Here is a 243,793-nt window from a genome sequence, read left to right as displayed (position 1 = left end):
AAAACTACAATCGTCCTGTGGGCATTTCACTGTACCATCAGTATTCGGTTCTATATCATGCACTTTCCTTATGTGTGCATATAAAGTTTGTCGTAACTGAAATGTCTCATCGCAAACAAAACACGTATTCAAACCCTCCTTTTTACGCAACGTATCAGCAAATAATGCCTTGGTTGAAAGAATATCTACGGTTCGAAAACTACCAGCGATATTGCCTAGCATGAGAGACGACTGACGTCATGATTCCTCGGGGCCCGCGAGACGCTTCTGTAAGTTGAGTAGCAGCAGCGACAACAACAACAACAACAACAACAGGAGCAGAAGTAGAAGCTGAAGCTGAAGCTGAGTTTACGGTAGAGGAGGGAAGTGATCCTATTCTGTTCGTGATGATAGATCGTAAAATAAGGTGAGCCGTTAGTATCGTGTAGTATTAGTTTCTGTTACAGTGTAATTATTCAATTATATTGAAGATTAATTGATTTTAACACACTGTTGTTGCCAGAGTTTAGAAACTGGGAACCTGGATGACAGATTTGATTCGCTGATAATTGTATGCATGTGAAAATCTTTCGCAGTATCTCCTTTATTGCAGTCTGATATCAAAGTACACATTCGCGTCGCTGGTACTTGCTTGTATGGGAGAACTCATTCTAAAGCTTGATTTGAACTGCTGTGCTCAGACGATGTTTCGGGCTATGTATGTAATCCATAGGTGTGAGGGGTGTCTACTGTCATTATTCTGTAATTAAATTTTAACTGATCTGTTACTGTATATTTGCAACTTGTCTAACTGCCACTAGATTATTTTGACCGGAGAGCGATGGGCCATTTTATTGATAAAAATACAGGAATCACTGTTGTATAGTTATATTTCTAAATTGGCATGAATTGTTAGTATATCTAGAACGGCAAGTACCAACAGCTTGAGTGCTGAGCATAAAGATAAACATGTTTGGATATGGACGAAAGTTGTCACCGTTCAGCCCAGCGCTACTTACGATCGTCTAGTTATTCCATTTCACCAGAATTATATATAATCGAGGTACGGGTGTATGTGACAAATCCATGGATTTTTTAAAATATATAGCTAGGGTGCGGTCAAGTGTTTTGTTTGTTCTGTTGATTGGCTGTCAGACGTTGGAATGTTGCGTTTTGGAGTGTAATGCAGCGCCTCTCCCCTGCCTCTCCGTGTGTCTGATTTATTGCATATAAATCTGACCAATGGATTTTCAGACAAAATAGCCAATGTTTAGTAACGCCTGGAGCACCTGCCGCACAAGAGTTGTGTTGCAACTGGTTTAACCATGTGGGGCTCAACCTTAGTCATTGTTTCATTCTGTAACTATTTGTGGAAGTTGAATGGATCCTCAAAATAAAAACAAACCTGAGGTCACGGAAAGTGCCATACATAAGTATTAAGCACAGTATTGTTGCCAAAGCTCACTGCGGTGCAGTGGTGCACCAACCTTTTAGCTTACCTGGACCACACTGGAGGAAGATGAATGTTTTTGGACTGCACATAATATACATAACACCAACAGTAGCCACTGAGCAAAAGAAAAAAAATTGGGGCAGAATGGGATTGGGATAAATTAATGAGAGAAGAAGGAAGAGCATCGTGCTGCGGGAGTTTAAAGTTGAAAATATTAAATTTATCACCAGTAGTGACATAGGTGCTCACTTCTCGAACCACACTGATTTTAGCTGCATGCGAGCCGTGGGAGGGACGCCCCTACAGTGGGGGTGAAGGGAATAGAACCGATAGAGCCAGCATCTGATTGTAAGTGTTTATGAAAGTGAAACTGCCGTGTTTTCTAGGTAGATACAAACAGTTGTCAAATTATGCCGTAAATATCAGTGTGAATGTATTTGAACAAACAGTGGCCGTAGTCAGATACGTTAACAAGACGAATTCTATAACAAATAAAAAAAGCTTATCGCAAATCATATAAAGCTGAAATGATAATGTAAAGTTGTATGAGAGGTGTCATTACTGAAAGTTGCGATTCCCCATCTGTGCTCTGATGTGTGATGTCATCGAGATGGTGGACTACCCTGTGTCTCAAGCGTATACAACATGGCAACCATGATGGCACTCATTTCACCAGCGAACAAACACAGATAACACGCGAAACAGTTAGTTCCAGCAGTAAAATGAAGCTAACGGGACAGCTGCGGGAAGTAGGGAGTTTTGGGCAGGGACAAGCTAAACATACCACTATAACAACAACACCTTTCTGAAATGAATATTAACCCAACAATTAAGTACACAGGATTTTCAATGTTCAGCACAACCAAAAAAATGCAGAAACGAAAATCTCTGCATCGTTAATTTCGTTTAATGTACATAGCTCAAACGAAGCCCTCTGCACCAAGAACCCACACATAACTTGAAAATCTGGTACCGCAAACTTCACTTGACTTATATAACCCATACGAAACACACGATACCATAAACCCATGCATAACTCCAAAGCCCAATACTGCGATTCTTGTTTGACATACATGGCAGCCCCTAGTACCAAAACCCAAGACACTCAAATTCTCAAATCTGTTAAACCAGACCTTCACTACCTGTACTTGTATAAAATAAAGTACATATTACAACAAATGAAAACTCACTCACATAACAAATATCACTAACATAATGTAACCAATATCTGCAACACCTACTAACAACAATAAAACCCATATACCAAACACTGGCAAGAAAACAATAAATTAATGAAAACTTGCACCACCACCACCAATTTCAATACACACAAACAAAGCCAAACATAAACATGTATTACAATTTTTAAAAAATCCTATAAAAATAGTTATGAGCTGAATCAATCACATTAATCTAGGCTGGCCAGTGACCAGCACTCTGCTCCCCCCCCCCCCCCCCCCCCCCCCCCCCCCCCCACCTTGGCCTCAAGCTACACTGTAGGTCGTTCTTTCTTCATAACTTTCAAACTTTCATTGCATCAAATAGCTTCCTATTGTATCACATTTGTTGACTTCACTGATACAAAGCCAAATGATCCCATTTTAACATCACCTACACTGCAGTTCAGTTTGTCTAGGCAACCATAATTAAATAAAAGTAGTTATAAAATGTTGATATTTGATGCCCCAATGTAACTAATACACTGAACTAAGAAGTGCATGAACAAAATGAAGGACATTACTATAAGCTACGAATAACAGTTTAAAAAGAAAAGGAAAAGCTAAAATGACTCTCTGAACAATTTTAATCATTTGGATTTTAAATGGGGGCACCATCCTTCATAGTTTATGGTATGTACTTTTCACAATTCTTGCCAATGTCAGCAGTAATCTTAGGATATGTCAAAAAAATTCTACAATAAAACAGGAATATTCATGGTAACACAATGAAAATTAATAGCTCAAAATACAGATGTAAATGGAATACATAAGTAAGCTCTGTGGGGATAGAATAGGTGGTCAGCCATGGTCTTGATGAAGGAACCATCCCAGCATTTGTTTGAAGTGATTTAGTTAAACCCAAATCAGGATGGCCAGACAGTGTGAACTCGATCCTCTCGAAAATGAGGTCAGTGTCCTAACAACTGCACTGCCTCAATCAGTTCATTCATGTTATACAATATGCTTTGACTTACACACAGTTTGCTCCAGGTAACTTATATTATGAAAAATAGTTGTGCTCTTCGTTGCTGCACAATCTGACAACCACTGATGACTTCTGAGACATGAAGGTACTTCTATACCCGTTACACTAACTCCAGTTTTTTTTTTTTAGCTTCAGTGTCACAAACATTCAGCTATGCTCCATGTTTGTCTTCTTGACCTTCTCTCTGTCCACCTGAAAAATAGGGCAGTTTACCATAAAATTTTATTCCGTGACAGTAAACACCTTGTAGGGTTTTTGTATGTTTTTACGTGGATAATGTAAGTCCAAACTGGCCATTGTTCCAAGATTATGTATAGAACTATTAATGATTGCCTGATATGCACAGCAGAGTGATTGGTGTAATGACATGGTGTAGTAAGGATACCCAGATTGTAATAGTTACAGTGAGACTGACTACTACTAGTTGTTATTCTTATGGCCCTTTTCTGCAATTTAAAAACTGTATCCATGTTTTGTGCCTTCAATACTGAGAAAAGACTCTCATAGTAAGAAATGAGTGTATATCACAAGCAGACATTGGCTGATACAAACTGATGGGAGAATCCTGAGAGCAAAACATGCTGTAGACATTCTTTTTGCCATCATCTTTGTGTGTTCATTCTATGGCAATTGACAATAAATATTCCACCCTGAAAACTGTCATTATTACATGATCTATCAGTTTATCATCTACACTTAATGTGGCAGTTGTTTTGCCTCTTTATGCCCAACTGTAAACATCATTGAGTTTCATTTGCTTTCTCTGTCATCAGTGACTATGATGTTGGTGTCATCATCAAAGAGAACTTTTTCTCTGTAGCTGATACTGTCTCGAAAGTCACTGTTATATAACACGAACAGAATTTGACCCAATACACTATGTTAATGTTCCTTGCCCATCACTTGTTTTACTAAAAACTGCTCATCAGCATATGTGTGTGCGGATTCTCTCTGCTTTTTGCACCCTGTTTTTGGGTAAGACTGAATCCACTTGTTCACTATTCCTCATACAACTAGTACTTTTAGCTTTGTTAGTAGTTCTTTATAGTAAACAGTGTGGAAAGCCTTTGATGAGCCAAAGAATATGCCGGTTATGCAGAAATCCCCCTCAAGGCCATCAAGTACTACTTTTGTAAACTCTGCAGTGGCCGATATTGTACTTCTCCCTCTGTGGAAACCAAACTGTGGTTTGTTAAAAAGATAATATTTATTCATGTAATTCATTAGTCTATCTCTTGTTAATGATTCAGGTATTTTTGAGAATGTGGATAGTAGTGAAACTGGCTTGTAGTTTTCAATACTTTCCACTTTACTTTTCATTAGTAAGGGCACAACTAGTGCATACTTTACTCTGGAAAACTACCTGGACTGAAGGACTCATTGTTTCTTAATGGGGCTTGCATGTATCCTGTTGGATGAACATCTGCAACTGAGCATTATACCACTTCAGTTGTAAATTTCTTTTATGATCACAACCGGTTTTGGGCTTCCATATGCCCATCCTCAGGTGTTGCAACTGTGCTGTGGCCCCCGAGCATCATGGTGGACATGTACTAGGCGCGATTTGCTAGGTACAACTGAAGCGGTATTTTCAACCTCTACTACTTTAGAAAAGAGACTGGAACCTCATCTACACCTGCTGACTTCTTATTTTTTAATTTCTGTATTATCGTCCTGGCTTCAAACTCTGTTGTGGCAATCATCACCACCATCATGCTTGATGTGTAAGTCATTGTGGATGCTACATGTGTTTTAGGAAAATTTTGCCACAACTTCTCTGCAGCACTAGAGAAATAGTCATTTATGAAATTTGCCGGTTCTTGGGGATTTTCTATTATTCTATTTCATTTGTATGTTATTAGACTTGGCAACTTTTCCCACTTTCTTCTTTTATGTGATCCTGCATTACTCTGCTTATATTTTCTGCGTTATATATTATTTGGCCTTTGAATGATTTTATGCAGCAAGAAGTACCCTCGTGTACATTTTTTTATACCTGTAAAGAACTGTTAAATATTAGGTGCCTACGAAGAGCTTCTAATACCCAAAGTTATCCATTTATTTTCCTCAGCTGCTGTTGTAGAAGTGGCTACTTTTGGAAATCTCCCCTCAAAAATTAATCCAAACAATGTGTAGAATCTAGAGAACTTAGTATCTACATTGTTTTGTATATGTACTTCATCCCGGTTTTCTTTTTCCTAGAAAAAGTATGTATTTTGTGTTCTGAGAACATCCTTTTGTAGGCGTGCAGTTTTGTGGCTTTTACCAAGCCTATCTTTAGCTTTATTATATACCAGCAGTGATCAGAAAGGCAAGGATCTCATATAAATACTTTATAGTTTTCTCTGTGTGTAACTGTAAGTACATGGTCTAAGACTGATGCTGACATTTGGTACCATAGTAGCTGTGTTTACAATTTGTGCCACACCAAAAGCGCTCAGAATGCTGATCAATTTAGTCGCCTATATTTAATTTCATTCTCAACACTTCTGTTAATATTCATGTCTCCACATATTATTATGCTAGTTTTGGGTGTTGAGACTGTTTCCAGGGTGTCAGTTAATTTTGTTAACGAAAGTGTATATACCATCACTACATGAGTAGCACACACAAGCGCGCGCGCGCGCGCACACACACACACACACACACACACACACACACACACACACATATAAATAAATAACTTTTTATAGATGTCTAGCTTTGTTAATTCAATGGTTGCCAATTCAAAATGTTTACACCAATTGTGATCATGTCATCTCCAGCTTTAAAATATGTTCCATCTCTGATATAAATACATGGTCCCACCATTTGTAAGGTGTTACAGTAGAAACTTGCACATTCATATAACATTAGCACTATATACTGTAATTCATAATCTGTACACCAGTGCTCTTAGAGCATACCACTGATCTGTTCGAAGACTGAAATTCAGCTTCAAACTGGTATACTTTACTTTTAAAGGACTGCATGTTTTGATGAATAACAGATAACTCTGAGCAAATTTAAATGGTGTGTGATGCATTCTATCTTCTGTGCACATGATTGAGAAATCTTCAAACTGGTTGAGATGCTTTTAAGGGAGGGGAGCCTGATGCCTTGGTTTACTCTAAAAAGGCCTGTTTCCCCTGCCTATGACAACAGGTAATTGATCATGTGTCCCCACACTCACCTGCTATGCTTTCACTTATTAACTGCATCAACTTTCCTCTCCCAGTCTTGTTGAGGTGCAGACCATGTCCAGAGTAACCCTTCTTCCAAATACATCTGACTGGCACCCGTTCATTTTGCACCCGGTCAGCATCGACCCGTGCCATCTCTAGCTCCACTTCAATACAGCGCTGTCAAGATGAGGCTGACCATGGTGCTGGAACTGCTCGAGGCTGAGCACGGTGTCGGAACTGCTTAACTTTGCTCACATTGATGTCACCAGTTAGGGAAGCTACATTAGTCAGGTCACCTATGTTGTATGTCCTCAGCATCGACCCGTGCCATCTCTAGCTCCACTTCAATACAGCGCTGTCAAGATGAGGCTGACCATGGTGCTGGAACTGCTCGAGGCTGAGCATAGTGTCGGAACTGCTTAACTTTGCTCACATTGATGTCACCAGTTAGGGAAGCTACATTAGTCAGGTCACCTATGTTGCATGTCCTGTCCGTATCCAATATGTTGCTTGCCACACTTTCTGTCACTACTGGATCCCCCTGTGTAAAATCCTTACACAAAGGCCCCAAGTCCCCAGTTACCTGATGTAGCCCATCACTTGGCTTGAAAATCCTGGTAATGTGATACTCATCCTGTAACTTCACCTGTAATTGAGAGCCTGCATTTCTGACATGACTGCTGCCTCACAGGAGCGCCCTCTTCTTCCTAATATTTGTGTTCTTTCTGTCCTTCCTACTCATGAGCAGAGTCCATGCAAATTTCTTACTCCTACACCATATTGAGACTCCACTCCCCTAAACTCTGGTAGCTGGAACCTGTTGGTAGTAGACACAACAAAGCTGTCAGACTGTGTCCTCCTCCTGCTAGCCTTCGTACCAACTGCCAGTTCCCAACCATTTGCCTCATATCTGCCTTCCTTCATCCTCACTAGCTCTTCTACGTTTCGTCTGAAGGGCACAAATCTTCCTTTTCTGCTCCTCTATTAACCTATTCTTGCTGCATATTTGGCAATTCCAGGTGAGGGCCTCAGTGACCTCCCCAGAGTTCTTCCCACAACATATCCGCCCAGTGAAAGCACTTGCTACAGCTTCCACAGTGCATCCTACCAGTTACTTTCCTACAACTCCCACAGTTTCCACTCATGGTCAAGTAAAGTGCAGCAAAGAAAAAAACTAAAGTATGTGAAACTAAAAGAATTTTATAAGATGTATTACATTTATTTCACTACACAAAAAAGTAACCTCTGATACTTTCATTAGTTCACTACTAGTGCAAGTTCAGTTCTGTCAGAAGTATATAAGCAAAAATGTGCGACAGAAGTCACACAGAAACAGAAATTCAAAGTTCCAGATAGTTCCTAATTTAAATCTTCACTTATGTGACAATAAAAAACAGTAGTGCAGCTAATCAGTGCCAGAGGGGTCCTACTATGAAAAGAAATGGCACTCCAGACCATCACTCCTGGTTGTCGAACTGCGTGGCAGGCAAGAGTGCGATTAGTATGCCACCACTGTCCGGGGTGCCTCCAGATATGTCCTTGGCCCGGAATCTCATTGACTGAAGTAGAATTGTCTTCAGCGATGAGTCCCACTTTGATCTGAGCCCCAATGACCAGCAAAGGTGTCTGAAGATGCTACAGACAGTGATGAGGTACCAGCTGAACTGTCACTTGCCATGTGGCCTGAGAACCAGGAGTAACTGTCAGAGGTGCCATTTGCTATCATAGTAAGATCCCTTTGTGATCTGCAGCACCCTTACAGCAGAGTGGTACGTCAGTGATATTCTATGCCATATTTTGTTGCCCTTCATGGCAAGCCCATCACTCTTTCGTGGGTTCGTGCTTGGCTACCATGGGCCCCAGCCTTTGCAGCATTTTTTATTGAAGTTGGGGCTGTCAACCATATTTTTCGATATGGTAACTGTGCTTATAATAGACCATGCAACTCCATATTAAATGGTGTTTATTGTGCTACCCTTTCCAACAATACATGAACTGCCTCTAGTTCTGATACTCGTTGCCTCTCTCTCTCTCTCTCTCTCTCTGCCAAAGCCTTGCCCTCCTCGACATTCATTTTGAAACACCAGCAATTACAAGAGACACAAAATAAAATACATTAACTTAATTCTTACATCTAATCATGTCATTTTGATTTGCAGCACTGTATGGCCTTATGCCCATAATGCTTGCTCATGAAAAATGCTACTGACATTGATTCTGTATGTACATGATGTTGAATGACCCTCCAAATTGCACTGTACATCTTACAGGTACTAGCCAATTGTCTCCCCATTACCTCTAAAGTGTGACAAATCCACTGGTTCCTTACTTTTAACAAAATTACAATTGGCGGTGTCGGGATGAATTATGCAGAACAATATCTGTCAGAGGGGTAATGCGTGTAAGGTGGAGCAGCATGCAGGACTGATGGCGTGTTTATGCTGTATGCGCTGTCCAGCATACAGGGACTAGTTGCGAGTGGAGTAGTGCACAGATAGACTGGGATAAGGGGTTACATTGGGTGGAGTGGGTGAACGGAGAAAGAAGGTGGTGAGAACGAAAAGGGTTGTGGAAGGTTGTCTAATGGCTTGAGGAGTGGATTAAGAAGGGGCAGCAGAATAGAGGAAGGGGGGAAACTGTGGAGGCCTCACACTTTTCATTATTTAAGAGTCAGTTGCCACATTTCGCACTACACAGGTATAATGCCTAAGTCGTTTTGCAGTTGGTTTTGACCTTCTGATGACTTCACTAGATGCTAAATGACAGCATCATCTAAAAACAATCTGAGGTCTGCTCAGATTGCCCCCTAACTGTTTCATACAGATTAGGAATAACATGTTTAGTAACTTAGCTATAGTGACACTATCTTTGGTAACATTACCTTTGCTCTCTTGCGGCAAGACAGTCTTATATCTGGAAATCATTACATATGTCCAGAACCTCTTTGGGTTTTCTGCCAGATTTCAAGACAGAGTTTCGTTGTGAAAGCTATTAAAAGCATCTCGCATTGAAGTACTCACTAAATTTCAAGATTCTGTAAAACATCGGTAGTCTTAGAGATTATGCGTTCTTTTAAATCCGGCATGTTCTTTTTATTGCTTCTGCAACAGTTTTCTGACGTGTTTTGTGTGCCATGGGGGATCAGTTCTGTCTCTTACTAATTTATTTAGTATAAATTTGCTTATAGATTTCTTTGAATCTAATCAACATCTGGTCTTAAGGTACATAGTTTGGAAGGAGTGAAAACACTCTTAGGAAAGCACCAAGCTAATTTTTAATCTCATTTTTTAAATACATACGGTGGTGGAAATATTTATTGCATCACCTCTTACAATTAACAATTTTTTTACAGTCATTTGATAACTGAGCTAAATTTGCCTGATTTCTCTTGATTTCTGTCAGAAATTAATATACACAATAATTTTTGTCAATTTGTTTTTATTCTTAATTTTTTTCTATAAAATGTTTGTTTTTTATAATTTAACACTTTCTTGAAAAAATGAGTGAAAGTGGATATGCCAACTATTCTGTTTACTATTCTGAAATATGAATACTAATATTGAAAGAAACACTGCATATTAATGTTGTAACATAACACTGATGGATTTTAGTGTTTGTATTGGATCATATGGACACACAGTTGCATTTCATACTTTGTTGCTCCACCATGCGCCTTAATCACTGCTTGGCATCATGAAGGCATTGAAAGAATTAACTTTTTAATGTACTCCTCACTCAGTTCATGAAACCACACATGCACAAGGGCCTCGAACAGCTCCCTTTTATTCCGTGTCTTCTTTTTGGTGATAGCATTTCCCATAACCTTCCAGCAGTTCTCAATAGGATTGAGAGCAGGGCTGTTTCCAGGCCACTCTAATACCTGAACCCCATTTTGTTGAAAGAAAGATTTTACCTGAAATGACCCCCTGCGGGTCTGGGGGTTAGAATAGGCCCGAGGTATTCCTGCCTGTCGTACAAGGCGACTAAAAGGAGTTTCACATGTTTCGGCCTTTATGTGATGGTCCCCTGTAGTGTTTGACCTCCATTTTTCAAAATTTTCATGAAGAGCGAGCCAATTAGGGAAGGACACCTTACAAGGTGCATCGTGTCCATCGTGCATTGAGATTTTTAGCCCACTTCCTCGTCGTCGCATTGCAGTCATGCCCATTCTCCATCTCTTGGGTGAGGACATCTTCCTGGGTGCGTTTTCCACCATGCACTATGCAGTGTCGATTTCTGCGTTGACAATGACCATGGACTTCTTTGCACCTGATATCCAGCACGATAGCCAGTCTGTTGTGGTGGAGCCACCATGTACCCTGTTGGCTGCAGCCCCCTGACCACACATGAATTGCTCTGCTGATGCCTGCGCCTTTAACTCCTCATGTATGTCAAGGGGTAGATGCCCATCCCCCTGGGGCATTTGGATTCCCGGCAATGGCCTTCCTGCCAAGTGGCCTTTGCTGGGGCTTGGTGGCACCTGTGGGGAGGGCCCCTGGTCGGAGTGGGTGGCATCAGGGTGGATGGCACGCAATGAAGCATAGTTCATCAGCTCTTGCTGGTGGTTGAACACCAAGCAGTCTCTAAACAATCATGAGCTCAATTCAATGCACAGAAGTACGAGCCCAAATCATTCCCCTCTCTGGCCACACCATGGAAGGAACGTCAGGCTAAGTATGGCAGCGGATATTATTCGCCCTGGTATTTAGAGGACAAGTTTGGGGAAGTGGAGGGTTTGTCCAAAATGAGATCTGGGTCAGTCTTGATCAACATGGCATCCTCTGCCACGTCATGGGAGTTACTCGCTTGTGACAAGCTGCGGGATGTTTCTGTAACCATCACACCCCATAAAAGTTTAAATATGGTCTAGGGTATCATATTTCACAGAGACCTTCTTTTGCTGTCCGACGATGAGCTGCACACAAATTTAGAGCGGCAAGGTGTACATTTTGTCCAACGTGTCTACCGAGGTCCAAAGGATAATCAGGTTGCCACCGGTGCCTTCATCTTGGCCTTCGAGGGTGATACATTGCCCGAGAAGGTCAAAGTTATTGTCTACCGCTGTGATGTAAAGCCCTGTATCCCTCTCCCTGATGTGGTGGTTTAAGTGCTGGAAGTTCAGCCACGTCTTCGTGCTGTACTTCCAGCATCACATGTTGAGATTTCAAACGTCCATCACATCCCAATACCCCATGTGCCCCGCCTCCCATCTGTGTCAACTGTGTAGAGCACCATTTGCCTTGCTCACCTGACTGCAGGATTCTCCAGAAAGGAAGGAAAATCATGGAGTACAAGACCCTGGACAGACTGACCTACACTGAGGCTAAGAGAAAATTTGAACGCCTGCATCCTGTGCATATGACATTGTCTTATGCCACCGCTACAACAGTTCTGGCACCATCAACTCCTCCAACCCAGGTCACCTCTCAGAGCCAGAAGACTACACCTGCCCCCTTGATGGTGGAGGGGGGCATTTCCCTCCCTGTTGCTCCTGCACCACCTACTTCGGGAGCAACATCCCCCAACCATCGACAATGTCTGTCCCCACTTCTAAGCCAGAGAAGCGTAAGTCTTCTTTGGCTTCTCTTGCTAGGAAAGGGTCCCTACAAACTTTGCGGCTGAGGATGGGGTGGAGATTTTGGCGTTTGCTGATGACCTAGATCTCGCCAGACCCTCAGACGCAATGGACACAGACTGCTCAGGCAATAAATCGGTGGCAGCAGGTGACTCTGAGGCGTAAACTGCCTCGTTGAATGTTCCATGCCTTCCCAGTCTCACGATGTCATCCTCCAGTGGAATTGTGGTGGTTTTTTCCACCGCGTGTCTGAGCTAAGGCAACTGGTAAGCTTTACACCTGCTATCTGCATTGCCCTCCAGGAAACCTGGTTCCCAGCAATGCGAACCCCTGCCCTCCGCGACTATAAGGGATATTACAGGAACCGTAGCGACTATAATAGAGTATCAGGTGCAGTTTGCATTTATGTCCTAAAATCAGACTGTAGTGAACATGTGCCCCTTCAAACCCCTCTTGAAGCTGTGGCTGTCAGAATAAGGACTACGCAGGAGATAACTGTCTGCAATGTATATATTCTTCCAGATGGTGCAGTACCCCTGAATGTATTAGCTGCACTGATTGATCAACTCCCTAAACCTTTCCGACTTCTGGGAGATTTTACTGCCCATAACCGCTTGTGGAGTGGTACCATGTATACTGGCCGAGGCAGAGATGTTCAAATTTTACTGTCGAAACTTTCGACCCCTCCCTCTTAAATGCTGGGGTCACCACACATTACGGTGTGGCTCATGGTAGTTACTCGGTCATTGATTTATCAATTTGCAGCCCAGGACTTCTCCCATCTATCCACTGGAGAGCACATGACAACCTGTGTGGTAGTGACCAATTCCCCATCTTCCCGTCACTGACCCAGCGTCAGGCACACGGATGCCTGCCCAGATGGGCTTTGAACAAGGCAGACTGGGGAACTTTAACCTCTGCTGTCACTGCTGAATCTCCCCCACATGGTAACATCAATGTGATGATTGAGCAGGTGACTAGTACAATTGTTTCTGTGGCAGAAAACGTGATCCATCGCTCTTCAGGGTGCCCAAGGTGTAAGGCAGTCCCTTGGTGGTCGCTGAAGCAATTAAGGAGCGTCGGCGAGCTCTACAGCGGCATAAGCGGCACCCTTCCCAGGAGCACCTCATAGCCTTTAAAATGGCTCCGTGCCCGTATTCGCTACCTTATCAAACAATGGAAGGAGGAGCGTTGGGAGAAATAAGTCTCCACCATTGGGTGCCACATGTCACCTTCCCAAGTCTGGGCAAAGATCAAATCTCTTCTCGGGCACCAGGCCCCAACAGCTATCCGTGGCGAGCTATGTACTGACACAAATGTGATTCCCAGGCCACTTTGGCGGGCCATTTTGCCGGGGCCTCTGTGTTGGAGAATTACCACGCAGCCGTTCGCACCGTCAAACAGCGACTAGAAGGAAAAGTCCTTTCTTCCAGTACATGCCACAGTGAATCCTACAACGCGCCATTTACACAGTGGGAGCTCCTCAGTGCCCTTGCACATTGCCCCGACACAGCTCCTGGGCCTGATTGCATCCACAGCCAGATGATTAAACATCTCTCATCTGACTACAAGTGACATCTTCAACAGGCTCTGGTGCGATGGCATCTTTCCATCGCAATGGTGGGAGGGCACCATCATTCCGGTGCTCAAACCCAGTAAAAATGTGCTTGATGTGGATAGCTATCGGCCCATCAGCCTCACAAACGTTTTTTGTTAGCTGCTGGAACGTATCGTATGTTGGCGGTTGAGTTGGGTCCTGGAGTCACGTGGCTTGCTGGCTCCATGTCAGGGCGGCTTCCGCCAGGTTCGCTCTACCACTGATAATCTTGTGTCCATCGAGTCTGTCATCCGAACAGCCTTTTCCAGACGGCAACACCTGATTGCCATCTATTTTGACTTATGTAAAGCATATGACATGACTTGGTGATCATATCCTTGCCACATTGTATCAGTGGGGTCTCCGGGGACCACTCCCAATTTTTTTTTTCCAAAACTACCTGTCACTCCATACATTCTGTGTCCAAGTGGGTGACTCCCATAGTTCCATCCATATCCATATCCTGCAGGGCTCTGTATTGAGTGTTTCTCTCTTTTTAGTGGCCATTAACAGTCTAGCAGCAGCTTTCAGGTCCTCTGTTTCACCTTCTCTGTATACAGACGACTTCTGCATTTCGTACCGCTGCTCCAGTACTGTTGTTGCTGAGCGTGGCCTCCAGGAAGCCATCCAAAAGGCGCAGTCATGGGCTCTAGCCCACGGCTTCCAGTTTCCAGCTGCAAAGTCGTGCACTTCTGCACTTCTGTTGGCGTCGTACCTTAATGATCATCCACTCACTGTATTGGAGACATATCAATTCCTAGGACTGGTTTTTGACATTCAATTGTCTTGGCTCCCTCAATTTCGTCAGCTTAAGCAGAAGTGCTGGCAGCACCGCAATGCCCTCCATTGCCTGAGCAACACCAATTGGGGTGCATATCGCTGTACGCTGCTGCAGCCCTACAGAGCCCTTGTCCAATCCCGAATTGACTATGGGAGTGTGGTTTATGGTTCGGCAGCACCTTCAGCATTGCATTTATTGCATTTACTCGACCCTGTGCACCACTGTGGGGTATGATTAGTGACAGGAGCTTTTAGGACGAGGCCGGTGACCAGTACTGGTGGAGGCTGGTGTCCCTCCACTGCAGATCAGACATGCACAACTGCTCGCCAGTTACGCAGCACACATTCATAGTGCCCCTGAGCATCCGAATTACCATCTCCTTTTCCCACATGCGGCAGTCCATCTAATGCATCGACGGCCCAGATCAGGGCTAACGATTGCGGTTCACATGTGGTCCCTTCTCTCCGAACTGAAGTCCTTCCCTTTACCACCTCTACTTGGGGTCCGTCCATGTACGCCTTCATGGTGTACGCCTCGGCCACAGCTTTGTCTGGACCTTTCCGTGGCCCTAAAGACTTCGTTAACCCCGCCCCTCTCCGCTGTCACTTCCTCTCGATTCTTGACGTGTTCAGGGACTCTGTAGTGGTTTACACCGATGGCTGAATGGCTGATGGTCATGTAGGCTTTGCGTTTGTTCATGGAAGACATATTGAGCAGCACTTCCTGCCAGTTTGCTCTTGAGTACATCCACTCATGCCCTGGCGAGTCATTTCTTCTGTGTACCGACTCATTGAGCAGCCTACAAGTTATTGACTAGTGCTACCCTCGCCACCCTCTGGTGGCGTCCATTCAGGAGTCCACCTACGTCCTGGAACTGTCCCGCCGTTCAGTGGTGTTTGTGTGGACCCCAGGACACGTTGGAATCCCCAGCAGCGAACTTGCCGACAGGCTGGCCAAACAGGCAATGCGGAAACAGCTTCTGGAGATAGGCATCTCTGAAGCTGACCTGCATACTATTTTACACCGCAGGATTTTCCGCCTTTAGGGGATGGAATGGCTTAACACCATGCACAACAAACTGTGTGTCATTAAGGAGACTATGAATGTGTGGAAGTCTTCCATGCGGAAGTCTTCCATGCAGGCCTCTCGCACGGAATCAGTTGTCCTCTGCCAGCTCTGCATTGGCCATACGTGGCTAACGCATGGTTACCTACTCCGTTACGAGGACCCACCTCAGTGTTGCTGTGGCTCCCAAGTGAGTCATCCACCTCTTGCTGGACTGCCCACTTTTAGCCGCTCTGCAGCAGACTTTTAACTTTCCCAGCACCCTGGCCTCGGTGTTGGGCGACAATGCCTCCACAGAAGCTTTAGTTTTACATTTTATCAGTGAGAGTGGGTTTTATACTTCTATTTAGGTTTTAGAGAATGTCCCTCTGTGTTCTCCACCCTAGTGCTTTAAGGGTGGAGGTTTTAATGTGTTGCAGAGTGGCTGGCTTTCCCTTTTTATTCTTTTGGTTGGTCAGCCACTGTAATCTGCTTTCATATTTTACTCTCTTCTGTTTCTAGCATCTCTCTGTTGCTTTCTTGTCCTCTTTTGTTACTTTTAGTGTTTATTGCCTTCCCTTCGTTCTTGTCTTTTCCTTTCTTTCCGTTTTGTGTTATATGTTTCTTCCATTTTATTCTCACACTTGTGGCATTGTTTTATTAGGAACAAGGGACCGATGACCTCGTAGTTTGGTCTCTTCTTCCACCTTTAAACCAACCAACCTTAGCTGAAATGTAGAAGTACGTGATAATTAACCAAGAAAGTAATCTGCTTCTGTTTGGGACAAATATTAGTCATAGGACTCACCTTCAAAGCTCTATGGCAAGGAGCGGAGTCATCCTGAAAAATGCAATTGGAAACATCTCCAAACTAGTATCTAATGGTTGGCATAAGCTTCCTTTCAAGGATGCTTATGTAAGCATCTGCATTGACAGTGCCATTGATGAAGTCCAGACGACCTACTCCGTGACTGTAAGTGCACCCCCAGACCATCTGTTCTTGTGGGTGTTTGACTGTATGTGTTATGCACAATGGCAAAAATTTTTCACCTTTTCTTTGACACACGAACACTTTTCCATCAAATTAAATATGGAGTAGTCTGAAAAGATTACTCAGTTTCACATCTCAGGTGTCCATTTTGCATGTGCCTTTGCCCATTGTAGTCGCTGTTGTCGCGTTATCTTGGTCAATAAAGGCTTCCTTCTCGGACAACGGGCTGAGAGTCCAGGCTCCAGTAATCTATTTCTTACAGTTCTACTGGTTACTGAGATGTCGCACATTTCTTCCCAGTCTCGCTTTAGTTCAGTTGATGACAGGTGACAATCGTTGAGTGAAAGCCTTTTCAATACCCTGTCTTGTTTGGTAGCAGACGCCTTTTTCTGACCTCTTCCTTTCTCACGATCAACATTTCCTTTTTCCCTGTATTTTTTCAGTAACCCCGAAATCGTAGACTGATTAAATCCTGTCTTCAAGGCTCTCTCTCTGGTGCTGACAAGGGAACCTCCCCATCGCACCCCCCTCAGATTTAGTTATAAGTTGGCACAGTGGATAGGCCTTGAAAAACTGAACACAGATCAATTGAGAAAACAGGAAGAAGTTGTGTAGAACTGTGAAAAAATAAGCAAAATATACAAACTGAGTAGTTCAAGGGAAGATAAGCAACAATAAGGAGAATAGGAACGCAGGAGCGCTGTGGTCTCGTGGTAACGTGAGCAGCTGCGGAACGAAAGGTCCTAGGTTCAAATCTTCCATCGGGTGTAAATTTTAATTTTTTATTTTCCGTTTATGTGACAAACTCTTATATTTTCATCACTTTTTTGGGAGTGATTATCACATCCACAAGAAAACCTAAATCGGGCAAGGTAGAAGAATCTTTTTACCCATTCGCCAAGTGTACAAGTTAGGTGGGTCGACAACATATTCCTGTCATGTGACGCACATGCCGTCACCAGTGTCGTATAGAATATATCGGATGTGTTTTCCTGTGGAGGAATCGGTTGACCTATGACCTTACGATCAAATGTTTTCTGTTCCCATTGGAGAGGCACGTCCTTTCGTCTACTAATCGCACGGTTTTGCAGTGCGGCCGCAAAACACAGACACTAAACTTATTACAGTGAACAGAGATGTCAATGAACGAACGGACAGATAATAACTATGCAAAAATAAAGAAAGTAAAATTTTCTGTCGAGGGAAGACTTGAACCAAGGATCTCTCGTGCAGCAGCTGCTCACGCTACTACGGGACCACGGCGCTTCTAAGCACACTTCTTCCATGATGTTGCTTATGTAGCCCATGGGTTACTCAGTTTGTATATTTTGCTTATTTTTTCACAGTTCCTCACAACTTCTTCCTGTTTTCTCAATTGATCTGTGTTCAGTTTATCAAGGCCTATCCACTGTGCCAACTTATAACTAAATCTGAGGGGGGTGCAATGGGGAGGTTCCCTTGTGAGACCAACAGACGAATAAGCAAGTATAGCAGCTTTCTTTTCTGGCGTTAATTCAACTGACCTGCCCGTCTTCTCACTGTTAAGTCTCAACTCAAAATGGCAGTATAAACACTGGTTTCATTGTAAAACCAAACGACAAAAACAACAAAGAGTTGTGTATTGTTGGAAAAAAAGTGTGAAGAAGTCAGATTATTAAGGCAAGAATATATCAACAAAGTTTAGCAACAATGGGGCTGGTATAACCTGAACCAAACTGCTGCAAAAGACAAAAAGATGAAGTAATTCATGGTGATGCAATAAATATATCCACAACTGTATATTTTGCATTTATTTTTGGTGTGTTTGGATGTTGCGGTGTTCAGTCTCGCTGCAACGACGTTGTGGTCGTTAATCCTTATATTCATCGTGATGCTACCTTTATGCTTCAAGTGGGCTTTTGAACTAATTGCCCAAAATAATTTTTAGAGAAAACATTTAGTACAGTTTCAGGGGATGTTTTATGCCTATCACCTACTTTAAACCTATATTTTTGCCAACATATGTAGGGCAGATTGAAGTCATGACCAACTGTAATTGTATTTTAAATAAGCGTCAAGTTTTCTTTGAACCTTTCAGCAACTGTATGATCAGTCAGGAGGTTGGTAAAAGGAACCAATTGTTAATTTATTACCTCTATACATCCTTACTCACAGAAACCATTTTCTTCAATTTCATTACAAGATAAACTACTTCTAATAGCAAAAATATCCCCTCCAGCTTCAGTCAGCTTGCAGTACCTATGACGAATTGAGCTTCAGTGCTTTCGACTAGTGCTTAGAGCTGTGGCTCTTTCCCAGTACAGCTACGACAATTTAAAATTATATTACTGTTGGTTCGTAGATCTGTCTTCGTCGTGTATTTGACCTACTCCCTTTGGGACTGAAGCCCTTTTTGTACTTTCTCGTGACCCTTTAACATAAAAAGCCGCCCAGTCCATTCCATAAAGCCCCTGCTGCCCATATAGCTGCCTTCTGTGTATAATGAACCCCTGACATATTAAGCAGAGCTCTAAACCCTACCATTCTATGTCGCAAGTCAAGAAATCTGCAGCCTACATGGTCGCAGAACCGTCTGAGCCTCTGATTCAGAGCCACCTCTGTGGCAAAGGTCCGCAACGGGTCCTGTTGACAATTTATTTTATATATTTATTTATTTATTTATTGTTCTGTGGGACCAAATTAAGGAGAAGTCTCCATGGTCATGGAACGAGTCAATACATGAAATTATAACACGATATTAGAAACAGATAAAATGAAATATAAAAAAACGTATTCAGGTGACAAGTCGTAAGTTTAAATGAAGAAAATCAACAATGTAAAACTGGAATTTGCTTAATTTTTTAGCTCTTCCAGGAGCTCCTCGACAGAATAGAAGGAGTGAGCCATGAGGAAACTCTTCAGTTTAGACTTAAAAGCGTTTGGGCTACTGCTAAGATTTTTGAGTTCTTGTGGTAGCTTATTGAAAATGGATGCAGCAGAATACTGCACTCCTTTCTGCACAAGAGTCAAGGAAGTGCATTCTACATGCAGATTTGATTTCTGCCTAGTATTAACAGAGTGAAAGCTGCTAACTCTTGGGAATAGGCTAATATTGCTAACAACAAACGACATTAAAGAAAATATATACTGTGAGGGCAATGTCAGAATTCCCAGATTTTTGAATAGGGGTCGACAAGACGTTCTGGAACTTACTCGACATATAGCTCGAACAGCCCATTTTTGAGCCAAAAATACCCTTTTTGAATCAGAAGAATTACCCCAAAAAATAATACCATACGACATAAGAGTATGAAAATATGCGAAGTAGACTTTTTTCGTGTTGTACTGTCACTTATTTCAGATACTGTTCTAATGGTGAATAAAGCGGCATTTAGTTACAGAACAAGATCCTGAACATGGGCTTTCCACAACAGCTTACTATCTATCCGGACGCCTAGGAACTTGAACTGTTCTGTCTCGCTTATAATATGCCTATTCTGTCTGATCAAAATATCGGTTCTTGTTGAATTGTGAGTTAGAAACTGTAAAAACTGAGTCTTACTGTGATTTAGCATCAAATTCTTTTCCACAAGCCACTAACTTATTTCATGAACTACATTATTTGTTACTGTTTCAATATTACACACAAGATCCTTCACTATCAAGCTGGTGTCATCAGCAAACAGAAATATTTTTGAATCACCTGTAATACTAGAAGGCATTTCATTTATATAAATAAGAAACAGCAGTGGCCCCAGCACCGACCCTTGGGGAACGCCCCACTTAACAGTGCCCCATGTTACAGATGATGATCTGTCTTCATTTCACAAGCAAGACTGGTAGTCTTTACCAGTTCAAGTAGTTGCCAGAAGCCACAGGGTATCTGCTCCGATCCAAAGAGAGACGCATTATTAGTACCAGCATGAGCCATCACCTGCAGTTGTTTGCACCCTGTGCTCTTGATGACATCTGGAAGGACCCATTCCACGTCTAGGATGATATAACTGGGCTGGCCACTCCATTGGATCCTCAGATCCAGCCCCCCGGCAAGAACCTCAAGCTGCATCATCAAAGCCAGCACCACCTGGAGCTGTGAGCAAAAGGTCACCGAGATCGCATCCAGACACAACTGGAAATGAACTGATGTCAAATCAGTGTCCTGTCTCTGTAGTTCAGGAATCAGGAAAGTCATTAGTAGTTCTGCTTCTTTCTGAATATCTGTGACTGCGATTCAGTTGTTGTTGTTGTTGTTGTTGTTGTTGCCTTCAGTCCAAAGACTGGAAGACTGGTTTGATGCAGCTCTCTATGCTATTTAATCCTGTGCAGTCCTCTTCATCTCAGAGTAACTGCTGCAATCTACATACCTCTGAATCTGCTTAGTGTATTCATCTCTTGATCACACTCTACGGTTTTTCACCCTGCCCCCCACCCCCCACGCACACACATGCTTCACTCCAGTACTAAACTGATGATCTCTTGATACCTCAGAATGTGTCCTACCAGGCGATCCCTTTGTTTGGTCAGGTTGTACCACAAATTTTTCTTCTCACCAGTTCTATTAAATACCTCCTCATTAGTTACATGATCTACCCATCGAATCTTCCGCATTATTTTGTAGCACCACATTTCAAAAGCTTCTATTCTCTTCTTGTCTAAACTGTTTATTGTCCATGTTTCACTTCCATACATGTTAACACTCCATACAAATACTTTCAGGAATGACTTCCTGGCGCTTAAATCTATACTCGATGTTAACAAATTTCTCTTCTTCAGAAAAGCTTTTCTTACCATTGCCAGTCTATATTTTATATCCGCCCTACTTTGGCCATCATCAGCTATTTTGCTTCCTAAGTAGCAAAACTCATTTACCACTTTAAGTGTGTCATTTCGTAATCTAATCCCCTCACCATCAGCTGATTTAATTCGACTACATTCCTTTATCCTCATTTTGCTTTGTTGGTGTTCATCTTATATCCTCCTTTCAAGACACTGTCCACTTCATTCAACTGTGCTTCAAAGTCTTGCTGTCTCCGACAGAATTACAATGTCATCGACAAACTTCAAAGTTTTTATTTCTTCTCCCTGGACTGTAAGTCCTACTCCAAATTTTTCTTTTGTGTCCATTACTGCTTGGTCAATATACAGACTGAATAACACTGACAACAGGCTACAACCCTGTCTCACTCCCTTTTCAACCACTGCTTCCTACAAGCCCCTTGGCTCATATAACTGTCATCTGGTTTCCGTACAAATTGTAAATATCTTTTTGCTCCCTGTATTTTATTGCTGCCATCTTTAGGATTTGAAAGGGAGTATTCTAGTCAAAATTGTCAAAAGCTTTCTGTAAGTCTACAAATGCCTTAAACGTAGGGTTGCCTTTCCTTAACCTGTCTTCTGTGAGAAGTCACAGGGTCAGTATTGCCTCTCTTGTTCAAACATTTCTCTGGAATCCAAACTGATCTTCCACAAGGTCAGCTCTGTGCCAGTTTTTCCATTCATCTGTATGGAATTTATGATCCTTGAAAAAGTAGGGTCGAGTAATCCCGGAAGCCAAAAACGGCTCCAGACTTTCACTATGAGGTTGTCTTCAGTGAAATTCCTGTAGATTCCCATTACTCCAGTATCGTATGTTTAGCTTGCTGACAAGACCTGTCAGTTCAAAGTGTACCTCGCCCAACATAATCAGGTTGAGAAGAATGCCCCTATTCTTGTCGAGTAGGGTGATAAGGGCTGTACTGAACTGTTTCCAGCAGGCATAGTCATGCTTGGATAACTTACGGGTATTAAATTAAATCACTGTAGAGAATGCAGTGCACACTTCGACCTGGCAAGTGTGTGCATTGCTCTCGTCTTTCCCAGTAGTTTCTTATTTGTGGCACTTGCAGTAATGTGAAACTAATCAACTCACTTCTGGCACTCTTCCATGTCTCCCTATGTTGAATTGCTGTTGAAACTTCTGCTGCATAAGTACCACACTGTTACCACTTTTGAAATACGCTTCAATCACAAAAGCGCGATGTGTTGCGGTCCACCACTATGTTGTTACTAAAATGGCATTCTTCTTGCTACACTCTATCCTGCTCGATTTTATCCCCACTGTGGGGCTGTATGAATTACCAACCATAGAAAGTGTTAGAATGTTTCTGCCGGACACTATATATTTGTATCGGATGGTAATGGGTTGAAGAACACGTACTTGCAGTTGGTGTCAAAAGTTGTGAACCCATACATATTAATTATAGGGTGTAAAGGAATCTCTTATTAAACTGACACGTTCCACATCACCATAGAATATTGTATTCATGATCTATGGAACAAATATTAATGCGATATAATAGAGAAGAAAGCTATGCTTACCATGCTGGCATTGTCCACAAGCACTTCATATAAAAGCCATCTGAAAATTGTCATGTGACCATAACTACTAATCAGCTGTGATAGAAAGTAATGAGTTCATTTATAAAGTATTAAAACTCTAGAGACTGAAATTTATAAAATCCTGAATTTTAGCGAAGACCTCATGACATTGATTGTCTTTATTGTGTGAGAGCCGAAACAGTTACACAAAGAATGAAGTTACAGTGTGGTCAGGCATGAAGAATGTTTTGAAGAAAAAGTAAGTGGTTCACAAGGAATTATGATGACATTTGTCTTAAGATTTAACTACTCTGTATTATGTGGTTGCATTACAGCAGGGTACATTCATCACAGTATGTGGGCTTGCATACCAAATGCTGTGATTGCTTTATGTAAGAAATAACCCCCACTGTTACATCTGATGCTACTTGTGGATAATATATATCAGGGCAGCAGAAAGCAGAAGGATCCTGTGTAATCTTGATATGTTTTTGGAAATATGTGTTTAAAGTAGATGGTAGTCATAAACCATCATCCGAAATTGTACTAAATACTTTCTACAGAAATTGTTTTGACCAGTTAATTTTGGAGCCAAAACGAATTGTAAATGGACGTGACAACATACAACTACTCATAGTGACAAACAACCCTGAACAAATAGTGGTGTAGCAAGTACAGGATTTAATGATCACGATATCTTTGTAGTGAGATTGAATAACATGATAAAATTCACCAAAAATAAACAAAAGGTGTATATTTCTTTAATAAGTGGATAAAAATTCCTTGGACGCCTACCTACAATAGTCTCCACTCCTGTCATACTATTTAAATGGCAACAAAATGTAGCTCAAATTCAAAGAAATATTTTACTGCAATTGAAAGTTTTGTACCAAGTAAATTAATAAGATGCCGAACAGTTCCATTGTGGTGCACAAAACAGGTCAGGCCACTGTTGCACGAATAACAAAAAACGCGTGCCAGATTCAAAAGTATGCAAAATCTCCAAGATTGACAGTAATTTACAGATGCTCAAAACTTAACTTGGACATTAGTGCAAGATGTTTCACAGTTTCCACAGTGAAACTCTGGCTCAAAATCTGGCAGTAAATCCAGAGATCCTGGTCGTGTGTATAGAATCCTAGTGGCAGGACACAATCAATAAATTCACTGCAAGGTAATGGTAATGTTAATGATGACAGCACCACTAAAGGAGAAATACGAAATTGTTTTTCTGATAGTTTTTCACAAAAGAAGACGCAATGAATATTCCAGAATTTGAAAGAACAACTGCCGACGTGAGTAATTTAGAAGCAGATACTGTCGGAGTAGCAAAGCACCTTAAGTGACTTAATAGAGGCAAGCCTTCCAGTCCAAATTTTATACCATTAGTTCCTTTCAGAGTATGCTGATGGAGTAGATATAGTTTTAGCAACCATAGACCATCACTCACTGGATGGAAGATGCATACCTAAAGTCTGTAAAGTTGCACAGGTCGCCCAATACTCTAGAAAGAAAGAAAGAAAGAAAGACGTAATCTGCTGAAATGTAGACACACATCATTGACATTAATTTGAGATCATATCTTGGAGCATATACTACACTTCATCATTATTTTTAAATAGTTGGAAGAAAATGATCTATCCGCCTGCAGGTCTGGGGATTAGAATAGGCCCGAGGTATTCCTGCCTGTCGTAAGAGGTGACTAAAAGGAGTCTCACATTTTTCGGCCCTATGAGTTCAGGTCCCATTCTATGGTTTGACTTGCCACTTTCAAAATTCTACAGAAGTGTGTGCTATATGGGGAAGGGCACTTTACGGGGTGCACGACTTATCCATAGTGCCCTTAGATTCGATCTCTTGAATCTCTTGTCATGGCTTTGCATCTCCACCTGCAATTCAACTGTTTGGCGAGGACACTGTCTGGGGTATGTGGTCTTCTTCCGTTGTCTCCTGTCCTCTTTCGCCCCAATGACAATATTGGATTTCTGTGTGCCCAATATCCAGCACGGTAGCCAGTCCATTGTGGTGGGGCCATCATGTACCCATTTGGTGGTAGCCCCTGACAACACAGGGATAGAACTGCTGATGCCTGAGCTGTAAACTCCACGTATGCCAAGGAGTTGATGCCTGTCTGCCTGGGGCATCAGGACTCCAGGAAACGGCCATCATGCTGGCTGGCCATCGCTGTGGCTTGATGGTGCCCGTGGGGAGAGCCTCTCATTGGAGTGGGTGGCATCAGGGCGGATGACCTGCAATGAAGCGGACTAAATCATCTCTTGCTGGTGACCGTATGGCACCAGCAGTCTCTAAGAAGGGCAAGATCAAATACAACGCCGACAGGTATGACCATGGGAGGAACGTAGAGCTAGAGAATGGAGGGAGCCATATTCGCCTCGGTTTTTAGTCTGTTGCAGGACTAGTGGCGACTCCTTTTTATCACGAAGCCTCAATTTTTTGTTGAACCCCTTGAGGATAAGTTTGGAGAAGTGACACACAGTCAAAGATGCGAAGCGGCGCAGTCTTGATTCACACAGCATCCCCAGCCTACCCCGAGCGTTATGCACCTGTGACAAGCTGGGTGGTATTCCTGTTTCTGTAAATCACCATAAAGGCCTCAACATGGTCCAGGGAATCATTATCCATGGCGATCTCCTCTTGCAGTCTGACGACGAGCTCCGTGCCAGTTTAGAACGGTGGTGTGTTCATTTTTTCTGGCGTGTTTACAGGGGACCCAAAGACAACAGGGTTGCTACCGGTTCCTTCATCTTGGCCTCTGAGGGTGATTCATTGCCACTGTAATGTTAAACCATACGTCCCTCCCCTATGTGGTGCTTTAAGTGCTGGAAATTCAGGCACATATCTTTCCGCTGCACTTCCAGCAACACATGTCGAGACTGTGGACGTCCACTGCACCCAGATACTCCATGTGCGCCACTTCCCACTTGCATTAACTGTGGAGAACACCACTCTCCCTGCTTGCCAGACTGCCCAGTACTCAAAAAGGAGCGGAAAATCATGGAGTACAAGACCCTGGACCAATTGACTTACACAGAGGCTAAATGTAAATTTGAAAGATTAAACCCCATTCGGTTGATGTCGACATACGCTGTAGCTACGTCACCATTGCTGTCCCAAGTGCCAGTGGTTCCTTACTCTGTGCCATGAACAGTGGGCCCACCGGGCCACCTGCCGGCCGCGGTGGTCTAGCGGTTCTAGGCGCTCAGTCCGGAACCGCGGGACAGCTACGGTCGCAGGTTCGAATCCTGCCTCGGGCATGGATGTGTGTGATGTCCTTAGGTTAGTTAGGTTTAATTAGTTCTAAGTTCTAGGCGACTGATAACCTCAGAAGTTAAGTCGCATAGTGCTCAGAGCCATTTGAACCACCGGGCCACCAGAATACCCACTTGGTGGTAGGGGGCAAATCTTCCTCCGTTGCTCCCAGAGCACCTACTTTGGGAGCAAGGCGCCCCCCCCCCCCCCCCCACCCCGAACGCAGGGGACATCGATCCCCTCCCCCTTGCCGGAGAAGCAACAGCTTCCTCCAGCTCCTCTAATGCTGAAGGGGTGCCTTGGGGCCGTCTCTCTCAAGGACCCCACTAATGCCACAGCAGGCACTCGCCAGTGGCACAAGCAGCCAAAAGCTGTTGGATGAATAGCTTCACAGTCTTTCTCCGTGCCTGAAGCTGCTTCGGAGATATCTTCCCAGCAAGCCCCTAAAGAGAAGCGAGAGAGCCCACAAACTAAGAAGTAATCTGTTAAGAAATAGGACCTTCTGGTGGCCCTAACACCACCACTCCCTATCGATTCTGCATCTGAGGATGCGGTGGACATCTTAACGTCCACTGCGGACCTGGATCTCACTGGTGCCTCATCCACCATAGAAGTGGCTAAAACTACTCAGTCGGTGGCAGCAGGTGACCCTGAGGCATAACCTGCCTCCTTGCGCACTTTGTGCCTTCCCAGCCTCACGATAACGCCATCCTCCAGTGGAATTGCGGCGGTTTTTTCCACCACCTGGCTGAGCTGCGGCGACTGTTAAGCTTTACACCTGCTTTCTGCATTGCCCTTCAGGAAACCTGTTTCCCAGAAATGTGGACTCCTGCCCTCCAAGGCTATAAGGGATATTACAAGAATTGTAGTGACTATAATAATGTGTCAGGTGGAGTTTGTGTCTGTCCTGAACTCAGTGTGCAGTGAACTTAAACCTCTTCAAACCCCTCTTGAAGCTGTGCCTGCCAGGATAAGGAGGATGCAAGAAATAACTGTCTGTAATGTATACCTTCCTCCAGATGGTGCAGTATCCCTAAACACATTGGCTGCACTGTTTGATCAACTCCTTAAGGCTTTCCTACTTCTCGGAGATTTTAACGCTCATAACCCCTTGTGGGATGCACCGTGCTTGCTGACCGAGGCAGAGATGTCGAAAATTTACTGTTACAACTCGACCTCTGCCTCTTAAATACAGGTGTCGCTACACATTTCAGTGTGGCACATGACGTATATTCATCCATTTATCTCTCGTTTTGCAGTCCTGGTCTGGAGAGCACATGACGACCTGTGTGGTAGTGACCACTTCCCCACCTTCCTGTCACTGCCTCGACGTCAGAACCACGGACACCTGTGCAGATGGGCTTCAAACAAGGCAGACTGGGAAGCCTTCACCTCTGCTGTCACCGTTGAATCCCCCCCATGGCAATATCGATGTGGTGGGTGGTTGAGCAGGTAACTACAATGATCGTTTCTGTGGCGGAAAGCGCGATCCCTCGTTCTTTAGTGTGACCCCGGCGAAAGACAGTCCCTTGGTGGTTGCTGGAAGTCACTGAGGCAATTAGTGTCGGCGAGCTCTACAGCGGCATAAACGGCACCCTTCCCTGGAGTACCTCATACCCTTTATTAAACGGCTCCGTGCCCGCATTCGCCAACTTACCAAACGACGGAAGCAGGAGTGTTGGGAGAGATACATCTCGACCATTGGCCATTGGGTGCCATATGTCACCTTCCCAAGTCTGGGCAAAGATTAAACGTGTTTTTGTGTACCAGACCTCAACAGGTGTTCCCGGTGTTAACATTAATGGCGTGTTATCTACCGACGCAAACGCGATTGCCCACTACTTTGCTGAGCACTATGGCGGCTGGAAGGGAAAATTCTCTCATTCACTACACACCTCAGTGAAGCCTATAATGCCCCATTTACAGAGTGGGAGCTCCTCAGTGCCCTGACACAGCTCCTGGGCCAGGTCAGATCAACAGTCAGATGATTAAACATCTTTCATCGACTGGTGGGAGAGTACCATCATACCAGTGCACAAACCCGGCAAATACCTGCTTGATGTGGATTGCTATTGGCCCATCAGCCTGAACATAGTTCTTTGTAAGCTGCTGGAACATATGGCGTATCGGCAGTTGGTTTGGGTCCTGGAGTCACGTGGCTTACTGGCTCCATGCCAATGCGGCTTCCGCCAGGTGCACTCTACCACTGTTAATCTTGTGTCCCTTGTGTCGGCCATCCGAACAGCCTCTTCCAGACGCCAATGCCTTGTTGCTGTCTTTTTTTATTTACAAAAAGCGTATGACACCACCTGGCGACATCATATCCTTGCCACATTATATGAGTGAGGTGTCAGAGGCCCGGTCCCAATTTTTATCCAGAATTTCCTGTCTCTTCATACTTTCTGTGTCAAAGTCAATGCCTCCCATAGTTCCCCCATATCCAGGAGAATAGGGTCTTTCAGGGCTCTGTATTGAGTGTATCTCTATTTTTAGTGGCCATTAAGGGTCTAGCAGCAGCTGTAGGGCCGTCTGTCTCACCCTCTCTGTATGCAGATGACTTCTGCATTTCGTACTGCCCCACCAGTACTGGTGTTGCTGAGCAGCACCTACAGGGAGCCATCCACAAGCTGCAGTCATGGGCTCTAGCCCATGGCTTCCATTTTTCGGCCGCAAAGTCGTGTGTTATGCTCTTGTGCTGGCTTCATACTGTTTATCCGGAACCAGAACTTGAATTTACTGATGATTCCCTCAATGTAGTGGATACATATTGCTTTTTAGGACTGGTTTTCAATGCAGGGTTGACTTGGCTACCTCACCTTAGTCAGCTTAAACGGAAGTGCTGGCAGCACCTCAATGCCCTGTGCTACCTGAGCAACACCACCTGGGATGCAGATTGCTCTATGCTGCTGCAGCTCTACAGAGCCCTTGTTCAATCCCTCCTTGACTATGGGAGTCTGGTTTACGGTTTGACGGCACCCTTAGCATTGCGTTTACTCAACCCAGTGCACCACTGTGGTGTTCGGCTAGTGACGGGAGCTTTTAGGACGAGTCCGGTGACCAGCGTCCTGGCGGAGGTTGGATTCCCTTCGTTGCAGGTGAAGCTTGCACAACTGCTCGCCCATTATGTTGCACATGTTCGTAGTTCTCATGCGCATCCGAATTACCATCTCCTTTTCCCAACCATGGCGGTTCATCTACTGCATTGGTGGCTTGGGTCATTGCTTACAGTTGCAGTTTGCATATGATCCATTCTATCTGAACTGGAGTCCTTGCCTTTACCACCTATACTTGAGGTCCATTTACGTACACCTCCATGGTGTACACCTAGGCCGCGGCTTCGCCTGGACCTTTCACATGGCCAAAAGGACTCTGTTCACTCCTTGGCTCTCCGCTGTCACTTCCTATCGATTCTTGACATGTACTGAGGCCATGAAGTGGTTTACACAAACGACTCAATGGCTAATGGTCACGGCTTTGCAAATGTCCATAGAGGACATATTGAACGGCATTCCTTGCTTGATGGCTGCAGTGTTTTCACCACAGAGCTGATGGCTATATCTAGTGCTCTTGAGCAAATCCGTTCATGTCCTGGGGCGTCGTTTATTCTGTGTACTGACTCTTTGATCAGCCTATAAGCTATCGACCAGTGCTACCCTTGTCATCCTTTGGCAGCGACCATCCAGGAGTCCGTCTATGCCCTGGAATGGTCCAGTCATTCAGTGGTGTTTGTGTGGACCCCAGGACACGTCGGAATCCCAGGCAACAAACTTGTTGGCAGGCTGGCCAAACAGGCTACATGGAAACCGCTTATGGAGATCGGCATTCCAATAACTGACCTGCGTTCGTTTTTATGCCACCAGGTTTTTTAGCTTTGGGAGACGGAATGGCATAACAGTATGCACAACAAACTGCATGCCATTAAGGAGACTACGAATGTGTGGTAGTCCTCCATGCGGGCCTCTCGCAGGGACTCTGTGGTTCTCTGCCGGCTCCGCATTTGCCATGCTTTGGTGACCTATGGCTATCTTCTACGCCGTGTAACGACCCACCTCAGTGTCGATGCGGCGCCCGGTAGACAGTGGCCAGTATTCTGGTGCACTACCCCACTTTGATTGCCCTGCGACGAAATCTTCGGTTACCGGATGCGTTGCCGCTAATTTTATCTGACAACGCCGCTCCGGCTGATTTAGATTTATGTTTTATTCGTGAGGGTGGGTTTTATCATTTGATCTAAGTTTTAGCACATGTCCTGTGTCCTTCTATGTCCTCCGCCCTAGTGCTTTTAGGGTGGAGGCTTTAATGTGTTACCGAGTGGCTGGCTTCTCCTTTTGCTTCTCATGATCAACCTGCCATGGTAATCTGTTTCGTCGTTATAATCTCTGCCTGTTTCTTGCGTTTGTGGTTTTCTTCTCCCCTTTTGTCCATTTGAGTGTTTGTTGCCCTTTCGTCATTCATGTGGTTTTTCCTTTCTCTCCATTTTGTGTTATCCGTCTCGCTTGTTTTATTCTCACCCTTGTGGCATTGTTTTATTCAGAACAAGGGACCAATGACCTAGCGGTTTGGTCCCTTTCCCCTCTTTTAAACGAACCAACGAACCAAAATGATCTATTGACACATAAGCGGCATGGAGTTAGAAAATATGGCAAGGCACCTTAGACCACTCGGCTACCCAGCGCAGCTATGGTGATGTAGCAGCGCTGCTGCCGAAGACGAGGGTAAACAGTTGCCGCCTCGCATGGTCGTGCTGCATTTGTTGTTTGTTAGCGTTTTGTTATTGTTGAATCACTTGCGGTTTTTTTGCGTCATTTTAAAGCATTTTGTACCGACTTTTGATCACTGAAGTAGAATGTTGTCCTGTAATTTGGTGTTCAGGAAATAAGGTTTACAGCAATAAGATCGAAAAAGGTAATGCATCGGAAGAGATGTGTAAAAAAATTTGTTCCTGACTTCGAAAATAAAACTTTATTGAAGAAAAACGAACGTGGTCTGTGTTATTTTATTAGCTGTTTAAATACAATATATTTTATACCGTATTTTCTTCATTTGCTTACTTTAGTTTGTTAAATTCGCCCTCAACACAACACATAACTCATTTTAACATCAGAGACATTATGAAGTAGTTAAGGAATTTTGAGTCCATTCCACTGCGCGGTTCAATCGTGTGCCCAGCGATTCAACCACGCGGCTCAAACATGGAGGCTCACAACTATGGGTGCATGTTGAACGCGGGGCCCAATGCTGTTGCAGTACTTCTCCCTTTTCTGTGCTGCGATTTTACTTTATAACTATATCGTTTCGCATTATTCTCGAAGACAGATTCCCAGCTGAAAACATAGCTCAGTCATAGGACATAGATTATGGATTCTCCCAGTTTGTTCCTTTATTTTACTCCACATATATTGTTACCTTATGTTCTGTCTCCGCACCTGGGTTTGACCTCCAGCTTTTCAATTTTTTTTTAGAATTGCAGGCCGTGTAAGAAAGATCGCCCAGTACACAACATGTAGCCATTCCAAGTATCAGCTGGGCCCGTGAATTACCTCACTTGCTGGAATCACATTGTTGATACCCGAACTGTCACTTCCCCCTGAATGCCGAGGAATAGTTGCCTGTCCATTTGGGGGTACTGAGACTTAAAGCGACTGCCGTCAAGCAAGGTGGCCTTTGCTCTGGCTAGGTGGCATCTGTGGGGAGAGTCTTTGTTTGGAGAAGCGACATCATTGCATATATCTGGCATCATGAAAAGACTAAAGCTATCACCTTGTGACCATGAGGCTGACTGCAATTCAGTGAAGATTGTTACGACCTTAGGAACTATCCTCTTTCGTCATACCATGGGAGGAACAAAACCAAGGGACTGCAGACATTTCCTTCCTTCAATTATTGGCTTGCACCTGGACAGATGGAGGGTCCTTCTCTTTACTAAGCCAGTCTTCATTGTGGAGAATATTTAAAACTTATTTGGCAAATTCTCTTCTCTTAATAAATTACAAAGTGATTCCCTCTTAATTAAGGCACTGAGTGAGGCGGTGCAGTGGTTAGCACACTGGACTCGCATTTGGGAGGATGACAGCTTAAATGCCCATTGAGCCATCCAGATTTAGGTTTTACTTGAGGGCTTCGTCTCTAATGACCACACTGGCAAGGGGCCATTACCATTTAATCTTGCTTCTATCCTTACTTCCTTCTTAATTAAGACGGCAGATCCTACTTAGACCTGGGTGTTGTGCTCTTGTGAACAACTTGGTGATGTACCTGTTACCATATCACACTACAGGACCCTAAACATGGTACAAGGATTAATTTTTCACCAGGACCTAAGGCTGCAGACGGTTGAAGAACTGTGTGAACACTTCGAGAAGCGATGGATCCACTTTGTATGTCATTTACATCAGTGCCCATCAGAGAAAAAGATTGACATCACAGCGTTCAATCTCGCTTTTGAGAGGGACTTGCTTTCAGAAAAGGTCAAAATCATGGTCTACTGCTGTGATAAGCTGTATTTGACACCCACAGTGTGGTGCTTTATAAACCAGTGCTTCAGGCATATGTCTTCCTGGTGTATCTACGACCCAGTATGTGGAGACTGGTCAGCCACTTCAAGAAAATTCACCATGTGCACTGTAACCTGTCTGTCAATTGCTGGAATGATCATCCCTGTGATCCCTGAAATGAAATGTACTGCCCCAATTAAGGAATGCAAAATACAGGAACTGGAGGTCTCTGATCAGCTCTCATATTTTGAATCTCAGAAAAAATAAGATTGTTTATACCCCGTATCCATGATATTAACTTTCGCCACTACTGTGGCAGGTCATTGGCAGTATTTTGGATATTTACTTCTTTGACATCAACCTTTAGTAGTTGCATGGAGGTGATATGACCTCTCCTCTCATGGTGCCTGCAGCACCATCCTTGGGATCACTATTGTGCACAGAGATGAAGAAGCAGCACCCTCCCCCAGCAACTACCGTGAACAGGCTTCCTTTTTAGGAACCCTATCCTGGGAAACCTGCAGACCAAAGATCTGACACAGCTGTTGGCTGAAGTAGCCATAGGCTGTGGGTCCCAGGGCTGTCGGCTCCTCCTCTCCTCCTACACCTGCAGTGGTTTGGCCCTCGCAAGTTTCCAGACCTCCAAAAGTGGTGAAAAAGAGGAAGAAGAAATCTTGGCAGAAGGTTACTATGGTTAAAGTTACTACTGCACATTGAAATGGTGTTGTGTGCTAAAGAGTCGCGTGGGGGCACCGTTTTCCCCACTTAAAACCACCCAGCCAATCCCGCAGGTCTCTTGCAGGCGCCTGCCAATCACGGTTTAGTTAGGTCCCCTCTACTGCTCCTAAGGTGGGGATGTTAATGCAGTTGCACTAAGTAAGTCTGTATTTGGTATCGCAGCTTCAAGATAAAACTACAGTAGCAAGGAATAATCAATATATTACAAAAGGCCATAATACAGTAACACTTGCTTCGTGATCAGAACTAGAAGCCCTGGCAAACAAATGATCCCAATAGAGTAATCCAAACGAAGTCCAGTAGTAGGTACAAGATAGTTGTAGTATAGAATACATGAACATGGTCATTACGGTGCAGCTAGTGAAATGAACCATCGAGCTTGGGTTGCAACTGAAGTAAGCCATGGTAGTTCAAATGGGTGCCAGTTGGCATGCTGTAAGCATTGATGCATGTATCTGTGTTGCAGACTTGCTACAGGGAAGCAGGTGCTGTTACTCGTACCCAATTCCGGAATGGATGTCATGGGCTAGTGGAAGAGCCTTGATAATGTAGTGTGGTGAGGTGGAGGGAGAAATGGTACAATGCTGTTTGCATGACCAAATGTCAACCATTTGTACTGGAACTGGCAGCCACCCAAGCGGTGGTAGCCACTGCTGGAGGAGTCGCCGCCAGAGATGGAGACACCTAGCAATGCAATAATCTGTGGGTGTTACCACACTTGTGTCCTTGGAAGTGCCAGATTCCCCTATGGCATTGGACTCTGAACCAGTGTTCGTTTATGTTGTTCCGCTGGTGATGCAGTCCCTGCCCCCTTTCCTCCTACTTGGAGATTTCAGTGTGCAGCGCCTCCTACAGTGAAGTACCGCATTGTCTTTTAGGGGGCTTCCGATTGACCAGCTTCTTTCCAATTATGATCTGTCTCTCCTGAATGACGGTACTCCTACCCACTTCAGTGCTGACCATAGCACCTTTTGGGATACCAACTATGACCAGTTCCCTCAATATCTTAGCTCGCAACAAGGCTCAGTACATGATGCTCTTTGTGACAGTGATCACTTTCCTGCGATTCTCTCACTTCTGTGTCACTGCCTGATGAACCAACTTTGAAGAGCCAACTGGATATTTCTGCTGTCACCTCTGTCCCCAATCTTTCTGTTGTGGTAGATGTCTCCAGTGTGACCACCAACGCCTTTGGCTCTGCTATTCTCTTTTCAACAGCCTCTCTGCTGCCAATCAGTGCTGTGGTGGACCAGAGACATTGCGACAGCTAATCGGTGTCATTGAAGTGACTTGCAACATCTCAAGTGACATCCTTCACAGACTACACTCACCACTATTCAGTCACTCCATGCTAAGGCTCACTATCTAATTAAATACACTAAGAAGGAATGCTGGGAATCGCCTCCTGGGAATGTATGCCACAAGTTCTGTATCCACTGGGTCACCAAAGGTCAACAGCAGTAGCAGCTCTCCTTCATCATGATATTTCTGCCAGTGCATCGGTTTCTTTCTGAACGCTTTGTGACATACTTTATGATATCATTGGTACACCCTTACCTTTCAGACGCATAAAAGACAAGTTAAAGACATCTCCTTATCCTTAACTCTCGTCAGGCTGTATTATATGATGATTCTTTCACTGACTGAGAACACTTCACTTGTCACATGATATGGCCCCAGGTGTTGATTTGATTCATAATCAAATGATCCAACATCTCATTGTTAATCAAAGACACCATCTAGGCAGGGTCTTCAACTGCATTTGGCTAGAATGTGTTTTGTCTTTGCAATGGCAATATAATATCATTGTACCAGTCACTAAACCAGGCAAAACCCCATATTCATCAGCAACTATAGACCAATTAATCTCACCATAGTGCCCTGCAAACTGCATGAAAGAATGTTAGCCTGATGATAATGCTGTGTTCTCGAATCACGGGACCTTTTATTCTATCAGAGTGGTTTCCATGAGAGACAATCCACAACCGACCATCTGACTAGGTAGGGAACAGTAATCAGACAGGTTTTTTCTAAATGCCGACATCTCATTCCAGTCTTTATGATCTGAATGAGACATATGACATCTTACCAACTGTTTTGGATTAGAATTGGTACATAACTCAGTTCTGCACGGGTATAAGAGAACAGCATCCAGCAAGGATCCGTGCAGAGTGTAAAACTCCTCCTCGTCGCCATCAATTGGTCACTGGTCAGTCACACTGTATGTCAGTGACTTTTGCATTTGGTACAGTTCCTACCCAGTAGTGTTGGTTGAACACCAACTCCAAGACAACATCTGATGGACCTCTGTGTGGACCCCTTCCCATGAATATGTGAGTCATGCATTTCTGTCATTGTTTCATGGTCCATCCAGACCCAGAAATTTTCTTGGGTTCCCAGTGCTTGGACGTTCCTGCACAGTTTGATTTTTGGGACTCCTCTTTGATAAGAAACTGATATGACTTCCCCATATTCGTCGACTAAAGATTAGCCACTGGCGAAAGCTTAACTCTCTCTGCTACTTTGCCGAAACCTCCATATGTAACATGCCTCAGTCTCATCCCAACTGGATTGTGGCTGTTAGTTTAAGGCTCAGTGGTACCTTTGGCTTTGAAATTATTCAACTTAATCTGGCCATTGGCAGCTTTGTGACTAGTTCCATACCTGTGTCTCCATTTGAAATAGGGATCTGCCCTCTTCATTTCCTATGATTCCAACTCTTCCTCACTTGTGCAGGCACCATTTGACTATCTAAGTTACGAAATTCCTTTTGCCTGCAAGGGGCATGATCCAATAGACTCCCTGTCACCTACCCTCAGGTATGATTACCAGCAGGATCACACCTCTAGCCCTTCTGCCAGGACCTCTTTGTAACCCGCTTACAGTGTACTCCCTGTGTTTTTCATTTATGAAGTGCAGTTTGATGGAAAATAGTTTATACATGGACATCTTTCACACATACAAGTTGTTAACAACAGAAATGATGCAAACAGGTGAAGTCTACCAGATGTGACAGCAGACAGACTTTTATTTCTCTCACTGCATAACTTGATCCAAAAGAACACAAACATTATATCAAAATGTAAACTGAATGCTTTCTAGGTACTGACTTCACTACATTATCGTGTGTGCTGACACAAAGATGTTAATATGTTCAGACTTCAACACAAACTCATTACATAGTTGTTGATCATGTACTACCTTGGAACTGATTATTTTTGGGTTGGATGGGGTATTCATAAACTGGCGTATTGACATTTTTGGATTTTGGAAAATACGTAATTGTTTATGAAACTGATTCTTGAGGATTTGCTAATGTAGATTAGCTATAGGTTTTAACAATGACGTAGTGTAGTTTTCATAATAAGTGGTTAGTTCGTAAAGTACAAAAGTTTGCAGAACTATTTTGTATGTCTACGTGCGAATTACCTATTTACAAATAAAGTTCCTGTATTTGACATTATTATAATTTGCCAAAATTCTTAGTTTGTGGCATAACTGATAAATTATGGGTGTCATTCAGTCCAGAAATATAGAGCAACCAAAGTATAATGGTAAACTTACTTGTTAGTAATTCAAACAGGTGTAATGGGATAAAAGGCAGCAATAATTTTGGGATGTTCAAACTGTGATACCAACTGTCTTTTTAAGTTAGTTTTCCTGAAAATAAAACATATTACTGTAAAATCTGGATTCCTTGCTTTCTAATGGTAGATGCCAAAATTTCCAATACTACTAATTAGCTCAGTTGAAATTACAGTACCACATTTTTATAATAAAATCGATTATTCATTACTTTTAATTACGAGGGTTGTCCATAAAATAAGGTTCCCATGGCGCTACAGTCCTGAAAAGCGCTGTTACGGTGGATCCCGTGATTTTGTAGTGTACCTTGCCCACTCCCAATCCCCTCCCTAGTGAGCTGCCTGAGGAGCTCAGTCTTGGCTTGGCAGCCTTACGTGATGGATCTCCCCCTCGCTTCGCCCGCCAATTGTGAGCTGCGCTCGGTGATCAGACGGGAGAAATCCATTCCCAGCTATGCGAAATCTAAGGAGACAAGTGTATGAGCGTACAACACGTGTACAAATGGTGCAGAGTGTTCAAGAACGGGCGTACTGACGTCCATTAATGATCTCTCATCAGTTACACTGCCAGAAGCAGAGTTCGTTTTGTTTGCAGATGACACAAGTATTGCAATAAATAGTATGTCGAGGGTAGTTCTAGAAAGATCTGCTAATGATATTTTCATAGATATTAATAAATGGTTTAAAGCCAACTCACTGATATTAAACTTCGAAAAGACTCACTATATGCAATTCAGAACCTGTAAGAGATTTCCACCCAGCATATGCATAAAGTATGAAGAAGAGCAGATAGAAGAGGCTGACAGTCTTAAATTCCTGGGATTACAACTTGATAATAAATTCAGTTGGGATGAGCACACCACAGAACTGCAGAAACGCCGTAACAAATCTGTATTTGCAATTCGAGTGTTAGCAGACATAGGCGACATAAAAATGAAAAAGCTTGCATACTTTGCCTACTTTCATTCCATAATGCCATATGGTATAATATTTTGGGGTAACTCTTAAAGTCAAACAAAAGTTTTCAGAGTCCATAAGCGTGTAATACGTATTATTTGTGGAGTAAATTCACGGACATCCTGTAGAAACCTCTTCAAAGAACTGGGTATACTAACTACTGCCTCTCAGTATATTTACTCCTTAATGAAATTTGCCCTAAATAATATATATCTTTTCCAACAAACAGCTCAGGTCATACATACAATACCAGGAACAAAAATGATCTGCACAAGGACTTAAAAGCACTTACTTTAGTTCAAAAAGGGGTCCACTACTCAGGAACACTCATCTTCAATAATTTGCCAGCAAACATAAAAAATTTAGTTACAAATAAAGATCAGTTTAAAAGGAGCCTGAAAGACTTACTAGTTGCCAACTCCTTCTACTCCATTGACGAATTTTTTAATAGAAACAAATGATGTATTGTATATATTCATACTATTAGTATTGTTATTTCAGCTTTAAAAAAATTGACATGTTCCACATCCACGAGGATCTCCTCAGTACGGATCTATGGAACGAAAAACAAATCTAATCTAATCCATGATGAGTAGCGTTCCGGACGGCCATCTGTTTCTGACGAAACAATCACAAAAGTAGAGGCAGCGGTGCTCTCAGATTGAAGAATGACTGTTTGTGAGCTCTCCGAAATGATCCCTGATGTCAGCAAAACCTCTGTTGACAAGATTTTGACGGAGCATCTTGGGTATGCTAAGGTTTGCGCGAGATGGGTGCCAAGAATGTTGACGGAGGGCCACAAACGTCAACGCGTTGCAGTGACCCAAGAACTTCAAGATCATGGAACTCATGGCGAGGAATACCTCGACTCCATCGTCACTGGAGACGAGACTTCGGTGCACTACCGCACACCCGAAACCAAAGAACAGTCAAAACAATGGAAGCACCTATAGTCGCCGAGATCGCGAAAATTCAAACAAACGCAAAGTGTCGGCAAAGTGATGGCAACAGTGTTTTGGTACAGGAAGAGGTTATTGCTGCGCGAGTTCTTGCCCACCCGTACAACAATCAACGCTGCCGGGTACTGCGAGACACTGCAAAAATTGCGCCGTGCAATTCAAAACAGGTGGAGGGGTAAGCTGCCCAAGGGGGTGCGTTTGCATCAGGATAACGCGACGGCACACCACCAACGAGCTCATCGCAAAATTTTAATGGGGTATTGTCAAACACCCATCCTACAGCCCGGACTTAGCCCCAAGTGACTACCATCTCTTCCCTGACATGAAGAAACACCTGGATGGAATGCATTTCGGCGACAGAGAAGAGCTGGAAGATGCGGTTCTCAGGTTTCTGCGCGGCTTGGCGGCAGATTTTTTTTTGACTCGGGCATTCAAAAGCTCGTACACCACATACAAAAATGTATTGACGTCAGTGACGTATGTAGAAAAATATGTTAAGTCTGAACTTTCCAAAAATGTATGCATTCATTAAATAAACATGTTTTACACTGTGAAAAAAAAAATTGGGAACCTTATTTTACAGACACCACCTGTAAAACAATTTCTAGAAAAACTACATCACTGCGGTCAGTCTATTAAAGATTATCATCAGAATAGTGAATTTGCATAAAGTATGATCTGAAAGATTTTGACAGATGTGGACATGCATTACATATGTACGCTCTGCATAATTAGACCCAAACTGAAAAATTATGAAAAGGAAAGAAATATTAATACGAGTGCAATGTTAGCAAGTGGGATGGTTATAGCTTGTTGTTTTACTCTCCCAAAATTTGCTTTGATGATCCCAGGTGCAAGTAAGACCTCTCCTGACTCAGGAACGTTGGTGGACTACTGGCCCCTCTAGTAAACTGCACACTATCTAGAAGACTGCTGCTGCCTAGCACTTCTCCTTCCATATTTCTCGGAAGAAATCCGCCATCCTGTGTCGTCTCCCCAACTGTCATACAAGATTAACGCATAGCTTTATGCCTCACAGACAGTATCCCACATCCTGGTGGAACGCCCCCTCTATCTGGATCTCCATGCTAAGCATGGTCTTTCAGATTCTTAATCTCTAATACTGGCAGACAAAATACGGGAGGTTGAACTGATTCTTCACTTTCTCCGAGGAAGTGGTTTTATTCTCAGGTACATTTTAAACTGCTTTCATGATGGGGGCTGGGTGATTGGGGTTGGGACATCTCCCGCCGTATGCTGGGGCTGGGAACCGTCAATTCTCCTTCCTTTGACAGCTGCCTTGGTCAACCCTCTTCTTTCACTCCCTGCAGATAACATGGTAATGTTTTATAGGCAAAAAAAAAAAAAAAAAATCCAGAGGCTGAATTTGTCCATTGGTTCCAGGTGGTATGAACTGCAATATCACACACTTTTCAGGATGGATAATTTGCTCTAAAGCAGTAAGATTTTTATACGCATGCCAGAGTAGTTCTCTTACGCCCATTTTCCCCACCCTCGGTAGCTGTGACATAAATATTACCTACAGCCCTTGCAAGATCACACACATAGAGAGAATCTTAGGGGGGACAGAGCACCTCCAACTTCTCACGGGACAATAAATAACTTCCCTGCCAATTTATCATCTGGATTAACAGTCGGCATAATGGTATATGAATGCGTTAAGTGCCGGCCCCTGTGACAGAGCGGTTCTAGGCGCTGCAGTCCGGAACCGCGCTGCTGCTACGGTCGCAGGTTCGAAACCTGCCTCGGGCATGGATGTGTGTGATGTCCTTAGGTTAGTTAGGTTTTAGTAGTTCTGAGTCTAGGGGACTGATGACCTCAGATGTTAAGTCTCATAGTGCTTAGAGCTATTTGAACTATTTTGAATGCGTTAAGGCATTCATGTTAGTTGATTTTACATCTACATGGATACTCTGCAAATCACATTCAAGTGCCTGGCAGAGGGTTTATTGAACCACCTTCACAATTCTCTATTATTCCAATCTCGTGTAGCGCGCGAAAAGAATGAACACCTAAATCTTTCCGTATGAGCTCTGATTTCCCGTATTTTATCGTGGTGATCGTTCTTCCCTAAGTAGGTCGGTGTTAACAAACTATTTTCGCATTCGGAGGAGAAAGTTGGTGATTGGAATTTCGTGAGAAGATTCCGTCGCAACGAAAAACGCCTTTTAATGATTTCCAGCCCAAATGCTGTATCATTTTTGTGATACTCTCTCTCTCTCCCATATTTCGCAATAATAGAAAACGTGCTGCCTTTCTTTGGACTTTTTCGATGTACTCCGTCAGTCCTGTCCGGTAAGGATCCCACACTGCGCAGCAGTATTCTAAAAGAGGACGGACAAGCGTAGTGTAGGCAGTCTCCTTAGTAGGTCTGTTACATTTTCTAAGTGTCCTGCCAATAAAACGCAGTCTTTGGTTAGCCGTCCCCACAACATTTGCTATGTGTTCCTTCCAATTTTGATACAACTCTTCTGGTACCTCTGATTTTCAGGGTTCCTTTCATATGTATTTCCTCTTTAAATCCCGATTGATCGGTGTTGAAAACAAATTCATTACTGGAGGATGGGAGAAGTTAATTTATCTCATCTACAAATTTTCGGGCTGATTCCACAGTTTGCTGTGCATCGTCAAGTTGACACTTTGTTTGAAAGTTCATCTTACGTCTTCCAATTCTGTACTACTGTTTGAAGTTGTGCAACCATCCACTGCTCCCCTTGAAGTCACTGTAATGCATTTCACGCGTAATTTGATTTGCATAACGTAATAGGTCACTGTCATGTACATCCTGTAAATTGTATCGAGCATACTTGGAACATACAGACATCAGTTTTTGTAACAAGTGCACCTTGCCCTCCCTTCAATATCCATAGTTTCTCCTATGCACTACACGGCCATTTGCTGCAGACGTATTCGAAATATGTTAATAACTGTTTTTCTTTTTTTTTTCCCGCACTATGCTGCGGATGATCTTCCATGTATCTAACTATGTTTAACACCTGCTCCTTGGACAAATGTTGTCCTTTAGTACATTTCACTGGAGATGGGATTTGTGGCTCCCTGTCTGTGAGGATGACGAACTACATAGTTCGACACCTGTTTCAATATCACTCTTGCTTGTTAAACATGCATCGTCGTTTCTGTACCACTCGTGTAAATTGTCCGCACACATACGGCACCACACATTCCACTGATTCATCTTGCAGAAACGCTAAAATTTCATCTGCCACTTCTTTCTTACTCTGTGCGAAATTCATTGGGTTTCTTTCTGATGAAATGTAAATTTCGGCAACTGTTGTAGATATAATGCAACACTTGTTTTGTAAACAAAACCACCTTTCTTGCTGCAACGTAATTAATTTTTCCCAGACTCGTTTCTCCTGTTACTTGCTCTGAGGCATCATGAGTGGGATCTATGATACAATTTTTATATTTTTAAATTATCAAACAGTTCACGTCGCGATTTTTTTTATGTATTACGAAAAAGTGTTTCTGTGCTTGCTGCTTCTCTGCCTCGTGATGACTGGGTGTTGTGTGATGTCCTGAGGTTAGTTAGGTTTACGTAGTTCTAAGTTCTAGGATGACGAACTACATAGTTCGACACCTGTTTCAATATCACTCTTGCTTGTTAAACATGCATCGTCGTTTCTGTACCACTCGTGTAAATTGTCCGCACACATACGGCACCACACATTCCACTGATTCATCTTGCAGAAACGCTAAAATTTCATCTGCCACTTCTTTCTTACTCTGTGCGAAATTCATTGGGTTTCTTTCTGATGAAATGTAAATTTCGGCAACTGTTGTAGATATAATGCAACACTTGTTTTGTAAACAAAACCACCTTTCTTGCTGCAACGTAATTAATTTTTCCCAGACTCGTTTCTCCTGTTACTTGCTCTGAGGCATCATGAGTGGGATCTATGATACAATTTTTATATTTTTAAATTATCAAACAGTTCACGTCGCGATTTTTTTTATATATTACGAAAAAGTGTTTCTGTGCTTGCTGCTTCTCTGCCTCGTGATGACTGGGTGTTGTGTGATGTCCTGAGGTTAGTTAGGTTTACGTAGTTCTAAGTTCTAGGGGACTGATGACCATAGATGTTAAGTCCCATAGTGCTCAGAGCCATTTTTTTGTGCTTGCTGCAGAGGATGGCTACGCAAACAAACTTATTATATAATGCAATGTTTGATTTGTTTATTGTTGCCATCACTTGCTTTGTATCAACATCAGTAGGACTGTTGTCAGTTAGAGTACGCTCCATAGCCTCATGCTGTGTTCACCATTGGATACATCCATTCCCGCCGCCCCCCGCCCCCCCCCCCCCCCCCCCCCCCTGCTGTCATTGGTTGCGTGGTAGAAAATATTTGGACGTCGCCTTTCACGAACTTTTTCACCCAAGGGGTTCCTTGTAAGTCAAATTATATCCTTGGAAAACATTCTTCGATAGTTTAGTTCCACAACCCATATTTCTCAAGCTGATATTATGTTTGACTGTACGAAAAACTATGGCTAGCTCACCTGCAACGTATTTAATGATCTTGCTGCCATTACCAAAATATGAGAGTAAATTTGGGGGCGCTTTCACTTATTTTTCATTCCATTTACGAATAAAAGAATGTTGGATACAGTCGGCGTTGCCCCTGAGAGCAATGCTGAAGTCACACTTACACAGCACACAAAAAGCTTGTGTCTCTTAGTCGTGAAGTAATGTAATGTGCGTGTTTTAAATATCAATGTCCCTGTAATCCATTCCCACGAGTCATTATTTCCGTGCCTTATTTATATCATTGGTGCCAGGCGAGTGCGTCTGTTAGTTGCCAATATTGACGAAGAAACACGTAAACATTCCCTCATCACAACCCATCTAGACGCGTGGGCTGTGGCATTCTTTCTCCGCTCGTCGCATTACCTCTAGCCGAAATGACTTCTTTCCGTAGAAGCGCAAACAGAAAAAAAGGATCATATGTTGACAGTAGGATCGATTGTTATAGGAAGATGTTTAGAGATTTGTCGCTCAGGGATTTTGAACCATCGGTAGTGCCTCGCGGGATTACAGTGATCACTGACGAAATATAAGGGGGAAAGAGGCAGTCAATAAGGGAGCCGGGAGGATTAAAGAAAAACTGCTGTAATACGGGAGATACCGGGAAACGCGGCACAGGAGAGTTGGTTGCCCTAATCTATCGTGAGGTACCGGTAGCAAAAGATCACAAAACTCACGGGCTGCCCATGCTGCTTCAGGCGTGAATCAATACACCCACCTCGTCGATGCTGCCTTCTCTGTGTGTTTAATGTTCGGAACCCAGATCGAATATAACGTCATAGATCAAATCTGCAGCCTCCAGAAACATTTTACTGGACATAGGTTTCCCAATGTCAACATTTGATTCATTTAACCCTTGCCTTCGTAACTCAACCACTGAAACAGGGGTGTCCCACCATGTACCTGACATAGGAAAAAGACGAGTATTTTTGGGCCGCACATAATATACTTAACGCTAATAATAACCACTAAAAGAAAAGAAAAATCTGAATGGATCAAAGAGAGAATAGCATCTTGTAGTGGGCATTTCAAATTGAAAATATTCGATTGATCATAACTTGACATAAACAGAATTTTATGGAAAATAACTCGACATAAGCAGAATTTTATGGATTTTTTTAAAAATACCAGTGGTGTCATACATGCTTGGTTCCAGGACTGCATCAATACAGGGCTATTACAAATGATTGAAGCGATTTCATAAATTCACTGTAGCTCCATTCATTGACATATGGTCACGACACACTACAGATAAGTAGAAAAACTCATAAAGTTTTGTCCGGCTGAAGCCGCACTTCAGGTTTCTGCCGCCAGAGCGCTCGAGAGCGCAGTGAGACAAAATGGCGACAGGAGCCGAGAAAGCGTATGTCGTGCTTGAAATGCACTCACATCAGTCAGTCATAACAGTGCAACGACACTTCAAGACGAAGTTCAACAAAGATCCACCAAATGCTAACTCCATTCGGCGATGGTATGTGCAGTTGAAAGCTTCTGGATGCCTCTGTAAGGGGAAATCAACGGGTCGGCCTGCAGTGAGCGAAGAAACGGTTGAACGCGTGCGGGCAAGTTTCACGCGTGGCCCGCGGAAGTCGACGAATAAAGCAAGCAGGGAGCTAAAAGTACCACAGCCGACGGTTTGGAAAATCTTACGGAAAAGGCTAAAGCAGAAGCCTTACCGTTTACAATTGCTACAAGCCCTGACACCCGATGACAAAGTCAAACGCTTTGAATTTTCGGCGCGGTTGCAACAGCTCATGGAAGAGGATGCGTTCAGTGCGAAACTTGTTTTCAGTGATGAAGCAACATTTTTTCTTAATGGTGAAGTGAACAGACACAATGTGCGAATCTGGGCGGTAGAGAATCCTCACGCATTAGTGCAGCAAATTCGCAATTCACCAAAAGTTAACGTGTTTTGTGCAATCTCACGGTTTAAAGTTTACGGCCCCTTTTTCTTCTGCGAAAGAAACGTTACAGCACACGTGTATCTGGACATGCTGGCAAATTGGCGCATGCAACAACTGGAGACCGACAGCGCTGACTTCATCTTTCAACAGGATGGTGCTCCACCGCACTTCCATCATGATGTTCGGCATTTCTTAAACAGGAGATTGGAAAACCGATGGATCGGTCGTGGTGGAGATCATGATCAGCAATTCATGTCATGGCCTCCACACTTCCCGACTTAACCCCATGCGATTTCTTTCTGTGGGGTTATGTGAAAGATTCAGTGTTTAAACCTCCTCTACCAAGAAACGTGCCAGAACTGGGAGCTCGCATCAACGATGCTTTCGAACTCATTGATGGGGACATGCTGCGCCGAGTGTGGGAGGAACTTGATTATCGGCTTGATGTCTGCCGAATCACTAAAGGGGCACATATCGAACATTTGTGAATGCCTAAAAAAACTTTTTGAGTTTTTATATGTGTGTGCAAAGCATTGTGAAAATATCTCAAATAATAAAGTTATTGTAGAGCTGTGAAATCGCTTCAATCATTTGTAATAACCCTGTACTTGATTTGGGCTGCATGTAGCCCGCAGGTCGCAGTTTGGACACCCCTGCCCTAAAACATTCCCTTCTCTGTATTCGCTGCCCCTTTTCATTATTAGTTACCACTCTTCGGTTTGAAAATCCATCAGGCGCACTCCATACTGCATCTTGAACAGTCCCTCTATCCTCGCATCGTAACATGATTCCAACTTCTGCAGGTATGTCAGCCATTACTTTATCTTGCGATGCTGTTCTGATATTTGCTGCCCTTGAACACCGTTGGACATGTAATGACCTTGTCCCAGCTCTCTCTAGCTGAGAAAGGCTCTAGTTTGACTGACGGTCCTCATTATCGGAATGATAATTTCGAGAATCTTGTTAAATTTCGCCCTCAAGTATATAATTTCACAGCGTCTGCCTCAAGGCATGCCTGACCCAGGGCCAGTCTGACTTCCACCCCCTCCCTTCTTCCTTCCCTTCCTCCCATACCCCCATTCCCTTCCACCCCCTACCACCTAAGTGCACGAACCTTCGGTGCTGTTCAATGCCTTCTCTGTTTGAACCACCTTGGCACTTGCCATTTGGGCTGTTACTTCCTAGTTAACATTGTATTTACTCAAAAAATGTGACAGATTCGTCATAAACTACACCTGGGTGCTGATACAAAAGTATCCCTCACATCAAACGGAGCTTTTCGTACCAGGCCCATTGTACAAATTTGAATTCCAGTCAGCTTGTCCAAATTCTTTAGTTAAGAGAATCAGTATACGCAGAAGCATTTCATAGAGCCTCATCACTTTTCGTACTTTTACCCACTCCAGAAATACAACAAATACCCTAGCAAAATTTTTTCTCTTAGCTACCGCACAGTCAGTACTGGTACTGGTACACATTTCTGTGACTACTGTGTCTGTCTGGCTGCATCTCCTAAAATATCACCAGTAAAAAAGCAATTTGTTCTCTTTGACTCCAGAATTCGGCTAACACATAGTCAAACTCGTTAATAGAAGCTTTTGGATGCATCAAGTCCTGCAGTTTGAAACTACTAAATATCTTACACTTAATAAATGTTACCTGTGTTGAAATGACAGGAGCCTGCTGTGCAGTGCTTTTTGAAATTTTTGTAAACTCTTGTGCTGTGTTTTTTTTTAATCTGTTAACTTTTTGTCCACATCTTCATTAAATTCTTGTTCCTAATCTTGAAAAAAATTGGCTGTTTTGTCGTCCAGTAACCACCAATCAATCAATTTCTGTTGCGTGGTTAGTAAGTTTTCTCGCTCTTCATGCCATTTCTTGATACAGTTAGCAACAAATAATTCATGATTATTTTGGGGTATGTCACTTTGTCATAAAATCTTCGTGATCATTACTGACTGTCTCCAAATTTTTTGATACTTGCATTTCTAAGGCTTGAACACACTGTGTACACTTTGTGTGTCTAGGTTAGTATAAGAGGCAGTTATCTGAAAGTGAGACAGATGGAGAAAAAAGTAACTGTTTATTATTTCATAAGTAATCACCATAACGGTAAATACATTTATCCCTCTGAGAGACAAGATGGTCATTGCCTTCTTGGAAAAATTTTTGCAGTTGCCTATGGGACCATGATTGTATCCAGGCATGCACCTATTCACCTGAAGCAAATTGACAACCAGAAATATCTTTCTTCAGGGCTCCAAAAATATGGAAATTGCACTGGGAGAGATTGAGTCTGTAATGAGGGTGTGTTAAGGGCTTCCCAGAAAAACTTCTGTAGTGTAGTTGAAACAGCCTTTGCAACATGTGGGTGGACATTATTGTATTAACATTTATGGTGTTTACTCTTGAAATAACAAACAGTTTACTTACTTTTTTGCATCTGGATCATTTTCATTTGACTGCCCCTTATGATTTGGGAAGACAGTTTGCTCTCCAAACCAACTATCTTGTCAGACATCAGGCTTTCCAATTGTCATTTATGTTGCAAAAATAGCTTATTCGTGCTCCATGTTAATTCTGAAATTGATTGCAAAACTTCTTTTTTGAAAGAAGCCACAAAATGACAAGAATGTTATGCCCTGGTCATAACTTCAGATTGCAACTAATAATTTCAAACAACTTGTATTGTCAATCACCAGATTCTTCCTTCTGTGACAGTTTTTGTTTTATTTCCTTGCTGGGGGCCTGTGTATCATCTAATTTCATTTGAAAAAATTCCTCTACACATGAAGATTTTGTAAGGTGTGTCTGCACTGACAATGCTGGAAGTGATTCCCTGTGTGTGTCTGCACCTTCTAAAGCTGGCAGCTCTGAATCTACTAGACTCCCTGCCATTGCTAACAGAAGCCACTGAACTGTTTTCCAACAAGCTGTAGCAGGAGCAAAAAACTTAGCTTTGATGACGCTCAGAAGAATGACGGGGTGGTGTGATGGCTGCTTAACTTGCTCCTGCTGTTCTAAGGGACCCAGAGTCCTCCTGTGGTTTTGCGCCAGAAAAAACAGCAACAGCTGCCCGAGGGATGCAGGAGCTGAACCACCCATCAAGCCAGAGTGTTTGTTCATCATGGGTTGCCTGTTGAATGTACTGGAACTGCTTGCTTCTTGAGACACAGCTTTCTGCCTTGGGAGAATGTCAGGATAATTCCTTTGAAAAGAGCAGGGCCAGTTTCCATCCCAAATCCAAGCTTCTGGTCTGTCTGTAACAATATTGTTGCCAACAGGACTTCAAACTCTAATCATCATTCGTATTGGAATAACATTGTGGATACTCACTCTCTTCCTACCATCTATTTTCTTGTCCTGCAGTAATAATTTGTTTTTGAAATGAGATCTCTTACTTGATAACAAGCAGCTGATTTTTTTCACATTGTGTGATTGTTAACAGCCAGACACCCTGTGATTGGAGAGATTGCTGACCTTTCCGTCAAGAAAGCAATAATTATCGTCTGCTCATCTGTTGTGTCTGTGAGTAGGAGACAAAATGTGTGGTTTCTTAGCTCTTTTTTACTGTCCTACCTTGACTATAGGTTCTTTATTTTCATTATTTATAGTGCTGCTAGGCAGTCATAGCTGAAAAAGAATGCTATTCCCCCCATAAAGGGTTAGGCTGGCAATGGTCTTGAGAGATTGATCTGTACTCCAGCCTCTGTATTGAGGTTGGCGAATCTCTAATTGTGATCCGTGGGCAGCTTTGTGGAATGTTGTGTGTGCAGCCTACTGCCAGCTTAAGTCACCAGTACTAAATAGCGCATCTCATCCTGCAGCATCATTAACTGCTTGCAAGCAGCGATGTAATTCGGGGGTACGTACTAAGCGGGGTCTGCTGGCTCTAAGTAAGTGGGTGTTATACTGCTGTACTTCACTGAGAGTACATTTGTTCACAGACCCAGTCTATGAGGAAACTAAAATTTATAATGAGTTTATCAGTCTACAGCAGGCTCGTCCAAACTGTGCCCCTGGGGCGCGCCGCTAGCGCCCCGGGCGAATTCGTGTGTTGTAGTGGCCGAGCCGTGTCGCTTAGCTGGCCGTGCGGACCGCCCAACCGGCCGCCGCGCCTCTCGACCTTATACCATTACAAGACACAACCACGGGTTTGGATATTTTTCTAGCCATGGAAAACGTGTTAGAGTCAATGGGTTTAAAATGGGAACGCCTCACCAGTGTAACAACGGATGGAGCCCCTGCGCTACGAGGGATACGCACTGGATTCCTGGGTTACGTAAGGACAAAAATGGCTGAAGTCGGCTGTTCCTTATTCGCGGCAGTCCATTGTCTGATATACCAGGAGGCACTTTGTGCGAAGATTGTCAACATAAAAAATGTTGTGGACACAGTTCTTCGAGCGGTTAATTATCTTCGATCGCATGGACTCACACATCTCCAATTTAAAGAATTTCTGGCTGATATCGAAGCGGAATACCCGGACATCCCCTACCACACCGAAGTAAGATGGCTGAGCAGAGGAAAGGTGCTTCATCGGTTTTTCTCCTTGAGGGGTGAAATAAATACCTTTTTGAAATGAAAGGACGTCCAGAAGAATTACTTTGTGATCGTAAGTGGGTGGCGAATTTGGCTTTTTTCAGTGACCTTACTGGTCATTTAAATACCTTAAACATTTCACTCCAAGGCGAAAATCACTCTGTTGCTGATTTAGTGCAGACGATTCATTCATTAAAAAAAAATAAAAAAACTTGTTTTGTGGGGGAAAACAGTTGCGCGAGAAGAATTGTGGACACTTTCCTGCACTAGACAGTGTCAAAGATGCTTTGGATTTTTCAGATTATGATCAAATCATTTTCGAATTACAAGAACAGTTTGAAAACAGATTTTTGGAGATTAGTGAGCTTCAACCGGCCTTATATATATTTGTTCGCCCGTTTTCCCTTCGGGCAGAGGACGTCTCACAAGTGCTTCAACTAGAGCAGTGCGATATCCGCCTGAAGAACTGCTTTCTTATGTGTAAAACTTTGGATGACTTTTACAGATGTCTTCCACGAGAGAAATATCCTCTTTCGCACAAGCACGCGACCAAATTTCTCTCAATGTTTGGTTCTCCGTACATTTGTGAGCGCTTTTTCTCTCTTTTAAGGCTTGCTAAAACTAAGAACAGTTCATTACTTGGTGATAAAAATTTGACTAATTCTTTGAGGTCAGCAGTCTCACGGAATATTGTACCAATCCTAGACAAAATCGTTTCCTCGAAAAAGAAAAACGTGTAAAATGTTAATTGTCTTCTTTAGCAATGTTGACTGTAAGAATTAAAGAGCTTTATAACCTTAATTCTTGAGTTTTCAAACTTGGTCAGTTAAAATTATTACGTACAAAACAGCAAACTAAGGATCCGATTTCTAAACTCTGAAAAGGGATACAAAAAGCCGTAGCACGAAGTATAACAAAAAATAATTACTTGTAACTACTAACAGTAAGAATGAGACACTATATCCCTTACATAAAACTATTTCTAAAATAGAATATTTTGTTTACATCGGATCAGACCGTGGGACAGTCCAGCGCAGAGGAGTGCTGTGCGGTCTCTCTCTCTCTCTCTCTCTCTCTCTCTCTCTCTCTCTCTCTCTCTCTCTCTCTCTCTCTCTCCCTCTCTCCCCCCCCCCCCCCCGCCCTCCTCCCTCCCCCCCCTCTCTCTCTCCTATGGCAACACTAGCGACACAAGGTCGCGGACGGGGCGCTGAACTACACTGCCTCGCGCCCGTAGGGAGCGGGCGCGATTCTTGGATGAGCCTGGTCTACAGGAAGAATTTTGCCTCAGGATGCACTGTTAAGTCCTGTATTTTGCCAACTTTTATCACAGCATTGTAAATGTGTCGTAGTTTACACTTACGGATCTAACAAAGGAAACTCCTCATCACACACCCCTCACATTTAGTGGTGAGGTGGCCCTGTGGATAGCCCGTAAAAAACTGAACACAGATCAAACATGAAAACAGAAAGAAGGTTTACTGAACTATGAAAAAAGAAGCAAAATAGAAATGGTGAACATTCCAACTTCAAGATGTGCGACACTGACAACATAGCCACAACACTCTTCCAATTTGCTCACAGTGTTGGGCTGCAAAGCAGGAGATCCATGTTCAAATCTTCCTCATGCCCCACTCCCACACACCCCCTTTTTTTAACATAATTATGAGCTATGTACAGTCATTGATGTGTCTGTCTGTGGTATTCAAATTTGAGTCTTTGTCATGGGGTACCATCCATTTTCAACAGCAAGATGTAGGGAAGGGACCTATAATGGAAGTGGATTCCATACAACTATTCTATTAGTAGCCGAAAGGAAGTGGCTCTTGAATGGGAACTGCAAATATTTGATGACAAGTCAACAAAATTGTCCACAGGAAAACACTTCTGTTGTTATACACGACACTTATGACAGAATGTGTGTAAATATGATTGGAATCTCTTATCAACACACCAAACGTGTATGCCTGGTGAGTGAAGTATGCCCCTTTGCCCGATTTAGGTGTTAGTATGAATGTGAATGTGAATGTGATCACTCCCAAAGAAACGATATAAACATAATAGCTATGACAAAATTATTTAATTGGATAGATAAAGAATCCACTCACCAAGTGGCAGCTGAACACACACAGAAGACTGTCGTGATTGGCAAGCTTTCGGAGCCATTGGCTACTTCGTCAGGCAGAATGGTTGAAGGGGAAGGAAGAAGGGTGAAGGAAAAGGACTGGAGAGGTCCAGGAAAAGGAGTACACTTTGTTAGTCACCCAGAACCGGGGCTTTGAGGAGGCTTACTGTAATCTTGTCCAATGCAGTCCCCAACAATCAGTTTTTCCTTCTCATCCTGTATGGTAAGTCTCCCCTGATCTGCGGTTTTCGTTGACTTTACCAAAATCTACCCTTTTTCCTAGACCTCTCCAGTCCTTTTCCTTCACACTTCTTCCTTTCCCTTCAGCCCTTCTGCCTGAAGGAGGAGCCTCTGCCGCCGAAAGCTTGCCAATTACAACAGTCTTTTACGTGTGTGTTCTGCCGCCACTTGGTGAGTGGATTTTTTATCTATCCAATTAAATAATTTTGTCAATAATTGATTGTTTTCGTTGCTATAAACATAATAGTTTGTCACATATGATGCAACAAATAAAAGCAACCATTTCACAATCACACAGTTTTCCTTGTGCTCTATCAAAACATATGTTGTTAACATTTCTGAAGTTTTCCACATGCGCACCACCAAATGCTGCATATATCCAAGCAAATCAGATGTCCTGTAATTTAAGAGAGCAAAGTTGATTATGTATGAGAACTTGTAGTTTGATAATGGACACATGATCACGTAAACAATACTGCTCTGTGTGCCCGACACATGATCACGTAAACAATACTGCTCTGTGTATCTGTGCAACTTTGCAAAATCGTAGAGCCTTCTCACAAAGTATTTCACTTCTCTAAAGCCAAACACATCTAATGGTTGCACAAGAGGTGTACAACCTGGAAGAATGATAATCACTGCTCCCACACCAGAATTGTACAATGCCTGATCCTCCTGACTTATATAGCTGTCAAGAAGTAAAGCAGAAACTTTGTTCACATGGGGAGGAATCACATGTTCATTAAAATCTTCCACTAATCTGTTCTCCATTTTGCCTGATGCACTACAATTCACAATGACTTTAGGGGATTACGCAAATATGCTATTCACCTATTGCTGAACTTGCAGCCCAAATACAAGCTTTTTTTCCTGCAAACATAAGTAAAATGTAAGTAAAATAAATCCTGCTTTGTTGATGGCATATTGTATGGTGTAACTGTGCGAAGTGGCATGCAGCTGGTCTATACTACATTTCTTCTTCGTCTTCTTTTTCTTCTTGTTGGTGAACTAATGATAACATGTGGGTTGATTTCATTTCATAGTTAAAACTGGACTGATATGTGTTGATGACTCATGCATCTTCATCGTGTTGGAATTTGATGCTGGTTGCTGTAACAAAATTCTTGAAACAGTCTAAAAGTTTTTCCAGTTTATTGGCATAGTTTTTGCGTACATATTTGGTTATCTTTCTGCTCATAATTTTGTAGTTCCTTTAAAGTGGATAGCCAGTGGGGTGAAGCCTTCAAGTCCAGACCAATTTGTTTAGCACAATCCAACCCAAAATTTGTAAGTCTGTGTCATGCACTGCACTTAATTCACTTCTGGCTTGAATAAATTGTTCCTATACATTGTTTTCTAATTTACTGAACTCCTGTCTTGTTCAATGACTTCTTTGCAGTATTTAACTGTACTTTTTTCTTCCATCCCTTTAAACTTCTCGAACTTATTTGTAACTTCATGCCGTAATCAATGTTTGCATCTATTAATTTATTTGGACAGTATTCTATATTGGAGCATTACCTTCATGTAACCCAACAATATGCTGTCAGATTGATGTTGCAGCATCTCTTCATGTTCTTCACATGGATCATAAACATTCTTATCATATGGTACTTACAGCCCCGCAGCAGTCACAGCATATCTTCATCTCCACACTTACTATTTATCAATAAATGTAGGAAATAATCTAAAAATATTGCACAATCATCTGATCTCTTAAAGAACTTGTAGATTCCTTAAGTTCAAAAATTCTTCATGGATCTTGTTATGGAAGTCGCAACCTATATTTGGTGGATTCATGCTCCCCACCAAGGTATATCACTCATATATTTAACACACATCCAAAGGCACAAACAGTCCACTGGCAGCCAGCCAGCTTCATCAACAAGAATCCTCTCTCTGCCATCCTTTGTAGGCAACTGATCTCAATCGTGTGTTTGTTTTGTTTCAAATGTATGTTTGTGTAGGAAAATACTCGATACTACAGTGAGGTTCAAACTACTAGCTGGTTTTTATCCAAGGTCTGGTGTGTTTTCATTGGTATCCAACACTGGAAACCTGTGAATACAAGATGATGATCGTCAATACATATATACCTTCTATTTGTTCTACACAAATACCGTGTTGTGACTCTTGCATTCCATTTTGAAGTTTTGATTCTTGAATTCCTTTGTTGTAACGTAGTTCACACCAATTTATTTGTTGTTTTCATTTCTGTGAGAGGTCTAAGTGGCATTTTGCTTGCTCCTGCTATTCATCACATTTACTTGTGACAGTAATGTATTACCACCACATGATTTATATTTTATAACCAATTTATAGTATGACAATTGCTGAGACCACAGAAAGAGAACAGGCACATCAGTGACTGGATGGACAGTTCATAATTTTGTGAATGAAATGGGGCGGAAAGGAGATTTGAACATAACTTTGCAGTTCAACACTGTGACCACATAACAACAATGCTGTGCCTCTTCCAGTTCACTCAATGTTGCACATCTTGAACATGGACCATTCACTGTTTTTAGTTTACTTCTTTTTTTCACAGTTCAGTACACCTTCCTGTTTTCATGCTTGATCTGTGATCAGTTTTTGACTGGCTATCCACTGTGTCATCGTACAACTAAATGTGAGGGAGGGGTGCAATGGGAAGTTTCCCTTGTAAGCAGGGGCCTCCATTGGCTGATGTTCGGCATTTCCTTAACATTTACTTAAGATACATTTACATAATGAAGACATTGTATTTGATATTAACTGCAGTCTTGAGAGTGCTGGAACATATGAGAGGTGGTTGTGCTGTTAAATGTCTCAGCTATCCTGCCCCTTTATGTGGCCCTATCAGTCACATATATCCAGCAGGTAACCAAGGCCATATGCTCCACAATTCCCTCTCCTTGTACTGAGGCTGGGTCTGTGGTGCCATTCTGCTGGGTAAGAGGACACAAAAGAAGTCCCCCTATACACAGTCACATCACTATTGAGGCATTGGATAGTACATCACTGGGGAGAAAAAGCTGGGGTTGGTAAAGCCAAGAATCCGAGCATTATGATCTTCCTTTCAGATACTGAGGTGAGAGTAAGTAATATTAGTGTACCTCTGAATACAGCACTGTTGTACAATGTGTGTGTGTGTTCCTCAAGTGTGCAGTGCTTACGGTGTAAGGATTTCTGTAGGTTACATTTTAACTCAATGAATTTTATGTCATGGAAATTGAGCAGCAACTGCTTTAGCAGCTGATATCTCACTGTAACATAATAGAGAGAACATAAGTGTGATGCACATTTTAAGATTTGTTTTAGCTGCTGCATAGTTAGTTTACTTGTATTTTGAAACTAGTTGTTTCAACATTACTTTAAAGTGAGTTCTATGTATTGTATACTTGTGTGTTGATGCGTGAATGAGAATCCCATGTCAATTTGGAATATTGCCTTGTGGAATGAATTTTTTAAACAATGAACCACATTTTGCTCTTGAGTATTTCAGGAAGGGCTCTTGATAACCTCAATGATAAGCACCCAAATCATGTAAATCTCAATTAATAGATTGCACTTGGGGGGCAATGTCCACATATCAGTATAAGCCTTACTGAGTATATAGTTAATAAACATGACTAAAATAAGTTGTTGTAACACCTGATATTAAGCACCTGATCTATCATATGTAGTATCTGTCTTCTTACATAAAGTCTTAGTTTTTGGGCTTGTTAGGAGACTGAAAATTTTCTTCCATTAAAGACTTTTTAACAAATGTCTTCCTTTTTCTTAATTATTATTCAGTGTTTTCAAGCTGTAAAGAAAATGTAGTCCAGACTGTAGACTTACATTAGATGCAAATGAATGAGATTTTTTTCTATCCAGTATTTGTTTTATTCTTTCTTACTCTAAAAATCCCCTTTCCATTGCAGGTGAAGATCATATAACTTTGGATATATGAAGATGAGTGTTCCTGGAAGTCACACCAGTGAGCCTGAAGCATATTCAAGCTCAGAGGTAACATTTTACAACATTTGTAAATATAACACTTGCCTTTTACCTTAATGACATAATACATGAACCGCTTTAGTAACTGGATTCATTAGAAGTCTGTGACTGGAGTACTCTACACATTTCGTGTAGTGGGGCCGGAAGAAGGCGCTACTGAGGCAGTGAAACTAATAGCCTAAATAAAGTTTTCAAAAGTAATGGCTGATAGTATATATTTCTACAACAGCCCAAAATAAAGCTCATATTTTGGTTAGCAGGTAGAAAACTGGCATTATATGGTGTTTTAGCAGTAGTATTCAAATTTCTGATGATACATTGCCAGCAAACGGTATGAAGGCAGTCGTCTTATCATCTTCTTCCATGCTCTCATCCTCCGTGTCTGTAAATCCTCGATAATGCATACTATTGTGTATTTGGCATGATAGTATTTATTTTATAATAACCGTAGAGATCTCATTGGCTGTATAGTAAAATGAGAAGTGATCATCAGCCCAAATATTGTAACAAACAAAACAATGTTTTGCTAAATATGAAAATACTTTGAATCTGTTCGGTTGCTGTCGTCGATCATGTCATTGGAGAGTGCTGCCCTCTATGGAATTCTTTGTACCTGAACGACAATGTTCGTCAGGCCACCTATTCATCTCTGCGAAGGTGAGAACATAAGTGATTCAGTAACACCTGTTATCATTCATTACAATATGAATGGAACCAAAACGTTGTTCAGTCCTTCTAAATTCCTGGACCTCTAGTAATATGTACAGCTTAAATTTTTATTTGTGGAACGTAACATTTAGGTCCTTCTGGGCTGGATTGTGAAAGATGTGACAACATAACGTGAAGCGGCAGCTACCTATCAGCAGAGTACCTGGTCTGGCTGTCCTGCTCCCTGTAATTCCATGATGGATAAGGTTTTAGGAAAGAAACTTGTTACTACACACTTGGCGAAAGCAAGCATCACCAAGTTGTTAAACTTTGCAAATGAATTTGACATGACAGGCAGTTGGACAATTTGGATATTGCTGTCAGGCTAGAACAGTTGCCGAAGATCATGGAGAACTATAAGGACATAGTCACAGCTCAAATTCTTTTAAGACAAAGACATGCTTACTGAGGACAAAGAAAACATGGTCTTTGACGTCATACAAAAAATGAGCAATTTCAGATGAATCGTGCCAACGCAGCTGACAGGGTTTCGGCAGATGCTGGGTCTGTCTTGAGTGCATTAAAATGTAGCATCAAGTTGCCTACTATAAAACTGCCACCATTTAATGGCTATGTAATGCAGTTCAGGTATTTTTGACACATTTACAAGTATTGTTGTAAATAATTGGGAATTAGACGACATTGCTAAGTGTCGTCATTTGCTTAGCTCATTAACAGGTGGGGCACGCATTCTATGTGGACATGTTGAAAAGTAACAAGTCTGAATTTTTTTATGTGAAAACTCTTACCAAGTTTTTTAAGTAAAACAAACATTACAGGTCTTCATTCTTTATGTCTACGTATGTGCATCCCTGTGCCACTAGAGGGCTCCAAATTGTGTATAACATAATAGTGTGTCAGTGGTGGTGCTTGGCAAAAACTGAACATTGGCGATGAATCAGCTTTGCGAGGTCGCTTTCACTTTCCAGTCAGAAAAATAATGTTACATTACATGAGCTGAATTATACACTGATAATAATTATACACAAATCTTATGGTAATATACACTGAAGTGACAAAGAAACTGATATAGGCATACGTTTTCAAATGCAGAGATATGTAAACAGGCAGAATATGACATTCTGATTGTTAACCCCTATATATGACAACAAGCATCTGGCGCAGTTGTTAGATTGGTTACTGCTGCTACAATGGCAGGTTGTCAAGATTTAAGTGAGTTTGAATGTGTTGTTACAGTCGGCACACAAGCAATGGGACACGGCATCTCCGAGGTAGCGATGAACTGGGGATTTTCCTGTACAACCATTTCATGAGTGTACCGTGAATATCAGGAATTGAGTAAAGCATCAAATCCCCAACATTTCTGTGGCCAGAAAAAGGTCCTGCAAGAATGGGAGCAACGCCAACTGAAGAGAATCGTTCAGAATGACAAAAGTGCAAACCTTCTGCAAATTGCTGCAGATTTCAGTGCTAGGTCATCAACAAGTGTAAGCATAAGTGTGTGAACCATTCAATGAAAAGTCAATTATATGGGCTTTTGGAACTGAAGGCCCACTTGTGTGCCCTTGATGACTGCATGACACAAAGCTTTACGCCTTGCCAAGGCCCGTCAACACCGACATTGGACTGTTGATGACTGGAAACGTGTTGCCTGGTCAGACGAATCTCATTTCAAATTGTATCATGTGGATGGACGTGTACGGGTATGGAGACAATCTCATGAATCCATGGACCCTGCATGTCAGCAGGGGACTATTCAAGCTGGTGAAGGAGGCTCCTTAAAGGTGTGGGATGTGTGCAGTTGGTATGATATGGGACCTTTGATATATCTAGATACAACTCTGACAGGTGACACATACGTAGACATCCTGTCTGATCACCTGCATCCATTCATGTGCATTGTGCAGCCTGATGAACTTTTGTAATTCCAGCAGGACGATGCAAAACCCCACACATCCGTAATTGCTACAGAATGGTTCCAGGAACACTCTTCTGAGCTTAAGCACTTCTGCTGGCCACCAGACTCCCCAGACATGAACATTATTGAGCATATTTGGGATGCCTTGCAAAGTGCCGTTCAAGAGAGATCTCCATCCCATCATACTCTTACAGATTAATGGACAGCCCGGCAGGATTCATGGTGTCAATTCCATCCAGCACTACTTCAGACATTAGTCAAGACCATGCCACACTGTGCTGCGGCACTTCTGCGTGGTAGCGGGGGCCCTACACGATATTAAGCAGATATACCAGTTCCTTTTGCTCTTCAGTTTACAATGATTATTGCAGTGACAGAAATTACATTAAACAAACACATATTAAAATAAACCAAACTTCTGGCTTTTCACGTCACCGAATTTTTAAAAAAAATTACATCTTAGTTAATATGAGCCACTATTTCCACTTCAATTGATGGTACTGACAGCACAGATAGTCTTTCTTGGCATATTGTGCTTCTTAAGTATGTCTTAATAAATTTTAACTTCGAGAAATGTCTTTTGACAGAAGCTGTACTGACCAGAACTGTGAACATTTTTCTAATTGTTATGTAAAGCTTTGAATATACTTCTTCCAAATTATTTTCTGATATGTACTGAATAAGTTGTTTTGCATCTTTGAGTCCTGTAGGTTGGATTTTAAAAATTGGAGTTCCTCATAAAGTTTGAAAGGCTGTGCGTTGCTATTTTCACCTTCTCAAAGTATTGTACCTTAATCATTACAATGTTTGCGAAGCTCGTCCTTGGATAACAATTTCAAATAATTCATATAGTAAATAAAACCAAATCATTCAAAATATTCATTGAGCGCCTTGATCAACATTCAGTGTTGACTATTATAGGGTCTATCGTTGTGTTAAAGGAAGCTAACTCTGTACTGCATTTAAGCAGATTGTATAGGTTCATCAATTTATTCATAACTGAACATTCGTTCTTTCGGTGTTATTCTTTTTCTTTTTTAATCTGAGACTCAATTTCATAACTACCCTTTTCTACAAACAATCAAACTTCTGCAGTGCTTGTTTCAAATCCTGTGTTATGGAATTCTTGACTGTAGTCAGGAAATGAACGTAAAGTATCGGTAGCGATGTTGAAATTCCCCTGAACCGATTGCCATAGTTTACTTACATTGCTGATGCATAGTAAAATCCCATACCACATGTGTATTGCAACAATAAACTCGAAAGTTAACATTTCCTTCAAGACTGCATCATAGTCACTAAGAGTTTTGGAATCATCAGTTCTATTTTTCAGGTCACTTACACTTTTGAGGACATCATCAAATTGCAAAAATATCATTTTTACAGCTTCGATTCCACTTTCCCATCGTGTTTCAGACAGAGGTTTCAGTGTCAATTTCGTCACCATTTCGTCATCACCGCCACCATTTCGTTATCAGCAGTGTCGATTTCACTTTAGTTTTTATAAGATCCCAACACTTGTTTGATTTTGTAAAACGCACATAAACTGTATCGATGAAGATGAAAAACATTTTAGCTGTTGTAGAATTGTTAGTGGCATCTAGCAAAAGCAAATTTCAACAATGGCATCCACATGGTGTGAACAAGTAAGTGTATTTTCCGTTTAACATGCATCTTTCTTTAATGTGGCTATCAGCTTCCTCTCTGAGTATGTAATTTAATAATTTATTTTACAAATTTTTTTTAGTCTGTATGAACGACTTTACAAGTCTCATCAGAGTCCCATGCATTACTGCCATCTAGTGCACATGCGCTGATTCACAACAGGTAATCTGATGTGAATCGTGTAATGTAGTAGGCCTACTAGAACCACTCTGCAGTTCCAAACTTGTAGGCTTGGCGTGCTGCTGCATAGGTGTACACCTTAGCTGCATCTTGTAGTGGGGCTTAACTGTCAAAATGTTGCCAGACGACCTTTGATAAATACTACTACTACATTCGTACGGAAATAGAGACGGACATCTGGTAGCTAAAATTTCAACAGCTTCAATAACTTTTTTGCGAGGCCTCCACAGGTGTGAGGCCGTCAGTGGTTGCCAACATGTAACACCACCACTGCTGTGTGTAATGTAACTATGTAGGTGCATGTGAAACTGTGTGCTGTAATCAAGTTTCTAATTTGAAGAGTTTGTCCACACGTGGAGCACACTTTTTTTTCAGTGTGACAATGCCAGTCCACACGCCAGCACTGCAACAATCCAACACCCTGGGATCACTGTCCTCAGTCATCCTCCATGCAGTCCCGACTTGGCCCTATCCAATTGTCATCTGTTTCCAAAACTTAAAGAGCACCTTCGTGGGCTTCACTTGGACAATGATGAAGCAGTACAAACAGAGCTGAGGTTTTGGGTCTATCGACGAAGTCAAACATTCTACACTGACGGTATCAACAAACTGGTCTCTCATTGGGAGAAACGTCACAAAGGTGACTATGTTGAGAAATAAATATGTAGGCATGAAGAATAAATATGTAGAATGTTAATATACTTATATTATTTTAAAAGCTTTAAGAGTTTTTACATTAAAAATTCGGAGGCGTTACTTTTCAGTGTGCTTTCGCAATTGCTCATCTTCCATGTGAGTAACACCAACTTTAAGGTAGGTTTTGATTTGGTTTGTAGCATATACAATAATGCTCAGTTGACTGCACCAGCAAATTTGAAGAAACTGTTAACACTACTGTCAATGAAAAAGGCATGTGTAAGAGAACTTTACGCAGTAATGAATGGGGCTTCAAGCAGTACGCATGCACTTATGGCATTACAACTAGATGTCTCTTTGCAAGAGACAGTTACATCACAGCTCCTTATAGAACAGGCTGAACAGTCAAACTTGTGCCTTTCTCGGAAACAAACACAAATCATTAGAAATTGTCAAGGCTGTAGTACCACAACATCATGGCGTACCTGGTATAAGCATCTGAATGCTTCCAACACCAACCAGTTTCTGCATTCGAGATGACTAACATTGTTACTCTTGGTGTATGCGTCATGTGCTACCAGCCTCACATGTTGTAGACGTGCAGCAAGTTCAAGCAAGTCACATGTAGTGAAGGCAATGCCATTGTGATGCACAACAACTTGTGGTACAATTGTCTGAAGAGTGACACATAGCTTCTAACTGCTATAGTTGTGGAAAAAACACATGTTGCTACATGCAGAAACACAATGTTCACAAGGTGGAACATGGAAGGATTGCGCAAATTACATGCAACAGGGGCACAATGACAAACGTAAGTCAAGTACCTTGAAGGTTAGCCCAGGCAAATGAGTGCTTGTTATGACAGCAAGAATAAAGTTGCAAGATAGCAGTGGGAAATGGAATACTTCTTTTGTTCTGTTAGATTCTGGGTTACAGTCATGCTTTGTATTGGAAGCATGTGAGAGTGTCTCAGATTTCAAAAGTGGCACAGCAGAGTACCAATTCAAGGAAGAGGTGCAGCCCTCGCAGAAACAAGGTGACTCTGTACAAGTGGGTTCTTGCATGAGGAACATAATGTTGTCTGTTGATTGATAAGCTTTGCCAAGGACAAATGACACCTTGCCGGAACGAATTATTGATTCCAGTACATGGAACTTACGAAATGTAAAACACTATGACATGGAGTTTTGTTTGCCTGGCAAAATTGATGTGTTGCTAGGAGCAGAATTTTGTCTGTACATTCAAAATTCATGGGCTGTCTTCATATGAACTGATCATCCTGCTTCAAGAGACAGAACTAGTTCGGGTCTCATCAGGAAAGTATCAAGCGACAGAGTACATCAGTTCATAACTGCAGATGGTTGCATCATGCCTTAGTCAGTGACATTTAAACAGTTGAAGAAATTCTAGTGTATGGAAGAACTACATCAAGGCACATTGGTGAAGGAAGGGGGGCATACTAACAACACTTTGTGGAACATGGAACACACAATGAAAGATTCCACGGGGAAAATTCGTTGTCAGTCTTCCATTCCACAAAGAGCCAAGTCAGGTAGGTGATTATTTCAACAATGCAGCGAATGCTTCTGTCAGATTGAACAGACGAGTGAGACAGCTGAAGCTTAAAGGCGAGCTACACTGAGTGCATGAGGCAATATTAAAACATTTGTTGGGGCCCATGTGGCAGAGATAGAGGAAACCACAGCAGTCATGCTATGGGACCGTATATCTACAGTGGAGAACTCAACTCATCTGACATAGCCACAAGTGTCTCCTGCAGATCTGCAAGAAAACAACCTGTGGTAGGAGAGACCAGACTGGCTTAAAATATCACTTCACGGCCTGTATTAGACACCTGTAATGTTTATGCAGTTGAGGAGGTGCCAAAGGAAAGAGCTAAAGTCCTCTCTCACATTAGCAGAGCAATTAAAGATGATGAAGGCATCAGTTCGCACTTCGTTTCTCAAGCATCATCACACTTTGGCAGGATGTGGGAAACTGGAGTAAAGTCCTTCAAGTACCAATTATGGCAAATGATGCTAAATGTCCAATATTTGAAGAAATGAGAACCCTGATGTATCAAACTGATGCTTGCTTAAAGTCTCATCTACTCGCATCACTATCTTGTGAGCCTAGTGATCCCCAAGTTCTTACCCCAGATAGATTCCTGACTGTAACTGCAGCCACAAGTATCCCTCAGCCAGATTTAGGGACAGCAAAACTGAGCTTGCTCATAAGTTGGGGACTGGCAGCATGGGTTTCAGATCTTTTGACAATGCTGGTTTTATGACTATTTCTATCATCTGCAGCAACAGGCCAAAGCGGACAGTCCCCTGTCAGAACATCCAACCTGGCGCATTGCTCATAGTAAGGGAAGATAACCTGCCACCCTTTTTGCTGGAAGTTGGCCATAATTGGAGTACACTCTGGGTGTGACAGGATGGTGGGAGTGGCCACTATTTGCACACTGCAAGGGGTTTCAAAGAGCAAGCTGTGTCCTTTACCGAATGATGTGGTACAAAAGTGAACAAGTAAACAGGGTATCCAATGGTTTTTTTAACCTTGTATATTTTCTTTCCCTTGTTGTGTGTGTACCTTGTGGCAGACTAGGTGTACTTTGTCATTTTTTTATGTTTCAATGTACTTTTTGTTTATGTGTTACGTGTTTATTAACAGAATAGCTGGTTTATAGACTCAGTGGAGTATTTCCATGTGTTCTTTTTTATGCTTTAGTAGGACTTTGTGTTCCTTGTATTATTTTGGAAAGAATTTAATATTTGTTTGGTGGTTGATACAATTGGTCTCTACGATTGACCGGGTCACTGGAGAATGGCTCGTGCTCTGGAGTTACTTGTACCTGAAGGACAGTGACCTGCAGGCCACCTGTCCAAGGGCACATAACGGTACAGTCGTTGATGCGAGGGTGAGAACAGTGGTAAAAGGAGACTCAGTTGGCTGGCATAGCTTATGGCCCATGCGCCATGTACACTAAATGGCAAATATGTATCTTTTGTTTTGTGAATAATAAGTGACTCTCTATCATATCATCATTCATTGCAGTCCTAAATTTGTGGTCCTCTGGTAACATTTAATGTTTGTTTTCATTGCAGATGCTAACAGAATGACTTGGCTTGTTATTGTTAAAGTTATTGGCGGGGGTCTCCAACATTTTAATTGTGAATCTAAACAACAGTGCAACTACACAGTTTTGATAATTAGTGTGTTGCCCAAGGTGGAATGCAAGTTACATACCTGAAAAACTTTCAGGGTCAGCCAGGGAGCAAACACTTGTATTGTCATTGTGACCACAAAAGAAGAAATAAATACACTGTTTCTAAGACCACTCACATTGAGACAACTTATTTACTGAGCTGTGGAGTATGGCAGCTGTCTGCTACAGAGGTCAATATATTGTCAGATTCTTGTCACCACCTCATATGTGTTAATAAAAAATATGTCCAAGGTACACATTTGGTGTTGCACAGGATCATTCTGTCCCATTTACCTTTTGATATTCTCTTCTGCCAACATAATAATGCTTGATAGGGAATTGCCAAAATGGGTGTTCAGTAATACAAAGTGCTACACAGACAACATGCTGTGTTTGGACGTTGTGTGAGTAATATGATCAGCCAACTTGTGGATACTGTCAGAATCCACTGTGCTACAGTAACAGTCATCCAGTTCTCTTCAGGCCAACTGTGAGGACAGCTTGTCCACTGATGTAGTGATGAGTGCCTGTCCATAATCAGACAAGCAGATCACTTTGTATGTGTTAGATGGCTGACTGACCACATAGGACCTGCAGCCTTTGATAAAGATGAAATATCATCAAATTAGTAAGGAGTATGGCAGGAGACTAAAAATGGGCTGTGGCGATGGTACAATTCTGCAATGTTAAATTTTACATTTGGTTGTAGGAGGGGACACGTTCATTGCAATCAATGAAAATATGTTTATTGAGGTCAAAACTGAGTGACTGCAAAGTCATCTGGGTGCAAGTAACTGGTCTAGGTGAAATAAAATTAATCATTTCCTGTTTCAATTGGCCACCAAATTCTGCTATAACAGTTTGAGAATCGTTCAAAGAATCTCTATGCTCAACAGAACAGACATACTATGATCATGTAATATGTGCTGGAGGCAGCTTTAACCTACCAAGTAGAGACTGGGACATCTATGGATTCATTGCAGGTGACACAGACAGGCAGTCATGTGAAGTAGTTCTGAATGCTTTCTCTGAAAACAAAGTAACTAATGTTACAACCCATACACTGCGGAATATTGTAGACTTTGTCACCACATACACACCTAATATTTCCAGAATGAGATTTTCACTCTGCAGCAGAGTGTGCGCTGATATGAAACTTCCTGGCAGATTAAAACTGTGTGCCCGACCGAGACTCGAACTCGGTTCGCGGTTCGAGCCTGTCGGGCACACAGTTTTAATCTGTCAGGAAGTTTTTACACCTAATGTTATTGACAGTATCAGTATAGAGACAGGGATTACCGTAGTGACCATGATGCCGTCATAGCAATGACAGTTGCTAAACTTAATAAATCCAATAAAAAGGTTAGGGAAATTTATATGCTGTACAGAGCAGATAATCAGTTGTTACCATTCTATTTAGACATTGAATGAACATCATTTAGTTCCAATATGATGAACAAAGTCTAAACTGGTTGTAAATCATATTCTGGTGAAGTATGTGCAGATTAAATGGATTATCGATGGTAAACATTCAACATGGTTTAATAACAAAATTTGAAGAATGCTGAGAAAACAGAGATTGTGGCATTCTTGGTTCTAAAAAGAACACAGAAATGTCAACAGACAAAAATTAGTAGAATTTCGTGTGTCTATAAAAAGATCAAAGTGCAAAGTATACAATAACATCCACTGTAAGATGTTAGTGTAAGATCTTGCCAAGAATCCCAGAAAATTCTGGTCCAATGTAAAATCACTGAGTGGATCAAAGGCTTCTATTTAGGCACTCTTTGATCAATCTGACATGGCTATAGGAGACAGCAAAATGAAATCTGAAATTTTGAGTTTCATGTTTTTTTTAAAAAACAGCAGTTCATGCAAGATGATCATAGACATGTCATCATTTGACTACTGCACAAACTCCCACATTGAGGGCATAGAAACAGCATCCCTGGCATTGAAAAGCACCTGAAGGAGTTGAAGGAAAAAAAAAAAAAAAAAAAAAAAAAAAAAAAAAAAAAAAAAAAAGGCACCATGGTCAGAGGCACCCCAATTCATTTTACAGAGAGTATTGTAAATGTTGAAAAATGTAAGTTAATGCAAATTGTTGGGTAAAACAACTCCATAATGTTTGAATACAGTGTTAGTGGTGTGCTGCTTGACACGGTCACAATGATTAAATATCTAAGCATTATGCTGCAAAGTGATATTTCGGAAGGAACATATGAGATTGGTTGTAGGAAAGGTGAATGGTTGACTTAAGTTTATTGGAAGAATTCCTCAAAGGTGTAGCTAATCGATAAAGGTGACTGTATATAACAATTGTGTAACCTGTTGTTGAGTATTGCTAAAGTGTTTTGGGTCCCGTCCTCACCAGGTCAGGTTAAATGAAGACATTGAAGCAATACGCACGCACGTATGCTGCTAGATTTGTTACTGACAGCTTTCATCAACACAAGAGTGTTACGGAAAATCCCTGTGAACTCAAATGGAACTCTCTGGATGGAAGATGATGATCTTTTTATGAAAGATTGTTGAGTAAGTTTAGTGAACCTTTGCAGAACATGTTGTCACCAACATACCTCTCTCAAGATAACTTTGAAGACAAGATAACAGAAAGAGGGGCTTGTGCAGAAGCATGTAGAGTATAGACAGTTACTTTTCCCTCACTCAATTTGCGAGTGGAACAAGAAATGGAATGATTAGCATCAGTACGAGGCATCCTCTACCATGCACTGTATTGTGGCTTGGGGACTATGTATGTAGATGTAGGCCTCATATGATTGTGTTACAACAATTATTACTATCTTATATTTATCTGAATCTGCAGTCACACTGTCCTGCAGTTGACAGATTTCTGACCCTACCGTTGAGTGTCTATTCCACAGAGTAAAACCACTACAACCTTCTGCTACATTATTTAACCCAGTGCACACCAACAATTTGAATTTTCTACAGTACAATAAGTTAAACATCGCCCAGTTAGTACACAATGCTGCTGTCACATTATCAGTGACAACTGACATATGTGGTGCCAAATCATACTGGCAGTTGGATCTGGTCCACCTCTTGATGGCTCCAGCTTGTCAGTCAGTAGACTTCCCATTCATGCCCCTTTGTTGATGAATGCTTTAAGTTCATTGGGTGATAAATAACCACCATAAACCTATTTATTAGTTTAATTTGTTGTTCTGTAAGTGTCACAGGCTTGGACGGAGCTGCCACATATGAGTAAGCGTGTGCTCTGGCATCATCGCGGAATGCTGACGAACTGCGGTGTCAGTATACATCAGCCGCAGGGCACCTCAGTGCACATGGTAGTTGCATTGCATTGTGTTGCTGGTGCCTGAATGGGTAGAACTGTTTCCAACGTGTGTGGTTTCAATGCAGAATTTGTCTTTTTCGATTCACAGTGGAATCTTGACAAATCCGTATTTGTTCATGGTAGGGCATCAGATACAATTATGACAGGATGGTGTAGTGAGCTTGTTGTTATAAATGTCTTTATAGAAATAAAGTGTGGATGGTTAATGACCCATAGTTTGCATATTTATGTACCTCATGGACCCCTGCAATAATCCTGACAAAATACAAACAGAGGTCCTCTGCCGAGGACACAAACCTCATGACTGCTGTATAGAAGTGGTGTCAGCATGGGGATCAATTATTATGAAAACCTGCAGTCCTGAGAACTGCAGCAATGTGTGAACTTACGAGAATTTCAGAGTTCCTGGCGTATCTCCATGGTGAATCAGATGTAGCAGTGTGACTGTCATTTGACAATATGGGGTCAGGTTAACTCACTCTAATTTGGCTATAATATGAAAGGCAGTGATGGATTTGTGAAACTTGTACTGTAATAGTGATACTGTTGGCGCACATAAATCAGTATGGCAGAATCGAACTCGGGTAACACGGCCAATGTCCAAACTGTTATAAACAGTTTACAAAAAAAGATTCAGTGGTTAAAAACAGAGAGAAGTGAGAGCAGCCTTCCACATGGCTTGTCAGATGATAGCTTTTGCAGTGCTGGCCTCATAAAGAATTTCTCATTATTGCCATCAGTACCAGTGTTTAGTGGTAAACCTGAGAAAGACGTAAAAGTATTCTTCCATAAACTCGAAGGAACTCCCTTGTTTGGTTTGTAGACTGATTCAGATAAATTAGCAGTTGTTAAATTAAGAATTGGGGGCCACACAAGATTTCATCAGTGCAGAGCTGACTTGCATGAAATCAGAAGATTACAATGAATTCAAATGAACAATTGTTCAGAGATTCAAATGCAAATATGAAATCATATTCTACAGAGAGCCACTCCATAGTCTGCAGATGTGATGGGACAACTCCATTGAGCAGTATGCTGACAGAATTTGAAACATTAACGCTCAAACATACGAGCTGGCAGAAAACGGGAATGAGAATCGCATTCAGCTGTTTGTAGCTGATCAGAGCGCTTTACACACATTCATCAACAGTTTGTGGTGATGAAGAAAGCAAACCAGTCAGACTGGCATGATGTAAGGCCTTACAGGAAGCAATAGCAGCAGCTGTTGGCTTTGTGGAAGCATTAAGGTGGCTGAATGGTACGTGAAAAGAAGAGCATCGTGTATTCAACACAAATGCAGTGTGTTACAGATGTAACAAGCCTGGTCATACACGTAAAGATAATAAGGAGAAATGAATTTGCTACAGTTGCAGGATACAGGGCCACTTATCAAGAGGTTGCCACAATAAAAGAAAGAATAATCCGAGCAACAGACAACTTGGCAGATTGTTAAATGAGTACAGGAACATATGTGCCACTACATCGTCTACCCTCTGCCTGAGACAATGATTCCTGTTAGTTCTACTGAAACTGAGATTGACAATGACTTTGTGATAGGTGCTGTATATTGTGGATGACAGAGCAAGCTACTTATTGACACATTAGTACAGACCTCACTAATGTGGTGTTACATTGACAAAAGAGATAAATTAAGTCCGCCACAATTACATGTGAATGTGTTAAATGGCAGGCAGTTACGTAACCAAGGAGAGGTGGATGTAGAATCATGTTTAGGCCAAGAAAAATACATGGCAAAATGCAAGTAGTTACAAACAATAAAATGTGCTACAATGGTTGATTCTTGTCTGCTAATGGGACAGAGAGATGTCGCAGATAGAAGGATCAGACCAAGCCATAGAAACGACAACCTAGGAAAGGTTCAAACACTCTGAGTTGATGTACAGCTTGATCAGCTTCAGCAAATTCCCCAAGAAGCCAGCGCAACAATGTTATGTCGAAGTCAGGTCACCCTGATGCAAAGAAGGAACACTGTTATTAACCAAGCAGTCAAATAAATGTGAGTTACTGAACAAAATCCATTATTACGTTGCCAGAAGCTTAGGTGTAACTACAATGTTGTTGTTGTTGTGGTCTTCAGTCGAGAGACTGGTTTGATGCAGCTCTCCATGCTACTCTATCGTGTGGAAGGTTCTTCATCTCCCAGTATCTACTGCAACCTACATCCTTCTGAATCTGTTTTGTGTATTCATCTTTTGGTCTCCCTCTACTATTTTTACCCTCCATGCTGCCCTGCTGGGTTAGGGATTTTCTCTGCCCAGGGACTGGGTGTTTGTGTTATCATTTCATCATCATCATCGTCGCCATTTTGTCCCGTCATCACCACCATCATCATCATAATCATCGTCGCCATTTCGTCGCCGTCGCCATTTCGTCGCTGTCGCCATCATCATTTGTGACAGTGGCTAGATTGGACTGGGTGAAAAATTGGACTGTGAGAAAAATTGGCACTTCGTATGGGTGCTGATGATTGCGCAGTTGAGCATCCCACAAAACCAATCGTCATCCAAATGCAATAACCACACCAGTCATTTACCCCTTCCCAAACCTGGTAGAAACCCTGAATTACTTGAGCAGATGTCGAATTTTTTTAGTTTGTGATCTAACAAGCAGATATCATCACCTGACAGTGCATGCAGATGATCAAGAAAAGCTTCATTTAGTACACAAAAGTGTATAAATGCTTGCTTATGATATTTGGACTTTGCAGTGCACCAACCACATTTCAGCACCTGATGAATTCCATTTTACAAGGGCTCACACCAACACAAGCTGTTGTACACCTCGATTACATAATTATTTTCAGTGAAAATGTGAAGCAGCATACACAGAGGCTTTAAGCTGATTTCAAGCATTTAAGAAATGCGAATCTGTCCCTGTCAATAGATAAATGTCACTTTGCACAAAATCAAGTGAACTACCTTGGACATGTGAAGGTGTCCGCTCTGACTGAAAATTAAGTGAAGCTGTCAAGAATTTTCCAGAACCACAGAATTTAAAGGAATTACTATCATTCTTGGGATTAGCAAATATATTTAGGCATTTCATAGCTGGGCATGCAAATATAGCACGTCCAATGACACAACTACTGAAGAAGGGAACTACATCCAGTTGGTCAACTTAAAACTGCCCTAACCACAGCTCCAGTGTTAACCTATGCAGACTTCAGCAAGCCCTTCATTATTTCAACAGTTGTTTTAAATTTTGCTGTTGGTGGTATTTTGTCTCAAAAAAATTTGCTGTTGGTGGTATTTTGTCTCAATAAACTGATGGTCATGAACACTCAGAATCATTTGCTTCCAGGCAATTAAACAAAGCAGAATGTAAGTGTACCACAACAGAAAAAGAGTTTTGTGGTTTGGTTTTTGGTATAACACACAGAAGATGTTGTTAGACAGGAAGAGAATTCAGTGATTACAGACCATGCTGTGCCTAAATGGCTGTTGAGCCTAAATGACCCAAGTTCCAGACTAAGTAGATGGGCTTTAAGACTGAGTTAGTTTCAGTTTAAAGTTATTCATTGACCTCGCAAACTACACGTAAATTCTGACACGATGGGCAAAAAATATGGAAAAATGACCATTTTTGTCAAAATAGATGGATTGCTGTAAAACATCACTATTAAGCGAAACTGCCAAATTATTCCAGAAAGAACAAGAGAGCAAATCATGAAGGAACATTATACTTTATTATCTGGACACTGCAGTAAAAAAGCAAAAAGTTTTAAAATAGCTGAGATATATTGGTGGCCAAGATGTAAAGCTGAAATTTTTGAGTTTCTTTCACAATGTAATTCCTGTAACAGATGGAATAATTTGGGAAAAGCTAAGGCACCATTACAAGAACTGTCAGAGACTAGTGAACCATTCGAAAGAGTAGGACTTGATGTCATTGCGCCTTTACCTAAGACTACAGATGGGAGTAAATACATATTGACTGCATCAGATCATTTCTTCAGATATCTTCTCATGATACCAGTACCTGATCAGAGTGCCGAGACTGTGACTAAGGTTTTTGTAAAAGAGTGGATTCTAAAGTTTGGATCACCATTAAGAATAATCAGTGACCAAGGATCAAATTTTGTGAGTGAATTGCTTAAACAGACTTGTAAGCTAATGCAAATAACGCAGCTAAGAACTATGCCAGGATGCCCTGAAGGAAATGGACACAGTGAGTGAGTTCACAAAACAATCATTAAGATGGTTAGCCACTGTGTAAGCAGCAAGCATGACAATTGGTATGTGTGTCTTCCGTATGTCATGAGCACTTACAATGCAAAAGTGCACACATCAACTGGCCTAAGTCCATATGAAAGTGTATATGGAAGAAGAATGCATTCACCCTTGGACTTCGCATGATTGACTGCTTGAATCAACAATTAACATGTAAGGGAATTAGGGGACTGAAACAACAGTCATCAATCTTTCCTGCAGCAAGCGAAACAACACAATCGCCAAGCAGCTGCACTGCAGTATCGAGTCAGAGATCTTTTCTACCTGAGCAGTGTAGTGTTAAAGAAGAGTGAGGTCAAAAAGTTTAAGAAGTTTTGGAAAGGACCATATCCAATCTTGGAGATGTTGTTGCCAGTCACTCTTAAGCTCCAACTGCCTTTTTGTCATTCATCTGATTTGTGTAAAGCCATTTCTGGTCAGACTTCCTGTACATCGCGAGACAATGACGATGAGGACTGAGTGAGGGGCTGATTAACTGTCCTTAAATTCAGGACACAAGCAGCACAAGGTCGCAGTCCAGACTTCTAAGTCTGAGGTGTCACCATATGCCGAGTGATCCAGTTGGACACCCCGACAATCTTCATAGATTTGTGTAGTGTGTGAGTGAGTGTAAAATGTGTGTTTATCTCAGCCATGTGCATATGTGAATGTGTTGTGCAAATATAGATTGCAGCTCCCCCCAGGGGGTCCACAACTCTTTTGTGGATATGTGCATGGCTAGCACGGGACCCCGAGCTAGTGCGGCTCTCTTTCCTTTCCGGGCTGCATACCTTCCTTTTCCACATCCTTCCCCAACCCCCATCCTCCCCCCACCTCCCCCCCTCCCCCCCTCCCCCCCCCCCCCCCCCACCTCTGCCTCTTCCCTTCCCCTTCACCCCCTCTGGGAGTATGTTTCGTGCCTACGTCCAGAGATGGATGCTTGTAACTGTAAGACAGTCTCTCTTCTTCGCTTTCCATGCTGGAACGTCTCTGTCCTTCCTTTGTCCTTCTCTTTTCCTTGCCTCTTCTCTTTACCCTCTTCTCCGCTGCGGCGTTTGAGACCTCTCTTCTTTCCTTTCCTTTTCTTTGTTCCTCCCTTTCTCTTTTTTTCCTCCCTGTGCATGTCTGAAGGCCGACCCACACATTCCCACACATAGCCGGCAACTGGGTAACACATAATTCCCAGCCCTGGGTAGACAAGTAGAACACTTACGTACCCCCTGGCAACGGCCAGGCCCAGGGAGGGGCGATTACCCCAGCTGGTACCTTCTGAACGTGCCGATTGGTCCCTCCGTCCATTTCTCAGAGGTGTGACCTGAGGTGTGAACAATCTTCTAAGGTGGGAGTGCCCTCAGAGAGGGCCCCCACAAGGAAGGAGCACACCACAGAGGCGCCGGTAATCATGGGGGATACTTCTGCAATGGTTTGCTCTACATCTACAATGTCTGCTCACAAGCGAACGTTAAATGAGTCTCAGCCACAGACAATTCTTCCGTCAGTGCCACAGTTCCTTGCTGTTTCTCAGTCGGACAAAGATCAAGACTTCTCCACAGTCAACCCTTTCATTATTCAGAAGGGTGTCGACACAATTGCAGGTCCTGTAAAGTCTTGTTCCCGATTACGAAATGGCATCTTGTTGTTAGAAACAGTCAGTGCCATCCAGGCACAAAAATTGCTGCAAACTTCACTGCTATACGCCTTCCCTGTCTGGGTGGAAGTGCACCACACGTTAAATTCATCACACGGGGTGGTTTAAACATGCTCCCTCGACAGATTGTCTGACCAGGGTGTAATGGCTGTTCATCGAGTCGTGAAAAGGGTTGTCAAGGACTTGGTTCCAACCTGTACTATCTTCTTGACATTTGACAGAGTTCAACTTCCATCAAACATTAAAGTGGGCTATGAGATAATTTCAGTTCATCCAATCCAGACAAATGCGTTCCGTGTGACGAGGCTGTCCATGAGGGTGCTCGTCCACCTCCATCCCCTCATTGCATCAACTGTATGGGTGACCGTGCTGCTTCCTCTAGAGATTGCCCCATTTTCAAAGATAAATGGCTTATTCAGGAAATCAGAGTGAAGGGAAAGGTGTCTACATTTGCTGCTCATAAGTTATTCGCCAGTCGAAAGCCCACTGTGCCTCAGGCAGGTAAATATAGCACTTTCCTTGCATCTCCTCGGCCTACTAAGGAGGCAGCCACGCGGACTTGTGATCTCACCTTTAGTGCCACGGTCGTCAGATCGGCCAGTGCGAAGATCGCCTGTTCAACCTCCCCACTATCACCTGCTCACTCTATGGCTCACCCTTCATTGGCTTCTGCTAAAACACGAGCCCCAAAATCAGACACCCAGACTTCCAAAAAAGAGCCTACTTGCGAAGATCTTTTATGTATCCTGACAACACAACTATCAATTCCTCCCTCATCTCAACGTCCTGTTTCCAAGAAGGCTCATAAGAAACCAAGTTCCTCTCTTTCTCCACCACGGTGGGTCTCATCTACAGTGCCACCTGGTGGTAACTGCCCTTGGCCGTCTTCCGTGTCGACAAGGTGCACTCGCTGGCGGCCGATCTATCGGCCGATTGCTGGTGGCAGGAGCTGCCCCCGAACAACCTGTGAATCAGGATCTTCTGCCTTAGGCTGAATGCCGTTCCACGCTGTCGGCCGCTGGCTCTCAGCAGTCCTGTCCACCCTCTGTCAATTATCCATTGGAATATCCATGGCATTAGAGCCAATTGGAATGAATTGTCGATCCTCTTACGATACTACTTGCCAGTCATCTTCTGTCTTCAGGAAACAAAGCTGCATCCCCACAATTGCTTTGTTTTCCCTCATTTTCAGTCAGTCCGGTTTGATCTCCCCTCTGTTGATGGCACTCCAGCACATCAGGGAGTTATGATTCTTCTCCATGATACTGTCCATTATCATCCAATCCCCTTAAACAGTTCCTTCCAAGCTTTTGCTGTCTGTCTTCCACTTTCTGGATACACCTTCTCTCTTTGTACCGTATACATTCCATCGTCCACACCGATGGCAAGAGCTGATCTCCTTCATCTCCTTGGTCACCTCCCGCCTCCCTATTTGCTGGTTGGGGACTTCAGTGCCCACCACCCACTTTGGGGATCTCCGTGCCCTTGTCCGCGAGTCTCTGTATTGATTGACCTCTTCCACCAAGCGGATCTTGTTTGCCTCAACACTGGGGAACCTACATTTTTGTCTGCCACCACGATGAACGTCTCTCATTTGGAACTTTCGGTCGGTACTGTTAAGCTAGCTTGGCACTATGAATGGTTTGCTCTTGCTGATACACACTCATGTGACTATTTTCCATGTGTCCTTCGATTGCAGCCACAACTGCCATCTATGCTCCCGAGACACTGGAAGTTTGCCCAAGTTGATTGGATGCTTTTTCGTAGCGTCGATGATCAGGTCACTCATGTTACAGAAGTTATTCTTACAGCTGTGGAACGTTCAGTACCTCGCACCTCAGATTTGCCCCAGCGCCCCCCAGTTCCTTGGTGGAACGAGGCATGTCGTGACGTGGTCTTCGCATTTTCTGCCAACTGTATCCACTATAAGCAGTTACGTGCGCGATGCCGTTGCTTCATCAGTGGTAGCAAGAAGGCAAGCTGGGACTTCTTTACTAGCTCTTTATCACCTTCACTCCCTCCTCAGAAGTTTGGAGTCGCATTTGACGGTTATCTGGCGCGCCCAGTTTCTCCCCGATCTCTGGGCTCACTGTCACGCATGATACCTTAGTGGACCCCGTCACAATTTCTAACTCATTGGGTCAACACTTTGCGGAGATTTCGAGCTCCTGAAATTACATGCCAGCCTTTCTCCCGAAGAAATGTGCAGTGGAAGTGCGACCTCTTGCCTTCTCCTCTCACAATAGTGAAAGCTATAATACCATTTACTCCATACGGGAACTCCAACACGCACTCTCTTCTTCTCACTCTTCCGCCCCAGCACCAGATGGTGTCCACGTCCAAATGTTGCTGCATTTATCATACCATAGTCTGCGTTACCTCTTTCACCTTTATAATCGAATTTGTATCGACAGTACTTTTCCCAGAAGATGACAGGAAGCTATCTTCATTCCTGTTCCGAAACGTGGAAAGGACAAACATCTCCCCTCTAGCTATTGCCCCATTTCTCTCACCAGTAGTGTATTTAAGGTTTTGGAGCATATGGTGAATTGCCGTTTAGCCTGGTGGCTGGAGTCCCGAAGCCTTTTAACACCTGGCCAATGCGGTTTCAGAAAACATCGTTCTGCAGTTGAGCATCTTGTTGCTCTTTCCACTTACATCATGAACAATTTTCTCAGGAAACGCCAAACGGTAGCAATATTTTTTGATCTGGAGGGAGCATACGATACCTGTTGGAGGACAGGCATCCTCCGCACACTGTTCTCTTGGGGCTTTCAAGGTCGGCTGCCCCTTTTTATTCGTGAATTTATGAGAGAGCGCACATTTAAAGTGCGGATGAACAATACTCTCTCCCGTACTTTCTCCCAAGAAAACAGGGTACCCAGGGCTCTGTGCTAAATGTTGTACTGTTAGCCATTGCCATAAATCCAACTATGGATTGTCTCCTTCCCGATGTCTTGGGCTCCCTCTGTGTGAATGATTTTGCCATATACTACAGCTCTCAACGGTCCAGCCTTCTTGAAAGACGTCTTCAAGGATGTCTCGATCGCCTCCACTCTTGGAGCATCGAAACCGGCTTCTGCTTTTCTGCCAGTAAGACCGTTTGCGTCAATTTTTGGCATTGTATGGATTTTCTTCCGCCTTCCCTACATCTAGGCCCTGTCAACCTTCCGTTCGCAAACATCGCTAAATTCTTGGGACTTATGTTTGACAGAAAACTGTGCTGGGCCTCCCACGTTTCCTATCTTTCAGCTCGCTGTCTGCAATCCATCAACACCCTCCATTTTCTGAATGGTACCTTCTGGGGAGCGGACAGAGTGGTCCTTCTCCGCCTTATCATGCCTTAATGAGCTCGGAATTGGACTATGAAAGCATAGTTTACTCCTCTGCTCGGTTGTCTATTCTTCGGCATCTTGACTCTGTCCACCACTGTGGATTGCGTTTATAGCATCTGGAGCTTTTTACGCCAGCCCTGTGGAGAGCCTTTATGCCGAGACTGCGGACCCTCTGCTGTCCAATCGGTGAGCTGTCCTCCTGAGTCGTTATGCTAGCCATCTGTCTTCCATGCCTGCTAATCTGGCCCATGACCTTTTTTTGACGCCTGCTTGGATTTAGGGTATGCACGCCGCTCCTCCTCTCTACTACCACCGGGAGTCTGCTTCCGTCGACTGCAACGTTCTCTTTCCTTCCACTTTCCTAAAACTTGCTTGACAACTGGGGGTACAGCACTGCCTTGTCTCCGCCCCCCGGATCTGCCTGCTCCATGACCTTTGTCAGTTTACCAAGGATGGTACCCCATTCTCTCGTTTATCGTCGGGCATTTGCTGCTGTATGCACACAAATGAAGGATGCCACATTTATTTACACTGACGGCTCAAAAACATCTTTGGGTGTTGGGAGTGCTTATGTTGTTGGCGACACCCCTAATCGATTTCGGCTTCCCGGCCAGTGTTCGGTTTTTACTGTGGAGCTTTACACTGTTCTCCAGGCTGTCCAATACATCCGTCGCCATCAGTGGATACAGTATATTATATACTCAGATTCGTTCAGCTCTCTCCTCAGTCTCCAAGCTCTCTACCATGTCCACTCTCTGGTCCACCAGATTCAGGACTTTCTCCACTTGCTCCAGTTGGGGGGCATCTCTGTGGCATTCCTCTGGATCCCAGGACATGTTGATATCCGTGGAAACGAGGCAGCCGATATAGCGACCAAGGCTGCAGTCTCCATTTTTCAACACTGGACTCGCATTCGGGAGGACGACGGTTCAATCCCGCGTCCGGCCATCCTGATTTAGGTTTTCCGGATTTCCCTAAATTGCTCCAGGCAAATGCCAGGATGGTTCCTTTCAATGGGCACGGCCGACTTCCTTCCCTGTCCTTCCCTAATCCGATGAGACCGATGACCTCACTGTCTGGTCTCCTTCCCCAAAACAACCAGCCAATCCCTTTTTCAGCCTGCTGTTCGCATGGTTCCCTTCGCTGATCTACATTGTGTTTTATGTCGTCGTGTTGCTCTTTTATGGCACGCTCATTGGTCTACACTTCCTAATAATAAATTGCAGGGCGTGAAAGCTCTTTCCTGTGCTTGGACCTCTTCCTCCCAAACTCGCCGTCGGGAGGAGGTAATTTTAACTAGACTCTGGATAGGACACTGTCTGTTTGGCCATCGACATCTTTTATGTGGCAATCCTCCCCCACTTTGTCTCCGTTGATCTCAACTGTGGACCGTGAGACACATTTTACTTGAGTGCCTCTATTTTACTCCGCTATGTGTCCATATACAGCTGTCACCTGATATATCTTCCATTTTAGCAGATGACACGTGCTCAGCCAATTGCATCCTTGAGTTTATTAGTGTCAGTGAGATGACATTGGTCATTTGAACCTCTTTTTGGGGAAAACAACCCACCTTCTATAGTGGTTTTCTAAAGTTTCCTTCTGTTTTTTAGTTTGCCCACTTCTTGAGTTTTGCTCCCATTGCTGCTGATTTCCAATTTTTTTTTACCTTTTCCTAAGCTACAGACCGGGCTCTAATGATGGTAGCAGTTTTGCACCCTAAAACCATAAAAAAAAGAAAGAAAGATTGCAGCTATTATATAAGGTGCGCAAGTGTAACTAAATCTTATTCCACAGGTTACCATAATATACACATTTGTATTATATTCATTATTTAACTCCAGTGTTAAGAACTGATTAAGCATGTTTGCTATAGTTCTAATTTTTACCATGACAGTGTGTTCCTTTAATGCTATAGTGGTGGTGGTGGTGGTGGTAGTAGTAGTAGTAGTAGTAGTAGTAGTCGTGGTGGTGGTGGTGGTGGTGGTACCACAGACAACAGGTATTTTGTTTGGACCACTCTGACGTGGTAGTTTCAACAAATAATGTTAAACTTGTACTTAAGTACAATTTGAGGAAGATTCAACAATAATTCATTTCTTTAAAAACGCTAATTGATTTGGTTCATTCAGGCATAGATAATGACACAGTTTTAAGAATGGGAATGTCTTGGTATAACCGTTGGCTTGCCATCAAAATGCAGCTAGAGTCCAAATTTGCTAATTATGAAAAAGGGATTAGCTGTTTCTTAAATCTTTTGCCACACACTACTGTGATCAGGTGCAACTGGTTTGATACTGGAGGAAATTTCCTTTGTACTGCGTTTAGTACTTAAAGTTTTAGCCCTTGAATAACAATCTAATATGAATTCAGTTAACCTGTCTAATGAAGTAATTGTATTAAGGAATATGCAAAATACCATTACTAATCACTCAGTTTTTATTGAACAAATTTTAAAGCAATTTATTACGCATTTCAACATGATTCGTCATGAGATGAATGCACCATCCGCGAGCTGTTTGAAGAATTAAATGCTGTTAGTGCTCACTTAGATTGAAACACTCTGCTTTTAAGAATTATTGATAGTGTATCAAATGCTAGAATTGATGCTTTTAATTTAAGAACAGCTCTAGAAAGTTGTTCAAATGATTGCTTAAACAGTGTACTATTGCATCCAGATCAGTCCTTACAGATATTATTGTTAACTGAATGTAAGTTAGATGCAACAACTACTATGATTTGCCCTGTTAATTCTTATAATTTATATGCTTACTACAAGTTAACTAAAACACACTCTTTAATGATTGAAGATGAATTAAAAGCATAATTTTTAAATGTGTAAAATTTGTACTTACCCTGCCATGTCACAACAAGCAGGCCTTCATGTCATGTGTCAGCTGGAGGATTACTTACTAATCAGTATGGATCAAAGGTATTTTTTGTATCTGTAAATGAGCATGATCTGTATACATGCAAACATAGTCATAAGGTAATTTGCCCACGATTGTCAGTAGTTTTAGATAGTAGTGTATAGCTATGAGAAAGAATTGTTAATTTATAACCCTCAGAGAGATTATTGCCCTAGGAAGTTAATGTATTTGTATTACCACATTTCTTGAACGATGTTCTGAATGTGCAATTTACTCTTTCAATTCGACTTTTGGTGGCACATTTACGTGTACAACTTCTGGTACTCTGGATCAACCTTTCACATTCAAATTAAATGATAGTGGATTAATTTTAAAAGCCACCCACTGTGATTTATCATGGGATCTGTTTGATATGCCTTCTGTATTGCCAAATAATCTTCATGCAGCTGGATAGCTCCCATTAAGGAGAATCTTACCAGTTTCCTATAACAAATCATACATACTAACATGTGCAAACCATTCCCTGTCCATTTTTCCCAAGGATAATGATTTAATTATGGATATATAATGACTACTAATAATGAGTTACATTTCATTTGAGCAGTAAATAGGATTAAGTCTTTTGAATCTTCAAGTAATATTAATCCATACATAGTTGTCAGTTTTGTGTTCTTCTTACTTTTATTAATTTGTCATGTCTACAGCATATGTTGTGTACCAAGTAGTGATTTTAAAAGCTTGCTCGTCAGTACCAATCATTACTGTGTCTATAAATGGAGATAAACGTTGCAATGCCTTCTCACACCACAACTGGTGAAACAGGTTCATGATGCACAGATGCTCTTCTTGAGCCACATTTGGTAACCCCCCCCCTGTGGATCCGGGGGTTAGAATAGGGACTAAAAGGAGTCTCACACGTTTTGGCCTTAATGTGAAGGTCCCCCCATCAGGTCTGACCTCCATCTTTCTAAATTTTCCCGAAGAGCGATCCAATTGCAGAAGGCTGCTGTAAATGATGCATCGTGTCCATCATCCATTGAGCCCACTTTCTCGTGCAGTCCCGCTGATTCTCCATCTCTTGGGTGAAGACACCTTCGTGGGTGTCACTTTCTGCACTGACAATGACCATGGACTCCTTAGCACCTCAAATCCAGCATGGTAGCCAGTTTATTGTGGGGCCGCCCTGTACCCTGTTAGTTGTAGCCTCCTGACAACACAGCGATCACTCTGCTGATGTCTGCGCCGTTAACTCCCCACGTATGCCATGGAGTAGATGCCCATCTCCCTGCACATCAGGACTCCCAGCAATGGCCATCCTGCAAAGTGGCCCTTGCTGAGGCTGGGTGGCGCCCGTGGGTAGCCCCTGGTCGGAGTGGGTGGCATCAGGGCGGATGACACACTATGAACCATAGTACATCATCTCTTGTTGGTGGTTTGCCGCCAGCAGTCTCTAAGTGGGCGAAGTCTAACTTCAGTACTAAGAAATAAGACCCCAAATCATTCCCCTCCCTGGCCACACCATGAGAGGAATGCCAGGACAAGGATGGCAGTGAAGCTTATTTGCCCCAGTACCTCGTATGTACGAGAGTTGATGGGGAATCTTCCATATCCATGAAGCCTCAGTTTTTTGTGGAGCATTTTGAGAACAAGTTTGGGAAGGTGGAATGCTTCTCCAAAATGTGCTCTGGATTAGTCTTGATAAAAACAGCACCAATTTAGAGTGGTGAGGTGTTCATATCGTCCGGCGCATCCATTGGGGTCCTAGGGATAATAAGGTTGCCACTGGTGCCTTGATGTTGCCATTTGAGGGTGACACATTGCCCGAGAAGGTCAAGGTGATGGTCTACCACTGTGATGTCAAGCCATATATCCCTCCCCCAATGCGGTGCTTTAAGTGCTGGAAGTTCGGCCATATGTCTTCCCACTGTACTTCCTGCGTCACATGTCGAGATTGCCGATGTCCATCGCATCCCAATGCTCCATGTGCCCAGCCTCCCATCTGTGTCAACTGCGGAGAGCATCATTCATCTTGCTTGCCAGACTTCAGGATTTTACAGAAATAGAGGAAAATCATGGAATATAAGACCCTGGACCGACTGACGTACACTGAGGCTAAGAGGAAATTTGAGTGCCTACATTCTGTGGCTATGACCTCCTCGTACACCGCCACTGTGAGAACAGTTGTCACCTTATCAGTTCCTCACATTTCTGTCACCTCTCAGAACCAGAAGACTTCACCTGCCCCCTTGATGGTGGGGGGCACGTCCCTCCCTGCTGCTCCTGCACCACCTACTTCAGGAGCAACAACCCCCCCCCCCACCCCCCCTCAAACCATGGGTGACATCCGTCCCCACTTCTAAGCTGGAGAAGCGTACAACTTCTTCAGCTGCTCTTGCTATGAAGGGGTCCCTTGGGTCACTCCCTTCCCAGGTTTGTGCTAGTGGGAAAGATGACACCTGCTAGTGGCAATAGAGCCCAAAAGCAGCGGTCACAGGGAGAAATCCAAAAACAAGGTCACCAAGACCAAGGGAATTGCGGTGGCACCCACACCACCGCTACCTCAAAGCTCTGCATCTGTGGTTGAGGTGGAGATTCTGGCGTCCACAAGGACCTAGGTCTCGCCTAACCCTCAGACAAAATGGATATAGACTGTTTGGGCAAAAAGTCGGTGGCAGTGGGTGTCCCTGAGGTGTAAACTCCTTATTGAATGTTCAATGCCTTCCCAGTCTCACGATGACGTCATCCTCCAGTGGAATTGCTGCGGGTGTTTCCACCACCTGGCTGAGCTATGGCATCTGATAAGCTTCACAGCTGGTTTATGCATTGCATTCCAGGAAACCTGGTTCCCAGCAATGCGGACCCCTGCCCTCCTCAGCTATAAGGGATACTACGGGGACCTTCATGACTATAATAGTGTGTGAGGTGGAGTTTGTGTTTATGTCCGGAACTCAGTCTGTAGTGAACATGTGCCCCTTCAAACCCCTCTTGAAGCTGTGGCTGTCAGAATAAGGACGAAGCAGGAAATAACTGTCTGCAATGTAGATCTTCCTCCAGATGGTGTAGTATCCCTGAATGTATTAACTGCACTGATTGATCAACTCCCTAAACCTTTCCTACTTTTGGGAGATTTTAACGCCCATAACCCATTACGGGGTGGCACCGTGCTTACTGTCAGAGGCAAATATGTCGAAACTTTACTATCTCAGTTCAACCTCTGCCTCTTAAATACTGGGGCTCCCACACATTTCAGTGTGGCTCATGGTAGTTAATCGGCTTTTGATTTATCAATTTGTAGCCCAGGACTTCTTCCATCTATCCACCGTAACACCAATGTGATGGTTGAGCAGGTGACTACAACAGTTGTTTCTGGGGCAGAAAACGCGATCCCTCGCTCTTTAGGGTGCCCCTGGTGTAAGGCAGTTCATTGATAGTCGTCGGAAGTCACTGAAGCAATTAAGGAGTGTCGGTGAGCTCTACAGCGGCATAAGCAGCACCATTCCCTGGAGCACCTCACAGCCTTTAAACGGCTCTGTGCCCGCATTCACCAACTTATCAAATGACGGAAGCAGAAGTGTTGGGAGAGATACGTCTCGACCATTGTGTGCAACACGTCACCTTCCCTAGTCTGGGCACAGATCAAACGTGTTTCGGGTACCAGACCCCAACAGCTGTTCCAGGTGTTACCATAAATGTCGTGTTATCTATCGAGGCAAACAGGATTGCCGAGCACTTTGCTGAGCACTGAGCTGGAGCCTCTGCATCGGAGAATTACCCCCCAGCTTTTCGCACTCTCAAACAGGAGCTGGAAGGGAAAGTCCTCTCGTTCACTACACGCCACAGTGAATCCTATAACGCCCCATTTACGGAGTGGGAGCTCCTCAGTGCCCTTGCACATTGCCACGACATGGCTCCTGGGTCAGATGGGATCCACAATCAGATGATTAAACATCTCTCATCTGACTACAAGCAACATCTCATCATCTTCAACCCGATCTGGTGCGATGGCCTCTTTCCATCACAATGGTGGGCGACACCATCATTTCGGTGCTCAGACCCAGTCAAAACCGACTTGATGTGAATAGCTATCAGCTCATCAGCCTTACCAATGTTATTTGTAAGCTGTTAGAATGTATGGTGTGTTGGCAGTTGGGTTGGGTCGGGTCCTGGAGACACGTGACCTACTGGCTCCGTGCCAGGGCGTCTTCCGCCAGGGTCGCTCTGACACTGATAATCTTGTGTTTCTCAAGTCTGCCATCCAAACAGCCTTTTCCAGATCCCAACACCTGGTTGCCGTCTTCTTTGATTTATTAAAAGTGTATGGCACCACATGGCGACCTCATATCCTTGCCACATTATGCAAGTGGGGTCTCCAAAGCCCGCTCCTGATTTTTATCCATAATTTCCTGTCGCTTCATACTTTCCGTGTCCAAGTTGGTGCCCCCCATAGTTCTCCCCATATCCAGGAGAATGGGGTCTTGCAGGGCTCTGTATTGAGTGTGTCTCTATTTTTAGTGGACTTTAATGGTCTAATTGCAGCTGTAGGGCCATCCGTCTCACCCTCTCTGTACGCATTTCATACTGCTTCTCCATTACAGGTGTTGCTTAGTGGCACCTACAGGGAGTCATCCACAAGGCGCATTCATGGGCTGTAGCCAACGGTTTCCAGTTTTCGGCTGCCAAGTTACGTCTTATGCACATCTGTTAGTGTCATACCGTTCATCCAGGACCAGAAATTTACCTTAATGATGATCCACTCACTGTAGTGGAGACATATTGATTCTTAGGACTGGTTTTCAATGCCCAGTTGACTTGGTTTCCTCACCTTCGTCAGCTTAAGCAGAAGTGCTGGCAGTACCTCAGTGCCCTCCACTGCCTGAGCAACACCAATTGGGGTGCAGATCACTCCACATAGCTGCAGCTCTACAGAGCCCTTGTTCAATACTACCTTGACTATGGAAGTCTGGTTTATGGTTTGGTGGCGCCCTCAGCATTGCGTTTACTCAATCCAGTGCACCACTATGGTGTTTGCCTAGCGACAGGAGCTCTTAGGACGAGTCCAGTGACCAGTGTTTTTGTGGAGGCCGGAGTCCCTCCATTACAGGTTAGGCATGCACAACTGCTGACTGCATACATTCATAGTTCTCCTGCACATCCAAATGGCCGTCTGCTTTTCCCACCCACAGCAGTTCATCTCCCACATCAGTGTCCCAGATCAGGGCTTCCAATTGCAGTTTGTGTCCTATCCCTTCTTTCTGAACTGGAGTCCTTGCCTTTACCACCTATACTTGAGGTCCATTCACGTAGACCTCCATGGCGTACACCCAGGCCGCGGCTTTGCCTGGATCTTTCACATGGCCCTAAGGACTCGGCTAACTCCGCAGCTCTCCGCTGCCACTTCCTCTCAATTCTTAACATGCCCCGAGGTCATGAAGTGGTTTACACCAACGGCTCGATGGCTGATGGTCACGTCGGCTTCACATATGCCCATGGAGGACATCTTGCCCTATGGATGCAGTGTTTTCACTGATGAGCTGGTGGCTATATCTTGTGCTCCTGAGCACATCCGTTCATGCCCTGGGGAGTCATTTCTTCTGTTTACTGACCCCTTGAGCAACCTACAAGCTATCGACCAGTGCTACCCTCGTCATCCTTTGGTAGCGATCATCCAGGAGTCCATCTATGCCCTGGAATGGTCTGGTTGTTCAATGATGTTTGTCTGGACCCCAGGTCACATCGGAATCCCAGGCAACAAACTTGCTGACAGGCTGGCCAAACAGGCTACTTGGAAACCGCATATGGGGATCAACTTCTCTGAAACTGACCTACTTTCAGTACTACACCACAAGGTTTTGTGGCTTTGGGAGATGAATTGGCATAACCTCAGCATGCACAACAAACTGCATGCCATTAAGGAGACTACAAATGTGTGGCAGTCCTCCATGAGGGCCTCTTGCAGGGACTCTGTGGTTCTCTGCCGGCTCCGCATTGGCCACACTTGGGTGACACACAACTACCTCCTGTGCTGTGATGACCCACCTCAGTGTTGGTGTGGCGCCCGGCTGGCAGTGGCCCATATCATGGTGAGCTGTCCTTCTTTGGTTGCCCTGCGATGGACTCTTCAATTACCAGACTCATTGGCATTAATTTTAGCTGATGACACCTTATCGGCTAATTTAGTTTTACGTTTTATATGTGATGGTGGGTTTTATCATTCTGTGTAAGTGTTAGCGCCTGTCCTTTGTCCCTCTGTGTTCTCCACTCTAATGCTTTTAGGGTGTTTTTTTTTTTAATGTGTCGCAGAGTGGCTGGCTTTTACTTTTTATTCTTGTGGTTGGCCAGCCATTGTCATCTGCTCTCTTGTTTTTACCCCTTTTACCTGTTTCTTGCTTCTCTCTGTGGTTTTCTTTTCCTGTTTTGTCCATAGTAATGTTGGTTGTCCTCCTATCGTTCTTCTGATTCTTCATTTCTTCTGTTATTATGCTGTACCTCTCCTTTCTTTTCTTCTTTCCGTTGTGTAATTATTTTACTGGCAACAAGGGACCGATGACCTCGCAGTTTGGTCTCTTCCCCCCCCCCCCCCCCCTTCCCTCCTCCTCCTGTCCTCTTTTAAACTAATCACATGTGGTAGCTCATCTTCTTTGAGGGGTGTGATGTAATTGTCACAGGATTGGACACAGCCACACGTGTGGTTAAGAATGCGAGTTGGCATTATTGTGGAATGGTGACGAACTGTGGTGCAGTAAATGCTGGCCGCAGAGCGCTTCCATGCACATGGTAGTCATGTTGTGTTGAATTGTCTTGCTGGCCACCTGCACAGGCAGAACTGTTTCCAATGCATGTGGTTTTGATGCAGAATTTGTCTTTTTTGGCTCACAATGGAGTCTTGACATCCAAATTTGTTCATGGTAGGACTTCAGACACAGTTATGACAGGACGGCGTAGTGAGCATGTTATTATAAATGTATTTATAGAAATAAAGTGGAGATGGTTAATATCTTGTAGTCCATGTATTTCTGTACCTCATGGACCCAATATTCACATAATCCTGACAAATACCAAGGGAGGCCCTCAGCCGGGGACATAAACCTCATAACTGCCGTATATTTCAGTTTCATTGTCTTGCAAATTTATCTTGGGTTTTCATAGATACTGTGTCTACTATTCTATTCAGTCTAGTTGGTTATTTTTGTAGGAATGACATTATATAACACCATAAGTTGCTGTTTAAATTATTCTGTAATATGTGACCAGTTTGTCAAGGAATTGTTATTCAGCACCTGTTGTAAAAATTTCATGACTACAGAAAAATTTCAGGTGAAAAGAACGTTTCAAAATTATAAAAAGATATAAGCAACACTTACAGTTTGTGTCAATAGCAAGAATTACAATATACATAAAAAAGAACACCATGTCAAAAACCACAAAGTAAAAATTGGCTTCTCTCTAACTAATGAACTACAACAAAAACTAATACATAGCATAAGGTATAATAATGATCCATATTCAGACTCTGAAATGTACAGAATAACATGCCAGGAGTGCTCCATGTTCTACCCAGGACAAACAGGTGAAAATTTCAACACCTAGTTTACAGAGCACATTAAAGACTAAACGCATCAGCAATAGCACCACCACATGCAGACAGTACAAGAAACCCATTTGGAAGAGTGGAGCAAAATGACAAAGTTGCCCACTGACTAAATAAAGGTCATAAAATGGATGTTACTGGAACAACAGGAGATATGTTCACATTACAGAAAATATGAAAAGCTGAAAACTTAATCAGTAGATTTCTTCAGCTGCTTTGACAGTATACCTAAATAAAAATAAGGACACACAGAAATATTTACCATTGTAAATATATATATATATATATATATATATATATAAGCAGGTAATGATTCACATTATTGAGAGGTAATGATCCACATTACTAAGATAAACACCCTCTCTATGAAAGTATACATACTCTGTGGATGACCTGTAATGGAAGGGAAAATCCTCTTGTTTTCTACACGCCACAGTGAACCCTATAACGCCCCATTTACAGAGTGGGAACTCCTCAACACCCTTGCACATTGCCCCGGCCCAACTCCTGCGCCGGATTGGATCCACAGTCAGATGATTAAACATCTCTCATCTGACTACAAGTGACATCTTCTCATCGTCTTCAACCGGATCTGGTGCAGTGGCGTCTTTCCATCACAAAGGCGGGAGAGCACTATCATTCCAGTGCTCTAACCCAGTCAAAACCCACTTGATGTCGATAGGTACCAGCCCATCAGCCTCACGAACTTTCTTCGTAAGCTGCTGGAACGTATGGTGTGTCGGCAGTTGGCTTGGCTCCTGGAGTCACATGGCCTACTGGCTCCATGTCAGGCTGGCTTCCGCCAGTGTTGCTCTACCACTGATAATCTTGAGCTCCTCCAGTCTGCCATCTGAACAGCCTTTTCCAGATGCTAACATCTGGTTGCCTACCTTTTTTACCTATGTAAAGCATATGACACAATGTGGCAACTTCATATCCTTGCCACATTGTATGAGTCGGGTCTCTCAGGCCCGCTCTCAGTTTTTATCCAAAACTTCCTGTCGCTCCATACTTTCCGTGTCCAAGTTGGTTACCCAGCAGTATGGTCCCTCCCCCCTCTTTAAACCAACCAGCCACAAAGGACATGGCCATGCAGACTTGCAACCTCAAATTCAGCACCGTGATTGTGAAATCACCCAGTGTCATGGTAGCTTCTCTGTGTCCTTCTCCTCCAGCTGTGCAACAAGCTAGCAAATTTCTGGCACATTGTTGGCTGGAGGGATGTAAAAGGCCTTCATGAGAGTATTCTTTCTGTCAATTCTGACCTGCTACATGTGTAGCAGATGATTTTGCAATCAATAGTGTTAGATCCAGCAACGAGGAATTACAGCTGCTCTTGAAATGGCAGTGTCCACTTGTTTTCTGTGCCCAGGAAACAAAATTTCATGCTCACGACCACGTTGACCTCTCGCATTTCTTTCTGGTCTACTTTGATCTTCTCCGTGAGGACGGCATTCCATCCCATGAGGGAGTCATGGTGTGCTCATCTGGGATGATGATCATAATCAAACCATCTCACTGAACACCCGGCTGCAAGCTGTTGCAGTCAGCATTTTCCTTCCTCACTTCAGCTTTTATCTTTATCCTGTCTACATCCCTCCATCACCCGGTGTCACCAGGACAGACTTTCTTAAGCTTACTGGGAAACTCCCTCACCCATTTTTGCTGCTTGGAAAGTTTAATGTGCACTGTCCCCTTTGGGGCTCTCTCAGAATCTCTTGGGTGACCTCAATCAGCTCAACCTCATTTGCATTAATGCTGGAGCACCCACATTACTTTCAGACTCCACACACACCTATTACCATTTGGATCTCTCGTTCTGCACTGCCCAGTTTGCCCATCATCTCAAGTGACCTTTTCTCTCTGACATGCACTTGAGCAACCATTTCCCAAGTGCTGTTCGTTTGCTGACTCCCATCACTCCAACGTGCAAGCCCAATTGGCAGCTATCTAAGGCCAACTGGAGACTTTGCTCCTCTTTGGTGAACTTTGATGATCATTTTGCCAGTTGTGAAGCCAAGGTAGAATACCTTACAAACATTACCGTTACTCGCAGAACGTTCCCTTCTTTGCACTTCACCTTTACCACACCATGTTCCTGTCTTGTGGTACTGTGACGCAATTCATGCATGGAGACATGCTCCCAGCATTTTTAATCGTCATTTTACAATGGTGAACTGTGTTCATTATAAACAGTTGCATTTCCAGTGTCATCGCATTCTTTAGGATAGCAAAAAAGCTAGTTGGAGTTCATTTACTAGTTCGTTTAACAGTTCCACTCCCTCTTTGGCCATGTGGGCCAAACACTGATGGCTCTCTGGACCAAGGTTCATTCCCCAATTTCTGGCCTGACCATAGTGGATGATGTCATTTTGAACCCTATTGCTATCTCCAACACCTTGGACTGCTATTTTGCAGAGATTTTGAGCTACACCCACTGTCACCATGCCTTCCTCCATCAGAAGTGAGTGGAGGAGTCTAAGGTGATACCCATCCTCTCAGAATCATGAATGCTACAATACTGCCTTTACTATGTGAGAGCTAGATCATGCTCTTACATCATCCCAATCTTTTGCCCCAGGGCCGGACAATGTTTCCACTCGGATGTTGCAGTGCCTTGCTCTTGCAGGCAAGCAATTTCTCCTTTCTACATACAGTCACATCTGGGTGCATGATGTGTTTTCCACATGCTGGCTTGAAGCCATTGTCACACCAGTATCTAATCCTGGTAAGGACTAACACTTTCCTTCTATTTACCACTCCATTTCTCTCACCAGCTGCTTATGCAGGGTAATTGAATGTATGATTCATGCCTGGCTGGTATTGGGCTCGAGTCTTGCAATCTACTAACCATTGCACAATGCGGATTTAGACATGCCATTCTACAGTTGACCATCTCATCACTTTGTCAACCCATGTCAGGAACAATTTTCCGCGCCTGCTACAGGACTGGTATCCTCCATACTCTGTACACATGGGGCTTCCATGGCTGCCTGCTCTATCTCCTTCAGGAATTTTTAAAAGACACAGTTTTCAAGGTAAGTGTGGGTCCCACCTTGTGAGATGCCTTTATCCGGGAAAATAGTGCCTCAGGGCTCTGTCCTGAGCATCGTCTGCTTTGCTATAGCCATTAACCCTATAATAGTCTGTCTCCCATCGGGTATCTCCGGCTCCCTTTTTGTTGACAATTTTGTGATCTATTGCAGTTCTCCACGAAGTTGTCCCCTGGAGTGGCATCTACAGTGATGATGTTTCGATTGTCTTTACTCATGGAGCATTGACAATGGCTTTCACTTTTCTACTGACAAAACCATTTATAAGAATTTCTGGTAGTGCAATGGGTTTCTTCCACCATCTTTACATCTTGGGCCTGTTGCTCTTTCACTCGCTGAAACTATGAAATTCCTGGGGCTCATGCTGAATAGGAAACTTTCTTGGTCCTCCCACATGTCTTACCTGGCCGCCTGCTGTACAAAGTCCCTCAATGGCCTACATGTCCTCAGCCGTACTTCCAGGGGAGCAGATTAGACCACATACCTCCCTCCTCCATTTGTACCGGTCCTTATCCATTTGAAACTAGACTATGAGTGTTTTGTTTATGCATCTGCATGTCCATCCCTCGTATGTTATCGCAATACTTTCCACCATCGTGGCATCTGTTTTGCCACTGGTGCCTTTTACACTAGCCCAGTTGAGAGTCTGTATGTAGAAGCTGCTGAAATACCGCTGTCGGACTGCTGTGATTTTCTCCTCAACAGATATGCATGCCATTTGTTTTCTGTGCCTGGACTCCCATTCCTCTTCTCTGCTACCTCCTGGAGTTCACTTTCAGGTACTGCTCTGGCAGCTTAACTTCACACTACCTGCCACTTTCCCAATGGGTGTGAACCCTTTACCACCTTGGCTTCATGCAGTGGTCCATGTTCACCTTGGACTTCAGTCCTTTTGTAAGGACACTAGTCCAGATTTAGTCTATCGCGCTGTAAGTTTCTCAACCTTCACACAGAACTTAGCAATAATACATTTGTATACATTGATGGCTCTCGGACTGACCGTGGTGTCGGGAGTGCCTTCGTTATTGGCACAGACCTTTGGCATCGGCTTCTGGAATGCTGCTCAGTATTTATGGCATAGCTCTTCACCCTGTATGAGGCCACGCAGTGCATATGGCAACACAAGCTTTTAAGTTATGTCATCTGCTTCGATTCTCTCAGTGCTCTTCAGAGCCTCTGTGTAGCTTGCACTTGCTCACTCTTGAGGGAGCCACTGTTATGTTTGTGTGGTTCCTGTTCATGTTGACTAATGGGAAATGAAGCTGCTATCGCTGCTGCTGAGGGTGCAGTCCTCTTACCTTGGCCCGCTAGTTCTTCCATTTCTTCCCATGGTCTCAGTTTTGCTGTCTGTTATCAGGTGATGTCACTTTGGTGTATTGGGCACTGTTGTTTCAGTCATCGCCTTTTGTTAAATGGTGATCCACCACCACTTTGTGCTCATTGTGCTCAACCTGTGACATTTCATCATTACCTCAATGAATGCCCTTTTTTTTTTTTTTTTTAAAAAAAAAAACCACTTACGTTGTAATGTATGTTTGCTGTCTGAGTTATCGGCTGTTTTAGCGAACAACATGTGGGCTGTAGACTGCATTTTATTTTTGTCTGTTGTAGCAATATAGTGAAGATCATTTAATCTTGAGCTCGCGACCTCCCGTGTGTCTACAGCATATTTTGTGGGTCTTTCTCCAAGAGGAAATCCTTGTTTTTAGCTGTCATTCCTTCCATTGATTGGGCTTAATGTGTACTCACTTTTAATTCCTTTTTTGTCTTCATGTTCTAATGTGGGCGGTGTGACCTTAGTTGTTTTTGTGCTCCAAAACAAAACAAAACAAACCTCTCCCATCCATATTCTTGGTTTCCTGAATGCACTGTATCACAGCTTCATCCAAAAAGAGGATGTAACAGCTTTGGATGCAGCTAATGATACATACTGTGCTGTTAAAAACAAATTTGTTTGACAGTTGCTTTCCTGTGTTACTTGGCAGTACATATTTGAAGCTTATTTTTGGTTGTATCAAGTTGGAATTATGATTATAAAGAAGTGCGTTTTGTGTTAAGTGAGAGGAATATATACTGCTTGGTAATAGCTTCTACAGCCATTTTATATTGCCTACCTTGGGTCACATTTGCAGATTTCCTGTTTCTGATTATGTATAATGAAAATAGATCTACAGATTAATTAGTAAATTAAATTGCCATTGCCATATATTAATAATGATTTTGTAGTACCTTCAGGAACAATTATAATACAATCAGCTGTATTGTTCCAGGATGAAGAGTCAACAGATAATGCTGATGAGAGCTGTTCATCCTCTGAAGAAGAATTGAAACCTATCAGTTCCTTTATCAATAACAGAAGGAAGATGTTGAAAGTAGCATTCTCTGCAGTCAGTGAAGATAAATTAAAAGCAATAGTTCCTCCTTTTCTCAAGGTATGTCTCATTGCTCTGTTATCTATCATCTCCATGAAAAAATAAAATTTTCTACATAAAGAAGTGTGTTGAGTCTTTGATTAGCATTTATATTGTATGTAAAAGGTTTGCAGTTCTGGTATGAAATTGTCTTAAGTAGGTAAAGTAGAAAATAGTGTCTGTGCAAGAATAATTTGAGCGCTTAAAATCAGTAGAGCATATCATTATTATGTTATTCTAGAATGTGTTTTGCAGAACCAGCGTAATGAGGAATTAGATTGCTAACATGGCATGGAAACACACTTTCAAAAAGATTAAGGAGTTGCTGATGTTGCAGTGAAAAGTAGCAACATTGAGTGTTGTTATGAAGAAGAAGAAATGGAACAGTCTTTTTATGAGCAAAACAGTGATTTAATTATGCTCATGAGAAGTGAAAAGTAATTAACAACAGAAATACCCCAGCTCAATTGGCTAAATCTCAATAAAAAGATTTTACAGGAATGTCCAATGTACGACCCCTCAGTCATTTATCTATAAAACTCCAAATTTGTATACAATAAATATTCAAAAGTTAATGAATGTAAAGAGTACAAAAGCCCAAATCGCTGAAGAAACTGCAATGTGTAAAATACCATTTCTTACCAGCAAGGCCATTAGAGGTATTATTTGATAGAAAGTTAAACATTTACTTGAAACAATATGTTGACACATGCAATACTCACATACCCAGAAGCTGCTGTGTTGTTGTATGTTCCTCCCTTATTCGTCATCAGAGTGCAAATGTAGAGTTTAAATGAAGTGTTAAAACACAACAGTGTGAAACAGTATGCATAGTAGACGAGGGTATCATGGACATGCTACATCATTTTCAGTGTATCTGAACTGCAATACTTAAATACTAAAGTTCACTGCAGTCACATCAGTAACACTCCACATTTACACTTCAGTGACGAATAAGTGAAGAACATACAACACAGATTTATTTTTAATTTTTTTTAAATAAGGAAATAGGACTCCACAAATACTTCATGTGTCAACGTACACTGTTTCAAGCAAATACTTATCATTATACCAATAATACCTCATTTATGATTTTTGTGGTCCTGCTGATCATAATTGTTTGTTACACACGTTTGTTTCTCTGTGACTCATGTTTCTTTATTCTGTAAATTCATTAACCTCAGATTGTAAAATTTTACAGGTAAATGATATTTTAAAATAATTATTTGGTTTTAGTTGTTTGAGCTAGGGCACTTGCCTTGTAAGATGAACAACGGATTTACAGGTTTGTGCTCAATCATCAGTGGACAATGTATTGACAGACAGCAAATGTAGGTCATAAATACATAGGTTACAATGAACCCATCATAGTGTGTGTATAATGAGTATGTTGGAATTGGAAACTAAAAAATAAAAGTTGTATCACCTGGGAAATCTCAATAACAGAATTGTATGACAGAGATGAACATTTAGACTTGCAGTAAATGTTTTAAAAATATATGGTTGTTGATTCTGCTGCTAGATTATGTTATGTGGGTCCATGATATTTCTTTGAAGCAACTGTGAGATATCTTTAAGTTGTTGCTGCTCATTACTGCTGGTGTCCACATTGTGGTGATCTTATGAAGGCCTTGTCCAGAAGTTACGTGTGTGTGACAGACTACTGTCCTAACAGGTGACAGTAGCATGCCCAAAGCTTCCTATTGAGAAAAGAGATGTGGCCTTCCACCCATGTGTGATATTTTAGGCATTGCTGCCAGGCTTCACTGTAGATAGGAGCTGAACCAAAAATTGGTAGCTATTTGAGTCCTCCACTCTGATGTGCTATTCTCATTTTCCTCATTGGGCTCTAGTGGCAACAGGTGCAGGGTTCCAGGCTGTACCTAGCTGGAATCCCAAATGTGTAATGATAGGGTTACCATGTGTGAGAATATTAATCGTATCCTACAAAAACGTGTCTCAGAATTATGAAACTGAGGATATCCATATGTATTATAAAAATGTGTGTGTGTGTGTGTGTGTGTGTGTGTGTGTGTGTGTGTGTGTTCTCCGCTTCTATCTCCTCCTAAACCGCTGGACCGATTTCAACCAAACTTGGTACATTTATCCCTTACTGCCAGGGGACAACTGTTGTGGGGGTAAGAACCACCTACCTATGATATTTCAGGAGATATTACGCCATAAACAATGAGATTCATGAAAAGATTTATTACTTCTGTGCCACCAATTCTATTTGCAACATATTTTGGTGACACTATCCATATATGCCACTGAATGTACCTACACAAACATATTACTGCAAGACATACAGTTCAAGAGATACCGCACTGAGATGACTGAAAAAATGCCACATCAAGCATGAAGTTTTAACACGTACTCCTACAGTTGAGGCAACCTGAGGAAATCTGACACCTGGCAGTGCTTTTGACAGCTTTCAAATGTGAGCTGCAAATGGCTGTGGGTGAAAATGATAGCAGTCTATAGAGCTGTGAAGAGGCATTATATAGAGCGGTTTATAAAATTGCATTGCAGGCACATGAAGCACTTGAGACCACCATACAGAAACTTTCAGAGATTGTGTGTCTTGATTTGGATGCTGTACTTATACATTTTGACAACTGTCACTTATGTCAACTCCCAGTTTGAAGATGAACTCACCTAGTTGGAAACCTGAGAAGTTGATATGTGTCAACTTGCAAAGAAAGTAAAAAGATCATTTGAGGATGTAATTTTTGTCTTTTCATAGAGAACAATGTATTCTGTGTTAAGACACTGTTATGCTGCTCCAGATTTATCCAGTTAGCCCACACGTGCATGACTGTAGTATTTGTTGCAAAAGACCTGCACTGTGTGACACATTTTAGTTACATATGACATTCTGCATTGACACAAAATTTCTTATGCTCCTAATTTCTGGAATCCCTAGCAATTTCCTCACTTTTGCAGGTGGTTGAAAGACACTAATGTTTTGTATGTCGAAGATTCTTCCTATTCTTAAATTATGACAGAACATGGCAAGAAGGCAGTGATAGTGAGGGACTCGGTTTCCCTGGACTGAACTCAATTGTTAATGCGTTCCTCTGAACAGCCCCTGATTGAGGGTGTGGAATATGCCAGGTGTCAGATAGTGACAACTTGTCTTGCAAATATAAGTAAGTGTGAGGTGGCTTGCAGTACATTCCATGCCCCAGCTTTCTGGGGTCTTTCCCTACTTCCTAAACGTCCATTTCCTATCTTTTTTTCACCACAATTGTAAAATGAATATTTGGATAAGGATAAAAGAAACTCTGAAGAAACATTGGTACTGTTTCTGCTACACAAGCGCACAGTGCAAATGTGTTGTGTTTTTAAGACTGCTGACTGTAGTGCTTTCTCTTAATAGTCCTCTTCAAAATAATTTGTGACTATGGGAGGCACCTTGCTCAGTCCTGTATCGCTGTCTACTTGCTCGAGGTCCCAGTCCTTGGAAAAGGACTATTGTAAATTATTTAAATACACAAAGTCATGATCGTAATTAATTTGGTTGTTTTTATTTTTAGATGACCATCTTCAGTGTTCTAAAAATATTATCTTCAGATCTTACATTCTGTGAAGAGAAATAAAACATAATCAAAATGGACGCTAAAATAAAATAATGTAGTAAAAAAGGGCTGCTTACATAACATTGATGACTGTAGGAACAGTAGGTGTGGAGCAGGCCCATAGAGAACACTGCTAAATACAGCTTGGCAGGGGGTAGCTAAATAGTGGAAGCCCCGCCCATTGTCTCTGAAATAACATCATTGGTAGCCGATGGCCATTAGACTTGATCACATTGTGCGATGAACATGTACAGGGTGGAGCAAATAAGTGACGTGGATGAGTGGATACAATTGGACATGAATGTGCATATGTGCATATAACCACACCCTGTGACTACAGTTACTTCCAACAGGATGGAGCACCTGCCCATACAGCTGGCCAAACCTGGGAGCACATTTGCACACCTTTACACCTGACAGAGTTGTTAGTAGAGGTCTGTCTGGTCATGGCCACAGCTGGCCACCTGATCTGCCAGTGTGTGATTAATTTGTTGGGGGAGCCCTCAAGTGTAAGTTGTATCACAACAACCCTCATGGTCGTCAAGAACTACAGCAGAATATTTCAGATGAGATTGAACAATTCTAGCAGTCCAGCTTTGATCCACTTTAGCAGCTTACTGACCAGATCTCAAAAGTGCAAAGAGATGAATGGTGGTCACTTTCAACATCTGCTATAGTCAGGTTAGTACTGTATTTCTGTTCCTTTGCTGTGTTTCTTTGTTTACTGGAACTCCGTTCTCTGTGCCACTTTTATTTGCCCCACACCTATTAGGGGTGTAGTTAAGAGTGTTTCAGTCCTTAAGAAAACAGCAGCAGATATTTTCAAGTTATAAAGAATAACACACATTATGAAAAGCAACAAAATAGAAAAACAGTCACTACCCAGTGAACAGGGCTCATTTAAATGAGCAGGGCCTTCTGGTAAAGTAAATGTTGCAAAAACAGTTGGTAGGATGCTAACTTGGTAACCAAGGAGACGATATATGTTCCAGCATTAGTAAAACAGGTTATGATTTCCCACTGGCAAGAAGAATGCCAGCTAGTAACCATGGAAACAACGTGGGATTAATAAGTACCGTCATGTGCTAACAGATGTATGTAACAATCTGCAGCTAGTGTAATACATTTGTGTAATGCATATTTTACATAAATTAGCTACTTGCTATGCCATTATGTTTGCCAAAATACGATTGTTCTTTGTTTAGATGGCCTAGTCACTGCTTACAAGGAAAACTGACACCTAAAGCATGGATTAAAAGATGTACAGCCACTTTGCACCAGTGTAAGATACATGTAGTTGCCATACATTTTATACAGGGTGTTACGAAAAGGTACGGCCAAACTTTCAGGAAACATTCCTCACACACAAATAAAGAAAATATGTTATGTGGACATGTGTCCGGAAACACTTAATTTCCATGATAGCGCTCATTTTAGTTTCGTCAATATGTACTGTACTTCCTCGGTTCACCGCCAGTTGGCCCAATTGAAGGAAGGTAATGTTGACTTCGGTGCTTGTGTTGACATGCGACTCATTGCTCTACAGTACTAGCATCAAGCACATCAGTATGTAGCATCAACAGGTTAGTGTTCATCATGAACGTGGTTTTGCAGTCAGTGAAATGTTTACAAATGCGGAGTTGGCAGATGCCCATTTGATGTATGGATTAGCACGGGCAATAGCTGTGACGCGGTATGTTTGTATCGCGACAGATTTCCAGAACGAAGGTGTCCCGACAGGGAGACGTTCGAAGCAATTGATCGGCGTCTTAGGGAGCACAGAACATTCCAGCCTATGACTCGCGACTGGGGAAGACCTAGAACGACAAGGACACCTGCAATGGATGAGGCAATTCTTCGTGCTATTGACGATAACCCTAATGTGAGCGTCAGAGAAGTTGCTGCTGTACAAGGTAATGTTGACCACGTCACTGTATGGAGAATGCTACGGGAGAACCAGTTGTTTCCGTACCATGTACAGCGTGTGCAGGCACTATCAGCAGCTGATTGGCCTCCACGGGTACACTTCTGCGAATGGTTCATCCAACAATGTGTCAATCCTCATTTCAGTGCAAATGTTCTCTTTGCGGATGAGGCTTCATTCCAACGTGATCAAATTGTAAATCTTCACAATCAACATGTGTGGGCTGACGAGAATCCGCACGAAATTGTGCAATCACGTCATCAACACAGATTTTCTGTTAACATTTGGGCAGGCATTGTTGGTGATGTCTTGATTGGGCGCCATGTTCTTCCACCTATGCTCAATGGAGCACGCTATCATGATTTCATACGGGATACTCTACCTGTGCTGCTAGAACATGTGCCTTTACAAGTACAACACAACATGTGGTTCATGCACGATGGAGCTCCTGCACATTTCAGTCGAAGTGTTCGTACGCTTCTCAACAACAGATTCGGTGACTAATGGATTGGTAGAGGCGGACCAATTCCATGGCCTCCACGCTCTCCTAACCTCAACCCTCTTGACTTTCATTTATTGGGGCGTTTGAAAGCTCTTGGCTACACAACCCCGGTACCAAATGTGGAGACTCTTTGTGCTCGTATTGTGGACGGCTGTGATACAATACGCCATTCTCCAGGGCTGCATCAGCGCATCAGGGATTCCATGAGACGGAGGGTGGATGCACGTATCCTCTCTAACAGAGGACATTTTGAACATTTCCTGTAACAAAGTGTTTGAAGTCACGCTGGTACATTCTGTTGCTGTGTGTTTCCATTCCATGATTAATGTGATTTGAAGAGAAGTAATAAAATGAGCTCTAAAATGGAAAGTAAGCATTTCCGAACACATGTCCACATAACATATTTTCTTTCTTTGTGTGTGAGAAATGTTTCCTGAAAGTTTGGCTGTACCTTTTTGTAACACTCTGTATAGTGTGTAAGTATAGTACTGTACTGGTCACGAAAACTGTGTGAGGTAACGGGCGAGTTGTGGCGCCCTGAAAATATTCTATGTTGGGAGTTAACGTGGCGGCGCTGGGTTCTCCCGGTGGGCCGTGGCTCGTCGGTGGCCACGTGGTGCTGAATGTTAGCCGGCGTCCAGGCTGACTACGTGGCTGGGAATTCCTTGGTGATGCTGTGCCGGTGAAAGTGACTTGTATGCCGAGAGTGCCAAAGATGGTGGACTTTGTGAAACCATCATGGCAGACATTTCACAGTTCGTATAGAAATTAATAGTAGCCAATGAATCATGATACCTCAAAAAGAAACATGTACATTACCATTATTTGCATGATGATTCTGATGGTGTAATCAGATTTTCAATGTCTTTATTAGTTTAAAGTTTAGTATCTAATGATAAATGATACAAGTAACACCCAGCAAAGAATTTCCAAAATCTAAACAGTTCATCCGATTTATTGATTGATGTGTCTTTAGAAAACTGTTAGTGTAAACCTAAATTGGTATAAATTTCAGGCATGTAACTTGAATAGTACATGAGTTATTGGAGGTCAAAGAAAGCACAGAGACATTAAGCTTCAGGCTTACTTCTGTTCTATTCCTTTGATATATGTTTATTTAATTTGTTCATGTATTTAATAACGTGTATTAGTGTGTGTTTATGGTCCAGATATAGGAATATTTATTTAGTTTCACATTATTTAAATGTAAATCCAGTATTTTGAATGGGTTTCATTATGTTTGTGAGTGTGCATTGGCTTGGAGTCAGGGCGGGAGTGCTCTAGCCAATCACAGCGATTGTTCCAAAAAGGACGCATGGAGAGACTGTATGGAGGTGGGTGAGGAGCATTATTTTGAGAGAGGACAGAGGAGTTCTGGTCAGTACGGAAGAGGACACAGGAGAGTTTTGGACAGTACGGCTTGACGGACGCATGGTTGCGGGAAAGCCTTGAAGAGTGGAGCAGTTTGCACATGGTCACGGGAGATAGAAATATTTCGTAGTGCCGACTTGTGCACTTGTGAGATTTCCGTGGCTTCTGCAGTGAAGTTGTAGTATGTGTTTAGAGTGAATATCATGTGGGCTATGTTGTTGTTTATAACTAATTAGGTGAAATAGGAATCTATTGTTTCCCTGTTATTCAACTTGTCTTTTATTTAATGGCTGGACCATCGACACCAATAAGTGTTTTATAGTAATAAAGGGCATTCTTAAAGGTACTTCTGCTATCGTACTCATCATTTAAAGTCATTAAAATAGTACCTGCAGAATTTATTTAATTGCAATCTTTCATGTATAAATGTTTATGTTACGTTCAAAATTCGCAATTGCTGAGTGATAAGAACCTTCGACCATTCGATTCTTGTGTATATTCATATTGTATACTGTAGACTCAGCAGTATTTGGCTTGTGATGCGGCAACTACGTAGCCCAGCCTCTAGACAATGAAACCAGCCAAAACTTTCAATATTTCAACTCTGAGTCGGAGGGTACGTAGTTGAGGGCCACCATTTCATTTTAACTTGAAAGCCTGCGACTGATGACGACCAGGACAGCGGTGAGCTGACCACATGCATCTGGTGATGCCCAAGAGCTGAGGATGACACGGCAGCCGGGTGGTACTGTTGGGCCTAGAAAGCCTGTTCGGACAGTGTTTTCTTGTTTGTTTGTTTGCTTGCTTGCTTGCAGGTTCAATCTTTCATATTACAAGTAATAACCTAAACACATACCTAACAGTTCTGCAGAACCGTTTTCACTATACCACTTCATCACTGTTATTAATAATTCTTTGTGGCTAAGACTTAACTATGTTCTAAAATCATTTGGATTCTTGATGTATGCGTGTATTTTGTGCTTTCATAAAAGTTAACATATATTTCATTATCCATTATGTAAGACTGTATTATTATATTTGTAAACAGCAATGTGACCATTTAAATGACAAATGTTATCTCCATGCAAACAAAACACTATAACAGACTGCAAATTATATGTACATATATAAATATTTACCAAATGGTCATACAGGATAGCTCTTACTGTACCACCCCTTCACTGTCATTAATTTTATTGCTCTTTGCAACTAAAACTTATTTCAATCTTGAATCTAGTGCAGGCTTAGTATATACAAGTATCTTCCACTGGTACAAAGTGGATGTGTGTTGAAATCCATGCTTTAGGTCTGCATTTTCATTGTAAGCTGTGACTCGTCCATTTAAACAAGAAACAATTATATCTGGGTGAACGTAATGACATATCCAGCAGCTAATTGATGGAAAATATGCATTACAGAAATATATTACACAAGCTGCAGATGTTGGCAGATGACTGTACTTGCCCATTGTTTCCATGGTTATTAGCTGGGGTCCTTATTTCCAGTGTGATTTCATAACGTGTTTGACTAATGATGGAATTGCCTCCTTGGTTACAAAGCTGATGGCATCCAACTGCCTGTCTCTGCTATGGTTATGTTTACCAGGAGGCCCTGCAGAGGGCAGCCCTCGTTTAAATGAGCCCTGTCATTGGGTAGTGACTGTTTCATTTCTATTTTATCACTTTTTAAAATGTATGTTATTCTTTATAAAATCAAAATATTCCATGTTGTTTTCTCAAGGACTGAACTCCTCATAATTATACACCTAATACACGTTCTTCGCATAATGTAATCAAATCTCATTGCCATTGGCTACCAATGACGTTATGACAGAGACAATGGGTGGGGCTTCTGCTATTTAACTACCAACAGCCGAACTGTATTTAGCAGTGGTGCAGGTGGACCTGCTCCACACAAACCCATCCTATGGTCATCGATGGTATATAAGCAGCACTTTTTTACTACGCTATTTTATTTTAGTGTCTGTTTTGATTGTTACTGAAGCATTATGTTTTATTTCTCTTCACAGAAACTAAGATCTGAAGATGATCTCTAAGTAGATTGAAAACAGTTATCTAAAAATAAAAATAAACAATTGAAATGTGTTACAGATAACTTTGAAACTAGGGCAGGCAGAGCTAAAGTAGTTATACATAATTGATTGACAAATTCATACAGTGCAACAGATGCCTATTTACAGATGTTAAAACTTTTAAAGTATAAAACTGAACGAAAAGTCCTATGGTCTGCTGTAGCTGTATTTATTTAAGTCAATTAGAGATTCACACAACTGGTTTTGCTACATTAAAGTTGCATCTTCTGGTGTATATCTTTACACAAAATTAATATTTTGATAATGGGGAAATGAAGTTACTTCAGATATCGTAAAGCACCGAGTGAAAGGACTTAAACAGTGAAGAAAATATTATACATTTAGTTAGAAAACTTGATGTAGATCACATAGGCCCCACAAAGAATGGGCCTGCATGTATTTAATAAATAAAATTTGTAATTTCATTCCAAAAGAAGGTTACTTACAAATGCTATGTCATTTGGTATAGGGAGTTGTTACAGAATGTCGCAGAGTAACAGTTGCTGTGGCTAGGCAGAGTTCTCAGCCTTCCTCAGTTGATAAAAACCACCATCAGTGATGAATGTCCTGCCTGAAAAGCTAAAAGCTAAGAAATACAATTAGGAATAAAAAAATGATACTTGATTAAAAACAGTGAAGCAGTAACTAAAATAAAAAAAGAGATTGGGACAGTCCCCATGTAAAATGGAACAGCTGCCAGAAATTTATTTATTTTATTTATTTATTTATATACTTGTTCCATAGATCTGTACATGTGAGCAAGTCACTCAGATGTGGAACGTGTCAATGTACATAATAAAATACATAGAATAAAGACATTGTTATAGTATTAATAACAGTGCACAAAAGTCACTTATTAGCTTAAAAACTAGTCAACATAAATGTGAAGATAGCAGTTTCATATTTAGGGCGTTATTGCATCTATTTTAACCTTGAACAGTAATCAAAACTCCCCACTTTGGGTTTAAAAGTGACCCAAAAATGGAAATGAGAAAAACAGGAATTTTTACATTAGGGCATTATTACATTAGTTTAACAGTAAACAGTGTCAAAAAATTTAAAAACATCTTTCCAATCTGGGTTTTACTTATTTCTCTGAAAGAATTCCTCTAGTGAATAAAGTGAGGTCTCAAGTAAATAATTTCTCAAGCTACGTTTAAATACTGATGTACTACTCCTTATACTTTTGATGCTGTTGGGTAGGGAATTGAAAATTTTCGTTCCAGCGTACTTTACCCCTTTCTGAATAAGTGTCAAGTTCTTTAACTCACAGTGGAAATCCTCTTTTCTTCTGGTGTTATGTTCATGATGTAGGCAATTCGTTTCATACAGAGTGGGGTTATTTATTATGAAGCACATCAGTGAATATATGTACTGAGATGTTGCTGTCAGTATTTCAAGTCGTTTAAAAAGATTTCGACATGAGGTTCGTGGGGGTACACCACAAATGATTCTTATTGCTCTTTTTTGTGCTGTGAGGATTTTCTTTGCGGCAGGTGTATTCCCCCAGAAGATGATGCCATAACACATGACTGAATGAAAATAGCCAAAGTAAGCTGACTTTGAGATGGTAATGTCATTGAAGCGTGACAAAATTCGTAAAGCAAATGTTGCCGACGTCAGCCGTTTTAGTGTTTGTAGAACGTGATGTTCCCAGTTCAGCCTACTGTCCACGTATACGCCTAGGAATTTTGATAAGTACACTTGCTTTATCATCTGATCATTCTGTGTGATAACTATTTCTTTTGGGTTTTTGTGGGTTGTCTGGAACTGGATAAAATTGGTTTTTTCAGGTTTATTGAAAGGGAGTTAATACTAAACCAACCCAGAACTTCTTTAAGGATATCATTGACCTCGGATTCTAAGTCAGTAGCTGACACATTATCCACCACAATGCTCGTATCATCAGCGAACATTGTAAATTTACACTTCTTATTGATGGATAAAGGCAGGTCATTAACATATATGAGGAACAGCAAGGGCCCAAGCACTGATCCCTGTGGCACTCCATGCTGCACAATTCCCCACTCAGAGTCCACTGTATATTGTGATACACTATCTGAAACATCTAGAATAATCTTCTGCTTCCTATTTTCGAGGTACGATTTTAACCAGTTCCCTACAGGTCCTGTAATTCCATAATGACAGGCCTTCTTGAAGAGTATCTGGTGATCTACACAGTCGAACGCCTTTGATAGGTCGCATGAGACACCAATTGCCAGCCTCTTGCTGTTTATAGACTCTAGAACATCATTTGTGAATGAGAAAATTGTGTTATCTATTGAAACTCCCTTTTGAAAACCAAACTGCTGACTGTTAATGATGTTCAGGTCACCAAGGTGTGCCACAATCCTGTTGTACAGAGCTTTTTCTAGGACTTTTGAAAATGTTGTTAATAGAGAGATAGGGCGATAGTTTGACACATTTGTAACATCCCCTGCTTTGTACAGGGGCCTGACAACAGAGTATTTCATTCTATCTGGAAACACTCCTTGTTGCATGGATGTGTTGCAGATGTGAGACAAAACTTTGGTCACTTCACTACAGCAAGCCTTCAACAGCTTGCTTGAAATATCGTCGATACCAGCAGAATGTTTATTTTTCAAAGACTGTATGATTTTTTTGATTTCATTGGCAGTAATGGGAAGCACACTTATTTTACTGAAAGGTTCTGGAAAATTATTTTTCATTATATGGGCAGCTTTATCTACAGAACCATGGCAACCTATCTGTGTTGGGACAGTTAAAAAATGTTGGTTAAAGATTTCAGCAATTTCCTCACTATTAGTTATCTCTGAGTTGTCAACAGTTAAAACAATATTTTTGTCTTTGGTGTAGTTTACAGTCCTTGTTTCTCCCTTTATCACATTCCAGATTGTTTTAATTTTATTTTCAGAATTAGTAATTTCAGATGCTATACACATACTTTTAGAGTGGAAGTGACCTGTGTTAAAATCATGAACTGTCATCACTTTACCCATTAAAATATGTTCCTGTGGGCCTTTGTAAAGCAACAGACAATGCCCTTCATAAATGTTATCCAGTTGTTGTTCCATGTTGCATGGGGACTGTCTCAATCTCTCTTTTATTTTAGTTACTGCTTCACTGTTTTTTTAATCAGGTACCAGTTTTTAATTCGCAATTCTATTCTTTAGCTTTTCAGAGTGGACATTCATCATTGATGATGGTTTTTGTCAATTGAAGGAGGCTGAGAACTCTGCCTAGCCACTGCAACTGTTACTCTGCGACATTCTGTAACAACTCCCTATACCAAATGACACAGCATTTGTAACCAATCTTCTTTTGGTATGAAATTACAAATTTTATTTATTAAATACATATTGGCTCAATCTTTGTGGGGCATATGTGATCCACGCCTAGTTTCCTAACTAGATGCATAATATTTTCTTCCCTGCTTAAGTTTGTTCACTCAATACTTTGAGATTTCAGATAACTTCATTTCTCCATTATCAAAATATTAATTCATAACATTTTCTGTACGGATATACACCAGAAGATGCAACTTAAAAGTTGTGTGTGTCTGTAATCAACTTAAATAAATACAGCCACAGCAGACCATTGGACTTAACATTCAGTTTTATATTTTAACAGTTTTAACACCTCTAACACTATTACACAGTATGAATTGCTCAATCAGTTTGCATACCTTGAAAGTGATAATGACTGTATGTATTGAAATAAGTTATAATATTGTAGAGATTGCTGTTTTTCCTGGAACAATGTTCCAAAAAAGGATAAGGAGTATGTTGAAGTAAGCACTTGGCCATAATATCATCCTCAAACTTGCTGACAATGAGTTTCAAAGAGTTTACAGAAATGAATTTTTGTGATTAGAGACAATGTTGACTAGCACTGCAGAGTGAACTCCTACAGTTGCTATTTGCCAGCAGCAACTACCTGAAGGTGGCAAGCAGTTGCCTCAAGGTAATATTGTGGGAGTTACACTATGTGATATGACATCAGACCTGAGAACTGTATATTCAACAGATGCACTGGGAAAGACTAACGTGTCACAATATGTAAAATGTTGTAAGACTTGACAGTAATAAATGAATGCAAAAAGTGAAATACCTAATAAACAAACAAAATTTAAGCATTTAGACTTTGGTGTTGAATGGTGTCTAAAAATGGCTGTGATTGTGTGTTCTATGTTAATGATGTGAAGTTCAAATGTAGATAGTAGAGTCAATGTATGAAGGTATGGCATACTGGTGAACTGAGGGATGAGTCTTTGCATTCTCTTCGTGTTGGAAATTCAAGTCTGGGAGAAATTTCAAACAGACCAACATTATTATTTTTAGATATCTATGGAGACTATATTTTATATTTATTTATTCTTGGCAAGATTTGGGCTTTGAATGCTGACTTAAATCTAGCTGTATGTTTATTGTCTCAACAGTTAAAACGTACAAAACATATTGAATAGAAATTATCTTACGACAATATATTGCATTATAGAAATGCAAATGGAAACTGGATGTTGATCTAGGTTTCGGCACGGATAATGATGCCTTCTTCGGAACACACTAAAACTACAAACTGCCTAAAGAGGCATGGTCCAACATTAATACAGAATGCCCAAAAGTGCAAAAGACTCGCATAAAATGTGAAATAAACGGGACATAGACATAACACTAGAAAAAATAGACTAGAGAGAGAGAGAGAATAGCATAATGTGGCAGGAGGGTCATACCAAAAATATTTGATTTATCATAACTTTACATACACGGAATATTTGTGTGATGGATGCTCACTTCTTTGGCCACTTTTAATACCTGCTTTGGGCCTCATGCAGTCCGCGGGCCATATGTTGGACACCCCTGTTTGAAAAGTTGTACTTTATCTATTTTTCTACATAATTTTCATTTTGGTTGATGCAATGTTGTAGATGCCGTGACAGTTTTTGCATACCCTCCTCATACGAGCTCACCACTGTGTCATCGAGAAGGCATGGAACCTTGCCTTTCATCATTGGAGGTGAATTGCCCTTCAGGTGGTAGTCACTGTGTGCCACATCCAGATTACAGGGTGGGTGGGTGATGATTTTCCATTCAAATTTTAGCAAGAGAGTGACAGTTTGTCAGGTAATGTGTGGATGAGCGCTGCTCAAAATTTTCTTCTCCATTTCTGGATTGCTTGTCTCATGTTTTTTTGATGGTTTACAGTACCAGTCTGCATTTTTTGTGGTACCACCAGGCATAGTCTACTGATGGTATCCCCTTTTGATCTCAAAAGACTTTACTGGCAGACTATGTTTGATTGAGCCGGCCGAAGTGGCCGTGCGGTTAAAGGTGCTGCAGTCTGGAACCGCAAGACCGCTACGGTCGCAGGTTCGAATCCTGCCTCGGGCATGGATGTTTGTGATGTCCTTAGGTTAGTTAGGTTTAACTAGTTCTAAGTTATAGGGGACTAATGACCTCAGCAGTTGAGTCCCATAGTGCTCAGAGCCATTTGAACCATTTTTGATTGAATTTTGTGAAGAACAACACTGCCACTGATTGTCATTTGGTCTTATGTTTAAAGTGGAATGCTCAGGTTGGAGTTCCATTCTCAACAGCTATTGATTTAGAACTCAACATCCCAGTAAGGTGCATGTGTGCTTGTTTTGGAATGGGGGAAACCACCAATAACAAAAGTGTGGCCAACATTCTCTCTGCATCCCCAATGTTTTGGAGCCCTTTCTTTTGCGATTATTCGAGTAAGTCAGCCCTCTTCCTCTGCTTGTTCAGCTTGTGACAAGGTACTCATAATTACCCTTATAGACCATCAAATAAAACCTGTGTAAGATACCATAAAGACACTCAAAACACTTTTGAACCCCTGACATTCCACATACCTTTCGACCATGCTGTTTAGAAATTGATGGGCTGAAACTAAACATTTAGCCAACAAGAGAATTTGTAGCTCGCTTGTAAAATGTACAGCAATCTGTTGTTCTAGGCAGTACATGAATTTTTAGTGGGATTGCTATTTGGGAATTAGACGAGTAATTTCTGATTTGTGATTGCCGGCAAATGCTACTTATGCTGAGTTATCGCAGTTTTAGCATGTGAATATGGCAACTGTCATTTTGGAAGAAAGAGATGCAATGTCATTGTCCACATTGAAATGGGAGAAATCTCATTGGCCAACAGTTTGAGATCATTGTCACCATGACTGAAAGACCCATTTTTAGATAAATAAAATTTATTTTTATTTCTAATAGAAATTTTTTAACCTGATTAGATTATGGCCAATAGTTCTTCTCTTATGTCTAACAAGGCATTTGCATATTTTACACTACATTCATTACAACAAGCACAATACAAAATTAAATCTAATATAGACCCCAAAACTTAGAAATTATTGGGACATAAATAACATGGAGGGTGGGGGGGGGGGGGGGGAGGGGAATAAAAAAACACACAGTTTATATTTATACATCACAGGTCCAACAATAAAGGCAAATTACAGCCAGGTGAGCACAAGCTAAGAGAAGAGGTGGAAGAATGGGAGGGGGAGTGGGCAGGGAGAGGGGGGGGGGGGAGAGGGAGAGAGAGAGAGAGAGAGAGAGAGAGAGAGAGAGAGAGAGAGAGAGAGAGAGAGAGAGAGAGGGGGGGGGGGGCGGTAGAGGGAGGAGGAGGAGGAGGAATGTGATAAAACACAAGTAAAGAAGATTGGGGAAAAGACTGTGGCATGAAAGACTGATAAATGACAAGAGAAAGAAGCATACCTGGGACAAAATGGGAGCATACATTTCACTGTTTCGACCACGGGAAGCTGGCCAAATAAGTTAATTTTTGAGGGAAGACTTATGTCTCCAGAACACCGCAGACCCTCCTTTCCTTGTACTCAGATCGTCGTAAGGTTTCCTGATGTTTACAGTAAGCCAGATGCTATACGTGACGAGCATGAATGTGATTTATCTGATCAGAGAACACATTTCCAGACCTCTGTGGCCCCCCTTTTTATCTTTCTTCACCCAGTGTAATTTGTCAACTTTCTTGACAGAAACGAAGAATGTACCTTGCATGCAACTCTCCATATGTCTGTGAAATTCAGTGCCATACAGGCTTTGTTCATAAATACTTTGGAAAGAACTGGCATTGATGCACTGCAGCATTTTCTGTCTTTTAGGGAAGTGATTAATGACAATTTGGAACACGCACTTACTGCTGCATTCTATTGTGATCATAATTTTGCTGTAATTCTGACAAGACTGTTTTTTCAGATCAAGGTTTCTGTCACTGCCCAGTGAACCTGTAGGATAGTGCAAAGCAATGCACCTAAAGAATTTTCATACTGTTTCTCAATATCATGTTTAGGATTTTGCTCATGATGATGCTCAAAGGCAGATCACCCTTTTTGCCACACTATGTGCAGGACTAAGTCATGTGATAGAGGGCTTAGGGTCTTTATATAAGGACTTTACAAAAGAGGATCCTGTAATGACAGTGGGTGGGGCATATGACATAGGTGGTGACTTGGACAAGATAGCTTCCCCGACTCTGGGCACCAACATACACTTTGTTCATCTGTTCCGGCGTCATGATCTGCCACACCTTGATGGAGCTATGAGGCTAATCAATGTGGGGTTAGGGATGGCACTGAGGGCAGCAAACTTTGCTCATGTTTCTCTGGTGCCCGTTGGGACTATCAAGAGATGGGGTTTCACTAGGCATGGCCTACATATAAACAGGACTGGGAAGGGAGATCGGTACAATTGATTCATGAAAGTATAGAGTGTGGATCTCAGGCCACACATGGTCAAATACCTGTTGTCATGGGTAGGAAAAGTAAGTCTTTTTAGGATAAACCCAGACAACAGGTTCCCCTGCCTAAAGGATATCTCCAGCACTTTAAAACATACTGAAACACTCACTCACAAGACAGATTTCAACACTCTAAATATCGCACATACCAGATGTCGCAAAGAAAAACAAACAATTGGAAAGAGTAACATGGGGCATTTCACAGACTTAACAATCCTCCATCAAAACATGCAATCAATAAAAAAATAATATTCAACTATTCGAAGCTGAGCTCCAGTCTTTGAACTGCGCAGTAATTTGTGTTACTAAGCACTTGTGTAGAGACAGAAATCCAACATGTAGTGTTATCATCTTATGAAAGGACAAATGTGCTGCAGAACTGCTTCAAAGGGTGGAGGATCATGCATTTATATCCAAAAACGAACACAGTTCAAATCAAGACATGACCTCAGTACAGCAAGTGAAGACAAACACTTTGAAATATCAGCTATTGAAATAACAGGGCTTTGATACCACCAATAAATTAATCATTTTATGTGTTTATAGCTCTCCCAGTGGTAGTGTTGGCACTTTTTTCAATAAATTAACAGAAGTTCTAGATAAAGTCTCAAGTACAAAGGTAAACATAATTCTGTATGGGGACATTAACATCAACACTAATATCATAAATGAATCCAGCAGCACCCTCTTAAATATCCTTCAAAGTTTTGCTATGTCCCTATTGGTCAATAGTGCAACAAGGATTACTGCATCAGTAATTGACCATGTGACCACAAATATAGACAGGAAAAAATGTGATGTAGCTGTAAAAGATCTCAGACTATCATACCATCCCTGTCAAATAACAACAGTAAAATCAGGCATCAGATCATTCCCTAAACTACAAGCCTAGAAACCACATCTATCAGAAATCAAAATAAAAGATTTTTCAAAGGAACTTGCAAAACAAAGCTATGATAAAGTGTATAGGGAAACCAATGTGAATGTGAAATTCTCTAAATTCTCCACATTATTTAAATTGAACTTTGAAAAGGCATTTCCAAAAGTATGCATGTCTACATCAACATCTCACAAAAACAGGTCAATAACCGCAGGTATTAAGAAGTCCTCCCACACTCTTACACCTCAGTTCCATTAAAAAGCTGCAATAATCCAGAATTCTTAAATTTCTATCATGGATACAAAAAGATCTATAGGAAGGTGCTGATTGCCGCAAAAAAGTCATTTAATTACAAAATAATATATAATGAAGAGAATAAAAGCAAAGCAGTCTGGGATGTTATAAAAAAGGAAATGGGGAGAGGCAAAGGAACGCAGAATAACATACTGCTAAGGGAGGGGGCTAGGGTAATAAATGATCCACAACACTTAGCAAACCATGTAAATGAATATTTTTAAAGTATTGCAGAGAAGTTACAACAAAAATTCTCCCAAACAAATATAACACCTGTAAATAATGTTGCACTAAATACAGTGATGTTATTTCCAACCACAGAGAATGAAGCAAACTGTTCAAAAACTAAAAAATAAAGTCAGTAGGCTTAGATGAAGTACCAATGTGTGTGCTAAAACAATGCGTAGAGATAATATAAGGCCCCTTAACAAATGTAATAAATGAATCCTTTGCATCAGGGACATTTCCCGAACAGTTAAAACAGGCAAGAGTTGTACCATTGCTTAAGAAAGATAATGCAGAAGATGTAGAAAATTACCGGCCCATTACCATGCTGTCACCATTCTCAGAAATAATAGAAGCAATTATGAAAGGCAGATTAATGAATTACTTGAATAAATACAACCTTTTAAACGAATCACAATTTGGTTTCCGAAGTGGCAAAAATATGGAGTCAGCCATAGTAGAGTTCACAAAGGTGGTACTTGATGCTCTTGACAAAGATGAGTGTGTCACAGGCATATTTTTGGGTCTTAATAAGGCCTTTGATACAGTTGACCACAAGATTCAATTAAATAAATTAGAAGCATTGGGAATAAGAGGGCAAAGAATAAAACTGTACAATAAATTACCAATAGAGAGAAAAGAAATTGCAAAAATACACTTATTTAAAAAGACAGCTAAAAAGTACCTGTTATGCGATACATTTTATACATTGAAGGATTAATTAGATAAAACACAGTTGGGGGTTCGGTAAAAAAAAAAAAAAAAAAAAAAATACACTACTGGCCATTAAAATTGCTACACCAAGAAGAAATGCAGATGATAAATGGGTGTTCATTGGACAAATATGTTATACTAGAACTGACATGCGATTACATTTTCACGCAATTTGGGTGCAGAGATCCTGAGAAATCAGTACCCAGAACAACCACCTCTGGCCGTAATAACGGCTTTGATACGCCTGGGCATTGAGTCAAACAGAGCTTGGATGGCGTGTACAGGTACAGCTGCCCATGCAGCTTCAACACGATCCCACAGTTCATCAAGAGTAGTGACTGGCGTATTGTGATGAGCTGGTTGCTCGGCTACCATTGAACAGACGTTTTCAGTTGGTGAGATATCTGGAGAATGTGCTGGCCAGGGCAGCAGTCGAACATTTTCTGTATGCAGAAAGACTTGTACAGGACCTGCAACATGCGATTGTGCATTATCATGCTGAAATGTAGGGTTTCGCAGGGATCGAACGAAGGGTAGAGCCACGGGTTGTAACACACCTTAAATGTAACATCCACTGTTCAAAGTGCCGTCAATGCGAACAAGAGATGACCGATATGTGTAACCAGTGGCACCCCATACCATCATGCCGGGTGATACGCCAGTCTGGCGATGACGCATACACACTTTCAATGTGCATTCATCACAATGTCGTCAAACATGGATGCGACCATCATGATACTGTCAACAGAACCTGGATTCATCTGAAAAAATGTTTTGCCATTCGTGCACCCAGGTTCGTCATTGAGTACACCATCGCAGGCGCTCCTGTCTGTGATGCAGCTTCAAGGGTAACCGCAGCCATGGTCTCGAAGCTGATAGTCCATGCTGCTGCAAGCGTTGTTGAACTGTTTGTGCAGATGGTGGTTGTCTTGCAAACGTCCCCATATGTTGACTCAGGGATCGAGACGTGGCTGCACGATTCGTTACAGCCATGTGGATAAGATGCCTGTCATCTCGACTGCTAGTGATACGAGGCCGTTGGGATCCAGCATGGCGTTCTGTAATACCCTCCTGAACCCACCAATTCCATATTCTGCTAACAGTCATTGGATCTCTACCAACACGAGCAGCGGTGTCACGATATGATAAACCGCAATTGCGATAGGCTATAATCCGCACCGAGCGAGGTGGCGCAGTGGTTAGCACACTGGACTCGGATTCGGGAGGACGACGGTTCAATCCCGTCTCCAGCCATCCTGATTTAGGTTTTCCGTGATTTCCCTAAATCGCTTCAGGCAAATGCCGGGATGGTTCCATTGAAAGGGCACGGCCGATTTCCTTCCCAATCCTTCCCTAACCCGAGCATGAGCTCCGTCTCTAATGACCTCGTTGTCGACGGGACGTTCAACACTAACCACCACCACCACCACCACCACCACCACCACCACCTATAATCCGCCCTTTATCAAAGTCGGAAAACGAGATGTTATGAATTTCTCCTCCTTACATGAGGCATCACAACACCGTTTCACTAGGCAATGCCAGTCAACTGCTGTTTGTGTATGAGAAGTCGGTTGGAAACTTTCCTCATGTCACCACGTTGTAGGTGTCGCCACCGGCGCCAACCTTGTGTGAATGCTCTGAAAAGCTACCAGTTACAGTGCTGGCACTACAAATTGCACGTCATGCTTACACGAAAGCAAACGAAAGGCTTGGAAGTAAAACTCGCTTTAAATGTTGTTTGTAAACGAAACTGAAATCATCATGTACATTAAAATCTATATATCTGAAATGGAAACTCACCTTTTTTTGCCAGGCGTTTGTGGTGATACGCCAGGATGATTCTTGGAAAATTGTTTGAATCTTCCAATGCTACGCATGCTTTGTCCTGTGTATGTAGCAGCTCTCACTGAAGATTGTAAATGGGGTGAAGCAGTTTTTTCTGCTCCCTTTCCCTTTCGCAGCATTCAATCACACGCAATATAATTTTGCGAGCATCGCTACGTAATACTGGTTTCCTTCTAGGCCTACCGGTAGGGGATGTTGGCGACTCCCGAGATGGGCCAGCAACTGCCTCTTCACTCATTTTAATAATGCTTAGCACAACTGCACAATAAAAACACGTAGAACAGTACAGTGCAAAACAATAATGAAGCAGACGACAATGGCTACCTTGTACAACACAGTCAGCTACGTAATGTTGGCAGCAGTCGAAACTGTGTGCCTACCGATGCCTCCCGACGTTTACCGACTTCTACCGATTCAGGACTAGGGAGAGGTCTGCCATCTAAAAGTTTACACACTGTACATCTGCCTTGTGCCCAGTGTTACACATGGCAAAGAGGGCAGACACTTAGCTATGCTATTTTGTTGACACACTGCACACTAATTTAAACTTCTGAAGATGTTCTTGCTTGTCACTCCACTCCAGTCCAATCCAATCCAATCCAATCCACTACCTTCTATTCTAGCAGCAGGTGTTCCAAGTTATTGTTACCTTCAATAAGCTAGTTTTTTCATGAGGTTATTTTGCGGTTAGTATTTTGGTGGTGTTGAAGGGTAAAGGGGCCATATGCCACAGCACGGATTGGAATTCCAGCGTTTGCTTCATACTTACATAGTCAATCCAGCATATTGTATTAGTTCATATTTGCTTTTTGATAAATGTGAATCAGTGAGTTTCCATAGATTTAGAAAAGATTTCTGTAGTTGTGAATAATTTCTTTGTGTTATGATGTATCTACAGTAATTATTCATATGTGATAGCTGGAAAATCTGGTGCACCTTTGCAAGTGACATTTTTAAATTTTTTCCTTAAGTATTTCTTGATATTTGTGTAGGAGTAATGGTTATGACTAAGTCATTCTCTTGTTAACCAACAATTATCACATTTCCCTTGGATGCTATCTTAATATCTTTTTATTTGTGTCATCTCTTAAATTCACTATTGAAATAGTTTTTTATATCTTCTTCTCTTCAGGATGCTACACTTGATGAATTGAAGATAATCTGCTATGAAGAGCTTTGTAGTCTTACAGATGAAGCTTTAAAGTCAATTTTGGAAGGTTAGTAAGATATTTATATGAAAGTTTGTAAACAGTACTTGACTGTTGTTTTGCTGCTGTCACTGCATAAAAATACAATCTCTGCTTGAACATACCTTTCACTTTTGAAACACCCAAAAATCATATTGGTTGCACTTAATTTCACAATTCTTGTATTCAGAATATTAGTAAAGAGTTGTTAGTCTATAGATCTATTGATAATATCATTTTGTGAAGGTATTTTGCCAGAAATGAGACTTATAACATCTCATAATTGACTTTTCTATTGGAATGTTGTCTTAGTTGAATATAATGATCTGACCTCATCCCAAACAGCTTCATAAATCATTTTCTCCTACAGTAATGACAAATATTTAATAACGTTTGTTACAAATACTATTTCTGACTCCTTCCTGTTATAAGTAACTAAAATGGGCTGTGATGTAAAAGAAAAAGACTATGTGAATAATTTTTCTGCTGACAAACCTATGCGTCCATGGAGAGTATATGAGTATGTAAATAGTAGAGTTCAGTACATATTGTGAATAATTACATAAAACTTAACAATTTTTTTTATAATCAAACATTATTAAAAGCTGTAATAACTTTATTCTGCAAGAATTGAATGCAAGGACTTGCAGATACTGTATTCTGTACAATAGCAACTAGTTTAATGAATCATCAGTTTTAGAGGTGCAAAATGAATATATTATTGATTTGTTACACATATCAATATTAAGTTCTGGATACGTAAATCGTCTCAGACGAAACTCGTGAAGTGAATCTCCAATCTCCACTGTATTGTAACCAATAATTTCTTCCATTGTTTGGCCACTGCAGAGAACATAGTAGAATTACACAATTTCATTGCAAAATTGTTTCATCCTAAAAATTTGATTAATTGATTAAATCAGTAGAGACAGTACTGTTTTCTGTATTCAGTTGTTAAGCAGTGAAATTAGTAGTTATCAGTGTTGTTTGAAATACACTGCCAGAAAAACTTAGGACACCCTTTTACAGGTTCACAATTCGCTAAAGATTTATGGAGTACATAAAATGATTACATTTACAGATCAGTAGCACAAGTGGTTCTGAGGTACCCGGTATTGACCAGTGCTGAACATCCATATTAGTACGTGGTGTAGCCTCTATGGGTAACAATGCAGGTGCTAACTCTGGCATCCAGTCAATTGTACAGATGGCAAATACTGTCGTGGAGTGTGTTGTTCAAGCCTGCTTGACCAGGTCACGTAGTTCTGTAAGAGATGTTGGTTCATGAGTCGCATGAGTCACTTCTCATCCAATTATATCCCACTTATGTTTGACTTTGAGACAAGTCTGGAGATCGAGATGGCCAGGGAAGATCCTGTACATCTTGCAAAGCACATTGAGTTTCGTGGCCTGTGTGTGGGTGAGCATTATCCTGTTGGAACTACACATCACCTTCCTGTTTAAAGAGTTGCAAAAGAACGGGTCTAATAACATTCAGCATGTACCGAGCCCTGGTTAGTGTGCTGTGTGGACATCCATAGCCTTGTCTAGGGCTGTGAGAAAGTTAATGTGACCAGTGATACCAGCATCATTGCACAACTGACATAGCTTATCCAACTTGTGTGACAGTTCTGCAAAAGGACCACCCTCTGCTCGGAAGGCCACAATTTGACCCCTTTCAAACTCGCTCAGTTGGCTGTAGAAAGCAAGAGTGCATTTCCATGGGATGGTTGGCTGCTTGCTTCACATGCTTGCAACCTTCTGTTTGTGAGCATTCACTGTTAAAGGGTAGACACAGATGGCACTCTGGTAACTGTGCCACTGTGCTATCGGCAGGAGGACAATGTTGAAGCCGTTATCAGTACATCTACCATACCTCAGGAGGCATATGGCGTCATCGGAAGAAAATTGATGTCGTCTTTGCGGGTATACTTTTTTTCCCCGGCAGTGTATATAGAGGGAGAATGTTTTGCAACTATGGAATAAGATCTGTGTCTGTCTAAAAACAACTTCCTGAAAACCATATTGGTCTCAGATTAGATGTGCACTAATTATTTGTGTTTTCAATCATTTTTATAGAATTACAGATTCAGTTCAGTACAGTAAACTAATAACATCAATAGAGACCATAAAATAATACCCATCCTGTGTTAATTTGTAGAAATGTCAAGCTAAATTTGGAGACATAGTGGTTTCTTGTTGTTTTTGTTTTTTTTTGAGGAACTATGTATAGCGAGAACAGAAATTTGTTAACATCGAGTATAGATTTAAGTGTCAGGAACTCGTTTCTGAAGGTATTTGTATGGAGTGTAGCCATGTATGGAAGTGAAACATGGACGATAAATAGTTTGGACAAGAAGAGAATAGAAGCTTTCAAAATGTGGTGCTACAGAAGAATGCTGAAGATTAGATGGGTAGATCACATAACTAATGAGGAGGTATTGAATAGAATTGGGGAGAAGAGAAGTTTGTGGCACAACTTGACAAGAAGAAGGGACCGGTTGGTAGGACATGTCCTGAGGCATCATGGGATCACAAATTTAGCATTGGAGGGCAGTGTGGAGGGTAAAAATCATAGAGGGAGACCAAGAGATGAATACATTAAGCAGATTCAGAAAGACGTAGGTTGCAGTAAGTACTGGGAGATGAAGGAGCTTGCACAGGATAGAGTAGCATGGAGAGCTGCATCAAACCAGTCTCAGGACTGAAGACCACACCAACAACATGTATAGCGAAAGTTTATAAGTTTTCAAAGTTATTTTGTCAGTGGTTCACTGCAATCAGTTTCATGCAAGGACAGTAGTTTTGTGGTCTCATGTTGATAGCTTCTGTGTGATGGGAAGTGATACAGTTTTGATGTTTTGAGGTCAGTCAGCTGTAACCAATTTTGAAAGAACTGGCTGACATATGTTGGGACCTGAGAAGCTGTAACCTATGTAATTTTAGTCAGCCACCAGCAGAAAATTGTTGTGTGTGTGTAGAGAGGCAGAGTCCATATCGCTAGTGTGGCAAATGCCTCAGGTGATGTGTTCAATATATTTGCTATAGGAGATGTGTGAGGTTTAAACTTTGATTATTACCTGTTACCTGGTAATTGAACTTCATAGAATCTGGCAGCATGTGTCACTCTAAGCTCACAATAGAAGCTATCTTCCTACTTCACTAGTAAGAGTGCATCTGCATTTGAAAGTTGTGATGACAAAAGTTCTTTTTAAGATTTTCGTAGGAATTACAGTGAGACTTTGTAATATATGTCAGCCACCTTGCACTTAAAAATTGTGAAAAATGTTTCTGGTTTGGTAGTAAATTGCCATATGGCAGAAGTGAAACTTTTATGAAAATGAGATGAGATTTTTGTTTTTTATGGCACACAGAAAATTTATTTTGAAAAACAAACATCGTTTTGTGTAACTTTTTTTTTTTTTAAAAGAGACTGTAGTAATGTTATAAGTTGTGTGTGCTTAGTTTTTGAAAGAATTGTAAATGACTCAGCCATAGACTTCTTTCAAAAACAGACAATAGAAGCCCTATTTAAAAATGACTTACTAGAACTCCATTCCTTGAACTAATGCACAATTTCAGAACTTATCTACATGAATAAATAATATCAGGTAGGATTGCTGATATGCCTGAGAAATTGAATACAAAGTTAGGATCAATGTGTGTTTTTGAACATGGCTGTGATCAGCAACCGTAATTAATTACAGTGTCACAGATTTCCAGCCAACCGGTTGCAAATAGAATTTAAAATTCTTCTCTCGATGCTAGTCTACCCTGTGCAAGGCTCTTCAGCTCTGCATAACTACTGCATCCTACATCCACTTAAACCTCCCTTCTATAGTAAATCCTTAGTCTCCCTCTCCCTCTTCCCCCCCCCCCCCCCCCCACACACTCACTCACTCACTCACTCACTCACTCACTCACTCACTCTTCCCTCCATTGCAAAACTTATGATTCATTGACGACAATGCCTTAGGAGTGCCCCATAAACAACCTATCCCTTCTTTTATTCAAATTGTGCCATAAATTTATTTTCTTCCCAATTCAGTACCTCTTCATTATCTGATCTTCACATTAAAGCTTCAGCATTGTTATGTACTACAAAATTTCAAAAGCTTCTCTCTTATTGCGTGAAATGTTTACTGTCCATGTTTCACTTCTGTACCCACCTCCTCTCCAGACAAATACCTTCAGAAAGACATCCTAATGTTTAAATTGACATTAAGTGTTAACAAATTCTTCTTTTCCAGAAATGCTTTAGTTGCTATAGCCAGTCGGCATTTTATATCCTCTCTACTTCATTCACTATCAATTATTTTGCTGCCCAATAGCTAAACTCATCCGCTACCGTCAGCGTCTCATTTCCTAATCTGATTACTGCAGCATTGCCTGATTTAATTCAACTACATTCAATTAACACTCTTACACTCAGGGGCTCAGCATTTGTTTGCTGGCTACGGGCTTGTTGACCCCGGGATTCCTGATCTGGATCTGGTAAGTGCCACCAGTCTTGTCTCACTGTAAGTTCTGGGCATAGTTCAGTAATCACCATTTGGAATGGCGGTGGAACATTGTGTTCGCCACAGGGAATGGGGACCTTGGCTTGGCTGTCCAGATTATGAGGATGGGACAAACCTCAAAGAAAAAGAAGAAGAAGAAGAAAAAAAAACCTCAATCTCAAGATATACTGCGTGCCGATGAATTGCATGGCTGTCCTCCCAGTGTGATGGGTGTACCACCTGGGAATACTCGCAGCCACTCATCCAAACAAGTGAGAGAGGCTGGTTGTCCTGACAATCAACTTTCTTTAGTAATGGGGCTCAAGAAATCTTGTAAAACAAAAAGAAAACTGTATCTGTCAATCCGAAACAGTTCCGATGTTGATGCTATAGCACATTACAAGAAATACTGCAAAATATTAAAGACTGTAATACAGACATCAAAGCAAATATATTACAAGGAAAAGATAGTCATATCAGATAACAAAATAAAGACAATATGGGATATAGTGAAGGAGGAGACCGGTAGAACCAGACATGAAGAGGGACAAATATCATTAAGAGTAAATGATACATTGGTGACATTTCATAACTATTACTGAAAAGATGGAGTTGTCAGGTTCTGTAGTTGCTGCTATGGAATACCTCAAACCAGACATTTCAAGTGACTTCCGTAATACGAATGTGACCCTCACTACCCCAGCAGAAATAATGTCCATCATAAAATCTTTAAAATCAAAAACATCTAGTGGATATGATGAAACATCAACAAAGCTAATTAAAGAATGTGATTCTGAGTTAAGTAACATTTTGAGCTATCTGTGTAACCTGTCGTTAATCAGTGGGATATTTCCTGACTGGTTAAAATATGCTGAAGTTAAGCCACCGTTTAAGAAGGGAGATAAAGAAATAGCATCAAATTTCCGACCAATTTCACTTTTGCCAGCATTCTCAAAAATTTTAGAAAAAGTAATGTGCAATTGGCTTTATAACCATTTTATCTCAAATAACATACTGTCAAAGTCACAGTTCGGATTTCTAAAGGGTTCTGATATTGAGAAGGCTATCTACACTTCCAGTGAAAATGTAGGCAACTGGTATATTTTGTGATCTGTCAAAGGCATTTGACTGTGTAAATCACAATATCCTTTTAAGTAAATTAGAATATTATAGTGTAACAGGAAATGCTGCAAAATGGTTCAAATCTTGTATCTCTGGTAGGAAACAAAGGGTGTTATTAGGAAAGAGACATGTATCAAGCTATCAGGCATCATCCAACTGGGGACTAATTACATGTGGGGTCCCACAAGGTTCCATTTTAGGGTCCTTACTTTTTCTTGTGTGTATCAATGACCTTTCATTATTAACATTACCAGATGCCAAGTTCGTTTTGTTTGCCGATGATACAAACATTGCAACAAATAGCAAATCAAGTGTAGTCTTAGAAAGATCAGCTAATAAAATATTTGTGGACATTAATCACTGGTTCCTAGCCAATTCCTTGTCACTAAACTTTGAAAAAACACACTACTTGCAGTTCAGAACTTGTAAGGGGTGTCCCACGAGTATATGCCTAACATATGATAAGCAGATAGAAGAAGTGGACAGTGTTAAATTCTTGGGATTACAGCTTGATAATAAATTCAACTGGGAAAAGCACACTACAGAACTGCTGAAGAATCTTAACAAATCTCTATTTGCAGTTCGAATTGTCAGACATAGTGGATATAAAAATGAGAAAGCTGGCATACTATGCTTACTATCATTCCATAATGTCATATGGGATTATTTTTTTGGGGTGATTCTGTGGTGTCACCGCTAGACACCACACTTGCTAGGTGGTAGCCTTTAAATCGGCCGCGGTCCGTTAGTATACGTCGGACCCGCGTGTCGCCACTATCAATGATTGCAGACCGAGCGCCGCCACACGGCAAGTCTAGAGAGACTTCCTAGCACTCGCCCCAGTTGTACAGCCGACTTTGCTAGCGATGGTTCACTGACAAATTACGCTCTCATTTGCCGAGACGATAGTTAGCATAGCCTTCAGCTACGTCATTTGCTACGACCTAGCAAGGCGCCATTATCAATTGCTATTTATCTTGTGATGCATGTACCATCAGACCGATGTTCACCAATTATGGATTAAAGTTAAGTATTCCAGAAGCTACGTACCTTTTTTGCTAATATAATTACTTTACCTGTTCCAGACCTCACGCCAGCCTGCGTGAGCTTAAACGCGTGCCTTTCGGCTACATCCTAGTGACTTGGCTGTCTTGCCAAGTCACAACAGTTTCATTAAGCCAAGCTAAAATTTTCCAGGCACACAAATGTGCAGTAAGAGTTATATGTGGGGTGAACTGAAGAACATCCTGCAGAAGCCTGTTTAGGGAACTAGGGATACTAACTACTGCTTCCCAATATATTTATTCTTTAATGAAATTTGTCATTAAAAATATATCACTTTTTAAAACCAATAGCTCAATTCATGGAATCAATACTAGAAATAAGAATAATCTTGACAAGGATTTAAAGTCACTTACTCTTGTACAAAAAGGTGTGCATTATTTAGGAACACCCACTTGCCAGCAGCCGTAAAAAGCTTAACAACCAATGAAATTCAGTTTAAGAGAAGCCTAAAGGATTTATTGGTGGCCAATTCCTTCTACTCCATTGATGAATTTCTCAGTAGTGGGAAAAATGTATCTAAAAACAAAGATTCTGTAACTTACCAAACGAAAGCATTGGTAAGTTGATAGAAACACTAACAGTAACAAACACACACACAAATTTCAAGCTTTCGCAACCCACGGTTGCTTCATCAGCAAACAGGGAAGGAGAGGGAAAGGCAAAAGTATGTGGGTTTTAAGGGAGAGGGTAAGGAGTCATTCCAATCCCGGGAGCGGAAAGACTTACCTTGGTGGGAAAAAGGGACAGGTATACACTCTCTCGCGTGCCTTTGTCCGTTCATGAGAATGGACAGTTTGTTGCTGGTCGTTCCCACATAGAAAGCTTCACAGGTCAGTTGGTAAATCATGTGGGTGCTGTCACACGTGACTGCCTTTGATCGTGTACGCCTTCCGGGTTACAGGACTGGAGTAGGTGGTGGTGGGAGGGTGCATGGGACAGGTTTTACACCTGGGGGCCGTTACAAGGGTAGGAGCCAGAGGGTAGGGAAGGTGGTTTGGGGATATCATAGGGATGAACCGAGAGGTTACGAAGGTTAGGTGGACGGCGGAAAGACACTCTTGGTGGAGTGGGGAGGATTTCGTGAAGGATGGATCTCATTTCAGGGCAGGATTTGAGGAAGTCGTATCCCTGCTGGAGAGCCACATTCAGAGTCTGATCCAGTCCCGGAAAGTATCCTGTCACAAGTGGGGCACTTTTGGGATTCTTTTGTGTGAGGTTCTGGGTTTGGGGGGATGAGGAAGTGGCTCTGGTCGGGAGGGTAGATGCGGGATGCGAAAGCTGTTTTCAGGTTGTTGGTGTAATGGTTCAGGGATTCAGGACTGGAGCAGATTCGTTTGCCACGAAGACCTAGGCTGTAGGGAAGAGACCGTTTGATATGGAATGGGTGGCAGCTGTCATAATGGAGGTACTGTTGCTTGTTGGTGGGTTTGATGTGGACGGATGTGTGAAGCTGGCCATTGGACAGATGGAGGTCAACATCGAGGAAAGTGGCATGGGATTTGGAGTGGGACCAGGTGAATCTGATGGAACCAAAGGAGTTGAGGTTGGAGAGGAAATTCTGGAGTTCTTCTTCACTGTGAGTCCAGATCATGAAGATGTCATCAATAAATCTGTACCAAACTTTGGGTTGGCAGACTTGGGTAACCAAGAAGGCTTCCTCTAAGCGACCCTTAAATAGGTTGGCGTATGAGGGGGCCATGCTGGTACCCATGCCTGTTTCCTTTAATTGTAGGTATGTCTGGCCTTCGAAAGAGAAGAAGTTGTGACTTAGGATGAAGCTGGCTAAGGTAATGAGGAAAGAGGTTTTAGGTAGGGTGGCAGGTGATCGGCGTGAAAGAACTTAGATAAAGTTGTTTTCTTGTTTCAATAACTGTAAAATTTTACCATGAGTTTTCCGGTGAAATAACTTCAGAAGAAATTTTTGCGAACTGCTTTCAGTTTCGCTACTGTCATTAGACGTTTGATTTTCTTTCTCTGTTAGTATTTTGTTATATTCTCATTTGTTGTTGATTAATACTGTCAATAATAGTAGTTACTTTCCTTGTAGAGCAAGTTTGTGATTATTGTAGTCAGTTTTTAACATCTTCTTATTGTAGTAGTGGAACTTAGATAAAGTTGTTTTCTTGTTTCAATAACTGTAAAATTTTACCATGAGTGAGAAGTGTGGGCTTTGCCGTAGGTTCGTGAGTAGTGGATTGCGGTGTGAGACTTGTTCGAAGTATTTTCACTGGGGGGAATGCAGTGGGGAAGCCAGTGGGCATTCTGGTGAGATCCTCTCCTGGAACTGCAGGTTATGTAGCAAGAGTAAGTTGATAGAGGAGCAGGAGCGTAAGATCTGTGCCCTTCAGGTGCAGTTGGAAAAACGCACAGGAGGAGCTAGATAGGATGAAGAGGGAGAAGGGGGTTGGGGAATGGGAGCTGGCTATTGGCAAGAGATCTGCTAGGTGAAGGAGATTTTCAGATAGTTTTACTATTGGTGTTTGTAATAGATATGACCAACTGTCAGAGTCTAGTGGAGAGGAATCTCTAGTAGCTGTAGATGTAGGAAGTATGCAGCAGACCTCAGCAGTTACGGTGGCTAGGACAGTTGCAAAGTCTAAGAGAAAGAAGAAGGTTCTGCTGTTAGGTAGTTCTCATGGTAGAGGTGTAGGCCAGCAGTTGCAGGAAGTGCTGGGGAGTGAGTACCAGGTCACCAGCATTGTGAAGCCTAATGCAGGATTGGCTCAGGTGACTTTTAACATAGGGGGGTTATGTAGGGATTTTACAAAAGAGGATCAGGTAGTGATTGTGGGTGGGGCTGGTAATAGTATTGATAGGGATGGGTAGTATGACATAGATGGTGACCTGGAAAAGATAGCCACTCAGACTGGCAACACAAATGTGCATTTCGTGGAACTGTTTCAGTGTCACGAATGGCCTCATCTTAATACAGCCATCAAGCGTAATAACATGAGACTTGGGGGTGCGCTAATGACAGAAGGCATGAGTCACATTTCAGTGGTGTCGGTGGGGTCTATCAGCAGGACGGGTTTCACTAGACATGGCCTGCACCTCAACAGGTATGGAAAGGGGAGGTTGGCAAAGCTTATAGGTGACAGCATATGTGGGGGTGGTGGGATCACTCATGGGAAAATTCCGGTAGTTGTGGGTGTTAGAGCTGTACCTTTTTTAGATTAAAGTCAGCTGACAGGTATTCCTGCTTAAGGGAAGTCTCTCTAACAAAGAAACCACTTTCAACAAAGCTTAGGTATCCGATTAATGAGGGAAGTAGTATATTTCATCAAAACATACAAGGCATTAGAGATAAAGTTAGTGAACTGCTTATAGATGTTGACTCTGAAATTATTGGTATATCTGAACACTTCTTAAATAAGGAGATAATTCAGAGGCTTCCTTTACCAGGATACACGTTGGCTGGCAGCTTTTCGAGGAGCTCTTTGCGGTGGGGGGGAGTAGCCGTGTATGTGAAAAACGGTATCCCATTTGAGTCAATTGATGTTTCAAAGTACTGCACTGAAAAGGTGTTTGAATGTTGTGCAGGTGTGGTTAAATTTAGTGGAGCTATAACTTCTTACTGTTGTTATTTATAGATCCCCAGACTCCGATTTCACAACATTTTTGCTAAAGCTAGAGGAGGTTCTTGGTTCACTTTATAGGAAATACAAAAAGTTAGTTATATGTGGTGACTTCAATATAAATTGTATAAGTGATTGTGCAAGGAAAAGGATGCTGGTAGACCTCCTTAATTCATATAATCTTATGCAAACCCTATTCTTTCCAACGAGAGTGCAAGGGAACAGTAGAACAACCATAGACAATATTTTTGTTCATTCATCATTAATAGAAGGGCATTCTGTTAGCAAAATGGTGAATTGCCTTTCAAATCATGATGCACAAATTTTAAGTCTAAAAGATTTTTGTGCTGCAACACATGTTAAATATAGTTACCAACTTTTTAGGAAAGCTGATCCAGTTGCTGCAGAGACTTTTGTAAGCCTTATCAAGGAACAAGAGTGGCAAGATGTTTATAGTGCTGATACAGTAGACGATAAATAGAATGCTTTCCTCAAGACTTTTCTCGTGCTCTTTGAAAGTTGCTTTCCGTTAGAACGTTCAAAACAGGGTAGTAGCACAAACAGGCAGCCTTGGTGGCTGACTAAAGGTATAAGAATATCTTGTAGAACAAGGTGGCAATTATATCAAAACGTTAGAAACAGTCGCAATCTAAATGCAATAGCCCATTACAAACAGTATTGTAAGGTGCTTAAAAAAGTTATTAGGAGGGCAAAAAGTATGTGGTATGCAGATAGAATAGCTAAGTCTTAGGATAAAATTAAAACCATATGGTCAGTCGTAAAGGAAGTGGCTGGTCTGCATAAACAGGTCGAGGATATAGAATCGGTGCGTAGTGGAAATGTCCGTGTTACTGATAAGTCACATATATGTACAGTATTTAATAATCACTTTCTGAATATAGCAGGTGAACTAAATAGAAACCTAGTCCCAACAGGGAATCATATAGCGCTCGTAGAAAAAAGTGTTCCGAGACTGTTACCTGAAATGCTCCTCCATGATACTGACAAGAGGGAGATTGAGTTAATAATTAAATCACTAAAGACCAAGAACTCTCATGGATATGACAGGGTATCTAGCAGAATACTGAAGTATTGTTCTTTGTATGTTAGCCCAGTTCTCAGCCATATCTGTAACTTTTTCCTTAGGAGTGGTCGGTTTCCTGACCGATTAAAGTACTCGGTAGTGAAGCCACTTTATAAAAAGGGAGACATTGATACTGTTGACAATTTTAGACCTATTTCTATGCCATCGGTGTTTGCTAAAGTTATCGAGAAGGTTGTATATACAAGGTTACTGGAGCATTTAAATTCACATAATTTGCTGTCAAATGTACAGTTTGGTTTTAGAAATGGCTTAACAACTGAAAATGCTATTGTCTCTTTTCTCTGTGAGGTTTTGGACGGATTAAATAAAAGGTTTTGAACATTAGGTGTTTTCTTTGATTTAACGAAGGCTTTTGATTGTGTTGATCACAAAATGTTACTGCAGAAGTTGGAACATTATGGAGTAAGGGGAGTAGCTTACAATTGGTTCGCCTCTTACTTTAAGAACAGAAAGCAGAAGGTAATTCTCCGCAATATTGAGAGTGGTAATGCTGTTCAGTCCCAATGGGGCACTGTTAAATGGGGCGTTCCCCAAGGATCGGTGCTGGGGCCACTGCTGTTTCTTATTTATATAAATGATATGCCTTCTAATATTACAGGTGATTCAAAAATATTTCTGTTTGCTGATGACACCAGCTTGGTGGTGAAGGATCTTGTGTGTAAAATTCAAACATTATCAAATAATGTAGTTCATGAAATAAGTTTGTGGCTTGTGGAAAATAATTTGATGCTAAATCACAGTAAGACTCAGTTTTTACAGTTTCTAACTCACAATTCAACAAGAACTGATATTTTAATCAGACAGAATGGGCATGTTGTAAGCGAGACGGAACAGTTCAAGCTCAGATAGATAGTAAGCTGTTGTGGAAAGCCCATGTCCAGGATCTTGTTCAGTAACTAAATGCTGCTTTATTTACCATTAGAACAGTATCTGAAATAAGTGACAGTACAACACGAAAAGTAGTCTACTTCGCATATTTTCATACGCTTATGTCATATGGTATTATTTTTTGGGGCAATTCTTCTGATTCAAAAAGGGTATTTTTGGCTCAAAAACGGGCTGTTCGAGCTATGTGTGGTGTAAGTTCGAAAACCTCTTGTCGACCCCTATTCAATAGTCTGGGAATTTTGACATTGCCCTCACAGTATATATTTTCTTTAATGTCGTTTGTTGTTAGCAATATTAGCTTATTCCCAAGAGTTAGCAGCTTTCACTCAGTTAATACTAGGCAGAAATCAAATCTGCATGTGGAATGCACTTCCTTGACTCTTGTGCAGAAAGGAGTGCAGTATTCTGCTGTATCCATTTTCAATAAGCTACGACAAGAACTCAAAAATCTTAGCAGTAGCCCAAACGCTTTTAAGTCTAAACTGAAGAGTTTCCTCATGGCTCACTACTCCTACTCTGTCGAGGAGCTCCTGGAAGAGCTAAAAAATTAAGCAAATTCCAGTGTTACATTCTTGATTTTCTTTATTTAAACTAACGACGTGTCGCCTGAACATGTTTCTTATATTTCATTTTATCTGTTTCTACAATCTACAACTGAATATGTTTCTTATATTTCATTTTATCTGTTTCTACAATCGTGTTGTAATTTCATGTATTGACTCGTTCCATGACCATGGAGACTTCTCCTTAATGTGGTCCCACGGAACAATAAATAAAGGAAGTGCTCCATTGCAGTGAGGCCCTGGACATGCGGGATATTTGTGTATAAGGAAGTGGCATTAATGGTTACAAGGATGATTTCCGAGGGTAACAGATTGGGTAAGGATTACAGGCGTTGGAGAAAGTGGTTGGTGTCTTTGATGAAGGATGGGAGACTGCATGTAATGGGTTGAAGGTGTTGATCTACGTAGGCAGAGATACGTTCTGTGGGGGCTTGGTAACCAGCTACAATGGGGCGGCCGGGATGATTGGGTTTGTGAATTTTAGGAAGTAGGTAGAAGGTAGGGGTGCGGGGTGTCGGTGGGGTCAGGAGGTTGATGGAGTCAGGTGAAAGGTTTTGTAGGGGGTCTAAGGTTCTGAGGATTCCTTGAAGCTCCGCCTTGACATCAGGAATGGGATTACCTTGGCAAACTTTGTATGTAGTGTTGTCTGAAAGTTGACGCAGTCCTTCAGCCACATACTCCTGACGATCAAGTACCACGGTCGTGGAACCCTTGTCCGCCGGAAGAATGATGATGGATCGGTCAGCCTTCAGATCACGGATAGCCTGGGCTTCAGCTGTGGTGATGTTGGGAATAGAATTAAGGTTTCTCAAGGAGGATTGAGAGGCAATGCTGGAAGTGAGAAATTCCTGGAAGGTTTGGAGAGGGTGATTTTGAGGAAGAGGAGGTGGGTCCCGCTGTGACGGAGGATTGAACTGTTCCAGGCAGGGTTCAATTTGGATAGTGTCTTGGGGAGTTGGATCATAAGGAGTAGGATCAGGGTTATTTTTCTTCGTGGCAAAGTGATATTTCCAGCAGAGAGTACGAGTGTAGGACAGTAAATCTTTGATGAGGGCTGTTTGGTTGAATCTGGGAGTAGGGCTGAAGGTGAGGCCTTTGGATAGGACAGAGGTTTCGGATTAGGAGAGAAGTTTGGAGGAAAGGTTAACTACTGAATTGGGGTGTTGTGGTTCCAGATTGTGTTGATTAGAATTATGAGGTTTTGGGTGGAGTGGACCTGGAGGTGGGAGATTGAGTAGATGGGAGAGACTGGGTTTGTGTGCAGTGAGAGGAGGTTGAGGTTTGCTGGAAAGGTTGGGGAGGGTGAGTGAGTTGCCTTTCCGGAAGTGGGAAACCATAAGATTGGATAGTTTTTTAGGTGGAGTCCTGAATCCCTGAACCATTACACCAACAACCTGAAAACAGGTTTCGCATCCCGCAGCTACCCTCCCGACCTGGTACAGAAGCAAATAACCAGAGCCACTTCCTCATCCCCCCAAACCCAGAACCTCCCAGAGAAGAATCCCAAAAGTGCCCCACTTGTGACAGGATACTTTCCGGGACTGGATCAGATTCTGAATGTGGCTCTCCAGCAGGGATATGACTTCCTCAAATCCTGCCCTGAAATGAGATCCATCCTTCATGAAATCCTCCCCACTCCACCAAGAGTGTCTTTCCACCGTCCACCTAACCTTCGTAACCTCTTGGTTCATCCCTATGAAATCCCCAAACCACCTTCCCTATCCTCTGACTCCTACCGTTGTAACCACCTCCGATGTAAAACCTGTCCCATGCACCCTCCCACCACCACCTACTACAGTCCTGTAACCCGGAAGGCGTACACGATCAAAGGCAGAGCCACGTGTGACAGCACCCACGTGATTTACCAACTGACCTGTGAAGCTTTCTATGTGGGAATGACCAGCAACAAACTGTCCATTCGCATGAATGGACACAGGCAGACAGTGTTTGTTGGTAATGAGGATCACCCTGTGGCTAAACATGCCTTGGTGCACGGCCAGCACATCTTGGCACAGTGTTACACCATCCGGGTTATCTGGATACTTCCCACTGACACCAACCTATCAGAACTCCAGAGATGGGAACTTGCCCTTCAATATATCCTTTCTTCCCGTTACCCACCAGGCCTGAACCTCCGCTAATTTCAAGTTGCCGCCGCTCATACCTCACCTGTCATTCAATAACATCTTTTCCTCTGTACTTCCGCCTTGACTGACATCTCTACCCAAACTCTTTGCCTTTACATATGTCTGCTTGTGTCTGTTATGTGCGGATGGATATGTGTGTGTGTGTATGTGTGTGCGCGAGTGTATACCTGTCCCACCAAGGTAAGTCTTTCCACTCTCGGGATTGGATTGACTCCTTACCCTCTCTTTTAGAACCCACAACCTTTCGTCTTTCCCTCTCCTTCCCTGTTTCCTGATGAAGCAACTGTGGGTTGTGAAAGCTTGAAATTTGTGTGTGTGTGTTTGTGTTTGTTATTGTTATTGTTTCTATCAACGTACCAACGCTTTCGTTTGGTAAAACAAAGATTCTGTAACTTACCAAACGAAAGCGTTGGTACGTTGATAGAAACAATAACAAAAATACACACACACACACACACACACACACACACACACACACACACACACACACACACAATATAACTTCTGCATAATTTCAGTGCAGTAATGTGTTCATTGTATGTAAGTATTATAGTAGTTGTATTACACATTTATTACCTTATAAATAAATAAAAAAACAGTTTTCATTTTAAATTCAGTGCATTAGTTTTTGTAAAATGATTCTTTGATATAGTGTTCACTAAAAAATGACGATCATTCCACTTGGGACCTGTGGAATGGTACATTAGCTTATTTGTTGAGTTATAAATATTTGTCATGTATTATGTTCTACATCCTGGAGGACCTCCTCACTACAGATCAATTGGAATGAAAGTAAATCTAATCTAAACCAGAATATTTTTGCAGTGATGAAGAGGAAGGAGAGGATGTTCGAAAAAGTGTCCCCCTTCTGTATCCATAAGGGCTTGCTTGGTACCTTCAAATCTATCAAGCAATGGTTCTTTGCTGGTAGGGACTGACAGGGCAAAGCAAGTGGAAGGACTTAGGAAGTCACAGAAACTAGATGACTAAAGCATAATTGTTGAGTTACATAACACCCTTAACTCCAGCAAGGGTACGGCCACATATTGCGACATTATGGATGTGGGTGTAACAGAGCCGAAGAAAGAAGAATGGGTATCACAAGGGATAGGGAATATGGAGCAAAGCACACACAGGAATAATGGAGAAACTGAGAAGACAGCCACCGTCTTTGTGACCTTCAATTCTTCAGTGTTGCCCGAACACACAATGGCAGACCAGTCTTCAAAAATAATGTCAGTAAAATGGAAATGACACGTCTTCAAAGAAGTAGCAGCCATCATAAAATCATTAAAATCTAAGTATTTCAGTGGGTATGATAACATACCAACGAAGTTAATCAAAGAGTGCTAATGCAAGTTGAGTTCTAATTTAAGTTATTTGTGTACTCAATCTCTTCTTATCAGTGGAACATTTCCAGACTGGCTAAAATATGCTAAAGCTAAGCCTCTTTACAGGGGGGATAAAGAGATACCATCAAACTATTGAACAATTTAACTTTTGCTGGCTTTGTCAAAAAGATTTGAAAAGGTCGTGTTCAAGCGTCTCCTTAAGCATCTGACTGCAAATAATATATTGTCCAAGTCACAATTTGGATTTCTTAAGGGCTCTGATATGGAGAAAGCTATTCACACATACAGTGAGAATGTGCTTAATTCATTAGATTATAAATTAGAGGCTACTGGCATTTTCTGTGACCTGTCAAAAGCCTTTGACTGTGTGAACTACAACAGTCTCTTAAGTAAATTAGAATATTATGGTGTCACTGGCAATGCTGTGAAGTGGTTTGAGTCTTATCTATCTAACAGGAAAGAAGGGTGGTGTTGTGAAATACGTGTGCCATAAGCAGTGTCTTCATCTGATTGGGAATTAATTACATATGGTGTTCCTCAAGGTTCCATCTTGGGTCCATTGCTTTATCTTGTGTACATTAGTGACCTCTCGTCTGTTACATTGCCAGATGCTAAATTTGTTTTGTTTGCTGATGACAAACATTGCAATAAGTAGCAAGTCAAGTACAGATTTAGATATAGTTGCGAATCAAATTTTTATTGACATTAATAAATGGTTCAAAGCTAATTCACTGTCGTGAAACTTTGAGAAAACCCACTATTTGCCATTCAGAACCTGGAAGAGATTGCCTTTCAGCATGTGTATAACATATGAAGATATGTAGTTCAAAGAGGTTGACAGTGTTAAATTTCTGGGATTACAACTCAATAATAAATTCAGTTGGGAAGTGCATACCACAGAATTGCTTAAGCACCTAAACAAGTCAGTAAACAAGTCTGTATTTGCAGTGAGAATGATTTCAGATATAGGAGATACAAATATAAAAACAACTTTCATACTTTGCTTACTTTCAGTCTATTGTGTCATACGGGATAATATTCTGGGGTAACTCATCAAACTGAGCAAAAGTTTTTAGGGTGCAAAAGAATGTGATAAGAATTGTTTGTGGTGTAAATTCAAGAACATCATGTAGAAACCTGTTCAAGGAACTTTGTATTCTAACCACTGCTTCTCAATATATTTATTCCTTTGTGAAATTTGTTGCAAGTAACATATCTTTATTTCCAACCAATAGCTCAATACATAGGATCAATACTGGGAATAAAAACAATCTACATAAAGACCTAAAATCACTTACCTTGGTCCAAAAAGGGGACCAATATTCAGGAACACAGATTCTCAATAAATTGCCAGCAAGAATGAAAAACTTGGTTTCAGATAAAGCATGGTTTAAACAGTGTTTGAAAGACTTTTTGATAGGCAACTCCTCCTATTCCGTAGATGAATATCTTAACAGAGACTGTTAAACCAGCTTAAGTAAAACTGTCTGTTAGACTTCAGTCTTGACATCACTTGGTCACAACAGTCAAGATTAGGTATTGATTTATGATAAATTTATTAATCGTGCATAACAATGATTCATTCTGACAGCATGTAATTCTGTAAATATTAGCTATTCCAGTTTAGAGCATTGTATTCACGTATTTTGACAATCTCCTGACAAATGATCTGGGTGGTAAGTATTATATTCAAATGTTTTATGTTTTTATGTTAAACTTTCTGACATGTTCCTCACACATAAGAATCATCTCATTTTTTGGGTCTGTGGAATGAAAACTAAATATAAGCTAATCTAAGAGTTTCTTTGACCTAGGGTTGGGTCTCATGTATCTAACCCTGTTCGGTGCTACAAATACAAGCATTTTGACCATATAATGCTGAGTTGCAAGCAATACTCCTGCAACTAGATTTATATTGTGCTCCAAAATCTTGTAATATCTCAGAAATTCATAAAAGATTAGATAAATAAAAGTAGCACAAGTTCCTCTGCAAATAGCCAACCAAATACTACAATTGAACAGGACTGACATGCTTAGGAGGTACGACAGAAAATACCTCAAAGCAGGTATACATGTACATGGTTTGATGAGGAATGTGCTGAAGCTTCTGTTAATGGAAAGATAATAAGAATGAAATTCCTACAAAATCCCGATAATAAAAACAAATCCTCCTTAACCCAAAACCATAAAGCTTGTTTCTCTGCCATAAAAAGAAAATGCAATTTCAGTTAAGGAAATTTTGAAAAGGAGAGATGATTAGAGTTTAGTGTTCTCTCGATAATGTCATTAGGGACAGTTCTCAAGCTTGGATAGGAGAAGGAAATTGGCTGTGTCCTTTTCAAAGGAACCATCATGGCATTCAGCTTAAGCAATTTAGGAAAACCATGGAAAATGAAAATTTGGATGGCTGCTCGTGGAGTTGAACAGCTATCCTTCAAAATGCAAGAGCAGTGTCTTACCACTGCACTACCTTGATCAGTGGGAAGTTTTGAATAAAATAGGAAATGGCAAGACAGACAGACACAAGGGCATCTTTCTGAGCATGTAAAAGCTGCATAAATGGAAAAAAAAGATTAGTACAATTAGAAACTGGAAACTATTAATGGGACTTAAACATACGAAAGACAGATAGAAATGCTAGTTTGAAGAACTATTAATAAAGTAGTGGTACTAACACAAGCAATAGCGATACACAGTTTCGAACTGCAGAAATACTACTTGAGGAATCCTCTGCAAGAAGTGAAAGTAAGTATACAGTTGCTAGAAAGGTATGACACATCTGACAGCTGATATTTGGAAAATGAGGGTTTACCTTTACTTTGAAAACTTAATAATCTGAGTGTCCAGTGTAATGAGGGTCCTGAAAGCTGCAATCAGATAAGGTTAAATGAAAGTTGGGAAGATGATAAAATTCCAGAGGACAGGGTAGATGTTCGACTAACCCAAAATACACTGTTGGAAAGAAAAAGTTAGTACACCCTTTTAGACGTTTCAAATTCACTCAAGATCCATTGTTGCAACAGTGCACATGGAGTACATGAAATTTTAACACTTATAGATCAATAGCACAAGTGGTTCTGAGGTACCAGGTATCGACCCATGCTGAAACAACCTTTTTAGTACCTGGTGTAGTCTACATGGGTGTCAATGCAGGCCGGTACCACAACCATATCTATTCCAGATTTAAGTATGGTATTTCTAGAGGACAGAGGGAAGAGGATGGACACAAATCCAGAAACAACATATACAAGGAACTCATGAGTAGTTATAGAACATACATGCTGCTACTTACTCTTGACAGTATTGACAATGATGGTAACACTCCCTCCAATCTTGTTTCTGACACCACTTGTAGAGACCTGGGGTGTGGGCACTAGAGGAGCCATTCTTCTTGTTTGTCAGGATAACATTTGCCTCTCCCATCTGGGTATTGTGGGTGCAGTGGGCTGCTTAAAAACTCTATTGTTGCAACAAGCTATAGGGGAGATACAGGTGCACACTCTTGTCTGGTAACACTGCCTGGAATCAATCCATGGCATCTTCATGTCAGTGTGCCAGTGGTGGACATGCCTGAAGGTCATGCACATTGTGGGAGGCAGTATGCTTACACAGTGCTTAGTAGCACCAGTTTAAGCTAGTGCAGTATTCTTGTTACAGGCCAACGCAACTGTGCTTAGCACAGCCAGCTGTGGCCGTGCGGAGGTAGCAGTATGAAGGTGGGCGATGATGATGATGATGATGATGATGATGATGATGATGATGATGACAGCTGTCCAACATATGCTGGAGTTTAAAGCTGCACAGCAGCCATCTAGTTATGGTCGCCACATTGAATCTGTCTTGTGGCTTCATCAGTGGGTATAAATAATGCCCTGATGATTGGCTGTCTGGTGGTGGAGGAATGCATCACCAACTGACATAATGTGTGGGGCACATTGCAGGTCAGCTGTGTCATCAGCTCCATGACTTCAGGGCAGTAATTGGAATACCATGTCCCAAATTTGCTTGTCCCTGCAGTACTCTGTCTATGTCTATACCACAACACTTTCCACTATACTGTGTATACAGAATAAGTAAAAAATTTTAAATTGCTATCCTTTCTTTGTTGTAATTACAGTAGCTAACAGCGTAATTCTTTTAAATTGTGTAGTCTAACTTGCTATGGCTTATCAGCAATGGTTATGGCTGCTACTGCTACTGGTTTAGAGCCATTCTGGTTGAGTTTTTCCAGTTGATTGCATGTGATAGTTCCCAGTGTCCCAGCGATATGCCATGTTTGCAGTGACATGTTTAAAGATATGGTAGGTAATAGTTAATTATTGAGGAGAATTAGATGTGGTAGTTCCACAGTTGTCTTAATCCACCATGCTTTTAATCTCATTTGTTCAGGTTCTTCAGCCCCCATCCCCTACCCACCTGTGTTTCCCCCTTGCACACGAGAAATATCAAAATACAGCCTCGAACATTTCTACTGTGTGCATATTGTAGCTACACCACATGTACTAAATCTGTGCATGTGTATGAGGAGCCTCGCACAGGTTGTTGCACCTGACAGCAGCCTCTCACCGACCTTAGCAAAAATTCTTGCCATGCTACATATTGCCATTTAGACTGTTTTGCTTGAGTGGGAATAAGAACATTATTTCTTGTATCACTTGTTAATTATTACAGTACTTGCAGTATGTAAACAAATTAGGAGAATAAGCAGAAAATTAAAAATTGCAGATCCAGGGCTGTATTATTGAGTTCTCATTGCACAGAAAGTTGGGGCACTGATAGATGTATAAGCAGCTTTAGGCATGCCCCAGAGAAGTATGTTGGAACCCTTGCTGTTAATGTTGTATGTTAATGACCTGGCAGAAAATATTAATAGTAACCTCAGACTTTTTGTTGCTGATGTGGTTATCTGTAAAGAAGTACTGTCTGAGAAAATTTGCACAAATATGGTATGCAGTCATATATTGAGAAGATTTCAAAGTGGTGCATAGATGAACAACTTGCTTTAAAAGTTCAGGAATGTAAACTTTTGCACTTCACTAAATGCAAAAATGTAATATCCTGTTAGTAAAATATCACTGAGTCACAATGGGAATCGGTCAACCCATACAACTTGAAGAAATATGAAATGGAATTTTCATATGGGTTCAGTTGTGGAGGAAGCAGGTGCCAGGCTTCGGTTTGTTGGTAGGATACTGAGAAAATGCAGTTAGTCTAGAAAGGAGATTGCTCAGGAAACAATTGTGAAAATCACCTTAGAATACTGCTCAAGTGTATATGGGACCCATACCAAAAAACACAAATGGTCAGAGGTTTCTTAGACCCAGGGGACAGAATCAAAGGTACACTGTAAAGCCAGAAGTGGCAAAGGCTTGAAGATGGATGCCAACTATCCCATGAGAGCCTACCTGCAGTTTCAAGAACCAGCAGAGCACGTGTGGAATCTAGAAATATACAGCAACCCATTATATCTCACTCCCGTAAAGACAGTGAAACCAAGATTAAACTAATGACGGCACACACAGATACATATAAGCAAACATTTTTCCCATTCTCCAGATGTGAATGGAACTAGAAGAAACCGTAATAAGAAAGTTGTTCAATAAGTAATGGCCCACATTTTTCTCTCATACATCAGTATGTCTTGTCCCTGTCCTCTTTTTCTACATAGTCTCCATCATGTTCTATGGCCGTACACCAACGTTGTGGAAGAGCATGTATTCCCTGCTGATAAAAGCTCTTGCCCTGTAGGTGTAGCCTTGTTTTCACTGCATGTCCCCTGTAATGATCAGTGACAGAAAGGTCTCTCTGTTGATCTCAAAACACTCCAATAATTCAGATCAAGTGGCTTTTCTTTGAATCTTGTGGTCCACTGTGAGCATTCATGGAACCCTTCATTAGCACATCTCTGAATATCTGAGTGTCTTGATCATTCCAGATGCACTTCCAATGCTGACCGACAACTGTAGAGCCAATTGTCGAGTTTTGATGGGCCAGTTGGCATGAATAATGGCATCCGCACGATTCAGTATGTCTGGAGCATTGTCTGTGACAGGATGATCTGAGCATGGCTGATCAAGGAGCTCTGTTTCAGCATTTCCTGAGGCTGTAACTTTCTTTACCCAACACCCAACTGTACTCCTATGAACCGCAGCATCATCATACACTGCACACAAATGTTCATGGATTTTCACAACGGTTTCTTTTTCTGCACACTAGAATTCAACCGCAGAGGCGGTTGCAACATCATACTGATAAGTGGGCTCATGCTGTCAAGTTCTGTTTAAATTTTGACTCAATTTTGTAATCACTGAAATAACATTATATACCCTCTCAACCTGTGATGTTTGGTTCTGTTTCTTCCTCCCTCTGTTGGTGCTTCACTTTTTTTTGTCAGGCTGAATATGAATGAAACACACACAATAGTGTTGCACATTGAGTAACTCTTCTTTGGAGTAGATGGAGTTGTTGAGCAGATATGATTTGAATTTGAATTCCAGTTAATCTGACAGCTATTGTTATACACTGAATGCACTACTTGTTAGGATTTACAAGTTTGTGCATCATGTAAGCAGTTTTTGTTTCACAATTTGATCTTTGATTCTGTGGATTCCAGTTTATGCTGAAAATGTATTTTTTAACTGAATTGTTTTCTTGATTCATTTACAAAGGTTTTTGATTCTTGATATTTGTTCTGGAAAGTTTGACGGTAGTCCTACACATATTCAGTGGTAGCTATCATCTGTAGTAACTGAATAAATGGGTGTGATTTCTTCCAGGTAATAATTGGGATGAATCATCAAGTTCGGAGGATGAGAAAACCACAAGCAGTACGGAAATCGGTAAGTTATATATTCTGTATATTTTCATAGGTGAATGAAAATATTTGTTAAAAAAATATTTAACTGCTTTGGGAAGATTGTAACTGGTACATATTGCTAAAACATACCTGTTTTCAGAGTCTGTCTGTAGTTGGTGTACATCTCTGATAAATCTGACTTTGAGTTTGGATTTTGCTTAAAAGCAGAAGCTGTAGTCACAAAGGAGACAGACATAATATACAATGATTTTCTTATAAGTGATTGGTGCACTGTTGTCATCTGTTAGTATACTGCAGTTTTCACTTAATCGTTTTTTGGTGACAGTACATAGTAAGCGGAATGTATTACAAGAGAGTACATAATTAAGACAAAAACTCCAGCTATCTAAATTAAAGAGCCATCATGTTAGAAACAAACTTTATTTCTTTACTGTGGTTTCTATTTTGCATTTCCTTTAAACATTGTTCCATGGAAACTTATCAAAGGTGCTTCTCAAAACTGCACAGCAACACTCTGCCTAAAAGTTAAGGTATTTCTCACTTTCTCTCCACATGTTAATACAGTAAGGTTCTTCATCAATTTAAGTTCTGTTAAGTGTCCCTGAAACAATACATCCAGTTACCAGGGTTAGTTGCTTGGAATATTCACAATAGCCCCTTGCGGGTCAGGGGGTAAGAATAGGCCCGAGGTATTCGTGCCTGTCAAAAGAGTCCCCCTGTAGAGTTTGACCTCCATTTTTCAAAATGTTCCTGAAGAGCGAGCCAATTGGGGAAAGGCATCTTACATGGTGCACCGTGTCCATCATGCGCTGAGACCTATCGCATCCTTCATTGACGTGGATCTGCACTTCTGTTCATTCTCCAACTGTTGTTCGAGGTCACCCTCCTGGGTGCGTATTTTTCCATCAACTGTGTAGTATCGTTTTCTACACTGACGATGATAATGGACTTGTTTGCTTGGTTACGCCAGATACCCAGCACGCCAGCCAGTCCGTTGTGGTGGGGCTGCCATGTGCCATGTTGGTTGTGCCCCCTGACCACACAGGGATCACTCTGCTGCCATTAACTCCCCACGTATGCCAAGGAGTAGGTTCCCATCCCCCTGGGGCATTGGGACTCCCGGCAATGGCTATCCTGCCTGGTGGCCTTTGCTGTGGCTGGGTGGCACCCATGGGGAGGGCCCCTGGTCGGAGTGGGTGGCATCAGGGCGGATGATGCGTGCTGAAGCGTAGTCCATCATCTCATGTTGGTGGTGAAACACCAGCTGTCTCTAAGCGTTCATGAGCTCAATTCAGTGCACAGAAGTGTGACCCCAAATCATTCCCCTCCATGGACACACCATAGGAAGAACATCAGGCTAGGGGTGGCAGCGGATCTTATTCGCCCTGGTACCTTGTATGTTTGAGAGCTGATGGGAAATCTTTCACGACGATGAAGCCTCAGTTCTTTGTTCAGCATTTAGAGGACAAGTTTTGGGAGGTGGAGGGATTGTCCGAAATGAGATCTGGGTCAGTCTTGATCAAAACAATATTATCTGCCCAGTCACGGACGTTGCTCGCTTGTGAAAAGCTGGCGGATGTTTCTGTAACCATCATGCCCCATAAGAGCTTAAATATGGTTCATTGTATCATATTTCACAGGGACCATCTTTTGCAGTCTGATGATGAGCTGCGCTCCAATTTAGAACGGTGAGGTGTACAGTTTGTCCGACATGTCCACCAGGGTCCGAGGGATAATCAGGTTGCCACCGGTGCCTTCATCTTCACCTTCGAGGGGGATAGGTTGCCCAAGGAGGTCAAGGTGATGGTCTACCACTGTAATGTGAAGCCCTATATCTCTCCCCCCGATGCAGTGCTTTAAGTGCTGGAAGTTCGGCCATGTGTCTTCCTGCTGTACTTCCAGCGTCACATGTCGCGATTGCGGACGCCCATCACATCCTAATACTCCATGTGCTTCGCCTCCCATCTCTGTCAGCTGCGGAGAGCGCCATTCGCCTTGCTCGCCAGACTGCAGGATTCTCCTGAAGGAAAGGAAAATCGTGAAGTACAAGACCCTGGACCAACTGACCTACATTGAGGCTACGACAAAATTTGAACGCCTGCATCCTGTATGTATGACATTGTCTTATGCCACCGCTACAACAGTTCTGGCACCATCAGCTCCGCTATCCCCAGTCACCTCTCAGAGCCGGAAGACTACATCTGCCCCCTTGATGGTGGGGGCCACTTCCCTCCCTGTTGCTCCCACACCACAAGCTTAGGGAGCAACACCTACCCCCAACCATCGGGGATGTCCATCCCCACTTCTAAGCCACAGAAGTATAAGTCTTCTTCAGCTTCTCTCACTAGGAAGGGGTCCCTTGGGTCACTCCCTTCCCAGGTTTCTGCTAGTGGGAAAGATGACACCCACCAGTGGCTGAAGAGCTCATAAGCTGCTGGTCGGAGGGCTTCACGTTCATCCTCAGTCCCGGAGTCTGAGCCAGTGAAATCCTCCCAGCCAGGGAAACCCAAGGAACAACGAAAGAAATCCAAAAAGAAGGCCTCTAAGACCAAGGAAATTGCGGTGGCACCCATACCACCGCTACCAACAAGCTCTGTGTCAGAGGATGGGGTGGAGATTCTGGCGTCTGCTGAGGACCTAGATCTCGCCAGACCCTCAGACACAATGGATATAGACTGCTCAGGCAAAAAGTCGGTAGCAGCAGGTGACCTTGAGGTGTAAACTGCCTCAGGGAACGTTCCATGTCTTCCCAGTCTCACGATGTCATTCTCCAGTGGAATTGCCGCAATTTTTTCCACCCCCTGACTGAGCTACAGCAACTGTTAAGCTTTACACCTGCTATCTTCATTGCCCTCCAGGAAACCTGGTTCCTGGCAATGCGGACCCCTGCCCTCTGTGGCTATAAGGGATATTACAGGAACTGTAGCGACTATAATTGATTGTCAGGTGGAGTTTGCTTTTATGTCCTAAACTCAGTATGTAGTGACACTGTGCTCCTTCAAACCCCTCTTGATGCTGTGGCTGTCAGGGTAAGTATGACGTAGGAAATAACTTTCTGAAATGTATTCTTCTTCCAGATGGGTCAGTACCCTTGAATGTATTAGCTGCAGATATTGACCAACTCCCTAACCCTTTCCTACTTTTGGGAGATTTTAACACCCATAACCCCTTGTGTGGTGGTACCAGTTTTTACTCTCCAAGGCAGTGATGTAGAAACTTTACTGTCTCAGTTCGACCTCTGCCTCTTAAATACTAGGGCCGCCACATATTTCAGTTTGGCTCATTGTAGTTACTCGGCCATTGGTTTATCAATTTGCAGCCCAGGACTTCTCCCATCTATCCACCAGAGAGCACATCTACATCTACATCTACATCTACATCCATACTCCGCAAGCCACCTGACGGTGTGTGGCGGAGGGTAACATGATGACCTGTGTGGTAGTGACCACTTCCCCATCTTCCTCTCACTGCCCTGGTGTCATGCCCACAGATGCCTGCCCTGATGAGCTTTAAACAAGGTGGACTGGGAAACTCTCACCTCTGCTGTCACTGTTGCATCTCCCCCACACGGGATCATCGATGTGGTGGTTGAGCACGTAATTACAAAAATTGTTTCTGTGGCGGAAAATGTGATCCCTCGCTCTTCAGGGTGCCCCTGGCATAAGGCAGTCCCTCGGTGGTTGACGGAAGTCTCTGAGGCAATTAAGGAGTGTAGGCAAGCTCTACAGCGGCATAACTGACACCCTTCCCTGGAGCACCTCATAGCCTTTAAACGGCTCCGTGCCCGCATTCAGCAACTTAGCAAACGATGGCAGCAGGAGTGTTGGGAGAGATAAGTCTCCACCATCGAGTGCCTCATGTCAGCTTCCCAAGTCTGGGCAAAGATCGAACACATTTTAGGGTAGCAGACCCCAACGTGTGTTCCCAGTGTTACCATAAATGGTGTGTTATCTACCAACGCAAACGTGATTGCCGAGCACTATGCTGGAGCCTCTGCATTGGAGAATTACCCCCAGCCTTTCGCACTCTCAAACGGTGGCAGGAAGGGAAAGTCCTCTCTTTCACTACACGCCACAGTGAATCTGATAACGACCCATGTATGGAGTGGGAGCTCCTCAGTGCCCTTGCACATTGCCCTGACATGGCTCCTGGGTCAGATGGGATCCACAGTCAGATGATTAAACACCTCTCATCTGACTACAAGTGACATCTCGTCATCTTCAACCAGATGTGGTGTGATGGAGTCTTTCCATTGCAATGGCAGGAGAGCACCATTATTCGAGTGCTCAAACCTGGTGAAAACCCACTTCATGCGGATAGCTATCGGCCTCTCAGCCTCGCCAATGTTCTTTTTAAGCTGGTGGAATGTATGGTGTGTTGGCGGTTGGGTTGCGTCCTGGAGTCAGGTGGCCTACTGGCTCCATGCCAGGGCGGCTTCTGTCAGGGTTGCTCTACCACTGATAATATTGTGTCCCTCAAGTCTGCCATCTGAACTGCCTTTTCCAGATGCCAACACATGGTGGCATACGACGTGACCCGGTGACATCATATCCTTGCCACAATGTATGAGTGGGGTCTCCGGAGCCCACTCCCGATTTTTATCCAAAATTTCCTATCACTCCGTACTTTCTGTGTCCAAGTTGGTGCCTCCCATACTTCCTCCCATATCTAGGAGAATGGGGTCTAACAGGGCTCTCTATTGAGTGTCTCTCTATTTTTAGTGACCGTTAATGGTCTATCAGCAGCTGTATGCAGATGACTTCTGCATTTCATATGGCTACTCCAGTACTGGTGTTGCTGAGTGTCGCCTACAGGGAACCATCCGCATGGTGCAGTCATGGGCTGTAGCCCATGGCTTCCAGTTTTCTGCCATGAAGATGTGTGTCATGCATTTCTGTCAATGCCGTGCTGCTCATCGGGAACCAGCACTTTACCTTAATGATGATCGACTCAGTATAGTTGAGACCTATCAATTCTTAGGTTTGGTTTTCGATGCTAGTTTGACTTGGCTTCCACATCTCCGTCAGTTTAAATGGAAGTGTTGGCAGCACCTCAATACCCTCCGCTGCCTTAGCAACACCACCTGGGGTGCAGATCGCTCCATGCTGCTGCAGCTCTACAGAGCACTCGTTCAATCCCGCCTTGACTGTGGGTGTGTTATTTATGGTTCAGCGGCGCCTTCAGCATTGCGTTTGCTTGACCCATCGCACCATTGCGCAGTTAAGACTAGCGACAGGAGCTTTTAGGATGAGTCCGGTGACAAGCGTACTGGTGGAGGCTGGAGTCCGTCTATTGAAGATCAGACATGCACAACTGCTCGCCAGTTATGTTGCACACATTAATAGCTCTCCTGAGCATCCTAATTACAGTCTTCTTTTCCCAACCTCGGCAGTTCACCTCCCGTATAGTTGGCCCAGGTCAGCGCTAACAATTGTGGTTCACGTGCGATTGCTTCTGTCTGAACTGGAGTCCTTGACTGTACCACCTCTCCTCAAGGTCAATTCACGTACACCTCCATGGTGTAGCTGTAGACTGAAGCTTCGCCTGTAACTTTTTACGTGGCCCTAAGGACTCTGTTAACATTGGAGCCCTCCACTGTCACTTCCTTTGATTCTTGAAGTGTTCCGGGGCTCTGAAGTTTTTTTACACTGGTGGCTCAATGGCTCAATGGCTGATGATAATGTTGGCTATGCCTTTGTCCACAGACGCCATATTGAACAGCATTCCTTGGCCGATGGCTGCAGTGTATTCACTGCAGAGCTGGTGGCCATATCTCATGCACTTCTGGATATCCGTTCATGCTCCAAGGAATCGTTTCTTCTGTGTACTGTCTCCTTGAGCAGCCTACTAGCTATCAATCAGTGCTACCCTCGCCATCCATCCAGGAGTCCATCCATGCCCTGGACCGGTCCCGTCATTCAGTGGTGTTTGTGTGGACCCCAGGACACGTCGGCATCCCTTTCAACGAACTTTCAGACAGGCTGGCCGAACAGGTTACACGGAAACCACCTCTGGAGATGGTCATCTCTGAACCTGACCTGCGTTCTGACATATGCCGCAGGTTTTTTCAGCTTTGGGAGATAGAATGGCATTACAGTACACACAACAAACTGCGTGTCATTAAGGAGACTACGAATGTGTAGAAGTTTTCCATGTAGGCCTCTTGCAGAAAATCAGTTGTCCTCTGCCGGCTTCGCATTGGCTATGCTTGGGTGACCCACAGTTACCTCTTGTGCTGTGAAGACCCACCTCAGTGTCGGTGTGGCGCCCGTTTGACAGTGGTCCATATTCTGGTGCACTGTCCCCCTTGACTGCCCAGCAACGAAAGCATAGGTTATTGGACTTGTTGCCTCTACTTTTATCTGACAACGCTACAATGGTTGATTTAGTTCTGCGTTTTATTCATGAGGGTGGGTTTTATCATTTGATGTAAGTTTTAGTGCATGTCCTTTGTCTTTCTGTGTCCTCCACCCTAGTGCTTTTAGGGTGGAGGTTTTAATGTGTTGCGGAGTGGCTGGCTTTTCCTTTTTTATTCTTGTGGTCGGCAAGCTACTGTAATCTGCTTTCTTGTTTTACTCTCTTGTTTCTTGCGCCTCTGTTGTTTTCTTCTCCTCCTTTGTTCCTTTTAGTGTTCATTGCCTTTCTTTCGTTCTTGTGGTTTTTCCTTTCTTTCCATTTTTTGTTATTTGTCTTGTCTGTTTTATTTTCACACTTGCAGCACTGTTTTATTAGGAACAAGGGACCATTGACCTCCTAGTTTGGTCCCTTCTCCCCTCTTTTAAACTAACCAACCAACCAAGCTATTCACAGGACTACAGAAGTGAGCAAAGGTGGTATAATTCTTTTGGAGATTATAATATCTGGTAAATTAGGCAAATAAACATCAAAGTTCAGCAACCATAGAGCCCTTTAGAGAACATGCACTGGCAGAATGTGCTATACCCCACTGTACTCCTGTTTCAGTTTTGCAGCCAAGTCTTAAGTCAGTGGTAAAATCTGCGTTTGGAATAGGGAAACAGTAAACTGGTGCTTATTAATATCTGAGTGTGGTGTACATTAGTGGAAGAACACTTAGATGTAGAAGAAACTGATGTGCATTAAGTACACGTGAATGATAGAGATCTGAGTTTTGAGGAGTGTTGAGAGCGATATCTGAGTCCCTGCTGTCATGGACAATAATACTTATGGAAGATATTGCTCCCTGCATCTGCAGCTTCCACCTGACCTCTGTGTCATATTAAATGTTGAGCACTTCTGGGAACTCAACATTTAATGGCTGGGTTTTGGTTTGGGTAACACGAGTCCTCCATGTCATTAAGATCTTCGTGTGCTTCAGTGACCACCACTAGACACTGTGATGGAACATTGTGTATTTAGAAGAATGGAAATCATGACCTAACGTGTGGTTGGTTGAATATATCTAGCAAATAAAACTGTAACCTTACGTTGAGGTGAACAGTGCGATATGAATGGGCACAGAGGCGAAACACTTCATAGTGGGTAAGTGTTTGAGCACTTGCAGCCCTATGGTTGTATTAGATGTGCTTATGCTCATGGGCCCCTCACTGAGATTACTTTTTTTCCTAGCTCCTTGTAGGGCATTCATGAGTCCTAATAACTCTTTAAAAAAAGGGGAGAGAAAGTCAGCCTTGCAGGATGATGCAGGATCACTAAAATTAGTGAAAAATTAATGATTAGCGCAATACTTCAAAAGATGCCCCCCCCCCCCCCCCCCCCCCCAATCTTTCCTCCGAAATCATTCCATGTTGCATTTAAATGCAAAATTTCTTAGAGAGGCCCCAGTTCTGACAGACTTGCCCAACACACTTAATTACGAAATATGTGGGAGACTACCAGGTAATAGGAGACCTGAAAAGTAAGAACAGAAGAGAGTTGATGTCATTAATATAACAGAAAAGTGACATACTGGAGCTTCAGAAGACAGAATTTGGGTTGGCATTCACCACCCTGGTATTCCAAAATTCATTAAAACAGGCTTTACCTGTCTCCTGCTATCTGCTGTGCTGAATCCAATAGTGTGTTTCAAATGCCAGTGTCATACCATGTTGTCATATGAAGATTACACACTGTATGGAAAGTACAGACAGACTGCCCATGAAGTAAGGGTGTCATGTTCATCTCTTCAAATGGCTCTGAGCACTATGGGACTTAACATCTGTGGTCATCAGTCCCCTAGAACTTAGAACTACTTAAACCTAACTAACCTAAGGACACCACACACATCCATGCCCGAGGCAGGATTCGAACCTGCGACCGCAGCAGTCGCGCGGTTCCGGACTGAGCGCCTGGAACCGCTAGACCACCGCGGCCAGCTGTTAATCTCTATGAGTTCTTGTTAATTCTTCTGGTAATCATCATATTTGGAGTAGGGAAAGCCCTGTCTGTTTGGAGAAGTAAAAATTGAAAAAGAAAATATTGATCAGGCATATCCTTTGATTAAAAATGCAAAAGGCCTGCTAAGTTTTAGAACCACATGTGTATAGTAAAAAAATTTGACAATGTGTGTGTGTGTGTGTGTGTGTGTGTGTGTGTGTGTGTGTGTGTGTGTGTAAGTGTAAGTGTAAGAGAAGGATAGAGCGCTACTCACCATAAAGATGACATGTTGAGTTAGACAGGCACAACGAAAAGACGTTTACACACTAAGTGCAGTTCAGAAAAGCTTGCAGTGGAAGGGAGGAGCCAGATGGCCTAGGCTATGAAGCAGCCATTAAAATCAAGGATGTTATGTTAAGCTGTATGTTGAGCCACAGGGTGAGCTGTACTGCTATTTGCCACAGTTTGGCAGTAGCCATTGATTCCGGTAGACAGCTGGTTGGTAGTCATAACAATCTAAAAAGGTATGCAATGATTGCAGCAGAGCTGATATATAACACTGCTGCATTCACAGGTGGCCCAGCCTGTGATGGGCAGGATGAGCTTGTAACAGGACTGGAATAAGAAGTGCTGCGTAGGTATGTTGGCTAGATCTTGCACCTGGGTCTGCCATATGATCCCTGTGGCAAAGGACTGGGATTGGGAGTGGCATAGAGATGGACTAGTTTGTTGTGGAGGTTGGATGGGTGATGGAACAACACTTTAGGAGGGATGGGAAGGATCTTTGGTAGGATGTTTATTTCAGGGCATGATGATAGATAAAGTCCAGATGAAGTATGTGTTTCAGTTGGTCCTGTACAGTGTGGTACTGGGTGATGGAGGGGACGCTCCTTTGTAGCTGGTTATTGGAGGTGATGGCGGGATTGGGGGTGTGTGGGTATATAACACAGGTAACCTGTTTACAGTCTTATGTTTGGGGCACAGTGCCTGCTATGAAGGCCTTTGTGAGACCTTGAGCATACTTAGTGAGGGAGTTCTTGTCAATGCAAATATGCTGTCTCTGGGTGCCCAGGCTGTATGACAGGGATTTTTTGGTGTGGAAGGGATGGCAGCTATCAGAATGCAACTACTGTTGTTGGTTGGTGGGTTTAATGTAGTCAGAGGTGTGGATGAACCCATCAGTGTCCAGAAACATTGCACACTGGGTTGAGGAGGATCAGGTGAAGTAAATGAGAAGTAAAGTTTTGAGGTTGTGAAGGATTGAGGATAGGGTGTCTTGCTACTGAGTCCAGATCATGAAGATATCATCTGTTAACCTGAACCTGAACCATACCAGGTGTCTGGGGTTTTGTGAGGCTAGGAAGATTTCCTCTAGATAGCCCATAAACAGGTTGGCCTAGGAGGGTGTCATGTGATTGCCCACGGCTGTGCTGCAGATTTGTTTGTATACCTGCCCTTCAAACTCCCGTTAACGTAGATTTTGCATAAGGACCATGAATATAAGGTTAGAGAGATTATGTCTCATACAGAGGCTTAGAGACAGTCATTTTTCCCTTGCACTATTTGTGATTGGAACAGAAAAGGAAATGACTAGTACTGGTACAAGGCACCCTCTTGCAGGGCATGGATGTAGAAGTAGATCTAGATGTAGATGTCAATGTTGATGTCAATAGGTGGTTGGTAGTCATACCAATATAAAAAGCTGTGCAATGATTGCAGCAGACCTGGTATATGACATGGCTGCTTTCACAGGTGGCTCAGCCTATGATGGAATAGAACAAGCCTTTGACAGGGGGCAGATCTCTCACCTGGTTCTTCCACAGGGATATGATCCCTGTGGCAAGGGGCTGAGATTGGGAGTAGGGTAGGATGGACTACAATGTTGTGGAGGTTGGGTGGGCAATGGAACACCATCTTAGGAGGGGTGGGAAGGATCTTGGGTAGGATGTCCCTCATTTCAGGACAGTCATCAGTATGTGCAGCTGTAAATGCAAATGCAAAGATATAACAGTTCTATGCCCGTGACCACATCCAGGGGGGGAGGGGGCGGGGGGGGGGGGGGGGGGGGGTTGACAACACCTGTGGCCACTATGTAAAACTTTGTGCTATCTAGTACTTCATCTCAGCATGTTACTAAAAGGAGGATAAACAGTGTTTTATGTACTAAACTAGCCAATCATCTATAATTAATGATATACAGTATACCCTGTGGAATACAACAGCCAAAGAAATTCTGTCAGATAGTGCCACACTGTAACTGTCAATTTCCATAACAAAATGAAAAGGTAGGAAAGATTCTTACTGCTAAAGATGGAACATTAATGTGCACAGGGAAGACTGCCACCTGTGCTTATGTCTGCAACAATTAAATTTTAATGTGCACAGCATACTGTGAGATTCATCATCTGCTTACCTCAGAGATTAAGATATTGAGCCTTGTGGTGTTTTGAGAGCTGTGTTTGCTCAACATAACTCACCAAAAGTGCCCTACACATTCTCACATAAAAAACTGAAAGTCACTGGATTTTTCATGGAGGGTTTGGGCTGCAGGACAAAAGATGTGCTTGTAAATCACAAAATGCTACTTCTTCTGTCCTCATGTGAGGAGATCCATAATCTTTTCTAATCAGAGTCATGGCATATGTTGTAGAAGCTACCATTGGTGCATGTTGTGACTTAACCCAGCCACAGTTTTCTCAGTGTAAATGTGTTGTCTTAATACTGGAAATAAATTCATTTATTTGTTGAGCAATCTACACTGCTTGACAAAAACAGTGATACATTTAGAAAACATAGTAAGATGTCATTGTCACTTTGTACATACACACCACTGGTGGATATGTAAATGCTTATAGTTGCAGTTCTCTAGGACAGGTTGAATGGCCACCAGAGTACATTAGTATTCTTTATGTTTAGTGTTGTTACCAAGTCTGGTGAGGTGTATAAGGGGGGAGAACAGTATGTTGAGTAAGCCCTGTGAAGAACACAGATATGCCATGCACTCATGTGAGGCAGCATTATAAGTACCTGACAGAGTTTGAAAGGGGTCTCATTGTGGGTCTCCATTTTGCCAGTTAGTCAAATTGTGCAATATCCAGATTTGTGGGGCATTCAGGTGTGATAGCCTGATGTTAGATTGAATGGGAACATGAGGGCACTCACACTTGTTGTCAAAGTTCTGATCTACCACATCTGACCACCACAAGGGAGACTCATCATAATTGTGCACGAAGCACATGATAACACCTCCACATCTCCACCTGCCATCTGATAGCAAGTAATGGATTCCCTGCAAAAATTGTGTATCATCCCTCGTCATTCATCAAAGGGGGTGCAATGTCATACTGGTAAGTAGGCTCATAATGCCAAGTTATTTGTGAATTGGATTCAATTTTGTAATCATTCCAGTCACATCACATACCCTCTCAGCCTGTGAAGTTTCATTTTGGCTCCTCCTCTCCTTGTGGGAGCTCCTGTTTTTTCGGTCAGGCAGTGTGTATAAAACTGTATTTACTTAGTGCCGTTTTTCTGGAAGTTTTGTGTTTATGCATAGATCATTGTTATTATGAAATGGACTAGTGCAGAACAATATTGATTGTAATAAAATAGTAGGAAATAGACACATAAAAAGAAACGTTAGTTGGGATGAAACTAATGTTGCAATTTTTCATCAGAGTACTTCACCCGAGGAAAAAGTACAGTGTAAAACCAATGGAAATTCTGTGTACTGTTTCCTACAAGTTTTAAACAGCTGTTCTTCTCAAGGACTGACCAAAGAAATAATACAAGAAATAACATTATAGGACTATGTTACACTAAATAGAAGTATTCAGCTTTACATTGTGCACTGAATGGCAGGTTAGGCAGGCAGCATTGGAACTGTTAATATATAACAGTCGGGTAGAATAATGTGTTATAGAAGAATTATCCCTCTCCTGTGTTTGTGGAATGTCTGAGATTGGATTGAACCAAGTTAATCACAGAAATATATTTGTGTGCATATTCAAATGGATTCTTGAAGTAAGTGATATTATTCATGGGGTTGGATGTGTACCCAAATGGGTACTTGCTGTAAGTGGAATTATTCATGAGATAAGGTGTGTACTTCACAGTGAGAACATTCTGAATATGGAAGGAATGACAATGACTGAATCAGTCTATTGTTGTATTCTTGTGCTGTGTGTGAACAGTAGTGCACAGGTGCCCCCTGCTATAGCAAGAACAAACATGATGTACAGAACATAGTACTTTATAGAGCAACACATAAGATACAGATTGTGCATAGCACTGAAAACTTTGACTGGACGACAGTCATACAGCGTAAAGAAAAGGTCTAGCTCTCGTTAGCGATCGCTTAAATAATGCTGCTCTTTGGCGGATGACTAGAGTGCGCCAGGGTGGCTGACTGAGGTGGCCCATTCAAACGAGCCTGTGAAATGTATGGATGTGCACTGTCTGAAATTGTGTATGTCCTGAGTGAAGATACATCACTGCCGCTCCCCGCCACACCCCACCCCTCCCCCAAGACTTAACAAAACATTAATATTAAAAAATCCTGAAGAAATATCACTTTATACTCCAGATAATCAGTTATGGTACTGTTTAGAATCAGGGGGTATCTTGATTTTCCTGACTTGATTTTCCTGACTCAACATTAGTTGATATAGCAAATGTTTCATCCATTTATGATAGCAAAGGTTTCATCTAGTTCTGGACCATATCAGAAACTGATAAACACAGGCCTTAATCTGTGACCCATGCAGGGATTAGCAACAGGGACACAGAGATCTTCATTGTCTTGGATGTACCCTATATCGTTCATAAGTATGGCCTCCAAAGATGAAATAATTATTCATCAGGCTGAACAACAGTTCCAAAAACTAAACACTTGTTACTTGTTCTGTTGGTTCTTAAGTTGACTGTTCCAGTATTTGCAGTTGGTAAGTAGTTTCCCCTTCTTCTTTCATACTGTTACTTCTCTTTCTCAGTTTGAATTTGCCATTTAGTAACTTATATGCACCTTTCATATTTCTATTTTTTCATAAGATGAGAGTACTGTGTGATCTTTTGAACAGTCGAGAGGGAAATGTATGATACAGGGAAAGTATGTCAGGACCTTATTCTTGCTGCATTCTTCAGCTGACCATATACATACTTCAATCATTGTGGGTCATTACTGTTTGTATGAAGTTCCTTTGTTAGAAAAGATAAGTCATTTGTGCTTTTGTGTTATGCTGTCCATTTTATGTGATTTTAGAAACTATGTATTTATCAGAACAGTTTCATTGCTGAAATGTTTTTTATTAGGTGATAAGACTTACAGGCATGTTGTTTGGTCCACAGTTTATTATGTGGAGTGCCATGTATCATAATTATATTGTATGTAGAAATTATAAAAATATCCTTTAACTTCACTATAAAAAAGTTAATGTGTACAGCCATTTTGTTCTGAAGTTATTGCCACATCCTTGGTATCTGTGGGGCATATGACCAAAAAGTTTAATAACTTTGAGAGACCATCTTTACAATTTTCTAGTTTTATTTTGTGCCTATTGAATAAAATTTCTCCAATAACTGAAAGCAATCCATGTAAGAAAACTTGAACAATGTGTTTTGTCTACCATATATGCGTGAGTGCCATGTTCTTACCGTTAACTATTTTCATGGTGCTGTTCAGACTTTTATAGGAGTTTTATGAACCATTTGCTTAACTGTAGGTTGCTGAATGAGTGTTTCTCTTAATCATGCTAAGTGAGTTTTGTGCTTTCATTCAATTACTACAATATTTTTTTGTATAGTGATGGAAAAACATTTGAAATGAATACCATGTCTCTTTCTTTCTTTTTCCTCACAGGCAGCCATGAACCGAGAACAGTTTGTGGATTGGAGTAAGTAATGATAACACTAAAGGGAAATTAAATATTGAATATCCCCAAAATTAAACAGCTTTTTTTCCCCCTTTTCTTCTATAAGAATGTTGTAAGAAGAAACTGAGTGTGAACAACAATAGATATTAAAATTGTACTTCACAAGATGGAACAAACGACTTGGTGTAACTGTTAGACATACTAAGTACAGGGCTATTACAAATGATTGAAGCGATTTCATAAATTCACTGTAGCTCCATTCATTGGCATATGGTCACGACACACTACAGATACGTAGAAAAACTCATAAAGTTTTGTCCGGCTGAAGCCGCACTTCAGGTTTCTGCTGCCAGAGTGCTCGAGAGCGCAGTGAGACAAAATGGCGACAGGAGCCGAGAAAGCGTATGTCGTGCTTGAAATCCACTCACATCAGTCAGTCATAACAGTGCAACGACACTTCAGGACGAAGTTTAACAAAGATCCACCAACTGCTAACTCCATTCGGCGATGGTATGCACAGTTTAAAGCTTCTGGATGCCGCTGTAAGGGGAAATCAATGGGTCGGCCTGCAGTGAGCGAAGAAACGGTTGAACGCGTGCGGGCAAGTTTCATGCGTGGCTCATGCCACAACTGGAGACCGACAGCGCCGACTTTATCTTTCAACAGGATGGTGCTCCACCGCACTTCCATCATGATGTTCGGCATTTCTTAAACAGGAGATTGGAAAACCGATGGATCGGTCGTGGTGGAGATCATGATCAGCAATTCATGTCATGGCCTCCACACTCTCCCAACTTAACCCCATGCGATTTCTTTCTGTGGGGTTATGTGAAAGATTCAGTGTTTAAACCTCCTCTACCAAGAAACGTGCCAGAACTGCGAGCTAGCATCAACGATGCTTTCGAACTCATTGATGTGGGGACATGCTGCGCCGAGTGTGGGAGGAACTTGATTATCGGCTTGATGTCTGCCGAATCACTAAAGGGGCACATATCAAACATTTGTGAATGACTAAAAATACTTTTTGAGTTTTTGTATGTGTGTGCATAGCATTGTGAAAATATCTCAAATAATAAAGTTACTGTAGAGCTGTGAAATCGCTTCAATCATTTGTAATAACCCTGTACTAAAGATCATTTCTTAAGCTCTTAAAATTGTGCATTCTTTCTTCTGAAGCTGAATTAAGAAGCAGTATATCAGTATGCTGACAAAGAGGCTGTTCACCCAGAAGCTTGTAACTTGCTCAGCCCCCATTCAGAGCAGGGCAAGGGAGCAGAAACATAGGAAATGATGATTCGTGGGATCTGGGATTGTCTCCATAACTCTCTTTTATATGTGTTGTCCAGTAAAGACTGACACTGATACCATTGAGGCAATATTAAAGAAAATAGCATTTCCTCATTCAATGTAGGTATTTTTGAGTAATATGCTTGTGTTTCTTCTTTTCATCTGCTCCTAATAGAAATAATTGGTAAGGAAATGTGTTTGCACTACACATCAGTCATTATGCGACCTCCAGGGACTTGAGTTTCTGCCGTGCCATCATAATCAGAAAATACATGTGTAGTGTTTTATCAACCTATGATAGCCACTCAGTTCAGGACTCATTGAGTTTATGTTCCATAGATTTTTCCATTTTAGTCTTCTGGAATGTTGTCAGAATTGGTAGGCAAGGTGTAAATTTTGTGCAGAGAAATTTAAGGTGGGAAAAGTGATAGGAAAATTGCAAGGTTCCATCTATGTAGTAAATTGTGGTGTATTAGAGCAGGACTCAGGCTTACCCTAAACCTAAGTTTAATATCAGTTACATTATCGTGTAATATAACCCATACAATTTGTCAATGGCCTTGCTGCAGTGGTAACACAGGTTCCTGTCCGATCACCAAAGTTAAGCACTTTTAGGCTTGGCTTACACTTGGATGGGTGACCATCTGGGTCTGCTGAGTGCAGTTGGCAAGTGGGATGCACTCAGCCCTTGTGAGGCCAGTTGAAGAGCTACTTCAATGAGAAGTAACAGTGTTATGAAAAGGAAAGTTGCTACTCACCATATAGCATAGATGCTGAGTTGCAGATAGGCACAATAAAAAAGACTGTCACAAATATAGCTTTAGGCCAGTAAGGCCTTTGTCAGAATTAGACAACAGATGCACACATACACACTCACGCAAATGCAACTCATACACATGACTGGAGTCTCAGGCAACTGAGGCCACACTGCGAGCAGCAGCATCGGTGTGTAATGGGAGTGGCGACTGGAGATAAGGAGGAGGCTGGAGCGGGGGAGGGATAGTGGGGTAGTGGTGGCGGACTGTGACATGCAGTTGGGTAGAGTGCAGGGACAAGGTGGAGAGAGGGTAGGGCAGCTATGTGCAGTCAGGAGGTTGGATGGAGTGCAGCAGTGAGGTTGGGGGGGGGGGGGGGGGGGGTTAGATAGGGAAAAAGGAGAGAAGTAAAAAGACTGATTGTGATGATGGAATGAGGGCTGTGTAGAGCTGGACTGGGAACAGAGAAGGGGCTGGATGGAGAGGACAATAACTAACAAAGGTTGAGGCCAGGAGGATTACAGGAACGTAGGATATATTGCAAGTAAAGTTCCCACCTGTGCAGTTCAGAAAAGCTGGTGTTGGTGGGGAGGATCCATATGGCATAGGCTGTGAAGCAGTCATTGAAATGAAGTATGTCATGTTTGGCAGTGTGTTCAGCAACTGGGTGGTCCACTTGTTTCTTGGCCATAGTTTGTCAGTGGCCATTCATGCGGACAGAGCATGTTGGTTGTCATGCCCATATAGAATGCAACACAGTGGTTGCAGCTTAGCTTGTAGATCACATGACTGGTTTCACAGGTAGCCCTGCCTTTGATGGGATAGATGATGACTGTGACCAGACTGGAATAGGTGGTGGTGGGAGGATGTATGGGGCAGGTCTTGCATCTTGGTCTATTACAGGGTTATGAGCCATGAGGTAAGGGGCTGGGAGCAGGGGTTCTACATCTACATCTACATCTACATTTATACTCCGCAAGCCACCCAACGGTGTGTGGCGGAGGGCACTTTACGTGCCACTGTCATTACCTCCCTTTCCTGTTCCAGTCGCGTATGGTTCGCGGGAAGAACGACTGTCTGAAAGCCTCCGTGCGCGCTCTAATCTCTCTAATTTTACATTCGTGATCTCCTCAGGAGGTATAAGTAGGGGGAAGCAATATATTCGATACCTCATCCAGAAACGCACCCTCTCGAAACCTGGCGAGCAAGCTACACCGCGATGCAGAGCGCCTCTCTTGCAGAGTCTGCCACTTGAGTTTATTAAACATCTCCGTAACGCTATCACGGTTACCAAATAACCCTGTGACGAAACGCGCCGCTCTTCTTTGGATCTTCTCTATCTCCTCCGTCAGACCGATCTGGTACGGATCCCACACTGATGAGCAATACTCAAGTATAGGTCGAACGAGTGTTTTGTAAGCCATCTCCTTTGTTGATGGACTACATTTTCTAAGCACTCTCCCAAGGAATCTCAACCTGGTACCCGCCTTACCAACAATTAATTTTATATGATCATTCCACTTCAAATCGTTCCGCACGCATACTCCCAGATATTTTACAGAAGTAACTGCTACCAGTGTTTGTTCCGCTATCATATAATCATACAATAAAGGATCCTTCTTTCTATGTATTCGCAATACATTACATTTGTCTATGTTTAGGGTCAGTTGCCACTCCCTGCACCAAGTGCCTATCCGCTGCAGATCTTCCTGCATTTCGCTACAATTTTCTAATGCTGCAACTTCTCTATATACTACAGCATCATCCGCGAAAAGCCGCATGGAACTTCCGACACTATCTACTAGGTCATTTATATATATTGTGAAAAGCAATGGTCCCATAACACTCCCCTGTGGCACGGTTATGTAGGAATGGACGAGTATATTGTGTAGGTTTGGTGGACAGCGGAATACCACTGTGGGAGGGGTGGGAAGGATAGTGGATAGGACACAGAAATGTCCTTCTTTTCTGCTATGCCCCTCCTCACTTCTCCACTGCCCTTCGTCTAACCTCCTGGCTGCACATAGCTGCCCTGCCCTCTTTCCATCTTGTCTCTGCACGCTCCCCAACAGCACGTCACTGTCTGCCACCCCTACCCTACTATCCCTCCTCCTCCCCGCCCCAGCCTCCCCCTTTCCCCTCACCAAGTCGCCACTCCCATCATGCAATGTTGCTTCTGCTTGCAGTGTGGCCTTAGTTGCCTGAGACTGCAGTCACGTGTGTGTGTGTGTGTGTGTGTGTGTGTGTGTGTGTGTGTGTGTGTGTGTGTGTGTGTGTGTTGGGGGGGGGGGGGGGGGTGTCTAATTATGAAGATGTTACTAGCCGAAAGCTATATTTCTGAAAGTCTTTTTATTGTGCTTATGTGTGACTCAGCATCTCCGCTATATGGTGAGTAGCAGCTTTCCTTTCCATAATACTGTTACATTCCATCCTGAATTTTCCATTGTTTGATTTTTGACTGAGAAGTAGCAGCTGGGGTATGAAAACTGACAATGGGTGGGAGAGTGGTGTGCTGACCGCATGCCCTCCAATCCGTATTCAGTGATGCCTATTGGCAGAGGATTACACGCAGTCGATTGGTACTGTTGGGCTTTCTGAGGCCTTTTCAGATGGAGTTTCATTTTAACTATTGATTGATATAGTTATTAGATGTCCTCATGAGGGATATTGTGCCTAATTCTGTCCAATTGGTATGTTAGATTGTCACAATACTGAACTGGTTGGAGGGCCCTACCCACAATGCTCAAGACATTCTTTGAGGAGATATCCAGGGGCCTTGCTGGTCAAAATATTTTGATAATTACGTAGATAATCAGTAGAGACTCTCGTCATATGCTGGCGGGCATAACACTCGGGTGACAAAAGTTATGGGATACCTCCTAATGTTGAGTTGGACGTCCTTTTGCCCAGCTTAGTGCAGCAACTAGGCGTGGCATGGACTCAAGAAGTCATTGGAAGTCCCCCACTGAAATATTGAGCCATGCTGCCTCTATAGCCTCCTGTAATGATCGAAGTGTTACTGGTGCAGGACGTTGTCCGTGAACTAACCTCTTGATTATGTTCCGTAAATGTTCAGTGGAATTTGTCACGCGATCTGGGTGACCAAATCATTCACTCAGACTGTCCGTAATGTTATTCAAACCAATCGTGAATAATTGTGACATGATGCATTGTCATCCATAAAAGTTCCATCATTATTTGGGAACATGAACTCCATGAATGGCAGCAAATGGTCTCCAAGTAGCTGAACATAACCATTTCCAGTCAATGATTGATTCAGTTAGACCAGAGGACACAGTCCATTCCATGTAACCACAGCCCACACCATTATGGAGGACAACAAGCTTGCAGAGTGCCTTGCTAACAACTTGGGTCCATGGCTTCACATGGTCTGCACCACACTCAATCGCTACAATCCGCTCTTACCAACTGAAATTGTGACTCATCTGATCAGGCCATTGTTTCCCAGTCATCTAGGGTCCAACCGAGGCTAGGAGAGGCAATGCAGGCGATATCGCACTGTTAGCAAAAACTCTTATGTCATCTACTGCCATAACCCATTAATGCCAGATTTTGCTACACTGTTGTAACAGATACATTCATTGCATGTTCCGTATTGATTTCTGTTGTTCTTTCATGCAGTGTTGCTCATCTGTCAGCACTGACAACTCTACCCAAACACTGCTGCTCTCGAGAGGTAATGACTGATATTTGGTATTCTCAACACACTGTTGACACTGTGGATCCCGGAATATTGAATTCCCTAGAGATTTCTGTAATGGAATGTCCCATGCATCTATCTCCAACTGCTATTCTGAATTCAAAGTCAGTTAATTCTCATCATCTTTTCACGTGAATCACCTGAGTACAAATGACAGCTCCGCCAGTGCACTGTCTTCCTACACCTTGTGCATGTGATACTACTGCCATCTGTATGTGTGCGTATCACTATCTCATGACTTTTGTCACCTCAGTTTACATGAATATATTGGAAAATTAGCCTATGTCTTAGCTCATAGTTATTGAGAATTCACGCTGTGCATTGTCTCACATGACAGAAATTGTGTGCCGGTCATCCCTGTTGCAAAAAGTGTAAATAAATGTACTTCACAGTCTGTAAGCCAATATCCTTATAGTCTGTTGCAGGATTGTAGATCATATGGTAAGCATGAATATTGTGACTTTTATGGATGCCATTAAACTGCTCTTAAGAATCAGCAGGGACTTAGAAAAACCACGTGTAAAGCACACTCTTTTTTCACAATATCTTGAATATAGTGGATGCAGGTGAATAAGTGAATTCTGTTTACCTAGATTTTCAAAAGTCATTCGGCACTGTACAACATTATTGACTGCCAGCTGACCTGTGATCTTGCAGGATATTTTCATAAATTTGTGATTGCTTGGAGAACTTTTGATTAATGGAACCCACTTTGTTGTATTTCATGGTGGTAATTAACATTCATTAAATTAGTATCTGCTGTGCTCCAGTAATGTGTAACATGGCCACCAATATTCTCAACATACACGAATAATTTATCAGATAGGGTATCCAAATCTGAGTGATACTTCATCAATAAAACATAAACGAGGGAAAAAAACGAAAATAACTTTTGCAATGGAAATGCGCCATATACAACAACGACACACAGTGCTCATGCAAGCGTCTGCCAATTGAAAATATGTCCCAGGCTTTAGGAAGACAATGCAGTGTTCCATAACAACAAATTGCTTCCAATGAGCGTGAAGTCGCAACTGTTTACATTCGATTTGTTTTAGCAGTTACGCGCGGGCTCATGCGCATGCACAATTGAGTCACGTTTGAGTAGTAGAGTCCCCCATTTCTGGCTACAGGAATGTGGCTGTTGGCTGTGCAAACAGTCGCAGCAAGCAGCTAGATGCTACCGGGAAAAGGGGGCGCCAAATTCATATTCTTGAGGGAAATCCAGCGCACGTTTGTCTATCGATTATTCATATGATTTTGAAACGCTTCCCTGTTGGTTTTGAACTTTTTTCAACACATTTTAAGTTTATTTCTGAATGAATGATAAGTTGACTTTTGAATGCATGCGTAGTGTACGTTATGTCTCTGTCAGGAGAATCCTCGTCGCATCTTGAAATAAACTTTCCGCAGACAAAAGGGGGCGGGGTAATACGAGCAGAGGGAGTAAAGCCGAAAGGATGAATGCCAATCGCTGTCTGATTATGTGGTTGATTGGGTTTGCGAATGATCAGCATTGTTATAATTACTAGCGAAATCCATAGTTCAGACTATCAGAATGGAAATAAACGACTAACAGGAATAACAGGTGAGAAAGATTACGTATTATGTTCTCGGTGTATCCAAGAAAATGAAATTTTGACAAATTTTTGGCCAGATCGCTACACTAGTAAGGACCAGTTGTACAGTCGCCGGCTAGCAGACGTATAAGTTCTATTCTGGAAGTAACTCAGAAAACGTGTTGTTCGAACACGTGATAACGCCTAACCGGAAAATAATCGCAGAGGATAACTAAACCTGTGATTCTGACAGGGTTAGAGAAGTTAATCGGCGAACAAATTTTGACAGTGGCAGCAATAGCTACAGAATTGGTGATGACAAGATTGTTAGAACGAGGAAGGAGAAGAAACGGGCACATCACACAGATTATGGAAGAATAAGACGATTCCAAATTTATATAAAAATTTCGTAATACTACTTTTCGATCTCATGCTTGAGAAGCTGGTGCGTATGAATGAAATGTGAATCTATTTCCTAACATAAAGCCTTTTGCTTGTAGTAGGCCTAATAGCCATTTGATATTGGTACTTCGTGGATTATATTCTGTCGTGTTATAAAAATGGCCATTTGTGCCAAAACAGTCTCGCTTATTTGGTGTGTTATAAATTGCTGCCATATTAGAAAGGCCTATTTTGTTTTATCTAGCAAACAGAGACAAAATAGACGATCGAGAAACCACACCAGTCTCGGGTATTATTTGTATTAACAGCTTTTTCAGTATTAGATAGTGAAATTTCGATTTTTCATGTAGCAAAACGTTTGACGAGGTAATAGATTCTTTCGCAGAAAGGAAAGCACGCCATGTAAAGAAAGCTGTAGCAAGATTAGAGAGAAAAAAATGCTAGTAGCTAAGGTTTTAAGAAATGTGTAATTTCTTGCTTATCTCTTGTCAGTATTGGTTTTATATATCCTATATTTAATTTTATGTCACACAAAACAGCAAGTTATTAACTAATAGGCAACAAAGAGTTCTGACTTTCTGAAGAGTTCTTGTTCTCTCGATTACAAATAATCCCATCCGCTATTAATTGCGAGATTTTTTTTTAAAGAGGGGCAGGCTGTGAAACCGGCCTACTGGGAGCAGGAGAGGCACCACAGGACATTTCATTTTCACTCGCCTGAATATAGTTTGGACGTGCGGTAGAAAAATCCTTTATGAAGAGGCGTGGCACTGCACTTTGGCATACTTAAGACCAAATAATATGTCTTACATTTCCTTGAATACATATGTTTTATGTTTCAGACAGATGTGCACTACAAGGTGAACATATTTTGAAAATTCAATTTTTTTTAGTATTGACTCGGTTCGCAAATGTCGTAGATCCGGGGCTGATGCGCAGAGCAGTCTTGAGTTACATTGGGTAGTCTCCACATGACCCGTGTTTCCATTTAGTGATTTTGCTGTTTCCCCTTCGTTTACTCTCACGTCAAATGAAAACAAAACGGATATTTGTGGCCGGGAGCTATCAAGTGAATTAAAACACATTCACATAATTACGGAAGGCCAAAATATGTCATTAGTTTCAGATTTTATTTTATTTCCACTTTTCTGACAGCATGCATTAATCGCCTTGCAGATCAATGAAGTTATTTTTGTCTGTCTGCTAAAAAAATTTGACTTTTGGTAACCTTTTCCGCAGAGGCCGTCAATGTATTTGAGACTATATGTTTAATTCCACAGTACTGGCTAGTTTCAACTGTACGCTACATTTCAAGTGCACGTTTTCATTTTCTAGCACGTACCGGTATGGCATTATGTCATAATAAAGAACCAAACATGATATAATACAGTACTGGTGCTCCAAGAAAATTTACATCCCGAAAACCACACTGAAAAGCTCAATATCAGGTCGAGGTCTACTTCATTGGGAATCCGGACATACGAGTGTGTACTTTAAGTATGCACTTTAAATGTGCACATTTTAATATTGTTCATGAAATTCCGATGCTCTTGCAGTATCCTCTGATGTCTTGTTTCTTTTATGACATAATGTATGATCTTTCAATGTTTTACACTTACGTACATACGGGCTTCCTACGTCATGATAGCTACCCAAGCGCGGTGTCACCTGTTATCTGCGCTCTCTGGCAACTGCTGAAACGAACCAATTTCTAACAGGTCGCGGGAAAATATTGCAAATAGTGGTTTGAAAAGCGTTACTTTGAAAGTGAATATCTTTTTACGTAAGTTGAACTATGTGCAAGAATGTACCATGAATTTATTAAATCACAGAGCGTTTGACTCTCATTTAAAAATCAACTTTTTGATGACGCTCCATTTAGAAGAATTTCGAACCCTGAAGATCAGACATTTATGTCATTATTAAAAATTTTACTGGCACATTTGTGTGATATATCTTAAAGTGTAACACGCGCAAAAAAGATCAACAATATATGCGAAAGCTTAGCTTCTCTTGCAGCTTGAGAACAATATTATATGTGAAAACTTTGCTTTTCTTGTAGCAACACTATGTATATTAATTTAAACTATTAACTTTCCCTGTTTGTGTGTTCGTGCTTCTTAACAGTGATGTTGCTGCTGGCTGACTACATCACGTGTCATATGCTCTGAATATCCGCTGTCATCGGCTGGCGAGATCACGTGACATGAGCTACGAACTGCCTACAAAAGCGCATGAAAATCTCGATTTCAATGATTCGGAAAGTAACTTGCGTTGTTTGGTGGAATTCCAGTGTATACTTTCGTAATGCGAAAATACGCAGCGTACATGTTGCTGCACATCAAAGATGTTTCCAAAACGTGCCTTTTTCCCTGAGTTTCGTTCTCTAAAGTGCCGGTAAATTGTACGCCGGTGTATAAAACCACAACCATTCAAAGGATTGATAACGGAAAATAAACTGTCACCCGGGAGAAAGTGTACTTTTAAGCGGGAAATCTGGGAATTTTTTTCGTTGTCCACATATACACCCTCTTGAAGGATTGGGGGAAGTATAGTGCATCTGCAAAGAAATCTGCAAGCAAGATGCTAGTGTGACCATTTTTAGAGTACTGATTTAGAATATGGAGTGTTTATCATATAGCTATGTCAGCAGAGTGAGGCAATACTGACCTTACGACTTATCTTAGAAGAAAGATTAAGGAAAGGCAAACCTACGTTTCTAGCATTTGTGGACTTAGAGAAAGCTTTTGACAATGTTGACTGGAATACTCTCTTTCAAATTTTAAAGGTGGCAGGGGTAAAATACAGGGAGCGAAAGGCTATTTACAATTTGTACAGAAACCAGATGGCAGTTATAAGAGTCGAGGGACATGAAAGGGAAGCAGTGGTTGGGAAGGGAGTAAGACAGGGTTGTAGCCTCTCCCCGATGTTGTTCAATCTGTATATTGAGCAAGCAGTAAAGGAAACAAAAGAAAAATTCGGAGTAGGTATAAAAATTCATGGAGAAGAAATAAAAACTTTGAGGTTCGCCGATGACATTGTAATTCTGTCAGAGACAGCAAAGGACTTGGAAGAGCAGTTGAATGGAATGGACAGTGTCTTGAAAGGAGGATATAAGATGAACATCAACAAAAGCAAAACAAGGATAATGGAATGTAGTCTAATTAAGTCGGGGGATGCTGAGGGAATTAGATTAGGAAATGAGGCACTTAAAGTAGTAAAGGAGTTTTGCTATTTGGGGAGCAAAATAACTGATGATGGTCGAAGTAGAGAGGATATAAAATGTAGGCTGGCAATGGCAAGGAAAGCATTTCTGAAGAAGAGAAATTTGTTAACGTCCAGTATTGATTTAAGTGTCAGGAAGTCATTTCTGAAAGTATTCGTATGGAGTGTAGCCATGTATGGAAGTGAAACATGGACGATAACTAGTTTGGACAAGAAGAGAATAGAAGCTTTTGAAATGTGGTGCTACAGAAGAATGCTGAAGATTAGATGGGTAGATCACATAACTAATGAGGAAGTATTGAATAGGATTGGGGAGAAGAGAAGTTTGTGGCACAACCTGACCAGAAGAAGGGATCGGTTGGTAGGACATGTTCTGAGGCATCAAGGGATCACCAATTTAGTATTGGAGGGCAGCGTGGAGGGTAAAAATCGTAGAGGGAGACCAAGAGATGAATACACTAAGCAGATTCAGAAGGATGTAGGTTGCAGTAGGTACTGGGAGATGAAAAAGCTTGCACAGGATAGAGTAGCATGGAGAGCTGCATCAAACCAGTCTCAGGACTGAAGACCACAACAACAACAACATGTCAGCAGAAACCACACAATTCCTGAGAGCCACTGCTAGGTTCATAATAGGTTAATACAGCCTGTATAAAACTGTAACACAGATGTTAGGTTGAACACAAATGTGGATTTTTGGAAGATAGGTGGACATCATCTTCCTCCTCCTGCCCTCTTGTTCTGTCTCAATCTTTTGCATTATCTTCAAAGTTGTTGCTGGTATCATTCAAGGATAACTGGTTCTTCTGATTTCAAAATCTCACGGTTAGCTTAATGTGTCTCCCAAGCTATATTGTATCCAGCAGATCTTGCATTACAATAGTCTTTGTAATGGAATGGTTTTAGAGGGCTGCAACTGGTTAATAATGCACAAATAAACAATTTTTTTCTGTATCACCCACACATTATTTCTGTTCAACACGACAGTCAGTAGTCATGTTATCATCTGGTGAATTTTTTACTTTCTTGATTTTAAATATATCAAAAGGGAAACTCACTTGAGAAAACTGTAAAATTAGGAGTCAGACTGATTGGCCAGTGCTTACCTTTAGGAGATGACATTCCCAGAAGTACCTATAGACATTTAAGAGTAGGGGGGAAAAAGAAGAAAAAAAACAGTAACTAGCTTTTGGAACTGTTAGTTTCTTCCTTTAGGGAGAAAAGGTGGATTGGTGGGGGAAGGTCAGAAAATCTGTAGTAAAGAAGGGGTGATAGAGATGCTCTGTCCTCACTACTGATGAGGGAGGGATTAAAAGTTCCAGAAGATAGGTGTTGTCTCTGCTGTTTTTAAATTTGTCAGTTGGCAGTACTTGAAATGTTTCCTTTTGAAGATAAATACAGACCAGACATTCAACCTGCTCTTTATTTTAAATTTCACTCACGGCATGTCCATGTGATGTGTCTGGCAACCAGCAGTCTGGAGATAAGGTGTAGTTATGTTGCAGTTATGCTGAAGTGCTCATGTTAGAAACAGCACTGAAGAATGTCAGTAAAATTTCTGCATGTAACAAAAAACTATATGTACTGTATAATAATAATAATAATAATGAAAGAAAAAGTCTGCCATAGCGCACAACTTGTTTGTCACTATGCATTCAGATACATCATTTTTTGGCAGCTCATGTTAGGCAAAGGTGTTAGCTGTTTTCAAGCTTACAAGAATTAAATTGAAAAAGATTCGAAATGTTTAATTTGTATAGGATATTCCTTATCTGTACCATTAAAATACTTTTAATTAAGAAAATTACCTTTGATTAGCATCTTTAACAGCATCTTATTTCCAAATATGCAGCGTTGTATAGGTTTTTGGCAATTTTACATATAAAAATACACTACTGTGCAAAGGTTAAGAATGAAAATAACTTTTACATGAAGTGTTACTGCCAAGTAACAGTGTTTGATGAAACTTGGTTCCTTATTTAGAAAGAAATGATAATGTGTACTACAGAAGTTACATACACAAGAGGTAAACAGAAATGACACTTTTATTGAAAAACAATAATTACACTGAAGTTACTGTGGTTTCTGATGGTCCTCTGGATGTTAGAAAATGTGGGACATGATTCTTAATAGGGTGTATGTTCACTATGGACCGCAACACATGCTCTGCAGTGTGCTGCCATGCTGGCCACAAGGTTGGTAAGGAGTTATTGTGTCAAGGTGTTTCACTCCTCCATCAGCATGGTTGGCAAATGCTGGATGGTTGTTGGTGGATGTGGACATGCTGCATTGTTTCTCCCCAGTGCATCCCACATGTGCTCGGTGGGATTTAAGTCCAGGAAACGGGCAGGACAGTCCATTCAATGAATATGCGCCATTATACCACAACACCTGGACCACCAAAATGATCATGTTTGACAATTTTCTTGGAAGCATTATGAGTCTATATAAGGCGAGAAGTGGAAACACGTGATGCATTGAGACCCAATGTCAAACATGACTGTTTTGCTGGTGCAGGTGTTATGTTATGGTGTGGGGAGGCATCATGTTCCACAGGAGTACTTACCTTCAAATTGTTGAACATGATACACTCACTGGTGAACATTATTTTGACACTGTACTACTTCCCCATGTGCAACTTTTCAAGGGTGCTTTTGGCCCTGACTTAATTTTTGTAGAAGACAACACGACCACATCAGACAGCGAAGGGAGTCTTGTAACAAGAAATTATTCGCCGTCTGCTTCACACCTGCTGTGCAGCGAGCTACGTAAATTTAAGTATTAACTGTGTTTTTCTCACTTATCGCTTCTTTTTCTGTGTGTTTTTTGCTTTTAGGAAGCTTTAATTTTCGAGTACTAGTAATAGTGTTCCATAGATTTCATGTTTGTTTTGAATACAGTCAGAGAGAGTCCTTTTAGTCAGCTGTAGTGCCAGTGTCGTCGTAACTGCTGTCTGCTTCACATCTGCTGTGCAGCAAGCTACGTAAATTTAAGTATTAACTGTGTTTTTCTTACTTGTCACTTCTTTTTCCATGTGTTTTTGCTTTTAGGAAGCTTTAATTTTCGAGTACTAGTAATAGTGTTCCATAGATTTTGTGTTTGTTTTGAATACAATCCAGAGACAGATAGTGCTTATTTTCATTATTTTCAACAAGAAGTGTTTAGTAACCACAGTTTAGTCAGCTATCTGCCACCTTTAGTGAATTAGCAGTCTAGCTAAAAGTTGATTAACTCTCTACAGTAAATTGTTGGTTTCTTAGGATGGATAGGATTTGTGACTGCTGTGTACGGATGAAGGAGGAGCTGGCCACTGTTCGTGAGCAGCTGAACGTCCTGATGGCCACAGTCAGCTGTCTTCAGGCTGCTGCCTCGGAGTGTAGTGGCAGTGGGGAATCAGGGGCATCGCATGGTACACCCCAGGTGTTATATGCTTCAACCATGGTCCTGCTGTCGAGACATCTTCACGGGTACCGGGCGCAGTTGGGCCACCCTCTCCACAAGGGGAGTGGCGGGCTTAGCGGTGTTCACATCGCTCGAGACAGAGGGTCAATTTGGAGGCTGGCTGTGTGTCATCGTCCGCTCTGCCTGTGAGTGGACATGTGGCGGCTCCTTCAGTAAGGTCCGAGCAGGCACACGAGAGGGAGGGGTTTATTAGTGATTGGGAGCTCCAGTGTTAGGCGGGTGATGGAGCCCCTTAGGGAAATAGCGGAAAGGTCGGGAAAGAAGGCCAGTGTTCACTCTGTCTGTTTGCCGGGGGTCTCATCCGAGATGTGGAGGAGGCCCTGCTGGCAGCGATAGAGAGCACTGGGTGCACCCGACTGCAAATTGTTGCTCATGTCGGCACCAATAACTCCTGCCGTCTGGGTTCAGAGGTCATCCTCAGTTCATACAGGCAGTTGGCGGAGTTACTGAAGGCGGAAAGCCTCGCTCATGGGGTGGAATCAGAGCTAACTATTTGTAGTATCATTCCCCGAACCGATCGCGGTCCTCTGGTTTGGAGCCGAGTGGAAGGCTTAAACCAGAGGCTCAGACGATTCTGCGGAGATCTGGGGTGCAAATTTCTTGACCTCCAATAGCAGGTGGAGAAATGTAGGATCCCCCCGAATAGGTCAGGCGTGCACTATACACAGGAAGCGGCTACAAGGGTTAGTGGAGTACGTGTGGAGTGCACATGTGAGTTTTTTAGGTTAGAGAATTCCCTCCCTAGGTCCAACAAGACGCCTCCTGAGATGTGACAAGGTAGTAGTAGGCAAAATGCAACAGGGAACAAAAATATTAATGTGGTAATAGTAAATTGCAGGAGCGTCTATAGAAAGGTCCCAGAACTGCTCTCATTAATATACGGTCACAATGCCCACATAGTACTAGGGACGGAAAGTTGGCTGAAACCGGATGTAAACAGTAATGAAATTGTAAACTCAGATTGGAATGTATACCACAGAGACAGGCTGGACAGTGAAGGGGGAGGCGTGTTTATAACGATAAAAAGTGCAATAGTATCAAAGCAAATTGATGGAGATCCGAAATGTGAAATAATGTGGGTGAAGGTTACGGTTAAAGCAGGCCCAAACATGGTAATTGGATATCTCTATAGGCCCCCTGGCTCAGCAGCTGTTGTGGCAGAGCACCTGAAGGAAAATTTGAAAAATATTTTGAGTAGATTTTGCGACCATGTTGTAGTTCTGGGTGGAGATTTTAATTTACCGGATATAGACTGGGAGACTCAAATGTTTATAATGGGTGGCAGGGACAAAGAATCCAGTGAAATTTTTTTAAGTGCATTATCTGAAAACTGCCTTGAGCAGTTAAACAGAGAACCGACTCGTGGCGATAACATACTAGACCTTCTGGTGACAAACAGACTCGAACTATTTGAAACAGTTAACGCAGAACAGGGAATCAGCGATCATAAAGCGGTTACTGCATCGATGATTTAAGTCATAAATAGAAATATTAAAAAAGGTAGGACGATTTTTCTGTTTAGCAAAAGTGACAAAAAGCAGATTTCAGAGTACTTGACGACTCAACACAAAAGTTTTGTCTCAAGTACAGATAGTGTTGAGGATCAGTGGAAAAAGTTCAAAACCATCATACAGTATGCATTAGATGAGTATGTGCCAAGCAAGATCGTAACAGATGGAAAAGAGACACAGTGGTACAACAACAGTGTTAGAAAACTGCTATGGAAGCAAAGGGAACTTCACGTCAAACATAAACATTGCCAAAGCCTTGCAGACAAACAAAAATTCTACATCTACATTGATACTCCGCAAGCCACCCAACGTGAAGCGAAATGTAGTGTGAGGAGGGCTATGCGAGAGGCATTCAACGAATTCGAAAGTAAAGTTCTATGTACTGACATGGCAGAAAATCCTAAGAAATTTTGGTCTTATGTCAAAGCTGTCAGTGGATCAAAACAAAATGTCCAGACACTCTGTGACCAAAATGGTACTGAAACAGAGGATAACAGACTAAAGGCCGAAATACTAAATGTCTTTTTCCAAAGCTGTTTCACAGAGGAAGACTGCACTGTAGTTCCTTCTCTATATTGTTGCACAGATGGTAAAATGGTAGATATCGAAATAGATGTCAGAGGGATAGAAAAACAATTAAAATCTGTCAAAAGAGGAAAGGCCGCTGGACCTGATGGAATACCAGTTCGATTTTAAACAGAGTATGCGAAGGAACTTGCCCCCTTCTTGCAGTGGTGTACCATGGGTCTCTAGAAGAGCGTAGCGTTCCAAAAGATTGGAAAAGGGCACAGGTCATCCCCATTTTCAAGAAGGGATGTCGAACAGATGTGCAGAACTATAGACCTATATCTCTAACGTCGATCAGTTGTAGAATTTTGGAACACACATTATGCTCGAGTATAATGACTTTTCTGGAAACTAGAAATCTACTCTGTAGGAATCAGCATGGGTTTTGAAAAAGACGATTGTGTGAAACCAAGCTCGCACTATTCGTCCACGAGACTCAGAGGGCCATAGACACGGGTTCCCAGGTAGATGCCGTGTTTCTTGACTTCCGCAAGGCGTTCGATACAGTTCCCCACAGTCGTTTAATGAACAAAGTAAGAGTATATGGACTATCAGACCAATTGTGTGATTGGATTGAAGAGTTCCTAGATAACAGAACGGAGCGTGTCATTCTCAGTGGAGAGAAGTCTTCTGAAGTACGAGTGATTTCAGGTGTGCCGCAGGGGAGTGTCGTAGGACTGTTGCTATTCACAATATATATAAATGACCTTTTGGATATCCTCGGAAGTTCACTGAGGCTTTTTGCGGATGATGCTGTAGTATATCGAGAAGCTGTAACTGAAAAATCGTACTGAAATGCTGGAGGATCTGCAACGAATTGACGCATGGTGCAGGGAATGTAAACACGTGTAATGTGCTGCGAATACATAGAAAGAAATATCCTGTACCATTTAGCTACAATATAGCAGGTCAGCAACTGGAAGCAGTTAATTCCATAAATTATCTGGGAGTAGGCATTAGGAGTGATTTAAAATAGTATGACCACATAAAATTAATCATCGGTAAAGCAGATGCCGGCCTGGGGGACATTGGAAGAGTCCTAAGGAAATGCAATCTGAAAACAAATGAAGTAGATTACAGTACACTTGTTCGCCCACTGCTTGAATACTGCTCACCGGTGTGGGATCCGTACCAGATAGGGTTGAAGGAAGAGATAGAGAAGATCCAGTGGAGAGCAGTGTGCTTCATTACAGGATCATTTAGTAATGGCAAAAGCGTTACAGAGATGATAGATAAACTCCAGTGGAAGACTCTGCAAGAAAGACACTCAGTAGCTTGGTATGGGCTTTTGTTCAAGTTTCGAGAACATACCTTCACCGAAGAGTCAAGCAGTATATTGCTCCCTCCTACGTATATCTCCCGAAGAGACCATGAGGATAAAATCAGAGAGATAGAGCCCACACAGAGGAATACCAACAATCTTTCCTTCCACAAACAATACGGGACTGGAATAGAAGGGAGAACCGATAGAGGTACTCAAAATACCCTCCGCCACACACTGTCAGGTGGCTTGCGGAGTATGGATATAGATGTAGATGTAGAATGATCTGTACTGGACTGGACTGGACTGGACTGCCTGTTCCCTTTACTTAAATCCCATTGAGCACAAGCATGCTTGGGATGCATTGAAGAGACACATTGCAGCGTGCCCACAAGCACCAGTGATTATCCTGCAGTTGTCAACTGTGCTGGTGGAGGAATGGAACACACTACCACAAGAACTCCTTACCAAACTTGTGACCAGTATGGGAGCATGTTGCAGAGCAGGCATTGCCATCTGTGGTGATCTCTCACTGTAATAAGAACCATGTCCTGCCTTTTGTAATGGCCAGGGGCCATCATAAATCATGGTGACTTCAGTTTAAGTATTGTCTTTCAGTAAAAGTGCCATGTATGTTCGTCTCATTGCATATTTCTTACAGTTACCTTCTGTACTATGCTGTAGCTGTTCTTCCTATCTATATTTCATCAAGCTATTTTACTTGGCAGTGGCTCATCCTGCAAAAGTTACTTCTGTCCTTCAGTTTTGCACAACAGTGTATTTTTAATCCTATTACAGATGATGTTTCTTTTTAAAATAAAAGTGCATGTAGATGTGCAAATATTATTTGTAGTATATTGATATTTCCAGAACATTTAAAAAGCTTTTTAAGCAAGATTAAAGAAAATTTTTCTGTTTTGTCATTAAGTTTTATCCACTTTGCTTATTTACATAAATTTCAGGCTCTTCCTGTAAGACCTCTTACAGTTTCATTGTATTTGGGTTTTATGCTCTTTTTGCTTTATATGTTTTCAAACTCTTGTAACTTTTTTGTTTGTGACTATTGTTGATTTGTCATGTATTTTGTATCAGGCTGTGCTTTTATTAGCGTTTTTCAATAAGTAATGCAACACACTTTTTTCTGAAAGCATGCTCATTTTATTCTGGGTTTTGATACGCCACATTATTCCCCACTATTTTGACTGCAAAACCCTATTTTAACACATACAGTTAACCATAGATTATCCACAGGCAGATTATCTGCTTTGAGGATTATCCATGGCCTATGTCTCCCAATTTTATTTTATTTAATTAACATTTTTTTTTTTTAACTGCTGAAAATTTTTCTCTTACCCAGGAGTGGTTGCAGATGAATGATGATGTCACATAACAACACAATTGTGGTAAACAATGTGTTGCTCAGAAACCTCAAGCAGCAGACTGTATTGTTGCAGTGGATACTGTAGTCTTTTTTTTTGTGAATGCAAAACAGTGTCTGAAAAAGTGAAAACATGATGTGCTGACAATACAGCAGAAATTGGAAATACTATGTATACTTAAAAAGGGAATCTGGCACTGATTTACGGTGTGGGTGAAACTACGATCCATGATCTTAAGGAAACCTAAGGCAAAATAATTCAGTTTGCTAGCAGTTCTGACTTGTCTAAAGGTTTGTCAAAGCAGAAGGCTATGAAAATTTATACATATGCAGAAATTGACAAAGCCATGTTGGAATGGTTTCAGCAGAAAAATTCGGGAGGACGACGGTTCAATCCCGCATCCGGCCATCCTGATTTAGGTTTTCCGTGATTTCCCTAAATCACTCCAGGCAAATGCCGGGATGGTTCCTCTGAAAGGGCACGGCCGACTTCCTTCCCTAATCCGATGAGACCGATGACCACGCTGTCTGGTCTCTTTCCCCAAACCAACCAACCAATCAGCAGAAAATAGCACAGAGGATACACAACTATCTGGCTCAAACAGGTCCAGTTTTTCTTCAAAACGTTGGGGATTGAAGGAGATTTTAATGCCTCTTCTGGCTGGCAAAGAAGGTTTAAACAGTGTCATGATATCCAGGAGATTGCTCATGAGCAACCTTAGCTGCTTTTTTGAAAAGTACTCAAGGGTGTGAAATCGGCGACAAAGAAAATATTTCTGAATGGTTTGACATAGACTGCACAGAGCAATGTCATGAGATGTTGAGTGATAGTGCTATTGTTCAGAAGGTGCAAGGGAAATCCAAGGAGGTGAATGGCAATGATGAACATGGCGACATTCCTCTAATTCTGGAAATCAGCACTCCAATTGGCCAAGGGATTACTGGACTACCTGGAACAGTAAAAAGATGCTCCCCTTTCTGACAACAAGTTGGTGTTGGGTATAATTCTTGGTGTGATACGTAAAAGACAAGCTACCTCACTGAGACAGAAATTAATTCAAAAGTATTTGGTTTCAAAATAGTGTAGTGTAATGTGAAACTGGCTTGCACTCTATTATTTTTAAGTACTGTATTCTTGCACATAATGTGATGAACAAAGTAGAATTTATTGTAAACATCAGTTAATTAATTTTTATCCACAGTTTTCAGCTCCCCGATTATCACAGATAATAGAGTGTACATGGTAATCTCCATTAAATGTGCTGGCTTTACCCCACATTACTGGAAGGGCCTGTATACCTGCATGATACCACTGTGCTGGTCGACATTGGAGCCAGTGTCTTGCTGCATCAATAACTTTCCCATCATCCATGTACTGCTTCCGACAGGGTGCTTCCTTCATTGGGCTAAATAGATGGAAGTTGGAAGGTGAGAGATCAGGGATGTAGGATGGACAAGGAGCAACAGTCCAGTGAAGTTTTGTGAGCACCTTTCGGGTGCACAGACTTGTGCAAGGCCTTGTGTTTTCGTAGAGAAAGAGTTCACTTGCACACACTGAAGTCATTTCTTCAATGTAATGAGGGTAGCACAGCTGTGTGTAACTGGTCGGCACGTTGAAGTTTGGACAGGTTTGTGCGACCTGGTTGCGACGCTGACAGGTGCCTCGCCCAACTACTCGGTGGTCTTTGATTCACTGCTAGGTCTCCATAGACATTCTGCAAGCACCTGTGAAAATCTGTGATGCTCAGGTTTTCTCCCAAAAGATACTGAATGCGAATATTTCATCACTTCCCACAATAAATTCTGCATTTTACAACTGAAATAGGCTGGGAAAAAAGTGTGTTGCATTACTTGTTTAAAGCCCCTCTGAACATTGATATTACACATATAACCTGGTATGATCAGGGCCATCAGGTCCTGTCTTACATCAAACCAGGATTTCACACAAACAATACCTTTTTTGCATCATAGATATCTAAGAAACAATAATTTTGCTATGACAAATAGTATTAAACTGATTTAAGTGTCTAAAGTGGCAATGTTAAATAATCCTGACTGTGAACTAATAAAGTTAATACTGACGGTACTTTTACTACTTCAGCTGCTGCCACTAATAATGATCGATCAGGATGATGATCTTGATGATGATGATGATGATGATGATGATGATGATAGTAATAGTAATAATGATAATGACAATAGTAACAATAATGATACTGACATATGTAGAAAGAATTTATAGGTGAACAAAATAGATATTTTCTGATACGGCAAGCTCTGGATAAAGGAAATTTAATGAGACTGCACCAGCTAAGCATACTGGTAAATAAGCGAGATTGGATTGGAAAGATGGTGTACAGGTGTAACAAGTGCATAAAGGGACAATGGCAATTCTTATTGTTGCTCAAGTAGATATGTTGTTAACTGTCTTCTGAAGCTGGAAATGTTATTCCGTTCTCTAATATAACGTGGGAGTTTACTCCGGAGTTGCGTTCCTGCTACTGAGAAAGACTTCGAGAAAGTGACTGAACAACAAAGTGAGACAGAAAGGATTTTACTTCTTTGGCAATTGGTGTTTCTGCTATGTTGTTCAGAGAACTGTGTTAAGGTCGAGAAGAGATTCAACAGACGGTGTATGTTGATAAGATGGTAGAGAAGATAGAGGGTATAGAAATCTGTTTCTTTTTCAGGCAAGAGGGAAGAGATTTTTATATTTTTGTAGGGCGTGGAGAGATGCTGATGCCTTCTTGCACATTACAGTTATGTGCTCAGTCAAATTTTGATTTCCATCTATTATTACACCTAGACTCTTGGCTGAAGGAGAGAAATTGATATTTATCCCATTTAGGTTCAAAGATGGTAGGGATTCCCAATCTTTAAGGCTAATTAGCCTAGAATGACCAATCAGTACTGCTTGAGTTTTGGATGGGTTGAACATTAAACCCTATATCCTGTGCCTGTTTTGATAGTGCACACAGGTGGGTATCAAGATTCTCAATAGCTGTCTTCAAGTTTACTGGTTTTGCACTTGGATACAACTGCAGGTCACTAGCATACGTGTAGTATTTGCAACAGGACAAAACTGATGGCACATCATTGACATACAATGAAAAAAGTGGAGGAACAAGTACCAAACCTTTGGGGATGCCTGATACTACCTGACCCCATTGAGACTTTATGGTGCTGGACATGATGCATTGGTGGCGAGATGTCAGGTATGAGTGGAACCCTTGCTCTGCACTTGGCTGAGAAATTTAGGCTACTAAGTTTGGCAATTAAAATGTTGAAGTTGACAGTGTCAATGGCTTTGAAGATGTCTTAAGAAGCACATAATAGCTGCCCCTTGTGCATCCGTGGCAAGCTTCAGGTCATCTGTTACCTTTATTAAGGCGAAGTTTGCATAAACTGGTTGGTATTTGTCTAGAAGGTCATCTGTAGTTAATTTGTTATCTGGTCGTGGTGTCCGTTTTAGGTAGAGGCTTATCGAGTTCCTGTTTCTAGACCTCAGTGAAAACAACTGTTGTTAATGAGTAGTTGAAGATACCTCTTACAGTGGGCAGAAGTGGGTCAGTAATAAGCTTCATCATTTGGACTGTGATGACATTGTGTTCAGTAGATGGTGATGTGATATCATGATGGCTTTGTTTGACAGTATTGCAAGTAACATACTTTAGATAGATTTTTTGTGGTTACAGTCATTTACCCCATGAAGTAATCACCTATTATCTTTTTCCTATGTGTTTCAGTTGTGGTTGTAGGTAATTTGAAGCACCAGTTCTGTTCTTCGGCTGGGACAATGGAATTGGCTACAGCTTTTACTTTGCCTGTTCCAAGACCATGCAGGTTTTTCCATAGGACAGCTGGTCTATATGTGTTGTCAGTTAATGCATGGGAATGCCTGAGTTTTGAATTTCTCACAGTGTAACTGACTCTGTTCCACTTCTTCTTGTAAGTATTAGAATTTTCAGGCATGGGTTGCAGTTTGTATGCCCAGTGTGCAGTGTCTGAAACTCGTGAGCCGCTTTAGTTCTTCAGTTAGCAAAGATGCAGGTTTCCCTGTTACTTTTCCAGTATTTAGGAGAGCAGATTTGTCATATACTTAAGTAAGTTTGTTAGTACGAGTGTCATTCAGTAATCAGAGAGACAGATTGGTCTGGGGAAAAAACAGTTTGTAAGGCATGTTTGGTACTTTTATGGCTTTAAATTGGCATCACTGGGATGAACCCTGATCAGCTGATGTATCAACGTTGTTTTGTGTATAACCTCAAAAATACATTTCAAGATGGCGAGTCCACTTGAAACGTCCACGTTAGTTGAACAACATTCTGTTATTTGTTTTTTACTTACTGAAGGCGAGAAACCAGTGAATATATACTGTAGAATGTCTAAAGTTTATGGTGAAGGTAGTATGAATCATGAAAATTTTTACAAGTGGGTAGAGCAGCTCAAAAATGTTCGCGACAAACACTGTGCTGGCCGACCAGTTGCAGTTTCTGCTCCCTGACTTGAAAGTCGAATTGATGACATTATTCGTGCCGGCCACCATGTGATTGTGGTAATGATAGTTGATAATGTTCAAGTTGGTACTGGTACAGTTCATAACATTATCTGTAACAAGCTGAAGTACCGCAAAACACGTGCGAGATGGGTCTCAAAGGAGTTGACACGGCTACACGAGGAAACAGGTTGAGTGTGTGCACAGAGCTAAAGGAACGTTATGAAAGAGAAGGTGATAAATGTTCAAGGGGATTACATTGAAAATTAGGAGAACTGTTGTTTTGTAAAAATAAACGCTTTTTTTTCTCCAGACCAATTTGTCTCTTTAATTATTGAATGGCCCTCGTAAATTGATAGTTTCTCATTTATGACTGAGAAGGGAAAAGAAGATATCCCCCAGGTATTTCTTGTGCCTCAATTGAAAGTTCAAATAAACTAATACGTTTTAAGTCAGTTTCTTTCTGGGACATTTTAGTGAGTTTGTCAATGAAAATTGTCATGAGCGCACACACCAAGTGCAGATATTTGAGAGGTAAGAATTACTCTGTTTGGGGATTTTGTTGTGACTATATTTGAGAGTGTGCCTACAATGTGTATAATGGATAGGAGAAAGCTGAGGTAATGATACATTTGAAAAAGAAAGTATCCACTTAAATTTCACCCTGTAAGAACTATTACATAGAAATTTTTGCATTAGTGTTACCACCTATAATTATAAGCTCATATGTTAATTTGAGGCTTGAAAAATCAGTTTTGAAGCAGGAAAACCTGCCTACCTTAGGTGATCTGTAGAGGACACACATCAGACACTTGGAGGCATTCAAGTGTTTGATCTTTATGAACATATATTCCATTTATTTATCTTCATTATTGTTGGATGTGTGTGAACTTGTTGAGATGATCTGACTGAGATTGGACATTTGCTTGAGCAATGTGGAGCTTAATGCAGTCTGATGCATAACTCGTAAGGATGCTGCTGCTGGACATTAGCGACTCTTAGGCTGCACGAGCGGGGGAACAAAGCATAATGGAGCACTCTGAGGTGGGGGAGCACAGGTTCCCGGAAGTGAAAGCAGCAAGTATCTTCAGGGAGAAGGGAGGTTTTGTGGCCAAGGCCAGCAAACTTTGTAGTGGTCGTTAAACAGCCAGCTGTTAACAGGAAAAGAAACTTGCTAGTGGTCGTTAAACAGCCAGCTGTTAACAGGAAAAGAAACTTGCTAGACAGGGCTGGAATAATTTGTGCACAACAGTACCAAAAGCAAGATAAATGGAATAAAAACAGAGTGCAGTTTTAATATTTCTAATGATAAGTAACGGCAATAATATGATGATAAATTGCTAAATAAAAATGGAAGTACAACAATAATTGTCTGTATCATAGCCCTATGCTGATAGTCAAGTAATAGTGAACTAATGAACTATATTGGTATTGGAAGTATGAAAACTGAACAGAAAGTGTTAAAAGATTGTTTCATTACAAAAAAATGAAAACACAGAAATAAACACATGAACTAGAGGCAGCAAGAATTGACATGTTTTTAGCTCTTACAGCACAGGCATTCTAGTTCACCTGCATTGTAGATGGATCTTTTCCCATTTTCAGTCTTCAGCATTATCATGCTGTCATTTATCCACATGTTTTGCCACCCAAATCTCGAGACCACACATTTCAAAATCTTTTAGTCTTTCGGAGGTGAGATCTTTGTGTATTGTCAGACCTGACTTTGCAAGTTTCTTCTTCACTGTGAAGATTTCAGATCTTTTCCTGTATGACACAGACTTCACTGTCATGAGTCTATGTTTTGAAGATCCTGGTGTGTCATGCCCCACTCTGATTTCTGTCAGTCATTCAGTGTCACCTGCAGGCCTAGCTCCTCTCATCCAAGATTGATCACTAATTCATCTGTATTCTCTCTGTTGTTCGCAGGAATCCCAAACGGTTTGAGATTATTGCATCTCTAGTGGTGTTAATGTTTGTCAGATTTCTCGATCAGCTTCTGTTTGAACAGTTGTGCCGTATTCTCGGTTTCTTTTAAAGATTTGTTCAGAGCATGGACCTCGCTAATACGAGGGCTATCCACAAAGTACATTACGTTTTGGAATTAAAAATAAATAAAGTATTGGAATTTTTTTTTTTTTTTATTATATACAGATGAAAGCCGCACTTAAATACTACTTTTCTACATAGTTGCCATTTAAATTAAGGCACTTACTGTAGCGATGGATGAGCTTGGAAATTCCTTCGTCGTAAAATTCGGCAACCTGCACCTTCAACCACGTGGTTACCTCTTCTTGAAGCTGTGCGTCGTCATCAAAACGCTGCATAGCCAACCACTTCTTCATTGCTGGGAATAAGTGGAAGTCGCTCGGTGCCAGGTCAGGGCTGTACGGCGGATGAGGAAACAACTCCCACTTAAAAGATTCAAGAACTTCACGAGTGGCATTTGCCGTGTGAGCCCGGGCGTTGTCATGAATCAACAAGATCTTTGAGCCCAACTTTCCCCTGTGCTTGTTTTGTATTGCTCTTCTGAGGTTGTGCAGAGTTTGGCAATACCTTTGAGAGTTTATTGTAGTGCCTCTTTCCAGGAAATCCACAAAAATCACACCTTTTCTGTCCCAAAAGACAGTCGCCACGTGGTTGAAGGCACAGGCGGCCGAATTTTACGATGAAGGAATTTCCTAGCTCGTCCATCGCTATGATAAGTGCCTTAATTTAAATGGCAACTGTGTAGAAAAGTAGTATTTAAGTGTGGCTTTCATCTGTATATAAAATAAAAATTTCCAATACTTTATTAATTTTTAATTCCAAAACGTAATGTACTTTGTGAATAGCCCTCGTATTTTTTTCCAGAGTTTCCTGTATTTTGGCCATCACTGCTGCAGTGGCAGCATCAGTGACAGCATCTGTATAACGAGCCGGAGCATGTCTTGTAACTGGATCATGGCACTCCCCTCAGCCTTCACAAGCACATCAACATGGCCGATGCCAGGCTGTGCAGCCACAGCTCCCAGTGTCGACTCGACCCCAGAACTATCTTAAGACTGACTGATGGTGATTCTGCACAGTTTGATGGTTATTCATTTTAAATCCAGTTCCAGGTTGCAGATTCTTAAAATATAATGCTAATGTGACACTAGGCACTCACCACTTGATTCTTGTGATATATAGAGTGACCTAACTGCATACCACCACCTCAAAAATTCAGATAAACTTGCAAGTCAAACTAACCTATGTCACTCATCTGCCACCATCTTAGTCACATTTGACAAACATGCTGTGTGGTTGACATAGAACATTATTTCTTATCCACTCAGTCTGCTATCAGGATGATGAACCCACCACCGTGGTGAAGACAGGTTGCCCCTCTACCTTCAGGCAGGCCAATGATTCAGTAATGGGCTTGTGCCACTGACTTTAGTTTTACAATATTATATATTCCTTTTTATGAAATCTGATCTAACAGATTTGTCTGACTGACTATAAATATAGTTAGTTATTTGGCTATTTGTGGTCAATCGCTGTGGCTTGAAAGCGCACCCAAAGGTGGCCTGCAATGTTAACAGTGGGCTCCACAGAGAAGTGCACCAAAGGAAACTTTTCTTGGCTTCGCGTAATGGAGCATGCTGCTGCATGGTGCAGAGATTTAATAGTTGTGGATACTACACCCCTTTTCCCTTTTGGAAGTGGGGAAGCATCCACTGTGAACGAATGCCACATCCTTGGGGTCATTCTCAGAGTCCTCAGTGACATTGGTGACTCGGGGCCAAGGAGCATACAGATGAAAATGCCCCGGCCACTGGTGAAAGTTGTTATGATGTGTACTTCAGCAGCAGAGCAAGTGGAGCAGGAGCAGCCAGTGGCATGTCTTCATCTTTATCCGGAATTACTCAAGATTGGTGACCAGGCAACATCTCATAGTCCGGGAAGGTCAGCCTCTGGGGATGGGCGATGTCTGGGGTAAATTGCTCTTGTTGGGGTGTGATGTTGGTCAGCTGGCTGTGGGCAAAAGGCATATATAAGTCCAGTGTTACACTGGCTGGGTGGCATGGGGAGGATAGGAACAAGGTGACTCGTAATGGTGGTGTGGAGAGGGAGACGGAAAAAACTGTTTGGAATCTAGTTGCGGATGAAGGTTATTTGCATGTCGCAGATCCTCCCGGTCCGGAAACTGCACCCCAAATACCTTACGGCCCTGGTGCTGGACAATTGTTTCTGGAATCCAGGCTGGTTGCTGACCAAATCCTTTTGCCCACACCAAGGTCCCAGGACAGAACTTGGAAGCTGGCAGTGGTGGTGCTTGCTGTGATGCCAGCATGAGCGGGCTCAAGAGGGTCCAGGGCTGCTGTCCATGGAGAAGTTTTGCAGGACTTTAGTCTCCGCTGAATGTGGACCAATAACTGCTCAAAAAAAGAGTTAGTTACATATCGATGGAGTGTTCCTGAAGATATTTCTTCACCTGAGATTTGATAGTGCGGACCATCCTCTCGGCTTCTCCATTAGATTGTGGATGGAAAGAGGGTGCTGAAATGTGGTGAATGCCATGCTGAGTGCACAAACCACGAAACTCCTCACTAAGGAATTGTAGATCATTGTCAGTTATGAGCACTTCTGGTAGACCTTCAATCACAAATTTTTTGCGAAGGCTATGATAGTGTTGGCTGTTAATGTAGCATTGCATTGGACAATGTACAGAAATCAGGAGTAATTATAAACCACTATCAAGAACAGGTGTTAAACACTGGCCTTGCAAAATCAGTGTGTACCCTTCCCCAATGGCGAGCACATCGTGGCCAAGAAGCAAATGTATGTTGTAGGTCTGTCTGCTGGCTTTGGCAAGATAGACATGTTTGGGTGAGTTGTTCAATCTCCTGGTTCATGCCTGGCCAGTAAGTGAACCTACAAGCCAGGAGTTGAGTTTGGGATCTCCCCCTCCCCCCGTCCCCCCCTGCCCCCAGTGGCCTTGGTGCAATAATTGCGGGATGTGCTGGCATAAAGAATAAGGAATGACTACTTGTGGGTGTCCCTCAATAGAAAAGAGTAAAATTACTCTGTTAATCAACATGAACTGATGGCGGACATTAAAGAACTGACAGAATGCCGTTGAAGCCTCGGAAGGTGGTTGTTTAGGCCATTCATGAAGTATGTGACTCTGGACTTGTTGGAGTAACTTGTCGTTACAGGTTGTGTCTGCGACCCAGTAGGTGGTAATGAGAAAAGACTCTATGGCAGCTTCTGCCTCTTCATCAGTGTGAAAATGCAGAATTTCTTCTTTTTCGAACTCAGGATCAGGTCCCCATGGAAGGTGGGAGAGGGCATCAGTGATGGCATGCTTCAGTCGTGTTGCAGAAGAGAATCTCAAACTGATAGTGCACCAAAAATAAAGGCCAGCACTGGAGGCGGTGAGTAGTTGTGTCTGGAATTTTTGATGCTGGATCAAATAAGGAGATTAGCAGTTTATGGTCTGTGATGAGGTGAAACTTTTACCAAAAACAAAAACGTGGAATTTCTTTAATGTGAAGATGATGGCCAGTGGTTCTCCTTTTTGGGAGTACCCACGTTGGGTGTCAGTCAATGTTTGCAATGCATATGCCACAGCATGCTCAGAGCCATCCACTTCCCTGTGTGCCACTTCTCTATCTGCTTTGTTGGATCAAAACGTGCAAGGCATAGAGCCATCACCAACTGAGATTTCAATCTGTGGAAGATGTGCATGCAAGCTGGTGTCCGCTGGGAAGACACCCCTTCTTTGCATAACTGGGACAAGGGGGCAGTTTCAGTTGCTGGTGAAGGTAAGAACTTTCAGTAACACAATATCTTCCCCAGAAAGGAACAAAGTTACTTAAGCTTTGTTTGTCTGGGAAGTTTGATTATGGCTTCGACATGTTTATCCAGAAGACGAATGCCCGAGCTGGAAATGATGTGGCCAAAGTACTCAATCTCAGTCTGGAAGAAAACATTTTTCTTTTCTGCATTTTAGGCCAGCCTCCCTTAAGATGCCGAATAAATATTTCAAATTGCAAAGGTGTTCCTCAGTGTTTCTCCCTGTTACAATAGTGCTGTCTAAATAGTTAATGCAACCATCCACTTTGAGTCCTAATTGTTCCAAGAAGCATTGAAAAATGGCGAGGCACTTGCTATACCAAAAATTAGGCATTTCAAATTACAAAGTCCTTGCGGCATGTTAAGTGTGAGCAACTGTTGAGATTCTGCATCAAGGGGAAGTTGGAGGTATTCATCCACTAGGACTATTTTAGAGAAGTAGTTTCCACCATTAAATTTTGGCAGTAATTCTTCTAGCTTTGGAATAGGATATGTCTCAATCTCTGATTGGGCATTGATAGTTACTTTAAAGTCACCACGCAGGCTGATCTTCCTGGATGGCTTTCGCACTAGGACTAATGGGTTAACCCCTTGACTAGAAGGAATAGGTTCTAGAACTCCAATTGCAGTTGGGTGATCCCATTATTCCTGTATCTGGTCTCTGAGAGCTAATGGAATAGTGCAGGCTTGAAAGTACTGAGGCCATGCATTATGTTTCAGTGCGATGTGTGCCTCAAAATCCTTTGCAGTAAAAAGTTCCTGGGTGAACAGGTCCTCATTATCCTGGTAAAGTGTCTCTAGGTCCAAGTATAGAACATCTTCAGATACCAAATTCACATAATCATCTATTGAAAATCCAAATTTCTGAAAAGAGCCAAGTCCATTCAAATTCTCAGCAGAATTGCTGTTAACGACTAAGAAGGTAATGTGGTGGGTGACATTACGATATGTTGTTGGCAGCTCGACTTGACCACATACTGGAATGGTATGTTTATTACACGTCATTAGACATCTGTTTGTTTCTTGCAAGGGAGGAGCTCCAAGCTTCAGGTAGGTACTGTAATTCAGAATGCTCACGGCTGCTCTGGTGTCTATTTGTAATTGAACTGGTTTCTCTACAATTTGCACTTTTACAAAAAGCTTATTGGAGGTCTCTTAATGGTCTATACTGACTACCAGATTAACATCCATCTATTGGACAGGAGGCTGTCTTGCTTGACAGGACTTACAACATACAGAAGCTAAAATGCCATTGGCAGAACAGTTTGGGCAATAGGCCTATCTGTCAAGACAGTCTTCATGTTGATTGTATTTAAAACAATCTGGACATGATGGCAATCATTTCAGTACCCAAGACCGGTTTGATCAGCTCGAGTCGGCCGGAGGACATTGTTGGTTAATGGTACGGCATCCCATCTGTACCATTGCTACGCCCAAATCGCCACTAATGTGGCCATTGACTGCTGGCTCAGTTGTGTTAATTATGACTGGTATGTCGATCCAGGACTCCAATTTCTTGCCTGCTGCTCGGGTCACTTCAAAGCTTTGTGCTAAGTCCAAAGCTGTGTCTAAAGACAGTCCTTAGAGTTCAAATGCCTCATGCTGGAAATCCCTGCCTGGAGTACCCCAGATGATCATGTAACTGATCATTTGTTCTGTATAGGAGGCCTTACTTCTAGGGGTAACAAAATGGCATTTTCACCATAAACCTTGAAACTCTGCATCTCATTCTCAGTGAGTCTTTTTTGGCTATTTCTTGCATTGGTAAAATGCCGCCTTGGAGGAAATAACATGGCTATGCTGCTGGTGATATTTAATCAGCAATGAAGGAATATTTGAAAAGGTGAGCTCTGAAAGCTTAGATAAGGGCACCAGTTTGCACAGTAGCAGGTAAATCTCAGGCTCTGGCCAAGACAGAAATGAAGATTTCATGAGGCTGCCATTAGTTACATTGAGTGCATGGAAATGCTCAAGTAAACTTGATTCAGCGGCTTCCCAATCCTCTAAATCCTCATCAAAGGAAGGAAAAGCTATGTTGCTTGCATCTGCAGTAAGCTTTAAAGAGGTGGTTGGAGGATGATCAGTAGCAGCTTGTGGTTCTCATCCTGCTTATTCATAAGTTGCGTGAGTAGAGCTTCCACTGTAGATGGTTGCTAGCTCATCACCATTTTATTGTGTTATAACCAGGAATAATATAGTAAATATATCACCGTTCTATGGTTTATTGACACAAAACTGATACAGATGATTGTGTTACATAGTCCAAAGTTGTAGATGAACACTTTATGGAAAATTATATAAATTGATGGTAGCTATACCAGTGTCTAGGAAGTGCAAGTGAAACGCAGAATTCCAGTGGAAATCACAAGTCTGTTGGCACACTAAGCCTAGTGAACGCTGAAGTCCAAGTTCCATTATAGCATTCGGATTCTAAGTCCAGGGAGCAGCCAAATCAACATCGAACAGCAGCTCCACTGTAGTATAGCACTCCAGCGTTGTGGAGTAAAACAGCATGATGAGAACTGGCTTGTAGATGTGAGTAGTGGCGTTAAATAAGGCTCCATAGTTAATTTAACCAGTGACTGGGGTTGCTGTATATTCTGAGCAGCCAATCACAGTGTGTTATGGGTGGCCAATCTCTGGTTTGAAGTGCTTGGGCACGAAGGCGGCCTGCGATGTTAGCAGTGGGCTGTGCACGGAGAAGTGTAGCCAATGATGCGTTTCTAAGCTGCGCGTAATGGAGCGTGTGGCTGTTCATTGCAGAGATTTAATAGTAGTGGATACCACAGTCTAATTCTGGATAAGTCTGTGTAACGTTATTCAGCGCCAGAAGTCATGAACTGTAAGACTAATTTGTTTACGCCTATCCACTTATAAGGAATGCAACCATTTTTTTTCTTGTCCAATTTTGGTTGAAAAAAATGTGGAATTTGCTGTGGGACTTCGTGGAATATTCCTGGTATACTTTCATGAAGTTCAAATAGGTGGCAGTCCTATACATAGCCTTCAAAACGGCACCTATAATGGATGTGCATTCCAAGCAGAGAGCTGTCACTGAGTTTCTTTTGCCAGAAAACCAGAGTATCACAGGTATTCGTAGGCGGTTGCAAAATGTCTACGGAGACCTGGCAGCGAAGAAAAGCCCTGCGAGCCTGTCATCTTCCCAACAAGGTCACGCAAACTTGTCTGATCTGCCATTTGCGGGCCGCATGCACACAGCTGTGACTCCTGCGATGTTGGAATGCGAGGACATTCTCATCACAATCAAACACTTCACTGCACAACTAGAGGTTTGTGTTGGTAGCCCTGTCACAAGTCTGTACACCTGAGAGGAGCTCACAAAACTTCATTGGACTGTTCTTCCTCATCCACCCTACAGCCCGGATCTTGCATCTTGTGACTTCCAGCTGTTTGACGCAATGAACAGAGCACTCTGTGGGAATCAGTATGTGTATGATGGGGAAGTTATTTACGCAGCAAAACACTGGCTCCAATGTCGACCAGTAGAGTGGTACCATGCAGGTATACAGCCCCTCCTAGTAAATTGGTGCAAGACTCTCACATTGAATGGAGATTATTTTGAAAAATAGGGTTTTGTAACAAAAAGAGTAGGGAATAATTTGGTGTATTGGAACCCTTAATATAACCAGCCTGCTTTCATAAAAAAGTGTGTTGCATTACTTACTGAATGCCCCGTGTAGTATGACTGTGAATGACACACGCATGGTGCTGCAGGTTGGTTAATAATTTGGTGTTGATGTGCGGGGATTGTCAGTTGTTGTTTCACTGGGGTAAATTCAGTGGGACAAAAGGAGGGATTGCCAGTGAAGCTCTCCTATAGGTGTGTAGGTTATGTGTAAAATACAGGAAAATCGTAGAACATGAGGTGAAGATTTATGCTCTTCAGGCAGAGATAGCCTGTTACCCCATTTAATAAGAATATGAGATAGGCTGCAAACTAAGTTCAGTGGAAAAAATTAAGCTTTTCATAAGAGATAGCGTAAGTATTAAGATGCTGACATAGGTTTTGCCGATAAAGTGTACTCTAATCGTAAAACTGAACAAACAAACATTAAAATACCCACAAATTCATAATCTCTTCTTTCTATCCGGTAGCACTGTAAGTTATCAAATTGTTCATAAAAGTTCTCTGTTTGCTATAACTGTCACAAGTATTAGATTTTCCAATTTAAGCTCAAAAGCGCACAATTCTAGAATTTGTTTGTTTTTATGTTCCTGTATGTATTTTAATTGTGAGTGGCATTTTATTCTTTACCCGTATTGGAACTACAAGAGTATGCAGTTAATTTATAACTACTTACATTAAGATTTTCTTTTACTGTGGGACACTCTGTGACCAAAATGGTACTGAAACAGAGGATAACAGACTAAAGGCCGAAATACTAAATGTCTTTTTCCAAAGCTGTTTCACAGAGGAAGACTGCACTGTAGTTCCGTCTCTAGATTGTCGCACAGATGACAAAATGGTAGATATCAAAATAGATGACAGAGGGATAGAGAAACAATTAAAATCGCTCAAAAGAGGAAAGGCTGCTGGACCTGATGGGATACCAGTTCAATTTTACACAGAGTATGCGAAGGAACTTGCCCCCTTCTTGCAGCGGTGTACCGTAGGTCTCTAGAAGAGCGTAGCGTTCCAAAGGATTGGAAAAGGGCACAGGTCATCACCGTTTTCAAGAAGGGCCTTGAACAGATGTGCTGAACTATAGACCTATATCTCAAACGTCGATCAGTTGTAGAATTTTGTAACACGTATTATGTTAGAGTATAATGACTTTTCTGGAGACTAGAAATCTACTCTGTAGGAATCAGCATGGGTTTCAAAAAAGACACTGGTGTGAAACCCAGCTCGCGCTATTCAAGACTCAGAGCGCCATAGACATGGGTTCACAGGTAGATGCCGTGTTTCTTGACTTCCGCAATGCATTCGATACAGTTCCCCACAGTCGTTACAAAGTAAGAGCATATGGACTATCAGACCAATTGTGTGATTGGATTGAAGAGTTCCTAGATAACAGAATGCAGCATGTCATTCTCAATGGAGAGAAGTCTTCCGAAGTAAGAGTGATTTCAGGTGTGCCGCAGGGGAGTGTCGTAGGACCGTTGCTATTCACAATATACATAAATGACCTTTTGGATGACATCAGAAGTTCACTGAGGCTTTTTGCGGATGATGCTGTGGTGTATCGAGAGGTTGTAACAATGGAAAATTGTACTGAAATGCAGGAGGTTCTGCAGTGAATTGACGCATGGTGCAGGGAATGACAATTGAATCTCAATGTGGACAAGTGTAATGTGCTGCGAATACATAGAAAGATAGATCCCTTATCATTTAGCTACAATATAGCAGGTCAGCAACTGGAAGCGGTTAATTCCATAAATTATCTTGGAGTAGGCATTAGGAGTGATTTAAAATGGAATGATCATATAAAGTTGATCGTTGGTAAAGCAGATGCCAGACTGAGATTCATTGGAAGAATCCTAAGGAAATGCAATGCGAAAACAAAGGAAGTAGGTTACAGTACGCTTGTTCGCCCACTGCTTGAATACTGCTCAGCAGTGTGGGATCCATACCAGATAGGGTTGATAGAAGAGAGAGAGAAGAGCCAACGGAGAGCAGCGCACTTCATTACAGGATCATTTAGTAATCGCGAAAGCGTTACGGAGATGATAGATAAACTCTAGTGGAAGACTCTGCAGAAGAGACGCTCAGTAGCTCGGTACGGCTTTTGTTCAAGTTTCGAGAACATACCTTCACCGAAGAGTCAAGCAGTATATTGCTCCCTCCTATGTATATCTCGCGAAGAGACCATGAGGATAAAATCAGAGAGATTAGAGCCCACATAGAGGAATACCGACAATCCTTCTTTCCACGAACAATACGAGACTGGAATAGAAGGGAGAACAGATAGAGGTACTCAAGGTATCCTCCGCCACACACCGTCAGGTGGCTTGCAGAGTATGGATGTAGATGTAGATGTAGATATATTCCATCAAGTTCAGATCAACCTAATTTTGTTGGCAAGACATCATTGTGAGTTCAGTAAGGTGCTTCTCAAACCACTGTAACACAATTCTAGTCTTGTGCTGCACACAGTTATCCTGCTGGAAGGTGCCATCACCACTGAGGAATACAACAAGTGTGAAGGAAAGCTGGGATCAGCATAAGTGTTTACACAGTTCATAGCTGTCATGGTGCATTTAATTACTAACATAGGTCCCATGGAAACCCAGGTAAACATCCCACATAGCATAATATTGCCCGCAGAGACCTGTGTCCATGTTGTGGTACATGCTTGAGCAGCCATTCACCTGGACGAGGGCATATCTGGACACAACCATCACTCTGGTCTAACAAGAAATTTAACCGATTTGACATGGCAACAGATTTACACTGAGCCACAGTCCACTCTTGATGATCCTGTATCCACTGCAATCATATTTGGCAAAATCACTGGATTAAAATTAAAACAAACGTGTGTCATCTGCTGTGGAGTCCTGTGTTCGATAATGTGCACTGAATGGTGTGCTCCAAAACCCTTGTGCTTGCATCAGCATTGTACTGTATCATCATATCTGCCACATATTGCCACCTACCCTGCTTTACAGTGTGACCAAGCTGCTGACCTCCATGTTCTGTGATGAGGTGTGAACACCCAACACCTTATTGTGTATTTATGGTTACACCATCCTCCGTGCACTTTCCACAGACACCTTACAACAGTAGCATGCAAACAGCCAACCAGCTTTGCCATTTCTGAGATGCTTCTTCCCAGGTGCTGGGCCATAACAATCTGCCCTTTGTGAAAGTTATATCAGTGGATTTCCTGCTTTGCCGCCCATATCATCACAAAAATGACTCCCCATTCATCTCTACTCCTGCTATGTACTTACTTAATATGTTACATGCCCACTACATCACCAGATGGCACTCAGTCTTGCAGTGGGCAGTGGTTATAAAGTTTTGGCTGTGTGTGTGTGTGTGTGTGTGTGTGTGTGTGTGTGTGTGTGTGTGTGTGTTTGCTATCTTAAGTTTAACAGTAGTCTTCAAAAAATGATCAATCTTTATTACATAAACTATACAGTTCTTCCCATTCCTGTCAGTCCTTTCACATCCCAAAATATGTTAGCCACAACACTTCCAACAGAAAGATTTGGGAAGAGATTATGTATGCAGTGTTTGTGGTTTTTCAGAAATAAGTACCTCTCAAGTGATTTTTTAGTGTTGAAAAATATACAGGAAATTGTTCTGCAGCCTGAGATACGGTATTGTAAGTGTTGTGTCTAGACAAGACAGCCTAGACACAATGAGAGGAAGCCGAAAGGCACGCGCTAAGCTAAAGCGGGATGGCGTGAGGTCTGAAACAGGATACGTAATGAATGCTATAAAGAAAAGTACGTAGCTTCTGGAATACTTAACTTTAATCCATCCTTTTGGTACATCTGGAGATTGTGGCGATACAAGTGAGACTCTTTAGATACATGCATTGTTACTAATGGCGCCTTGCTAGGTCGTAGCCATTGACTTAGCTGAAGGCTATTCTAACTATCTGCTCTGCAAATGAGCGAGGCTTCGTCAGTGTAGTCGCTAGCAAAGTCGTCCGTACAACTGGGGCGAGTGCTATCCCGAATCTCGAGACCTGCCTTGTGGTGGCGCTCGGTCTGCGATCACACAGTGGCGACACGCGGGTCCGACATGTACTAATGGACCGCGGCCGATTTAAAGCTACCACCTAGCAAGTGTGGTGTCTGGCGGTGACACCACAGTAAGTAATGTTTTCATTAAGTCTTTCATCACTTTTCTAAAAGAGTTCCTTTCTCATTAGTGGTGCATATTTACTTCATTCTGTCTATGTCTACAGCTATACTCTGCAAACCACTATGAAATGCGTGGCAGAGGGTACATCCCGTTGTACCAGTCACTAGGACTTCTTCCTGTTCCGTTCACATATGGAGCACATGAATACTGACTGTTTAAATGCCTGTGTGCAGACTACAATTAATCTTATAGTGTCCTCATGACCTGTATGGGAATGATACATAGGGGGTTGTAGTATGTTCCTAGAGTCATCATTTGAAACTCGTTCTTGAAGCTTTGTATGTATATGCTTTCTCGGAATAGTTGATATCTTATGTTCAAGAGTCTGCCAGTTCAGTTTCTTCAGCCTCTCTGTGACACTGCTCTCTGGCTCAAACTAACTGTGACCATTCTTCTTGCCCTCCTCTGTATATGTTCAATATCCCCTGTTAGTCATATTTGGTGCAGATTACCATAGTATTCTGCCAGTAATCCAAAGTCTGCCACCTGCTTTACCTACAACTAAAACTATGTGATCATTCCATTTCTACGAGTGTGGTGGTTCTATGGTTAGCACACTGGACTTACATTTTGGGTGAAAGCTGTCATCTCTCTTTCAACTGATAAAATTAGTGTTCTGATTTGTAGTTGAAATAGCAGAGGGTCAGGTAAAGGTGCACTCTAGTAGAATTTTGGCTTGATAACATGTCTGAGTGGTTACTCATCACTCCATTTATCACACTTTGGCCAACTTGCTCTAGAATCGCTAGATTTTACTGAGTTTCCAAGCAACTGATAATAATTGCAAAATACAGCAACATTAGTGAATAAAATAGAATAATTAAGCTAAGTAATTAAAGACAAGAAGTGGTTATGACTGAAAGTGAATAAAGTTCGTTTTATCCTATAAAACTGAATTCACTAGTGAGTGGTGCCCTTACAATAAAAGAGGTAAAGTAAATCGGTTTTGACAATAACACTTTGTCAGCAAGTTTCATTTATGTGTGTGTGTGTGCAGTAATGCTAGCAGTACTTGTGATCTGAGCAATGCCTACTTCCATACCAAGCAAATATCATGCATTGGTGCTCAGTTTCAAAGTCTGGAAGCACATAACTTCCGGGAAACAGGAAATTATAGATTGTTGTTTAATTTGGTAGTCCCTGAAAGGCAATTACAAAACTGTGCGATGATGTATTTAATTTCTGTTTAGCACTGCTAGTTCCCAAGAATTTAATTTAAACAGGCTTTACAGTTCACTTCAGCAGATTGAGACACACACCGCAAAACATAATGTGTCGCTGGCCGGAGTGGCCAAGCAGTTCTAGGCGCTACAGTCTGGAACCGTGCGACCGCTATGGTCGCAGGTTCGAATCCTGCCTTGGGCATGGATGTGTGTGATGTCCTTAGGCTAGTTAGGTTTAAGTAGTTCTAAGTTCTAGGGGACTGATGATCTCAGAAGTTAAGTCCCATAGTGCTCAGAGCCATTTGAACCATTTTTGAACCGTAATGTGTCAGCTAACTTTCTAGTACTCATTGAAAGATAAAAGTTCTTGCAGTCTATCAACAACTGTCACTTGTGAGTAATACATTACATTGAGAGTACACCACATAGTAGAAAACTTAGTCTTTCACACGTGACACAGCCAATACATCAAACAAAATGTATCTCCAGCACTGCCTATTCCGAACTAATCACCAACAGACAATACCCACAACTGCCACATAAAAAGACCGTTTGCCACTGATGTCTCTCCCTTGTATATGTTGCTGACATCACACTTGTCTGTTCATTACAATGAAATTTACTTTTATGGTCACCTTTTAAATATTGCAAATAAAACGTTAAAACTCCATACATACAGAGAGCCCTCTTCCTTGTGGTCATTTGCCATCTACAAACTACTTTATATGTCTTGCTTTCCTTGTAAAAAAAATTGTACATATTGAAACCCTTTTCCAGTATTGGTTTGCACACTGGAACATTAAAAAAACTGGCCAGTTGTTCCGCATTGTTTTTAGATGACCTTTCATCTAGTGCCTTCAGAATTTACAATATGTGCACCATACTCATATCACAAAAGCCCTTGTTAATGGCTAATTCAAATAAATTTAAGAAATCTGTTGAAAACACTGAATGCTGTAAAATAACTAAGATAGGAAACAAGTAATGGATGTACCTACACTATGCTAAGTTCATAATCCATTTTAGTGTGGAGAGTTGCATATTCTGGCTTAATATGTCTAACTGCAAAATTGTTTATTGCTTGTAATGTTAAAAATATTAAGTTTATTGTATCATGGAGCTCACAGGTTACAGTATAAACAAGTATATTTCATTTTCCACCTCATTTGAGGTAGTAGGCTCGTAGATTCTCCTACAATTTATCAGCTAAGGAATTAATAGAAATGACATATGTTAATGTTGCTCTAACTTGTGTAGTGTTTGGCATATAAAAATATTGTAAGCAGTGATGGACTCATCACATTATCATGCTCAGTCTGCTGGAGTTAATGTAGCGTTACTGAGTTGTGTGACACTAAATATCCAAAATTTTTGCGTAGACATATTTTATGTCACACTATCTTGTATGAGGGACAACCATAGCCATAAGCAGACATCTTGAGTAATAACTGCTTGGTTGCTCTTGTAAACAATTTATTTAATGACTGGTTTTGTAGCCTAGAAGAAACATCATCAAGTTAAATATGGTGAGCCATGACATTAAAGTTGCAACACGGATGGGAGTGAATGTTCCTTGTCTGTGACTTTATCTGACAATCCACTAATTGTTTCATCTATTAATAGACAAAGAAACTCAGTCCTGTCCATGTTGCAACTTTAATGTCACCATTCACCATATTTAACCTGATGATGTGGCTTTTATGAAACAAAACTGGTCATTAAATCAATTATAAGAGCAGCGAAGTGGTTACTTTTCATGACATTTTATTTTAGTTAGTATTCTCACCGTGACACCCCTTCTGTTCCATGCATGTGTGTGTTGTATTTGGCAACAGGGAAATTCACTGCTTGTCAAGTGTTTCTCATGCCTCACTGTTTACCAGGAAGCCAGCAGCTGTGCTTAAGCTCCGTCCACTGGGATGGACTATCGCCACCCATACTGCCAGGTGCACGCATTTAGAAACAAGTGCTCCTTTGAATGCCCTCAGCATCTGTTGCCTTATAGGCAGGACGATGGTTCAAATGTCCATCCAGCCAATCAGATTTAGGTTTTCCATGATTTCCCTGAATCGTTCCCAGCAAAATCTGGGATGAGTCCTTTGAAAAGGCCAAATATAATCTCCTTTCCCATTCTTTTGTATTCCGATGTCTTGCCTCATGTGCTATGACCATGATGTCAACAGGACATTAAATTCTAATCTTACTTCCTTCCTTTTTCAAACATACAGCACCATTGATATGCAACACCTTTGCACAGAAAACATGATGAATGTTGTCTGCTATGAAGTTTTTCACTGTAAAGATCATTTCCACATACGTGGCTAATGGGATTTCCATTTCCGTAATTCATTTTCAGACAAACATGACTACATTTGAGATAACTTCATATATTTGGAGTCATTATTTTCACAGATATTTGATCCAAATGCACTGTTCAATTTTATTTACTTATATTTTTGACATGATTAGATGTTGTGTGGTGTATTCTGCACAGTTATCTGTTTTACAGGGCTTTCGACTCGGAAGACACTATCACTAGTACCGATTCAAAGAATAAAGACATCCTAGAAATAGGAATCTCTGAGGAGGAAGTGAGTCATTTGCTTAAAGGTATGTGTTGTTCAAAATACTAAAGGACGTGTTTAAATTCTGCTGCTAATAAATTCCTCATGTGTCAGTGTTCACTTATCAGATTTTTTATTTGAATGTGAAGGTGATTTATCACAATGTGAGGTACAAGACACAGCTGTGAATAATTACAACAGACTATTGCAAAATCTTTTAATAGTTTATGTATATATTGCACATGATGCTGCCAGTTATATTGCCGTGCAGCTGAAGTGCTGTTGCAACAAAATAATATTTTAAAATGCTTTGCTAATTTTGTGTAATTGGAATTATTTGGGAATTGATAATAGTCATGCTGATGGGTGTTAGGTAAGATTCGGTACTGTATTTATTTCCCCATGTTGACTACACAGAACAGATATGAATAGTTTTTTAAGGAAAAGGCTTTGTCTTGTGGGTTTTAGTGCAAAAATTTGTGTCACTGGACACTTTTGTATAATTAACACTCCACATTTTTAAAAAAAAATGCAGTCTTTACTCATTTTAACACTATATATTTCGTACATTATTTCAATTAATAATATGAAGATGAAACTTATGAAAGCAGTTGCACTGCTTAGTATGTATCATAATTACTATCGCAAGCTCTGTAGCTCTTGTCCTTTATTTACAACTGTTCATTTTGTAACTGCTTAGCACTTCCCTTGCTTTTAGTGCCTGTGAAGTTTACAATGGCTAGTCATTGATAAAGCTGTCACAACAACTTTTGTTATGTTTTAGGAGAGCTTATGATTAAGAAATATTGAGGAACATTACGAATTTCATAAAGAAAGTATGTTTCTCATACTTCGAAAATAAATTTGATCATGATAAGTCATTTTGCTGCATGAGGTATTCCATATATGCATTGAAGATATCAGGGAGCCAAGCAAAAATTACAGTGATGTTGCTCTTGTAGGTTTGATGTAACTGGCTACAACTCAATATATATAAAGGTTGTAATTTATCTGTCATTTGGCCAGTGAACTCTAGTCCATATCTTCCTGTTCCTGAACTGCCAACAAAGTTTTTGATGATACCCTGAATAATTATAGACATATCCAATTTTCTGCAGATGAACCGGGTCCTTGTGAGTTTTGTTGCACTTTGCGCAATTTAGAAGCAAAAATGAAAAAGATGAACTGCTTAGTTGGAAAGAACGTATTGGTGCAGGAACAGATATTTGTGTATAAGAGCTCCATACATAGGAAAAGAGAGGAGCCATTTTATCTAGGTTTCAAAAATAATGATTCATGATTTAGTACCTGCACAGGTGTGACAATGCTGCTAAACGAAGTGTTGGCATGAGGTACTGTGTGGGCCCACAATGGTGTGACAAGAAGATGGGGGGACAGAACCCCTCAGCAAGAAAATAAAACTCACCATGTGAGTCTATCTGCAGGGAAGCAGAATGTCTGTACATCATAGAGATGTGCATGAGGATGAACACAACCCATGGCAAGTTCAGGTGGCTGATGATTGAGCACATGGAAATAGCACACAGCACAAGGTGCAAGGTGAGGTCGACAGTGGTTGAACTCAGCGTTAGAATTGCACTGCCCAGCTTACTGTCACCTGCAGGTAAACACTTCCATCAGTGCCCATATGACAGGTTGCATACTAAATAGGGTATTTCTCAGATACTTCTGGTTTGATTAATGAATTTCAAATTAGCTATAAAAAGTAGCTGTAGAGACTGTTAATACATTCTTCTAAAAGTAGTTTTAAGGCTGTTTCTTTACACAGTGGTTACACTGTGCACCAGTACCAGTTTTTCATTCTGTACATAAGAAGTAAAGTTACAAAATGTACTGGAGAATGATGAATACAAATTATACTGGAACAGAACCATTATAACAGATAAAACACCACCACATAACAAACTTGACATCATACTCACCAATAAAAAGAAGAAATTAACGCAACTAATCAAAACACTCTCAATTACTTTCACCATTGGTTACATTATGCCTGTCACATTCCAGATTTCAGCACTACTTCTGTTGCCCAGTTTTTCTGAATCAGATGACACCTTTCACTAATTGAATGATCCAGTAATTAAGAATTTGCATTTATGATTATAAATCTAAAAATTCCACATGAATTTCCCAATGCAAATGTATAAAATGGTTTCATTATATTTTGCATTTTTATAAACTGCTGCATATTTTATAAACAAAAGTATCATCATAACATATAGCCCATCTGAATTAGCAAAATTTGAACTAGTAACTTTTCAAACCAAAATGTTGTTTCTGAATCACAACATGTTCATTCCCGTCTTTATGTGGCACACTGCACCCCAAAATAGTCACTCCTGGACGAGTAGTAAATAAACAGTATGTATATCAATATATGTAATAATGTTACAAAGTCCAAATTCCACTCGTAACATACTGACATCTCTGTGAAAATCCCATGAAGTCATTGACATTGTCGTATCTTTGTGAATCTCGATCATCAAAATTTAATTCGCACCTAATCATTGATCGTGCAGTACTTCAAAGTTATCAGCTGTATATATTGTATTAATTTTCCATGTCTACTGAAAATGTTTCTGTGCATTAATATCTATCATCTTGCAACTTAATGTTGCCTCTAACTGTGTAATCAGAAGCCAACTTTGATATTTAACTGTGAGATTATCTAGGTAAAAGTGCACTGTGATTGTCAAACTGTTTTGTAGGAATTTGAACGTGTCTGTCTGTAAACAACTATTTTGTGTGAAAATTGGAACTGGTTATCATGTCGTATATAGTGACAATAAATATGGAAAACAGTCAAAGTTAGTTAAAAAGTGTGTAGCTTTCATTGTTAGAGCAGTTCCTGATATTCAGTTTACAGCAGTTTAACATGTTTTCTTCAATGAGACACCAAGAACAGAACAAAGATTTGCAGTTAGATCACATTTCACACAGTCTTCAGTCAGCTATGAAGACAGTCTGTCTCGTAGTGGAGTAATGACTACCACTTCAGGGAGCTAGAAGTCATTGTCTGTGGCTCATGACGTATCACCTGGTCTTGATAGGATCCATTACAGCATGGTATGGCACCTCACAACTAGTGCAAAGAAATTCTCCTAGCCCATTTTAATTTGATGAGAACCCATTTTAATCATCCTTTCTGAAATCTGGAGAGGACCATACAAATCCTAGTAGCCATCATAATGCTACCCTCGTAGTTGCATGGGAAAAACCCTAGTGTGAATGATCAACTGCTGCCTTGTTTGGATTTTGAAGTCCAGGCAGTTTCTTGTTTGCATCCAGTGTGAGTTCAACATATATCAATCATACTTAGAAAGAGAGTCTAGATCACACACATCACATTTATTTACGTCACCTAGACTGTATTTCTAAGTACAGTTGTGAAACTGAATGTTGTTTCCCCAAAATGTTTCCAAAATATAGCAATCCAGCATTGATAATCTGACCCTCCTGGAAGTGACTATACAACAGGCTTTCCTGTACATGTCACCTAATAGTTGTTTTCTTTGACCTTGAGATAGCCTGTGATACTACTAGGAGTCAAAATATAATTTGAGAGCTCAATAAATCAGCCATTCTTAGATATTTCCCTGTATTTCAATTGTTCTTTCTTTCCTTACATCATTTTATATAAAGGGTGTTTTAGGAGGAACATTAAATATTTTAGGAGGTGGTAATCTAGACTAATTTGAAGAAAACATAAAGTGTAATATCTGTCCTGCTTTTTTCAATCGGTTACAGAGTTACAACTATAACAATGTAACCTAAACAAAAACTCACAGAAGCTGTTAAGCAAAGCCAAATGATTAAGTTCAAAGTTGATTTTCATAAATTTCCCCCTAGCTTAAGTGTGATACTGGGAGAACATACTCATCCTTGTAACCAAAAGAACCTCTTGCAATAATACTGTGAGCTCATTTCCTTAACCAATTGTCTATCATACCAGACAACTCATTTACAAAGAAGCATTTGTGAGAATGTCTCCACAAAGGCATGTGGCTTTTCAATGGTCCACAGATGTGAGTTAAGAGTCTTATTGATACTGTCATAAGTGAAAGTGGCTTCATCAGTAAACAGTATTAGTTGGATTACTCAGAAATTTTCTATGAGGCAAGAACAATGTTCCAATCATGTACCTTCATTTCCTTCTCAGTGGTACTGAATCCATAATAAATTGTAAGGATAGTGGCCATTCATACCTAATATCCGCCATATCGTGTATGTGGCATGCTCATACACATAGAAATTCTGCATGTACTTTTTGGGGGACTACATTTGACCAACTGAATGTTGTCTTTTTTTTGACACACACTGTTCATTTGCATGCTCAGATGAGGTTTGACTGCTGGGCACTGATTGCACCATGTAACCTTTATCTGCTGAATTTTGGTGATCCTTAATTGAAACAGTTTTCTTTGCAACAGTCAAACATGAGCAACACACTTCATTTGAAACCTGACCATGTTGCCTCAAATGGGAATGTGTCCTTTTTTGCCTTTATGACTACTAATTTTAAGTGAAAAGGTTGCTTTGAGAGGATAACAGTTCATACCATTTATTTCATTTTTTGAGTTTGTAATGCACTTCCTAACAGTGGTTAGACCCAATCGTGCTCATATTAGCATCTAAAATCAATTCCACTTTCAAGTTTGCCATTTCTTTGTGGACTTTTCCAAATTATGCTTTGTAACAGTTCATGGGAGCCTTCATAATTGTTCAAACAATAATGTAACCCTTCAACAGATACTGCTGAGTAAGAATGATGATACTTATTTTTTCACCGTTTTTGAGTGTCATTGCACAAATTTGCTGCAGATAAACTGATTAATCACTCACTGTTGTTGTATCTTTATCAACAACTGCAAACTGTTCATATATTTTTGGTGTGTGGATTGCATTGGACTATTCCGTGTGAAACCCAAACAACTGCTGCCCTCACATTGCATGCAGGCACATGAACAATGGCAGTTTACATTGTTGAGCAAAACAGCAAGATAATGCTTCCCACAGGAAAAAGTATCCTCAACTATGAATATTCTAAAGAACTAACAAATCAGAAAGGCTGCAACTGACTTCATCATCCCAATATCAGTAGCAGTATCCCTTACAACCAGTCTCTTGCAGTTCAGTGAAAACTTGAGGAAACACTCTTGAATATGGCACCCTGTGGTTAGAAAATTATCTGCTGTATTCTCTACAAGCATCAGCAGCAATTCCAATACAATAGTCATATACAGGTACTATACCAGCATTTGTAAATATGTGCAATGTGTCTCAAAGGTACAATAGAATTGCATAATAAATCACAATGACAATCACAGATGGAAAAATTCAATTACGTTAATTCAAGCACAGCTTCACAATTGTGACTTCAAAACAAAAATGATAGTTGATAAATAAACTCATAGCAACTGGTGTAACAAAATACAAAAATGAAATTTTCTCTCTGCAAATGGCTATGTCTCTGTAACCAATAAAAATTGAACAAGTGTTATATGCAATGTTTTACTCAAATAAGTCTATACTACCACCTGCTAAAATATTTACTGTTCCTCATGAAGCACCCTGTATAGAGTTGGAAATATCTTTTTGAATCATCTTGAATAAGGGAATGGTTTGACTCAACATAGTGTTTTAAGTGTGGCACTATTGTCAACTGCTATTAACAGTATTACCGCACTCGGCAAGGAACAACATCTAGTACTCCCTATTTGTGGATAACGTCTTTAGTTTTAGATTTTCGACTGAGAAATCTGTATGTGTCCTTTTTTTTTAACTGTCAATTCTCTGTTTTTAAGAATGAGGGACACCATTTAAATTTTTAAATAGTGCTTTCAGTTTCTGGGCCTTAATTTTGATGAAAATCTTACTTGGCTGCCACACCTGGCAAGTCTGAAAGCAATCTGTCTGAGAGCCCTAAATGTTTTGAAATGTGTTAGTCAGAGGGCTGGATACGCAGGAAAAACTTATCTGCTGGAGTTTTATCAAACCTTTGTACAATTCCAGCTCGGATATGGATTTACAATATAACTAAATAGGTTTCCGCTGTTGGTGTCTCAATGAGTATAATTCCGCTGGGTATTGTACTACATCATTGTATAAAATACTGTAATTATAAACTATAAAACTGATGTTTTGGCCATCTTACAGTGGCCTTCCTCAGGGCAAGACTGGTTTGCGAGGACGAAAGATGTTTTTATTTATTACAGATGATCGATGTCAATATGTCGTATCTGTAGAACTTGATTGGCCCTAGAATATAATACATTAGTCATTACAAAAGGGAGAGCATAGGAAATAAGCTTGTTAGTAATTGGTGACGGTCTGAAAATCACTTAAAAGCCAAATAGTCCACAGGTAGCTTCTTTACTACATTCTTCCTTTCACAATGACTAATGTATTACATTCTTGGGCCAGTAAAATTTCACAAATATAATGTACTAATACCAATGTCATGGTAAAACACCCAGAATAATTTTAATCATTATGGATTTATGGGTCAGTTAGAGAATTATATTTAAAAATATTAAATGCCGCCCACCATGAGAGAATTAGGCTGGCCATCAGGGCATGTAAGATCAGCCCCATTTTCAGCCTCTCTGCTGAGGCTGATGAGCTGCTTCCTCACATCAGGTGGCAACTCCTTGATGTGTGACACAAATGTAATACTCCCCACCCCAAACAGCTTACCACTATATTGCTTGCCTGCATTTCAAACAACTCTTCTCCAACAGTCGCTGAGCAGTGAGGTCTTTTGGGATACATGCAAAGAATTTTCTTTTATAAATGCTTTTGACAGATACTGATGATTCATGACAAGTTTGGGATTAAAATCCCACTTGGCTTCTTAAGAGGCATATAATTATTTTAGACTCAGCTATACTTAAGAAAGAGTGCAGTCCAAATGTAATTTTTAAATCTGTTTTTATAATATTATAGGCAAGTGCCACACTCTTACTGAAGTGTACACACATGGCTGAAAACAAGTGAATACCCTTGGCTTTGGGTGGTATTCCCTGGCTGCATCTTCAGGTATTGAATCCCTGATCAGTTTAAAGTTTTTGATGCTGAATTGTATGTGATCCCGAAAGCATTGGAGCATATGAGACATCATCAGGCAAGAAGTTCATCTGTTCTGATTCTCGTAGTGTCCTACAAGCATTGGAACAAATGTACTCAGCAGATGAAATAATCCAGTTTCAATTAATGTGGGACAAAGTGCTCCCCTTTCAGCAGTAAGGGAAGCTGGTAACATTGTAATGGGTACCAGGGCATGAAAGAATTTGGAGAAATGAGATATCAGATGTGGCAGCCAAGAAGATCAACATAGAAATTGGTGTGCTCTGTGTAAAATTCTGGTTAAGGCTGTCATTCTGTTGTTGAGTCCAAAAGCCTTGCAGCTTTTGGGGAGGAGTGGCAAGCTGCATTATGTGAAGCCAACCATCTATGTGAGGTGTTCTGGGACTCTTCAGCAGAACTTGTAGCATAATATTCTCATCTGCCACATTTGATGACTAAAGGGTTTTAATAATGGGTCCTCCGTTAATGAGTATTTACCTGGGGGAAAAAATCTTTGAGAAGAAAAGGTATAGATTCCACACGCACTCTGATACCTGAGTGGTTGTTTCCAGAACATAGTGTACACACTGTCAAGTGCAACTCCACAACTTTTCACCCTGTAGAAGAGATTGAGACACTTACAGCCAAACTTGTATTGCAACAATAAAGCAATTAGTTTAATTCCTTCACTTGACTCCACACCAGAGCACCCTGATTAGTGCTGAAACCCCACAAGTGAAGCTTGGTGTCATCATTACCACCAGTCTCCAGAAAGAACTGGGAATAGTCTCAAGTCTCAAGCAACAGACATCATTGGTGCTAATATAAGTGACAATTTGCAACTGACTATAACCTGTGCTCTGAGTTGCTTCCAAGACGGCCTATTCCACAAGAGACACACACAGTGTGTACATCAGCTTCATTAGCCTCCCATCGTACTAATTGTGTAGGAGAGACCATTGTGTCCCTAATATTTCAAGTGCCTGCATCCAGCAGCCATTTCCTCCACCCCACCCCTCTATGTGTCAGCCTGAATCTCAATGAAGAAGAGGCTGTTGCTCAAGCAGAAGAGATGAGGCTCATTGGTTCTTACCTCTTTGTCATATGGAGGCAATACACCAGATTTGTTTCGTAAAAGTGTGAAGCCTTATTGACACTTCCTACAAACAATATTTTTATGCAAAGAGACTCACATCAGAGTGCAACCCACCACCAACAGGTGATAGAGATTCTGTGTGGATGCCATAAACAATGGGAGATACTGCCAAGCTCTGTAACGCTTACTGCTGCTCCACCACAGGCACAGATGCTGCCATATGAAACTGGCTGATACTTACTAACTCAGCATCCAGCTTTTCACACACAAGTTATTTCTTAATTGAAGTAATGCCTGCAATCCAGGAAGGGTGGAGTCTCTCCACACCTGCACTACCGTGGTGATCATAACAAAAATTCTGCTATTACCTCTGCATTGGTTAGTTACTTGAATTGAGGTTATCACAGGATGCAGGACTGTGATGTTGTCTATATGTTTAGGTATGATTACCCAGTAATACGGGCCAATTGAGAGATAGAAAGTGGACAGAAATGTTGAAGAATAACAGGTTTAAGGGCAGAGGGCAAAAAGTGCCATGGCAAGAGCCAAATAATCTGGTAGTAGGAGCATTAGTGAATTGCTTGCTATCTGTGACTGATCATGTTACGTTAGTAACAGGTATCGTGCAGCTCGATGCCAGTGTCCTTGCCATCTGCTCATCATAAAGAGGTCAGTCATCTGTGTTGCGATACCATGTGCTACTGTGGTTGGTGCCACTGCTGTGTCCTGTCACAACTCAGTCAATGGGGTGACAGGGTAGAGTTGCTGTCCCTTCATGGTTGCAGCCTGTTTCCCAGCATTATCTCTTTAGGTAGTATTGCAAGCTATGACTTTCCCAACTCCACCTTGTAGACCACTGGTGGGGAGCTCCAGTGGTTCAGCCCTGCTTCCTGTCGAGACATTCGGCTTCCTCCAGGGAGCTGCTGCTGTGGTACAGAGGACGGCCGCAAGGTCTGCATGTTGTTACTGCAACTGGTGGGAGGCTTCCTCAGCCTCTACTGTGAAGGCAGCTTTGTAAGTGACCTATTCTGCCTCAGTAGCCTCGAGGTGCACAGTTGCCTTTGTGATGACTTCAGAAAATGGGGTGGTCGTCTGCTTCCCCCTCTTACTTCTCAGGTGCTGGCTACACTGTGTAACACTCCGGTTTATTCTACTGACTTATCCCGCTCGATCGGGATCTGATAGCAGCCCAAATAGATAATAATTAATGTGACCGTGTACCTAATGGGGCTGGCAATCGGATTGGACTGCTACGGAGCTGTTACATTCCATTTTGTCCTTCTCAAATGCTGTAATAATGATATGTCTGGTGCCAAGAACAACAACAACACAGCTTCATTAATCAACAACCTATATTTATCACCAAAAACACAAAGTAAGGAGACAGCCACTGCCTTTGTCGTACAAAATTAATAACGGCTAATCTCAGCACAGGCCTCTTTGTTATTCATTATCGTCACACGCAAATTTTAATCACTGTATCCAACACTGCAATCCAACACTGCAATCCAAATAATGCCGGCGCGGTAGACGCGAAAATACAAATATCGGCACTGAAATATCACTGAATCACACTAGTAATTGTACTTGTTCACTTTCCCATATATTTCTAACACAAAAGGGGTTAAACCGCGGCGATGGCCACCCCCTTTGTCGGTACGGCCTTGCATTACAGCCACCGGCCACCCCACGGCCCGGCCCGCAGCCTGGGTTCCACTCTCTACTGACTCAACACTCGCTCTCGCATCCCGACGCACACTATCGATTGTTTGTCCTGTCGACCTGTGCTGTCGCAAAACTTATAGTAAGGGCCTACGGACCCCTTACATCCCCGCCCTCGAAAACTTCTTTGAAGCCACAGGCGTAAAAGAATCTGCTAGGGAGTTAGACATCACTACATATGAACAAAACACACAGTGAAAATAAGTAATGAAATTACAATCACCAAGAAAAACCTTGACTCCGGTAGTGGGCTGCCTCTACAATAATATTCTACAAAAAGCTATTACATCTCAAAAATATGGCATTGTCCAAATAACACACAACATCAATCCTACTTACTTAACATAGCATGGTAAATATTTTTTTTATAAACTTATCTTACCAAAAATTTCCAAAAACTTTTCACTTTCAAAGGTTTGTACGAGTCATTAACTACATATCTGTTATAACTTGCTATAGCAAACACAAGAAAAGAAACTAGTTGAATGCCAGCTACCCCTTTGGTATGCCGTCCTTTCAGCGGGGTTCGTGCCATCCATACTACTATCACTCTAATTCATAATTCACTTGGCCAACACTTATAAAAGTTAAGGAAGAAATTCACAACTTATTGCTACAGCAAAGACAAGAAAACAACTAGGTGAATGCCAGCTACCCCTTTGGTATGCCGTCCTTTCAGCGGGGTTCGTGCCGTCCATACCACTACCACACTGACTTATAACTCCCTTCCCAACGCATATAAAAGTTAAGGAAGAAAAAATCACAACTTGTTTAAATCTTTAACACAAGCAAATTGAAATTGAGACAAAATATGACATTTATACATTGAATGCCAGCTACCCCTTTGGTATGCCGTCCTTTCAGCGGGCTTTGTGCCGTCCACACTACTATCACTCTAATTTATAACTCACTTGGCCAACACTTATAAAAGTTAAGGAAGAAATTCACAACTTGTTCATTACAGATTCCATAAATTTAAATGCTACATTGTACCGCTAAGCATGTCTTACATAATTATTTGCAACACTACAACTAATGTGGTCACCCAATGAAAAATTTTAAACTACTGATCATTTCATTTTGCCAAACATCACTTCAATATGTGAATTGTTATCAAGAAAGCTTAGATGAGAGGTACAATATCTCCTGTTATATTCACACTAATTTAAATCCACTATATGGATATTTGTCATTCATTACTCAGTGCCAGAATTCTGCTTCTAAAGCTTGACCTACGTATAACCATAATTGACTCTGATAGCTAATTGGATACATGAATTACTAATTATTCATTAGTTACACCTTGTTTTATCAGCATACTTCAGATAAACATGTATACCTACAAATAACTTGCAAACAGATGTTGCTCATGTGCTAAATGACATACTTCAATATTTCAAACATCTCATACTCCATACTCTTCATTACACATAACTCAACACCAACTTCAACTACAAATACATATATATCTTCAACCTATATCAATCCTCCATATACTTCAACACTTCAAACCTCTCATACTCAATATACATCATTACACATAACTCCCTCAACTTAACAGCAACTACTACAAATTTACTACATGGTTCCTGACTGAATTACTTGGATGACCACTACCAATCCTAACTACTACACTAATTTTCTTAACCTAAGGATAGAGAAAGATGGTAGAGGAGTGACACTTGAAATTAAAGTCTCACCCAGCTGGGAGTGTACCAGTCGCCATTTGGTATACCAGCAAAAGAGTTGCTAGCTCCCTACACCTTAACTACTTAATCACTTCACATATTAATTTTCACCTACACAGTTTATGTAAAATGTTTTAAATAAAATTAATCATACTATTCATAAAATCTATACATATAAAATCCCCCAAAAACAATAAGCATATCTGTATAATTATCATTTAGACAGCGCAGTATGCATAAATAAGTATGTTCAATTTCAGAGTATTTTTCGCAAACTTTTCGGAAATTACTGCAATTGGGCACTTTTCCTAACACGCAATTCAGTTTACAAACGTTTATTTACCGCGAAAACTGCACATTGCAATTTAATGTTATGTCAACCAGTTGTCTCCACTCACCAACCGACGTTACCACGAGTCGCGATGTTTTGATGTTTGAAGTGGGCGTGGCGCTGTACTGCCGCCGGAACCGCGTGAAGTCGCGCTGCTCGCTGTGGCTGGACGTCGTAGTTCTCAGCCGGCCGCTCCGTAGCGCTGCAGGCGGGCGTAGTTTATAGTTCGGCTGCTAGATGTCGGGACGGCGCTCGGTGTAGTGCGTCTGTGCTTGAACTACTCTTTGCACACGTAGTTGGGATGACGTGTGAAATCACCTCGCAGATTGAAGCTCTTTGGCGCAACTGCTACACGTGTCTGCGTGACGTCACTCAATAATTGCGTCGCCACAATACATTGTCGTCCGCATACCAGTTTATGGGTCCGCATGAAGCTGTCTGATTTTCACTATTCAAAAGGCAATTTTAGTCAAAATATTACCACTAAACACTTCTTCAAAAGCTTTCGTGATGAATTCTTAGTTCGTTTTGCTATAGTAATGTTCACACGTGTTTTTCTTTAGTGTTCACTTTTCACAGTTTTTCGTGCGGATTTACGCGTTTGCACATTATAACACAGTTTGTTGACACTATTATTTTCATCTAAAATGGCAAGAAAAAGTTTAGTCACAATCGTAAGGTGCTATTACTTCGTATTGTTCAAAATGCACTGTTTCTTGTCGCGATAATAAAGTTTATGCTCTGTCCCGATTCAACATTGGAAAATATTTTCTTCGCGTTAAATAAGATAAAATTACCTATTGTTCTTTGCGATTCGTCCGAAAATTGCACTTGTCCTGTCACGGTAAGCCAAGGGTGTAACACTCCGGTTTATTCTACTGACTTATCCCGCTCGATCGGGATCTGATAGCAGCCCAAATAGATAATAATTAATGTGACCGTGTACCTAATGGGGCTGGCAATCGGATTGGACTGCTACGGAGCTGTTACATTCCATTTTGTTCTTCTCAAATGCTGTAATAATGATATGTCTGGTGCCAAGAACAACAACAACACAGCTTCATTAATCAACAACCTATATTTATCACCAAAAACACAAAGTAAGGAGACAGCCACTGCCTTCGTCATACAAAATTAATAACGGCTAATCTCAGCACAGGCCTCTTTGTTATTCATTATCGTCACACGCAAATTTTAATCACTGTATCCAACACTGCAATCCAACACTGCAATCCAAATAATGCCGGCGCGGTAGACGCGAAAATACAAATATCGGCACTGAAATATCACTGAATCACACTAGTAATTGTACTTGTTCACTTTCCCGTATATTTCTAACACAAAAGGGGTTAAACCGCGGCGATGGCCACCCCCTTTGTCGGTACGGCCTTGCATTACGGCCACCGGCCGCCCCACGGCCCGGCCCGCAGCCTGGGTTCCACTCTCTACTGACTCAACACTCGCTCTCGTTCTCGCCACCCGACGCACACTATCGATTGTTTGTCCTGTCAACCTGTGCTGTCGCAAAACTTATAGTAAGGGCCTATGGACCCCTTACAACTGCCCTCTCTTCTGCTTGCAGCCAGTCTTCCCCACCACTGCCACTGGCGAGATTTTCCAGGCAATCACAATTGCCTGCTGTGTATCTGTGCCTTCATCTTCAACAGTTTTTCTTCTTGGTTATGGTCTTCTCGTACCTGGCTCAGCTATGACGAGAGAAGGCTGGGTAGCCGTGCCAGTTTGCAATATACGGCCCAACACAGTTAGCACATGTCGAAGCTGCTTCTTTCCTTCTGTCATAGGTGCAGCTGTAATGCCTGTCTGAGTACTTGATGCATCTCAGGGCATTGCAGCAAAAACTTAGCCACATGTCCCTCTTCTTGGCACCTGAAGCACTCGGGCTTAGGGCCCAGGCCTGTAGGGAGAGATTCTATTTGAATCGAGAAGACTAGGTGCTTCTGAAATGTGAAGATGTCACCTGCCATTTGTATGGTTCTGATAAATGATGATGATGATGATGATGATGATGATGATGGTTGGTTTGTGGGGTGCTCAACTGTGAGGTGATCAGTGCCCATACAAATTCCTAACCTTTGCTCAGTCCAGTCTCGCCACTTTCATGAATGATGATGAAACTATGAGGACAACACACACACCGTCATCTCAAGGTGGGTGAAAATCCCTGACCCCGCCGGGAATCGAACCCAGGATCCCGTGCTCGGGAAGCAAGAATGCGACCGCGAGACCATGATGGCTCTGACAAATAGTGACAGCTTCTTCCTGTTGGTCTAGTAATGCAGCTTGACTGCCACATCCTCCAAACCAGCACGCAACAGCACTTCTTTGACTACCACCTCATTACAGATCCAGGCAACCCATGGAGGAGCACTTTGGTCATCTTGACACGGAGTTGTGGTGGCGACTTCTTATTCTTGAGCACCTCTATGATGTGGGTGACCACAGCGCTCTTTGACTACCCTGTATTCGGGAATGCTCAGTGCTTGCAGCTGGTTTGTGGCATCAGAATCGACAGACTCAATGCCGATTTCGTGCTTGCAGCAGCTAGCAATCTTGTCATAAATCTCTCTTGTACCTCTGCATTGTATTTACAAGGGAGGGACAGGTGTACGGTCATCATCTTTGTTTCATCTATCGGCGTATTGCTGCATTTAATGACCGAAGGCCCCGTCACTGTTTCAGATTACTTCTGGCTGCCTCGTTTTTCGATGCTGCTTTGTGAAAACATGACAATTTTGCTCCTGTCATGGGAAAGACACAATGGCAATTTTCTTTCTACAAATGCCACAGCACAAGCACATGCCACAGCTCTCCAACTGCCTCATTACTGTACCACACAACAACAATGTTGTCTCATTTCACTTGGTCAGGCTGAACTAACTTGGCTGCAGTCCCTAGTCTCATCTGCTAGTGAAACTCACACTTGATCATAGCTCCTGTTGAAACAAAAACAGCCAAAGAAATTAAAAGCACTAAACATAGATCAAAACTAAGAGATCAAACTATCCTGAGCAATAACCTTTTTTTCGTAATTTACATTTGTTTATTCAGCTGGAAATCGTGTGTTGATTCTGTGCTTAAGAATTTTTTTTTTATAATATGAAATGTTTAACCTTTGCTGCTCATTAGACCAGTGTCTTTTGATTGCATGGTTAACAGAAATATTTAGAGCCTTAGCCCTTACTTAATGTTTTTTGAAGTTAAAGCAATGCAGTCAGCAAGCCTACAAACTAGTGAAGTTGTCAGATGTGAATGTCAGACCTTGTTCCTTGGGCGCTGCTGCCAGCTGATATGTAAGAGAAAGTGCTTCACCATATTTTTAGACTAGGAAATACTCATGACTTAAGGTCCATATGTAGTTCATTATAATCAGATTTAATGTATTAAATTAACCTCAAGACCTATACATATTTTATTTTATTCTTATCAGGTTACTGTTAGTTTTTGCATTTAGCTAAACATGACTATTCAGTTGTCCACTTTGGTTGCCATCTTAAGATGATAGGCACTATTTCAGTTTGTTGAAATGTTACCGCACCATTGCAGCATGGTATCTCAGTTGAGGATAGTGTTCATTTGTACTGCTGCAACGTCTTGTTTAATAGAATGTAAAATCTTATGGTAAACTCATCAAAAATACAAGTTATTAGTTGTTTTTTAGATGGTGCCCCACAGATTCTACATATTTATTGAATGTCACTCAAATTGAAACTCAAATATATTATGTACAAGCAGTTTTGCCAGCCGTTGTGGCCGAGCGGTTCTGGGCACTTAAGTCCATCCAGAACCGCGCGACAGCTACAGTCACGGGTACGAACCCTGCCTCGGGCATGGATGTGTGTGATGTCCTTAGGTTGGTTAGGTTTAAGTAGTTCTAAGTTCTAGGAGACTGATGGCCTCAGATGTTAAGTCCCATAGTGCTCAGAGCCATTTGCCGTTTAAACAAACTGTTTCAATCTCAAAGATACTAAGATTCAACCAATTTCAACATTTCAACTCATACTTGTCACTGATTGGTCTCTCATGTCAGTTGATTCCTTATTCTTACACACGGGTTCTTAAAAATATGGATGGTATGCGTAGTTCCCTGCAGTAAAAGAGTTTAGGTGTTTTTTTGCCTAGTGTTGGTGCGAAATGACTGCCAAATGGTTCTTCATGCCTCTGATATCACTACCATATTCATTTTTCCACTGGTAGGCTAAATGCCTTCAGCACCCTGTTGTTGACGTGAGATATTGAGATACCTTGAACGAAATAAAGCTCATGCTTTTGGAAATTGCAGTTGCATTGACAGGCATAAATTTATAACTCCACCCCCTCCCTCTTTTGTCTGCACCCTACCCTACCACTGAGGACAGTTAGTATCAATTTTGTATTTTCTATATCAGTGTTGTTTGTACAAAAATTGGGTTGAAATATCTGTTCTTTGTGAATATTTTTGTAAAGAAATAATTTTAACTCTAGTGTTCTTCCTTTTTTACAGAAATTCCAAATCCTCAGTATACTTCAAAGGATACTCCGGCTACGCCTTCACCATCACATAGTGTAGCATCAGTCAGTGGCAAAAAACACGATATGTCAGATGATGTCTCAACAATTGACAAGGATGCCTTAAATGTTGTGGAAGTTGACTCGGATGCCCCTGGTGGGGATTCGTTGGAGCTTGTGGAGCTCGAACATCGAGCTCGTTCAATTCGGTCATTGATAATGCAGTGTGATGCTGAAAGAGAAAATGTATCTGAAATTAGTGACAAGTCCGCAGGAATTGGTTCAACTGAATTTGGTAATAGAAAACACAATATTTTAGATGGTATGACTGTGACCCAGAAGCATCAAGAATTAGATCCTCTTTTCTTGGTATGTGCACCTGGATCTAAAGTGGTCCTAACATCATGTAAGAAAAGCGGAACAGATTTAAACTGTAAAAGTAAACTTACAGTATATGAGAGACTTGGTCACAATGCAGTGCTTGTATCTGGTGATTACACAGTTTTGGAATCTAAAATTCCAGAAAACAATTCAACGGAAGTGGCACATGGAAATGGGAAAGGTGGTGATAATGAAACAGTTGGGTGTGACAGTTGCCTTCCTAGCACTTCAGGATCATCATGTATTCATAACTCTACAGGAGTAGAATCTGTCTTCCATAATACAGGTCCATTGCAAATAACTATTAGTGCACTAAATGGTGGCTCACTGTCTAGGAAAGATCTGCAAACAAATCCACAATCAGCAGAAAGAATGAAAGAAAAGAATATCCATAAAGTAGTGGAAACCAGTAAAATGTGTACAAAACTGCGTGAAAGAATTAAACGCACTCAACAACTTAAAAAATGTAAAGAAGATAATATTAAAGCAGAAACCATAATACTAGGAACAGTTGAGGAATACAAGTCATTAAATACAAAATAACATCAGAATTATATTGTGAAAATATTCATTTTATGTGAATTTGGGTTATACGTGTTGAATCGGATAAACCAGTAAAATTACCTATGTTATAATTTAATGCCACTTCATAATAAATAGCCTCTTCAAACCAATTTTGACTAGCTTTGTTGATTGCCTGGACAACACATTCCTCAATCATCTCACAAGTAACATTAGATGATCATTTTATTAGGAATACTTTTACCCGTTATTTCTCGAACACACAGACAGACAGATGCTGGAATAATAGAAAACAGGGAAGTTGGACAAAGAACTGTTAACTGACCTTGGAAAGTGTTTTGTTAATATAACAACATATTTTGTACATTGTCTTCATAAAACGTTTTCACATTTGTTGCATCATTGCTGAACTATGCCAGCATCCTATTGAAGGTCAGAATGTGATTAGTTGCTTAGCACCATATATCAAGTGTAGCATGAACAGTGCAGCAATGTTAAGCCTGAAATGTGCATCGGTGGCAGTGACTTGGATTAAGATAGAGTAGGATTGAAATCTCCATGAGATTACACAAATTTTCATGCTTTCTATAAATTTTAAGGTAAGTACTTCCAATTATTGTTCCACCTGAACTTTTGCTCCATCTCTAAGGCCTAGTTTTCAGCAGGACATTAAATTCCATTCTTCCTCCCTTCCCTTTCACAATGCTTCTGTTAATTTCAACTGTATGTTGTTTGCCAAAGTTAATGTGCCTATTACTGTGTGTTACTAACAATAAAAGTTTTTGTTTATAGAATGCATTGTGAAGTTTCAAATATTCATTGTTGTTTACAGATAATATACAATAGAATTTATAAACACTTAATACAGAAAAAATGGCGAACTGGAAACTATTTGGTTTTCAAAATGGATTGTCAAATGAACAATCTATATTTGCCTTGACAGATGATGTACTAGAATTTGAAATCATTGTCAGTTGGGATATTTTGTGATATTGCTAAGGCTTTTGAATGTGTGAATCATGATAGCCTCATGCAAAAGTTAAAATAATATGGAATAGTAGAAAGCAGGTTTGTGTCATTTACCTAATTTGCAATATAGAAAGAAGAATGTTTTGTATTCCCCAATTTAGAGAAAGAAATTTATTTACACTTTATTGAATACATGTAAACACAGAATAAATGATGCATGGTTCATAAGAGCTACTGATTCTGTCACTTTTATCTGTCAAAAAAAAAAATTAAAATTGGCCTGCAGTCACTTTGCTTTACGTTGACTGGCTGACAAACCCACTTAAGCTGCTGGCTGGAGATGCTTTGCTGCTTGCAGCTCACAGTGACCCTACTGGACGTAGGTGTAACAAGGCATATCAGTAGTGTGGATTTATCTGTTAATACTTCCTGCAGCATTACCAGATCCCTCTTCACTTGAAAATGACCTGGTGGATCCATTAGAGGATGGCATGGTGGCAATTTGTCGGTGCCAGATGTGGTCCCAGCTGGCACCTTCTGGACATTGATGCTCTGGCTGGGAGAGGTGGTCAAGAAGCTGGAGCTGGCTGGTCAGACTGAGGTGCTGGAAGCACAGATGGTTTGACCACTGGAGAACCACGTCGAAGTCCACAAGGACTACCAGCAGCAGCAGCACCAAATGCCCATCATGCCTGGTGAGATGGAGATCATGGCATGGAGCCAGCCACTGCTGAGGTAGCACGTTGAATGGTGGACACATCTGACAGAAATGCTACAACCAAAGCTGATTCCAACACTTGTGGAGTAACACCCACAAAGTGGCCACCAAAACCAGTTGGCAGCCTTGTTACTCCAAAATTAACTCCCGAATCCAACATGGGTCCACCCAAAATTACGCATCCAGATTGAGGTGTCCACGCAAAATAGCATTGCTTCTTCAACTCAAGCAGGCAGCGGTATTAAAGGTTGAGCAGCATCAGATGTGAATGCTTTTGCAGACACTTCTCCAGACTTCAGCGATGGATGGATGTGTGTCACACTGTGAGAAGCTTGGAAAGCGTTAAGAGCTAGATTGGATGTGGCTGTCTTCCTATCCTTTGACATTTGGGTCTTAAAAGTGTGGACAAAACATAGCATCAGGTCACTGGAGGCTGGTGAAATGTAGTAGGAGTGACAGGTTCGATGCCATTACAGGTGCAGAATTGCTGGAAGGCAGCTGCCATAAACTTTGGGCCATTATCTGTGACTAAGGTCCAATATAAAATTTTTGCTTGACAGTTCTGTTGGTAGTAGTGATCATCATTGTCATCATTGAATGCTACAATGTGACAACATAGGGGAAGTGGGAGAAATGATTAACAAAAATGAGTCATGGATGGATGTAAGAGATGTGAGAAAGGTGTGGTAAAATCCACATGCCATTGTCAAGAGGATACCAGCTGAGGGGAATATGAATGAAGAGATGTTGGTTGGTGTGCCTTACAGGTCACCCAAATGCACACCATCTATGTTATGTTGTCATACTTTCGTGGCCAGTACACATAATGGCGAACTAATTGTTTCATATGGGAGGTCCTCCTGCAGAGCGATGAAGGAGCTGCAGCATGTAGTGCTGGAGAATTATGAACCCATCTATCTGACAGTCATCCTCCACCAGTAGCAGGATACCTCAGGAAATCTGGAGCTGGTGGCTTCATGTGAAAAAACATTAGAGGCCCGGCAGTGCTTAGGCTGTCCTGCTTGAACATGCTGGAAAATACCATGCTACACGGGATTCTTCAGGTATGCTGCTGCGACATCTCTACAATTTATTGAGAAATCCTTCAAAGACTGCCAATATGGGAGTCAATCTAAAACATACAGTTTCCTGTCTGTCAAATTCCAAGTATTGAACCATAAGGACTCTGAAGAGAGCATCTGCGTTAGAATGTTGATGGCAAGGGTGGTAATCTACAGAGTACTGGTAGCTGGATAAGTACAAAGCGCTTCGATGAAGACCACAAGCCATCCATTCCGGCAGTTTACTCTTGGGTCCAAATAAAGACAGCAAAAGTTTGTGATCAGTATGTAAATGAAACTTATTTCTGTAAAGGAAAATATGGCTAGTGTTCTTGAGCTAGAGTTAAGGTTTTGAAATGAACACTACAGGCTTTTCAGAACCTATTGGAAAGTGCTGCCCTGATGCAGTAAGGAGAGGTATCCATTGCTGAAACCAATGCCAACTGAGGCTGGTGCATATTTAAATAAGGGGCTGACTTAGGCAAGTTTTGAAAATTTGGAATTCTTGTTGACAAGCCTTGGACCACTGAAAAATAACACACTTGCAGTGCAGCCGATTGAAAGGATAGGCAATGGAAGCTGCCAGAGGAATAAACTGGGCATAATAGCTGAGAAACAGCTGGAGACCCTTCACATATTTGGGAACCAGCATATTTTTGATCATCTCAACATATTCCTATGAGGTCTGCAGTCCCCTTTTACTGAGTGCATGTGCTAGGTAAGTGGCAGGTCAAAATAAAGAACCTTTGGAAAAACTGCCGACAGAACTGCAAAAACCCAGTGAAGATTGTGTCAGTGTTCCTTGTTTGTACAATCTAAACTAGGATGTCATCAAGATAGCTGATGCATTTGGGAATATCTGTTATCTACTGTTCTAAAAACTTTCGGAAGGTAGCAGATGCACACGCAACCCCAAATGGCAACCCGTTATACTGGAAAAGGCCAAAAGGTGTGTAATACTGAGATTTTATTTGTCTCCTCGGCCAATGAAAGCTGAAAATGAGCCCTTGCAGGATCAGTGTTTAAAAAGAACTGCCAGCCAGTTTGGAAAAGCATTCATCTGGCTATGGTAAGGAATATGAATCCATTTATGTTTGGGCACTGACAGTAAGTTTAATGTCACCACACAGGTGCGGACTTCTGTGTGACTATTGAGAGAGAGGCCTGTTGACTAAAAAGAATAGATGAAAGTACTTAATGTTGTTCAAACCAATCTACTTCCACTTTCACTTCACCCTGAAAGGCCAACAGAATTTGGTTTACATTTTGAAAAATGTGGCACTGCAGAATTCAAGGATCTCCCTGGACCAGGCTCAAATAATCGCACAGATTGGAAATCTAAAGTGTCAATATCTTCACATGGCACTGTAAGTTGGAAAGTATTAACAGTATGCTGAACAGAAAAACCAAAATCCGAATACAAATAAAGTCCAAAAAAATTTTCTGCGAAATGAGCGGTGATCACAATAAATGTCATTGTCTTCATCACTTGTTCATACTTCACAGAAACCTTAGACTGGGATATCAATAGAATTTCAGGGTGCCCATCAGACCCTGCACTGTTCAAAGGCAGAGCAAAAATATGTTTGATGAACACACCTGTGTAAAATAAGAATGTAGTAGGTACATTCCTGATTTCTGTGTACAACAGTATTTTTTGCAGAATAAGAATCTACTAGATACATTCCTGATTTCTATGCATAACAGTATTTTTTGTGGAACTATTGCATGATCACTTTCTGTAATATTGTTGATCTCTATTGCAGAAACACACAAGCTGGGCACCGTTCGGACTCTGACATAGTTCTGCTGTGTGTTTCTTGATAAGAGACTATTGGTACTAGTAACCCTGACATTGATGTAAAGTGAAAGTCAGGACAATTGGGCAATAGTTAAAATACGTTTAGTGCACACATGGATATAAATCTTGAAGGTCAGGAATTAATTTTTCTTTGTTTCAAAACAAACTCAAACTATATACATGGTTTTACATAGACACATAACAACTTGAAATATAAATGCATTCATTGATATAGTGTGTGAAGATCAGAAATTATCATTTTTGTTGTTGTTGTTGTTGTAGCAAAAAAAGCCTTATGTTGTATACACTGTTTTAGAAAGGGATATTAAAACTTAAAATCTTCTACTGGATAACAGCTTTTTTCTCTTAATGAATGCTCAAGTTTATTCTTTAAGGTATTTAAATTAGCTCTCTTGAGTCAGATGGTAGTCTGTTATTAAAGGCTGTTTCTATTGCATGTGGACTACAGTCTGCAGGTTGTCTCCCCCCCCCCCCCCTCACCCCCCCCCCCCCCCCCCCCCCCCACACACACACACACCTTATACCTTATTTCCTATAGGATTTACATAGAGTAGATAGTCAGTATTTTATATTTTCTGAAGATTTCTCTACAAGGCTCTCTCCTGTTTACCTTGGCTACCACTCTTATTTCCTTTTTTCATAGTCTGAAGAGCCTTTCTGTATAGACCGCTGGTGCCTGGCCCCATATCTCAATACAATACGGAAGATGTGGATGTATCACTCCAAAGTATATTTGTCTCGAGCTGTCATGGTCCAGGAAGGCAGAGACTCATTTCAGTAGATACACATTTGTACTGATTTCTGGCATATATGGTCTACATGTTCTTTCCATGACAGGTGTTCGTCAGTAATTATATCCAAAGATTTGTTTGTTTGTGTAGCAAAGGGCTGATGGAGATCTAAATGTTCTGATTATAGTGAAGCATAAATTGCATTGTCACTGTCTTCTCTTTATTTACAAGTAGCTTACTTGCAGTAAGATAACTTGACAAAAAATTGTAATTGATTTCATTACTGCCTGTGGTAATTTGTATATTGTGGCCCCAACTGACAAAAGCCAAGTCATCAGCATAGCTTTGTCGTATCTCCTTGTTGATACACAAATTTTATATCAGGTCATGCCTGTGAGATAGTATTGTAACTATAGTGTTTCAAGATTTGTTAGCTTCTAAGAACTTTTCCAGTCTTGCTAAGAAATTTTGTGTCTCATTTCTTGTGACATCATTTTCACCAGTTGTGCACACCACTTATTCACTTTCATTTTTTCCTGCAGGTTGATGTCTGTAACATTTTTCACAATTTTACTATTTATGTTGCTTGGAAGTCTTTGTTATTGTCTTGTAAAATACTCACCAAATTTCTTCTGTAGCTGTCTGTCAAGAAAAGAACACTGTACCTTTTCTGTGATGGATTCTTGATTCTGTCGTCACTCTGTCTTGCTGTTGTTTAATTTGTCCCACCGTCAAGTTGTTTATGAACTTCATTGCCATCACACTTCACATTTTCATTTTTATCAGTAACAGTTGTTTCAGCAGTAATTGCAGTCCACTTATTTGGAAGAGTTTGACTATCATCTGGAAATGTACACTGTAATAGTGATAACAGTTCACACTACTTTTTAGACATTAGGTTCTTCATATTCATATATGCAACAGTTTGGCTTTCATGCAAAAGTGTACACGATTTCATGATGGCTCACACATTTCAGATGTAAGTCTTTCCTTATCACTCAATAGGATGTTAATTGTTAGTTGAAGACTACTTAGGCAACCATTTAACTTCCTGATTTCATCACTACAATTTGTGCACATGCTGCTTTTACCTGTATAATCTTCACTTTCTTTTGCATCAACAAGACATGAGTCAATACAAGCCCCCATCTTCTAAGTCTGACTTCGTGTATCAGGTTTGGAAGGAAAGTTCTAATGCATTTTGCAAGTCCTCACTGGGGCATCATAGACATTTCCAAATAGGTGGAAAATGTTTACTGGGTGGCTTGGGAAATTTCAAAAACATGAGCTGTATGGAACATTTATGCTAACAATGGACCTGAATGATGTAAGGCCTGTGTGTGTACATAACTACCAGCGTGGAACAAATTACAATTTCCCTAATAAAACCTTCTGCATAGGATACATCACAAGCACATGTAAATTTACACTTCCCACTCAATCCTTGAAGATCTTGGCTCCATAAAGCATGCATTGTAATAGAAAAATGTCCTGTTAACAAAGTGTAAATGTCCAAAAGAGGTAACTCTGAGGGTTCAGACAGGAGGATGTTTCTGCACTAGATAATACATGTGGAAGTAGGTGGGTAACAGTGAAGTCCACTATTGTTGTGGGCACTATATGTTACTTGCCTGGAAATGTAGTGCTAATCACTTAAGGTAAATTTCTGGATGCCCCCCTTCTGATGGGTACAGGGACAGCAGTTGCATATTTATGGTGATATTGGTAATACCTTCAGCTTTATGTAGTAATATTAATTTATTTGCAACTGGTTTTCAGGATGCAGCCCACCATTTATTTGCAACTGAGTTGTAGAGGGGCCTGAAGACTGTGGACTGCATCATCAAAACTGGTTGGAAATAAAAATAAAAACTAATACTTATAGCTGAAGGTATTATCAGTATTACTTATGGTAAATGTCCCAGACCATCTGTGTGTCATTAAAGCTGCAGTTGAACTGGAACCTCCTTTGTTGCCAATTTTGTGGTCCCCAGTTCAGATAATAAATGTTACTTATTAACATTTTATTGAATACAATGAAACACAGAATAAATTATGCATAGTTCGTAGCAGTTACTGAGGCTGTGAATTACTGAGGCTGTGAATTACTGAGGCTGTGAATTACTGAGGCTGTGAATTTTACATAACTGCAAATGAAAAACAAACAGAATCAACACAACTTGTAGGTGAGGCTGATATCAATCACTTGGTCTAAATAGTATCACAGTCTGCTGAAGTAGAACTTAATAGAGGTCAGTGAACATTGCTACGAGGTCTGTTAGAAAAGTATCTGATATTTGGCTGGGGAAAAAACTGGCTTACCTGGAATGTTGGACACCTAATCATCCTCAAAGTAGTTCCCTTGGGACTCCACACACTTCTCCCAGCAGTGCTCCCATTCTTGGGAGCATACGGAAAAAAACTCTTCCAGAATGGAGGTCAGCTCAGCTTTTGTTGCTGCTATAACGTCCTCTCTTATCTGAAATTGCGTTCCTTTCAGTGGCTTCTTGAGTCTGGGGAACAGCCAGAAGCCACTGGGAGCTATATCAGGAAAGAAAGGAGCATGTTGAAGCACACAAATCTGGTTTTTGACCAAAAAATGTCTGAATCAAGTGTGAGGAATGCGCTGGAGCGTTATTGTGATGGAGATGCCAATTTCCTTTCCATTGCAAGTCCGGTCTCTTGCACCACACAGCATCATGTAGCCTACAGAATAAGTCCCTGTAGAAGTGAGAATGGACCTGTGGCCACCTGGCCTTACCTGCCAATGGGCCCATGTGACAAGCTGATTAGAAATGCTGTGATGCTCATCACTCGCAGCAACCCTGCCAGTCATTGGTGTAATGAGGCATATAGCTAGTATGGCATCATCCATTGATGCATCCCAGGGAGTTACAAAAGTGTGTATCAGTTTCATGTTAATCACAGTATAATAGGCACTCAGAATTAGAAGTAATCAAACGAGGTGTGCTACTAAATTCTACTTTTGGTCCTCTGTGTTTTTGATATACATAAATGATCTTTCAATTGCACTGTCCAAATATGCAGCTCTTTGTTTTTTGGAGATGATACAAGTATATGAATCAAAAGTGTTAGTCTTCTTACTGAAAGGGAAGCTAATGAAATATTTGATATCAGCAGCTGACTAGTTTAAGGCAAATAGATTTCCATTAAGTTGTGGTAAGACTCCAGAGTTCTCACAACTCCACAAACTATAAAAATAGTCTAACAAAATACATAGAGTAGACTGTGTTAAATTTTTGGGTCCAATAGAGCACAAACTTAACTGTAAAACACACACCATGGAATTAGTGAAGCACTTTAGTTCAGCAACAGTTGGAGGATGCGTAATTACTGCCATAGGCGATTTAAAAATGAAGAAACAAGTGGTCTTACTGCCCTGTTGTCTGCACAGAAACTGAGTTCATTGTGCAGTTTTGTTCCCTGTGATTCTAGTAAAACAAACTAGTATCCTTAAGAAGCAGTAGGAGACCTTTTACTAGTTCTGTGTCTTTTGCCCTCCAGAACTTTCCACTGGAAGATTAGATGATGTGCAGTTTCATCATCCTCACCACACAGTCTCATTTAGGGGCTTCTTCCACTATACCCATCATATACAGGCGTGTCTTAAAGTTCCCATGGCCAGTTCTGACTCTCACCATGGGTTTAACCTGTTTTCTATTCAAGTTCAGGATTGCAGACCTTTTCTTGAAACTTGGCTTTGGCATTATTAGCTTGCCATGCTTTAGTTTTTGGATCATAGTCTAATATTCTACATGCTGCCTTCTGATCCATCTATGTAGTTTTGATTTTACTATTGCTTTAGTGATGGTTAGGACAGGTTCTGGTCCAGTAAATGAAGTCATCACACCTGTGCTGTCCAGTCTATCGGCTTGTTCATTGCCACTAATTCCTGAGTAACCAGAGACCCACTGTAGGTTTATCCTGTTGCTTTTCCCTAGTCTTCCAAGGGCTTCATGGCATTCAGCAACAATGTTAGTTCTTGTTGCAGGGACCGATAGAGATATGAGAGCTGCTTGGCAGTCTGAATAAATGTAGATGCTCCAATCCTTGTATCGCCTCCGTAAATTCTCCTTTACATGCACTCTGCTAGCTGATAATTTCACCTGGAATACTGTGTCCAGCTTGCCTAGAGAGACTGCTCTCTCTCTCTAGCCTAGACTGTACCCCATATACTCTGACCGCAGCACCTTCATCTGTTTTCAAACCGTCAGTCAACCAGACTGTCTCCTGAGTGGTACTGTGGTTTGTTCTTCCACTGCTCCCTCCTAATTGTTACACAGAAAGGTTTGTTGGTGGGATTGGATGTTACTGTGTGGTCAGTTGGCATTTCCCTAACCATTCCTATATTTACCACAGTCACTACATTGGTGTGAGATTCTGGATGTCCTAAAGGAATCCAGTTATTTCAAGTTTTTAAGCTGTATGGCTCTACAGCTGCCTCCATCATAACCAAAAGGTGTAGTGGGGACATGTCCAGCATGTTCCCCATTCCAGCAGTGGGTGTGCTGCTAATTTGGCCTGTTATGGCTAAGTAGGTCAGTCTCTGCATGGTGCCAAGCTCCTTAGTGGCCACCTTCTGTTCTGGTTTATTCTATCATACTGTAGCCCCCATAAATTATCATATATCTTATTGCAGTGGTATATATCCAGTACATACACACGGGGTTTAGACCCCAGTTTTTACCACAGGCCCTTCTAGTGCTCATAAGAGTAGTTTCTCTGTGTAACATATATTCTTTCTATGTGGGCTCCATGATAGTTTTGCATCCAGGGTTACCACTCTGCACTTCACTACCCACTCTGCTGGTTGAGTTTCAATGAGGATCTTGAGATTCCAGTATGTATGCTGGACTTCTTTCCTCATAAATGGTACAACAACATTTTTCCTGGGACTGACCCTTGGATCCTGTTTTCTGCACCAGTTTTCCACAATGTCTGGTAGTATCTCACCACTCACCTGGCCACATGGAACAAATCCACAGCTGGCAGGTTGCCATACCCCTAGGAGTCCTCTCCCAAAGCCAGACATATCCAGCAGTCTCAGCTGTGGTTGTACACACTGCTATGTGTACATACCAGACTCAAGCGTGCTCAAAAAGAAGCACCCACCAGCATCACCTGCCAGCAATTGCACAGCTGATCATGGTGCTGCAAACATGGCACCACATTTTATGCCGGCACCACAGGACACGTTTCCACACCTCATGGGACCCTCACAGAAATCCTTCCACCAGATTACTTAATATGCTGCAGGACCTCTAGTCACAGCACTCACTCCATGCTCAACACCAGCTGCTCCTTGTAGCCCATCCTCGGTAGCAGTCTTCAGCAGCAGTCTTCAACACTGTCCCAATATCAGCTGGACATGAACCCAGCATGGACCAGGACTCAGAACAACAAACCAACCTGCCTGCACCCAACCAAACTGCACACTGGCTGGATCACCGTATAGGACATCAGCCAAACATTGACCAGACACTGGCCTAGGACACTGTTTTGGACTATAGTGAGAACTCTGTCATTCTACCAGATGTGGGTTTGTTTTCTATTTCATGTCAGAACTGTGAACTGTTCATTTATGTGTTACCAATAAAAATGTTCTTTTATTGTAACCTTTGGACCGATTGTATTATCTGCTGTCTTTGACACCTCATAAAGACATAGACAAGAATATCTAGTGCACATTGTGTCATTGCTCTAACAGTTCTTGCAAATTTGACAAGTATTGCTATGACTAAATCATCTGCATGTCCTTGGTAAAAGTAGACTCTAGTATTTAACTTGTCAATGAGTTCATGCATCACTAGGTTCCACAGTAGTGTGGACAAACTCCTGCTTGTGTACAGCCCATGGTGATGTTGATCACCATTTCCTCGTTCATCATGTTGGCTTCTACCTTTATTCCACTTCACGTGGCCTTATCCATCTACATATTGTCATCTAAAAGCCATGCTCTTCTGCAGCTCTAACCATGGATTTAAGGTCTTATTGATGAAAGCCCCTCAATGTCCAGGAAGATGCAGAGAGCTGTCCTAAAAGTGTAGAGCTTTTTCCACCTTCCTAAGAAGTTGCTGAAGTGCTGTGTCACATGACTTACCTGATCAGTATGTGTGTTGGCTTATGTGCAGAGGAACCTCAGTTAACCTCTTCTACCTAACATACAGATTAATCAGTTTTTCTAATGTCTTTAGAAGAAAGGAGGTCAGACCTTAGCCTTCATAAAATCTGTTCTCCCTGACTTTGGAATGAAAATGATCCTCACTGTTCTCCAAGCATTAGGAATGATTCCTGCTGCCATGCTGACTCCAAACAGTGTACATAGGACTAATTAAATCCTCTCCTGCTTAGTGCAATTGAGCTGGAAAGATACAACTGGGCTGGGTGGTATTGATGGTTGAAACATTCCAACCACCTACTAGATTTTTTTTTAAATCAACATGGTCTCTGGCAGACTCCCAGTTTTGACTACATGTAAACCTTTGTCTCTGAGGGAGTGACTGCTGGTCTGTGTTATCTTCCAGAGTGCATTGATGGAAATAAATCTTGTGGAACACATCCAGCACCACACTCATTGTCCTTGTATACCCAGTATCCTCCTTATAGTACTTCTTGGATTAGTTGGTATTCTAGTGACAATTTTATGAAATCTAGCACAAGTAACTGTACCTTCCACTACCTCACAGAATACCTTCCAGAATGACAGCTTCACCTGCTTGATTACAAGGTTGTATTTGGCAAGATGCTCCTGATATTTTGCCCATTGCCCTTTCTTTCTTATGAGGTTGAACAGTCTTCATAGCTGCTTCCTTTGCACTTCCAGATTGTTGTTTCACCAATGAACATTTCTGTTTGTGCCTTTCTTGGTTATTTGGCAGTTTTCTAAATATGATGTCACTGCATCTGCCATTTCCTAAAAATCTACTGGCTTCCTTGTCGAAGTTCTGACTCCAGATAAGCTGAGTCATAGTGATTTTTCCCAGGATTTCTATTGACCACAGTCTGTTTAACACCTATTTCAACCTCGAACTTAATATATGTGTAGTTGGATAAGCATGACTCTATCACCATGTGGCATTGTTTGATGTAACCACCCATTAGAGTGGACCCAAAAGATATGTAAATTTCTTCTTCCCTTCTATTCCTGAAGGTAGGTTCCCTACTCGTATTCAAGATTTTCAAATTGTTCTCTAGTAAGTGCTCACCTCTGCTGGTGGGCACTGGCATCGCAACCAACCAGCAGCTGTTCATTCTGCTGGGGGCAGCTATCTACCATTCTCCTCACTTCCATGGAAGGACTAGCAGTCCTCATAAGGAAGGTCAGCTGAGGCCAATACAATTTCCCTCGTGCTTCCTTCTTAATGTTGTTTCATCCTGATGGTCAATTAAGTCTGTGAAACAAAAGTATGCCATCAGCATAAATGAAATTCCATTCTTAGCATAAATACACATTCCAGAATTATTATTTTTATAGCATAAGTCAACATACTTTGAGTTCCTCCAAGGACTGAAATGTCCCCTTTATGTAGATAGGGCTCTGGTGACATCCACCTACTCCCTCCCAAGAAGATAACTCAGGGCAGCAGTTGCCACTCTCATGTGCTGCAGATTTAACTGCAACACTCGCAGCCTTGAATTTGCTGCCATGGTCACTTAAGATGTCCTTGATTATCCTAATGGTAACCTGTGAGAATCCTAAGTACAATTTCAGGTCCTGTTCTCGCATTGCCATCAGGGATTTTTCGCCATCTTCTACCACAAGGGTTTGGCTGTTTGGTTCCACCTTTCAGTTGATTACTCTCCAATCTCCTGTTGAGGCCTTCTGGTTCTGTGCCTTTATTTTCTCAGAGTCTTTGGAGGAGTATCCTTAAGAAGTTTTGGCAGCCAAATAGATACCTTTGTGGTCTTGCGGGACTCAGCCACAGTCTTGACCAGCAGCTTTGTGTCCTGCCACAGAGGTGTCTTGGGCATCATCTCCTTGAGCTAATCCACTGTTCCTATCCCCTCACAGCCAAAGATAAGAGGACTTTTGTCCTGACAGACTCTTCTGAATTTGTTCCTGGGCTTGTGTTCTACCCTCACCCATCGCTCTTCTTAAAGAGCGCCTTGTGAACAACCTCCACCTGATGTGAAGTGATGATCAGTGGATGTTCTTGTTGGATGATCGTCATCCTGAAAATGGAGACTGCAGTACTAGAGGTTTGTTTCCCTATTTATTTCCTGCCTCAACTTTCTCTGGATCCATTTATTGTGAGAAGTGGAAGTATTAGACATCTCCCTTGTTCTCTTGTTCGCTGTCTTAGAGGTGGAATGGGTCTGATTATGCCCTTCACTCTGAGAGGGTCTTGTTTTGAGGTCTTGGATTCAAGACCTTTCCATTCCCTCCATTTGTGTTTAGGAAGCCATGCCTTACCTTCCTTTTCTTTTTTTCCTTTGAGAAGTTTCCTGCTCTGAGCCTCAGTCAACAGTTTTCACTTCTTGGACTGGTCTGTCACCTGATCCAATTGCAGAAAAGCTTCCATCAGTTCCAAGCTGCATGTGTGGGTGTTTGAGGTCTCATCAAATCCTTCATTTTTGTTTTGTTTTCTATGTTCTCCATTTCAGTCCCATGAGAATTGGGGATCTGTTTGGTCAACACGACAGAACCCAATGGGTGCAAGGTTAGTAAGGGAGGTCACCTGGTATCCCTTGGGCTTCATTAATTAAACATCTTCCCATGTGTCACACACCTCTTGGCACAGATCACATCATGCCTTGAGTTGGGTATCTGGGGAATTGGGAAAGGACTGTGGGAGTGGATATGGGCAAGATGGGGCATTGTGGAACACTCTTTGTCTGGTTCATCCGTTGAGGCATGTCCAGCATGGGACTTTGACAAGGTGGTCCTCCCAGAGAGGATATCTGGTGTTAGCTCTAGAACATTCCATGGATACTTTGTAACATATTTGCCTGCATAAAGATCTCTGATAAACTTTGGGTTCTCACAAGGTTGATGATGCATCAGAGGAAAGGAGGAAAAAATGGGACTGCCTGTCAGAACCACTCTAAACTTTCTCTGCTTGACTTACCAGACACTGGTATAAGATTGTAACAGTAATAAAATCTCTTAGCACTTAAAGCTATTGAAAAGATGTAGTACAAAATGGGGAGGCATCAAAGAAATTGGTATGGCATCTTACCATTCATTAGTTTACAACTAATGTTCTTTAAAAGTAATGCTCCTATAATCTCCTTATGTGGCCTTCTAAGTATGGTACTCAAGTGTAGACTATCACAGTAGGTTGTGGGCTACCAAGTACTCATACATTGGTTACCAAAAAGAGGGCTCATGCAACGTATGTTGTGTTTTGCTGATGCCCCATCTGTAGGGGAATAGTCTAGTGCTGCAACCTGCAACATTGTAACACAAAAGTTCAAGAACCTTCACTTAATTTTCTCCTTCCTGGTGTGTTGGTTGGGTCTTACATAGCATCCTTAAGCCTCAGTTGTTTGCATTCCATTCCAAACCTTATTTTCTTAAATTTAAATTTGTGTCCTAAATCTTCTCCCAGTAGATCTTTTACAGCACAAGCTTTAATTCATTTTCTGGACACTGGGTGGCCTCTTCCTTCCCAGGAGATTTCGTGCTTGGGAAACTATGCAGTATCTCTTTCTTCAGCACCCTCCACTTGAGGGCTCCAGAAAACCTTACAGGATGGTAAACACTCATTCAGATACCTTATTGATCCTGCGTCTACATGGCCTTCTTGCCATATTGGACAATGAAAGTTTGGTCAATAAATACACACATGAATGGTCTTCACTTTGTCCACAAAAATTGTTTCCTTCATGAGGGACACCAATTAAAATTTACAATATGCCTCATATTTTTCAAAAAATCTGTTTAAAAGGTCTGTATTAAAAGTTTTATTAAGCATGTGACTGTGAGATCACAGAGTTACAAGGCTAAAACATGTAGGTTTGGTACACCCACCTTAAACAATTTAGTATTATGACAACTGTTCCAACAATACATATATGTCCATTAATGTTCTTTGTAGTTATCAGTATTTCTCTTATCAAAAAATGGTGGAGAGCATGAACATGATACTAGTATTAAACACGTCCTCAACTACTAGTATTAAACACGTCCTCGACATAGACTTAGAGCTTAACATTGGTACAGAAGGTCTCAGATATATGGGTACACATGTATTCAGTAACTTGTCGGACAATATTAAATGTCTTAAGCCCTAATATGGTGTAGTTGAAGACTGAATTAAAAAATTATTGGAAATGACCGCTATTGCATTCAATAATATCTTACAGTAATTTTTAAAATAAATATTTTATGGTATTTTATAATTAATATTGCCACTATAATACATTAACACATAATGATGATAAATCATTTCATGATATTGCACTTACATAAGATGTACTTCCTTGACTTCTTTCTACATCTCATAGAGTTCCTTCTGCGTGATGCTCTGATTATGACCAATGTGATATAATGCAACATGATGGCTCCCTGAAGAGATGATATATAATGGAGAGACAAAAACTGTGTCCCAAGTTAGTTATATTGCATGTTGTCCACATGACACTGTAACCTTCTACATCAAAATGATGGGTCCATATCCCTGACAGTTAAAGCAGACTGTAGGGTTACCATTATAAGGCTCATCTTCAGATGGATAAATCTGGTCTTGATATTGCATGGAAGAACTGTTCAGATAACTGTTAAAATGAAACATATTCTTCCCAGCACACCACTGGCTCTTTCTGTTGTTCAGCTCAGTTATACCTTCTTTCTCCCACTTGCTCTTCATCATCTATTTCAGTTGTGTCCATGAAAGATGTGATCCAGCTACTGAACTTATGGGAATTGTCATTTGACTGCAACTGACTACACTAATAGAATCTTACTCTTAATAAGCTGGAATTATTGGCATGAGGTAGCTGTCTGTACAATTGGAGTACAATTACATAGGTGCTTATGGACTTACAATCCTCTGTGGTGTATTTGAATTTGGAAAGAAAACACTTTTTCACATGTTGTCAGTTTCATCTTATTTCTTTTCTTCCAGTTTGGTATGATTTTGCTCTACTAATCAAATAACTACTTTTTATACATTAATAGTCAGCGAGACTAGTGTAACTAACACCCTTAGTTGGATGGATATTAAGGCTTCCAGTAGCCTAACAAAACTAGGAATTTTGATTATTTGATTAGCAGATTCCACTCAGGTCTCTTTCAGTGAAGGGAGAAAAAAAGGTCTTCTGTTGTGTCTAACATAACTGTAAAGCATGAATACTGTGGAGGTTACCTGTTACAGACTGTTTAAACTGCCACTTTCGCCATCAGCACGTACTGTCATCAAGGTGTCGTTATGGAAGTTTGTATCATCTATGTGATTTGACAGTTTAAGCCAATATCCCCTCCTGGAATACACAGTGTTTCAAATGTTTGCTGCTAAAGCATGGCGAGAGCTTACAGTAACAGAGGAATGGCTGTGCTGAACACCTGCCAAACTGACTGTCTTGCCTCTCTACATAGAATTATGTCTTGGGGCTAAGTGTGGAGGGGTAAGACAAACAGTGAAAATTTTGGGCTTCACTGAATTCCCCTTCCTCTTTACAGTACATGTCTTGCCATTTCTTGGTCCTGTAATTTACAGTCCTTAGTGCAAATGGAGATATCTTTAGTGTGAACTGTGTGGTTGGCTGAATAGCTTTTCCCAAGCCAGAAGAGGTTTTTGTTCTGTATGTATCCTTGCCAGACAGGATGCTTATATCCTACCCTTCACAAACCATGAATTGTCACACATTTTAAGTAATCTATTTGACTGGATATGTACAGTGAAGCCTAGTGTTGAGAAGTGTAAACATTACTATAGCATAGCTAAGATAAATATTCAAAGGTAGTTTTCTTTCCTCATTCAGTTTAAAGAGAGTTTTTCAACTCAAGTGTGCTAATTTGTTGATCACATTAAATTTTGATGACATTAAAACTGGTGCATTTTAGGTCATAATATCTCTTTAAATAAAAACTACATATTGGTTCATGAATCTGAAAAATTTCAGACTAAATTGTGCTTAAAACTTTCTGGTGAACTAAAACTGTGTGTTGGACTGGCGCTTTAACCTGGGACCTTTGCCTGTCATAGGGAAGGTCAAACCTGGTGCTCCATTTAAGTCTGTTGTACAAAAATTAACCATTCAAACAAAGAAACTGAACAAAAATGACTGTATTGTGATCATAGGAGGGGCCAACTATGTATGCAAAAGTGAAAGCAAATCTGCACTGCAGAATTACAGGAAGTTATTGCCACAATTGCACCACACTAATGTTGTGATAACTAATGTATCAGTATGGTACAACCTTCCAGAGTAAAAAAAATTCAGCTATGTACACTTGGTAGATGTCAGTAAACTGAAGAGGGATGAACACACACACAGCATGGACTTCACCCGAACATGAAAGGTAAATTAAGATAAGTGAATAAAATAAAATGACTCTGTGCCTTGTTTTGCAAGGAGGAGGAACCAATTGCCCTACATTACAATCATAATGCTGTTTTAGAGAAGATAAACACTATAGCAGTGTTTCAGGAACAAAAACTACAATAAACAGTAAGGTGACCTCTACAAATAGGTATTCGTCTGTGTTAAAAGAAAATAATGTAGAACAACTAGAACTGACAAGTAGAGTAAGTGCACTGGATAATTCTGAAGTAGACTTATTAATGGCTTGCAGTGAGACAAACTTAATGTTCCTTCATGTAAATGCACAGTCCTTATAAAATAAACTTCTGGAACTCCAATTCTGGCTGGAAAAGTTAAACTGTAGCATGCTCACAAAAAATGAACACTGGTTATCATGTAGAGAACTAGAGTTAAGTGTACCAAATGGCTATGAATTAGTTACAGGCTACAGCAGGACAAATATGAAACACGGTGACATGTCTGTCTACATTAATAAACCTCTAAAAGTAAACTATGAAATTATAGATTGCCAAAATTGGAAAATATAGCAGTGTGTGTATATCGCCCTCCCAATAACAATGATGATTTGTTTATAGAAAGTCTTCAGAAACTTATCATGTTACTTAAGTATAAAAATTGCAGAGTTTTCATATTTAGTGACATTAATATAGACATTAGGATTAGCAATAGAACTGTAAGCAGTTTACTCAATTCACTAAGATCACTAAATTTTTACTGTATATGAGGTGGAATCCAAATTTTTCACAACTGGTGCTGCCATCTGGAAAGTAGAGATAGTAGATCTTTGCACCACTAGGTGGCGAGAGCTGCATATCTGATGAGTCAGTGTGCAAAGCGGCATTCAGCTGGGAGGACGTGTTGCGTGTCCACAGTGATTTCCGTAATACTCTGTGTTTGGTGTGTGTCGATTTTACGATGGATCGCGAACAGAACAGCATGTATGTATCAAATTCTGTGCAAATCTCGGGAAAAGTGCTACAGAGACCCTTGCAAAGATTCAACAAGTGTTTGGTTATGACCCAGAGACAAAGCAACAATTGTCCCAGTGGAAGAGCCTGGGCTCTCCAAGACCCAAAGAAGCAAGACTGGTGAAGAGCAAAGTGAGGAGCATGATCATCGTTTTCTTTGATAACAAGGGAATTGTGCACAAAGAATTCATCCCACCCAACCAAACAGTGAATTCTACATAATACTGTAATGTTTTGCGATGGCTTCGTGAAAACATGCGGTGACGGCGGCCCGAACTTTGGCGTCAAGGGAACTGGCTGCTGCATCATGACAATATGCCCTGTCACATGTCCTTGCTCACCAGGACCTTTCTGGCAAAAAACAACATGGTGGTTGTAACCCACCCACCGTACTCGCCACATTTGGCACATTGCAACTTCACGCTATTCCCAAAACTGAAACTCAGGTTGAAAGGCCATCAGTTCGACACTCTAGAGAGGATTCAAGAAGCGTTGCTGGTGGTGATGAACACCCTCAAAGAACAGGACTTCCAGAAAACATTTGACCAGTGGCAGAAGCACTGGGACTGGTGTGTATGTGCGGATGGGAACTACTTCGAGGGTGATGGTAACCATTAGTTCATAGGTAAGGTTTTCAACAGATGGCAGCACCAGTCCCGAAAGTTTTGGATAGCACCTCTTAAATGACAAGCCCACCAGACTGAATGCATGTTTGGACAACATTATCTGTAATTTCACACAAGCATATGTCAGTTCAATACAATCAAATTAGGTATTTCTGACGACGAAGGATTGTGGCTAAGAATTTCCCTAGATCATGAAAAAGATAGTTGCCAAGAAAGACTAATTAGACACATTAATGAACAGAAGCTAAACAATCTAAAATCTAGATTAACATTAATAGACTGGAATGAAATACTTGCTCATGATATGGATGTTAATGAGTTAGCCAAAAGATTTTTAGAAGTGGTAACTGAGATCTTTGGAGAGGTATGCCCTATATATTATAAGAAAGATTACAAGCATAACCACCATTCTACCAAGCAAGGTGGCGCAGTGGTTAGCACACTGGACTCGCATTCGGGAGGACGACGGTTCAAACCCGCATCCGGCCATCCTGATTTAGGTTTTCCGTGATTTCCCTCAATCGCTCCAGGCAAATGCCGGGATGGTTCCTTTGATAGGGCACAGCCGACTTCCTTCCCCGTCCTTCCCTAATCCGATGAGACCGATGACCTCGCTGTTTGGTCTCTTCCCCCAATCAACCCCCAACCACCATTCTAAGCCAGAAAGCTTAAAACACTGGTGTACACCACAACTAAATAACTTGAGTATCTCAAAGCTCTTATATTATGATAGATCACAACACAATAAAGCAGATAGGTATAAATACAAGATCACTACAGAACTGCAGTGAAAACAGAAAAATGCAAGGCCAATGATGGATACATTATTAACTGTTCAAATAAATATAAAGCACCATGGGAAGTTATCAAAACTGAAATAAATTGTCAAAAGAAAGATTGCAGCATTCCAATTCCTCCTGGCACACTAAATAAATACTTTGCAAATCCTATACTAGAAACCGACATCGAGGAAGGTGCAAGCAAGGCTGAAGCACTGCTTCCACCATTACACAATAAACCAATTGAATATTTTGAATGGAGTCGTGCAAATTGTTGACAAATCCTCGAAGCAATAGCTAAACTCAGTAATTCCCAAACAGAAGATTACAATGGCTTTTCTAATTTTCTTACTAAACAAATAAGAAAAGAGATAATAATGCCCCTAACAAAATTAATAAACAAAATATTAACAGAGGGGCCATGGCCAGAATGTCTAGAAATATCCATAATCAAGCCAGTCCATAAGAAAGGTAGCACATCACCCGACAATTACCAACCCTTTTCACTAGTCCCAATTATTTCCAGAATAACAGAGTACTGTATGCACCAGCTAATGAACCAATATTTTGAACATAATAACCTAATCTGTCACACACAGTATGTCTTAAGAGTCACTGTGAAAGCAATTGACAGCATTATAACAAGAGTATATGACTGTTTTGAAAATAAGTCAGTAAGTTGTGTGACACTACTGGACGTACAGAAAGCTTTTGATACAGTGTCCCATGTTATCCTAATAAGAAAGCTACAGCACTATGGAACTGGGGAGAAGGCCCTTCTCCTACTGCAGTCATACCTAAGTAATAGAAAACAGTTAGTGTGTGTGAATAATCAAAAATGCTACATGCAGATGACACCACATTAATAGCTCAGAATACTAACATTGATGAGTAAGAGCTGAATGTAGCCATAGCAATAGCAGTAGATGTGTGTACCTCCTGGTTCCAGGCTAATGCACTACACACAAATAATAGCAAAATAGAGAACATTGTAATTAATCTGAATGCCCCCAAGAAGGAAAATAAATCAGTGAAACTTAGTGATTCCATACTGATCAAAGTTTAAGCTGTGCTATACATACAGATAGTGTGATTTATCTGCTTTATAAGTTGAGAGGCCATGTAAGTGAAACTCTGCTGCACTATGCAGACTTTGCTTTCTTCAGTTCCTTTCTGACATATGGAATTTTGCTATGGGGAAACTCAACTGGATCTAAGACTGTATTTCAATGCAAAAAAAAAAAAAAAAGGGCCATCAGATGCATTGCAGGACTCTCACTACAAGAATTATGTTGACACTACTTCAAGGAAATGAATATTATGACAGTACCTAGTTTATATACTTATAATTGCCTAGTGTACATGAAAGAAAACCTGGATAATTTTGATCGTATGATGTCAGTACACCATCATAACACTAGACAGAGACATGCAATTGACAAGCCCCATGTGTGACTAGCAAAGATCCACAATAGCTATAAATATCTTGGTGTTACACGTTTTAACAAACTACCTAAAATGCCCACTGAGTGCCCCTGAATATATTCAAAAGTGTAATAATAATAATAATAATAATAATAATAATAACAAAGTGGGTAAAAAACAAAGCCTTCTATACCGTTAAAGAATTTGAAGAATGTGTAACAGATTATTTGGAGTTTTGAGATGAGACTATACTAAATTATAAATTGTAATACTTTATGAAGCTACCAGGGCAGTATGTTGATTCACTGTGCCATATTATATAAGGCAATATAGAGATAACATTTATGATTATTATAATTGTATACAGATCATTTAAATACAAAGAGACTAACAAGATATACTGATTCATTGTGGCATACTGTATCTGGTTTGCAAAAAGTGATCAGTTTGTGTTGCAATGTACTTTTCTGAAGTAGTTGCTTATGTAAAAGCCTCCTGACATAATTAGACAAGAATATTGTAAAATAACTGTGATGTTGTAACTATAAAACATATGATGACACCAATTACATGTTTACATGGTCAAAGGACTACCAACTGAGCTATCCACCGTACCCGATCTCCTTCCTTCAAAACTTCATAGAAGCTCTCCTGCATACTTTGCGAACTAGCAATGGTTTGACCATAGTCTGGAGAATTGTTTCCAGAATTAATTTTGACTCTTCAGTAGAGCGTGCACTGACTTGAAGCTTCCTGGCAAATTAAAACTGTTTGCCAGACCAGCACACAGTTTCTTTTATCCTTTGTTGCCTGAACTATCAAGAAGACACAAATTTCCTGGGTTTTTAAGGCTAACAGCATTAAATACTAACAAAACAAGTGTGAATTTGTTTCAGAATTTTATTTTTTTACCATTTAACAAAGGTCCTCCTTTTGAGTACTGTTTGGCCCTTCAGTGGCTTGACAACGAACAGTTCCTAGCAAAGCAGTTTTCCTATGGAACATATCCAAATGTGATTGAAGGCTCTATGGCTACAAATTGAACATTAGGAAGGTAGTTAAACAATTACTGAAAGGAACTGAGCAAGAATTATTTGATTTTTATGGCAGCAGAGAAATAATCCGCAAAATAAATATTTCCAATTTGGTCCAGAATAAAATTGCAAAAATAACAAAGTTAACAACTTTCTTTCATAATTTACACCCTTTGGGACTGGTTTCTTCCTTTTGCTGCATGTATTGCTTTCTGTCAGAACTTGGCTTCCACCTCTGGGATTGATATGCTTTGGATCCATCTGTCCCATAAGTCCCTGAGCAAGATTTCTCCTAAACTCCAGAAGTGCAGCCTTTCTATAAAGCTCATAGTGCAGTTTATGAGCAGTTACAAATACTGTTTGCATCTTCTTCCCAGCACATAAGCAGATCTAAGTCTGTCAGCATGGTTCACAAATAACCCCAATTCCAGAGGATGGTATATAAATGAAAGTCATATCTTTTGATTTCCTTGGAAGGTGAAAGTCCTGCTGGGAACTTCTCCTATTTTTCCTCATTAAGTCACAAACCAGATTTACTCTACTTTTTCTGCTGGGCAGGAAAAAGGAAGTAAAAAAGTTATCGAAGTCCAGTCTCCTGTTTCTGCCCCAAAACTTCTTTGAAAACCCTGACACAACAACAACACAAAATTTTTAAATTACTACTCCCTTGATGAGAATCAAGAGAGAGAATATGGCATTTCAGCCGGCCGATGTGGCCGAGCGGTTCTAGGCGCTACATTCTGGAACCGCGCGGCCGATACGGTCGCAGGTTCGAATCCTGCCTCGGGCATGGATGTGTGTGATGTCCTTAGGTTGGTTAGGTTTAAGTGGTTCTAAGTTCTAGAGGACTGATGACCTTAGCAGTTAAGTCCCGTTGTGCTCAGAGCCATTTTTTTATGGCATTTCAGGTCTACAGTGTGCCATAGTCTGTAACTACTTTGTACAGGCTTCATTGCATTGTGTTGTTTCACCGAGTTTCTTACTTTGAAAACACTAATTGAATTACATACATTTCTTTCCCCATGTGTCAATTTGAGTTTCAGACATCTCTCTACTTTTGAGTAGGTTTTCATGTAAGCAATTATTTATCCCTTGGTTTTCACATTTCTCTACAGTTCCAAGTAAACTGATTTAAAGCTTCACTGGTGCACATTCTGTCAAAACTCATTGAAAAATGTCATCAAAACTTAACGATTTCTCAAGAATCTCGACAAAACATAAACCTCTAGGATTATTAGCATCATTTCCATCACTATCACTGCCTTCATCATCCCCTAATTCTATAACAACATTATCATCTGACAAATGTTTTAGAAAATCTGCAACAATTAAGTCATGTATTAGCATTGACAATCCTCAAAAAGTGGTAATTCTCTGTGAAACAATATTTACAATAACAAGAACCATGCTAACACTATAAGGATCCTTATGCATATTCAACTAGATCGACAACTCTAGTAAAATAAAGTAAAAAATATCAAAGAAAGCAACAAATCACGCTTGTATGGCAGTACACAAAATATGCACATGACAGACAATACTCTAAAGTACCACACGGTTTTCAGCTTATTTTGTTAATACAAACTATAGATTTAACAAAAGAGCTGCATGAGAAGAAATAGGTCCTAGCTTTTATCATATCTATGCTTGCAAACACAAATATTGCTATGTATGAATGCATGCTTTCATGGCGATATCCGTTAATAAAACATTCTCGGGTTTCAAGCCGAGCTTGAGCTTTTGGCAGAGATCTCCTCTGCCATTGTCAAGTGAATGACTGTTGTCATTGCCGTGCTTATATAGCCACGCTGTCGCTCATGATGTCACTGGTGGTGCTAAGTCCCGCACCATATATGTTGGCCGCACGACCGCTGGGCCCACTTCAACTCCCTCGACACCGGATCCCACGCTGTACTCAGCTGCAATTCACTGTCTCTATTGAAGACATGGTCAGAAATTCTAATCTCTAGGACCTCGTTTATCACGCTATCCCAGAAGCCATTAGTCCATTTAATAATAGATGTCTCATCGAATGCAATTCGGTGTCCATTTTCCAGAGCATGTTCTGCTACAGCTGACTTTTCAGGATAGCGCAGATGGTAACACCTTTCATGTTCTATCGGACGCTGTTCAATAGTGCTAACAGTCTGACCAACATAGAACTGCCCACATCCACACGGTATCTTGTAAATTCCTGGCATTCTGAGGTGTACATCATCTTTCACAGATTTCATTAGTTGCCGGACCTCTGCCGGAGGCCTGAAGATTGCATCTATTTTATGCCTCTTCAGGAGCTGACTAATTTTCCCCTGTTGTCGAACCACAAAATGGTAACAATACAACCTGTTTAGTGTCTTCTTCAGAGGTCTTCTTCCTTTTGAGCCTTGAATGACACTGCTTGTGAGATGTTCGTTGTTGTAACTGTTTTCCTTAAAAACTTTACACAAGTGGCTCAATTCTCTTGGCAAGTTTTCAGCATCTCAGTCTGTTTCAGCTCGATGTACTAAGGTCCTCAGTACTGACTGTTTCTGTGCTGGGTGACGGAAGCTGTCGTCATGCAGATACCGATCTGTATGGGTGGGCTTGCAGTAAGCACTATGACCTAGAGACCCATTGGGTTTACGGCAGACAAGCACTTCCAAGAAGAGCAGGGCACCCTCCTTCTCTACTTCCATTGTGAAGTTGATCTGCTCGTGTACGCTGTTGAGGTGCTCCAGGAACTCTTCTAACTTTTCTTGTCCCTGTGGCCAAATGACGAAGGTATTGTTGACATAGTGATAAAAACAGCTCAGCTTTGCAGGAGCCATGTCCAAGGCGATGTCTTCAAAATGCTCCATAAAGAGCTTGGCTACTACTGGAGCTAATGGACTTCCGATCACCACACTGTCAGTTTGGTTAAAATATTCTACATCGTGTAAGAAATATGATGACGTCAGAGTGTTCTTAAATAAATCCATGATGATGTCATCAAAGACCTGGGACAGCAAGTCAATAGAGTCTGTGATGGGAACACATGTGAATAAAGAAACCACATCGAAGCTAACCATAATATCCTCTTCAACAAGTCGCAGACTTTTGATCCGACTGATGAAGTCCGCCGTATTCTTTATATGGTGTCCACAGTGTCCAACATGCGTAGAGAGGAGGCTGGCCAGATGTTTAGCAAGTTTATACGTCGGCGATCTGATGGTACTCACTATTGGCCGCAACAGCTTGTTCTTCTTATGCACCTTCGGCAGACCATAGAACGTGGGCGGTCTTGGAGCCTTGGGGAGGAGGTTCTTAATAGTATTCTCTTCCAGCGGCTCCTGCAAAGCCAAGTTGTTTTTATCGCTACATCGATGATATTTTCATCATTTGGCCACATGGACAAGAAAGGTTAGAAGAGTTCCTGGAGCACTTCAATAGCTTACATAACCACATCAGCTTCACAATGGAAGTACGGTAGGAGGGTTCCCTGCCATTCTTGGACGTGGTTGTCCACCGTAAACTCAATGGGTCTCTAGGTAATAGCGTTTACCACAAGCCCACCCACACGGATCGGTATCTGCACGCCACCAGCTTCCATCACCCAGCACAGAAGCAGTCAGTTCTGAGGACCATAGTACATCGAGGCGAAACCATCTCAGACGCCGAAAACTTGCCGAGAGAATTAAGGCACTTACACAAAGTTTTTAATGAAAACGGTTACAACAACAAACGGCTCTCACAAGCAGTGTCATCCAAGCCTCAAAGGAAGAAGACCTCTGAAGAAGACACCAAGCAGGTTGCATTCTTACCATTTTGTGGTTCAAGACCAGGGAAGATTAGTCGGCTCCTGAAGAGGCATAAAATAGACATAATCTTCAGGCCTCTGGCAAAGGTCTGGCAACTAATGAAATCTGTGAAAGATAATATAGGCCTCAGAATGCCAGGAATTTACAAGATACCATGTGGATGTGGGCAGTTCTATATCGGACAGACTGTTTGCACTATTGAACAGCGTCACATAGAACATGAAAGGTGTTATCGTCTGTGCTATCCTGAAAAGTCAGCTGTAGCAGAACATGCTCTGGAAAACGGACACCGAATTGCATTCAATAAGATATCTATTTTTAAATGGACTAATGGCTTGTGGGGTAGCGTGATAAACAAGGACATAGAGATTAGAGTTTCTGACAACACCTTCAATAGAGACGGTGGATTGTAGCTGAGTACAGCGTGGGATCCGGTGCTGAGGGAGTTGAAGCGGGACCGGCGGTCGTGCAGCCAAAAATGCTAAATTCAAGAGGTAAGCTGACATGGAAAACAGACGAGGGCAATTGGAGTAGCAGGTACTAACAACAGATACGAATGCTGTATGGTACACTCATATTTGGTGCAATGGAGGACTTCAGGGAAATCTGTACATATCAGAGCAAAGGGGATTCTGACAGTTACGCTGCACATGAAAACTCGTGCATCGATCACAATAGATGAGCTATGCCAATGCTGGAGGGAACATGTTACACTATTCCCCTCCATTGGGGCACAAACAGTCATGAGGAAACGAAAAATGGAACTGTCTCTCAGGGGAACAGATGCAGGAGGATGCTCACAGGACATCATTACAAACCAACTATATTTCCAGAAAGTAGAACCTCACTGGGTATAGTATGTGTATGACTCAGTTGTAGCTATCACCACCTGCTACATGCTACATTCAAGAACACTTGAGGGGAATAGAATGACTGGAATTATGCAACTACATGACATTGCTAACAGGATTCAATATGGCATCTCAGGACAGACTTTTCAGCTTCCAGCATCAATAACAGGGACTACAGCTCTGAAACTGACATATCCTCTGCTGCATCTACCCAAAAATCCTTTCAAAAACCTAACCTACCTGAATAATACCGTTGATTCCAGTACACTTAGTTCCCTTGACAAGCTGTTAGCATCATAGAATGGGCACATTAGTGCAAAACAGTATATTCAGCAATAGTGCAGAGGGTACCACCACCAATTCATGGTAATGGGAACTTTGTCTTTGGGAACTTTTTTTAACCCTGGTTGTTTCATATCTGGCCTTATGTTCATCACTGATGGAGAGCCATACACCCACCAGATCTCCCTGTCCATTAGCTGCAAACTCATTAGATCAACCACAAGGCATTGTGTGGGTGTCCCAGTCGCCATACACCATATGATGGAGTGTGTAGGGAAAAAGAACGGACAGTGTGTAAAGTGCAAATAGTGGTGTGATAGAGAAAGTACCAAAGGTGCAAGGGAAAAATGTAGACCAGGAGTACCATGTCGTTTCATTAGTTCACTGATCCAGCAGCAGCCCAGAATTTTGAGGCCCAGATTCTCCCAAGGGCGAAGGAAATGTTTCAGAACTGGCATCAGGCAGGCCATCATATCCATCTAAGTGGTATGCTGAACAGCCACCTACATAATTATGCAGTCGGCCACTGCAATGGTGTTGGCATAGTATTTTGTAATGTGGCATTCTACCATTGGCTATGCACTAGATTGCTACATGTAGTAGCACAGTGCTTCATTTCTGCAGTGGTGTGGTGAAACAAGCAATGTATCATTTGAGAGATACAGAGGCGAGTGAGTGTGACAGGACTTACCTGAGTTCACTGCTACTAGCACCACGTCAGTAGTGGGACAAGCTATGTATGGGCGCACTCTGCATTGTTGCCAAATTTATTCAAAACAGCGGTGATGGCGTCACCCAAGATGGTGGCGTGTAGACTTGGCAACAGCCCATGATGTCATTCAAGATGGCGGATTTTGGCGGGAAAATAGGTCAGTTGGGCTATGTCCACTAACCTAACTGCCAAAACAATGGAGGGAAATTTGAATTTTGGTGGGAAAATAGGTCAGTTGGGCTATGCCCACTAACTTAACCCTCCAGAAAAAATTGGCGCTAAATTCAAATTCCAACAGGATAATGTATGCAAAACCATACTTGTCTTCATTATCATTCATTATCATTTATCATCATTTATATCATTCATGTGTGAATGCAGTCCAACTGGCTTAGTTCATATCTCAGCCACCAGGGAGCACCTCTGTGACGTCATTCAAGATGGCGGATTTTGATGGGAAGAAAGCCGATTGGGCCACATCCACTCAACTACCCTTATGACCTTAAATTACATTCAGTCTTTGCTGAGCTGCTGTTGTCAAACCATCGCCATGTGTTCGATCATCAAGATGAATGTGGGTGATAGAGCAGCTTTCAATAGCTGCATTACATGTAGACATTCAAGGGAGGGCTGTGGCCATAGTTCACTACATGAGCTATGGAAGCGTATGATAATGGAGGAGTGTCGGAGGAATAAGTACAGAATTCTGTTCAGCAGATTTCGCAATGCAGAGGGATGGAGCCAGGATGCATCCCGTAACCAGCATAGGCTCATGTGCATGCGCAAACTGCAGAGATATTAACCATCAAGCATTCTCTCTCCCAAAACGCAAGAGACGTCCAGTTGATGTCAATTCGCTTTGGTCTGAACATATTCTTATACTCCGTATATACCATTGAAGACCATCCTGCAGGATGTGTTCTATTGATGAGTTATTGGTGTTTGACCGCGATGAGTTTAACAGCTGTGTAGTTTGCAAGCATACAGTCGAGCACTGCCGCCTACGTGTGGAATGGAACCACTTATTAATGCTCAAACATATGAACAAAAATACTGTCCTCCAAATAAATTCTTTACAGCGAGATGCTATAAAAATGCATTACCCATCTCATGAAAACAGCTGCTACTGTTGGAACTGCTTGCCTTTCCTAAAGCCTACATATAAGCTCCCAGCCCAGAAGAGATGACTGCTTCTCATTCAGCAGAGCGAAGAACTAATCTAGTTCACGAGTTCACCTCTAGAATACACTTCAATAGGTCACATGGTCACATCATTCAGCCAATAGGAGCACAGCATCATGACGACGTAGGTGGCTTGTATATAAGGAGGACTCAGCAGCTCCTCGATCTGTTCCAGTCAGTCAGTCAAGATGAAGCGTCCCTTACCACAGCAGAATAGGAGGAAGAAGCAGCCGAAAAGTAAGTCCCAAAATTATTATTATTATTTCTTTCTTGTCTCAGACATTATGTCTGGTTAAAAATGGAAGGTGACGTGGACCTTGATCAAGCGTGACTTCCTTTTAACTGTACGGTATATGTTACACTGCATTTAGGAACTTTCGGGTAATTGAACAAGTGTCAATAATTACAGATTTCTGTAGTTGTATATATAAGTTTGGATGTAGCTGTATTGCATTGATGTACTGGTGGATATTGTGTGGTATGACTCCTGTAGTTGATAGTATAATTGGTATAATGTCAACTTTATCCTGATGCCACATGTCCTTGACTTCCTCAGCCAGTTGGATGTATTTTTCAATTTTTTCTCCTGTTTTCTTTTGTATATTTCTTGTATTGGGTATGGATATTTCAATTAGTTGTGTTAATTTCTTCTTTTTATTGGTGAGCATGATGTCAGGTTTGTTATGTGGTGTTGTTTTATCTGTTATAATGGTTCTGTTCCAGTATAATTTGTATTCATCGTTCTCCAGTACATTTTGTGGTGCATACTTGTGTGTGGGAACATGTTGTTTTATAAGTTTATGTTGTAAGGCAAGCTGTTGATGTATTATTTTTGCTACATTGTCATGTCTTCTGGGGTATTCTGTATTTGCTAGTATTGTACATCCACTTGTGATGTGATCTACTGTTTCTATTTGTTGTTTGCAAAGTCTGCATTTATCTGTTGTGGTATTGGGATCTTTAATAATATGATTGCTGTAATATCTGGTGTTTATTGTTTGATCCCGTATTGCAATCATGAATCCTTCCGTCTCGCTGTATGTATTGCCTTTTCTTTTCTTTCTGTTAGATGATACAGGTGCTTGCCATGTAGTGTTTTCTTTTTCCAATTTACTTTCTTCGTATCTGTTGATGTTATGTGATCTAAAGGGTTGTAGAAGTGGTTATGAAATTGCAGTGGTGTAGCCGATGTATTTATATGAGTGATTGCTTTGTGTATTTTGCTAGTTTCTGCTCGTTCTATAAAGAATTTTCTTAAATTGTCTACCTGTCCATAATGTAGGTTTTTTATGTCGATAAATCCCCTTCCGCCTTCCTTTCTGCTTAATGTGAATCTTTCAGTTGCTGAATGTATGTGATGTATTCTATATTTGTGGCATTGTGATCGTGTAAGTGTATTGAGTGCTTCTAGGTCTGTGTTACTCCATTTCACTACGCCAAATGAGTAGGTCAATATTGGTATGGCATAAGTATTTATAGCTTTTGTCTTGTTTCTTGCTGTCAATTCTGTTTTCAGTATTTTTGTTAGTCTTTGTCTATATTTTTCTTTTAGTTCTTCTTTAATATTTGTATTATCTATTCCAATTTTTTGTCTGTATACTAGATATTTATAGGCATCCGTTTTTTCCATCGCTTCTATACAGTCGCTGTGGTTATCCAATATGTAATCTTCTTGTTTAGTGTGTTCTCCCTTGACTATGCTATTTTTCTTACATTTGTCTGTTTCAAAAGCCATATTTATATCATTGCTGAATACTTCTGTTATCTTTAGTAATTGGTTGAGTTGTTGATTTGTTGCTGCCAGTAGTTTTAGATCATCCATGTGTAGCAGATGTGTGATTTTGTGTGGGTATGTTCCAGTAATATTGTATCCATAATTTGTATTATTTAGCATGTTGGATAGTGGGTTCAGAGCAAGGCAGAACCAGAAAGGACTTAATGAGTCTCCTTGGTATATTCCACGCTTAATCTGTATTGGCTGTGATGTGATATTATTTGAATTTGTTTGGATATTAAGTGTGGTTTTCCAATTTTTCATTACTATGTTTAGGAACTGTATCAATTTAGGATCTACTTTGTATATTTCCAATATTTGTAGTAACCATGAGTGGGGTACACTATCAAAAGCTTTTTGGTAATCAATGTATGCATAGTGTAGCGACCTTTGTTTAGTTTTAGCTTGATATGTCACCTCTGCATCTATTATCAGTTGCTCTTTACATCCTCGTGCTCCTTTGCAACAGCCTTTTTGTTCATTTATAATTTTGTTCTGTGTTGTATGTGTCATTAATGTCTGTGTAATGACTGAAGTTAATATTTTGTATATTGTTGGTAGGCATGTTATGGGGCGATATTTAGCTGGGTTTGCTGTGTCTGCTTGATCTTTAGGTTTCAGATAAGTTATTGCATGTGTAAGTGTATCAGGGAATGTGTATGGGTCTGCAATGTAACTGTTAAATAATTTAATTAGATGTGAATGCTATGAGGTGAATTTCTTTAGCCAGAAAATTGCTATTTTATCTTTTCCAGGGGCTTTCCAATTGTGAGTAGAATTAATTGTTTGGGTGACTTCATGTTGCAAAATTATCACTTCAGGCGTTTGTGGTATCATCTTGTACGTATCTGTTTCTGCTTGTATCCACCGTGCATGCCTGTTATGTTGTACCGGGTTTGACCATATGTTGCTCTAGAAGTGTTCCATGTCTGTTATGTTTGGTGGATTGTCTATTTTAATGTGTGTGTTATCTATTGTCTGGTAAAATTTCTTTTGGTTTGTGTTGAATGTTAGGTTTTGTTTCCTTCTATTTTCACTTTTTTTGTATCTTCTAAGTCGTTTGGCCAATGCTTGTAATTTCTGCTTCTTTTCATCTAATTGCTCTATCACTTCTTGTTGTGAGATTATTATTATTATTATTATTATTATTATTATTTCTGTGCCAACGGCATATTATGCTTATGAATATTCGTCTGTGTCCCCTAGCTGCACCCGTGACGTCAGCATCAGCAGGTTCCTACCTGCACCGATCGACACACGTGAAGACCTCGGACTCGTCCACGCA

General features: G+C 41.4%; 1 protein-coding gene across 1 annotated transcript; it reads left to right on the top strand.

Annotated features, from left to right (window-relative positions):
- The first annotated feature begins 238 nt into the window (after positions 1-238).
- Positions 239-211,440, top strand: LOC124556617 (caspase activity and apoptosis inhibitor 1-like). Its single transcript, XM_047130584.1, has 8 exons — positions 239-406; positions 56,409-56,493; positions 93,079-93,240; positions 115,555-115,639; positions 138,702-138,764; positions 152,931-152,964; positions 193,902-194,002; positions 210,381-211,440. The coding sequence occupies exons 2-8, from the start codon at positions 56,434-56,436 to the stop codon at positions 211,307-211,309; spliced, it is 1,434 nt and encodes a 477-aa protein (XP_046986540.1). The 5' UTR covers positions 239-406; positions 56,409-56,433; the 3' UTR covers positions 211,310-211,440.
- The last annotated feature ends 32,353 nt before the right edge of the window (positions 211,441-243,793 follow it).

The sequence above is a fragment of the Schistocerca americana genome, chromosome X (assembly GCF_021461395.2).
Source record: "Schistocerca americana isolate TAMUIC-IGC-003095 chromosome X, iqSchAmer2.1, whole genome shotgun sequence".
Taxonomy (NCBI): domain Eukaryota; kingdom Metazoa; phylum Arthropoda; class Insecta; order Orthoptera; family Acrididae; genus Schistocerca; species Schistocerca americana.
This window is presented reverse-complemented; position numbering and strand designations above follow the sequence as displayed.

What these genes read in the sequence shown, in the direction of transcription:
- LOC124556617 (XM_047130584.1), top strand. Translation starts at nt 56,434, where the DNA reads ATGAAGATGAGTGTTCCTGGAAGTCACACCAGTGAGCCTGAAGCATAT. An exon ending in TAGTTCCTCCTTTTCTCAAG is followed by an intron (nt 93,241 to 115,554) that starts GTATGTCTCATT and finishes TCTTCTCTTCAG; the next exon opens with GATGCTACACTTGATGAATT. An exon ending in CACAAGCAGTACGGAAATCG is followed by an intron (nt 138,765 to 152,930) that starts GTAAGTTATATA and finishes TTTTCCTCACAG; the next exon opens with GCAGCCATGAACCGAGAACA.